This window comes from Lepus europaeus, chromosome X (genome assembly GCF_033115175.1).
Source record: "Lepus europaeus isolate LE1 chromosome X, mLepTim1.pri, whole genome shotgun sequence".
Lineage (NCBI taxonomy): Eukaryota > Metazoa > Chordata > Mammalia > Lagomorpha > Leporidae > Lepus > Lepus europaeus.
In genome coordinates, this window is record NC_084850.1 from 97,619,139 (window position 1) to 97,888,183 (window position 269,045).

At 48.6% G+C, this 269,045-nt stretch overlaps 5 protein-coding genes and 1 pseudogene across 12 annotated transcripts; 3 read left to right on the top strand and 3 right to left on the bottom strand.

The window, feature by feature from the left end:
- Positions 1–28,316: 28,316 nt before the first annotated feature.
- Positions 28,317–116,211, top strand: IQSEC2 (IQ motif and Sec7 domain ArfGEF 2). Its single transcript, XM_062182964.1, has 16 exons — positions 28,317–29,023; positions 55,311–55,340; positions 92,100–92,361; positions 93,103–93,504; positions 95,828–96,723; positions 99,102–99,263; positions 99,707–99,829; positions 100,784–100,950; positions 106,465–106,604; positions 107,357–107,482; positions 109,967–110,066; positions 110,629–110,790; positions 112,476–112,649; positions 113,150–113,199; positions 113,830–115,579; positions 115,719–116,211. Exons 1-15 carry the CDS (start codon positions 28,317–28,319, stop codon positions 114,796–114,798), a joined length of 4,470 nt encoding a protein of 1,489 aa, XP_062038948.1. The 3' UTR covers positions 114,799–115,579; positions 115,719–116,211.
- A 7,759-nt stretch (positions 116,212–123,970) lies between these two features.
- On the top strand, positions 123,971–157,647 carry KDM5C (lysine demethylase 5C). Of its 6 annotated transcripts, none has more exons than XM_062184371.1 (26): positions 123,971–124,690; positions 128,412–128,489; positions 131,018–131,140; positions 131,428–131,598; positions 132,071–132,202; positions 133,313–133,436; positions 133,534–133,715; positions 134,684–134,842; positions 136,799–136,918; positions 137,031–137,189; positions 137,817–137,998; positions 138,098–138,260; positions 146,990–147,109; positions 147,218–147,412; positions 150,840–151,021; positions 151,110–151,234; positions 151,362–151,509; positions 152,113–152,218; positions 152,904–153,262; positions 153,861–153,999; positions 154,449–154,628; positions 154,791–154,928; positions 155,117–155,716; positions 155,962–156,040; positions 156,163–156,362; positions 156,454–157,647. In XM_062184371.1, the coding sequence occupies exons 1-26, from the start codon at positions 124,541–124,543 to the stop codon at positions 156,817–156,819; spliced, it is 4,680 nt and encodes a 1,559-aa protein (XP_062040355.1). In that variant the 5' UTR covers positions 123,971–124,540; the 3' UTR covers positions 156,820–157,647. The 6 variants fall into 6 exon arrangements, with proteins under 6 accessions (XP_062040355.1, XP_062040357.1, XP_062040358.1 ...); XM_062184373.1 differs by having other exon boundaries at positions 155,962–156,031; XM_062184370.1 differs by having other exon boundaries at positions 123,972–124,690; positions 132,068–132,202.
- Positions 157,648–190,478: 32,831 nt separating this feature from the next.
- Positions 190,479–190,709, bottom strand: KANTR (KANTR integral membrane protein). Its single transcript, XM_062184426.1, has one exon. It carries the CDS (start codon positions 190,707–190,709, stop codon positions 190,479–190,481), a length of 231 nt encoding a protein of 76 aa, XP_062040410.1.
- A 26,886-nt stretch (positions 190,710–217,595) lies between these two features.
- LOC133752958 (tumor protein D52-like) lies at positions 217,596–218,409 on the top strand (annotated as a pseudogene).
- A 4,610-nt stretch (positions 218,410–223,019) lies between these two features.
- On the bottom strand, positions 223,020–229,414 carry TSPYL2 (TSPY like 2). Of its 2 annotated transcripts, none has more exons than XM_062183932.1 (7): positions 228,470–229,414; positions 227,154–227,231; positions 226,929–227,040; positions 226,696–226,841; positions 226,474–226,571; positions 225,449–226,169; positions 223,020–223,787 (listed from the first exon to the last, which is right to left on the bottom strand). In XM_062183932.1, exons 1-7 carry the CDS (start codon positions 229,292–229,294, stop codon positions 223,719–223,721), a joined length of 2,049 nt encoding a protein of 682 aa, XP_062039916.1. In that variant the 5' UTR covers positions 229,295–229,414; the 3' UTR covers positions 223,020–223,718. The 2 variants fall into 2 exon arrangements, with proteins under 2 accessions (XP_062039916.1, XP_062039915.1); XM_062183931.1 differs by having other exon boundaries at positions 225,436–226,169.
- A 2,423-nt stretch (positions 229,415–231,837) lies between these two features.
- Positions 231,838–255,104, bottom strand: GPR173 (G protein-coupled receptor 173). Of its 2 annotated transcripts, none has more exons than XM_062183562.1 (2): positions 254,727–255,104; positions 231,838–234,708 (listed from the first exon to the last, which is right to left on the bottom strand). In XM_062183562.1, exon 2 carries the CDS (start codon positions 234,609–234,611, stop codon positions 233,490–233,492), a length of 1,122 nt encoding a protein of 373 aa, XP_062039546.1. In that variant the 5' UTR covers positions 234,612–234,708; positions 254,727–255,104; the 3' UTR covers positions 231,838–233,489. The 2 variants fall into 2 exon arrangements, with proteins under 2 accessions (XP_062039546.1, XP_062039547.1); XM_062183563.1 differs by lacking the exon at positions 254,727–255,104 and adding an exon at positions 237,961–238,010.
- Positions 255,105–269,045: the final 13,941 nt, after the last annotated feature.

Sequence of the window (269,045 nt, forward strand, 5' to 3'; positions counted from 1 at the left end):
GGGAGACCAGGAGAAGCACCTGGCTCCTGTCATCGGATCGGCGCGCTGCGTTCACTGGAGGGTGAACCAACGGCAAAAGGAAGACCTTTCTCTCTGTCTCTCTCTCACTGTCCACTCTGCCTGTCAAAAAAAAAAAAAAAAAGTGGAGCAGCTGAGAGTTGAACCGGCACCCATATGGGATGCTGGCGCTGCAAGTGGCAGCTTTACCCTCTATGTCACACGGCCGGCCCCACCAAATTGTTTTTAATTTCGTGTTCATTTATGCAGTGTTTGTGCAAATGTGAATATTAATGCCTAGTGTCTCCTTTTTTACACAAAGGTAACATACAAGGGAGCTTCAAAAAGTCCATGGAAAAGTAAAATTAAAACACAATACAGAGCTGGCACTATGGCCTAGTGGGTGAATTCTCCGCCTGCAATGCCAGCATCCCATATGGGTACTGGTTCGAGTCCTGGCTGCTCCACTTCCTATCCATTTCCCTGCTAATGGGCTTGAGAAAGCAGTGGAAGATGGCCCAAGTGCTTGGGCCCCTGCACCTACTTGGGAGACCCAGAACAAGCTCCTGGCTCCTGGCTTCAGTCTGACCCAGCCCTGGCCATTGCAGCCATTTGGAGAGTGAACTAGCGGGTGGAAGATCTCTCTCTCTCTCTCTCTCTGTAACTTTGCCTTTCAAATAAATAAATATCTTTATAAAGAAAATAAAATTTACATATTAAAAACTTAATTCACATTATCATGAGCTTTATTTCTTTTAAAAAAGATTTATATATTTATTTATTTGACAGGCAGAGAGAGAGGGAGAGACAGAAAGAGAAAGATCTCCCATCCACTGGTTCACTCTCCAGAAGGCCATAACAGCCAGACCCTGGGTCAGGCTGAAGCCAGGAGCCTGCAACTCCATCCAAGTCTCCCACGTGGGTGACAAGAACCCAAACACTGTATGTGTGTGTGTGTGTGTATCTCCCCCCCCCCCCGTAACTCTGCCTTTCAAACCAAATTTTAAAGAATTTGTGTGTAAGCTACAATTAAAATGATAAGCTGATTGTTCATTAAACTGTTTGTTTATTTATTTTCATTTTATTTGAAAGAGAGAGAGAGAGAGAGAGAGAGAGATCTTCCATCTACTGGTTCACTCCCTAAATGCCCTCCACAGCCAGTCCAAGACCAGGTCAAAGCCAGGAGCCAAGAGCCAGGAGCTCCATCCAGGTCTCCCACATGGTGGCAGGGGACCGCCCAGGGTGCACAGTAGCAGGAAGCCGGACTGGAAGGAAAGGAGCCAGGACTAAAGGCAGGCACTCGGAAATGGGAGACAGGCCTCCCCAGGGTGACTTCTCCTCTGAGCCAAACGCTGACCCCTGGTTGTTTGTTGACAGAAAATTGCTCAAGGGGCCGGTGCTCAGTAGGTTAATCCTCCGCCTGCGGCGCCAGCATCCCATATGAGCACCAGTTCTAGCCCCGGCTGCTCCTCTTCTAATCCAGCTCTCTGCTGTGGCTTGGGAAAGCAGAAGATGGCCCAAGTCCTTGGGCCCCTGCACCCATGTGGGACCGGAGGAAGCTCCTGGCTCCTGGCTTCGGATCGGCTCAGTTCCGGCCATTGCTGCTCTCTGTAGAGTGAACCAACGGAAGGAAGACCTCTCTCTCTGTCTCTCCCTCTCACTGTCTGTAACTCTACCTCTCAAATAAATAAATAAAATCTTTAAGAAAAAAAAAGAAAATTGCTCAAGCAAATTACATCGCATTCATGAAATGATGTGAAATAGGAAGATACTTCGAGAAGTTTATTGAAAACTGGAATTAAAAGATAAGTTTAAGGGCCAGCGCTATAGCTTAGCAGGTAAAGCTGCCACCTGCAATGCCGGAGGATGGCCCCTGCTACCCACGTGGGAGACCTGGATGAAGCTCCTGGCTCCTGGTTTTGGTCTGGCCCAGCCCTGGCCATTGTGTCCACCTGGAGAGGCCATTGCAGCCATGTGGGGAGTGAACCACCATATGGAAGACCTCTCTCTCTGTCTCTTATTTTCTCCCTGTAACTCTAACTTTCAAATAAGTAAACTTTTAAAATCTTTTTTCAAATTTTTTATAAATTTATTTATTTATTTGAAAGTCAGAGTTACAAAGAGAGAGGAGAGGCAGAGAGAGAGAGAGAGAGAGAGAGAGAGGTCTTCCAACTGATGGTTCACTCCCCAGATGGCTGCCACAGCCGGAGCTGTGCCGATCTGAAGCCAGGAGCCAGGAGCTTCTTCCGGGTCTCCAACACAGGTGCAGGGGCCCAAGGACTTGGGCCACCTTCTACTGCTAGAGAGCTGGACAGGAAGTGGAGCAGCCGGGTCTCGAACCGGCGCCCATATGGGATGCCGGCGCTTCAGGCCAGGGTGTTAACCCACTGTGCCACAGCGCTGGGCCCTTAAAAATCTTTTTAAAATGTATATTAAAAAGATAAGTTTATTTTGGGACCAAAAAGAAAATGAAATCCATGCATAGTTTTTTTTAAAATTTTTATTTATTTGAGAGGCAGAGTTACAGACAGAGACGGAGAGAAAGAGACAGAGAGAGAGGTCTTCACTCCGCAGATGGCCACAACAGCCGGAGCTGGGCCAATCCAAAGCCAGGATTCAGGAGCTTCTTCCGGGTCTTCCACATGGGTGCAGGGGCCCAACGGCTTGGGCCATCTTCTACTGTTTTCCCAGGCCATAGTAGAGAGCTGGATTGTGAGAAGAGCAGCCAGGATATGAACCGGCACCCATATGGGATGCCAGCACCACAGCTGGAGGGAGACCTAACTTACTAAGCCACAGTGTCTGCTCCTTCCATAGTTTTTCATATTACACATTTTCATGAACCTTTGGAAGACCACACATATGCATGGATTTCAAACTTTTTTGTAGAAAAATAAATTTACCCTTCAATTCTGTTTTCGTGAACTTTTTAAAGTACCTCCATGTTAAGGGAGGAAGACACTAGTAAAACAGCATGGACAGCAGAAGCCCACTTTTTTCATAAAACTATTACTATTAGCATAGAGAAATATAAAAAATAACTATATATATACTATATACTATATATATAACTATATATATAGTTATACTATATAATATACTATATACTATATATATATACTATATATATATATGTATATATATATATAGTAAGTTACCTTGAGGGTGTGGAATTATGAAACACTTTCCATTTTCTACATTAAATGTTTATGAAATGTCCCAATTTTTTTTTTTGGACAGGCAGAGTGGACAGTGAGAGAGAGACAGAGAGAAAGGTCTTCCTTTTGCCGTTGGTTCACCCTCCAATGGCCGCCACGGTAGCGCGCTGTGGCCGGCGCACCACACTGATCCGTTGGCAGGAGCCAGGTGCTTCTCCTGGTCTCCCATGGGGTGCAGGGCCCAAGGACTTGGGCCATCCTCCACTGCACTCCCTGGCCACAGCAGAGAGCTGGCCTGGAAGAGGGGCAACCAGGACAGGTTCGGTGCCCCGACCGGGACTAGAATCCGGTGTGCCGGCGCCGCAAGGCGGAGGATTAGCCTAGAGAGCCGCGGCGCGGGCCAAAATGTCCCAATTTTTAACATATATGTATCACTTTCATTATCTGAAAAATTTAAGATATGTTACAAAATATTCTAACTCAATTCTCCCTTACTAGTCACTTTTTTTTAAGTTTTATTTTATTTATTTCAAAGAGTAACAGAGAGAGGGAGAGACAGAGAGAGAGATCTCCCTTCTGCCGGTTCGAGTCCTGGCTGCTTCATTTCCAATCCAGCTCCATACTAATGTGCCTGGGAAAGCAGCAGAGGATGTCCAAGTGTTGGGCCCCTGCACGCACGTGGGAGAAGTGGAAGAAATTCCTGGATCCTGGATACTGGCTTTGGCCTGGCCCAGGACTGGCCGTTGTGACCATTCAGGGAGTGAATTAGTGGATGGAGGATTCTGTCTACTCCTGTCTCTGCAACTCTGCCTTTCAATAAATAAAAATTTTTTTGCTTAAGATTTATTTATTTATTTGAAAGGGAGAGTTATAGAGATGCAGAGGCAGAGGCAGAGGCAGAGAGAGAGAGAGAGAAATCTTCATCCGCTAGTTCACTCCCAAGATGGCTGCAATGGCTGGAGCTGAGCCGATCCGAAGCCAGGAGCCTGGAGCTTCTTGCGGGTCCCCCACGCGGGTGCAGGGGTCCAAGTACTTGAACCATCTTCTGCTCTTTCCCAGGCGCATTAACAGGGAGCTGGATTGGAAGTGGAGCAGCTGGGACTCGAACCAGCATGCATATGGGATGCTGGAACTGCAGATGGCGGCTTTACCCAGTATGCCACAGCACCACCGGCCTCCAAAAAAAAAAATCTAAAAAAAAAAAAAAAAAGATGAAGGAGGGGAGGGGAAGGGGAGGAGAAAGAAGAGAAAGAAGAGGAGGTGGAGGAGGAGAAGGAGGGGCCAGTGCTGTGGCGCAGCGGGTTAAAGCACCAATCTGCAGTGCTGCCATCCCATATGGGTGCTGGTTCAGGGAAAGTAGTTGAAGATGGTCCAAGTTGTTGGGCCTCTGCACTGGCGTGGGAGACCCGGAGGAAGCTCCTGGCTCCTGGCTTTGGATCGGCGCAGCTCCAGCCATTACAGCCATCTGGGAATGAACCAGCAGATGGAAGACCTTTCTCTCTCTCTGCCTCTGCATCTCTGTAACTCTGCCTTTCCAATTAATAAATAAATCTAAAAGAAGGAGAAGGAAAAGGAGAAGAGGAACTGGTGCTCAGTCCTCCCACGCTCTCTCCCTCTGCTTTGGCAGCCACGGGGCCTCAGGTGCCAGATGTGACAGCCAGAAGATGGCAGAGCCTTCCCTCACCTGGAGCCTTGAGTTACCAGTTGGCAGGGAGCTGTCCTGAAAAATCGCTAGACCTGCAGTAGATTTGTGCATACGCGAGAAATAAACTTGCATGTGTCAAGCCATTGAGAATTCTTCATCCTGTAGCATGTGCCGGCCTATCCTGACTAATAGAAAAAGATGCCGGGTCATCCATGAGGTCCCTGAGAGACCTGAAGAACCAGGTGGGTCAGGAACCGAGGGAGTGTTACAGGACACAGCTACGGGTTTACTGCAGAAGTGCTCTGATGGGATGGTGCCGTCAACTGAAAACTTGAACTACACACTGGGATTCTGCTGTCCCTTGATGCTCTAATTGTCACATTCTTGACTCTACAGTAGCTGCTTTGAAAAGTCCCTAAACGACCTGCACACTTTTGTCTCACTCCCTCAGCATTCAAAGTTCCAGGCGAAATCTTGCGGTCGGCCACGCAGAGACCACATGGCCATGTCGAGCTAACAGGGGATGGGGAGAGGACAGGTGCGGCCCCTCCCTGGTTCCGGTAATGTGTGGAGGTGCCTGCCTCTACAGTGCCTTGAGATGCCTCCTAAGTAGGAAGTGAGTTTGAATTCTGAGCACCAGAAAATGCCAGTGTTGGGTGGGGGCTGGCATTGTGGCACAGCAGTTTAAGCTGTTGCCTGTGACTCTGGCATCCCATATGGGTGCCGGTTCAAGTCCTGGCTGCTCCACTCCTGATCCAGCTCTCTGCTATGATCTGGGAAAGCAGCAGAAAATGGTCCAAGTTCTTGGGTCCCTGAACCCATGTGGGAGACCCAGAGGAAGCTCCTGGCTCCTGGCTTCAGATCGGCTCAGCTCCAGCCATTGTGGCCATTTGGGGAGTGAACCAGTGGATGGAATACACCTCTCTCTCTCTCTCTCTCTCTCTCTCTCTCTGCCTCTGCCTCTCTGTAACTCTGCCTTTCAAATAAAATAAATAATCTTAAAAAAAAGTAAACATGGGGGCTGCCGCTCTGGCATAGTGGGCTAAGCCTCCACCTGTGGTGCCAGCATCCCATATGGATGCTGGTTTGAGTCTCAGCTGCTCCTCTTCCTATCATGCTCCCTGATGATGGCCTGAGAAAGCAGCAGAAGATGGATCAAGTGGTTGGGCCCATGTACCCACCTGGGAGATCTGGAAGAGCTCCTGGCTTTGGATTGGCACAGCTCCATCCATTGTGGCCATTTGGGGAGTGAACCAGTAGATGGAAGATCTCTCTCTCTCTCTCTCTCTCTCTCTCTCTCTCTCTCTCTCTCCCTCCCTCCCTCTCTCTCTGTAACTCTACCTCTCAAATAAATAAATCTTCTAAAAATAATAAAAACAGCATGCTACTAGCATAAGGAAAGACCCATAGATCATTGGAATGGAACTGAAAGTCCAGATTTTTTTCTTTTTTAAATATGTACTTATTTTATTTGAGACACAGAACTACAGATAGAAAGAGGGAGAGACAGAAAGAGAGGTCTTCCATCCACTAGCTCACTCCCCAAATGGCTACAATGGACAGGGATGGGCCAGGCAGAAACCAGGAACCAGGAGCTTCTTCCAGGTCTCCTACATGGGCAGGGGCCCAAGCACATGGGCCATTTTCTACTGCTTTCCCAGGCACATAAACAGAGAGATGGATTGGAAGTGGAGTAGCTGGGGCATGAACTGACACCCATATGCAATGCCGGCACTGCAGGTGGAGACTTAACATACTATGCCACTGCAAGGGAGAAAGCCAAGCCAAAACCATAAGGAGATGCCACTTCATACTCACTAGGTTTTACTTATTTAAAGAGAGAGAGAGAGAGAGAGAGAGAGAGAGAGAGAGAGAGAGAGAGAGAAATAACAAGTGTTGAAAAGAATGTGGAGAAGGGCCAGTGCTGTGGCACAGTGGGTTAAAGCCCCAGCCTGCAGTGCCAGCATCCCATATGGGCGCCAATTCTAGTCCCGGCTATTCCTCTTCCTATCCAGCTCTCTGCTGTGGCCTGGGAAAGCAGTGGGCCCTACACTCATGTGGGAGACCTGAAAGAAGCTCCTGACTCCTGGCTTTGAATCAGCTTATCTCTGGCCATTGCAATCATTTGGGGAGTGAACCAGCAGAATGGAAGACCTATCTCTGTCTCTCTGGCTCTACCTCTCTCTACAACTCTGTCTTTCAAAGAAATAAAATAATTTTTTTAAAAAAGAATGTGTAGAAATTGGAAGATTTGTGAAGTCAAATTGGAAGATTGGTAAAGTCACTGGGTTAAGTAGTTTGGCATTTTCTCAAAAAGGTTAAACAGAGGGGCCGGCGCTATGGCATAGTGGGTAAAGCCATCATCTGCAGTGCTGGCATCCCATATGGGTGCCGGTTAGGGTCCCGGCTGCTCCACTTCCGATCCAGTGCTCTTCTATGGCTTGGGAAAGCAGTAGAAGATGGCTCAAATCCTTGGGCCCCTGCACCCGCATGGGACAGAAGAAGCTCCTGGCTCCTGACTTCGATGGGCCCCGTTCTGGCCATCGCAGCCATTTGGAGAGTGAACCAGCAGATGGAAGACCTCTCTTTCTGTCTCTCTGCCTCTGCCTTTCTGTAACTCTGCCTTTCAAATAAATAAATAAAGCTTTTTAAAAAAGGGTAAACAGAATTACAATATAGACAGGTATTCAAAACAAATGCAGGTACACGACTATTTATAGCAGCACTATTTACAAATACCAAAAGGTTGAAACAGCTGGGCATTTGGCACAGACACCACTTGGGATGCCACATCTCATAACAGGGTGCCTGGGTTCAAGTCCCAGCTCCAGTTCTGATTCCAGGTTTCTGCTAAAGTTTACTCTGGGAAGGATGGCACAAGTTTTTGGGTCCCTGCTACACACATGGGAGACCCAGATTGGATTCTGGGTTCCTAGCTTCAGACTGGCCCAGCCTTGGCTGCTGCAGGCAATTGTTGAGTGAACCAGTGGATGGAAGACCTCTTGGCATCTGATTCTCATTCATTCTCTCTCTCTCTCTCCCCTCCCCCTTCAAATAAATAAAAGTGAACACATTTAAACCAACTTTAAATAGTGTATCCAACTCAAATGTCCAACAATTGGTGAATGGATAAACAAAATGGGATCTAATCATACTTTCTAGGGAAAAAATAGCAATGGAGTGCTAACATGTGCTGCAGATACAGATGAACTTCAAAGACATCTTGCCCAGTGAAAGAAGCCAGACACCCCAAAAACATGCATTATAATTCCATTCATGAGAATTTCCTGTAAGCCACAAATGTAGACAGAAAGTAGATTAGAGGTTGCAAAGGGCTGAGAGTGGGGATAGGCAGGGACCGCTAATGGACAAGAGGGATCTTTTTGTGGAGATGGAAATGTTCTAAAGCCGAGCGTGGGGATGACTGTACGTACAAGTCTGTAGCTGTGCTGAAATTCATTGAACTGTACCTGGCAACGGGTGAATTTCATGCAATGTAATTGCATTGCAGTAGCGTGTTTTAATACAAAAGCATCGCCCCAGCACCTTGCTGCTCTCTAGCTTCTGCCCTGTTTCACCCCTCCCCGTCCTGGGCAAACAGCTGGAGAACGTGGCCTGCACTCCTAGCCACACTTCCTCACCTCTCAGTCACTTTCTCATCTGCTCCCCCGTCACCTCTCACCCCCTTGCATTTTGCCTTCCATTCCCTCCTTCCCAACCGAGCGTCATTTGCCATCCACCCCCACTACTCAGCGAAAAGTGCTCTTTGCAAGACTACCAGCGACCTTGTTGCTAAATGGGGTGGATGGTTTTCAGGCCCCGCTCCGTGTTAGGTTTGGCACTGCTGAGCACTCCCTTCATTGGAACACGACTGGTCCTTGGTTTCTGTGACCCCACCCTCTCCCGGGGTTACTTCGCCAGCACTTGTCAGCCCTCCTGTGGGCCCCTATTCCTCTGCCCTTTCCAGACATGCGGGTGTTCAATACGGCTATGTCTAAGCCTTTTTCTTGTTCTGGTGGAAATAAACAAAGATCAACCGAATAAGGAAAGCACAGGCTATATGTTCAGAGCTTGCTATGGCAGAGACTCAAGGGCAGGCAGGGGAGGGCAAAGCTTTGTAGTAGAAAAGAGGAAGGCTTTGGGTGTGCCCTGGTTGGAGGCCGTCGGCCTGGGAAATTGCAGGCAGCTAACTAGGTAGGAGAAGGCGTCCTGTGTCATTGGTTAAGAGTGCATATTTGTCTTTCTCTTGGTTGGGCCTAGGTGGGGACAAAAACTAGGGAAGCTGTCAGTTGTTCATCAAGTCCTGGCCATCTGGGGCTGATTATTACTGAAGTTATTGTTTAGCTTCCTGGATTGTCACTAGAGGTAGCAATCTGCAACTCTGACTTATCACAGGCTGGCTTCCCTGGCTGTTTATTGGAGTGGAGGGGTGGGTTTCCTGGGCCAGTTGCTGCAGGTTGTTGGTCAGACTTCTATTTTTATATATGGTCTGGCCATTGTCCACTTTTATATTCAGTGTCTCATTCTGTACATCTTGGTGTGTGATCTCATCCATCTCTGTGGCTTTAATAACCAACTACACGCTCTTGGCTCCCAGCACTATAGCTCCAGCCTACATTTCTTTCCTGAACTCCAGATCCATATGTCCAACTGCCTCCTGGATATCTACCCTTGGACATGGCTCAGCAGGTCCAAAATGGAATTTGATACTTTTTCCCACAAAAAATATCTGTTCCTCTTTGGTTGTTCTCTGTCTCTATAAATGGTCCCATCATCCACCCAGCCACCTCAGTCATAAACCCATGCTTCTTCTTTGACTCACTCTGCTAACCACCCCATACAGTCCATGCACTAATCGTGTTGATTTCTTATTTCCTAAATAGTCTGTAAGTCAGAGATTCTATGTGGGGTGCATGGACCCTGGGAGGTTTCAGAGCACCCACTAATGTGCTGAACTGTAGGCAGAATTTGTCTGATTTTGTGTATTCACATTTGTCTAGGGAGGATGTGCAGGCCATAGCTTCCATACAGTGTCTCAGGCCCATGACTTCACAAAGAGTTAAGAGCCATCTCTCTAAAGCTACCCATTTCTCTTTAAGCCACCCTCCCATTCTGGCCAGACGTAGTCACTACAGTCTCTGGTCTCCTCAGCAGCACGTCAGGAGGGTATCTTGCTGTGGCCATGGGCTGGGCTGGCAGTGCTGGGTGCACTCTGTCCCAGGGGCCTCCCGTGTGCCATGGCCTGCTCTCCCAGGCCCTCACGCCAACAGATCACTTATTCCCTGCCCTTTTCCTCTGTCTCCCCCTTTCATCTTCTCCTTTTCTCCTTCCGCTCCCCAGCTTCTGTCTCATGCTTCACTAGCACACTAATTACAGGGTAATCAGATCTTTGACACACGGAGCTTGAAGCCTCTTAAAACCAAGACTAGAGTCAGCATTCAGCCTGCTCACTGGTTTTTACTTGCAGAGTTCCCAACACCTCCACCATAGAAGAAGAGGGTGGGGCTGCCCTTGGAGGTGTGGGGTCAGTGAGTGGGGAAACTCGGCCCCAATAAGAGCTGTAGCGGGTTAGGAGAGATACGTGGTGCAGGCCAAAGAATCCTAAACCTTAAAATCTCTGATTGAACCTGAATGTTTGGAAGAAATTTTAAGCTCTCTAACCTAGTCTTCCTCCCATATCTTATCAATGGTCCTGGAATCCCTTCTTTTCCTCCTCCTGTATTCCATCAACAGGTTTGTTGGCTCTACTACAAAATATATCCCACTTTGTTTTATTGGTTTATGTACACATCCTTTCTTTAACACCACTCTTCTTGTGTAATGTGACCTCATATTACTGTAGCCATATTGAAATTGGGTAATCTGAAGCCTCCAACTTTTTCTTCTTAAGTTTTTGTTTTGGTCTTTTGCTTTTGCATATAATGTTGAGAATCATTTTTTAAAAGATTTATTCATTTATTTGAAAGGCAGAGCTACAGAGAGGCAGAGAGAGAGAGAGAGAGAGAGAGAGAGAGGTCTTCCATCTTCTAGTTCACTCCCCAGATGGCCACAACAGCCAAGGCTACACTGATCCAAAGCCAGGAGCCAGGAGCTTCCTCTGGGTCTCTCACGTGGGTGCAGGGGCCCAAGGACTTGGGCCATCTTCCACTGCTTTCCCAGGCCATAGCAGAGAGCTGGATTGGAAGTGGAGCCTCCGGGACTCTAACGGGTACCCACATGGAATGCCTATATTGCAGGCGGCGGCTTTACCCACTATGCCACAGCGCCGGCCCCAAGAATCATTTTGCTTTAATTTCTACAATACAGCTTGCTGAGATTTTGGTGGAAATGATATTGAATCTGTACATTAAGTTGGGAAGAACTGACATGAAGTGAGTCTTCTCATCTATTAACATGCGATAGCTGTCTGTTTCTTTAGATCTTCTTTGATTTCTTCAGTGTTTTGTAGTCTTCCAGATTCAAATCCTTAACATATTTTTATTACATTTAAACTTAAGTATTCCATTGTTTTGTTGTTACAGAAAATAGTATTGCTTTATTTTTTAAGATTTATTTTATTTTATTTGAAAGGCAGAGTTACAGACAGGCAGAGGCAAAGAGAGAGAGAGAGAGAGAGAGAGAGAGAGAGAGAGAGAGAGAGAGAGAGGTCTTCCATCTGCTGCTTCATTCCCGAAATGGCTGCAATGGCTGGAGCTGCACCCATCCAAAGCCAGGAGCTTCTGCTGGGTCTCCCACATGGGTGCAGGGGCCACTGCTTTCCCAGGCCATAGCAGAGAGCTGGGTTGGAAGTGGAGCAGCTGGGACTCAAACCAGCGCCCATATGGGAGGCTGGCACTGCAGGCAGTGGCTTTACCAACTACGCCACAGTGCCAGCCCCATATTGCTTTCTTAAAACTTTAAATTCTAATCGTTCATTGCTACTATATAAGAATGAAATTGATTTTGTTTATTAAATTTGTATACTGTAACCTTGTTATACTCTTTTATGAGTGTCAGGATTATTTTTTTTTAATTTTTTTTGGGGGGAGGGGATTCAGACTCCTGGGTTTTTTTCCAATCCTACAAATAATAATATTTGTATATAATTATTTAATACATTGTATTTTATTTGGATGTCATTTGAAATATTTTGAAGTTTCATTTGAGACTTCTTCACCAACCCATGTTATTCAGAAATGTGTTCATTTCAAAATATTTGGGGATTTCCTAGAAACTTTTCTCTCACTGATTTATAGTTTAATTCCACTGTGGTCTGTGAGTATAGTTTGTCTGATTTCTATTCTTTTTTTTTAACTTTTATTTAATGAATATAAATTTCCAGTGTACAGCTTATGGATTACAATGGCTTCCCCCTCCCATAACTTCCTTCCCACCCGCAACCCTCCCCTCTCCCGCTCCCTCTCCCCTTCCATTCACATCAAGATTCATTTTCAATTCTCTTTATATACAGAAGATCAATTTAGTATAAAGGTTTCAACAGTTTGCACCCACATAGAAACACAAAGTGAAACATACTGTTTGAGTACTAGTTATAGCATTAAATCACAATGGACAGCACATTAAGGACAGAGATCCCACATGAGGAGCAAGTGCACAGTGACTCCTGTTGTTGACCCAACAAATTGACACCCTAGTTTATGGCGCCAGTAACCACCCTAGGCTGTCGTCATGAGTTGCCAAGGCTTTGGAAGCCTTCCAAGTTTGCCGACTCTGATCATATTTAGACAAGGTCATAAAAGACAGAGTGAGGATAGTAACCAGTGATCCTAAGAGTGGCATTTACCAGGTTTGAACAATTATACAGCATTAAGTGGGGAAGAGGACCATCAGTACACACAGGTTGGGAGTAGAGCCATTGGTGGTAGAGTAGAGGTTATGATTACAAAGGAATGAGGCCCAAGTGCGCTAGACAGGGTCTAGAAAAAAGGACAGAGTCATTATTAGAGGAGCTAAGAAAGGTGCTGTCTAAGCTACAATTAAGTTTTCTGATTTAGAGGCAAATAGAACCTGACAGAAGGGGCTTGATAATAATCTGGTGGGCTTTAGGCCTTGTAAGTTAAGAGGCCCAGACCTATCTATCTCTTCACATGGGGTACATCCTAAGGGAGGTGTGAACCTCCTAGGGGAAGGCACTCTGTTGACTTTCATTAATTGGCTGGCCTAGGAGGAGAGCTGGCCAGGTAAAGGCAGGTGGCATCTCTAACAAGAAATTTACAGTTCTGCCTGCAATGTTGCTGACCCTACTTGGCCATCCTCTCAGCTGCAGTGGTCACTTTGGAAGTAGGGCTGAGTGAAGGGCTTTTCAGCTTAGAGCCAATAAGATCTGTGGCTCTGACCTGGGCATGCTTCGACTCCAGGGCAGGTCCATTTCCAGTGATCCAACTCTTGGTATATTCTTTTTTTAAAAATTTTAACATATAGAGTTAGACAGTGAGAGAGACAGAGAGAGAGGTCTTCCATCTGCTGATTCACTTCCCAGTTGGCTGCAACAGTCAGAGCTGCACTGATCCGAAGCCAGGAGCCAGGTGCTTCTCCTGGTCTCCCATGCGGGTACAGGGGCCCAAGCACTTGGGCCATCCTCCACTGCCATCCTGGGCCACAGCAGAGAGCTGGACTGGAAGAGGAGCAACTGGGACTAGAACCATCCATATGGGATGCTGGCACAGCAGGCAGAGGATTAACCAAGTGAGCCACGACGCCGGCCCCTGATTTCTATACTTTCCAATTTGTCAACATGTGTCTCATCACTGAGAAGAGTTGGCAAGTGTTCTATGAAAGCTTTAGGAGAATGTGTATTCTACTCTTGGATGAAGTCTTTTATGAATGTCAATTAGATTAAGTTGATTGACAGTGCTATTCAGGTAAAAACTACATTCCAAATCTGTCCATTGGCCTTTCTCCATCCACTAGCCTTGCCTAAGCTATCATAGTCTAGCCTGGACTGCCTGATTTTTTTTTTAAGATTAATTTATTTATTTGAAAGTCAGAGTTACACAGAGGGAAGGAAAGGCAGAGAGAGAGAGAGAGAGAGAGAGAGAGAGAGAGAGAGAGAGAGAGGGCTTCCATCCACTGGTTCACTCCCCAATTGACCGCAATGGCCAGAGCTGTGCTGATCCGAAGCCAGGAGTCAGGAGCTTCCTCTGGGTCTCCCACGTGGGTGCAGGGGCCCAAGGACTTGGGCCATCTTCCACTGCTTTCCCAGGCCATAGTAGAGAGCAGGGTCAGAAGTGGAGCAGCTGGGTCTTGATCCGGTGCCCATATGGGATGCCGGCACTGCAGGCAGCGACTTTATCACTACGCCATCATGCCGGCCCCCGATTGGTCTTTTAACTAGCCTCTGAGCTGGCCTCTGGTTCCAGTTTTGCTCCCACCATAATCCATTCTTCAAACATCAGAATGATCATCTATCACATCATTTCACTCCCAGCTCAAAATCCTCCAATGAGTTTTCACTGTGTCTAGAATCAAATCTGAGAGCGTCCATGGCTGACACGGCCCTAGATGGTCTTGCTCTAGAATTTCCAACCTGCCTCATCTCTTCCTAGTCTTCCCTCCTGCTCCCTCTGATAGGATTTCTTTCTGATGTCCCTGAGTACACCAAGTTCATTCCTGCCCTAGGGCGTTTGCTTGAACACTTCCGGTGACTTGCAGTTGACTGCTTTGGTCCACAAGGTGGCCAATACCTCTTTGGAGAGTTTTGAATATTAAAAATCTCCCTTTACCCTTGAGCTAAATGCTGCATTCTTGACCACATAAACAGATTACAAGAGAGAGAGAGGGGACAAAAAAAAAAGTCCAATCATTCGAAGAGATACTAAAAAAGTATTGGATAAATTTAACCCCTGTTCATGACCAAAAAATCCTATATTTCTTAGCATACTAAGAATAAGAGAAGACTTCCTTAACCAGATAAAGAGTATCCTCCCAAATCCTACAGCAAACCCCATGTACAATGGTCAAACACTGAAACCTTTTCCTTTAAGATGAGAAACAAGACAAAGCTGCCCATTACACTCCTTTTGTTCAGCATTCAACTGGAGTAGCTGCACAGTAAGACAAGGAAACGAAATAACAAGGATTTTGGAAGAAAAAAACTGAACTGTCATTTAAATCTCCTTTCTTGTAACTTTCACTCCCTGGTCCTCCTTCTGTTTCCTGGAGGCCCACGAACAAAGCTGTCTCCTCCTCTGCACATTGGCTCCAGGTCTGCTCCCTTCCCTGGGCCTCAGTCCGCTCTACTGTGAAACAAGTACTCCAGAGAGCGCCCTATGGTGCTAGCCTTCCAAGCTGCTTGGAGTCCACATCCTCTTTCCTGCAGGCTAAACGTCTCTGTTCCCTGAACAGCTCTGGTGAACTCCAGAGCCGTCCTTTCCCAGCAATATACTCCATTTTTTAAAAAATGGGGCCCATGGGGCCGGTGCTGTGGCATAGCAGGTAAAGCTGCTGCCTGCAGTGCTGGCATCCCATATGGGCGCCGGTTCGAGTCCTGGCTGCTCCACTTCTGATCCAGCTCCCTGCTAGTGCTCCTGGGAAAGCAGTAGAAGATGGCCCAAGTGCTTAGGCCCCTGCCCCAATGTGGGAGACTCGGAAGAAGGCCCTGGCTTTAGATTGGCCCAGCTCCAGCCATTGCAGCCATCTGGGGGAGCGGACCTGCAGATGAAAGATCTCTCTCTCTCTCTGTCTCTCTTCTCCCTGCCTCTCTGTAACTGTCTTTCAAATAAGTAAATTAATCTTTTTTTTTTTAATGGTACCCAGAAGCTAGGCAGAAGATGAGGCCAGGAGAGGGTGCAAAAAGATGGCAGTAGAGGAGAAACTCTGAAAACAGAACTTGGAATCAGTAGAGGGAGGCAGCCGAAGGAAAGAGAGGAGAGGAGACCAGAAGCAGGCGACAGCGGCAGAGGCGGAAGTGGTCTGGCAGCGATTTGCTCCTGGGTGGTGCCCCATCTCCTGTGATGGCAGGAGGGTCCTCTGCACGGTTCAGGGGATAGCGACGAGTCCGGAGGAAGCACTTGGTGGCTCTGCCAGTTCTCCGTGCCAACTTTCCTGCCCCTGGATGCCAGGACCCTGCCTTCGGTAGCTGGGCTGGGAGTGGTGAACAAGAGCCAGCTCAGGATGGGAAGGGGAGCGAAACAGAGCTGGGTCCCTGTCCAGGAGGCAGAAGCAGCCGCCACAGTGGGAGGGAGCAGCAAGCCAACAGCTGAGTGAGACAAGGCCTGGGTTATTTTTTTTCCAGTTTGTTGGCATGTGGGTGGATTTTTCTCCTTTTTTTTCTTCTCTCCTGCTCTCTGCCGTTTCCACAGAGATGTGGGAGTTTGCAAATTTGTCTCAGTGGAGGGGAGAGGCAAGAGCTGATTTTGGGGGGGGGTCCTCGACAGGGACCAGGGGAGCAGAGGAGGCCACTGCAATTTTGGCAACAAGGACACCAGGACCCATTTCCTGCCGCTCTCCCTGGGGCCAGGCAGGTGCTCGCTCTCGCTCCTTTCCCCTTGCGGCCGCAGGGGTGCCTTCTCACCTCTCTTGGCTTGCAAATCCATCCCACCTGGCAACTGCGGAAGCCTCCCTCTGCTTTTCTCCTCGCTCTGCAGTGCCAGATGCCCTTTAGGCGGGGCCCTGTGCGACCTCCGGGCACCCCCGCAGCTCTTCCAGCAAGGCCGCTGTCCTTCCCCACCCAGGGCGAGGAGCATAGAGATAGGAGACAGGAGAGATTCCCTTTTTTCCTAGCTACACATCATCACATCAGAAGGCTCCGAAACAGTACCTGTAGTGCATACTAAGTGCCAAATAAGTTTTTCAGCCTTGGGGGTGGGGTGGGATGGAATGGGCTTTTTCTGGAATGATGGACAGATGGGGCGTCTAGAGGAGACTTTCTGTAGGATGTCTGGACCCAGACACACTGACACGGTAGCCCAGGGTATGTTGGGCAAGAGCAAGGCGTGCCGAGCTGCAGGTCTGGATGCCTGGGTGCCAACCGTGCTTCGGCCATTCCTCTGCCAGGCGCTGCCCAACAAGGAAGTGCCTTCCCTTCTTGTGGCCTTTGTTTCCTCATCTGGAAAATGACCTGGATTTCTAAAGCTCTGCAGAGCTTTCACTCTGAAGATCTCTGCAGACTGAATCCCGATTCCGGGTGTTGGGGACTATGAGCCATGTAATGAGATTCTGGGAAAGCAGAGTCTGTAGAACACCACCGAGAGTAGGATGACCAAGTTGTCCCAGTTTTCCTGGGACTCAACATTTTCCTGGGGTGTGGGACTTTCAGTGCTAAGACAATCCTGGGTCAACCAGAACAGTTGGTCACCCTAGCAAGGAAAGCATGCACCAATTAGGATCATCATCATTGGCATCATTATCATTAGCACCACTAGAGGGCAACACTCTCTTATGCCTGGCAGTAGGTCTTACCCCACCCAAAGGTGCAGAACAGTCCCCTCATTCCAAGAGGGCTTTGTCCTGGAGAGGAGAACAATCCTGAAGAACAGAGAGATCCGCCAATCCCGACTCTTGGCAGCTTCCTTTCTGCTCTGCCGCCCACCCCACCCCCACCCCCGCCCCGGAAGCTGATTGCTCATTGTGCCCACAGCCCAGCTAGCACTCAGGTGCCCGGTGTATCCCACTGTGGTAGAACTGCCTGCTTCTCAGGGGGCTGGTGAAAAGAGAGACGCTGATGAGTCGCTTTGGTTCGTCTGAACACAACGGGCACTGTGACAAGGCTGCACTTGCTGTGGTTGTCTGGCAGGGTACGCATACCACAAGGCCAGCCAAGGCAAGCTTCCATTGACACGAGAGCTGGCGCCCTCTTCCCAGAACTGATTTCCGTATTACCTCATCCCCCCATCACATCAGATTGTCTTTATAATTTCTCTATCTATATAGCTCGTTACGCTGTTGATTCAGGCATTCAACAAACATGGGCTGCTTATCGCTGGCTTACCGTGTACCAGGCTTTTTGCCAGACTCGTGGCGTACTCACGGTGAAGAGCAAAACAGTATCTGCCCTGGTAGAGCTCACAGTCGAAGGAGAGAGGCAGACAAAGAACTGCACTAATCAATACGTAATTACAAACTTGCGAAGCCCAAGGAATGGGAAAGGCTTACTGTGAGCACGGAGCAGAGGGAACCGCCTCGTCTGCCAGGGTGAGAAGGTGCCGCTGATGCATTGACATTTGAACCAGGAGCTGAGGGCTAACTAGGCAGTGGGTAGGCAAAGCCGGCAGCAGAAAGAGCTTTCCATGCCAAGAGAACAGCAGGTGGGCGAGAGGGGACACGCCGCGCGCGCGCACACACACATACGCACGCTTGCTTCTTGAGGGCACAGCCTGTCTCTTGTGCAGCTCTTGCTATAGCCCCAGGTCTGTGACACAAAGATGCCAATAAATGATTGTGGCATTGAATGGAATGGATTTTTGTCATGGAAAGCGTCATAGGCTGGATGTCAAAAGGCTCTTTCCAGCTCTTCCGGGCAATTCAATTCTATTCATTTTCCGGACTGCTCACTGTGCACCCACCATGTGCAAAGCCTGGGGCCAAGCCCCATTGTTTGTGCCCTAAAGCAGCCAAGTGTTTCAGGGAAGTAGCTGACAGGTACACAAGTCCCTTCCCCTCTCTGAGCCTCCCTCTTGCTCGCTCGCTCTCTCTCCCTCTCTCAGGTTATAAAATGAGGGGTTTGGATGATGTGAGCTCAGAGGTCCCTTGGAGCTCCAGCAGTCTTGACCTGAACTTCCTTGAATAACAGCCAAGTGGCTGGGCAGCAGGGAGCCACGGAATGGATTTTTCAATTTCTCCTGCGCTGTAGGAGTCACGTGGAAGAAGACTGGGGGAAATGACAGCTTGGGTTCTGTTTATGGACCAGTGTTGCTTTTACGAGCGTCTCAGGAGCACTCGGCGCTCCCTGCTTCTGGCTGGGATGCTGTAGCGTGCGATGAGCCTTTGTTGCTTTCTTGCCTGTCCCCCATCCCACCTTCCCCTCCCCCTCTAGTCTTCTTTTTCTACACCTAAGACTGTGTTCTGCCTATGCCAGTGCTGGAAAAGGCTTCTAAAATCATCTCCTGCAACCCCCTCCTTCTACCATTGCGGTTCCCTACGCAACAGACCCTAGGAGCGAAGCTGCCCAGCCACTGGGACTACTTGAAGACTTCAGGGATGGTGAATTCGCCATCTTCCCTAAGCTCTGCCTGGAAGAGGTTGCTTCCCTCTGAGATCAGTCTTCCTGTAATTTTCACCCATTGCTTCTGGCTGCGCCCTTTGGAGCTCAGCAGAATAATTCCACTACATCGCCCCCCTGACAGCCTCCTGGATATCTGAAGACAGTAATCATGTGCTCACAAGCCAGCTCTCCTCTAGGCCAAATATCATCTGTTCCTTCCAATGTTCTGCATTGTTTCAAATCCCCTTAGCATCTGTAAATATAGTTTAGTTTATGTAAGATTTATGTCCCGCCTATCTTAAAGAGGGTATTAGGCGACTCATCAGTTCCTGCCATGAAAGAAAGACAATTAGGGATAAAAATGTGGAAGAAAACAGAGCAGAGACCATGTACAGGAAGCACGAATAGATGTTGCCAGGTACCTAAAATGAACTGGATTATAATTGGACTCTGAATTTGGCTCCAAGTTTTATGGCAGCTAGGACAAAATTGGAAACACATCGGGTTATGTGGTTTTCTGTTCTGACAGGATCAAGCTTACGAATCATCTTCAGAGAGGAAATTTTTCCTCAAACGAAATTCCAGACCAGGATTCTCAGGATTGCTCTGGGTGCAGCTGTTCACGACTGACAGGTACTTAGGTTACAGCTTGCCCCGTTCCCCGCTAGGGAAAAGGGGGTCAGAGGATAATTAATTAATCAGCCAAATGCAGTTTCAGTTTTAAGCACAGTTATCTTCTTAGGGATCCCCAAGAGAAGACAGTCTTCCTTTTCCCTTTCTGTTTTCTTCCACGGGGCACTTGGAAAAGTTCCCAAAACACTGTCATCCAAAGACACCATGCATAACCTTTTTCAAGGTCCCCTCGGATGTTTCTTCCAGATGGTCTCTTCTCCTACCTTCCTGCCTTCTACATTCAGTGATCATTAAGACTCTCTGATTGGGGCTGGCGCTTTGGCTCAGGGGGTTAAAACCCCAGTCTGCAGTGCTGGCATCCCCTATTGGGCACCGGTTCGAGTTCTGGCTGCTCCACTTCTGATCCTGCTCTCTGCTAGTGTGCCTGGAAGGGCAGTGGAGGATGGTCCAAGTGCTTGGGCCCCTGCACCCACATGAGACCCAGAGGAAGCTCCTGGCTCCTGGCTCCTGGCTCAGTCTTGGCTGTTGCAGCCATTTGGAGAGCGAACCAGTGGATGGAAGATCTTTCTATCTCTGTCTCTCCTTCTCTCTATCTGTAACTGTGCCTTTCAAATAAGTAAATAAATCTTTAAAAAAAAGACTCTCTGGAGTACAAGACCGTAGGACAGAGTTCAAGACAAGACTTGAAGCTGGTGGTCACTGACCACAACAGTGAGTGTCAAATCATTTCTCTCTAGTCCTTGGTACCCTCGTCTGGAAAATGAATTCAACTCAAAGGCTCCTTCAGCCCTGATATTGATGAACTCTAAACTCTGAGGGAAAGAGCAATGATTTTTGAAAGTGCTGACTTTCCCATCTTGCACGTGGAAGCCAGCACGTATGGAGTTTGCTCGTAAATGGAACCATGAGGATCCAGTAGGAAAATCCAATGTGAACAGATGCGACCTCTGCATCAGAGGAAAATGCTCCATGGCACTCAGCATCAAGAAGAGTTCTTGTTGACTGGAGACTGGCAGAGGCGAGATATGCTTTGCAGAGCCCCCTCTTCCTCTAGCTCCATATCCCCTGGCAAAGCCAGCTCCAAGGGGAAGAGGAGTTGGAGCAATCACACCAGAGACGGAGGCTTCTGGGATCCGACTCTGGGAGGCAGCAGGCAGGAATGTGGTGCGGTGAGTTAGGCCACCACTTGGGATACCTATGTCCCACATTGGAGTGCTGGCTCCAGTCCTGGCTACACCACTTCTGATCCAGCTTCCTGCTAGCGCACTTTAGAGACAGCAGATGATGACCTGAGTGCTTGGGTCTCCCACATGGGAGACTTGGATGGAGTTCCAGGCTCCTAGCCTCAGCCTGGCCCAGCCCCAGCTGCTGCGAGCATCTGGGGAGAGACCCAGCTGATGTGAAGATCTATCTCTGTATCAGTCTTTCAAATAAATAAGCAAACCTTAAACAACAACAAACCAATACTGAACTCACCTTTGTAATGTGGACTACGCAATGCATACAACAGCTACCCGGGTCCCTCCCCTCCTACCATGTTACTCCTCTACTCAAAAACCTCCCTTGATTTTTCATTGCCTATAAGAGAAGGTCCAGATTGTTCAGTTTGGCAATGAAGCCTTCTCCAAGCTGAATCAAGCTATTTTTTCCCATCTTCTTTTCCTTACAACACACACACACACACACACGGGCTCATCGCTCATGCTCTCTTCAGCTCAATCCATGTATGTTTCCCTAAACACACAGCGTTTTCTAGACTCTTCCTTTCCAGCCATGGCACACGGTTTCCTTTAGCAGGTCTTGCTCAGCTCTAGTCCTCCCGCCTGCTGAGAGCTTCCCTTCAGCTCAAACACCTTCACATCCATGGATACCTCCCAACACCCTGCCCTTCTGCCTGCACGATAGCACTTCGCACATTCTGTCTTGTGAAGCCTGTTTATGGCTTGTGATTGGGGCTCTCTGACCAGACTGGGTGCTGTTTGTGGGCCAAGCTGTGTCTGATTCGCCAGGGCTCTGCAGTAGCCTTTGCTGCCTTGCCTTTCTGCAGAGACCCTAGTACCATCTATGCTAGTGTCCTGGGGCTGCTGTAACAGGTGCAGTGGGGATGGCGTGGCAACCAACAAGGGAAGTTGACTCTAATGGAAACTGATTCTCTCATGGGCCTCTAGTGGTCCCAAATCAACACAAGTGTCAGTGGGGCCAGGCTTCCTCTGGAGGCTCCCAGAAAGAATCCTACCTTGCTTCTTCCAGCTTCTGGTGCTGCTGCAGCGATCCTGGGTGTTCCTTGGCTCATAGGTGCCCCATTCTGCTCTCTGCCCAGTCTTCACATGGTGCTCTCCTAATGCACATGTTTCTGTTCCTGTTTTCCCTCTTTTTAATGTTTATTTGATTTTCATGTACTTGAGAGGCATAGAGATGCAAGAGGGAGAGGCAAAAGAGATGGAGGGGTATTTCATCTTTTCATCTGCTGGTGCACTCCCCAAATGCCCACAACAACCAAGGCTGGTCCAGGATGAAACCAGGAGCCAGGAACTCCATCCTGGTCTCCAGCATCGGTACTTGGGCTAGTGTCTACTGTTTCCCAGGTGCATTAGCAGAGAGCTGGATTGGAAGCAGAGGAGCTGGGACTTGGGACCTGTGCTCTGATGTGAGATGCAGACATCACAAATGGCAGCTTAACCCACTCAAGTTTTCCCTCTTTTCAAAATATTTTTATTTATTTATATGAAAGGCAGCAAAACAGAGAGAACTCCCATCTTCTGGATCACTCCCTAAATGCCCACAATGACTGGGGCTTGGCCAGGCTGAAGCAGGGAGCTGGAAACTCAATGCAGGTCTCCCATGTAGGTGGCAGGAACCCAAGGATTTGAGCTACAGTGTACATTAGCAGAAACTTGGAGTTGAGAATGGAGCAAGGACTTGAATCCAGGCACTCTTACATGGGATTCAGGCATCTTTTTTACATTTTTTTTTTGCCAGAAAGAGTTAGACAGTGAAAGAGAGAGAGACAGAGAGAAAGGTCTTCCTTCTGTTGGTTCACTCCCCAAATGGCCACTACAGCCAGCACTGCGCCAATCCGAAGCCAGGAGCCAGGTGCTTCCTCCTGGTCTCCCATGTGGGTGCAAGACCCAAGCACTTGGGCCATCCTCCACTGCCTTCCTGGGCCACAGCAGAGAGTTGGACTGGAAGAGGAGCAACCAGGACAGAATCCGGTGCCCCGACCAGGACTAGAACCCGGTGTGCCAGTGCCGCAGGTGGAGGATTAGCCTAGTGAGCCGTGGTGCCGGCTGGAATTCAGGTATCTTAACCACTAAGCCAAATGGCTGCCCCCAGCTTTCACTCTTACAGGGACATCAGTCCTAATTAGGAGTCACACTCCTCTAGTATGAAAACATCTTAACTTGATTACATCTGCAAAGACCCTCATTTCCAAATAAGGTCATACTCACCATTCCTGGGTAGACAAGGGTTTTTGGGGAATGCTATTCCATCCAGTACACCATCCAATATGCTCTACACATTCTACTTGTTCCTCATCTCTCTCCCCCACTAGAATGTCAGCCCTACGAGGGTACAGATTGTTGTCTGGTTTGCTCATTGCTGTATCTTCAGCTTCTAGAGAAGTTGTTCAATACATAGCAGCCACTCACTAAATATTTTGTGGGATTGGCGTTGTGACACAGTGGGTTAAGCCACTCATTGCAATGCCCAAATCCCATACCAGAGTGCCAGTTGCAGTCCCTGATGCTCTGCTTCCAATCGAGCTCCCTGCAGAGATGTTGCAGCCATTCGGGGAAGTGAATCAGCACATGATAGATTTCTCTCTCTCTCTCTCTCTCTCTCTATCTCTATCTCTATCTCTATCTCTATCTCCCCCCTCCAAGTAAATACAGGCATCTTTTTAAAAAGCACAGATAAATATTTTGTGAATGAATCTTATACCCATCTGCTCCAACCATGGAGGAAATTGGAATGATAGAAGCAGGGATAAGGATGGGAATGCAGATAAAAGGGCTCTCCCTGTGAAAAATGTGCATTGTGAAAACACCATGCATGAATTTCACATTTTTTAAACCAAAATAATCTTTTAATTTCACTTTTCCACGAACTTTTGACATATCCTCATATTGCCTAGAACATAAATAAGTGAAAGACTGGATGGATACAAATATCTGATGGGTGTATTACCTTAACATTTGGGAGCACCTATTTTGCACAAAGTACTGAAGGAAGACACAAAGAAGTGAAAAGGAAACAGCTGTATATCCTATGTCTCCATGTGACCGCGGACAAGTCCCCCAATCTTTCTGTTTCACTTTTCCCACCAGGAAAATGGAGGCGGTAACACTACATACTTCAGCCAGCGCCGTGGCTTAACAGGCTAATCCTCCGCCTTGCGGCGCCAGCACACCAGGTTCTAGTCCCAGTTGGGGTGTCGGATTCTATCCCGGTTGCCCCTCTTCCAGTCCAGCTCTCTGCTATGGCTTGGGAAGGCAGTGGAGGATGGCCCAAGTCCTTGGGCCCTGCACCTGCATGGGAGACCAGGAGAAGCACCTGGCTCCTGGCTTCGGATCAGCACAATGCGCCGGTCACAGCGGCCATTGGAGGGTGAACCAACGGCAAAAAGGAAGACCTCTCTCTCTGTCTCTCTCTGTCTCTCTCTGTTTCACTATCCACTCTGCCTGTCAAAAAACAAACAAACAAACAAAAAAAACAGTACATACTTCATACTTCATAGGATTGTCAAGAGGCTTGAGTTCATAGACCCAAAAAAAGGCGCACCCAAGAGCTAGGAGCTATTATTTTTGCAGCCGGTATGGGCTAGCTCTAACCAAGGTATCTATTTTAAACAGCTTTATTGAGATATAATTCACATGGCACAAAATTCACTATTGTAAACGATAGAACTCAGTGGTTCTTACTCTAATATAACTTAAGAAAAGTTTCATCTCCCTCCCCAAAACCCCTTAGCAGTCACTCCCCCTTGCTCACACCACACCCCAGCTCCCTGCCTGCCACCCTGCTGGCAACCACTGTTAACAATTTTCCTCTCTATAGATTCACCTAGTATGGAATTTTAGAGAAATCATGCGGGTATATGGGCTTTTGTGACTGACTTCCCTCGTTAGCATCACATTTTTCACATTTCTCCAGCAAGTTTGTTAGCAATTCGTGGCTGAATAATACTCCATCATGTGGCTATACCACATTTATCCATTCATAAGTGGATTAACCCTTGGGTATTTTTTTTCACATTCTGAAGAACTGCCAAACTGTTTTTTTTTTTTTGACAGGCAGAGTGGACAGTGAGAGAGAGAGAGACAGAGAAAGGTCTTCCTTTTTGCCGTTGGTTCACCCTCCAATGGCCACTGCAGCTGGCGCGCTGCGGCTGGCGCATCTCGCTGATCCGAAGCCAGGAGCCAGGTGCTTCTCCTGGTCTCCCATGCGGGTGCAGGGCCCAAGCACTTGGGCCATCCTCCACTGCCTGCCCGGGCCATAGCAGAGAGCTGGCCTGGAAGAGGGGCAACCGGGACAGAATCCAGCGCCCCAACCGGGACTAGAACCCGGTGTGCCGGTGCCACAAGGCGGAGGATTAGCCTATTGAGCCACGGCGCCGGCCCAAACTGTTTTCCAAAGTAACTTCACTATTTCACAGTGACCAAGGGTTCCCATTTCTCTACATGCTTGCTAACCCTTCAATTTTAGCTATCATAGTGGACAAGAAGTGGTAGCGCATTGTGTGTGTATGTGTCTTTAAGAAATCACTATTTTCCATCAACCTCATTTTCATTTTCTGTTTAAGATCCAGTGGGTGAGCAGCTTAGGACCACTCAGTGGTTGTTCCTGCCTAGCCAGTGGCCTGAGCATTGGGAACTGCAGCCCAGTCTTCAGTGATGGGCTGAGTGCTCCAGACATGAGTAGAAAACTACGGATAGACAGAGCGTGCACCTTCGTGCCTTCGGGTGAATCTGCCACCTGGGGTTAAATAGCAGGAATCTCAGGAGCTGGAGCAGCTCATCAACCTTGAAGCTCCTTCTTGGCTACAGCCTTTTCAGCATGAGCCTGCTCTTCCTTTCCAGTCTCTGCAGAATTTCTGCCCAAGTAGAAATCCAGCATGACCTCCCATGGGGGTGTTCTTGGGAGATGGTTCCACGTGTGTGCAGAACTTCCTGGGCCAGCATCTACCACGTCAGATCCACTGACTGAATTCCCTTGTTGCACAGGATGGCAATGCCCAAGTAGCACAGAAAAGAATCTGTGTTGCATAGAGCAATGGATCAGTAGTCACCAGCAGATATGGCTTCTTTAAAAAAATTATCTGAAGGACAGAGCTAAGGGGAGGCGAGGAGAGATGTTCTATATCGTTGGTTCACTCCACAGATGGCCGCAACAGCCAAAGCTAAGAACCTGAAATTCCATCCGGTTCCCCCACGTGAGTGGCAGGCGCCCACATACTCAGGTCACCTTCTGCTGCCTTTCTCGGGCACATCAGCAGGGAGCTGCAGGGGAAACAGAGCAGCGGGAATGGAACCAACCCCCTGTATATGAGATGCCGGCATCCCAAGGCAGGTCCCTAGATACATCTTCTGAAAGGCTGCGTGAATTGCGTTAGGGAAGGTTCTGGGAGTGAAGCACTCAGTCATAAGAGTGGCCCCAACAGAAGGGGCAGACTTCAGCTTAGCCCACTGGCCAGTATTTCTGAGGGACATCATCCTGACATTAGCCAGGCAACAGTGGCAGAAGCACTTTGGGTTTCTGATGGAGATATCACCAGTTCTTTTACAAAGGTGCTTGTTTCACTTGGAAGTCAAGGTTCCTGCCACCTAAGTGGGTTCCTGCTGTAAGGCATTTAAAGACCTCCTCTGTTTGTAAACCGCAAGGGCTCCAGATATTTTGAAAGTTTCCCATAAGTTACCACGGGAACCTAGGACAATGCCTGATGGCTAGCACAGAAAGCTCATGGTGGTTTTGATTTGCCTTTCTCTGGCGGTTATAATGACATTGAGCATCTTTTGCATTTATTGGCCATTTGTATATCTTCACTGGAGAAAGGTCTCGTTGAATCTTCTGGCTGTTTTTGAAAAGTGGGTTATCTTTTTGTTGTTGAGCTACAAGAGTTCATTATATATTCTAGATGCAAGTCCCTTATCGGATATTCAGTCTACAAATATCTTCTCCCATTCTGTGAGTTGTGTTTTCTGTTCAAGGTGTTTTGCATGCTTTTTTTTTTTTTTTTATAAGACCACCCCTATGACGAAGGTGCTACTGCTAGGGAAATGGATGTTCAGACAGAAGATGGAATTTAAATCCAATTTTCTCTTTCTCTGACTCTAAAGCTCGTGCTTTTTCCTCAGCCCAACTCATTCGTGATGATAAATTAAGACATGTTTCTGGTTTACAGAGCTCAATCTGCAAGAGGACATAAAGCAAGACCACAAGTGAGTGTGCTATGAAGCCTAGTTCAACTTCTCTGCAAATGCCACAAGAGAGGGGCACAGGAAGTGCAGGGGGCAATCCCGAAGTGGGGAGGGCAGAGGAGGGAGAGGGAGAGAGACAGAGATAGAGAGGGCACGTCTGGTTGGGAAACTCGGGGTCGGCTTCAGTGAGATGGATTTGAGTGAAATCTCAACGGATGGTTGCAATTTCATTGGATGGAGATGATGGAATGAATGGGGAGACCATTTCCTAAGAACAGGAAATGAGGGTGGAAGGAATGTAGCTCAGATCTGAGATAGCTGTGATGGGGAGTTCTGGAGTTTGTTGGAACGAGCAATCATGAGACTGGGGGATTCTGGGTTTCACTGGGATAGTGGATTTGGGCATTTGGTGGGGGCAGTCTGCCTGTGATGTTGTATATGTGTATGTGTATGTGTGTGTGGGGAGTTCTGGGGGAGGGTTGTCTGGGAGGGGGGAGTTGTAGACTGATTGGGCTGGAGGGACATGGGGCTGGCTGGGATGCAGGGTTGAAGGGTGGTGATCCAGGAACTGGCTGGGATGCGAGACTCAGAGGCTGCCTCCTGATGGGGGGCTGCAGGGAGATCACCTAGGCTAGGAGCTCCAGGCGTTGGCTGGGACTGGGAATATGAGACAGGCTGGGATTAGCAGCCCCAGTGGATTGGATCCGTGGGTTGTCTGGACCTGGGGACGACCTGGGATGAGGGTTCCTGGGATGGCCTGGACAAGGATAGTGGGCCTGGAATGTGGCAACGGGCTGGGATAGAGGGGCTTCCTTAGGTGTCCTTTGATGAGGACCCTGGACGGGTGGAATGGGGAGCTCTCCCACAGGCTGCAATGGGGTTGGCCTCTGATGGTCGCCGGGACCTCGGGGCGGATCCAGCAGCCGGTGCCGGTGGCGGCCGCAGGTGGGACGCGCGGGGGCGGTCCGGGAGAGCTGGGTGGGGGCAGGGGCGGGGGGCGGGCCGGCGGCCGGGGCGGTCCCGCGCGGCCGCGCTGCGCAGTGACTCCGCAGCGGGCGGAGCGCCGTGGGCCGCGTCCTCCGGAGCCGTGGCGGTGGCGGTGGCGGCGGCGGCGGCGGCGGCAGCGGCAGCCTCAGCTCCTGCTCCCCGTGCCGCCGGCCCCAGCGCTGTCTCCCGGGCCCCCCCGGGCCCCCGGGCCCTCGAGCCCGGTGCGCGCCCTTGCGTCCCGCCGGCCCCCTCCCCCGGCTGGGCCCGGGGGAGGGTGGCGCCGTGAGCGAGCGGGGACCGGGCTCTCCTGCCCCTTCCCCTGCCCCTGGGCCGCCAGGATGGAGGCGGGGTCGGGGCCCCCGGGCGGCCCGGGATCCGAGAGCCCCAACCGGGCGGTGGAGTACCTGCTGGAGCTGAACAACATCATAGAGAGCCAGCAGCAGCTGCTGGAGACCCAGCGGCGGCGCATCGAAGAGCTGGAGGGCCAGCTGGACCAGCTCACCCAGGAGAACCGCGACCTGCGGGAGGAGAGCCAGCTGCACCGCGGGGAGTTGCACCGGGACCCCCACGGCGCGCGGGATAGCCCGGGCCGCGAGAGCCAGTACCAGAATCTGCGTGAGACCCAGTTTCACCACCGCGAGCTGCGGGAGAGCCAGTTCCATCAGGCGGCCCGGGACGTGGGCTACCCGAACCGGGACGGCGCCTACCAGAACCGGGAGGCTGTGTATCGGGACAAGGAGAGGGACGCCTCCTACCCGCTCCAGGACACTACCGGCTACACAGCCCGCGAGCGCGACGTGGCCCAGTGCCACCTGCACCACGAGAACCCAGCCCTGGGTCGCGAGCGTGGCGGGCGGGAGGCTGGGCCAGCGCACCCGGGCCGCGAGAAGGAAGCCGGCTACTCGGCGGCGGTGGGCGTGGGGCCGCGGCCGCCGCGGGAGCGGGGCCAGCTGAGCCGTGGCGCATCCAGGAGCTCCAGCCCCGGCGCCGGCGGAGGCCACAGCACCAGTACCAGCACCAGCCCGGCTACAACCCTTCAGAGAAAGTAAGGAATGCATGTTTGTGCCCCGCGCCTCGTCCCCTCTAGATCCCTCTCCAACTTGTCCGGCTGCTAAAGTAAGAAGCCCGGGCCTGATTCCATGTCCGCCTCTCCTGGCTGGACCTGCCAGGGGGAGAAGCGAGGTCCCCTTCGGCCAGCCGGCACCCCTTCCCTTCCCCAGCCACCACACACTGAGCTGGCTGGATGATGAGTGCCGGCGCCTCTCTCCCAGTTCCGAGGCCACTAAGGGACTAGAGCCATCATCACCCCCCACCCCCAACACACACACACACACACACATACATCTTCAGCCGGAGCTGTATCCTCGCTGGAAGATAGGTTCTCATCTATTTATTTGTTTGTTTGTTTTGGATGTACTGGTGGGGATTTTTTTCGTTTGGGGGTGGGGGGGCATGGTGTCAACTCAGAGCCCCAAGGGAGAGAGAGAGAGAAAGCCCCCCCCCCTTTCTGCCTGATCTTATCTCCTCTGGCGGCCAAAGCTCCATCCTTTCCCAGAGAGGCAGGTGAGGACCAGAATGGCTGCTGGAGGCTGAGGCATCCCTCTGAGAGGGAACTGCAGCACACCCTGGCCAGGGGGGAGCAAAGATGGGGGAGCAAAGATGGAGGCCAGGCCTTTGGCTAGTTCCTCAAAGTCCACCCCCTCTCCACCCTTCAGGAAAAAAACAACACCCATTTAAAGAGCCCTACGAGGAAGGGAGGTCTCAGGTCGCCTCTCTGTTGGATCACTTCCAATTCCCGCGCTGTGTGTCCGTCTATTTGGGACAACTTGGCCATGTCTCCTGGGTTGGTGGGACATGAGCTGGGTCCCCTTTTCCCACGTAGATACCCTTGGGAGCTGCTTGGACTGAATGGCTCAGAAGGAGAGAGTGCACGGTGTGCAGGCGTACAGGGCTGCCTTGAAGGCTGGTGAATCGGAGAGAACGCTAGACCAGGAGTTAGGAGACCTGGGCTCCCTTTTCAGCTCTGCTGCAGATCGGCTTGGTGACCTTGACTGAGTCCCTTCCTCTCTCAGGCCATCAATTTCCCCCGAATTTTTTTTTTTTTTTTAAGGCAAGGACTGCTTCGGATGCTGCCTAAGGGCCCTCCCTGCCAGCTTCCATTCGATGGCTTTGTCACTAACCTAGCCACACTCCAGAGCAAATCCCAAGTCCTCCAGTGAGCGGGCAGGCTTTCCCTCCTGTCGCTGCTCAGCTGGTCCTACCATGTGCCACAACCAGTGGAGTGTCTCTTGGCGGCTGGGCTGGGGGTGGGGAAGCCTTCTGCCTCAGGAAATCTGCTGGGAGACAGCTCTCCGCAACTCCCCCGTGGTGAGGCAGCAGGCTGGGGTGCTGGGTTGAGATGGCTGGGCCCCAGGAGCGCCAGCTGTGGCTCCAGGGCTCGCCTGGGCTCCACTGCAGTGTACCCCGGCTGAGTCGTGTTGGGGACTGCCCCGGAGTAGTCCGGAGCGCGCTGCAGTGGGCTGGGGCAGAGGGCTGGATGCAGTCCTGTGGTCCTGGAGCCAGGAGCCTGGCTGTAGAACGCTTTCCTCGAGGGATCAGGCCCGTGTCGGAGGGAGCAGCCTCCTTGTGTGTGGTACCAGGGAGCACAGCCCGGACCAGGGGGCAGATTTGAGAGAAATAAGGAAGAACTTCCCCACTTGGCTGTCTGGCGATGCAGCGGCCTGCCTGAAGGGAGGGCGGGGGGGGGCCTCCGCTCACTGGAGGACTTGGATGGTCCAGCAGAGGCCCAGTGGGGGTGGGGGGGAGGCTGGGAGAGCTGTAGAAACACAATTCTTGAATCAGCTAGAAAGTGCAGTGAAATGGCCTGGGCTTCCCCAACTCCACAATCCCAGTGCCGTCAGATTCTCAGCCCTGCAGACAAGGCTCTGAGTCTCTAGGCCATTTCCTCTGGAGCTGTACGCCTCTGCCATCCGTGCAACTCACTTCCCGGTCTTTCCTTCTGTCTGTGCCCCCTTCAACTTGCTTGTCGGATTTCCTGGCTTCACATTGCCTACTGGATTCATCGAGAGGTTTAGCTAGCATGTATGGTTTCTCTGCTAACCACACAACAGCTATTTGCCCATCCATGATGATCCCATTTGGCTCCTCCCAACAAGCCCTATGCAATGAGCATTAGCAAGTCCATTTCAGAGATGGGGAAAACTGAGGCTCCGAGAGCAAGGGACCTTGCTCAAGGTTACACAACTAGTTGCTAATGGAGCTGGAACTAGGACCCCAGTCTGTCTGTCTCCGAGGCCTGTTAGATTGTCACTAGAGAGAGCACTCCAACCCACAGGAATCTCTTGGCTTCAGGCCCCAGGCAGGTACTGAACTGGAAGAGGCCAGGAGAGCCTTAGATATCAAGAGGGTTTGAACAGGAGATGAATCTGAGATGGGGGTGGGAGTGGAAGGGGAGGGGGCAGAAGGCTGTGTCTCCCTCCTTTCCATGTCCCTCCCCGCCAGGCGTCAGGAGGGTCTGTGGGTGCAGTAGCCATTGCTGCCCCCGCTGCCGCTGCCAGCGACTCCCCTGCGAAGCCTGTTCTGGGTTTGTAAGGAGTGGGTGAGAAGGCTGCCGCTGGAAGCGCGGGCAGGCGGGGTGGGAGTTTCAGCAGCAGAGGCTGCAGCATTGGGGGAGGACAGGCAGAGCCAGCAGCCAGCACAGGCTGGGCGCTCCTGGTCCCCAGGCTCCCTCTGGTGGACGAAGTGCACAGGGTAGGCCTTGGCCAGCGAGCTGCAGCTGCTTGGTGGTGGTGGTGGTGGTGGTGGTGGTAGTGGGGGCGGCCTGGGTCTGCCTAGGGACTTCATTTAGTCCTCTCAAGGATGCTGTGTGTCTGTCAGCACAGTCGACATTTGAAAGGGGAAGAAATCGAGGGCAATGAGCGGTGAAGCCCACCGGAGACCATGCAGTTAGTAAGACAGACTCCCGATCCTGTGAACTTTCCCTCCCCTGCATTGGATTCCGGCTGCCATGCCTGTCCCCAGGCGTACCAACCACCCATGACTCCCACATCCTCCCCCCACTGGCTCTTCTGGACGGGTTGCAGGGAGCTGGGATCCCTTTGGCTGGGCGTGGCCTGTCTAGTGCAGCACCGAGTGAGCGAGATGGGTTCTCCTCACTCCGAGGGGGTCTGGCTTGTATGTTTTGTAGTATTTGCGGGTCCTGACTGCTGCTCTGGTGTTCCTACAAGGAATCGCCGCCCTGCCCCCTCCTCCTGGGCTCCGCTCTTGCTGTGGATCTGGGCCTGGCTCCCTTGCGGTGCTGACACCCAGAATGATTTATAGGCCTGCTAGGGGCTATTGCTGAGTTGCTCCATGCTGAAGAGAGCTGCAGTTCCCACGCTGCTTGCCTGGGCCCAGCTCCAGCTCTGCTGCAGGCGGCAGTGCTGGGCTGAAGCTGGGAGGGCCGGAACTCTGCATCCACTGCTCCCACTCTCCCCACCCTGCAGCCTGGCTCATATTTGGGGACAGCAACTGTCCTCACTGTGGTGTGGCGTGGCATGCGGGCCGAGGTGCTCAGGAGCACCCTGGAGATGTCTGGCTCCTGTTGGCTCTTGGGTCCTGTTCCCTGGGGGAGGAGAGGTGGGGGTCTCTCCTTCTCCCTGCGGAAGGAAAGCCATGTCTCCCCTCGACACACACACACACAGTGTTGTAAGCATTATCTTCGTGTGGGAGGAAATGATGACTTGGAGTTGAATGACAATTTGGGGGATCTTGCTTCTCTGTCTCAAGCCAGGGCAAGAATGGGGTTGTTGTCACACACAAACATTCCGTGGCCGTGGCCGTGGCCGTGGCTGTGCACTGTGCTGCCCAGCAGGAGGGACCAGCAGGCTGAGCAAACACCATGCTCGCAGGCTCAGCGGGGCCATAGAGACAGCGCTCGGGGCCACAAGAGGAGCAAGGGTGGTAAGGGCTGAAGCTCCTCTGAAGTGGCCACACCACCGCTTGCTAACCTGGGCTGGGGGTGTGTGTTGTGTGGGTGGGAGGTGCTTCAGATGAGAGTGGGTGGTCCTCTGGTGTCCAGTGGAGGGGGAGGGCAAAAAATGCCAGACCCAAGGCTGGCCCCTTGCAGCCGTTCCTCCTCTGCTCCATCCCTGCCTCCATGGCCTCAGAGTTTATTGGGAGTCTTCAGTGGGTTAACTTTGTGTTTTTTTCTTACTGCACTTACAGTGTGCCAAGCGCTGTTTGTCCTGAGCACGTTCCACAAACGCGTCCCTTCAGTCTGCATGCGAATCCTTTCACGTAGATGTTGCCGTTGATCCCATTTTACCGATGAGGACACTGAGGCCCAGAAGTGTGAAGGGACCAGAAGGAGCTTGGGTGGACAGACTCCAGGGCCTGCAGCACTCTTGCCCACCACCATGCAGTACTGCTTCTTGTCCCCTGTGCACAGCCCCAGCGACCTGCGTGTTCTTATGACCCTCATTTGTCACATGAGGAAACTAGGATCAGAGAGGTGCAGTGATCTGCCCAAGGGTACACAGCGGAATGAGGCCAAAACTGGCTGGCTCCCAGGCCCATGGCCAACTCCTGCCTCCCACCGGTGGGCTTTAAGGTCCTTGAAGCCACTCCAGGTGTGGCTGTGGCTCCTCGCCCCCACAGTTCCCAGGATGGCTGCCCCAGGCAGGCTCCCTGTCCCTGCCCCTTTTGTATTTTTGAGGTTCATTACATCTCATGTCCCTGCTACCAGGCTGAACCTATGAAGGTACTCCGATTCATTTAGATTTATTATTTGCAAAGCAGAATGACAGCCAGAGAGAGAGAGAGAGAGAGAGAGAGAGAGAGAGAGAGAGAGAAACAGAGGTTGCAACAGCCAAGACTAGGCCAGGCTAAAGCCAGGAGCCCAGAACTCCATCTGGGTCTCCCACATGGGTGGTAGGGGCCCAAGCGCTTGGGCCATCTTCCCCTGCTTTCCTAAGCACATTAGCAGGAAACCTGATCGGAAGCTGAGCAGCTGGGACGCGAACCAGTACTCTGCTAGGGGCTGCAACTCCAGCTCCCAGGTATGCAGATTGAACTGACGTGCATTAAGCTGTCAGGCTCTAGGCCAGCTCCCAGGGGCAAGTGTGCTAGGGCAGTAAGCTTGGAAACACACAGCATGGTCCAAAGTAGCTGCTTAGTCAATGGCAAGTAGACAAGTGTGAGTCTGGTTAAATCCTGGCGAACTAACAGCCAGAGACGATTTTGCCACCGTTCTCAGACTGGTGTAGAGAGAGAGATGACAACTTTGAAAGTCCCCTGGATTCATAGACCGGCAAAGGAGCAGAGCCGGATGCAACTTCGGAGCCACTTGGACCAACGTGCTCCTTGCTGTCCCTCCCTACCGTGCCATGGCCACGTCACACTGTGGTCTTGACCTTCCATGCAAAGTCCTGTGTTCCAAAAGCAGCAGAGAGGCCGGCCCAGGGCCCCGGGGTGCTCAGTGGGAAGCCGCGTACTGCTCCATCAATTCCTTTCTGCATTCAAGCCCTGGGCCAGGCACAGTGTCTCCGGCTTGAAAGAAGACTGGGCTCCCTCTGACTCACTCCCTGCTGTATTCCCTGGCAGAATAATCAACAGTGGTCACGGGGAAGAATGAGGAATCAATGACTTACTTCCTCTTTTTTTGGGGGAGGGGAGCTTGTTTAGGGCAAGATGATTGGCTGGTTGCTCCGACTTCCTCATAGCATTTGAGCTGTGCAAGCACCCTTGCGGAAAGCACTTACACATCCACCAGGAAGCCCGGGACATCAGGAAGCTCAGGACTTCAAAAAGTTCCTGGAGCAGCCTGGAGTTAGAAGATAGGTTTATTTTTGACGCAACACGCTTTTGAAATCTGGGTGTAACTTTTTGTCCTAATATGCATTTTTCCCATGAGCATTTGGGAGACTCCCTCGTAGCTGAAGCTTTTGGAGGTGGTGGGGGGTGCTCAGCGTTCAGCGGAAGTGTGGCTGGCACCCTGCAAGGAGGGCTTCGTGACTTTTTTTAGGCAAGTGACTTCATCTTCTGAAGCACGGGTTTTTAAGTAGTAAATGGGGTTAAAACAGTATTTTCAGATATGAAAGGTTCATGTCCACCCCACCCCCCCAAAAAAAAATTATCCGAAACTTTCCTAGCTGCCCAGGATGAAGCCATCCGGATGGAAAGCCCATGGGCAAGCCTGGAAAATAATAGGTGGGACTGCACTGCCCCCTAGAGGCTGAGCATAGCAAACAAAACAGCACAGCCAAGACCCTAGTAGCCCATTCTGAAGACCACAGCTCCCGGACTGGTCAAGATGATTTCTCTAACGTTTTCCACGGAAGTTCCTCACGACTATCGCCTGCTAGCCACTCTTTCACTTCCACCAGCTGCCTTTCTTAGGAGCTGTGTGCCTTTGTTAAGTTGCCCACTTTGTGTTGGAATGGACACGTAGTAACTGTGCTAACCCTGGGTGATGTTTGCACCTTTGCAGAGGGGGTAATGTGATTTCCTTCTGGATTCCAGAATAAGGTATACTGTGCTCACCTGAATAAGACTGATATTACCTTCTGTATAACTACTTTATTTTAAAGACTTACTTGAAAGGCAGAGAGAGAGAAGAGAGAGAGAAGTCTTCCATTCATCTGCTGGATCACTCCCCAAATCGCCACAGAAGCAGGACTGGGTCAGGTCACCAGGAGCCAGGAACTCCATCCGTGTCTCCCATGCAGGTGCAGGGGCCCAAACACTCAGGCCATCCTCCACTGCTTTCCCAGGTTCATTAGCAGTGAGCTGGATGGGAAGTGGAGCAGCCAGGACTTGAAGTGGTGCCCATGTGCTATGCTGGCATCACAGGTGGTAGATTAACCCACTGCACCACAATGCCAGCCTCCTATATAACACTTGAATTATTGTCGTAATTCCTGTAATAAAGACTGGCCAATTTTGTCCTTACCCCCAAATTTCCTTAAAAAAAAAAAAACATTGGGAGACATGTCATATAAGTGTGCATCTGATATGCTGGCCAATTCGTAAACAACCCGTCTCATTGTGATTGTTATGGCATTCAATAAGATGACAGCGATGGAGTTCTTGGCACAAAGGATTATTATGAATAACTTGGTGAAGCTCTGTGCTGTGGGAAGGCAGCAGAGAGAGGCCATGTGGAACTCACCACATTTCTGAGACGGACATGAGTCCAGCAAATACTGTGTGCCTGTGTGTACCATGTCCTGTGCCATCCCAGGCAGAGAGGTCTGTATAACTGGCTTTGTACAGATTCTGGCTTCAGGGTGCTCATGGTTGAGGGGAGAGAATGGCCATGGACACAGATGATTACAATGTGATGCCCAGTGTGCCCTGCCTGAAGGCAGCACAGGGGTTTGCCAAAAGGAGAGACATCTACCCAGACAGTCGGGGAAAGCTTCCTGGAGGAGGTGATACCTGAGCTGAGCCTTTGAGGATGAGTAGGAGTTAGCTAAGTGAAGAAAGATGGCATATGGGTTGGTGGGCATTGCGCCCACTCCCTGATACATGTCGGCGCTCAATAAACAGTTATTTTTCTTTTCCCTCATAAAATCTCCCATGCACAATGACTCGAAGAAGTGTCAGGCAAAGCTTGGCTTTCCCCGAACACTGCTGTGCTTCCTCCTTCCGCACACGAGACTTTCAGAGCGTTTGTGTCTTCCTTTTGGCACCAGCCACCAGTTAATTTGAAGCACTGCACTGGCATCTTTGATGATCTCTTTTTTCTGAGGTCTTATTTGCCAGTTCAGTTTCTCTGCTGTCCTTCCCTGTGTTCCTGGAGTAAGCAACGTCAAATCCTTTTGTGACTCAGGCAGGTAAAAATAACTAATGGGTGTAAATACTTGAATGAATGGAAGACTGGAGAGGTTGGATTAGTGAGGGGTGGGGGGTGGGGTTTGAAGAGGACCAGAGACTGGTCCTCTGCCTGGGGCAGCTGAAAGGTGTCCGCCTGGATGACTGTGGGGAGCCCCGGCTTAGTTGCAAGGGGGTCAGCTCTTCACCTGTCTGTCTTACTCCCACCCTGTAAAGAAGAGGACCTCACGTCATCTGCAGTCACCACCTCTCCATATTGTATGGGGGAACCCCGGTACACAGAATGAGAAGGGCCTTGTTTTAGAAATTCCATTATTTCTTCATTTGTCGACTTCTAAAACATCTCTTGACTTCTTTGTACAACAAATGGAAATTTAGCTTATTTACCATACCTGACTCTTGACTCTCGACTTTCTCTCCTACGAAATTTTGATGGTTATATTACTATTTGGGTTCCTCTATCAGTTAGTTACCTTTGTACCGTTATTAAAATACTGCTTTAAGTTGTGATTTCTCATTCCATCGATTTCCCACTGTACCTCTTGACCACTTTGTAAAAATGATTTATTTATCTGAAAGGCAGAGCGACAGAGTAGAAGGAGAGGGAGAGGAGGAGAGGCGAGAGAGAGAGAGAGAGAGCGCTCTTCCCTCCGCTGGTTCACTCCCCAAATGGCTGCAACAGCCAGGACTGGGCCAGGCAGAAGCCAGGAGCCTGGAATTCCATCTGGGTCAGGAATTCCATCCAGGAACTCAAACTGGCACTCCAACATGGGATTCTGGTTTCGCAAGCTGCAGCTTAACCCAGTGCACCATGACACTGACCCCCCTGTGTTGGCCACTTTCTGAGATACTTAGGTACTTTTTTTTAAATTTTTTTTTTATTTTTTACAGGCAGAGTGGACAGTGAGAGAGAGATAGAGAGACAAAGAGAAAGGTCTTCCTTTTTGCCGTTGGTTCACCCTCCAATGGCCGCTGCGGCCGGTGCACCGCGCTGATCCGAAGCCAGGAGCCAGGTGCTTCTCCTGGTCTCCCATGGGGTGCAGGGCCCAAGCACTTGGGCCATTCTCCACTGCCTTCCCGGGCCACAGCAGAGAGCTGGCCTGGAAGAGGGGCAACCGGGACAGAATCCGGCCCCGACCGGGACTAGAACCCGGTGTGCCGGTGCCGCTAGGTGGAGGATTAGCCTGTTGAGCCACGGCACCGGCCTCTGAGATACTTATGTATGCCCCATCCTCCATCCATCTTTCTTCTCCTCGTCTCTGCACTCTGTACTTCTACATCCAGCCAGCTTGACTACATTTGCATTCTGTTGTGTAAAAATAGTCAGGTCCAGGGCCGGCGCTGTGGCGTAGCAGGTAAAGCTGCCGCCTGCAGTGCCGGCATCCCATATGGGCGCTGGTTCAAGTCCCAGCTGCTCCACTTCTGATCCAGCTCTCTTCCATGGCCTGGGAAAGCATTAGAGGATGGCCCCAAGTCCTTGGGCCCCTGCACCCGCGTGGGAGACTCAGAGGAAGCTCCTGGCTCCTGGCTTTGGACTGGTGCAGCTCCAGCCACTGCGGGCATCTGAGGAGTGAACTAGCAAGTGGAAGACCTCTCTCTCTCTCTCTCTTTCTCTCTCTCTCTCTGCTTCTCCTTCTCTTTCTGTGTAATTCTGACTTTCAAGTAAATAAAATAAATCTTTAAGTAATAAAATAGGTCCAGTGGTTTATCTAGGGAGATTGATTAGATTCTAAAAGTTGACCACCAATATGCCGTGTTTATGATTTTGACCAGGTCGCTATTATGTATTGCAGGGCCAAATAGCCTAACTAATGGCACCTCATTTCCTCCAATTAACACTGTTGCAACCTCTGAACTCCTGGGAGAATGTTCCTGGCCTCAAGGTCAAGTAAATTTTCCTTTTGAAGCCCTACTAATTGCTCAAAATCATACCACCTGTTACTTGGCTTCATATTTGGATCCAGACTTTCTTTCTGCCTTTAATTATCTATCTGTTTTTTTTTAAAAGATGTTATTTATTTATTTATTGGAGAGGCAGAGTTACAGACAGAGGGAGAGGCAGAGAGAGAAGGAGGGGGGTCTTCCATCCGCTGGTTCACTCCCCAGTGGCCACAACAGCCAGAGCTGGGCCAATCCGAAGTTAGGAGCCAGGAGCATCTTCCGGGTCTCCCATGTGGGTGCAGGGGCCCAAGGACTTGGGCCATCTTCTACTGCTTTCCCAGGCCATAGCAGAGAGCTGGATTGGAAGTGGAGCAGCCAGGAGTTGAACTGGCACCCATTTGGGATGCCAACACTGGAGGCGGACGCTTAGCCTACTATGCCACAGCGCCAACCCCTATCTATCTGTTTTGTCGATCACTTTCTTACTATTATGTGGAGTTCTTTGAAACCATAGGATAATCATAGCACATCTTCCAGGGATATTCCATAGGATATCATAGCATATCTTCCAGGGATATAGAAGAGGTTTTTTAAAAAAAACAAAACAAAACAAACTTCACAATGAAATATAATATGCATACAGAAAAGAGCTGGCATTACAAATACTATGACCATCTCACATATGACATGGTTGATGTTTTTTTTTCTTTTTCTTTTATTTTTGACAGGCAGAGTGGACAGTGAGAGAGAGAGACAGAGAGAAAGGTCTTCCTTTGCCATTGGTTCACCCTCCAATGGCCGCCGCGGCTGGTGCGCTGCGGCCGGCGCATTGCGCTGATCCGAAGCCAGGAGCCAGGTGCTTCTCCTGGTCTCCCATGGGGTGCAGGGCCCAAGCACTTGGGCCATCCTCCACTGCCTTCCCGGGCCATAGCAGAGAGCTGGCCTGGAAGAGGGGCAACCGGGACAGAATCCGGCGCCCCGACCGGGACTAGAACCCGGGGTGCCGGCGCTGCAAGGCGGAGGATTAGCCTGTTGAGCCATGGCGCTGGCCATGGTTGATGTTTTTTAAATCAAACACCTATGTAAACAGCACCCAGATCTCTTTCTCATTCGCTCTGCCTGGTAGTCAGGGAGCCCTCTCAACTTGAAGTGATGGCGTCTCTTCTGAGGGTTTCTTTGATAATGACCTCCCCTTGGTTGGCACTGTCTTCTGCTTCCGGAATGTCTGTTAGTTGCATGGGGAACTTCCTCAGTGGGGACTGCTTAGCTTTTCTCTCCTGTTTTCTCGTTTATGGTTTAGCAGTGAGTGAATGGAGAGCCTAACTGACATGTCTGTCCACTTGCCAGACTAGGAGCTGCTTGTTATGATGGGTGCCCCTCAAATGCCATAATGGGGGGCCATTGCTAGGTGCCCCAAATTTACCCCAGATCATTTAATTCCTTTAACAAGGAGTCCTCTGATATATCTCGTAGGAATGAGTGCCAGGTAGCCTGTGTCCTGCTGCCTGAATTGGGGAGGAAGGGAAGGGGGGATTGTTTTAAAAAGATTCATTCAGTCATTCTCATTCATTCATTTGTTCATTTATTTGACAGGCAGAGTTATGGAGAGACACAGAGACAGATCTTCCATCTGCTGGTTCACTCCCCAAATGGCTGCAATGGCTGGGACTAACCCAGGCAGATGCCAGGAGCCAGGAGCCTCTTCTAGGTTTCCCATGTAGGTGCAGGGGTCCAAGGACTTGGGCCATCCTCCACTGTCTTCCCAGGTGCATTAGCAGGAAGCTGCATTGGAAGTGGAGCAGCTGGGACTCCCAACTGGAGCCCCCATGGGCTGCCAGTGTCACGGGCAGCAGTTTAGGCTGCTGTGCCATGATGCTGGCCCTGGAAGGGGGAGTTTATCCACTTCTACCTTCAGTCTGTTGCCCTGTGCTCAGTTCCCTGGTGACTCCTACCCTCCCTTCTACCTGCCATCACCAAGGCTGGCATTTCCCTGCTCAGCTGCAGCCCTTGTGTGCTGTCCCTGGCTTGCTCTCAGCCGTGAACACTCTGTTGTTTGTCATTTGCCTTCAGAAGTTTGTTGAAATCGCTCGCCCACTGATCTCAGCCCCTCCTTTTTTCCCTGTTAAGAGTCCACAACCATATTCAGTTTCCTCGTTTTCATTTGACTGGGCGGTCCTGGGAGAGAAGACAGGAGATAAACTTTGATGCTCTTGAGGTACAAGCTAAGGCCCAAGCTACTTTTCCAAATGGTCATTTTTGCCATCTCAACCCATATTGAAACTGGAAACTATTGGTAGCTGCCCCGTGGTGCCAGATCACTGAGTCAGGATGATCTATCTTGTGTTCCCTGTGGCCCCAGACCCTGTCATGAGCATTGTTTTAGCAGCCTCTGCAGCGCCCCTGTCCTCAACCTCTGTCACCTAGGCCGTTGGAGTCCAGGGAGCCCTCCACTGAGGAACCCGCTAGCTGGGCTCTGCCCCCAGCCCTGCCTCTGCCTCCCTCTTGCACTGCTGGGCACGTCACTCCACCTCTCTCGAGTCACCTCTCTGTGTCACAAGAGATTCTTGATGTACTGGGAGCTTGGAGAGCAGCCCAGTGTCTTTGCTCAGGCGGTGGGAGCAGGTGGGCCAGAGATGGGCCCAAGCCCACAGGAGGGGGGCTTGGAGGCTGAGCCGAGGCGTCTGCAACAGCAGGCTGCTCTAGCTGCTCCCCCTCCGCCCACTCTTTCCCATCATGGCTGAGCCTCCATCCCTCCGCCTCCAGCAGAGGGAGGAAAGGAAGGAGGGCTGGAGAACCAGTTCCATTTTCCTTTGCTCACTCACTCTCTCTCTCTCTCTCTCTGATCGATGAGCTGATCAGTCTGCAGTCCTTGAGCCTACCCTCACCTCCCGCTCTCCTCACTCTCCCTTTCCTTCCCTGAATCATTGTCTCTGCTATGGTGGTGTGGGGGTGGGGGTGGGAGGGGGCTTGCACTGCATCGTGTGGCAGGGAGACAGGAGATGGGTGAGAGTGAGAGAGCGAGGCCACGTCCCCAAGCTGGTTTAGGAGATGAAGTGCGGCTTAGCTCTGGTGTGACAGAAGGAAGCAGCAGCTGGAGCAGTTGAACGCGTTGGTTTTGGAGTCAGAGAAATGCAGATTCGAATGTCGGCTGCACTACTTATTAGCTATGTGACTCTGGGTCTGTCACATTGCTCCTCTGAGCCTCCTCTCTCTTCAATAAGAATAGGAACTACTTTGCACAGCTGTTAGGAAGATAACACAAGTCCTGCACCATTGTAGGTGCATAGTCACCTTATTATTATTTGGAGTATTATAAGGACCAAATAAAGGCTGCTTGTTATATTTATTATGAGTTTAAATATATTTATAGATACTATTTATTTCTGATGAAAAGGAATGTGATGTGACGGAAGGCATTTTTTTGTTTTTGTTTTTTAAGGAGGTAGCATAGGACTCCTTGGATGAAACCCATTTTGGGCTCCTCAGCAATGACAGGATGAAGTTCACATTTTGTTGCCTGGTGTTCAAGGCTCTTTTGGTTGTAGTCTCTGTATTTATTTCCTCTCTTCAAAATATAAATAGGAAATGACACTTGCTTCTTTATTTCTTGCCAAAGTCATTTTACAATGGGACAGAAAAATGTTGCATTTGAAGTAGGCGACAGTCTTTGTCATCATCATCGTCTTTATCATTCCAGAACGTGTTCACTGAGCAGTGGTAAACAAGGAGTAGAGGACAAATAACCAACAACAAAAAGAGAGGCAGCAACTGAAACCACCATGGCCTTCATTTTGTTGTTGGATGTTCTTTGGGTCCATTGCTCAAAGTGGTTCCAGTATCCAACAAGCTTTCTGTTACTGTTGGTCCCTTTTAAGAATCTTGGTAAGATCTTCCTTGCGTGTTATTATGACCTCATCCACTTATCTCCTGTGCCTACCTCTTTTGTCCTTTCTAGATCTGCTTCTTGGCTCAGATAGGCCCCTGGAAAGGATGTTCTCTCTCCACTTGAAACAATGTTTAAAAGCTTTTTGCTTTCACTTTTCACTTGGTTGCAATTTCGGTGGCACTTGAACTTGGACAACATCTTTACCTCCCCCTTGTGCTTTCCCACTTCCTGCCTGGCACAGATGGGTTTTCATGCCATTTGTGATCTAAGGGTGCATGTTCCTTTGGGTAAAGCCACAGCCTCTCTCATCCCTGTGTAGCCACTGTTCCCTTTGAACCCTGCCCTCAAGCTGAACTGAACTGTCTAGACTTCCATAAACATATTGGGCCTCTTTATTTTCCATGCTTTTTATTCTGGCTTTTACCATACCCAGTACCATTTTTGCTTGTCGACGTGGCACATAGATAGCTCCTTGACTTTTTTTTAGACTTTATTTATTTGAAAGACAGAGTTACAGGTTGGTGCCATGGCTCAATAGGCTAATCCTTCGCCTGCGGCACCAGCACACCAGGTTCTAGTTCCAGTCGGGGCACCAGATTCTGTCCCGGTTGCTCCTCTTCCTGTCCAGCTCTCTGCTGTGGCCCGGGAGTGCAGTGGAAGATGGCCCAAGTCCTTGGGCCCTGGACCCGCATGGGAGACCAGGAGAAGCACCTGGCTTCTGGCTTCAGAACAGTGTGGTGCACTGGCCGCAGCGGCCATTGGAGGGTGAACCAACGGCAAAGGAAGACCTTTCTCTCTGTCTCTCTCTCTCACTGTCCACTCTGCCTGTCAAAAAAAAAAAAAGGACAGAGTTACAGATAGAGGTAGAGCCAGAGAGAGAGAGAGAGAGAGAGAGAGAGAGGTCTTCCACCCGCTGGTTCACTCCCCAAATGGCCGCAATGACTGGAGCTGGGCCAATCCAAAGCCAGGAGTGTCTTCCGGGTCTCCCACACGGGTGCAGGGGCCCAAGGACTTGAGCCATCTTCCACTGCTTTTCCCAGACCATAGCAGAGAGCTGGATTGGAAGTGGAGCAGCCGGGACTCGAACCAGCACCCATATGGGATGCTGGCACTGCAGGTGGTGGCTTTACCTGCTACACCACAGCACCAGCCCCTAGCTCCTTGACTTTTAAAGAACATCTGTGTTCCTTGCATTGTTCCAGGCACTTGGAAACAGTGAACAAAATAGACAAAACGTGTGCTTTGTGGAACTGATATCCTCGTGTGTGTGTGTGTTGGGGATGGGGACAGAAAGGAAAGAAGCAAACATGAATATATATAATATGTCAAATGGTGGGGAGTGCAATAGAGGAAGATAAAGCTGGACAGGGAGGTGGGGAGTGCAGACTGCCCAATCAGCTCAACCCTAGCCAAGGCAACCCTTTCCCATGAAGCATTTTCTGAGGTTATTTCTTCTTTGTAACCATAATCCTTCCAACAATCTTACCGGGCTAGTGTCATTATTATCTCCATTATATTGATGAAGAAATGGAAATTTGGAGCTGTCATTCACATAGTTAGGAGGGGCCCAGCTAGGGCTGAAACCTGGGTGTCTCTGGCTCAAAGCCTATGCTCACGATCACTGTCATTCTATAAGTCTCACCACAACCCTCTGAAGTCAGAACTACTACACCTGTTTCATAGGTGGGGAAACTGAGTACAGAGAAAGGAATGGACTCAGCCATGCTTGCTCAACCAGTGCATGGATTTGAACCCAAGTCTATGGAATAGTCAAGGCTAGATCTCTCTACAAACCCTAAGGCCTAGGACTCATTGGACTTCCCCACCCATACATTTGCAGGGCCCAGGCAAGGTACCAGTCCTTGACTCTTCCCCTTCTCTTCCCATCTGTGGTCCATATAGACACTTTTTTATAAAGATTTATTTATTTATTTGAAAGTCAGAGTTGCACAGAGAGAGAAGGAGAGGCAGAGAGAGAGAGAGAGAGAGAGAGAGAGAGAGAGAGATCTTCCATCTGCTGGTTCACTCCCCAGTTGGCTGCAATGGCTGGAGCTGCACCGATTCAAAGCAAGGGTTCAGGAGCCAGGAGCCAGGAGCCAGCAGCTTCTTCTGTGTCTCCCACATGGGTGCAGGGGCCCAAGGACTTGGGCCATCTTCCACTGCTTTTCCAGGCCATAGCAGAGAGCTGGATTGGAAGTAGAGCAGCTGGGTCTCAAAGCAGCACCCACTTGGGATGCTGGCACTGCAGGTGGTGGCTTTACCCACTATGCCACAACGCCGGCCCCATATGACCCTTGAGATACCCCAGCCCACATACCCAAGCCCTGTCTCTCTCCCCCCTTCTCCTTTGGCCATCCCTTGGGCCTAGCAAGTAGGCCTGCATAATAAGACCCCATGTAGGTGGCATTTCTGGAGTTCTGGGCCTCACAAAAACTCTTTGCCTCATGGTGGGGGAGGGGGAGAGCAGTGTCCAAAAGCATGGGGCCTAGTACAGAGACCTCAGTTTTGCCAGTACAACCTGTGATATTGTGATTTGCAGTAGCCTGGGTCCAAGGTTCTCCTCCTTCAGCTTCCTAAGCTAGGGCCTGCTTCTCAGTGAAGGCAGTGGACAGTGTTCCATGGGCCTGGGCCCTCAGGGTCTCTGGCTACTGACAAATGGTGCTTTCCCAGTAAGCTCTTCTGAACCTGCCCACAGATTCTTAGGGCCCCCTTCACAGTATTTTGTTCATAGCACTCCCAGGACACGTATCTTCATTTCTTGGTAACTCAAAAAACATTATACATGGAATAAATCCTGCCAGTAGGAAGGTTCAAGCAACTTGGAATAGTAGAGGAGAAAAACATTATGTGTAATGACCACCCGCAGAGGAGGCTGGACATTTGCTCTGTTTTCCTCATTCTCTGCATTTCTCATGCAGTTGAAATGCTTTGACTCGTGCAGTTTCTCCTTGTTTTTTTTTTTTTTTTTGAGTGTGAGCATTTCCTTTTGTAATTGCATATTCTCCCTACCCACCCCTTTTAATGGAGACTGATGTGCCATGATGTACTTAATCATCCCCTATACGTAGGGCATGGAAGCTGGGTTCATTGCTTCACTGACTTAAATCATACTGCCTTGGGCATTACTGCATGCACAGCTCTAAGGGAACTTATTTTATATGGGCTTATAGGGAACCAACTTTAGATAGGAGCAATTGTATTCAGCTTATTCCCCTGTCTAGGTGATCCCTTGGGCTGGGGTCTGTTTCTCTGTCATTCATTTATTCATTCGTTCCATCACCACATACGATTCTACCTTTGGGAGCCAGACTCTAAGAGCTGAGGATATAGGCAGGAGGAAGACACAGCCCCAGGTTTCCGGGAGTCTTCTGGGCAAGTCATGCATGGAAATGGAAAATCTCAGGACAGTTTGATCAGGGCTGCAATGAAGGCAAGAAAAGGATACTGTAGGAGAACAGAGAAAGGGCTTCTAACCCGCCTTAGGGCCATGAAGATAAGCTTCCTGGAGGAGGTGATGCCTAAATGAGTCATGATAGATGGTGAGGAGTTGGCCAGAATAAGAAAGGAAGCTTCCAAAACACAATGAGTTGAATAAACTTGGGAGGGTACTTCAAAAATTTCATAGAAAATGGAATTAAAAGGTAAGTTTATTTTAGTGCAGTTTTCTTTAAAGATTTATTTATTTGAAAGGCAGAGTTACACGGAGAAGGGGAGGAGAGAGGAAGGGAGGGAGGGAGGGAAGGATTGAGACAGAGAGACAGAGAGATCCTCCATCTACTGGCTTACTCCCTAAATGGCCATAATGATCAGGGCTGCACCAGGCTGAAGCTAGGAGCCAGGAGCGTCTTCCAGATGTCCCACATGAGTGCAGGGGCCCAAGGACTTGGGCCATCTTCTGCTGTCTTTTTGGGCATATTACCAGGGAGGTGGACCAGAAGTAGAGAAGCTGGGACCTGAACCAGTGGTCTGATATGGTTTCCAGCTTCGGAGGCATTGGCTTAACCCACTGTGCCACATCACCAGCCCAGGGCATTTTTTAAAAATTGATGCATAATTTTTCTATGAATTTTCAATGAACTTTTGGACAATCCTTATGTACATGATTTTCAAAAATTTGCATTAAAATAAACTTATCTGTTAATTCTGCTTTTGTGATGAATTTTTCATTTATTTTTAGATGTTCATTTATTTATTTTCATCTATTTGAAATGCAGAGTGACAGATTGAGAGAGGGAGAGGTAGCTTCCATCCACTGGTTCACTCCCCAAATGCTCCCAGCAACTGGGGCTGGGCCAGGCCAAAGCCAGGAACCAGAACTTCATCCGGGTCTCTCACATGGGTGGTGGGGGCCTACATACTTGCACCATCATCTGCTGCCTTACAGGATGCTTTAGCAGGAAGCTGGATTTAAGTAGCCAGGACTCAAACTGGCAATTTCAGCAGGTGTCCTAGGAGGCAGCTTAGGTGGCACAACACCTGCCCCCCTATGAACTTATTAAAAAGTCCCCTGATGTTTATCTCTATTGATTTGCCAAATCTCACTAAAATGGAGTAAAGGAATAAGAGTGATAAGAAGCATGTAAGGTCTGAGGTGCTAATTAGAAGTAAACCGTTTCACTTAGAGAAACAGAGTAATCCTCAGGATTCGGAGGTACAATGTATCTCAGAAGGCAGTGGAGGAATTGGACCTGCAAACAGCAGAATGTTGAAAGCTTGCTCCTCTTGGCCCTTGCCCAACCCGTTCCAGTCAGGGAATCTCCACCTCCTCCAGCCCTATCCCTGCAAATGGGAGTTGATTCTTTGAAGAAATTGAAGCTGAGGGGCTTCGGACCCAGGGATACCAGATGCAGTAGAGGATGGGGTGAAATAGGGCTGCAAGCAAAGGGAGCTGCAACATAAAATGATGGAAGCCCAGCCTCCTCTCACTCCCCCATTTCCGGGATGCTTAAATCTGGTATACACAGGAGCTGGAAGGACTCTCCTCTGGGGAAACTGAAAGGCCCCAGAAAAGAGGAATCTAAAAGATGACGTTTGGGGATCTTCCAAAGAACAGGTTCTCAATAAGGAAGTCCACCACCTGGCCAACTCTAACTGCACACAGAGCTTCTGAACAGCTTTGTAGTGTTGTGGCAACTGATCACCAGCCAAGGACCCTTAAGTATTTATTTTATGTAAAGTAAACCTCAACACAATTGATGTTTTTCTTTAAAAAAAAAATCCCAGGTTCTAGGTAGCCAGAGATTATCAGGTAGTCTAAGGCTGTTTGAGGCAGACCATCAATCTGGAAGACAGATGGGAAAAGCCAACAAATAAATATAGACAAGGAACTGGAAGAAACAGAGGTGATGAAGGCATGAGAAGAATTCTGGGAACTGAAAGATAGTGAGCACCAAAAGAAAACTTTTCAGCAGAAAGATTATAAAAAAAGGGGGAAAAGGGGGAGGAGATATCGCAGGAAGCAAAATAACAAGACTAAGAGAGGGACAACAGAAAAGATGAAAAAGTTGCAGGATCAATTGAGGAACTCCAACATCCAACAATAGGAGTTCCAGAAATAGAAAATGGAGGAAACAGCAGGAAGTAAATTCTCAAAGACATAATATAAGAATGTGTCTTGGCGCCATAGGAATGAAGATTCCTGCTGAGTACCCAGCAAGAGAAATGATACAAACACCCCTGCCAAGATATGCCACCATGACATTTCAGAATACCAGAACTTACAGAGAAGATTCTAAAAGCTTCCGGGGGAGGGGGGGGTGTGTGTGTGGAACCATATATACAAAATATCTAGCAAAAGAATAGCATTGAACTCCTCAAAAACAATATTGGAAGCTAGAAGATGGTGGATCAGTTCTCGATATTCTGGCACAAAGGGGTTTCCAGTTATCAATCAAGAGTGAGGGTATAATAAAAAATTTTTTTCAGGCAGGTAAGGTTTCAAGGTTTTCTGTCCTGTGCCTCCTATTTCAGGAAGCCCTGGGGAATGTGCTCCAGTAAAATGCAGTCATAAACTCATGGAAAAAAAAAAAAACAACACAGAATCTAGGAAACAAGAAATCCAGCAAAACAGAGGTGAAAGGAATCCTGAGATGATGGAGGAGAGGAAAGGTCTTAGGGCCTAGAGGGCAGCCAGTCTAGACAGCAGCGTGAGGACAGATGTGTCTAAGGGGGAAAAGTAATTCGATGGATTATATGGTGAGAACTAAGCGAACAAGAAATAATAGATAGTAATCAGTACCAGGGAAAATAAAAAGCTGCACGGGAAAGAAAATGTAATCATAGTACATGAAATGATTTATCCACTAATAGTCCCCATGCAGCCACAGTCATGTGAACCACCCGGATTGTCTTAATGCCTGCTGGGTGATGTCACTGACAGTGGAGCGAGAAGGGGGCCTGTGTGTCCCCGCATGACAGCTGGAGTGCCTGCAAGTGCTCACCGCACAGTAAGGCACATAGGATGTGTGACTGTGCTAGTGTGTGTAGGAGAGTGAGAGCCTCTCACTGCATGCATAGTAGGACCTCAGGGTAGAATATATAGAACTCAGACAATACATCGGGCCAAAGAAGGGTGTCTGTGTTCTTCAGAAATGAGAAGATAAATACCAAGAAAGCAATTCGAAGAGTTCAAAGGGGTTGTCCTGTAGTATGGGACCTGGGGACAAGGAGGAATTTGTTATAATCCCTGTAGCACCATGTGACTTGAAAACCTCTGGGCATATATGCCTTTGTTAAAAATTGACATGGAGGAGGGGGCTGGCACTGTGGCATAGTGGGTAAAAGCTGCCACTTGCAACACTGGGATCCCATATGGGGGCTGGTTCATGTCCCAGCTGCTCTACTTCTGATTCAGATCCCTGCTAATACACTTGGGAAAAGCAGAGGAGGATGGCCCAAGTGCTTGGGTCTCTGCCACACCCATGGGAGACCTGGATGGAATTCCAGGCTTCCTGGCTTCAGCCTGGCCCAGCCTCAGGCTTTGCAGCCATTTGGGGAGTGAACCAATGGATGGAAGAGCTTTCTCTTCTTCTATTTCCTTCTCTCTCTCTCTCTCTCTCTCTCTTGCTCTGTCATTGAGCCTTTCAAATAAATAAAACTATCGTAAAATATAAAATTAAAAAAGGACCCTCAAGATGATGTCAGAAATGGATGAGAGATATGAACGTATACTTTAGAAATGTGAAAGTCAACTCAGAGAACAACTAAAAGCATTGAAAAGGAGACTATTGTTTTTGTTAAGATCCTTTTACAGCTTAACTTTTTAAAGCATGTTCATGTATTACTTTAATAGAATTAGAAGACAAGCAGCAGACGTGCTGGAAAGGCAGATGGGAGAGAGGAGTGAGATGTAGAGCTTCAGAGAGGCCTGCTCGGTGGCTGGGGAAATTACTGAATGTTTGAAGCAGGAGACCCCCACTGACTGATTTGTGCTTGAGAATGTCCCTTGAGCAGTCGGCGTGAGAAAGGAATTGTCCAATTATGACACTTGGGCTTAGAGAAGGTGCTGCCTGGGGAGAGAGGTGCCTGGCTGTCTCAGAGCTGGTTCGGAGCCTTCAAAGACACCTGCATGAATGAACCCTGGGCTGGGGCACCTGCCTGGTTTTCCCAAGGACACTCCTGGGAAGAACCCTGTTCGCAGTGACCTTCAAATCTCATTTTAAAAAATAATTTTTTTCCACTGGTGTTCAACCCATTTCCATTGGCCACACAATCATTTAAAACATGTTACTCAAATCCTGGCTGGAGGACCGGTCTGCCTCCCTTGGTGACTAAGCATATCTTGTTTCTGATGCATGTTGTGTTCACTTAATTAGTTTAACTTTGAGAGGACAACCTTGTTTATCGAATTCCAGGGTCTTGTGGAGAGGCACCATATTGTTCTCCAAGTTACTGCTTATAGATGGCTTGGAGGATCAAAAGCAGAGGCCAGGACTCCAGGCCAGAGGCAGGGGCAAAAACTCCGATGTAGCAACTTGCATGCCTCCATTCCTTGCCGTCATTCTGCTCTGCTGTTTGTATAAATCCCCCAAAGGTTCGGGAACTTTTTGACAGTCTGCCATTTCTTTCTCCTGCCTCCAGATTGCCTCTGGTATCTGAAAGTGGCAACATCAGTATCCTTGGACACATTACATGTCCAAGTTTTTGGTTTGGAAAATATGGTCCCTCTACTCATGGGCTTTGATAAGTCACTGTTTCTTGAGTTTCATTACTGAGCATGGGAATTGGCACACCCTAGGGTCTTAGTAGTCTTTTCATTAAGAGAAGTCTGTGGGTTGGCGCTGTGGTGTAGCAGGTGAAGCCACCGCCTGCAGTGCCAGCATCCCATGTGGGCACCAGCTCGAGTCCCAGCTGCTCCACTTCTGATCCAGCTCTCTGCTATGGCCTGGGAGAGCAGTAGAAGATGGTCTGAGTGCTTGGGCCCCTGCACTCACATGGGAGACCCGGAGGAAGCTCCTGGCTCCTGGCTTCAAATTGTTGCTGCTCCGACCATTGCGGCCAATTGGGGAGAGAACCAGCGGATAGAAGATCTCTCGGGGCCGGCGCTGTGACACACATTAGGTTAATCCTCCGCCTGCATTGCTGGCATCCCATATGGGTGCGGGTTCTAGTCCCAGCTGCTTCTCTTCCAGTCCAGCTCTCTGCGGTGGCCTGGGATAGCAGTAGAAGATGGCCAAAGTGCTTGGGCCCCTGCATCCGCACTGGAGACTGGGAAGAAGCACCTGGCTCCTGGCTTTGGATCAGTGCAGCTCAGGCCATTGCGGCCATTTGGAGATTGAGCCAACGGAAGGAAGACCTTTCTCTCTGTCTCTCTCTCACTGTCTGTAACTCTATCTTTCAAATAAATAAATAAATAAATCTTTTTTTTTATTTTTCTATTTTTTTGACAGGCAGAGTGGACAGTGAGAGAGAGACAGAGAGAAAGGTCTTCCTTTTGCCGTTGGTTCACCCTCCAATGGCCGCCGCGGTAGGCGCGCTGCGGCCGGCGCACCGCGCTGATAATAAATCTTTTAAAAAACAGAGAGAGAAGTCTGTGAGGTTCCGGGCATTTGGCTCCATGGTTAATATGCCTCTTGGGAAGCCCATATCCCATATTGGAGTGCCAGGTTTGATTCCTGCCTCCACTTCCAATTCCAGCTTCCTGCTAATATACACCCTGGTAGGCAGCAGGTAATGGATCAAGTACTTGGATGTCTGCCTCCATGTGGGAGACCCAGATTGAGTGCCTGGTTCCTGGCTTTGGCCTGGCCCCAGCCCCAGCTATTGTGGTCATTTGGAGAGCAACTCTCTCTGACTCTGTCTCTCTCTCTCTATTTCTATGTCTGTCAAATAAATAAATATTAAAAAAAAAAAAAGGAATCTGGCGGGCAGCACGGCTCAATAGGCTAATCCTCCACCTGTGGCGCCGGCACACCGGGTTCTAGTCCCGGTCGGGGCGCCAGCTTCTGTCCCGGTTGCCCCTCTTCCAGGCCAGCTCTCTGCTGTGGCCCGGGAGTGCAGTGGAGGATGGCCCAAGTGCACCTGGCTCCTGGCTTCAGATCAGCATGATGCGCTGGCCGCAGCGTGCCGGCCGCGGCGGCCATTGGAAGGTGAACCAACGGCAAAAGGAAGACCTTTCTCTCTGTCTCTCTCTCTCACTGTCCACTCTGCCTGTCAAAAAAAAAAAAAAGGGAATCTGTGAGGAGAGAAACAGGTCTCTTCTGATGTGGATCACTACAGATCTCTGAGTCTTTGCTTCTGCACATAGACAGCTGAATCTGTTGCTAAAAGAGATCAACTTCAGGCTTCCGAAGAACTGAAATATTTTAATACCTGAAGCTTGCTTGGAAGTCAACTAACACAGCCCTGCCATTTACAGATGAGGAAGCAAGGGCCAGAGAGAAGGGACTTGTCCAAGTTCACACCACCAGTTAGGGAATGGGGCATAACAGAGCCCGGCATTCTTTCTGCCGAAAGAATGGTGGCGCAGCTTCCTGAAGGAGGAGGTGCACTGACCATTGGGCGGGGCGTCGGCCCCCGGCGAGGTGCAGGAGAGCACAGCATTGGGCATGATTGCTGTGTCTCCACAGTACATGCGTGAAGGGTGCTAGACCCCTGAGGCGAGCTGCAGCCGCACAATGAGGGCTCTATGGTGCTATGTACCCTTCAACTAGTGAGAAGCGGCCCACGGTGAGAATTAGCTAATTCCCTCTACACGGGGACCTGGAGCGCTTTTGCTCTACTTCACTGCCATCTTGAGGCTTGCAACACATCTGATAGAAATAACTTTTGGAGCAGAGGAGTGAGTGTGGTTATCTCTCAGAAGGAAGAACCCTGGAGTGGAAGGATCTGTTTTAGACTTGTCTGGCATGATACTGGGGCCTGAAGCTGAGGACTGGGATTGACTCCAAGCTCCACTCCTCTCTTGTGTGACCTTGGGCAAGTCATTCAACCTCTCTGAGTGTCAGATTCATCATCTTAAAATTGGAGGAGTAGGGGCCAGCACTGTGGCGTAGAGGGTACAGCCGCTGCCTGCAGTGCCGGCATCCCATATGGGCACTGGTTCAAGTCCCAGCTGCTGCACTTCTGATCCAGCTCTCTGCTATGGCCTGGGGAAGCAGCAGAAGATGGTCCAAGTCCTTGGGCCCCTGCACCCGCGTGGGAGACCTGGAAGACACTCCTGGCTCCTGGCTTCGGATCAGCTCAGCTCTGGCTGTTGTGATCATTTGGGGAATGAACCAGCGGGTGGAAGACCTCTCTCTTTTTCTCTCTCTCGTAACTCTGCCTTTGAAATTAATTAATTAATTTTTAAAAATTGGATGAGTAAGCTCCACTTTGCAGGAGATACTGGATGAAAAGAGCCTAACACAAGCCTGGTATGTAGTGAGTGCTCAATGACCGATCATGTTGATGGTGGAGGTGGTTATATACGTTGCTTGGATTCTACAGCTGATTGGGGCAGGCGGCCAGTCTGTGGACTTCCTGGAGGGGTTGTACTCCCAAGTCAGGGCCTGGTATACATACAGTAAATGAAATAAATGACTGCTGGCTTTGGGAGGGGGTCTGTGCAGTGGGGAGTCTGACCAGTGTGCCTAGAGCAGAGGGCTAATGGTAGGGGGAGAGGCTCAGGGGCCTGGCCTCCATTCTCTAGGCAGGTAAGGAATCATTGAAGTTGGGCCCCTCCGATCTGGTAGCTGAGAATAATTGGGCCAGGTCTCAGAAGCAATCTTGCTGCTGCAGAGTGAGATGGAGAAGTTTAATTAATATGATGAGGTGCTCTGTGGCCCCGGGTGTCTGTTCCTTTAGGAGGCTGGGAATGGGAGAGATTGACACCACTGTCATCTGCTGAACAGGGACTCTGTGCTGGGTACTGTGCTGGACTGAGCCTCCCGGGCACCTCAGGAAGGGAGAGCCACTCACCTCCATGTCCCCTGCACCACGCATGTTACCATTGAAAAACACTGAGGCTCGGCTTGGTGAAGTGCCTGCCCTAGCGCTGTCTGGCGCAGGGAGTAGAACTGAGTGTGCTGCACCCACCCACTGGCAGAGCACCTGTGCCCGTGCTTTGCCTGCCCCACCTTGCTGCTGGAGCCTCCATTCAGTCTTGCAACAAATGCTCCCTTCCCAGCCCCATCTCCACCCCTTGCATGCCTTCTGTCATTTTGGCACTTGGCACACACGGGCCTTGTCCTCTAAGGTCACGTCTTGGCTCTCTTGGTGGAGGGCAGAGCCTATGGTATGCTCATCTTGGTCTCCTTTGCAGCCCTGCCTGGGAGCGGGTGGAGGGTCTGGGTTGAAGAGGGAGGAAGATGAAGACAAGGGGGAGGAGGAAGGCCACTGCCCACACTCTCTACTTCCAAGTTCCCTAGTCTTCCTTCACCTTCCCTGCCCCAGCACATTAGCGTGTTCTCTCTCTCTTTCTCACACACACACACACATACACACACACACACACTCTTCCGGGGAAGGGGAGACAGAGGAGGGCTTAGCCTTGCTCTCATGGTTCCCTGGGTGCTAGTCCCCACCGCATGCTGTCTGCTCTTCCTTCCTCTGCCTCGGTGGGAGCCCTCGTGGTGCAGAAGAAGGTCAACCCTTGTGGTAGAAAGGGAGCCCAGCGGCTGACTCATTTACCCTCTCAGCCTTATTCTCTTCATCTGGAAAATAAGCAGGTTGGACCAAGCAATTGGCAAGGCCTCTTGTGTGTTGTTAATAATACCTGGCATTTGTCTGCTGGGTTCCTGAGAGCTTAATCATCCCAACAGCCCTGGGAGCGTTGGCTTCAGCGTTATAAGTGGGGAGACTGAGGCTCACACTCCAAGAGGTGAAGAGCTGGCAGGTGGCAGAGCTGATAACCGAGCCTAGGTCTCTGTGTATTTAAAGCTGGGGCTCTGCACCTGCCCGTGGCTGCAAGGACCACTGCTGGGGGGATGGGGGCACCCAGAGGAAAGCCACACTCCTGGCTGTGACGCATGACGCCCCCCCCCCCCCCCCCGTGGTTGGTTCCTGGTACTTCTTTGGCCTCACTTGTGAGCATCCTTGCCCTGCCCACTCCATTTCCATCACACTGCCTTCCTCCTTGTTTCCCCAACTGCCTGGGCACCTTGCTACCCCACTGCCTTCATACTTGCCATTCTGCTGGCCTGAGATACCCTTCCCCTCATTCTCCTGACATGCATTTGGCCCCAGGGCCACTACAGAGGGCGGAGGGAGAGGAGTGGATGCATACGCTGACTGTGTGTGTGTTTTTTTTTCCTCCCCTCTGTTTCCTTTTCAGATCTGATGGTGAAAATTCCAGAACAGTCAGGTCAGTACCTCCTTTCTTTACCAGCAGTTGGGGGATGGAGCAGGGCTGGGGGTGGGGCCTCTGGTTTGTTACTTCCGGGATCCATGGGCAGGAATAGGGACAATGCAAGAGTTTTCCCCCTGTTGGAGTCAGAGGTGGGTGTGGGGTGCAGTGGGAGGGTGGTGGGTTGGAGATTGTTCCTCGGTCTGTCTGACCCTAGCTGACTTGAGGGTTTAGCTGAACCCCGAAAGGGCTCATAGGAGCTGCCCAGATGTGAAAGCAGAGAGGTCGGCTCTGCACGTGGGACCTTTTCCACCTGGTGCTCCCAGGAGAAAAGGGTTATGATGGGTGCTGGGTCTCTCCTAATCTAGTGTTCACGTTCACCATGAACCGTGCCTGCCCTGAGCTATGGGATTTGGAGGGACTTTTGCACATGACACGTTCAAGATGTTAGAAATCCACAGGACGGTGACAAGCAAAAAACGGTGTGTGCACTTGGTGAACAAGTTTACAAGCTGCAGTAAGTTTTCAAAGCGTGATCAGTCTGCTGCTTGAGGAGGCAGGTCTAAAACCGGGGTAGAGACAAGGGCTCTGGGTGACTTTCTGGAAGTTAACATCAGGAGCTTCAGGAGGGCGGAAGAACCACGCCTGGGGCTATATAGGAATGAAGAGAGGTTCAGGGTGGGGCCCATCTTGGCATCTAGGCTGGGGGCTAGGGAATGGGCCACTGAGATGATCATGGACCAGGCAGTGGAGGCACAAGGTGTGTCCCAGCCAGGGCTGCTACTCGTATGGCACATAGGATATCTTTGCGAAGAACGGAAAAAGGTGTCCCTTTCAAGGGCACCCCTGCTGAGTGAATCTGTTGAAATATGCTCCATTTCCTTGGGGGCCACCCTCACCAACGTTCCCAGCTTGGTAAGCATAGCATGGGTTGGGGATTAGTTCCGGTTCTTGCTCTCCTTGTTTGTGACCCATTGTGCAGGGCGTACCTTGCCTGAACATAGACAGCAGCCCAGATGCTGTCATCCAGATAGTGGGTATGGGCTGGTGGCCAGCACACAGAGGTGGATGAGCCACACTCTGTCCTAGCATCCTAGGCAGGGGGTCTGGAGTGAATGTACTGATTGGATGCCCAGGGCCAGCATCGGGGCTTTTGGGATGGATGCACACCGAAGCCAGCATTAAAACAAGGGGACTGTAATGAACACAATCAGGCCCAGTGTCCAAGCAAGGGGTCTGTGATGCGGCATAATTAATCCCAGCATGCAGCCAAGGTGCATGGCCCAGGCACAGCTTGTCCTAGCACTTACGAAGGCACTTGTCTAGCAAAGGACATGGATCTCACTGTCTCACTGTGGGTTTGGAGCAGGGCAACCTGGTCTGACCTTGAGCACAGGGCTCCCGCAGGCCTCCCCTGTGATGTGCCTGCTACTTGTTGAGGAAGCAGATGTCTCGAGGTCTCAGCTCTGCCCAGCAGGGAAGTTGCTGGGACCTATAGCTCTGAGAATATAATAATGAGCCTAAGTCATATGATGACATGTTGGGCCTTTACAACGCACAGAGGTTGTCAGGGACTTTCTTTCATTTGATCCTTCCGGTGACACTGTAGGTGGCACCTGGGCTGGCCTTATCATCATTGTTTTGCAGCCAAGGAAACAGGCTTGTGCTGGTTATAGGTTTTGCCTATAGCCACCAGGATTCAAACCCAGGTCTGCTTAGCACCAAGCCCAGAGCTATTCCTATACTGTGACCTCAGCAGCCCCTGAGAATCTTGTGTTTAATAACCCTCATCCTCATCCTCATCCTAATGTTAGTAATTGGAACAGTCATCCCTGGCTTCTCACGGACTAAGAGCTCCAAATATGATCTCATTTAATGCTCACAACAGCCCTACTAGGCACGGATTGGGATCCCTGATTTATAGATGGGGGAAAGGAGGTTCCGAGAGGGTCGGTGCCCTGCCCCAGGGGAAGAGAGCATCCGTCTGACTCACACCCTGGGTTGTCTGGATCCAAAGCCAGCATTGGTTTCACCCAGACGTACTTCCTGGTATCCATTCTGGATCCAAGGTAGAGGGACCTTGAGGACTCAGCAGTGGGAGAAGCAAGGATGAAAGGCAAGCTTTAGGCCGGTGCCGCGGCTCAACAGGCTAATCCTCCACCTAGCAGCGCCGGCACACCGGGTTCTAGTCCCGGTCGGGGCACCGGATTCTGTCCCGGTTGCCCCTCTTCCAGGCCAGCTCTCTGCTGTGGCCCGGGAGTGCAGTGGAGGATGGCCCAAGTGCTTGGGCCCTGCACCCCATGGGAGACCAGGATAAGCACCTGGCTCCTGCCATTGGATCAGCGCGGTGCGCCGGCTGCGGCGCACCTGCCGCGGTGGCCATTGGAGGGTGAACCAATGGCAAAGGAAGACCTTTCTCTCTGTCTCTCTCTCTCTCACTATCCACTCTGCCTGTCAAAAAAAAAAAAAAAAAAAAAAAGAAGAAGAAGAAGAAGAAGAAAGGCAGGCTTTGGGAAGGACCTAAAGCAGAGCATGTATGGGGACAAGCCCTTGCAAACATGCTGGGAAGACTTTGGACTTGGAGCCAGGGCTGGGTAGGGCCCTCTGGAGCAGGTGGTAACTGACAAGGCTAGAGGGGACCAACTTTGTGTGAGGAAGGAACCCTGGAGGTGGAAATCAGCATGCATAAGAAGGCAAGGTTTAGAGACAGCGAGTGATCAGCTGGACTAAACCACAAGATCTGGGCAGGGAAAGAGCCCCTGTTGAGAACGTTGCTTGAGACTGGTCACTGATTCCCTTGTGTCATCAGGAGAGGGCTGGGGGACACTGCGGGAGAGGGGCTGGGCTCTGTAGTGTAGGCCGCAGGGACACTTTGGATGCAGGCACAGGGCTCCATATGTGGCTAGGTTGCTTTCTAGTTAGGTGACTGGCAAGTCAGTTCCGTCCTTGGAACCTCGGTTTTCCTCTCGCGAATGCTGTGTGTGTGTGTGTTGGAGGAAGGCCTAGGAGGATAGAAGAAATGCCAAGGAGAGGGGCTGGGCTGGACTGAAGAGCGATGAGTGAGCAGGGTAGGAGGACTGCATAGCACGCCATGGCAGGGCCCAAGCCGGAGGGCTTCACGGTGTGGCGTACCACAGGAAGTCTATTTTGAGCCTTGCGGCTAGGGGTGGGGACGGCTGCAGGCATAGGAAGCTGCCTGGACTTCCTGAAGATCCATGAGAGGTCGTCCAAACTAAGACACCTTCAGCCAAGGTCCAGAGAGGCCGTGGTTCATGTTTGTGCTCTTTGTGATGTCCCTGAACTTGTCTGGTCCTGAGTTTCTTCTTGGGAGAGTGCACATGCGAATTCTGACTTCTTCCCTGGGGGTGGGGGGAGAACTTGTACTAAAGCAATGCTGAGCATCAAAGAGTGGCTCCACAACTTGTAGTCTCCCTTTGCCTACCCCTAATCCAATCCACTGTCATGTATACTGCCCAGTCAAGGCGGAAAACTGTGCACAAGTGTAGAACTTGAAAACACAGAGGGGCAAGAGGTGCTTGGCCCAGCACGCCCCACCCCCACCCGCCGCTGCCGCCATTGCCCCAGAAGAAGAGGAAGCCCCGGCTGCCTGGTGCCACCAAAGTGACGGTAGAGCCGGCAGTCGGGGATCCTGGGGACCAGGCTGGGTTTGCTGGGCACGCAAGGATGAGAGCCGGAGGAGGTGGCCTGTTGCTAGGGAAAGAGGGAGGGGGTGGGGGAGCGGCTGACACCCTCGGAGCCAGGGACGTCCCCATGGCAACGGGAGCCGCTGCAGTCAGTAGGAGAAGTGGGAGGAGGAGCCACTGCTGGCTGCCTTCCCAGAGGAGGCCTCCCACTCCGGGCCTCAGTGCCCCCATCTGTCCGAGGGAAGTTTGGATTAGATAATCTGTAAAGATTCTTCCTTGTTTTGACCTCCTGGAGATCTGACATGGCTGAGACCTCACGACCCTTTTCCGGGGCTCTGCCACACTGCCCATCTCCAGAGCCAGCCCACCTGTGTCTAAGTCTTCTGTCCCATGCTGCCTCTTGTTCAGCTGAGCCCAGGTGCCCACCCTGCCCAGCTCTCTCTCTCTCTCTCTTCCTACCGCTTCCTTGGCCTGGAACTGGAACTGCATCTCCCTGGCTGTGGGGCGTGGAGAGCCCCACTCCAGTCCCTGCCTGCTCTGGGAAGCCTCCCCTGGTCCACCCTGACTGAGACATCGCTGCTAGGCTTCTCTGGCCCCACCAGTCTGAGTTCTTCCTGCTACCCTTAGTGATGGCTGCTGTCATTGATGGAGCCACTAACAGCTTTGCAGGCAAGTCCTACCATGCCCTAGTGTGAATCCCTATTTTATTTATGTATTTGTTCTAAACAAAATTTTTAAGTATTTGAATTTCTAGACAATTTTTTAAGACTTTATTTGAATGGCAGAATTACAGAGAGAGAGAGAGAGAGAGAGAGAGAGAATTTTCCATCTGCTGGTTCACTCCCCAAATGGCCATAACGGCCAGGGCTGGGCCAGGCCAAAGCCAGGAGGCAGGAGCTTCTACGTCTCCCACGTTGGGGGTTCAGGGACCACAAGCACTTGGGTCATCCTCTGCTGCTTTCCCAAGTGCTTTAGCAGGGAATTGGATCAGAAGTGAAGCAGCGGGGGGGACTTGAACCAGCACCCATATTGCATGCCGGCACTGCAGGTGGCAGCTTTACCCACTACCTTACAACACTGGCTGCAATGAATCCCTATTTTATATAGGTCCCTTGAGTGCAAGTTTGGAATATGCCTCTGTTTCATTGCTGCTACTCCCAGCCCAAAGTGGGGGTGTGTGGGGGGTGAATGAGATTTATGGTCATGGTCATCATCATGATCAGCAGCAGCACTTACAGAATGATGGCAAAGCTATTGTGTGCCAGGCACCGTCCTGGGCCCTTTACCTCTCTTTGTTCATTTCATCCTCATAGAACCCTGCAGGGCTTAGACAAGTATGCTCGCTGTTTTCTAGACAAGGAAATGGAGGTTTAGAGAGCTAAAATCTCCCACAGTTGACTTCAGATAGAAATCCAGACCCTGAGATGCGTGATCCCCATGCTAACCCAGTGTTAGCCAGATTCTACATCAGAGAACACACATGATCCGCATGTTCCTCATAGAGCAGGCCCATGTCGAGTGATCGCCAAGGGGCAGGAGCAGACAACAGGGGTCCCTGCTCTTGGGGTTGGTGTAGACTCAGATGAGCCAGCTCTGACTCAGATGGGCGTGTGATGGCAAGAGGGACAGCCAGGGGATAAGGACAGAGTCTAGAGGGTTAGAGCTGGATTCTGACAGCAGGACAGAGGAGGCGGGAGCTGGTTGGGGTGGGGTGGGGGATCTAGGGTATTTTTCCCAAAGGAGATCCCTTGCCAGGAAGCTCCAGAGGGGTGAGAAGGGGTAAGAGATTCCTTTTCTCTCCCCTTCCTCTTTGTTTTTTCCTGCCCCCGCCTGGCCCAGCCCCAGGAAGTGGGTGACCCCTAAGCTGGCTGAGTGCCTGGTTGGCACCAAAATAAACTTGCCTTCTCTCCCTTTCCCTCCCCTTGCCTCTGTCCCCTCTGTCCTGGCTTTAATTAGCAGCCCTGGGGATGAGTCACTTGGCAGCTGGGAAGGGAGGCTGTGCAGAGCCTAGCGGAGCTCCGGCTCCTGCCCTGAGCCTTACGGGCAGTGCCACTGTGTTCATGTGTGCGCGTGTGCATTGCTGCGTGTCAGGGAGGCTCGGTGTCAGTGCAGCCGCGTGGAGGGCAGGGACAACATGGCACACTGGAGCCGGGCTGTGGATGGCAGAGTATCTGTACAACGGCAGATCTGGTGGCTGCTGCATGTGTGTGTGTGTGTGTGTGACTGTGGCAGCAAGTGTCAGGAAGTGAGGGAGCTGTGGGGTGAGCAAACACAAACGCTGCGTAATTGCATTCATCCCCTCCCTACATAAGTGTTCCTTATGCGTTTTATGCTTATGCAAGCCATGCACTTATAGTCCATTTTTACTTGTCTTAGTCTGGGTACATTTTGTTGCAGGGAACAGAAGCCCACTCAAACTAGCGCAAGAATAAAGGGGTGGAGGGGGGGAGACTATTGTGAGGCTACATTGCACAGAATCCAAGAGCGGTAAGTGAAGCCCAGCCAGGCCTCATGCCAACTGCAAGTGGGGCCGGGAAGTCAAGGACCCAGATTGTTCTCTTGCTCAGAATTTTCTGGGCCCATGGCTCCTGTCTCTCTACCTCTCACTCTTTGTGTCTCTTTGGCACTGCCTCCTCTCTCTACTGCCTTCATCTGCGTCCACGAGGCCTGATGTGGTAGCCAACATGGCTTACTGTGTGACCACGTAGCCTGAGGGCCCGCCTCTGGGTCTGACTGCACTGATTGTGTCCAGCCCGTGGTAACACATGGCAGTGACTAGGTGGGAGCCGAGGCTCTTCGAAGTGGGTGAAATACTTGGCACTTGGCATTTCTTTGCTCCCAGGACCAGTTTTAAGGGCATACACACCCAGATGAGGTCAGAGCTGGGAGCAAGGGGTTGGGGGCCGTCCCGTTGGAGACCTGCAGTGGTAAGATTGCCAGTCATCAAGTTTTGGGTTCCTTGGTTATTGCCAGCTGTCCTTTGCCTACTGTACTTTCAAGTGCCATGCTCATGCTGTTGTATCTAAATGGTCCCCTTATTTTATGCAAACATGGCCTTTAAGTGCACGGCCAACGTTACCTTTGCTACTACTTCGGGCTGCTTTTTGTAGCCTCAGAACAACTGGCACAGTGCTGTGGATGGCTCAGCCGCATCCGACTTCCTGGTTGCTCCAGGAATTTTTATATATTATTAGTGCAGGGACTGGATTTATAGTTATTTGTAGTGTATAATTACAGACACACATTATCAATATTATCAGCTTGACGCTTGAGCCTACTTTTCCATTAATACAAACCCTGCAGTTTTTACATTAATTACAGAGGGAATTAATGACCCCTTAGACCAGTTTTCACCTATGAGTAAAGAGTTTGGAACCATCTGTGCCACTAATGACTATTCCCCAGACACAGGGGCCATGCCCACAGCTTTGGCCTTGGCCCACAGCTCTGGCCTTGGTCCTGGCCTCGTATCTTATGGCAGACACGAGAGGCTCTCTACCACCTCCTCAGAGCCTCTTTTCTCTGGTGCAACACATAGTAGGTGCCATTGTTATGTTTCCATAAAAATGCCAGTTTTATTACTGATAAAAACCACCTCCTGAATATAACTGGTAAACATAGGTGGAAGAGATTATTCCAGGCTCAGGGTGAGCCTCCTTCAATTCCTCTGCCCCCTATACTTTTTATTGTCTCAAATACTGATAACTACAGAATACTAATCAATATGAATAACATCAGAAAAGGTCTGTGTTGTAACACTATGGAGCACGCAACACACACTATCTGCACCCAGGTCTTCCACATGGGTGCAGGGGCCCAAGCACTTGGACCATCTTCTGCTGCTTTTGCAGGTACATTAGCAGGGAGCTGCATGGGAAGTGAGGCAGCCGGGACTCAAACTGGTGACCCTGTGGGATGCCAGTGTCACAGGTGACGGTTTAACCCGCTACACAACAATGCTGGCCACAACCCATGCTATCTCTAATTCTTGTGGCCACCTTGCCAAGTGTGTGTGATTCGCAGGTGGGGAAACTGGAACCTCGGGAGATAAAGTGACTTGCCCAAAGTCATCCAGCTGTCCATTCATTCATTTATTCTCTCATTCAAGGATAATTTATTGAGGGCCTACAAACCACAGAATGAGGAATAATCGAGCAATGGCCCTGAGCTGCGGAAGCCCAGTTTGGTTGGGAAACAAGGAAACAGACAAGTACAGACAATTAAAACGGAAGGCTTCTCCAAGGATGGGTAGAAGTTAGCCAGGGGAGGTTGGGGTGGGGCGGGGTCAAGTGGAGAGTGTCACAGGCCAGAGCTGAGGGAGGAGTGTTTGGCACCTGCATTTGTGAAGAACTAAAGCTGTATCTGCAGTGAGACCAGGCTGTGGAGAGAAACAGTTTGCAAAGTGGGCAGAAGGTCCATCTGGAGGCTGGCACTAGGTCCCTGGCCAGTTGGGCCCATAGCTGAGGAGCTGCAGGACGGCAGCCGCAGTGTCCACTTCCTGGGCTTCTGGAAAGAGTGGCATGCCTGGCCCCAGGGCACCTGCTCTGGCAGCCTAGCAAGCATCAGGCGCAGGATTCCCATGGCTGCAGTGCCCTCTAGTGTCCATCAGCCCATCTTGCAGCCTCCGCCTCTGGGTGCAGTGTCTCCAACCAACATGCATGACCAGGTGCCCTGTGCTGGGTGCTGGGGACACTGGGAGGAGCAGGACACCATCCGTGACACGGTCAAAGAAGGGATACCAAGCATATGAACAGAGGATGGTGAGAGAAGCTGGCTGAGAGAAAAGCAGGGTGGAAGGACACAAGGGAAGGGATCCAACTGGCCTGGGTGGGGTCAGGGTGGGTCCCCCGGGGGTACAAAATCTACCCAACTTCTGAAGAATAAGGAGGAGCCATGCAGGTTAGGGAAGTGGCAGTGGGAGCACAGAGGGACACCACAGGTGAAGAGGAGGGCTCAGAGTGGCAGAATGTGGCCAAGAATCGCAAGTACTGCTGTCTGAGACTCGCTGGATGTCAAGGGTAAGGGAGTAGCTCACAGAAGGTTCTAGAATGCCTGCCTCTAACTAATTCGCTAGGGACTTAGGGAATGGGATCATGTAAGAAGCTTCGCTACCCTTTGGGGATTACAAGCCCATCTCAGGACTGATGGAAGCTAAAGATGCTCTTTCTAGAAGTTTGTATTTTTCATCCAACTTCAGGGGCTTCAGAAACAATCCCTGTGCTACCCAAGCCTTCCACCAACCGCAGGCTTCCAAACTGCTCTTAGTGTAATCACGAAAACCCTTCCCTTGTGTCCAAGGCTCTGCAGGATCAGGCCCCGCCTAAGTCTCCAGTCTCACCTCTTTGCCCTCTGCCTTTCCCGCTCAGCCACGCTGACCTCTTTTTGCAGTTCCTGGAAATACCTGCCGCAGGTCCTTTGCTCAGGTCGTTTCCTCTGTCTGGAACATGCTGGCCTGCTCTCACCACTTCTTGCTCAGTCTCATTCTGTTACGTGGTGAGTGTCTGTCTCCTCGCACTTGGCTTTAAACTTCACAAGAGCAGGACATTGTCTACCTTAGTTGCTGCTATATCCAGCCGGGCACAGCGCCAGGTCCATAGTGTCTGTTTGAAGAAGAGAATGAGGACTTGCTAGTGCCGGGTGGCTGGGTCAGGCTCCTCATCTGTACTTCCCGCTTCCCTTCAGCACCTGCAGGGTCAGCATGTGAATCCACCCAACATGCTTGTGTGTGTCGGCATTTCAAAAGTGGCCCCACATTGAAATCTTTTCCTAGAAGTCTTTGCCCCATCCCTGACACCACCGGGCTTCCCACAGGTCTCCCTTGCCTCTCTCAAGCTGAAGCTGAGACTCTATCATGTGTGCATTTTAAAGCCATTGTTTTAATTCGTTTCTTTTGTTTGAGAGGCAGATAGAAAGAAGGAGAGATGGAGACAGACGAAAAGAGATAGACAAAGGCCTTCCATCCACTGGTACACTCCCAAATGCCTGGAGCCAGGCACTCCATCCAGGCCCCCAACATGGGTAGCAGGGAGTCGAGTACTTGAGCCATCACCTACTGCCTCCTAGGGTGTGCATTAGCAGGAAGCTGGAGCAGAAATGGGGCTGAGGGACAGGTGCCGTGGCATAGCGGGTAAAGCTGCTGCCTGCAGTGCTGGCATCCCATATGGGCACCAGTTCTAGTCCCAGCTGCTCTACTTCCGGTCCAGCTCTCTGCTATGGCCTGGGAAAGCATTAGAAGATGGCCCAAGTTCTTGGGCCCCTGCACTCACGTGGGAGACCCGGAGGAAGCTCCTGGCTCCTGGATTCAGATCGGTGCAGCTCCAGCCATTTCGGCCATCTGGGGAGTGAACCAGCAGATGGAAGACTGCACTCTCTCTCTGCCTCTGCCTGTCTGTAACTCTGCCTTTCAAATAAATAAATAAATCTTAAAAAAAAAAAAAGTGGAGCTGGGACTCAAACCCAGGCCCTCTAGTACGGGATGTGGATATCCCAAGGAGCATCTTAAGCACCGTGCCAGCTGCTTGTCCTGGTCACGCGCACTTTGTCTTACCAAATCCCTACAAGAACCTGTGAGGTGGGAATCGCACCTCCTCATCTGTAGATGAACACATTGAGCCTCAGAAGGGCTGCCCAGGCACCAAAGCACAGGCTGTTTGCCTCACCAGAGACAAGAAGGGCCTTCCCTGAGGCTGCACAGCATCCGTTTTCAACTGAGGACTAGAACTTCTGTCTCAACTCCAGCCAGGCCAAGAGGAAGGGCTGGATCGGAGGGGTAGCTCTCAGGGCAGCAACTCCCCAGGTATAGTTGCTGCAGCACTAGGGAAGTCGCTGAGCAGAGACAAAGCCCAGAGTGCTGAGGGCCAAGGCTTTAGGGGGCGTAGAGAGGGAGAGGAGGCCACCAAGGGCCCCCAGGTGCCAACCTCGCGGCAGAGCGGAGGGTGCCTTGTCTCTCGGCAGCTCCGGCTTTCTTGAGAGGAGCCAACTGCCCCTGCAGGGAGGCAGGAAGGCTGGCCTGTTGCCTGTCAGTTTCTATTCCTTCTAGCTCACTGGCCCCCTGGCGCCTCCCAGGGCCACCTTCTGCTCAAAACAGCCAGGGGTCTGGGCCATGGGGCCTGGTGACAGGACAGGAGGCCCTGCATACTTCACACCCTCTGCATGGCTCTCATTTCTCCAGTGCCTCCCAAGTTGAGGGGGGGCGGGGGGTGCAAAAAGATTCCTAGGGGGGATGGGCGGGGAGCCAGGGCACCTGGATCCTAGGCTGACTTTGCCAAATAAAATTTGTTGGTACTCTTCTGTCTGCAGACTTCACTGTGCTCCGGCATGAAATCAGGCCAGGCAGTTTCCTCGCAAGAATGGCCTCTAGATTGTGAACGGCTTTTCCTCCAATTGTTGCTTTTCTCTTTGGGGGGCGCGCTTGTCTTAGACGCTGTAGAAAAACAACACAGAAAAGAGGAACAGCTTAGTGCCGTGGCCAGGGCTGCCTCTCACTATGCCCAAACGGGCAGTTTGACTGTTCCTGGATTGTGGAAGATCCCAGAACAACTCCTAAGCCTGGCCTCCTTAACTGTGCTGCAAACGAGGATGTGTGTGGAAAGCTGTGGTTGGTGGAGGGGACAGAGTCCAGCTTTGAGAATGGCCAGTGACTGAACCTCTTCCCCATCTCCGCTTTGTCTTTGGGAGACTAGGGCTAAGTGATACAGATTTGCCAGGGTGCTTGGGGAGATCGCAGCAGCAGCGGTGCCCAGTGCGAGTGCAGCCCGGGGTTTGGCCCCGGAGAGCCTGTGAGCTGGGCAAGCTGCTTCCTCTTCGGAGGAGGACCCAGCCCTCCTGGGGAGCAGGGAAGGAGCAGTTTCCAGTTGCAGTCTGGCCTGCAGCCCAGCCCTCCTGGCCCCGCCTCCTTGGTTCTTCCTTCTAGGGAAGGGCTGGGGAGGAGGGGGTGGTGACTCGATGGAGGCACCAGCCGGCGGGCTGGGCCAGGGGACCTACCCTTGGGACAGGTCCAGACCCGTGGAGCCCCCCGGGAGGAGCAGCAGGTAGGAACCTGGGCCCCCCCACCTCCCTCCCAGTCTGACCCCGTGCCTTTATGCTCAGGCCTGGACCTAGTCCCTGGGCTGCCGATTCAGCTGCCTCCCGGCTTCCTGGTTCCTGGCTCCCCTCTTGGACTCCTGGAGGCCTTTGGCTTGGGGGAGGGAGCCGGCTTGAGGGGGGCAACGCCGTGGGCAGCTGCGTGAGGACCCCGGAGCCGCCAAGCAGCACAGTGTGTGTGGCCTGTGACAAGGGAGCTGGGAGCTGCCTGGGTGTGCCAGCCTGGCCTGGCACCGCACAGCTCTAGCCGCTGAGAACCTGAGCTCCACGCTCCAGCAGCCTCGGGGTCTTTCATGCAGTGAGCTACCCACTAAGGACTTGGGCTGGCGACTGGCACGGACATGGTGGCACTTGAGACACAGTCACCCTGATGGCCACGAGCATTCCAGAGATTCTGCGGAGAAGAGGCTCAGATTTCAGAGACTCCCTCCAGGGTTCTCAGATTTGTGCATCCTCAAATTTGCAGCAAGGGAGAGACAGCGGGCCGCCTGCCCAGCCTGCAGCCTCACGTTCGGGCTTTTGAACCGGCAGGCCCAGAGTGCAACCTGCCTTGGGGTGGGGGGGGGGCTGTGCGGGACCTCGGGCTGGCTGACCTGGAGGGGCTGGCTCCTCTCCGAGCTTGTCCTCACTGCTGTGCCTGGGAGGGCAGGGAGCGGGCCCTGTGCCTCACTACTCCTCCCCCTTACCATTCTCTGGACTTTACTCACGGGGAAGTCTTTGGACCCTGCAGGAGAGGGTGGGGGCGCAGCGCTGGGGGTGGGGGTGGGGGCCCTGCCTTGGGGTGGGGGGCGAAGCACTGGCTTTGAAGCGAAAGACTCCTGCTCAGAAGCAGCCTGTCCTCTGGCTCACCAGCCCCACCCACCCACTCAGCCCGGAGTCCTATCCTGTCACCAAGACCACTGAGACCTTGTCAGCCTCTCCCCCCCTCACCCCTCCCCTCGCTCTGGCACTCTACATCTCCCTGTCCTCTCTCTGTGTCTTTTGTCTTGCCCCTTCGCTGTCTTCCCGTTTCTCTGTTTCTCCTCGCCTTTTCCTGTCTCTTTCGCTTTCTCTCTGTCCCTCTCTCCCTCCTCCCTCAGTGTTTCCTCACCGCCCCCCCCCCCCAGGCCTGGGTCTTCCCCCCTCGGTGGGCCCAGAGCCCTTCCTACCCCCTCCTTCCTGGCCTCCCTTCCTGTGAGGGGGTCTTCTCCCAGAGGAGCCCCCACACATCTTGTCCCCTTCTCTCCCCTCCTTCCCATGTGGCGTCTGGTGTGAGGAGGGCTCCCTTCCCCCTTCCCTGCTGTGGTGTCCCAGCGTCTCCGTGGCCTGGCCCAGGTCCCCATGGAGTCATCTGGAACACAGGAGGCCCAGCCCAGCTCTTTCGTCTCTACTGCCCCCTGTTGTCGTTGTGTTCTGTTTGTGGTTCGAGTGCCGTCCTCTCTTTCTTGACTTTGTGGTTTTTTCTTTTTTTCTTCCTTCCTTCCTTCCTTCCTTCCTTCCTTCCTCCCTCCCTCCCTCCCTCCCTCCCTCCCTCCCTCTCCCCCCTTTCCTTTCTCCTTTCTCCGTCACCCTCCATCCCTCCTCTCTGATCCTCCTACCTTCCTTCCCTCCCTGCTCTCCACCCCTCCCCTTCCATCCCCAATCCTCCGTTCCTCCCAGTCTCCCCTCTTCTCCTCTCCCACTCACTCTCACCTCCTCGTCCCCCCCCCCATTGCCCACCCTGCCTCTCCCCTCCGCCGCCCCCACCCCCGTCTCTCTCTGTTTCTCTCTCTCTCTGTCTCTCGCTGTCTCTCAGGTCCACAGCGTCTCACACTCTACACCAGTATTGCTGTCCTACTCAGGTCCTTGACTCCATGAAGCTTACCCCCTCAGGCAGGCTGGCAGAGAGCAGGTAAGAGCTAGACCCATCCCTCTCCCCCTCACCCCCCTCCAGACAAACATGCAAGATCATTGCCAGACCCCTCCCCCCATCTCCCTTAGCCCTTGGTGTGACTGCGGAGTGGCTGTCTGAGTGCTTGACAAGAGTGCCTGCAAGGTCAGGTCAGGAGACCAAAGAGGACGTTTGGAATCTCTTTGGCATTTGTCCTTCCTTAAAAAAAAAATACCTCCTAGAATCCGTGACATCTGAGCTGTGCGGAATGATGAATAGGAGATTGCCAGTTGGACAGGCTGGGGAAGGATGTTTAGGCACAGGGAACAATCTGCCCACACCTTGGGAGAACAACATTATTACCAAGCCAATTAGAAGATGTGTTTCATGTTTTCCAATTAGAAGCCAACAAAAGGAAATATTAACATCAATGGCAAAAAAAGGCCAGGCTCTCCACCCCATTTGAAAGTTTAGAAATACTTGTGTCAAAGAGGAACTAAGAACAGGATCTATAGGCTCTTTGGAATAAATGTCTGTGAGAAGACTACATTATTAAAACCTATGGAATATCACCATTGGGGTTCTAGAGGAAGTTATAGTCTTAAATGCTTTTATTAGAGAATAAGACAGTTTAAATTAAATGAACTAATTATTCCCCTCAAGAAGCTAGAAGAAGAACAACCAAAAAAAAAAAAAACCCACAGAATAAAGTAATTACCATAGACAAAGCTAGAAATTAATGAAATAGAAAACAAAAGATAAAATAAGAAGTGACAACTTTTTTTTTCCATTTTATTTGAAAGGCAGAGACAGACAGACAGATGGAGAGAGATCTTCCATCCACTAGTTCAACCCCTAAATGCCTGCAACCCTGGGGACTGGTCCAGGCCAAAGCCAGGAGTTCAGAATTACATGCTCTTTTCCTATGTGGGTGGCAGGAACCCAAGTACTTGTGCCATCACTTGCTGCATCCAAGGGTGCACATTAGCAGGAAGCTGGATCAGAAGTAGAGGAGCTGGGACTTGAACCAGGCACTTTGATATGGAAGGCAGGTGTCCCAAATAATGGCTTAACTACTCTGCTTCATGACCACCTCAAAAGATAGCTTTTAAAAAAGACTAGCAAATTAGGTAGAACATCCTCTCTCTGACAGATACGACTGAGAAAAACATAAGAAAACAGAAAGAAAATAAGGTCTGAGGTAGGAGATTTAAACATAGATTCTGAGATGAAGAAAAAGTTATACCAAAATGCCTTGTATGCTTTCAGACCACTAAATGACATGAGTAGTTTTCCAAGGAAATGCAAATTATCCAAAATGACCTGAGGACAGGCAGGAAATCTGAAGAGAAGAAAAAAGTATAGAAGAAACCAAAAAGATGGTCCAAGTTTTCTGCTCAGAAATGGTACCAGGCCCACTTGGTATTCTGGAAGTTCTAGCGAATCGTGAAAGATCAGATGATAGGAAGAGACAAAAAGATTCCCAGGTTACTCTATAAGGATAGTATAACTAGACAGACTTATTTTTAAAAAAAAAAGATTTATCTTATTTATTTGAAAGACAGAGTTACAGAGAGAAGTAGAGACAGAGAGAGAGGTCTTCCATCCGTTGGTTCACTCCCCAGATGGCCGCAATGGCCGGAGCTGTGCCCATCCCAAGCCAGGAGCCAGGAGCTTCTTCCAGGTCTCCCACTGGGTGCAGGGGCCCAAGGACTTGGGCCATCTTCTACTGCTTTCCCAGGCCATAGCAGGGAGCTGGATCGGAAGTGGAGTGGCCGGGACTCGAACCGGCACCCACATGGGATGCTGGCGCTTCATGCCAGGGCTTTAACCTGCTGTGCCACAGCGCTGGCCCTGACAGACTTTTTAAAAAAATTTTTTTAAATTTTTGTTTGAGAGGCAGAGAGAGAGAGAGAGAGAGAGAGAGAGAGAGAGAGAGAATGAATCAGTCTTCCATTTCTTTCTGGTTCACTCCCCAAATGTCTACAACAGCCAATGCTATGCCAGACTGAAGAAGCTAGGAACCCAGAACTCCATCCAGATCTCCTATGTGAGAGGCAGGGACCCAACTACTTGAGTCTTTTACTGCCTTCCAGGGTGTGCAATAGCAGGAAGCTTGTTTGGAAACAGAGACCGGACTCTATCCCAGGCATCCCCACATGGATTGCAGGTATCCCAAGTGGAGACTTAGCCCACTGTGCCACAATGCCTGCTCCTGGATGGATTTAGACACATACACACACAAACTCCATTGTAGTCTAATCTCACATATTAGTAGAAAAGCGTTTTGTTTTTGTAAATTATTATTTATTTGAGAGCAAGAAAGAGGACAGATGAAAAGAAAGCTCTCACTCCGCAAATGCCAGCAATGGCTCCAGGCTAGGCTGGGCCAAAGCCAAGAGTTAGGAACTCAATCATGTGCTTGACAGGAGTCCAATACCTTCAGCCGTCATTACTGCCCCTCCCAGGGTCTGCATTAGTCGGAAGCTGGAGTCAGGAGCTGGAGCCAGGTATGGAAGCCAGGCACTCCAATATGGGACATGACATCTTAACCACTAAGCCAACAAATATTTAAACAAAAGATTGTTCAACAGAATCCAGCAGTGTATTAAAAGAAGAATAGAGGGGCTGGTGTTGTGGCGCAGTGCGTTAAGCCACATTTGGGACGCCTTCAGCCTGTACTGGAATACTGATTGATTCGAGTCCCAGGTGCATTAGCAGGATGTGGGAGACCCGGATGGAGTTCCAGGCTCCTGACTTTGGCCTAGCCCTAGCCATTGCCACCATTTGAGGAGTGAATCAACAGATGCAAGAGCCCTCTCTCTCTTTCTTGCTCTGCCCTTCATGTAAATAAATAAATCTTTAAAATAAATAAATCTTTAAAAAAAAACAACAAAGCTATGTTATAACATGGGAACGTTTCCCAGGAGTGTGGGGATTGTTCAACATTAGGAAGTCTGTTATTGTCATTGATCCTGCTAATAGACTTTATTAATGGTTAATAAAGAGAAAAGTTTATACTGTCATCTCCATAAATGCTGCTAAATGATTTGATAAAATTACACACCCATTTTTTTTCTCTCAGCATTGACTTAGCTTGTTACCCAGCAATAAATAACTGATAGAGTAAGCTAAGAATCAATGAAAACTTCCTTAATGTGTCAAAGAACTTTTCTCAGAAACCAAAGACAGTCATCAAATGCAGCAGTAAAGAACTAGATACATTTATATTAAATTCAGGAACAAAATAAGAATGACTGCTATCACTGGTACTAGCCAATGTTTTCCTGGTGGTTTTAGCCAATGGGATTAAGAAAGAAAGAAGATGTACAAATATTAGTCAGGTTTAGCATTAATTAACAGGGTATGATTTTCTACTTGGATAATTAAAGAGAATAAAATTAAAAACTATTATAACTAATAAGAAAGTTCAGTTGATGAGTAGATATAAATATACACCTAAACCCTTAGCTTCTCTGAATATGCGCTATAACTAATTAGAAGACATAATTGAGGGACAGGCGTTGTGGTGCAGTGGGTTAAGCCGCTGCATGGAATGCCCTCATGCCATATCAGAGTGCCTGGGGTTGAGCCGTGCCTCTGCTTCTGATCCAGCTTCTTGCTAATGCACCTTGGAGGTAGCAAATGATGGCTCAAGTATTTGGCCACCTCCCTCCCACATGGGAGACCCTGATGGAATTCCTGGCTCTTGGCTTTGAATTAGCCCAGTCCCAGCTATCACAAGCATTTGGGGACTAAAACAGCAAATAGAAAATACCTCTCTCTCTCTGTCTCTCTCTCTTCCTCTCTCTCTCTCTCTCTCTCTGAATCTCTCTCTGCCTTTCAAGCAAATTTTTAAAATAAATTAAAAAATAAACATTAAAGAAGAGGTAGACATAACAGAAGAAGATCCCATTCACGGGGCCGGCGCCGTGACTCACTTGGTTAATCCTCCACCTGCAGCACCGGCATCTCATATGGGCGCCGGGTTCTAGTCCGGTTGCTCCTCTTGCAGTCCAGCTCTCTGCTGTGGCCTGGGAGGGCAGTAGAGGATGGCCCAGGTGCTTGGGCCCTGCACCCGCATGGGAGATCAGGAGGAAGCACCTGGCTCCTGGCTTCGGATCAGTGTAGCTCCGGCCGTAGCGGCCATTTGGAGAGTGAACCAAGGGAAGGAAGACCTTTCTCTCTGTCTCTCTCTCTCACTGTCTAACTCTGCCTGTCAAATAAAAATAAATAAATAAATAAATAAAGATCCTATTCACAGCAACAGCAGCAGCAAAAAAAAAGTATGAAATCTCTAGGAAATTATAAGAAATATTAGATACTTCTGTGTAGAAAGCTATAAAATTCCATTGAAGGTTATAGGAAGATTTGAGTAAATCAAGAGCCATATCCTATTCCTGGATGAAAAGACTCAATATGATAAAAATGACATTTTTCCCCAATTTGGTCAAAAGATTTGATGCGTTTCTCATTAAAGTTCCAATAGTATTTTCTTTGGAACATGGGCGACTGGATTTTAAAGTTTATTTGGAATAATGAATGCCCACGAGTTAACAAGAAAATTTTGAATAACAAGAATAATGGAGAATACTTGCCTTGTTGTATACAAAAACTTTTACCATAAAGCTGCCAGAATCACAAGTGTTATATCATCACAGCAATAGAGGAATACACAAGTGGAACAAACTGGAGTTCAGAAACAAACTCATGTATTCATATGAGAATTTGATTTGTCGTAAAGATAATTTGATAAGATAAAGATAATTTGATTTATGATAAAGAAGACATTTCAAATTAATGGGGACTCAGTGACTGGCATGAGACTATTTGCTACCCATTTAAGAAAGAGAAAATAAATCCCTAGTTCACACACAAACAAAAACACCAAACAACATCAACTGTAAAAGTACTAGAAGAAAATCTGAAATATTTTTATAATGTAATATTAGTATGAAACATATCTTCCTAAGCATGACTTAATACCTCAGAAGGCATAAAATAAATAGTATTAATTTTTGCTTTATTAAAATTAAATACTTCTGTGTGTGTGAAGAAAGATGCTATATACAAAGTTAACACATAAACAACAGACTGGGAGAGCAAGCATTTGCAACACAGATATCCGACAAAAGGTTTCCATCTCTGTCTATATCTATATCATCTGTGGAAATCAATAAGAAAAAGATACACAACCCATTTAAAATGGAGAAGAGACAGGATAGGACAATTCAGGGGGGAAGTAGACAATTAGCTAATAAACGAGAAAGGATGCTCAAGCTGACTAGTCATTAAATGAATGTAACTACCCACAACATGGTACCATTTTTAGGCACTGAAATTAAAAAAGATTGGAAGGGTTATGGGGAAACAGACCCTCTCAGATGCCTGAATTCGAGTGTAAATTAGCCCAATTTTTTATGGGGCCCATGTTACCACCAGAATGTTAAAGGTACATTTTCTTCCAAGCTGAGAACCATATATTGGAGCTAGATTTCTCTATGGCTTATTACTTGGCCATCCAGGGGCCTTTCTAAGACACTCCATTCCAAACTGCTAACATAAGCCACACTGTGCAACTGTTTATCACACTTGCAACCAACTCTTAATTAAAAAGTTGCATGATATATGCTTCTCGATAGGATTATATGAGTAGGAATAATCTTTATTTTTAGCCAGTCTATAAAAATGCTATAGCAGTGGAAAGAATTATATCTGCACTTTAAACAACATGTGCATTCCTTTGGCCCAGGAGTTCAACTTTTAGGAATCCGTCCTTCAACAGTGCTTGCAGACATGTGCAGAGATGTTCAGTGCAGCATTGGTTGTGACCGTAAAACAGGAAAACAACCTCAATGTCCACCAATAGGGAACAGCTTACACTTATACTATGGATTATTCTGAAGCTGATTTTTTTAAAGGCATGTCTCTATATACTGGCATAGCAAGAACTCCAAGTCCTATTGTTACATGAAAAAGGAAGTTGTAGAACAGGGCTTTCAGTATGATTCCATTTTTGTAAGGAAAAGGAAACCTCCATAACAACAATGAAAACATGTCACACACACACACACACACACCCTGTCGTAATTTCAGAATCACTGGCCTTTTTCCTTGGTCCTATTTCCTTGTTTCTACTAACTCATTTGCCTCCTGCTCTGTACCTGTTCCCTATATCCACTTGTTTATAGTTTGCCCTTTTTTTTTAAGAACCAGCTCAAATCTCATCTCATGGATTCAGCAAGTATGTTATCTTGCCTGCTTTAGGTTAGGCCATGTGCTGAACTTCCATAGGATATTGAAATGAATTCTGTCTGGTCCTATCATCAGGGAGCACAAGTCCAGATGGAAGAGAGACACAGACAGGGATAGGGCAGTGTGGTTTGGGATGGGGCAGAAGTAGGTGCAGAAGGCTGCCAGTGAAGGGGCACTGAACTGCATCTGGGAGCCAGGGAAGGCTTCCTACAGAAGAGGACATTTGTACTGAGTCTTGAAAGAGTAATAGCTTTCCTTCGTCCCTCTCCCCCACCAAAAATGGTCTTGCCTACTGTTTGGCTCATCCAAGTTGGATGACCTCATTGGGGGAAAATAGTTGAATCAGTGCCTTTATTCAAGTTCAGTTCTGCCATGTGCCAGCTCTGTGATTTTGGGCAAGTCATTTAGCCTCTGAATGTCTGTTTCCTCTTCTGTGTAATGGGGCTAATGCCTACTTTACCTCTCTGGGGTGTTTTCAGAATTGGATATAATGCACATAAAATTCCTGGACGATTATCTGTGCTAACCAAGTATGTAACACTGGATTGGATTGGATTGGATCTAAAAGCTGTATGTGTCTGGGGATGGTTTTGGAGCAAAGGGTGGGCCTGAGATGGGGCAAATGAGAGTAGTATATGGGATAGACAGGATTGCATCCTAAGGAAAAAGTTCCAGGTGCCTGGTCTTGCCTTGAATGATACAGGGGGTGGTCCTGGGAAATGGAGCCTAGGTGGAAAGTTTTGGCCCTGGTTCTTGGTCCTCTTCTCCTGCTGTGCCATTTCACAGACCAGGCAGTGAAGCATGGTGGACCACAGCATGGCCCATTGCATGGCATTCATGGCAACTTCATTCCCAACCCTGTCACTTGTTAGCTGGGTGACCTTGAACAACTCACTTCACACATTTCTGAGCCTAGTTCCTTGCCTGCTAAACAGGACACAATGCCACCAGCATCCTGAGGTTTACTTTGCTGAGGAGTAGGTAAGGTCATTCAGATGAGTCCATTCATTCAGAATTCACCTTGCTGAGTGCCTGGCACATAATGCATTCTCAATTAAAAAAAAATAGCTGTAGCTAGTATTCATTTCAGTAAAAACTTCTGGGGTACCAGTATGACAAGGGCCTGAACTGGCTAATGATTCTTGTCCTCCAAGAAATTCCAGTCAGTTGAGGAGACTGAGGAAGGCTATGACAGAGGAGAATATGGGGGGGGGGGGGTGCTGTGGAAGCCTAGAGGAAGGGTTCTTGCCCTGTCTTGGACTGATGCAGGTCAACTCAGCCTCTAAGAGCTAGCTCTTAAGGGATAAGTAAGATTTAACCAAAGGGTAGAAGGATGAAGTGTGGAAGGGGCATTGCACGCAGAAGAAATAGCATAAGCAAAAGAATTTGGATGTTCTTGGGTAGGACATGGGATCCCGATGGGCTTCAGGAGGCCCATTAACCTCCTGAACTTGAATGCAGAATGTTATATGTGTATATCTATGTGCATTTTTTCAGAAGGGGGCATGGCCCATGATTTTCATTCAGCGCATAAAGGGCTTAGTGGCTCCCTCAAGGAGGTTGAGAATCAGTGTTGGTGGCAGTGTCATGTGAATGGATTCTAAAGAGGAGAGTAATTTGGTAAATGTTGTGCTTTAGGAACGTCACCTTAGCAGTCAGTATGTGTGGACTGTATGCATGGAGACCAGTAGGAAAGCCTAAACTGGAGTTTTGGCATAGAAGAGGTGGATTCCAGCAAGGCCGCTGTGTTGCACGACTCCAGTGGGCACTATTTGTGTGGAAGCATTTGAATTTCAAGTTAGGGAATCCAGATCATCTGGGAAGCCATCAGTGAGATAGACTCCATAGAAGTATCAGGGGATACAAACCGTTGTACATTTAGAAGGTGGAGAGAAGGGAGAGGGCAAGGTTGAGCTGATGTTGGCAGAAGCCAGAGGAACACGAGTCCAGGGTAACAGTGCCAGAGGAAAGGGGAGCCTCTATTCATGCTCACACCCAGCATTCCAAATCCTTGGTCTCAGGCATAATCAACCCCTCTCACCCTACTTCTGCTTCTCGGAGACTCATAGCGACGCAGTGGACTTCCATTGCCCTGTGGAGTTTGAAGAGGCGTCACTTTTGGTTTGTGAGTCAGGAAAGTTTCTTAAAGGAATTAGCGGTTGAGCTAGTCATTCAAGGTCCATAGAGATATCGAGAGGTAGGGTGGGAGAGGATTCTCTGAGAGTGTATGCAGGTCCTGGAGGTGAGAGCAGATGAAATGAGACATCGGAGGGAGGGTGCGGAGGCTAGCCATGCCTCCATCAGCTGTCTGAGGAGTTTGGGTTCTCATGCGTGTTATTTTTTTTTTTCTTTTGGTAGACAGCTGGGGAGCCATGAGACGTTCATGAGTAGGAAAAGTGACATGATCAAATTAGCATTCGAGAAGGAAGGGGAGATGAGGGAGGAGGCTATGGCAGGGGTGCAAGCCAGAGAGAAGCTGAGGTTCTAGCAGCAGGGATGGAGCAAAGGAAGGAAGGAGTTGAGAGCAATTGCAAGGGAGGGAGGATAGGGTCAGATGTTGAAGAGACAGTGCGGGAGAGAGGAGGTGGAGATGACTGAGGGCAGAGTTGGCGGCAAATTGGAGTGTGCAGGGCTGGCCATGGCACTAAACAAAATGGAGGCTTGCCCTGAGGGATCTGACAGTGGGCATGACCTAAGAAACACACAACTAAGTGTATAGAATGGGTCTTATGTTGGTGAGTGCTATGAAAAAAAAAAAAAACAAAGCTGAGATGAGAAGGTAGAGAATGTTAGGATGCCTTTTGCAAGGGAGGGCCTTTCTGATGAGGTAGCATTTGGTCAGAGATTTGAAGGATGTAAGGGAGTAAGCCATGTACCTGTTTGGCTGGTGACCTTCTAGACAGAAAGAACATCAAGTACCAAGGCCCTGAGGCCAGAGTGTACTTGGTATGCTAGAGGCACATTGAGAAGACCAGTGTTGACTGGAGAAAGGGTGGACAAAGGGCTAGAGGAGAAGATGACATAGCAAGGGCCAGATCACACACAACCTTGTAGAGCTATTTAGGAGATTGAATTCGAAGGATTCTGTCCTGCTAAGGTGACTGACTTGCTAATGGAACAGCAAGAATCTCGGGTGACTCCCTGGTTGCATGTGTATATCCATGTGCGTCTTTTTGGAGGAAAGTAATTTGGTAAATGTTGTGTTTGGGGCTCAGGTGGCTGGGTGTGTGATGACGTCTTTCACTGAGGCAGGCAATGCCAAGGCCAGGCTTGCAGTGGTGAGATGCCAGTGAGAGACCCAAAGGCGCACAGGGCCGTTGTGGTGGAGCTGTCCAGCAGGCATTGAAGACCCCTGCTAGAGACAGCCACACCTTGAAGTTCGGCAGTGGAATGCGATGGGCAAAAGAGAGTGTGGAAGGAAACAGAAGAGGATTAGAGCAGAACTGCAGGAGAGGAACCAACACAGAAGGAATGGCCAGGGGAAGCGATGGGGGGGGGGCGGTTCAGAGAAGTAGGAGGGAAAGCAGCAGGGAGTGGGCTCACGGAAGCAGAGGAAGGAAGGGGCCGTGCAGAGGAGGGCCTTCTTAAGAGTGTCAAATGTTGCGAGGGGGAGGAAGCTGAGGGCGGAAGCGAGTCTATTGGCTTTAACCACCAGGAGGGCCTGGGCGACCTTCCTGAGAACAGCTTCCGTGGAGTGGTGGGCACACGAGGCAGATTGCAGTGGGCTGAAGAGCTCGTGGGAGGTACCGAAGCGGAGATGGACAGTGTAGACGAATTTCTCAAGAAGCTTAGCTGTGAAGAGGAGAGAGGGACAGAGGGGGATGTGGGGGCAGAAAGAGGGTTTTTATTCCCAGATGGGAGAGACTTGAGCTTCTATAAATGTTGATAGGAAGGAGGCAACAGAGGGGGAGAGGTTGAAAATATGGGAGGGAGAGGGGATGATTGTTGTGGAGGTAGCAGGGATGGGTTCCAGAGCCCAGGTGGAGAGACTGGCCTTAAATAGTATAGCCAGAGAAGGAAGCAGTGGTGATGAGGTTTTTACAAGAGTGGTGAGGAGATTAGTGAAAGCAACAACAACCAGGGAGCCCTGACCAAGGTCGTGGATGCTGGAAGCAGGAGGAAGCAAGGGATGCTTCTGCCTGGGAGTCAGGGAGGACTTCCTGCAGGAAACAGCCTTGAGCTGGGTTATGAAATTCAGACAGGATTTAAGTAGGCAAAAGATCTGTGCAAAAAAAAAAAAAGGAGAATATTGAAGTGGAAGAAACAGACTCAACAAAGGCAGAGAGGCATGAAAAGGCTGGGCATGCTGATGGAATAAACAACAAGCTGGTTTGATGACGGCTTGGCATGAGTGAGTGAGTAGGATACTATTGATGCCACTGATAGTGATGGTCATAGTCATGGTTACCTCCCATTAAGCATCACACCTACCCTGTGGCAGGCACTTTGCATTCTTGAACTCATTTAATCGCACCACACCCTGCAAGGTAGGTATTTCCTCATTTTGCCTATAAGGAAAATGAGTCCCCCAAGCGGTGAAGAGATGGACTCAGGTCACTGAGTTAGTAGGGGTGGGGCTTCCAACTTGAGAAGTCTCAACTTTATTCAAGAGGCAATGGTCTGCCAAGATGTCCGGGCAGAAGAGATTGATGCTCAGAGGTGGGCTTTAGGAAGATTAATGTAGTTCAAGAGTGAAGGGAGAAGAAACAGGAGGTGACTGCAGTTTCCGGGGCCAAGGTGGCAACCGCTTGGCCCAGAGAAGAGGGGAGTAACTAGTGCAACTGCAATAGTGTTTGTTCTTCATGACAGCCTCAAGAGCTGCAGGTTTTTCTTGTTTGCTCAATGAGGAATGGGAGTCTCAGAAAGGAAGGGGTACTTTTGCTCAGGACATGAGTCCTGGTTCATGTGATTCTGTTGACTCACTGAGTCTGGAACAACGTGTCGGAGGAAGCTCTGAGTCTGAGACGAGTGTGGTATGTGTGTGCGTGCATGTGTGCATGTATGTGCTTGGCTGGCTGTCGGGTGGACAGCAGTGCCTTCCCTTGCCTGTCTGCTTTCCTTCCCATCTCTTCCCAAGTCTCCACTTTTCCTAGCTCCCATACTTCTGCATCTCTGGAGCCGAGGGATCTGGGAGCGGGGTGATGCTGTTTCCTTGGCTGTCCCCAGAAGATCAACTTTTTCACCTCCAAGGCACCGGGTCACCTCCCAGTCCTCCTCTCTGGCCATCCCCCTCATGAAACTGTAGCCCAGCTCCAGTGACTGCCACACATGCCATCTGGACCCTGGTGCTGCTCAGTGGAAGCCTGGGGACAGGCACTTGCTCCTGAAGTGACACCTCTTCCCTGCTGTGGCTGGTTCTGCGTGGGCAGACGGTCACCTTGGGGATTCGATTGGGTTCATGAGCAGTTAACAATAGTCACCAGCATGTTCCCATTGCTACTGTTTGCCAGGCACTTGATCTATGTTCTAGTCCTTGCAACAGTTCTGGAGGGGTTGGCATTGTATGCCCCGTTTTCACAGATGAGGGAAATGAGGCTCCATGAGGGGCTGTAACACGTTCCTGGGCACACCTAGCCTGGAAGCACTTGGAGAGCTGGAATTGGAACCCAGGTCTCTTTGTTCCCCAACAGTGGGCTTTCCATACTCCCTTCCTAAGTGTCTCCTGTTTGCCTGAGCCAGAGTCTGCAGATCATACAAATCTTTGTCCCTCCAGGGCAGGGTGGATTTCTAGAGAGAGTGCCAAGTTCACCCAAAGGACCTGGTGGGACTGAGTCTGAGACTTGGTGTTCTGAAAACTCTGGGTTCAAATCCAGACTCTACCACTGGCCCAGCCATGTGACCTTGGGCAGGTTCGCTAGCCTTTCTGCACTTCAATCCCCTCATCTCTAAAAATGCTGCCTTACAGAGTTGTTGCAGGAATTAAATGAGCTGACGTATATGCACAGTGCCAGCATGCATAGAGCAGGCTGCTATTCTTTCTATTAAAATGGAGGCTGGGCACCTGTCAGGGTCAGCTCCGGGATTTCTGTACTCTGAAGGTGAGCTCAGGCTGGGTGTGGGGAAGGGCTGTCCCAGGAGGGGACAGTGGCCCTGGACAGTCCGCCACACTGGCCTCCTCACTTGCACCCCGCCCCCATCCTAGCCCCACCTCCTAGTTCTGGCCCTTCATGTATCTCCCCTGCTCTGCAAACTAATGCCTCTGCCTCTCTCTGTCACCCGCCGCCTGTGGCCTCTACCCTGCCCTTCCTGGCCCCAGGGAAGAGGAGGAGGAGGAGGAGACTGAGGAAGAGGAAGAGGAAGACGCTCACCAGTTCTGCTGTCCGGCCTCCGAGTGCAGTAGTCCCTCCTCTCGGTAACTGAGAGGACAAGGGCCATTTTCTATGCAGAAGCAAAAGCCTTAACCAGCCCCCGCTCCCACCCCCACCCCTGCGGATCCCCCATGGGACCCTATCCCCTGCTTCAGGAACCAGATGGGCCAGCATAGTGCCCCTTTTCCTGCCCCTTCCTTCTTGGAATCCCCACCCCCCACTGCTCTCTCCCCTGGACTCCAGCCCCTGAATTACAAAAGAGCTGGAGCCCCAGGTCTCACTAAAATGTGGGAGAAGCAGAGCTTGGAGCTTGGAGCTTGAAGCTTGGAGCTTGGAACCCGGAATCTCCCGCACCTGCACTCCCACTTCCCAGGCACCCTGGAGCCTGCCACTCCTGGAGAGGTCTCCAAATGACATCCCAAGGACCTACCTCTGTCCTCTGTGAGCACAAACAGAGATGCAGGGTGCCTAGGGCTCAGAGGACCAGACGGGGTGGGGGGCAGGACCCAGCCTGCCTAGTTCCCGTCATTTGTTCCCTTGCTGTGGCCACTGCGGCCATTTCCTCCACTGCTTGAAGGCCTCGCCCCCTCCCCCTGCCACGACCATCATGCTCTGTAAATATGATCAGGAGGAAAAGGCCTTTCAGAGTATGTGTTGCTGTGTACAAAGGAATTTCCATCAATAAAAGCTGATCTCTTCTCTCTGTCTGATGTATGTTCCACTCCACCCCACCACCCTCTCCCCGTCTCCACCAGGCCCTTGCCTTCTGTCTTCCAGGGCTGGGAACAGGGGCTGAGAGAGAGAGAGAGAGGAGAGAGTAGGGTTTGATAGATGGTATTGTCAACACCCAAGAGGCACTCAATACGTGTGTGAATGGCTTCCAACGTGGTTGGCCTATTGCCTTCTTCAGCCTGTTAACCTGAGGCAGGCGAGCTGGTTAACCCTGGACATGTCACTGAACTTCTCTTAATAAATAGTTTCCCAATCTGTAAGGTGAGGAGGGAGGTTGGACAAGAGGATCTCTGAGGGTTCTCCCAACTGTGACATTTTGTGAACCTGAGATGCTACCATTTTAAGAAACAGTTATTATGTGAGTTCAAGATGCTAGGATTCAGTGACACACCCCAGACAATTCGGATTTCTATTTCTACTGTGCAGTGATTTTTGGATTCTCCAGTCCTGTTGATTTTTTTTAAAAAAAAATCTACTTATTTATTTGAAAGGCAGAGTTACATAAAGGCAGAGACACACACAGAGAGAGAGAGAGACAGAGACAGAGAGAGGTCTTCCATCTGCTGGTTCACTCACCAGATGGCAATGGCTGGAGTTGCACCGTTCCAAACCCAGAAGCCAGGAGCCTCCTCCAGGTTTCCTACGTGGGTACAGGGGCCCAAAGGTCTTGGGCCATCTTCTACTGACTTCCCAGGTCATAGCAGAGAGCTGAACTGGAAATGGAGCAGCCAGGACTCGGACCGGTGTCCATATGGGATGCCGGCACTGTGGGTGGCAGCTTTACCCACTGAGCCACAGCGCTGGCCCCCTGTTGGTTTTAACATTTCATGACTACCATTTAAAAAAAAATTCTGACAATGTGATTCTAATATTCTCTGATATTAAGATGTGTCTGTGTTAAGAGCATAGACAGGAGACCCCAAAGTGGGCTCACACCCTGACTTACCCTCTCAGAATCTTTAAAACGTTAAACAAATCCAAGTTTGCCTTCTGGTTCTGCCACTCACTCTCCTGTAACCTGGGGCAAATCTTTGCTTCTCCTTGGGCTTTATCTTCCTCCTGAGCATGCTGAGAATAGATCTACCTGTCTGCATCATGAAGATTAGCAAGACTGCCAGGAGCCCAGCACAGGGGCTGGTGCACAGTTGGGCAAGTGTGCTGTGATTCGTGGCTCTTGTTTTGATTAAAGCTCAGGTGAGAGTTCCTTCTGTCCTTTCTTTCCTCCCTCCCTTCTGCATCCCCATCTCATTGAACCTGTGCTTTCCCCACAACCTCACCTTCCCGCCTCACTCACTGTTTCAGTCATTCAACTCATCTGCTCATTCACCCATTCAAAAATCTCACCCATTTCTTCTCCCCCCACTTCCTTTTTGCCTTATTTACTCTTGCAGCAAGAAATGTGTGAGCACCTGCTGGGTGCAAGACCTCAAGCTAAATACTGTGAAGGGATCAAAAGTAAGACAGTGGCCTTGTTCTCCATCTCCCTGGGGAGATGATTCTTTGGGAAGAAGTTAGGGTGTGAGGGGCCAAAATAATTGAGCCGAAATGGTTTCAGGTAATGAGCAAGACATGTCTCTGGCCCAAAGAAGAGGGAGCTGCCCAGGTGCGTGGGGGAGGGGGGGAGAGAGGTGTCCAGGTGGGCTTGCCAGAGGAAGAGGGAGTGAGAGTTGGGCCTGGAAAGCTGGGAAGATTTTTGAATGGGAGGCAGGGGGTGGGGGAGACAGGACCTGCCAGGACACAGAGCTAATGGAGGGCTCCAGGTCACGTTGGGGAATGGTAGGTAGGTTACCCTGTGGCTGAGGTGGACATCATTCTGCCCTTCACTTCTGGAGACAGAAGTGTTGGTATGGGAGTTTCACTTAAGGGAGGGAGAGGACAAGTTCAGGTCAGGTGGCTGTCCTGGGAGCCATGGGCTGTAGTAGATTCCTGGGTGTGTAACAGAATCAGCTGAGCAGGTGGACGGTCTGTGCGGGATGGGAGGGGGCAGTTTTGTAGCAGTTGCAAGAGAACCATGTTTCCACGTGTCTGCGGATGTGTGTGCATGTCTGTGCGTGAAGCCTGTGTGCATTGTTGTGCATCTGAGGGAACGTGAGTGTGTGACACCTGCTGTGTGGAGTTCTGTGTGTGTGTGAGGGTGATGGTGTGAGCTGGTGACCTTTTTGATTGGCAGGCTCTATGAGTGTGTCTGGTGGATGTAATCATAAGACCAGGTGTGGGCGGCTTTGAAGCATGTGAAGCTGTGGCTTTTAGGGGGCCAGGTAAGTGTCAGGCAGGATGGTCCCACACTTGAACACACATGACTTGTCTCTGTGGTCTTAGGAGGCCAAGGTGGCTGCTGAGCACCCTGTGTGGCCCTTGGCATGCATATGGCAAGATGCGCAGAAGTGAATCAAAGCAGTCCACTGCCCTCGGGCAACAGGAGCAGGCAGTGGCCATGAAGACAGATGCTCTAAGAATCCCAGTTTAGCTGGTGATAAGAACTGGGAGGACAGAGGTGTGACCCAAAACTTCGAGGAAGCAGTAATGGGCAACCGCGCCAGGTTCTGTGGAGGGTAGAAGGGAGTCGGAATGTACAGATGCCACAATTGGAAAATGAGTCCATCCAGACTGGTCAGGTGCAGGAATGAAGAGCAGAGAGGGTGTATGATGGGCAGAAGAAATGAAGAAAGAACATAAGCACTGGCTTGGAGCTGTGGACAAGCTTGCTGTGGTATCGGAGCCATACGTGGCCTGCTGTTGCCCATGTTCAGCAGCTTGCTGGGCAAGTGGGAGGCAGAGGACTGGGCAGATTCACAGGTGCTTCTTTTGAAAAAGAGTTATTCATTTATTTATTTCTTTGTTTGTTTGTTTGTTTGTTGAAATACCAAGGGATGGAGAGAGGGAGAGATCTTCACTCCCCAAAATGGCTTCAACAGCCAAGTCCGGGCCAAGCCAAAGCCAAGAGCCAGGAATTCCATCCATGTCTCCCTCCCAGGGGCCATCTTCCGCTGCCTTTCAAGGTGCATTTAGCAGGGAGTTGGATCGGAAGTGGAGCAGCGGGGTCTCAAATCATCTCTGTAATATGGAATGTGGGTGTCCCAAGTGGCAGCTTAACCCTCTGCACCATAACACCTGTCCTCACAGGAGCTTCCGAAGCTCCAAGTGACCCACTGTTCTAAAATGAGAGGGGTGGTGGTGGAATTATTGTCCTGTGCAACACTGAGCAAGTCACTTTGACCATCTGGGCCTCAGTGTGGATCTGTGGGGTTGGACGGCTCCACCCCAGCCCCTTGGCTCTTCTACCCTTGGCCACATCCACTTCCTCGCTCTTGACGTTGGGAGCTTCTTCCATCCAATCTTGATCTTTCTAGCTGCCTTCCATGTTGTTTCCTCATTTATCCACTCCACACATATTTACCCGGCATCTGGCCTCCTACATGCCACTGTGGGGATGTGCAGGGAGATAGACAATGAAAGGACTCTGCGCAGTGCCCAAGGTAGTCATGGCATGAGGTTTTTGTTCAGCTACACTTTGATTTGAATCCTGGCCCCATCACTTTGAGCTGCAAAGCTGTGGGCAAGTTCCTTCTTCTCTCTGTACCTCAGTTTCATCACCTGGGTTCTCTTCTTCAGGGAGAATAATCTGGAACTTGCAGAGTTGCTAGGCTTAGCAAGAAGCAGGTATGCAACCAATGACAACTGTGATTTTTAGAGTTGCGAAGAAGCAGAGCTGGGATTCCAAGTCAGGTCTGTGCTCTTGGGAAGTCTGCATTTGCCCACTCTCTACCCAGCCCCTTGAGTGGCTTCCTTCTCCCCTGCCAGCCCCTGTGCTGAGCCAAGCTGAGCTCACGGCTGGAATCCCTGTGGCACTGGGCTCAGACAGTGGAAACAGCTCGCAGGAGAACTGTCAGAGGAGAGAGAAGCAACTGCTGCCCAGCCGCCCCCCACTGCCACCGGCAGCCGGCTCTAGTCTCCTTGAGCAGTCCTCTCCTTCCAGAGTCCAAAGCCCTTGGCCCCATCTAGGTGTACTGATGTCCCTGTCTTGTGTCCTTGTCTCTCATTTGCGCCCCTCCCTTCCAGCCTAAGTTGTCATGGGGATAGTCCTCGGCATCCCTAGCTTCCTCTTGCCCTCATCTTATGGTATCTATGGCAACAGCCCCCATTCATTTCCATGGCAACTGCATCCCGGTCCCATCCCCCGCTGGCTGCATGGCTCCGGGCAGTGCCAAGACAGGGAAGGAGGGAGAGAAGACCTCCCACTTGGAGCAGGAACTGGGGAGGGTCGGTACCTCTGCCATGGGCAAGACCCAAATCCCTAGGGAATGTCTCCCCATCTTAGCGAGGTTCCGGCACTCCTCCAGTAATACCAGCTTCTCCTAGGCAAGGCCCAGTCCCCAAGCTTCCTCCCCCAGGAAGCCTTCAATGCAGCAGGGAAACCAGCACAAGCTTTGCCCTTTGCATCTTCGTTCTGCCACTTGCTAGCTTGGAGACCTCTGGCAGTCTCTTCCTGTCTCAGAGCCTTTTTCTTTAGCTGTAAAGTAGAAACCCTAATTCTCCCCTCACGTTTGCCATGCAGATGAAATAATGCGTGGAAAATGCCTGACATAGGGAAGGTGCGCAGCAAGTGCAAGTTTATTTTTATTCCACTCAGCCACCCCCAAGCAGAAGGGATCGCTCTGCTGCACTCCCCCAGCACTTCCTCTGTGCTCCAGCCCTGATAACTTTCTGCTTTGTACTGTGGTTATTTGTGTAACATGGCTAATTCCACCACCACCCCCCGCAGAGGATGCTCCCCAGTCTCCTGCACTGAATAACCTGGCACAAAGGGCATGGGGGCAGGGGTCTGCCATGGGCTGGAGGGTCGTGTCTGTTTGCATAGATGCCTGCCTGTTTTCATATATTTGTGGATGTGTGCTTTTCTCCTAGGTTTTTTTTTTCAGCCTTTGTGTTTTTGTACGTGTGTGTGTGTGTGTGTGTGTGTGAGAGAGAGAGAGAGAGAGAGAGAGAGAGAAATTCCCATGGGATCAGCAAGCATGGGATGAGTGATTTGGGGGGTCTTCGATTTGGGGTGTTGTACATGCCCAGGTTCATTTCTTCAGCAGTAAGTATGCTGTCAGAAGCAGTATCCTCAAGCCCCTCAAACACTCTTTTTTTAAGAATTATTTTATTTATTTGAAAGACAGAGTTACAGAGAGAGAGGTAGAGCCAGAGAGAGAGGTCTTCCTTCTGCTGGTTCACTCCCCAGATGGCTGCAATGGACAGAGCTGAGCTGATCTGAAGCCAGGAGCCAGGAGCTTCTTCCAGGTCTCTCATGTGGATGCAGGGGCCCAAGGATTTGGGCCATCTTCGTCTGCTTTCCCACGCCATAGCAGAGAGCTGGACCGGAAGTGGAGCAGCTAGGACTTGAACCGGCACCCATATAGGATGCTGGCACTGTCTGTAAGTCAGCCCATGAGTAGAAGGGCATATCTAAGCTACATATTGAAGGGGAAGCAGGAGGTAGCTATGTTGGGGTAATAGGGTAGAGGGTATTTGAAACAGGACTAAGGTCAGGACTCATCCATGGCCAGGGTGAGGCAGCTGGAGATGATCCTGAGGAGGGTGATTTCTAGAAAACCTAAGTTTTATCATGTCCCTCTTCTGCTCACCTCAGTCAGAGCAAAAGCTTAAAGGTTTAATCCTGGGCTCAGTGTGCTTCATGATTTGGCCCCTATGATCTCTCTGCTCATATCTCCTGTCACTCCCCTCTCCCTCATTCACTCTTCTCTGACTACACTGGCCTCTTCACTCTTCCTCAGACATGCCAGGCAAAGTTCTTCCTCACGGCCTTTGCACTGGCTGTACTGTCTATCTGGACTGCTCTTGGTTTAGCTATTCCCCATCTCCATCAGTTTCATCAAGGCTCAGCTTATAGGCCATTTCTCCAAAAAGGGCTTTCCTGGCCAACACATGGAAAACAGCACTTTGGGGGCAAGGGTTTAGCACAGTGATTAGGATGTTGCTTGAGATGTCCACATCCCATATCAGAGTGGCTAGCTTAGTCTTGGCTCATCACTTGCAATCCAGCTCCCTGCTCATGTGCACCCTGGGAAGCAGCAGGTGATGGCTCAAGTACTTGGTGCTGCCATTTATGTGGAGACCCAGATGGAATTCCTGGCTCCTGGCTTTGGCCTGGCCCAGCTCTGGCTGTTGCAGCCATTTGGAGAGTGAACCAGCAGATGGAAGACTCTCTCTCTCTCTCTCTCTCTCTCTGGCTATCTCTGTGTCTCTACATTTTTCAAATAAAAATGAAATTAAATACAATTTTTTTAAAAAAACAGCATCTTTTAGCACTCTGCTTTATTTTCCTTCCCAGCATTGTCCCTATCTAAAATGATAGTATTTATTTATTCGGACATTTCTTTATAATCTTCTCTGGAACATCACTCCTCTGAGGAACCCTTCTTGTTCATCTTGTTTGTTGTTGTATTTCGAACATCTAACACTGTGCCTAGTCCATAGCAGGTACAGAGTTATTCTTTGTTCATTGAGTTACAGAGATCTGGGAAAGGTTTATATATATATATATATATATATATATATATATATATATACACACACACATACATACATACATACACTATATGAGAGGCAGAAAGATGAGAGAGAGAGAGAAAGAGAGAGAGAGCTCCCATCTCTGGATGACTTCCTAAATGCCCACAATGGCTGGGGCTTGACCAAGCCCAAGCCAGGAGCCAGGAACTCAATTCAGGTCTCCCAGGAAGGCGGCAGGGATCCAGCTACTTGAGACGTTGCTACTGCCTCCCAGCGTGCCATCAGCAGGAAGCTAGAATCAGGAACAGGAGGCATGTGTCAAACTCATGGGATATGGGATATGGGATATGGGATATGGGATATGGGATGCTGGCATCTTAACCACTGGAGCAAACAAATGCCCACACCAAGGGAGAAGAGTTTTAGTAAAAGAATGAAATGGTCACATGTGTACTTTTTTAAAAAAGATTTATTTGAAAGGTCAAGTTACAGATAGGCACACACACACACACAAGTCTTCCATCCACTGGTTCACTCCCCAATTGGCTGCAATGGCTAGAGCTGAGCTAATCAGAAGCCAGGAGCCAGGAGCTTCCTCCAGGTCTCCCACCTGGGTGCAGGGGCCCAAGGACTTGGGCCATCTTCTACTGCTTTCCCAGGCCATAGCAAGGAGCTGGGTTGGAAGTGGAGCAGCCCAGACTTGAACCAGCACCCATATGGGATGCCGGCACTGCAGGTGGCGGCTTCACCCACTACACCACAGCGCCGGCCCCCAAATGTGTATTTTTTATAGATTTATTTATTTATTTATTTGAAAGTCAGAGTTACAGAGAGGCAGAGAGAGAGAGAGAGAGAGAGGTCTTCATCCACTGGTTCACTCCCCAAATGGCCGCGACGGATGGAGCTGCACTGATCTGAAGCCTGGAGCCAGGAGCTTTTTCCAGGTCTTCCATGCACATGCAAGGGACCAAGGACTTGGGCCATCTTCCACTGGTTTCCCAGGCCATAGCAGAGACCTGGACCAGAAGTGGAGCAGCCGGGACTCCAACCGGTGCCCATATGGGATGCCGGCACTGCAGGCGGCGGCTTTACCTGCTAATGCCACAGCGCTGGCCCCAAGATGTGTACTTTTGAAAGCTCTGTCCAGCCATAAGCTGGAGAATGGAGTGGAAGAGGAGCTGGGTAGGAAGCTGAGGTAAAAGTTCAGGTGAGAATCATATTTATTAGAGCAGCCACAGGAGTACGTTCCTGTGCCGGAAGCTCTGTTCCAGGTCCTGTGTTCTGGGTTCACTAGGAGATGACCCAATTCTCTTCCTGTGCTAGGATTCTGGGAGCCATGAACACCAATAAGTGTCAGGCTTTACCAAACCTAACCTGTGCCATAAGTCAGACACGGGCTGTGTGGGGGGAACCCTGGCCAGGATGAGCAATCCTTTTGGACTGGAGGCATGTGATCTGAATCTCAACAGAACTAGGCGTTGGGGGGACATCTTTCAGATTGCACATGGCAGAGATGATGGGGATGGCATATCAGGGGGAAGGTAGCACCTATGTAGTTTGGGAGGTGGAACACAGAGGAGCATTTGAGAGAGGATCTGGGCCAGGCTGGAGGGTGGCTAGAGAAGGGGCTGGCAGCCAGCCCTGCAGTATGACTTAATGTTTAAGAGTGTGAGCTCTGGAGCCAGACTTCCTGGATTTGAATCCTGATGCTGTCCTTAGTCGCTGTGTGACTGTGGATATTGCACTTGACCTCTCTGGGCCTCAGCTTCTTGATGTGTAAAATGAAGATAAAAGTAACAATTCCTATCTCACAAAGGCTGCTTGTAAGAGCAAATAAGTGATTAGCTGTTCCTCCAATGACAGAAGGAAGAATTTGGGCTCTCTTAAGCGCAACGGGAGCTATGGATGGTTCATGACCACAGGTGACAGTTGATGGAAAGCGGGCTTGAGCTGTGTGCTGGGAGGGGAGTGGGGGCAGGACCCTACAGACCAGAGGCAGAAGAGAGGAGCATCTCATTGGGCTGGGCTGGGCTGGGCTGCGTCTGGTCCCTGGGAGCTGCCATCAAAGAGGGAGACTTTGGGGTGGAGGGCAGGCTCCCAGCCAGTTTCTGCTTTGCTTCTGGCTGTGAGGCAGGCTAACACTAGGGAGGGTGTAGGCCAAGCAGTGGGTGGGGGTTCCCAGTAGGGCGGAGCCCAGCTCTAGCTCAGCAGCCTGGGGGCCCAGCCTCCAGACTGCAACCTCCCCCCTCCTCCCCGGCACACCCAGCCCCCAGTGCAAAGTGCTCAGCTGCAAGGTTGGCAGAGTTCTTGCAGCTCGAGCTCCCTCTGGTGCTGCTAGGGACCGCCCCCCACAACACACACACCCACCCCAGCTCACCTTTGTCCTGTGCCCTGGTCACTGCCAATTTGGGACTGGGGAGGAGTCCCTGAACCCTTTGAGCAGCCAAGAGCCCCCCAACCTTGCACGCCCCCAGCCAGACCGCTCTCTGGGCCCCAGCCACACCCATTCTCCCCCACAGCCTCCTCCGTGCCTGCCGCACGTTCCTCGTTCCTCCCCTCCTGCACCCTCCCAGTTCTCCCCGCCTCTGTGGCTCCTCACCAGGCCCCGGCTCGACTCAGGGCGCCTGGGCTGCCGCCACCTGGGTTCCCAGGCAGCCTGGTTGCCATGGCACCATGGGAGCAGGTCTGCTGGAACAACAGCTCTGGATAACCAGGGCAGGCAAGACCCGGGGCCCAGCGCCTGCCACTCTGCAGCCTGCAGCCCCTCGCCCCCTCTCCCAGGCGAGCGGAGGAGGAGGCCATGAGGAGGAAAAGGAAGCTGCCCCGCAGGGCGGCTCTGTACCTGTGAGGATGCTGCACCGGCCAGGGAGGCTGCGGGCAGGGGCGGGGCCGCAGGGGCAGGAGGCCGGGCTGGGGATGGCGCTGGTCTGGGTGATACTGGGGATGGGACTGGGAGGGAAAGCACAGCACTGTTGTGTGGGGGATGAAGCTGTGAGGGGCAGAGGGGCGGGGAGGGGTGGGGCTGTGAGGGCACGGGACTGTTAGAAGGAGGGCCCTGAGGGGACAGGGCTGAGCAGGACTGGGACAAAGCCTGGGGTGAGAGAGCCTTGAGAGCAAGGAGTGTAAGAGGCTGGATCGAGGAGGGGCCAGGCTGAAGGGGCACCTGAGGATGCAGCGGTCAAGGCCATGGGCCTGAAGGCCAGGGACTGTGGGCGCCGTGAGGAGACAGCTCTGGCCTGTAAGTGGTGGGGTCCCTGTCTCTGCGGGAAAGCAGGGGCAGATGGGCTTGGGGGGGGGGGCGGTGGGCAGGGATCTGCTCCACCCACTTTCAATCTGGCCCAGCACACCCCTCTCCGGATCCCACATCCTGCCTCATCTTATCTCATACCCACAGTGTGGAGGGTGATGCCCCAGGCAGTGACCTGAGCACAGCGGTTGATAGTCCTGGGAGCCAGCCCCCCTACCGGCTGAGCCAGCTGCCTCCCACCAGCAGCCACATGGGGGGCCCCCCTGCTGGGGTGGGCCTTCCCTGGGCTCAGCGGGCTCGCCTCCAGCCGGCCAGTGTCGCCCTGAGGAAGCAGGAGGAGGAGGAGATAAAGCGCTCCAAGGCCTTATCGGACAGCTATGAACTCTCCACGGACCTGCAGGATAAGAAGGTGCAGAATGGGACTGGGAAGGTGTGCTGCCCACAGCCAAGGGAGGAGTCGGCTGTGGCACTCGAGGGGGCATCCACGGTGGAGGGAGGGGTAGGGAGACCTGAATCGGAGATGTAAAGATATATGAGACCTGACCTGGTCCCCAAAAACTTGGTCTAGTGGGGCAAGCACACAAATGAGTTGATAGAATATTTTGTTTAGCTAAAGAGAGAGAGAGAGACAGACAGAGAGACAGAGAGAGAGAGAGACAAAGAAAACAAAATACTCTTTAAGAAAACACCTGGAAGAATATATACCAAAATGTTAACTGTGTTTATATCTAGGGCTTCGGACTCTATGTGAACTCACTTTCCTGCCTCTTTCCTCTCTCCCTCCCTCCCTCTCTTCTTTCCTTCTCTCTTTCCCTCACTCTCTGTCCTCCTCTGTCATCCTCTCTTCTTTGTTTCCTCCTTCCTGTTTATCTCTTCCTTTCTTTCATTTTTTTTTACTTCTCTGTTACTTTCTCTGTTTTTGAATCATCAATATGTACTTCCTATACATTAAACCAAACACAGTCCGAATCCCACGTGACCAGTGCTATCTGGGCTTCCAAGGGAGGAGACAGCACCCCAGCACAGCCTGGCACCTTGGGGCGGCTCCAGGCACTTAGCTGGGACTCACTCGGGTGGGGTGGAGCTGTGGTTGACGGCCTAGAGGCTGTTGGGAATTCCTGACCTTGTTGCCTTCCACCCTGCCTGCCAGGTGGAAATGCTGGAGAGGAAGTATGGGGGCTCCTTCCTGAGCCGCAGGGCTGCCAGGACCATCCAGACAGCCTTCCGCCAGTACCGCATGAACAAGAACTTCGAGCGGCTCCGCAGCTCCGCTTCGGAAAGTCGCATGTCCCGCCGTATCATCCTTTCCAACATGCGGATGCAGTTCTCCTTCGAGGAGTACGAGAAGGCACAGAACCCCGCGTACTTCGAGGGCAAGCCTGCCTCGCTGGACGAGGGTGCCATGGCTGGTGCCCGGAGTCATCGGCTTGAACGGGGGCTCCCGTATGGAGGCTCCTGTGGTGGGGGCATTGATGGCGGTGGAAGCTCTGTCACCACGTCTGGAGAGTTCTCCAATGACATCACAGAGCTTGAAGACTCCTTCTCCAAACAGGTCAGGATCCCTGAAAACTGCCTTTCTTCCCCATCCCCCACACTCTGGCTCCTCCTACTCCTTTCTAACTATATAATCCGAGCTGAATGACATGGCCTGACCAGCATTTAATGACAAGAGAGAGCTACAATCTGAGTTGGCATTGGGAGAATGAGGAAGAACTGACAAGACAAAAACAAAAATGACATTGTTAAACGAGGTAAACTGCAGGTGTATAGAACGGATAAGAAAATGAAAGTTCTCAGCATTTGGAGTTTGATCTGCTGTCAAATAAAGCTTTAATTAACAGGTCATGAGCTCCTACTATGTGCCCGGTGCTGTGTCTGCCTTATAATAGACTCACAGGTCAGAGATGATTATCCCCATTTTACAAATGTGGAGACTGAGGCTAAGGAACTGACCCTGGTCCTTATTCTCAAAGATCTCCTAGTCCAGTAGGAAATGACCGGCATATGTGTACATCACAAACGTTCTCAGCTAGAGTGTGCTCACAGCCGTGAGAAAGGGATCTCTTAGAGTAGTACCACGGGGACTCAGGAGGGGGAGGAGATTTTCTTTGAGGGGAACAGAGACTGCTTCTTTGAGAACACAGCACTGGACCTGGGCCTTGGCAGACAGAGAAGGTTTAGCAGGTTACAGAGAGTTGGAAGGGTGTTGCCCGCATAGACACTGCATCCGCAAAAACAGAAGGGTGGGCGTGTCACTAGCATCGAAGGAAGTGGGAGATCACCATAGCCTTCAGTGCATCAGGATACCTGCGCAGGTGTGAATCCCAGCTCCGCCATTTCCCAGCAGTGGGACCTTGGGCAACTGTTTAAGCTCGCTGAAACAGGATCAATAAAATGGAGAGGTCTTTTTTAGAGTTGTTGTGAAGATTCCATTCAACTAGGTAATACACAGTGAAAGCACCTGGTAGCTGCTAAGTATGTAGTAGCTTTCTTCCTAAAGCCAGGGAGGGACTTGGTAGAAACTGTTGAATGAATGAAGCTTTATAAGACAAGAAGCCACACTCTGTTCTAGCCTCTGGGACTTGCCCTGGCTGTCAGCCTGGGCATGCTTCTGTGGAGCGAGTGATGAGGTGGAGGAAAGGAAAGAGATATCGAAGGGGCGTTCTGTATCATTCATCCATCCATTCATACAGCAAACACGTAGATGACATCTCCTTTGCATCTAGCAGTGTGCTGACCTTGAACTAGAAACAGGGACTCCAAGCCCATCCCCCCCCCTCCAAGGGGGAATGAGGAATGAGGAATAGGAGATCACTGGTAGCAGAGGTGGAGCAACTAGGCCTGGTCCCAGTTCTTAGTGCTATTCAAGTCTGATGGGGAAGTGGATTAGTTATGTATCACTGGGTAACAAATTATCCCCAAAATGTAGTAGCTTAACAGCTGACCTTAGAGGCTGAGCTGAAACTGGTATTATCTCATTGTTGACTAGCTCATCCAGTTCCTGAGGGCTGGGAAGCTGAGAGCAGCTCAGCTGAGTGGTTTGGACTCAAGGTCTCTCAGGAGGCTGCAGTCCGACGGTAGGGTGGGATCGCAACCTCTGAAGACTCAGCTGGGCCTGACAGTTCTGCCTGCAAGTGTGTGCACTTGGCTGTTGACAGGAGGAGTCAGCTGCTTCCCTTGTGGACCTTTCTCTAGGACTGCTTAGGACCTGGCTTTCCCTAGGCAAGGAGTCTGAGACACACAGTCATTTACCAGCTAATCTCAGAAGTGGCAGACCTGCCCCTCTGCCACGGGCTGCTACAATGTGGAGCCTGAGGGTCTGACTACCAGGAGTTGGGGGATCATATAGACTGCAGGTGGAGGCTGCATAACACGGGGAGGTGGAGTGTGGTCCAGATTCTCATAGGCAAATATGATGGATTTCCTAAGACTGCATCACCAGACGGCTCTGGCAGCCCAAAGGAAGCTGGAGTTTTGGCTTGCCCTGGCCAGGACAGGGTGGGGGGATGGGTGATGAGGGTGGGGGTTGCAAAGTGACAGCAGAGGCAAAGGAATGTGACTGAATCAGACAGAAGGTAGAGTTTGGCTTAGGTCTATAGGGACATAAAGGACAGGATGGATGTTTGGCAAGGGAACTCGTGGGCACTGTGAGTCCCAGGTGCTGTGAACTCACCATGACTTCCCGGAAGTTAGTACATAGACCCCTCGGGAAGGGGCAGGGGAACTCACCTTCTTGGCTGACCCACCAGGAAGACTCCCTCTTCTTCCTTCCTTCCCTCCCCCACTCCCACCCCTCCATCATTCTTCCCTTCTTTCCTTTCTTTCTTTCCTTTTCCCTCTTCCCCTTCCCCGCGCCCCAACCCCACCTTGTGCAGGTCAAGTCTCTGGCTGAATCCATCGACGAGGCCCTAAACTGCCACCCCTCAGGGCCCATGTCCGAGGAGCCAGGGTCAGCCCAACTGGAGAAGCGGGAATCAAAAGAACAGCAGGAGGACAGCTCGGCCACATCCTTCAGTGACCTTCCCCTCTACCTGGATGACCCAGTGCCCCCACAGTCCCCTGAACGACTGCCCAGTGCAGAGCCCCCACCCCAGGGCCGACCCGAGTTCTGGGCACCAGCTCCTCTCCCACCAGTTCCACCACCAGTGCCACCAGGGACCCGGGAAGATGGGAGCCGTGAGGAAGGCACTCGCAGGGGTCCCGGGTGCCTGGAATGCCGGGATTTCCGGCTGCGGGCTGCCCACCTTCCCCTGCTCACCATTGAGCCTCCTAGTGACAGCTCCGTGGACCTGAGTGACCGCTCGGATCGCGGCTCTGTCCACCGCCAGCTGGTGTACGAGGCTGATGGCTGCAGCCCCCACGGGACCCTCAAGCACAAGGGGCCACCAGGCAGGGCCCCCATCCCACACCGCCACTACCCAGCCCCTGAGGGCCCAGCTCCAGCCCCGCCAGGTCCCCTGCCCCCAGCCCCCAACAGTGGCACTGGGCCCAGTGGTGTGGCTGGGGGTCGGAGGCTGGGGAAATGCGAGGCAGCAGGCGAGAACTCTGATGGTGGAGACAATGAGAGCCTGGAGAGCTCCAGCAATTCCAATGAGACCATCAACTGCAGCTCCGGCTCCTCTTCTCGGGACAGCCTGAGGGAGCCCCCAGCCACTGGCCTGTGCAAGCAGACGTACCAGCGGGAGACCAGGCACAGCTGGGACTCGCCAGCCTTCAACAATGACGTGGTGCAAAGGCGGCACTACAGAATCGGCCTCAACCTCTTCAATAAGTACGTGCTCCCCGTCCTGGCCTCCTCAGCCCTTCCGGCCCAGCCCTGGGCACTTTGTTCCCTGCAGCGGCTCTCCCAGCAGCGATCCTGGGTTTTGTAGGCTGAGGTTTCTCTCTAGCGCACCTGACTGGCGGTGTGACCTTGGGCAAGATGCTCTGAGCCTCGACTGCCCCCAACTGCCGCTTATTAGAGGGGAGACTATATGGTGTGTAAAGAACCTTAGTCTAGCCAGCGCCGCGGCTCACTAGGCTAATCCTCCGCCTTGCGGCGCCGGCACACCGGGTTCTAGTCCCAGTCGGGGCGCCGGATTCTGTCCCGGTTGCCCCTCTTCCAGGCCAGCTCTCTGCTGTGGCCAGGGAGTGCAGTGGAGGATGGCCCAACTCATTGGGCCCTGCACCCCATGGGAGACCAGGAGAAGCACCTGGCTCCTGCCATCGGATCAGCGCGGTGCGCCGGCCGCAGCGCGCCTACCGCGGCGGCCATTGGAGGGTGAACCAATGGCAAAGGAAGACCTTTCTCTCTGTCTTTCTCTCACTGTCCACTCTGCCTGTCCAAAAAAAAAAAAAAAAAAGAATCTTAGTCTGGGAGGTGGGAGACCTGGCCCCCTGGTCCGTCTTTGGCCACTCACCGCGTGGCCTGGGGCAACGTGTGTTCCTTCCTTGGACCTAAGGTTTTCCATCTCTGCGCTCGCAGGGTGTGTATGTTTGCAATGTGGGGAGGCGGGGTGGTTGCCAGACTACTCAGTGACTGCCACCGAGCTCTTTCCAGGTGCCTGGTATTGTGCCAGGTGCTTAGGAGTAGGGTGGGAGGGTGACATTTGATTAGAAAATAATTAGAAAACATTAAATGTAATTAGAAAACATTAGCTGTAGTGTAAGGCATTAGATGTAATTCCTTAATGCCTTACATCGTTATAGCTTATTAAACACTGCCACCTATATTTAATTCTCACAATAACTCAGCAAGGTAGGTAATGTGGCCCGATTTCATAGATAAGGCACTGAGGCTTGGAGAAGTAAATTGTCTAAAATCCCACAGCTGGGAAGTGATGGATTGGGGCTGCCTCGAGCACCAGATTTGCTTTCAAATTTTAGCCTCATGTGGCCCTCAGGTCCTGACGTTCTGAGTAAGTGCAGAACAACTCCCACCCAGATTTTGGCCTCGCTCTCTGAAAATCTAAGGAGCAGCTTGTCTGCAAAAACATTCACAGGCGAGGGCGAGCACTTGCCCTAGTGCCCAACATACAGGACGCCTGCCTTCCATATTGGAGTACCTGGGTTCAAGTCCTGCCTCTGGCTCCTGACTCCAGCTTCCTGCTAATGCACACCTGGAAGGCAGCAGGCGATAACCCGAGTAATTGTGCTCCTGCCGCCCACATGGGAAGCCTGGATTGAGTTCCTGGCTTTCAGCTTCATCCTTGGCCCAGCCTTGGCTGTGGAGGGCATTTGGGGAGTGAACCAGCAGATGGGAACTTTTTGTCTGTCTCTGTCTCTCAAATCAATTTTTTTTAAAGATTTATTTATTTATTTATTTGAAAGTCAGAATTACAGGGAGAGGGAGAGGGAGAGGGAGAGAGAGAGAGAGAGATCTTCCATCTGCTAGTTCATTCCCCAAATGGCCACAACAGCCAGGCCTGAGCCAGGCTGAAGCCAAGAACTAAGAGCTTCTTCTGAGTCTCCCACGTGGGTGCAGGGACCCAAGGACTTGGGCCATCTTCCACTGCTTTCCCAGATGCATTTGCAGGCAACTGGATCGGAAGTGGAACAGCCGGGACTCGAACCAGCACCCATATGGGATGCTGGCACTCTAGGCAGTGGCTTTACCCCCCCTATGCCACAGCACCACCACCCCCAATAATAAAAAAAGAAGAAGAAGAAGAGGAGGAGGAAAAGGAGGAGGAGGAGGAGAAAAGGAACACTCAAAGAGGCTGAGTGAAACCTGCCTAGGTGGGATGTGGGACATGCAACAGGCACCTGTTCACTTCGTCTCTGCTCTGGGGGTCTGTGAGTTGAAGAGTAGGCCTGAGCCTGGTGCTCCCACCTTCTCTTGGGACTCCTTGGTGTCTGCTGGGAACATCAAAGCTCCTGGCACAGAACAAGCTGTCATTGATACCGATTGTCTCCCAACTAGTATGGCTACAGTGAAGGAAGAATCTGGGTTGAGGATGCCTCGGAATTTAGAAGCTCTGTGAAATGAGCAAGTGGATTCCTCTCCCTGGGCCTCCATTCTCTCATCTGTACCATGAAGAGATTGGACCCAATCAGATTCAGCTTCCCTTGGTTCTTTGAGGCCCTGGGTTTGTTGACTGTAAGAAATGGGACAGAGGGCACACAGTTCCAATAGGGCTGTCTTGTCATCGCCCTCCCCTCTTTCTGCAGGAAGCCAGAGAAGGGCATCCAGTATCTCATCGAGCGGGGCTTCCTGTCAGATACACCAGTTGGAGTGGCCCATTTCATCCTGGAGCGGAAAGGCCTGAGCCGGCAGATGATAGGGGAATTCCTAGGGAACCGGCAGAAGCAGTTCAACAGAGATGTGTTGGAGTGAGGACCCCCAGGGCCGGGCAGGCGGGCCAGGGGTTCCTGGAAAAGGAGAGCGGGAGGGAGGATGAGGGCAGCCTGTCCCTTTTGCCCAGATAAACTTCTCAAAATAGGATGAATAGGCCTTCCTGCTCCCATACCCTTGGTCTGATCTCCTATGGCCTGCTGGGGAGGGGAGGAGGGCTCCATTTTTCCATCTCTGAAATGACCGGACTGATGGAAAAGACCCTGTGTGTCTTGCTGCGATTTCCTGGTGGGGGGGGTGGTGGTGGTGAGGTGGATTCCATTGCAGACATTCTGTCATCCCACATGCTTGCCCAGGGCCATAGATGACAGCATGGGCAGGCTCTCAGCGGGGGGTGCCGGTACCTCTCTGAGCAAATGCGGGTGGGTCGGAGGTTTTCTGCAGAGGAATTGAAAGTGCCCCACCCCTCTCTGCTCTTCAGCTGTGTAGTAGATGAGATGGACTTCTCCTCCATGGATCTGGATGATGCACTCCGCAAGTTCCAATCCCATATCCGGGTTCAGGGCGAAGCCCAGAAAGTGGAGCGCCTCATCGAAGCCTTCAGGTGTGCCTGCTTCCTACTCCTGAGGCTGCTCCCTCCCTCCTTTGCTGTGGGAGGACCAGCGGAGCATGTGCTGACAAGTCACTACTCTGAGGTTCATACTTGCCTCTCCAAAAAAGAGAAATGTCATGTGCTATCTCGCAAGGCAGTTGTGAGGGTCAGAGGTAGTTCATAGCAGGTGCCCCAGCTCAGCACTGGGGCACGGAATACACACAGCACCACTGTGAGGTAGGTGCTTCCAGGGTTATTCCCATTTTGCACATGAGAACTCTGAAGTTCAGAGAGCTTCAGTACCTTTCCCAGCATCATAGGGTGAGGAAGCGGTGGAACCAGATTGGAACTCGTGTGTGTCTGACTCCATGGTCCATCCCTGCCCGTAACCGTTACATCTTCTATAAATACTTTGGGCAATCACATAGAACTGGGTCCAGACCCTGGCCCTCCACCCCTTTGGGGTCTTTGGAGGAGAAAAAGAGGAGCTGCTGAGAACTTACTTCCCGTGATGGGAGAAAGATTTGCTTTGCCGTCAGAAAGATCTTGGTTTTCATGCTGGCTTCACCGTCTCCCACATCTACCAGCTCTGGCACCTTGGGCAAGTTACCTCACCACTTTGAGCTCCAGTCATTTCATCTGTAAAATGGGACTGTGAATAGCTATCTTGCCAGAATTGCGATAGAATGATGATAGACAATGCATAGAAATCCCCCGGCAAAGCTCCATAAAAGTTAGAGGTTGTGTTGTTTTGTTTTTTATTTTTGTTTTTTGGTTTTGTTTTTTAACCTGCTAGTCTTAGGGAATCTCTGAAAAGGACAGACCTATAGTGACAGACCTATAGTGACTCTTCCTATAGGGAAGAGTTCTTGGAGGAGGGGGGTGGGGCTTGGTGTCAAACTGGCAGGGTGGTGGGTGGGTCAAGATTGGTGCCTGAATCCGGCTTTAACTCTTTTTGCCCTGCAGCCAGCGGTACTGTGTCTGTAACCCAGCCCTCGTCCGCCAGTTCCGGAACCCAGACACCATCTTCATCCTTGCTTTTGCCATCATCCTTCTCAATACTGACATGTACAGTCCCAGTGTCAAGGCCGAACGCAAGATGAAATTAGATGACTTCATCAAGAACCTAAGAGGTAACCAGAATTCCTGTCAGTTTTCCTGCCCTCCCCCGGGAAGTGGAAATGCTCAGGGTTGGGGATGAGACTGGGAAGGATGAGGAAGATCCCACCTGTCCCTTGGAAATGAACCTGTGATGCTGTCACGTTCTGCCAAGGCTGGATATTCCCTGTGCATGCCCTTATTAATTCACTCAAACAGGCATTTGCCCATTCACACGCAGTATTTACTGAGATCTACTGTGTACCAGGCTTCTAGGTCCTGGGGTCATGGCAGTGAACATGATAGCTACAAGTCCTGGTTCTGGGACCTGTGTTGTTGCGCAGTGGATTAAACCACTGGTTGCACTGCCAGCATCCTATGTTACAGTGCTGGTTAGAGTCCCAGCTGCTCTGCTTCTGATCCAGCTCTCTGCTAATGTGCCTCAGAAACCAATGGAAGATGGTCCAAGTGCTTGGGTCCCTGCCACTCACATGGGAAAACCCAGATGGAGTTCTAGGCTCTTAGCTTTGGCTTGGCCCAGCCCCCTGGTGTTATGGGCTTTTGGGGAATGAACCAGCAATGGACAATCTCTCTCTCTCTCTCTCTCTCTCTCTCTCTCTCTCTCTCCTGTCTTTCCCTCTGTCACTTTGCTTCTCAAATAAAATATAGGTACATCTTTAAAAATAAAAAGCCCAGGTTCTGATAAAGCTTATACTATTTCATTCAGTCATCCACTCATCCATTTCTCATGCTCTCCTCTCTGTTCTATTGATGCCCATAAAGACTCATTATTTCTTTTACATGCCCTTTCCTCAATTCATGTATTCATTTATTCACCTGAGCAACCAACCAATCAGTGAACACTTACTGAGTGCCTGCTATGTGCCATGTCCTATGATGAGTGCCAAGGACAACGGAGGCGAGTCTGCCACAGTCCCTGCTCTGAGAGTCCTCTGCTCCCCCTGTGTGGGGGAGAGACTGACTTGTAGTGCCTAGATCACTAACACAAGACATAAAGTGAACAGTGATGTCAGAGAGGCTCATAAAGTGCAGTCAGAGCTCAAAGGGGCAGGGCGCAGGTGTTTAGCCTGGCAGTGACGATGCCAGCTAAGACACCCAGGTCCTACATCAGAGAACCTGGATTCAACATGGCTCCAGCTTCTGATTCCAGCTTCCAACTAGTGCAGACCCTGGGAGGCAGCAGTGATGGCTCAAGTAATTGGATTCTTGCTACCCATCTAGGAGACTTGAATAGAGTTCCAAGTGGGCTGTTGTGGAAGTGTAGCAGTAGATAGGTGATCTCTCTCAGTAGATAGGAGTCTCTCTCTCTCTCCCTCTCACCCTCTCTCCCTCTCTCCCTCCCTCCCTTCGTCTCTCTCTCCCTCTCACTCTCAAATAAATAAATCAGTTAATTAAAAGAAAGAGCTCAGGATCAACGTTGTGGCACAGTAAGTTAAGATGCTGTCTGAAATGCCAGAATTCTATATGAGGGCCAGTTTAAGTCCCGGCTGTTCCACTTCCAATCCAGCTCCCTGCTAATACACCTGGGAAGGCAGGGGAAGATGGCCCAGGTCCCTGGGCCCCTTCTCTCACGTGGGAGACCCAACAGAAGCTCCTGGTTCCTGGCTTCGGCCTGACACAACCCTGGCTGTTGTGGACATTTGGGGAGTAAACCACTGGGTGGAAGATTCTTTCTATCTCTGTTTCCCCCTCTGTCTCGGTAACTCTGCCTTTCAAAACAATAAATACATCTTAGAAAGAGCTCAAAGGAAAGAGAGCCCACTTTTAGCTAGCTTCCTGGAGGAAGCAGGCTTATAATTTTTTAAAATTTGTATTTGTTTATTTGAGAGGGAGAGAGAGTGTGGGAGAGATAGACAGTGTGCTCTCCTGTCAGCTGGTTCACTCTCCACATGCTTTCGATGGGCAGGCTGAAGCAGGAAGCCAGGAAGTCAAGCCAGGTGTCAAGAACGCAACCACCTGAGCCATCAATACTCCGAGGGCCCGCATTAGCGGGAAGCTGGAGGGGAGCTAGGCATGGAACCCAGGTCCTCCGATGTGGGAATGATGTGGGAATGGGGCGTCTTCACCACTAAGCCAAACACCTGCCCCAGGGTTTGTATTTTATTGTAAACCTTGAAGGAATGGAAAAAGTGACAGAGCAGGAACAGAGGAGGGCTTATCTATCAGCAAGAATAACAAAGACACGGATATAAAAATGTAAACGTTTGTAAAAGTTGTTTAGAGAACAATGGAGATGGGATGGTGAGTAACTGGTCTGGTCGGGAAGATCAGTTGAAACCAGTAATAAGAGGGCCTGAAATGGCAGGTGAAATGTGTTACTTTGATCTTTTTCTTGGTTCATTTTATTGATGTCAAGCCCTGCCTGTCACCAAAGAGCTGCCCACCAAAAACAGCACGCATATTTAGGTTATCTAAAGAGAAATGAAAGAGGGAAGTAGAGTTGAAAAAGAAAAACCCAAAAACAAGACAAATTTGCTAGCAGTTGGGGGTTTGCACAGTTGATAAGCTATAAACTCTCTGGCACTATGATGTAAGCTGTTTCTTTAGCACCTGTCCAAGGAGGAGGTGTGGCATTTCCAATGGAGGAAACCTTTTTCTTGGCAGAAGATTTAGAGAGAAGAGTGAATGGGTTTCACTTAGCAGATAATCAGGAGTACAGGCGGATGGTAGACTCGGGAGGAGGGAGGTAAACAGATCAGAAGCCATCTGGAGCTGTCTCCTAGAATCCTGCTGTTATTCATTCCTTCTGTGTGTGTATGTGTGTGTAAGTGTATACAAGTGCCTCTGTGTGTGTGTGTATAGATGTATACAGCTGCCCCTCCATATCCATGGGTACTACATCCATAGATCTAACCAACTGTGGATTGAAAAAATTGCACAAAATAAAAAATGCATCTGTACTCCAAATGTACACACTTTTTCTCTTGTCATTATTCACTAGACAGTATTATAACAAGTATTACCATGGCATTTGCAATGTATTAGATTTTTAAAGTAATCTTGTGAAAGATTAAAGTGTATGAAAGGATGAACATAGGTTCTATGTGTGTACTAAGCCATTTTATGTGAGGAACTTGAGCATCCACGAATTTGGGTATCCATGAGGGATCTGAAGTGAGTCTTTCATGGATAACAAGGACTGTTGTATGAGTGTGTATATGTATGTACACACACACACATACAGGGTACTTCAAATTATTCACGGAAAAATGGAATTAAAAGATGAACTAATTGTGATGCAAAAAAAAAACCACTGAAGCCCATGTCTGGTTTTTGCATACCATGAATTTTCCTGAACTTTGTGAACACTACTCGTATGCATGGATTTCAAAATGTTTTTGCATCAAAAGAAACTTTTAATTCCATGAAGTACCTAAATGTACACACACACCCACACATATACACACAGTTGGTACTCAAAAAGTTCGTGGAAATGCATGTTATGAAAAAATTATATATGGATTTCAAATTTTTTGGCACCAGAATAAACATCTTTTTAAAAAAAAAATCAACACCTTTCAGTTTCATTTCCCATGAACTCTCTATGGTACCCTTGTATGTATGTGTATATATGCATGGATATCCTTCCCCCTTCAATTATTAAAGAAATAAGCAAAAAAAAAAAAAAAAGGAAAATAATGTCATGCTCATTTTAGAAATTTCAGAAAATATAGAGCATTAGCAAATTTCTTGAGGAGGGGAGGGTGGATATGGGAGAAAGAACCACTATATTCCTAAAGTTGTATCTGTGAAAAAATACTTTCATTAAATAAAACTTTTTTTAAAAAAAAAGAAAATTTCTTTCAATCACCTAAAATCTCGCCCCCTAGAGGCAACTATGGTTAAGATTTTGGTGCCTTCTAGTCTCCTCCCAACACTCCCCCCACCCCCGTGCGTATGTAATTTTTTTATATAGGTAAGCTCGTGCTAGATGTGTGATTTCTCATCTTACTCTTTTCACTCACCTCGCTACAAAAATTTTCTTGTGCTATTGTGCTCTTTTTATAAATGTCAAGTTTTTTTCGTAGCTGTGTAGTATTTTATTAAATGGTTATACTTCCGTTTACCTAGCTGTTGCTTTATTAGTCAAACATAGGTTGTTTCAAAGTTTTCCCCACAGGTAGTGCTTAGTGAACAGCCTCGTGCATACTCCTGTATATCATACATGTTTCTGAGTCATTCTTTTTAAAAAAAAAAAGATAAATTTTATTTATTTTGAAAGACAGAGTTACAGAGAGGTAGAGCCAGAGAGAGAGAGAGAGGTCTTCCATTCCGCTGATTCACTCCCCAAATGACTGCAACAGCCAGAGCTGAGCTGATCCAAAGCCAGGAGCCAGGCGCTTCTTCCGGGTCTCCCACGTGGGTGCAGGGGCCCAAGGGCTTGGGCCATCTTCTACTGCTTTCCAAGGCCATAGCAGAAAGCTGGATCGGGAGTGGAGCATCCAGGACTAGAACCAGCACCCATATGGGATGCCGGTGCTGCAGGTTGGGGCTTTAACCTGCTATGCCATAGTGCTGCCACACACACACACACACACACACACACCCCAGTCAATCCTTAGGGCAGATTCCTAGAAGTGGAATCACAGGATGCAAACACTTAAGCTCTTGCCAAATTACTTTCCAAACTAGTTACGTTACTAGGCATGCCTGCTTCCCTGCACTCTCACTAACCCTAGATATAATTTAAAATTATTTGTGCTAATTAGGAAAGGTTAAAAAGTAGTATCTCTTTGTTTTAATTATAGTGTGTTCTGAATGGTTTGGACAAAATCCCCACCCTAGGGAAGAACACAACTGACTATTTTGTTGAAGGGCAGTTTCCCAGCCCTGATCCTGGTGAGGGACCATGAGTACCCTCTGACCCTCAGTCTCCATGGCCCATGCCTGAGTGTGGGGTGTTGTGGAGAACCCGTATCATCCACTCCCCATATGAGGGCACTTCAAAAAGCTAGTGGAAAAATGGAATCCAAAGAGAAGTTTATTTTGGCCCCCCAATTTTTTTTTAAATCCATGCATGGTTGTTTCTGCTGCACATTTTTATGAACTTTGTATTGTGCATAGATGTCAAACTTTTTGTTTTTGCACCAATATCAATTTATCTTTTTTAAAAGATATTTTATTTATTTGTTTGAGAAGTAGAGTTACAGACAGAGAGAAGGAGAGACAGAGAGAAAATTCCTCCATCTGCTGGTTCACTCCCCAGATGACTGCAACAGCCAGAGCTGTGCCGATCCAAAGCCAGGAGCTAGGAGCTTCCTCCGGGTCTCCCATGTGGGTGCAGGGGCTCAAGAACTTGGGCCATCTTCCACTGCTTTCCCAGGGCATAGCAGAAAGCTGGATTGGAAGTGGAGCAGCCAGGACTAGAACCGGCATCCATATGGGATGCCGACACTGCAGGTGGAGGATTAACCTACTGCGCCACAGCACCAGCCCCATCAATTTATCTTTGACCTCAATTTCCCGTGAACTTGTTGAAGTACCCTCGTATTTATGTGACCTATCCTTGTGCTCCTCCCCCTACCCAGGGGTTGACAATGGTGAAGACATCCCCCGAGACCTCCTGGTGGGCATTTATCAGCGCATCCAGGGCCGTGAACTTCGGACCAATGATGACCATGTGTCCCAGGTGCAGGCTGTGGAGCGCATGATTGTTGGCAAGAAACCGGTAAGTGCCTTGGGAAGCTGCAGAAGGGCCAGGGTTCTGGTCTGCCTCCGCCACTGAGTGGTAAGTCAGTCCCTTTGTGAGCTCCAGGGCTCCCTTACCCGCAGAATGGAGTAGGTGATAATGGTACAGGTTAAGTGAGACGCCCCATGGGAGTGCATCCAGCACACAGCAAGGCCCATAGTGGCTGCTGTAGAAAGATGAGCAACCTCCTCACCTCTGGTGTTGCCTGTGCCTCCCATGTGAGAAGCCAGTAGCTAGCTGAGAACCAACACAGGAATGTGTTCAGGTCTTCATCAACAAACATTTATGGATGCCTTTCCACCAAGCCCGGCATTTCACTAGGCACTTTTTTACATATATATGAATCAAACGTGGCTTCTGATCTTGGGCGTGCTCATATACCACTGAGGGTACCGGACAAAGACACAGATAATACTGTGGTCTAGGGTGGGAGAGGCCATTTTCAGCCTGGGGAAATCAGGGAAGGCTTCTCGTAAGAGACAGCTTCAATATTCGAATTTGAAGGAGGAGTGGAGTGTGGCCATATAGAGTTCGGCCAAAACTTTCCAGACAGGGGGTGCTGTGGGGAGAAAGGCAAGGCAGCAGAAAAGCCTGGGCCTCACTTGGTTATGCTGCTTGGGTCAGAATCAGCATCTGAGCTAAATATCCTCTCTGTGGTTGACTGTTAAGGCGTGGGAGGCCTGAAGCTCCTGGGCTGGCCTGGCTGACAGCTGTTTTTCACACCTCTGTAGGTCCTGTCTCTTCCTCACCGTCGCCTGGTTTGCTGCTGCCAGCTCTACGAGGTGCCAGATCCTAACCGCCCCCAGAGGCTAGGGTTGCATCAGCGGGAGGTCTTCCTCTTCAATGATCTCCTCGTGGTAGGGACACTGCCGGGGAGGAGATGGGAGGGAGATGGTGGGAAGCCTGTTGACATGGCTGTGTGGGCTGTGGCAGGTGACAATGTGGGCCCGAGCCATCTCCCTCATCTCTGGCAAGGCTCAGAGAGGCCTTCTCTATTTCCCTTGTGGATCCATTTGCAGGCAGTGACAGCCACACACACAGGAGCAGAAAATGTGAGGACCAGGGGAGATGACAAGCTTACCATCTGGGGAGTAGTAGCCAGTATCCCTGTACCCTTCAGTAGCCTGGAGGGTTGCGTGGAAAGACATGAACCTCTGACCCTGGGGTCAGTGTGAGACCTTTGAGAGGTTGAGAGGGATTTTTTTTTTAGATTTATTTATGTGAAAGTTAGGGTTACAAACAGAGAGATAGGGAGAGACAGAATACAGAGACAGAAAGATCTTTCATCTGCTTGTTCCTCCCCTCCACACACACACACACACACACGTGGCTGCAAGAGCCAGGGCTGGGCCAGGCTGAAGCCAGGAGCCAGGAGTTTCTTCTGGGTCTCCCACGCAGGTGCAGGGGCCCAAGGACTTGGGCCATCTTCCACTGCTTTCCCAGGCCATAGCAGAGTGCTGGATCAGAAGTGGAGCAGCCAGGATTTGAACCAGCGACCATATAGGATGCCAGCACTGCAGGTGGCAGCTTCACCTGCTGCACCACAGTGCTGGCAACGAGAGAGATTCTGAAAACCAAGTTTGTCACCAGGGCAGATGTTCATCTTTTAAGGACGAGTCTCTTAATGATTCTGCAAGGAAAAAGGGCCTTTAGGTTCTTCAGAGCGAGAATCAACTTCTTCCTGGATGAACCCCCTGCCTGCACGACGACAGATGGACACAGTTCTGATGGCTCGAATCTGTCTCCCTAAGGGTTTCTTCCAACACTCTTCACTCGACCCTTCACAAAACAGAACTGTCCTCCCTCTGCTGTGAGACAGCTCTTCAAGGCATTGCCAACAGCAGTCCTGCCCTCCGCTGGACTTCTGTCTTTTAGAACAGAGTTTCTCAATCTCAGCCCTGTTGACATTTGCTGCCAGATAATGCCTTGTTAGAGGGGACTGTCCTGTGCATTGTAGGATTTTAGCTGCACTCTAGTCTCTGCCCACCGGATGACAATAGCAACCCTTCAACTGAAACTGTCTCCAGACATTGCTCAATAATCCTCTAAGGTGGGGGGGGTGCAAAATGACCCCCCAGGTGAGAATCGCTGCCTTAGATGAAGCACACCTCCAATGCCCTCTTGGACCTTTATTTTCCTGCTCTGTGAAATGGCATTCCAGATGAAATAAGAGGTCACCTGTGCAATAGCCTCCCCCTGAGAATTGCCTGACCTACTCAGGTGCTAAGTCTGGAGTTTAGAGCTCTGTCACGTGTGTGTCTGGCTCTGTGCTAGGCACTGGGTACACCGCGATGAATCAGACCATGCTTCACAGTCCGAAGGACCTCAATTAAGTGCTTTGGGTCATATCCTGAAAGAAACACATCTGCCTTTTTAAATAAAGATTTTATCTATTTATTTGAAAGCCAGAGTTACACAGAGAGAGAAGGAGAGAGGGAGAGGGAGAGGGAGAGGAAGAGAAAGAGAAAGAGAGAGGTCTTTCATCCACTAGTTCACGCCCCAATTGGCCGCAATGGCCTGAGTTGAGCTGATCTGAAGCCAGGAGCCAGGAGCCTCCTCTGGGTCTCCCACGTGGGTACAGGGGCCCAAGGACTTGAGCCATCCTCTACTGCTTTCCCAGGCCATAGCATATAGCTGGATCGAAAGTGGAACAGCCGGGACTCGAACCGATGCCCATATGGGATGCCGGCACTGCAGGCGGCACCTTTACCTGCTATGCCACACCACCAGCCCCGACACATCTGCCTTTAAGAGCTAATTGCAGACTGCCTGAGCATATGTTACTTGGGGCCAGAGTCCCCCAGTACTTGATAATGATCTTGGATTGTTGAGATGAAAACTAGTTAACTGGATGCAGAGGTTGGTAGAGACTGCCATTAGCTAGCTCTGGGCAGGGAGGCAGGCCCGATGCATGAAGAATTCCTGAAAAGCAGAGTGTGCCCTCCAGTCCATCAGGGGGCGATCATGTGCTTGGAGGCTTACCATAGAGCCTGACAAGGGAATGGTGCTGAACCTGCCCTCTGGAAGCTCAGAAATGGGAAAAGGAAGTCTGTGTGGGATGTTAGGACCAGCTTCCCGGAGCGAGCAGCGTTCAGTTAGTTTTCTATAAAAATCGCAAGTGCTTGTTGTGCATCTGTCATTACATCAGGAGCTGGCATTTTCTCCTATTTCTCCCGTTCTGTACCTCCAGCTTCAGTTTTCCCCAGCTTGTGGGTATGCGTGTTTGTGTGTACACGTCTGTTAGTGGGGGAGGAGGGGAGAGTGGTTACTAGAAATAGGTGCCACGTGGTAATTCCCCACCCCAAACCCCGCCTCTTGTCTTTTTCCCACCCTTGCCAAAGGTCACCAAGATTTTCCAGAAGAAGAAGATCTTGGTGACGTACAGCTTCCGTCAGTCCTTTCCCCTGGTGGAAATGCACATGCAGCTCTTTCAGAATTCATGTGAGTCCCTTCTTGGATCCCAGCATCCTCGGAGTCAGTACCATGGCCCCCTGTTCATTCTTCATCCGTACCAGCCAGCAGTTTTTGGGCTAAGCACCTACTAGGTCCCGAGATGAAGGGCTGCCTGAGTGGAGCTGGACTCGGGGCTAGCCCCTGAGGTGCTCACAATCCTGCAGAAAACCTCAGTGTGGTACATTCTTTGGTGGGGTGAAGAGGTAGCAATCTCTCTGTGCTCCAAGGGGTTGAACCCGGGGCAGGGCGGGGGTGATTGATTGGGGCAGCAGAAGCAATGTGAATACCGGCAGAGGTGCGAAGGAAAGGGTTTCTAGAGGATGGTGCAGTTGTTTGCCTTTGTGTTCCGGAGCACAGAGAGGACCAGGGCTGTGGCTGCCAGGAGTTTGGGGGTGGGGAAGGGCTTTGGATGCAGAGGGGAGCCACTGAAGATGCACAGAGGAGAGGCATGCTCAGTGTTGGATGTTAGAAACATTATTTCCCATTGGAGCCACTTTGCTTCCATCCCAACAGAGGTGCCCAACCTGCCCTCCCCTCTGTTTGCCCACAGATTACCAGTTTGGGATCAAGTTGCTGTCTGCAGTGCCAGGTGGTGAGCGCAAAGTCCTCATCATCTTCAATGCCCCCAGCCTCCAGGACCGGCTGCGCTTCACATCGGACCTGCGCGAGTCCATCGCGGAGGTGCAAGAGATGGAGAAATACCGCGTGGAGTGTGAGTAGGCCAGCCACGTCTCCCTCCTCTCCCCTGACACGGTGCCCTGCACAAACCAAAAATCCACGCCTCTGCAAACCTCAGAGCGAGCTGAGGGGCAGTCTGTCCAAGCTTCCCACCTGCAGCCCAGGCACCCCTTGGCCTCTGCTTGTGCACCCGCAGTGACAGGGGGCTCATCCCTCCCAGCCTCAGACTAATATTCCGAGTCCTAAGACTCAGTGCCATGGCCTCATGCTCCTTGCTCAGTTATGAGCCAGCACTTCCTTCTGTTGAAAGACAGCAGGGAGCAGAGTCAGGGTCCTGGAGACAGAACTCTTAATTTCAGATCCCAGGTGTGCTACTTAATAGCTGGGTAGACCGGGGGAAGTCGCCCACTCTTCTGAGTCCCAGGTTCTTCCTACACGGAATCGGGATAAGGAAATCTTCACGAAGGTGTGGCGATGAAATGAAACCAGGTAGCCAAAGTGACCCTAATCCATCCCAGATGTTTTACAAATATTATTTCCCACCCACTCCCCACCCTTGCCTCGCCCCTCCCTCCGTATTGGTTCCTGAGCTGAGTCCCCCCGACCCACCTCTCAGTCCCCAAGGGTGACACCAAGTCATTTTGACCATGTATGATGGAAAATTGTGATGACATCTCACTGGTCCCTCCAAGTTTTCTCTTTTAGAGAAAACTAAGCTAAGCAGTCACCATCAAGTAACATGGTGTTGAAGAGAAGGAGGGAGGGAGGGAGGGAGGGAGGGAGGGAGGGAGGGAGGGAGGGAGGGAGAGAACAGCTCCTTGGGGAGACTTTCAGAGGCCAGGGTCTGCTCTGCTCCTCAGCCCGGCCGGGTTAGAGTTGCAGTTCAGCTGGTCCCTTAAGACCCTGGAGACACGCAGAGTGGGATCCGTATACAAGATGGCAGGGGGAGAGGGGTGGCAGCAGGGAACAGACAGGGCTGCCTTGGGTTCCATGGGGACGCAGGGATGTAAGGAGTCAGGCACACCTGCTTCCAGGACATCAGCACCACTGGTGCCAGCTGTATGACCCCTCCACCCCCACCCCCACCCCGGGCAAGCTCTATGATGTCACGGATTTTCGCTTTCTTCCTCTGCACACCGTGGCTGCTGATGCTGGCCTCAGAGCTGTTGTGAGCATGGCGAGTGATCAAGTGTGGGTAGCATCCGGCATAGAGGGCTCCACTCCGGCCCTTCCTGGAGGCCCTGTGCTCTGGGGCAAGGTGGCTAGGAACTGAGTAAACACTGGGAAGACTGCTCAGGGCCGTGGTGGCTCCCAGAGCCTTCCTGTGTTTCACTGTGCACCCTCTGCCCTGAAGCTCCTTTTTGAAGGGCAGGGGTGGTTTGGGGGACCTGACTGCAAGAGGCCAAGGGAGGGGGAAAAGTAAGAAGGGCGAAAGGGAGGGGGAAAGGAGCAGGAGAACAGGCCCTAAGAGAAAGGAGGAGGAGACTGAGCAGGAAGTGGGGCGAGACAGGTGCCAGGCACCTAGGGAGCTTTGTAGATGAAGCTGCGCTTTGGGGGTGAAGGGACAAGTGCTGTGCCTCCCCAGGGGGCTACAGAGGAGGCCTGGGGGCCAGAGGGAGGGAGCAAGAAGGAGGAAGGCCCTTGGAGGGCTGGGGTCGGTCATGCAGGCTCTCACCCCTCTTCCTGACCTTTGCTCCTTTTCCCCTCACTGCCATGCAGCCGAGCTGGAGAAACAGAAAGGTATGATGCGGCCTAACGCCTCACAGCCTGGAGGGGCCAAGGACTCGGTGAATGGGACGCTGGCCCGCAGTAGCCTGGAGGACACTTATGGGGCAGGCGATGGGCTCAAACGGGGCGCACTCAGCAGTTCCCTGCGAGACCTCTCTGATGCAGGTAAGTCTCCTGGGTCCCCCCCGCCCTGGCTGGGGAGACGCGGGACCCGGTGTCCTCTTTGCCTCCTGTCACTGGCCGCCAGCCTTCCCTCCACCTGCCGCACACGCACGCACGCACGCTCCCTGCCCTCACCCGGAGTCCCGGGCCCTGGCACCCCAAGGGGGCCTGGTAGCCAGGTCAGAACAGGTGGAGCCCAGGGTTTGGGCCAAGCAGCGTGAAGTGGGGCCGTGGTCTTTGCCCCTCTCTCGCGCCGCTCCACCTTCTCCTCTTTACCCTCTTCTGTCGCTCCTGTACCGCCTTCTCCTTCTCTATCTTTTCCTCCTCTCTCTCCTCCTTCTCCACCTCTCCTCCTCCCAGCCTCCCCCTCTTCAATGGGGGAAAAGGGATATGGGGTGTCTGTCCCCGGGAGGGGCCCAGGCCTGGCGCCCAGCTCTGGAGCCCAGCAGGGTGGGGAGGGGGGGTTGCTGCTCTGACGCTGGGCTCCTTGCTTGTGGGTGCAGGGAAGCGGGGGCGGCGTAACAGCGTGGGATCGCTGGACAGCACCATCGAAGTAAGTGCCAGCTCCTGCCCCCACTCATCCTCTGCATGAACCCTGCCCTGGCCACGGAGCCCCAGAGGAGGAGGGGACCGGCTGCGTCCCCCTCTTCCCTTCTGGGAACCGTGCGGCTGCCTCTCCCAGCCAACCACTCTGTCCATCTGTCCTCAGCTCTGTCTGTCCTCACTCTGCCTGTCTCTCGGTCTGTCTTCCACTCTCCCATGCCCCCTCTCAACCCCAGGGCCGACTCCAAGTAGGGATGCCCTTGGAGTTGGGCCACAAGAAGCTCTGGCCTCCAAGTCCTGCTCCTTGACCCTGAGCAAGTCCCTCTGCCTTGCCTGGGCCTAACATTTTCCCGCCTGCAAAACCCCGGGCACGAGGAGGAGGTACTGCCAAGTCCTCTTCTGGCCACGGAGGCTCAGCTTGAGGTAGTGGATGTCGCAGTGGAGCTTTGCAAGTGGGGGGAGCTCCGTCTACCAGTCCAGGACTGTGCTTTTCGGGGTGTTTTTTGTTGTTGTTGTTCTTGTTCCAACCTGGGGCTCCCTGTCTCCCCAGCTTCAGCCCTCAGGGACAGGGGTGGAGTTTAGGGTTGGGGGTTTAGGGCGGCTAGACTGGCCTGACTCCGCCCCCCCTTCCCCCTTCCAGGGGTCTGTTATTAGCAGTCCACGCCCTCACCAGAGGATGCCACCTCCGCCCCCACCCCCGCCGCCAGAGGAGTACAAGAGCCAGAGGCCCGTCTCCAACTCCTCATCCTTCCTGGGCTCCCTATTTGGAAGCAAGCGGGGCAAGGGGCCTTTCCAGATGCCACCACCACCGCCAACAGGCCAGGCCTCTGCCTCCTCTTCATCTGCTTCTTCCACTCACCACCACCACCACCACCACCACCATGGTCACAGCCACGGTGGCCTGGGGGGGCTGCCTGACGGGCAGTCCAAGCTCCAGGCCCTGCATGCCCAGTATTGCCAAGGACCAGGCCCTGCCCCACCGCCCTACCTCCCACCACAGCAACCCCCTCTACCCCCACCTCCTCAGCAACCCCCACCCCTGCCCCAGCTGAGTTCCATTCCGCCACCTCCCGCCTCAGCCCCACCCGTGGGGCCACATCGCCACTTCCATGCCCACGGCCCAGTCCCAGGGCCTCAGCACTATACCTTGGGCCGGCCAGGCAGGGCTCCCAGACGGGGAGCTGGAGGACACCCTCAGTTTGCTCCACATGGCCGCCACCCCCTGCACCAGCCCACGTCCCCTCTGCCCTTGTACAGTCCTGCCCCCCAGCACCCTCCTGCCCACAAACAGGGCCCCAAGCACTTCATCTTCAGTCACCACCCACAGATGATGCCAGCAGCAGGAGCAGCTGGGGGCCCTGGATCCCGGCCGCCGGGGAGCTCCTACTCACACCCCCACCACCCCCAGTCGCCTTTGTCACCGCACTCACCCATCCCACCCCACCCCTCCTACCCACCCCTGCCCCCGCCCTCACCCCACACCCCGCACTCACCCCTGCCGCCCACCTCCCCCCACGGCCCGCTGCACGCCTCTGGGCCCCCCGGCACTGCCAACCCACCCAGTGCAAACCCCAAGGCCAAGCCAAGCCGGATCAGCACCGTGGTCTGATGAATGGAGAGAGTGAGCTGGGCAACCAGAGATCTGGGGGATCCACAGGCGAGGGACCTTGGGGCCTCTCTGCTTCCTCAGTGTTTTCCGAATATATATACCCATAGCAGTGTCCTCCTACCCACTTCCTCCCTGCCTCGGGACCCCTTCTCCAAGCCCCAGCAGTTGCCATGGGCTTCCCTTCTGGGGCTGAGGACCCTTACCACTTACAGCCTGGACTCAGGGCACCCCAGTGCTGGGGAGTGGTGAGGGCCTTGCAGAGATCCTCACCGTCTTTTTTTCCTGTCTTCCTCTCCTAAATCCCTTTTCCCTGGAGGTCTGGCTCCGTGGCCTCAGACCTCAGACCTCCAGGCCAGTGTGAGTTTGCTCTCAGCTCTGGCCCGGTGGAGAGGAGGGTTGGGGAACAAGGGCAGGCGTCCCAAGCTATAGGGGGCGAAGGCTCCTCCAAGGCTCCTCTGGCCATCGGGGGGGGGGGGGGGTAGTGAGGAGAGAACACTATAGAGAGAGAGTCCTGGCCAAAACTCAGCTGGCCCGGCCCATCTCTCTGACTTCAGGGCCTGGCCACACACCTCCATGTGTCTTTCTGCCTGCTGGAGGACACAGACTGTCAATGCACTGGGTGGGTGGGACCCCGCTTATGCTGGCCCCCATCTGGGGCAGTGCTTCCTCTCTCTCGAGCCAGTCTATGCCCTCTCTCCAGTAGGCCCCAGCCCAGACCTCTTCAGCTTCAGGAACTTGCCTTGCCCTGCAGACCTTCTTATCCTGATCACAGTTCAGACAGGTCTTTGTTGAGGGGTGGGAGGGGGGGGCTCAGGTCTGGGATGAGAAGGGCCCTGCCCTCCCTCACCCATATTGCATGCCCCTCCCCCCTTCCCTGACACCTCCCCCCCCCCCCCAACTGAAGACAATGCACTTTACAGATATCGCCCACACACACCTCGCTGGGGCAGGGCACCCAGCATCAGCCCTGGGGAGAGAGGCTCCCAGAGGGCCACCATGAGCCCAAGATGTCCTTCCTGAGGCTGATCTTGAAGCCATCAGAGCCGGGGCTGGGAGCCAGGATGCTTGAGTCCTTCTGTCCGTCAGAATCTCCGCTGCCTCTCCAGCCCTTTTGCAGCCCTGTTTATTTATTATAAATATATTTTTTACAAGCCCCAGCTCCTCTTCTTGCCCCCACATAGCCAGCTCCTTTCTTGGTTCCTGCCTCTCTCCCCCCTCTCCACCATGGGCTGCAGTACAGACAGACAGACGGACCCTGGCTGGATGAAGGGCCAGGGACCCTGCGGGCTTGGGGGAGGGGGAGGGTGGCAGTGGGAGGGGCTGTATGGAGAGGAGCTGGGGTTCAGGCATTGTCTTTTTTCCTCTGTGTATATAAGAATGTATATTTGATGCCTCATAAAAGACCTTGTGCTCACCTCCCGCCTCTGCCTCCTCCTTATGCCCCCTTCCCCACTGTGAAGCCCATGGAGAGAGAGGCCTCAGCCCAGGGAGGTGCTAATGGGGTAGAAGTTGGGGCAACTGGGTGGTGGAGGAGGGGGCGGGGGATGCTTCAGCTGGGTAGGAGGTGGGGATGAGGGAGTTTGCCCACCTCATGGCATAGACAGGCTTTGTGACAGAATGGCAAGCCGGTCCGTTCTGGAGTGGACCCCCTTCACATCACAGGGTTTTTGCTTCTGAGGCATGAGACCTTAGGAGGCTTGCCCTCTCTGAGTTTCCTCACTTTGAAACTCGGGGTGATCAGCCGCTGCCACGTGGAGGTGTGATATCACAGGAGGTCACGAATGCCAAGCAGCCAAGTTAGTCCCCCTTGTCTTCCCTTCACGGGTTGGCCACTTCTTTCCTTCCATTCCTGGGGCCTCTATTCTCACCCTTCCTGTGGCTGGCCTGGCTTTACCTTGGAGCCCCTCTCCACCACTCCCATGCAATGGCTGGCAGCAGGGCTGGGAGGTGACTTGGGCCAGGAAGGCATGAGGCTGGTGAGGTCACAAGAGCTCTGTGTATGGACTTAGGATGTTAGATAACAGCTTAGACGCCCTTCAGGCTGGGCAAAGGGAAGGGGCTTTCCCGAGGCCACACAGCAAGTCAGGATGGCGTGTCCTGACTTCTGCCCAGGCCCCTTTCCAGTCCTTGAGGCTGCTTCCCTATGAAAGAAACCTGTTTTGAGGACTGCTGATGATATCCTGGCTTTCTGCCTAGCACAGAAGAGATGAGGCCGAGCAGTGGCTCTTGGTTAAGATCAGCAGGGTTCTTAGAAAGCAGCTTCTATCAATAGTTTTGCTTCTTTCCTAGAATGTGGAAGGGCCCCCAAAAGGCATGGTTTGGATGGCCCCACTCCTGAGCGGCTTGGACCAATGTCTTTCTTTTCTTCTTCATCTGCATGTTTAAAGGCAACCCAGGGGTATGCAACCAGCAAAAGCAGCAGCTGGGGCCTTCTCTGCAACTGACGTCGCCTCATGGACCAGACCTTAGACTAAGAGGGCCCTAAATCAAGTCCAACGAGCATATTTTGATCTCCCCACCCCATGGATCAAGCTGTGCTACTTTTGATGGCTCACCTTTCTCCCACCTTCAGCTTGAGGGTGGTTGCATCTTCCCACAGCTCAGATCCTGGCTCAGTGACTTGACTGCGCTGACTTTGGCAAGCACCTGGCTATTCAGAGTCTGCGCTTTCACCTGTAAAATGGGGATAGCAGTCTTTGCAGGACAGCTGTTACCAGGTGCATATGAAGTATCTACCTTCAGCCAGACAGTCAGCTGCTTGACCATCTACAGAAACAAGTGCAAACTCCTTGACATTGGAGGTCCTCCACAGAGCAACCCAACCTATCTCTTTAGTCCTAGCTCTCATTCCCCATCCATACTTTGGCAATCCATTCCCTGTTCCCTGCAGATGCCTGTGTCTACTTTCCAAGCTCAGCACCTCACCTGTACCTTTCTCTCTGTTAGAAGTGCTCCTCCAAACAGCCCTGATGAAGGTTTCCCCACTATTACAAAATGGGCTCAGAGGACCCATCCTTTCCAAATGTGCCCTTTCTCACGTTCTCCGAGATTCTCTCACATCATTATCTGTCTTTCCCACCACAGGCCATAAGTGGATTGAGAGTGACATGATCTCTGTCCAGAGCATTGCCCAGTACAGAGGCTGGCATAGCACAGATGTCACTAAAATTTTGTTGATCAAATGAACGAGTGAATGAATTTTTTTTTCCTAAGCTAAGTCTTAGAGTACATCGGTTGATTTATTGGTTGAAACTTGTGTACCAAGTTATTGGGCCCCTCTGAGGCTTCCTCACGTTTCCTTGAGCTCTTTCCTAAATTCTCCTGTCCTCACTGCAATCCCTAGACTGGGCTACCTCCGCCCCACCTTCTCTTGGGAGCTCACTGTCTAGACTGTGGAGGGGGAGAACATTGCCTCATCTATCCTGTTTTTTGAGGACATGAAGACAAGAAGCCTATTTCTTTTTTTTAAGATTTATTTATTTATTCAAAAGAGTTACACAGAGAAAGAAGGAGAGGGAGAGAGAGACTGAGAGAGAGAGAGAGAGAGAGAGAGAGGTCTTCCATCTGCTGATTCACTTCCCAATAGGCTGCAACAGCCAGAGCTGCGCTGATCCAAAGCCAGGAGCCAGGAGCTTCTTCTGGGTCTCCCACATGGGTGCAGGGACCAAGGACTTGGGCTATCTTCTACTGCTTTCCCAGGCCATAGCAAAGAGCTGGATCGGAAGTGGAACAGCTGGGACTCGAACCAGTGCCCATATGGGATGTTGGCACTGCAGCCTTACTCGCTACACCATAGTGCAGGCCCCAAGGAGCCCATTTCAAAAAGGTTTTTTATATCAAAGGTGCTACTGCTAATTGCTTTGGGGATGTGGATGGGGAGAGATAACACCTAGCAAAGGATAAAGGTCTCAGAATCTCACAAGGGTCATACCTGTGTTCCCAGATCAATGCTGTCCCATAACTCTTTCTGTCATGATGGGAACGTTCTACAACCATGTGACTGTTGAGCATTTGAAATGTGGCCAGTGGAGCTGAGGATTTCATTAAATTTCAAGAGCCACAGGAGTACCACACTGGACAGTGCAGAAGACTCTCAGGAGTGCACAGCCTGGTGGGGATAACGTCAAGACACAATATTAAGTTCAGGAAGCACTGGGTGTGTGGGAGCACAAAGAAACAAGGGAAGCCCGACTCAGCAGTGAGATGGAGCCAGGAAAGTTTTTTCTGCAACTGCTCCTTTAGTTGAATCTTGAAGGGCAAGGAAGAATCAGCCAGGTAACGAAGGCATTTGTTAGAGGGAACAGCACATGTAAAAGGCCTGGAGGTGTGAGACAATGCAATGTGCCAGTAGCACAGTGAGAAAAGAATGGGAGAGGGCAGCTCCAGTGCTGGACACAGCAAATACTGAAGACTGGAGATAGGTGGGCCACTCCTGGCTTAGCAGCAGTTGTTGTGACACAAAGTGACACATTGTGCTATGTGACATCTCCACTGTAAAGTTAGGGAGCGATGCACTGAAATTATGTAAATATCCTGCTATTCTTCAAACATTCACCCACCAGCATTTCATCACCAGCATTTCACTGATGTTCCTTGAGAGAAACAATTATTATGCCCAAGATTGCCAAATGATGATTTTTCACAAATGCCATCATTCTTTCCACATATACAAGAATACTTCAAAAAATTCCTGAAAAATGGCATTACAAGATAGGCTTATTTCATTGCAAAACATTTTGGAAATCCATGCATACTTATTTTGTAACACACATTTCCAGGCATTTATGTGTGGATTTAAAGGCTTCTGCACCAAAATAAGGTTATCTTTTAATTCCATATTCCATGAACTTTTTTTCCCATGAACTTTTTGAAGTAACCTTATATTTGCTGGCTTTCCACTATATCGGAGAACTTTCCTTTCTCCTACATTTATTTATATCTGTATGGATTCACAGTCGTCTGTTTTTACTCAATGGGTTATTTATAACCCATTAACATCATTCTTTATTTTGATGCTCAAAATGCCCCAGACTTGGCCAGCAGGAAACCCTCCAAGCTGGCTCCTGTGTCCTTTGGCGTGTTTCCATCTTTCTTTGAGCACTTTTCTGGCACAAGCTGCTCTGGGCCTATCTAATACTTTCTCTGTCCCAGATCTGAAATTAGTCATTCTCTTCCAAGGAGCCCTGACTCTTTGTAGTAGAGAATGGCATTTAGAAGTCAAGATGTGGGCATTAGGTATTATGACTATATTATAAGAGCTTGGAAAATGCTTGGGAATCCACTGATGGTTTGCTAACTCCATCCTATGTTTACTATATACTCTAAAGAGGAGCTTTCTCTTTTCCTTCATTTTCTCTGACAATGTAGAGTCGTGATTTTTTATTTTGCTCAATGAGTTACAACGCATGATCATCAAAATTCATCTTGAATTATCATTTTGAATATATTATTTTATCTTTATACATATATATGTGTTGTGTGTGTTAAGCACATACTATACATCTGTGTTTCTCACCCTGTCTCTCTGTGTCTATCTACCTAATAAACTATGAGTTCACAAAGATAACTTGAGAAAGTTCTTTTAATAGTCCGAGCTAGAGATAATAAATGTCTCACAAGAGGAATGGAAGATGGCAGGAGACTAGGGGATGGCTCCGGAGCTATTTCAGGTCATATCCATTTCAGAGCTAGAAGAGGCCCTGTTTTACAAACCAAAAAATTGAGGCACAAAGTAATTATCATCCATGGGTGCGATGAATGCAGCTCTGGGCCTAACCAAGACTTCCACATGCCAACTCCACACCAGACCCTCTCCTCTAGGTGAGTAGGTGAGATCAAGGCATCCCCCAGCCTAGAGTGAGCTCCGTGGTGTTTCCCAGTTCCTAAGCTTACAGTGCCCAGACTCTGGTTGGTCCCCAACAAGACCCAAAGTTTGGGAAAGGAACCCATCTCCTAATCACCTTATTGTGCAGAGAAGTCTGGTACTTTTACAGGCAAGATTGTATAGTCGTCAGACAGTCTTGGGTTTGAGTTTTGGCTCTGCCACTTACTAGCCCTTTGTGACTTGGGTCAGTTTGCATTTCCACGAGCTTCAGTCTCCTTACCTATAAGATGAGGATAACAATAACAATATCTATTTCAGAGCACCTGGCCTTTGACGAATAGCAGTCATCATTATCTCTACTCCTCCTAACAGCACTATGAGGAAGGGGTTAGTCTTCATTTTGCAAATAAGAAAACCAAGGTTCAGGGAAGTGAAGTTCTTGGCAAGTGTGAGCTGCAGAAAAGTAGAGACCATGTCTATCTTGGTTACCGTTATATTTCACTGCTCAGAGAAGTGTCTGGTAGATAGTAGGGCTTTAATAACTGTAAATAAATGAATTTGGTCTCACTGACTTCAAAGACTATGCAATTTCCATTTGCTCTTCCAGGATGGGAGTGTGGGCTGAGGCTCTGAGAGAAGGCTATATGGAAGCGTGGGCAGAGCTGAGAGGCAAAAGCTGGTTTCCTGTCTCCTGATTTCATGCTCCTTGCCCTTCACTGAGCTGCTTCCAGATGGAAAGGCCAAACTTACTTCAGCTTAGGATTTGGCATATTTTCCTACCTTCTTCTCTTTCCTCACCCTTCTGCTCAGTTGTGTTCCTATTGAGGGCCAACAGTAGGCAGAGGATTCAACTTGGAGTTAGCAATCTCCCGTTTAACATCAGGAAAGTTGTTTAACCTTTCTGCAACTTGGTTCTCATCTACAGAATGGGTAAATTGACCTCCATCTTTCCCAAGACTGTTGCAAAGATTAAGGGAGATAATTGGCATGAAAGAGCCATGTGGGCTGTTATACGCTTATCCATGTGAGAGGCTAGTGACATTACTATAATTAACATCACCTTGCCTAGCCTTCTATGTCCTGTTCAAACAGTTGTTCAGTTGGGTCATTTACCTGGGTTTCTGGTGGGGGAGAAGCTGAGGCTTCCTCTGATATCTAGGAAGTTTTGAAAGGACATGTCACTATCTGTGTTACTTGGGATGGATTTTCTCACAAGCTAAATGGGGATAAAGATCCAGAACATTTGAGGTAATATAAGGATTTGGGTGATTAAAAAAAAATCTGACAGCACTAGCACAATGCTTAGCACAGAAGAGTGTTTTTTTTTTTAAATATTGAAGCAAATTTAATGAAGAGAAGTACACCTAATAGACCAGGCAGGCATCTCAGGAAAGACCTGAGAGCCCAGTCTGCATTCAGACTGGCATTTTTTTAAAGATTTATTTTTATTTACTTGAGAGGCAGTGTTAGAGAATGAGAATGAGAGAAAGAGAGATCCTCTATCCCCTGGTTCACTCTCCAAATGGCCACAATGGCCAGGGCTAGGCCAGGCTGAAGCAAGGAACCAGGAGCTTCATCCGGCTCTCTACCTGTGTGACAGGGGTCCAAGGACTTGGGCCATCCTCCACTGCTTTCCCAGGCACATTAGCCGGGAGCTGGATTGGAAGTGGAGCAGCCATGACTCAAACCACTCACTGCCCATATGGGATGCTGGCACTGCAGACGGTGGCTTAACCTTCAATGCCACTGTGCCAACCCCAAGACTGGTATTTTTAATGGATTTGGGGATGGGCCCTCTGTTTCTCCTCCCTTCTCCCTGTCTGGGATGGCTCACTGGGTGGAGAGATTCTTAAGGAGTTTGAATACACTGGGTGTTGACTCTTCAGCAGTAAAATTAACAGAAACCAGATACTGAGGGTCTGGATATGCCAGGTACTACATAAAAATCCTGCTAGGTATGTGTTATTAATTCCACTTCAGTTTCTGGAGGTGGGACTTGCCCAAAAGTCACATAACTAGAATATGGCACAGCTGGTGGGACCGAGTCCAGGGTATGAGTGCCTACCTGTCCAGTCTGCTCTCGGTTTAGGATGTCCTTAGCTCACTTCCTGAAGTAGGCAGAATGCACTTAATTGGCAAACATGGGAAAAACGCACTGGATAGAAGAATGAGGAATGACACTCCCCTGAAATGCATTCAAGCTTATAGTAGATGCTTAATATACTCAAGACATGTTTTCAAAGAGTATACATTATTTTCAGTCAATATATTCTAAGGCTGCTCATTCATTTGTGTTTTGTTGACTTAACATTTCCTGCTTACCATGCCAGGTGCTAAGGATATATAAGCCCACATGGTCCCTGCTCCTAAGAATTCATAGTCGGATGGGAGAACACAAAATAAGTACTCAATTATCGTGTACACAACTACTCAAACAGGTACACAGTCGGTGTTCAGTCTGCAGTAGGTCCACAGCTGATGAGTAATATAGATGATCTTCAAGTGTAGTAGATGCCTGAGAGATGTGGATAAACTATCAGTTTGACACTCATTCAAAGTTGTTGCATTAAACCTATTCAGAAATTGCTGAAGGATCATACAAAGGGTAGATGTGTACATGACAGGTACTCAAATAAATAAGATGGGTTACACACAATAAGTGTGATCAATGTACATAGATGTGGGATAAATACACTGTGGTTTCACAGATGGGGAAACAGGTGTTCCAGATAGTAAGCACTGGAAGGCGATGGATAAATACGCTGTTGCTAAATGTCCAATAGTTAAAATGCACATACACTCAGGTTTATTTTATAGGAATACATGCCAAGAATATGTACGTAGTAAAAGTGCATATAGATCAGATGAAGGACATTCATTAAAATGCTGACTGCCAATGACTCTTTGGAGTTGAGAATGAAAACTCCAGCTCTAAGAAGTCTCTACGTGTAATCTTGGCCAAAATAATTTTTTCTTTCCTCTACTTGGGATCCAGGATTCTAAAATAAAATTTGAAAAAATCCATAATCCCCAGGGAGTGAGCCACCTTCTGCCTTCATTCTTTAAAAGCCCCAGAGGCGTCGGAGCCTCGAGTTAAGACCCTAATATTTCTCCGCCAACTTGCGGGCCGGCACTACGGTTCCCTCGCAACTAGGCGCCTAAAGCCGCTTTCTGTGGCTCGTATCGGAAAAACCACAGAGAACGGACAGAGAACGTTGGGGCGGGGCTGGCTGAGGTCTGCGAAGGGGGGCCCGTTTGGGTACACCACCCACCCACGCCAGCTTCTCTTCCGGTCTCACTCCACAACGCGCATGCGCGCCACGGGCCTTTAAACGTGCAACGCAGGTCCATCCGGAAAGAGGATCCGGCTAACTAATTACAATCTTGCTCCTCCGCCGTTGAGGTGGACTATTTTCTCTCAGTCAGGAAGGGACGTTTGAGTAACCGCTTCCGAATAGGAAACCCATACCAGCCTATTTAGCTCGGTCTCCACGGGAAGAAGGCTTCCTAGGGCTTGACCTGACGCAGAGTGTACGAGGATCGGAGGGACACCCCGCGGAGGGATCCGGTTTGTTGTGGTGAGGGGAGGGGGAGCCGCTGACAAACCAAGATGGCGGCGGTGGCGATGAAGGCCGCGACGGTTGGGAGGTAACTGTGGTAGCGAAGGCTGCAGTTGTTGGGAGGCAGCCGCAGAGTTTGGAAGGAACGGGGCAAGACGAAGAGGCGGTAGCAGTAGCGGCAGCTTGAGCATCTCAGAGCGCGGCAGCCACACGCCCCCTAGGGCCCTCGGCGGGCGGCGGCCCCCCTGCTTAGGGCCTAGTCTCGGAGCAGTTCCTCGGCTTCAAACAGCGGCGGCGCCATGAATCCTTAAGGGCGTTTTGAGTCCACCTGATCCCTGGCCCAGCCCTCGGGCCCACCATGGAGCCGGGGTCCGACGACTTCCTACCGCCGCCAGAGTGCCCGGTGTTCGAGCCTAGCTGGGCCGAGTTCCGAGACCCCCTTGGCTACATCGCGAAAATCAGGCCCATCGCTGAGAAGTCGGGCATTTGCAAGATCCGCCCACCCGCGGTAAGGCCTGGGGCCGGTGGTCGCCGGCGGCGAGGCGGGGGTGAAAGACTAGGGTAGCCGGCGGAGAAGTCGGGGAGGGGGAGGGGCAGGGGCCGCTCGAGGTGTGGGAAAATGGTGTGGCTGGGACCCTTGTGGATGCGGCGCGGGTCGGAGAAAGGGTACCGGGGCCAGGGCCCTCTCGTGGCCTGAGGTCCTCGGTGACTTGGGATCAGAGACCCACCCCGACCCCTGGCTCTTCGGAGTCACTCCTGGTTCAAGACCCGGATGCCCAGTGGGCCAGGGAGAGTTCACAGGCACTCCGCACATCTTTTAGGTTCCCTGGACGACGCGGGTCAAGGCTGCACTAGATTAGGCCTTTCTCCCAACTACTGTCATCGCTTCCCTGGAGGCGGGTAGCATAGTTGAGTAGAAAGATCATGGCTCTGAAGGGAGACAGACCTGAGTTCAAAATTCCACTTTGAAGCTCAGCAGCTGTGTGACCTTGGGCAAGTAAAATAATCCCTCTGAGCCTGTGAAAGGGGACCCAGGAATGGATATTTCGAGGATTGGATTAAACTAGGCAGCGTCTGTGTGTGTAGTCGGCGCTACGTAAGTGGTAATTATTGAGACTGTGAAGGTGTTTGATGTGGTCATTGGCTTGTCCCCTATGTGGATTGAGTCATATTTACTCACACCCTGCCAGGCCAGTTCGTCTGTGATAATATATTGGCCTGGTGGACCAGTCAGGAAATTAGACTGGGGTTTCGGGGGGGTGCTCCAGCTGGCTCCCCTGAGATGGATTCAGGAGCGGGTCCCTTTTTCCACTTCCTGTGGAGAGGCTTGGGCCAGTCAGTCAGCTTAGTGGTGGGGTGTGAGTCTTCCTCAGAAGATTTCTACTGTCCCCAGGCCCAGGATGTAGGCGGCCCCAGAGGTTAGGGCATTCGTGGGGGTCCCCTTCTGGAAGCAGAATGGAGCTATGGAAGTGTGCCCCTTGGAATGCTTGATTCCCAAAGGTCAACATCAAAGGCCATATGTTTTCTCCTAGGTCTGGCTTCAGGCCAGAAGAAGTTCCCCAGGGGGTAGGACAGGCTACTGCTTTGGCAGTATGGAGAAGAAATGATGCTGTGTGTTTTCCAGTGAGCACTTGGGAGTCAGGGTAGGAATTGAGTTCGGCTGAAACAGGGTGTTTCTGTGTTTCCTGGCTGAAATGGCATGGGAAGCCTCAGTCTCACCTGAGGAGGGCACCACAGGCCTCCTCCAACTTGGTGCTTTCTGGTACTCAACCACAGGTCTAAACTAATTTCAAATGGATCCTCTGGGAGGTGTTGGGTAAGCTTCCTTTTGGGAGCTGGCCACAGATCACAGAGGTATCCTTGTCCATGGTGAGGGAGAGACGAATCCCAGGCAGCCTCAAGGAGGCTCTCCCTGAAGTGGTGGGGTAGGCCTGAGGGAAGAGGCGTATCTGGGTATAGATGAAGCCAGGAATTCCTTTTCTCTGTCTTGGACTTACTTAGGCAGGCAGGTCTTCTGCAGGTGGTGTTATCCTGTTTTGGGGGACCAGGAAGGGGAAGGGTGACGTGTCCCAGGCGTGTGTGTGTGCGTAATACCAGGAGGGGCTGTCTTTCGTTAGGCCTGTTTACCCCTACAGTATGCTTCCCTATTCCAAGAAGACTTGCTCTGGTTTGGTTATGTTTTCTTCCTCTGGGGTTGCTCCTAGGCCACCTTTAGGCAACTGGTTTTCTAGTTGAAGCTTGAAATAATCGCCCAAGTGATGCTCAGGCCCAGAATAGGAACCTATGTATGGGTGGATGCCTGGGAATTGGAGGGTTGCCTGAGGAAGGGTGGCTTGGGGTCTGAATTACTGGACAAGTGACTGCTGCACTGGGGAAACATGGGTGGGAAGATAATGTTGATATTCTGGAGTAGACCTAGGAGAGCTTGGAAGGATCTTGCTTCCTGGATCAGGTAGCCAACTTTTTTATCACCACGTTAATAATCCTGACATAGCGTTTGGCACACACTAGCATGGGGCTAAAGGAAGAATGCTGGCTGGATCTTCCTGAGCTATCTGTTGCACCTCCAGCTCCTGCTCTAGGATTCCAGTTCTGCCATTTCCTATCATGTGCCTGATGTTGCACTGATTCCTGTCTAGAGCTTGATTTTGCAGGCAAGAAAGGTGCTTGGTGTTTGGGGTTTTTGCACTTTTCTGGCTGGGTTACTTGTGCTGAGCGGAGTGCTGAATCTGATGGAAGAGGAGGCAAGAAGGCATTAGGGCTTTTCTGGGTTTGAGCCATACCATTTTAGCCTACTTTTTCTTGTTGTTTTTTCCTCTGCTTCACTGAGCCCCAGGTGTTAGCTACTTGCTTTGGGTGGTAGGAAAGAGTATGTGCGCCTAAAAGTCCCTCTGACCCCTCTTCTAAGACGTCTATGCAGCTTTTCCTTTTTTACAAAATGTCCCCCTCCCCCATATATATGCATGTGTATGTGAACACTGGTGGCCTGGTGTAGTGCCGAGAGCCCTGGACTGGAGGTCAGAAGACATGGGTTCTAATCTTGGCTCTGCCACTCACTCAGCATGTGACTGTGGGGAAATCTTCATTCTCTGGGCCTCACTTTCCCCTTTTGTAAAGTGAGAGCATTGGTCTAGGTTATTCTGGGTTTTTGCCACCCCAGTAGAAACCAGGTCTCTGGGAAGGAGAGGACTACATTGGAGGTTGGAGGGGTGTTGGGAAGGGGGTTCTTCACAGCTACCCTTTGTGCAGAACAGAACAAGTACCAAGTTGGCAGGGCTGAAACTCCCCCAATTTGTATCTTTTCCTGATTTCCCTCCCCCTCTCCAAATGCTCAGCCTTTGCCATCACAGTCTAACATCCCAGAATTCTTCCCTTGCTCCTCCCTGGGCTTCTTCCCCTGCCTCTTCCTCATACTGGCAGGTGTATGAGAGAGGACCCACAGAAAGCCTTATAAATTGAGTGATGCAGATTCCTGCTCTCTGTTCCTGCTCTTCTCTGCAGTATCTATCTCATACCCTTTAAATTGAGAACAGACATTAAAGGTCGTAACCTTTGGATCCTGCAGAAACCAGAGCTGGGCTGCCCTGCATGTGTATAGGGTGATACAGTCAGCCTAAGATTATAGTCCATTGAATAACCTTTTCATTTGAAAATCAGTTTAATTTTCCTTATCAGTTTTGTGAAGAAACCAGGGCAAGAGTTTCAATTTCCACCTTACCAATGGGAAAACAGGTTCAGGAAGGTAACAGTCTCATAGCTAGTAAGTAATGGAGCTAGAATATGAACCCAGGTCTTCTGATTCCAGATCCTGTGTGCTTTCTAGTACTCCCAGACTCTATCCTACCACACATGCCTATGGAATTAAGAGTTCATGTAGGTGTAGTAAGAGTTTGGAGTCAGCTGTTTTAGGCTCTCTCTTTCTCTCGAAATCCTGGCACTGTACTATTGGGAGGGACTCAAGAAGAGAAATTTCCCAGGGTATGTGCATGGGGCCTTGGATGTGGACTTGAGAGGCTGGTGGGCCTTTTTTTTTCCTTTTTGCTAGGCCTTGTTGTGAGTTGTGAGGGGAGGTGAAGTTTGGGTGGATGGGGAATTTGCCAGGCTAGTGGGTCTGAGGTGGCTAGAGGTCTGGGAAGGCAAGAATGGGGTGCTGAGCTGCTTTTGGCATCCTCTGGTCTCAGCACTATGCTGGGATAACCCAAATCCCTTTCCCTTCTCTGCCCTCCCAGGATTGGCAGCCACCCTTTGCTGTGGAAGTAGACAACTTCAGGTTTACTCCTCGAATCCAGAGGCTGAATGAGCTAGAGGTAAGAAGACTAGCAGCTGGTAACAGGGTTGGGAAAACGGATACCTGAGCTCTGATCCCACTTCTCTTATACTTTTCTCTGGCTACTGTACTTTACGTAAGTAGGCCTTTATTCTGTCTTGTATGTAATTGCATACCTTTAGTGCACCTGGGGCAGGAGAAAGCTTTACAGCTCTGAATATAACCAAGAGCAGGGGCATTTAATGTTTCTCATTTGACAGCCCAAAAGTTGGATATGTCCCTTTCCCTTAGAGGTTCCTGCTTCTGAAACTTTTCCTGTCAACTAACCTTACCCTACTGGAGTCAACAAAAGGGAAATATGGGACTGACTGAGACCTTTTTTCCCTTGGCCAGCTGAATGTGGCCTCATGTATTTAATTTGTCCACAGTTCTGTGCTTCCTATCTTCCTCCCATGGTTCTTGGTATGATGGAAGGTGAAGTAGATGGGCAGGAACAACACAAGAACTGGTCTGCATGGAGGCTGGAATGGTTAGAATATTGGGTAGAGGGGCCAGACTTTTCTTGCTCTCATTAGTTCTATATGAGAAGTCTAGGACTTCTGCATGGACAGATAGGGCTTTTCACCAAGGGCTTGAGAAGGGGAAGTGAGAGTGAGTGCCCTGAAACCAGTTCCAAGTAAGGTCTTGGAGTTTTCCGTGGAAGGTGGAAGATGTACGTTAAATACTATAGCCACATAATATGTCTTTACTAAATGTCCTGAGGGGTTAGGCCTAGCTTAATGTCTGTAACCTATAAGTGTACTTATTTTCTAGACCAGAGTTCTTCAACCTTGGTACTATTGACTTTTGGGGCAAGATATTTTTTGTTATGGGGAAACTGTCCTGTGCATTGTGGGATATTTATCACCATCCCCGGCTTCTACCTGTTAGATGCCAGTACTACCCTCTCCCAGTTATGACAACCAAAAATGTTTTCAGACTTTATTAAGTGTTCCCTGTGGGGCAAAATCTCCCCCCATTGAGAAGTACTTTTCTAGACTCCCATCTGGGTGGGTGCTGTTCTGGTTAGGACAAAAGCCATCTCTTATAGTGAGCACATTAAGATCCTTAGAGAAATAGATGTAACCGTATCTGTGGGGGTATAGCTAGGGCACTTCGTTGCCTAGCATGGGACAAGGGCAGGCCTTCTGGAGAGGTAATGCTAGTTAATGAAGGAGGAGCAGGGATGAGACCAAAATCAGAAGGTTAAGGGTTCGAATGGAGGTTCAGGTGGAGAAAGTAGTGTTTCTGGCTGCCTAAAAGTACTCATAGCAAGGGAACTCATTTCTTACCACAAATAGACCTTAGTTCTTCTGAATTGTCCTTTTTCCTCCCAGTAAGATCAGGGCAGGGTAGCAAATGATAACAACTGTGTAGTTCTTCCTAGAACTCTGACAGGAGTCAGCAGGTTATAGACTTGGAGCCTGTCTTGAGTCACTGAGATTTCAGGGAAGCGTGGTACATGCTTTGGTCTAGGATCTTCAGCCCACATCAGGTCCTGAGTTGGCCAAATGCAGATGCTGTCCTAATAATATACTATCTCTTAGTTCTGTAGGCCATTCTGTCTGTAGCATGCATTCTCACGCTTCAGCCATGGAGCAAGTTTCCTGGTGCATGAGGAGGTGAACACAGGAGGTGTCTTCTCTGAATCATGCCTAGAGCTTAAATATAATTCAGAAGTTTCCAGAGGGCCTTCACTGGTTCTCTCATTAAGTCTACCCCTCTGGGGTAAGTGGACTGGGCAGTTACTTTTTTTCTTTTATAATTAAAAAAAATGGAGGGGAAATGTTTGGTGTAGCAGTTAAGATGTCCCTTGGGATACTTGCAGTCTATATAGGAGTACCTGGATTTGAGTCCTGGCTCTGCTTCTGATTCTAGCTTCCTACTAATGCACACCCTGGGAAGCAACAGGTGATAGCTCAAGTACTTGGGTCCCTGCCATTCACATTGGAAATCCAGACTGAGTTCCAGTCTCCTGACTTTAGCCTGGCTGTTACCAGCATTTGAAGAGTGAGCCAGTGAATGGAAGATCTTTGTCTCTGTCGCTTTCTCAGTCTGCCTTTCAAATAAAAGATGAAAATAGATAATAGAATTCTTTTAAATTGTATAATTAAAAAAGTGAATCCAGAGAGTAGAACTGATTTTGCTCAAGACTGTACAGCCAGTCAGTAGCAGAGGGAAAGCTTAAACTTAAGTTATTTGACACCCAGTGATCTTGTCGCTTGCTCTGTGACTTACTTTCTTTAAGCCTCTGCTTCCTCATCTATTCAGGAGAGATGGTAATACTCCATAACCCTGGCATTGATATTGAGAGAGAATATATGTAAAACTTCGGCTGTGGTGACTCTTGGGAGGTGAGAGCAAGGTGGGACTAAGCGCTGGCCAGAGCCCAGGTTTCAGTTCATTTGGAGAAGCCCTGGGTAGTTTACTTGGGCTGTTCTATTCCCTTTCTCCTCTCTTAAGATTGGGCCAGAAGAGAGGGGTCCGGGGGAGAGGGTGGCCAACCTCTTTGAGCCATTTTTTCTTCAGGCCCAGACGAGAGTGAAACTGAACTACTTGGACCAGATTGCCAAATTCTGGGAAATCCAGGGCTCCTCTTTAAAGATTCCCAATGTAGAACGGCGGATCTTGGACCTCTACAGCCTCAGCAAAGTAAGAACAGGCTTTTCTCAAACACCCCCAACCCCATCCCAAGAGCCTTGCTACTTTGGGGACTCCCTTGGTTTGGATATTGAACTTCTAGACAGCACTGGAAGGGGTATAGCCTGGTAACACACAAGCTGTCAGCAAAACATTTCTTGTTACAATTTGAGATTGGGAGAAGGGGCTAGCTTCCAGTGAAGTGAGAGGCTAGAGTTGTCCTTATTTCCCTTTCTACAGATCTGCTCCCTTATGCATACACACAGCACATCCCTGTCCCTTCTTGCTTGTCTTTCTAGATTGTGGTGGAGGAAGGTGGTTATGAAGCTATTTGTAAGGATCGCCGGTGGGCCCGAGTGGCCCAGCGCCTCAACTATCCACCAGGCAAAAACATTGGCTCCTTGCTGCGCTCCCACTATGAACGTATCGTTTATCCATATGAAATGTACCAATCTGGAGCCAACCTTGTGGTAAGAATGCTGCGCTCGGAAACATTGAGACTCTACTCTCAAACACGGATTCTCACACTTGTTCTTAGTGAAACTGCTTCGTGGACTGCAGGTTTGAAGCTAGACTCTACTAATGGGGCTTATTTTCTTCACATATGCCTAGGGTCAGAGGTTCTGGAGTTATGTGTTATATGCCAGGGTCAGGAGATGGGAGAGATTTTTTGGGCTAGTGAGTCTGGGAAAAAATGAATTCTGATTTAGTTAAGGAGGTGGTTATTTGGCCTGGGGGTGATTGAAAGGATAAGCAGGGATAAGGATTCCCCAGGTATATGCTGGTTTCAGTAATAAAAGCTGGTTGAATAAGGGCTGTTGGTGAGGGTCAGGTGAGTGGATCACAATTTTGGTTGCCTTTGGATGAAGGTAGAGGGAAATCCTTGTTGCTGGGTGCTGGAGCCCCAAACAATAACCCTTACCCTTCACCTGTCCCCAGCAGTGTAACACACGCCCATTTGATAATGAGGAGAAGGATAAAGAATACAAACCCCACAGCATCCCTCTTCGACAGTCTGTGCAGCCTTCCAAGTTCAACAGCTATGGCCGGCGGGCTAAGAGACTGCAGCCTGATGTGAGTACTTCCCTTCTCTTCTAACTTTAAGAGTTTTGAGGTAGAGTCCTCTTCTTCTGTCTGATCTAGGCTATGTTTCCTGTTACACTTTTCCCTCTCTTGTGTTTTTTTTTTTTTTTTTTTTTTTGACAGGCAGATTGGATAGTGAGAGAGAGAGAGAGAGAAAGGTCTTCCTTTTTGCCGTTGGTTCACCCTCCAATGGCCGCTGCGTCCGGCGCATCTCGCTGATCCGAAGCCAGGAGCCAAGTGCTTCTCCTGGTCTCCCATGTGGGTGCAGGGCCCAAGCACTTGGGCCATCCTCCACTGCCTTCCCAGGCCATAGCAGAGAGCTGGCCTGGAAGAGGGGCCACTGGGATAGAATCCGGCGCCCCAACCGGGACTAGAACCTGGTGTGCCAGCGCCGCAAGGCGGAGGATTAGCCTGTTGAACCACGGCGCCGGCTCCCTCTCTTGTTTTTTGAGTTCCTCCAAGCATTAGTGTGTCTCTCTCTGGCTTCACTCTTGATCCCTTTTCTTCACTGTCATTTGAGTTGCTGAGCTGCCTCTTGCTCTGTTTGCACAATGTCTTTTGCATTTCTGCCCTTCTTGCCTGTCTTGTCTTCGGAACCACTTTGTTTATTGAAGCAAGACTTGTCTGTCTTCTTATATTGATAGCTTACCTTCAGGCAGAAGCTCATGTGCAGACATTCTTAGTACTCGGGATACATCAGAGAACCAAATAGGTGCTCCCCAGGCTCAGCATTGCATGTAATTTAGCAGATCGTGTTTGTCACTACCATGTTTTAGTAATGCCAAACACTGTTAGTTTATATATATATATATATATAATATATATATATAACCCCTAAACTCTCCTCATCACTGTAAGGTAGGAGCTAATGATTTATAGTTGAAAATTGAGAACCATTTTTAATTCCTTTCCAAGAGAGAGCTCAGGAGAGAATTCACTTATCTCAGTCTCCAAAATGCAACTCTGAATTCTTGGCCCTGACCTATATCTGTGCTATAGTCCCTGTTATGAGCTCAGGTGATAGATAGTCTAGCTACTGTTCTTTTAGGATGAAGCAGTCTTCCCCAGATAGTCTTGACTCATTGCCTTCTTTCTTCCTAGCCGGAACCCACAGAGGAAGATATTGAAAAGAATCCAGAGCTGAAGAAACTACAGATCTATGGGGCAGGTCCCAAGATGATGGGCCTGGGCCTCATGGCTAAGGATAAGACTCTGCGGAAGAAAGGTAAGGCCTAGCAGTTGGGGATGGCCTCACCTCCTGAGAGGAGGCCAGGCCCAGAGGGTTCCAGACCAATGTTTAGAGTTACTTTTCTCCCTCCCAGATAAGGAAGGGCCTGAGTGTCCCCCTACCGTAGTGGTGAAGGAGGAGTCAGGCGGGGATGTGAAGGTGGAGTCAGCCTCACCCAAGGCCTTCCTGGAGAGCAAGGAGGAACTGAGTCACAGCCCAGAGCCTTGCACCAAGATGACCATGAGGCTGCGGAGGAACCACAGCAATGCCCAGTTTGTAAGGACCTACCCTGACTTCTAATGCTCTGCTTCTTGTTCCTTCTCCAAGTGCTTCCCCAGTATGACACTGGACCATATTGCCTTAAGCAGAAAAGTGGGCCTGGTGGGCTCCTGCCCTCAGGTGGCTCATTTAATTGGGGAAACAAGGCCAGCTCACATGAAACAAAGAACAAGAAAGGGTGATCAAGTGCTGCCAACATGAAGTGCTGAAAGGATCCAGAGGAGGCTGTCTGTTGCCTCCCCATAAAGATTAAGCTCCTCACTGCCCTGCATGATCCAGTCCCTGCTGACCTCTAGCCTCAGGCCCCAGCCTGTCCACCTCACTCTTGTTACATGTAGCCACACTGAACTGCTTGTAGGAATGTTCACTTTTGTCCCAAGATGTGCCGTGCTCTTTCATGTCCCCATCCTTTGCACATGATTTTCTTCTGCCTGGAAGGGTCCTGTGTTCTGCCACATTGGTTTCAGCCAAATTCAAGAGTCACCTTTTCAATGAAGTCCTTCCTCAAGGCCATCCCTCCTTATCTGCAGCTGATTTGAGTGCTTCCTTCTTTAGGTCCCCACAGTACCCTTTATGGGCCACTCTTGGGGCAGGTTTGTTTTTTTTTAATTTTTATAAGTGTGTGCCTAGAGTGTTATATGCTCTGGGAAGACAGATACCATGTTTTAAGTCATTTCTGAACCACAAAATTGAGTGTAGTGCTAACCATGGGTTCTGTAAGTGTTAACGATTAAAAATGGGGCCTGAAAGTTCAAGCCTGAGTGGCAAGGACTGTCTCACAATTCTCACTGATTTTGGTGCTTGCATACAGTTGAGCTCCAGACCTAGTGTGACTAACCTGTACAGCACCATGAATGACCCAGCCAGCAAGTGCAGCAGTCTCCAATGGAGAACTCTGTGGAGGGGCCTGATGGTTGAAGGTTGGGACAGAGCCTATATTGAACTTTTGCTTCCTTCCCCTGCAGATTGAATCATATGTTTGCCGGATGTGCTCCCGAGGGGATGAGGATGACAAGCTCCTGCTGTGTGATGGTTGTGATGACAACTACCACATCTTCTGCCTGCTGCCTCCTCTGCCTGAGATCCCTAAGGGTGTCTGGCGGTGCCCGAAGTGTGTCATGGCGGTAAGGCCTTCCCAGCCCCAGTCCACCTCTGCCTTGTAGGGTATCTATCCTTGCCATCCTTCACCTGACCTTCTTGAGGATAACCTCCTAGCCAGCCACAGTCTTGGGTTCTGGATCCCAGGGTTGAGGCTAGGCTGGGCAGAGCTTTAGGAGAAAGAAGAGGAGACTCCTTTGCTTCTGTCCTCTGAGAGCTCTGAGACCACCTGGGAAGTGAGCATCCAGATGAGACAGGCTGTGTATAATGAGGTATAAGCAGACACTAAGTTGTGCCTTAGAAACTCTGAGATGTGCAAGTTCAGAGAGGAAAACAAGGGCAGTAATCATAGACGATGTCAGGAAAGAGGTTTAAAGGACAAGAACATTAAGAAAACATATTCTTTTGATTTCTAAGTATTTTGTTCTTTTGAAAAGAAAGCTTGGAAAATAGATTATCTACTATCTACCATGTAGAGATAACCATTGTTAATAGTCTGGGTATCTTTTTTTTTTTTAAAGATTTACTTATTTGAAAGAGTCACGTATCTGTATCTTGTATCTGGTGGTTCATCTCCCAGGTGGCTACAATGGCTGGGGGTGGGCCAGACTGAAACCAGGAGCCTGGAACTCTGTCCAGCTCTCCCATGTGGGTGACAGGGGCCCAAGCGCTTGGGCTATCTTCCACCACTCTCTCAGGCACTTAGCAGGGAAGTGGAGCAGCCAGAGCTTGAACCGCCACTCAAATGGGATGCTGGCGTCACAAGTGGCAGCATGAACCTCTGTGCTGCAACACCGGTCCCGACAATCTGGTGTATTTTCTTCTCACCTTTTTGTTGTTAAGTTGGCTTGAAGTCCTGTAGGCTTTAACTTGAAGAGGTGGGAAGGCATTCCAGACTGGATGATGCAGGAGCAGAGGCATACAAAGGAGACTGTGCCTAGTGCAGGTGGGGCCAGGGAGGAGAGCAGATGAAACAGCAGTGAGGGCTAAGCATCCAAGATGTTTGGTTGGTACGTTTCAGGAGCTTCCTACTTTGATCCAAATTCCCACTGCCCATCTTCATTTTCCTCTGGGCAGACATTGATGGTCTCTGGCTTTATATTAGAGACTCAGCTGTGGTTGTATAGACCTGGTGTACATATGACCTGTACACACACACGGTGAGAGAGTAGGGCAGTGCACAGTGGCCTTGGTGCAGTGGGAGAGATTTCTCGTGGAGAGGACTTTAGATACCAATGGTATTGTGGATGAGGAGGACCGACTGTCACTTCTCCCTGGCTCTCTAAGTGATTATGAGCCAATGGACCAGATGCACATTTATTTTTCAAACGCGAGCAGGGTGTATGTGTCTGACTGTGGATAGTTCATCTAAAGCCATGAATGTAGGTACAAGTGATGTAGAGCTGCGTCTTCTGAGACTGTCTAAAGAAGTTTGGTAGGGTTTGATACTGTAGAAGTAAGTGCCTTTGTTTCCCATCCTCCAGAGTAATAGAATATTCAGTACTATTTTCTCAAGCACATAGTTCTAGTCTGGGCATAAAAAAGCTTTCCTCAGTATCCCGTATGAGCTCATATTTTAGCTAGAGAAAAAAACGATGACCAAAGAACATAGGATAATATATTGAAGTCAGAACCCATGTTTAGATAGTGAAGTCCTAAAGGAAGAAAAGCATATAAGCTATAGTAATGAGGGAGGACTTGTGGAGGTGTGGAACTTGTTGGGTTTTGAAGAATCAGTGTAAGTAGGTAAAGTCATTCCATTAGGGAGGAACTCTGAGCAAAAGCATGGTGGAAGTACATATGGGAAATGAAAAGACTAAGCTGAAATGGTAAGAGACAAAGTGGAGCCTGTCTCAGGACCCTCGAGTGCAAACCTAGGGTTGGTTTCCCTCCCTATTTCTACCCCACTTTTCAGTTTTACTTAGAAGGATTCTCTACCTCTCTGCCCCTACCTTGGTTTCATGTACTCCTTTGGATTTCAGGAGTGTAAGCGACCCCCTGAAGCCTTTGGCTTTGAGCAAGCTACCCGGGAATACACTCTGCATAGCTTTGGCGAGATGGCCGACTCCTTTAAAGCCGACTACTTCAACATGCCCGTGCATGTAGGTGATGGAAGGCTGGGGTGGTGTTGGTGCCTGATACTCTCAGCTCACTTGAGTCAATGGGGCCAAGGTATGATAGGGCCACAGTCATGTGCTACCCTTGTTTCTCCAGATGGTACCCACAGAGCTCGTAGAGAAGGAGTTCTGGCGGTTAGTGAATAGCATTGAAGAAGATGTGACTGTTGAGTATGGGGCTGACATCCATTCCAAAGAATTTGGCAGCGGTTTCCCTGTCAGTGACAGTAAGCGGCACCTAACCCCAGAGGAGGAGGTGAGTGGATGAGTGTTGTGGTTATGTGTCAGCTATGTGAGCTTAGGCAGGTCACTTAGTATCTGCAAGGCTCAATATCTCTAAGATGGGATAATTATATCTGTCTTACACAGTTAGATGAAGTGATGAATGGAAAGAAAGTCTGATACCTGGCCAGTGCAGAGATGTGATGGGTTCTTTTGCCTCTCTGAGCCCATTTCCTTATCTGTGAAATGGGGAGACTATATCTACCTTGAAAATTTATTACAAGAACTAAATGAGATATGAAATAACTTGACAGGGTGCTTGGCTTACTCATAAGTATTCAGGGAGTGGGATTTATGTGGATAGGAAAAATTGAGTATCCAGGCCTACTTCAAGGTAAGAGTGTGTGTGTTTTGGTCCAGAGTAAGGGTTTTAATTTGCAAGAATTTGGTGGATGGCTATATTTGTAAATCTCCCTGAAATAGAAGTGATTTCAATTGGAATTTTGTATGTATGCATTTGGGAGGGGTATATAATAGATTAGATAGTTCAGAAAGTTCTGTGACCTGCAAATTGAGATTTTCTAAGCCAAAGCAAATAACTTAAGGTTTCAGTTCCTTAGCGTGACCCTCATCATGTTTCCACAAATATCTAACCTGACAGGAGTATGCTACCAGCGGTTGGAACCTGAATGTAATGCCGGTATTAGAACAGTCTGTACTATGCCACATCAATGCAGATATCTCTGGCATGAAGGTGCCCTGGCTCTACGTGGGCATGGTCTTTTCAGCCTTTTGCTGGCATATTGAGGATCACTGGAGTTACTCCATTAACTACCTCCACTGGTGAGTGGGGGTCCTGGAGAGCCAGGGAGGTAATCATCATGGGCTCCTTGAGTGGCCATAGATGTGACTAATCTATTTGTCCCCTTTGCACTTGTGCAGGGGTGAGCCAAAGACCTGGTATGGGGTACCTTCACTTGCTGCAGAACACTTGGAAGAGGTGATGAAGAAGCTGACACCTGAGCTCTTTGATAGCCAGCCTGACCTCCTGCACCAGCTTGTCACACTCATGAATCCCAACACCCTCATGTCCCATGGCGTGCCGGTGAGTGCCCAAAAGCAGGGACAAGGGGATGGTGTTTGTCTTCTGGAATTTACCCTTGCTCTTTTCTTATTATTGTGCTACCTTAATCGGGCTATGTGTTTGTTCTAATAGAGACCTAAAATAACAGTGATTAGATACACAATGTGGTGGTGAGGCCCCTGGGCCATGTGTTTGAAGGCAGCAGCTTAGGAATGGCTTATTCTCACATCTTCATTCTAGCCAGTCGAAGAGGGAAATGGGAGAAGGGCAAGGTTAGACAAGTCTCCTTGCTTTTAAGGACACATCATTTCCATTCATCTCCTATTGGTGGTCACATGACCACATAGCTATAAGGGAAACAAGGAAATATAATTTTGCTTTTAGAAGGTTCATATACCACCTACAAATTGGAAGTCACACCATTAAAGAAGCTAAGAATGAATACCAGGACAACTAGCTGTCTGCTTAATTTTTCACTCGTCACCATTCTTTGGAGTGGTAGGTCTTTTCACTCCTATTAACAGGTTGGTCCTGGCCTATCCTCCTTCCTCTGTGTATTCCTCTCCCACCCTATAAAACATTTTGGTGGGTATACAGCCTTGCTTACCTGTGAGAAACACTAGATCTCTGGGGATTTTTAGCATTGGTTAACATCAGCCAGTTTTCTGGTATGGATCTTAAAACAGCTAGATCTATAGTCCTATAAGAACAGGAGTTAGTACCTTCCTCCATCTCTGTTCTAAGCCTTACTATGTTACTGTTCTTCCTCCCTGTTCCTTCCACCCCGTCTGGCCTTGGCCATGCTGCCACTTAAGCATGGATTTCAAAATACAATGCATGGTGCACGATAGACAGCAAGTCTCTGTGATGGATCCCTGGACTTCTGTACAGGAGGGCTTTGGCCTAGGTCAGTGGTTCTCACTGGGGTCTCTTCTTACCTTTATCTCATTTTGATAATACTGTATATCCTGTGAGTCATATTTTTTCTTTTTTTTTTTTTTGAGTCGTATTTTTTCATTATATGTCTTAGTGATACTCAAAATCAAGGATTCGGATACCTAGGAAATTGGACAGGGGGAGTATCCCACAGTAGCTCAGTCAGTCTTTCTCCACTCAGAAGGGTCCATTTCCCTTTCTACCTCACCCTGTTTTTAAAGGATTACTGGAGTTGAGATGATTGAAGGCCCTTCCAGTCTTGCTGCCTCACAGGTGAACATTGGGTGTATACTTTCCTCAGATTGCTCCCTTCCTGAACCATAGCACGGCATCAATCCTTGTCTAATAAATACCAAGGAAAACCATAAGAGTAGAAGACTCAAGGATTTGAGCAGCTAAGGTGCATACAGAGGGGCTTCAGAAAGTTTTTGGAAAATTCACATGATTTTTTAATTTTTTTATGAACTTTATGTTTTAAAGATTTTTACATTTTATTGGAGAGGTGGAGTTTAGCCAGTGAGAGGGAGAGACAGAGAAAAAAATCTTTCTTCTGTTGGTTCACTCGCCAAGTGGCTAAAACGACAAGAGCTCCAATCCGAAGCCAGGAGCCAGGTACTTCTTCTGGTCTCCCACGTGCTTAACCAGGCCATAGCAGAGAGCTGGATTGGAAGTGGAGTGACCAGGACTAGAACTGGCGCCCATATAGGATGCTGACACTGCAGGTGGAGGATTAACCTATGCCACTTTGCTGGCCCCTCACATGATTTCTTTTTTAATTTATTTGAAAGAGAGATATCTCCCACGCATAGGTTTGCTCTCCAAATGCCTGCATCAGCTGGGGCTGGGCCTGGCTGAACTCAGGAGACCAGATCTCAATCCAAATCTCCCACATGGATAGCAGGGACCCATATACTCGAGTCATCACCAACTGGTTTCAAGGGTGCACATTAGTAGGAAACTAGAATTGGGAATGGGGCCAGAACTTGAACCCTGGGCACTCCAGTGTAGGATGTGAACGTCTCCCCACATTATCTTTTAATTCCATTTTTTATGAATTTTTAAAAAATATTTATTTGAGGGACTGGCGCCGTGGCTCACTTGGTTAATCCTCCACCTGTGGCGCCAGCATCCTATATGGGAGCCAGGTTCTAGTCCCGGTTGCTCCTCTTCCAGTCCAGCTCTCTGCTGTGGCCCAGGAAGGCAGTGGAGGATGGCCCAAGTGCTTGGGCCCTGCACCCACATGGGAGACTGGGAGGAAGCTCCTGGCTCTTGGCTTCGGATCAGCGTAGTTCTGGCTGTAGCAGCCATTTGGGGCTTGAACCAACAGAAGGAAGACCTTTCTGTCTGTCTGTCTCTCTCACTGTCTAACTCTGTCAAATAAATTTTTAAAAAGAATATTTATTTGAAAGGCAAAGTTACAGAGAGGCAGAGGCAGAGAGAGGGGTTGGGGGAGGTCTTCCATCCACTGGTTCACTCCCCAATTGGCCACAACAGCCAGAGCTGGGCTGATCCAAAGCCAGGAGCTTTTTCCTGGTGCCCCACGTGGCTGCAGAGGCCCAAAGACTTAAGCCATCACAGCTTTACCTGCTGTGCCACAGTGCTGGCCCTTTTCATGAATCTTTTAAAAACCCTTTGTAAGCATGGATTTCAGAAATTTGGGAACCCAAATAAACTTTTAATTCCATTTTCCACAAACTTTGTGAAGTACCCGAGTATGTCAAAGATCATGGCACTGTTCAGTCCTTACTGTTTTTGAAAAATCTTGTCTCAGATTTTTAAATGTGTGCTCTTTGCTAGCACTTCCATGGCATTTTTCCTGCTTATGACTCACCAACTTCTCTGGCCAGCTGCTATTTTGCTACCCTGCCCTCTGTCTGCCCTGCCCCTTCGTAGTTCCTGGCCTCTCCAGGCCCTTTGGACTTGGGCATGATCCTCCTAAACCAAGGCATCTGTGATTTTTATGTTCTCCTACTGGCAAGCTCCAGTTTAGCCAGCTGGAGCTCCCTCCAGAGCTATCTTTAGCCCATACTCCTCCTGCCTTCCCCTTTGTTGGGAGAAGGCCATTTCTTTTTATAGATAGGTAGTGTATTATTTTCCTTAAAAATGAAACATGCCCCCTTTCCAAAAGGTGGGAAACAGAGCAGTCACCCCAATTACTTATTCTCTTTACCCTAAAATATTTTATATTTCCATCTATCATTTTTCTGTGTGAATTTAGATGCAATCATCAGTGTATGGATTTTAGAATCTGTTGGTAAGTTGAAAGATCTAGAACTACACTGTCCAGTTCCATAGCCACTAGTCACATGTTACTGTTGGATTCTTGAAATGTGCTTAGTCCCAGCTGAGACGTGCTGAATGTATAAAACCATATGAGATTTCAAAACTTAGTATGAAGAAAAGATGTAAAGTATCTCTCTAATACTTTTGTATGCCAGTTTGCACATTGATAGTAGTAAAACTGCATTGAGTTCAGGATGTTAAGATTATTTTTAAAGATTTGTTTATTTGAAAGAGTTTACAGAGAGGGAGAGGCAGAGGCAGAGACCATTCGCTGGTTTACACCCCAAATGGTTGGCTACATCAGCCAGGGCTGAGTCAGATCAAAGCCAGGAGCAAGGAGCTTCATCCAAGTCTCGCCTGTGGATACAGGGACCCAGGGACTTGGGCCATCTCCCATTACTTTCCCAGACACATTACCAGGGAGCTGGATTTGAAGTGAAGCAGCTAAGTCTCAAACTGGCGCCCATGTAGGATGCCGGTGCTGCAGGTGGTGGCTCTACCTGCTATGCCACAGCACTGGCCCTTTTTTTCACTTTTTTAATGTAGTTGTCCAAGAATTTAAAAGTACCGTGTGCGCCTAGCATATTTCTCTTGGACCAGCATTGGTCTACAATGATTTTACTTTACTATGAAATCTTTGTAGCTCTCATTTTTAAAATAATAATAATAGTGGTAGTAATATTATTACACTATCATTTGGCTACCATAAAGTTCATCCATTTTAAGTGCACGGTTCAATGAATTGACACAGCTGTGCTGGTACCACAATCCAGTGTAAGAACATTCCCAACATCCCAGCCATTCTCCATTCCAGCCCTTGTTCCCAGCAGACATGTAACTGCTTTCTTCCTCTCTAGATTTGCCATTCCTAGAATAATATGTAGTCTTTTTGTGTCTGGTTTCTCTCACTTAGCCTGTTTTGAAGTTCATCTATGTTGCAGCATGTGTCAAAACGTCATTCTTCTATGGCCCAATATTCAGTTTACCAGTTGGTGAACATTTGGGTTGTTTTTGCTTTTTGTCTGTTCATAATTGTCATTTTTAACATCTGTAGAATGTGAGGACAGCTGTTCCAGATAACCACATAGAAAACGGTAAAGTGGCAGACTAAAGAGTGTAGGCTGGGACGAAGAGTCAGGATGTTGGGTTCTACTCCTGGCTCTGTTACCTGAGCTTTTTTTGGAACTTAATTTTCATATCTACAAAATTAAGGCCGGGACTAGATCATTCAGCAAACATTGCTGGAGTTCTATCTGCGTGCAAGGCCATTGGTCAACACCCTAAAGATAAATAAACCGATGCCTGCCTTTGCATGTACACAGTTGAATGGAGAATAGAGAATAGAGAGGCGTAAACAAAGCATAATGAAGTATTACAGGCACTGCAAATGAACAACAGATTGGGCAATAAAAGAATGTAATAAGGAGGTGTTGGGAAAAGGTTTGTAGAAGCAGAGATCCTTGAAAACAGAGTGAGTTTGCCTGCCAGAGCCAGTGAGAGGCTCTCAGCAGAAGCATGATCTGATCAGCATTACATTTTTGGGAAGATAATTCTAGTGATTCGTAATGGAAATCATTATAATAACCCAGGCAAGAAATGCTGATGTTACCTCTGAGTAGTGATAGATCTGAGAAGAAGAAAGCATACTAGAGGTGGGAGAATACATGTGGAGATATTCGTGATTGGGAAGAGTCAGTATTGTTAGGATGTTAACTCTCCCCTTATTAATCAAGAATCCATTCCAGCACTATACCTATTCCACTGTACCTTCCCCAGCATTGAGTGTTCATCTTCAGTTGTGAGACTTTTTGGTAAAAGAGATGAATTAATCATACAAATGGCTGCTTCTGTTCCTTGCTGAAACCCCACTAAAATGCCACAAAGTGATTTTTGTTAAGCTAAACAAATCATAGACCTGGAAAAAAATGGGAGGAAACAACAGTAACATTCTTCAGACTACAAAACAGGTTAATGAAAAAACTATTTTTAATAGATTCTTTAAATAATTTATTTGAAAGGCAGAGTTACAGAGGGAGAGGGAGAGAGAGATCGATCAATCTTTCATCCACTGGTTCACTCCTCAAATGGCCCCAATGGCCAGGGCTGGGCCAAACCAAAACCTGGAGCTTCATCCAGATCTCTTGCATGGGTAGCAGGAGTCTAAGCACTTGGGCCATCTTCTACTGCTTTCCTAAGCTATTAGCAGGGAACTGGATCAGAAGTGGAGCAGCCAGGGCCCAAATCAACACCCATGTGGGATGCCAGCGTTGCAGGCGGTGGCTTTACCCATTTTGCAACAATGCTGACCCCAAAAGAACTGAATATTAAGCCCATACTAAGAACATGTGATTTAAACCTCAGAATCCCCTAAAGGTTTGTAGTTGGTGGTCCTAGGCATTTTAGGAATAAATATGGATAGAGTGAAAAATAAGAATTGATACATGTCTAAATGAGAAGCTGTGAGATCCTTTTCCACATTGAGTGGCTGGAAGTGTCTTTTTTACCCTAGTAAAAGACTGAAGATTTTATTTCTGAAGATGTTAAAACAGAGGGGTACTCTGAATTGATGTCACCTAGATACACTTAAGGTTGGAGCCATAGTGAAAATAGTAGGATTTTTATCATTGTATGCATACTAGATGATGAGGATCCCAGCTGTCTTCTTCCACATGGCTATTAGAATACTGGCAGCCAGGACTTTTTCCCTACAGGAAGAAAATGGAAGCGTTTTCTCTGGGAATCTGACTGATTTAGAGGAAGGACCTGGAATTTCCCATACTAAATGGTCCAGCCACATCACCCACATTGAAGCTCACAGTTGATAAGCTTCACCTATGTACTCATAGCTTCCATTCAGCTTTTTTTTGTTTCTTCCTTTTATATAAGCAGGCAGTCCCAGATAAACAAACAACTGAGGAAGCCCTGGAAAATAAAATAGAACCAAACAGAAACTAACTTGGAGAAACAGAAGCTAAGCAGGGAGAAGTAAATTTATAAAGAAAAGGAAAAAAGAAACATCATTGATATCTTCAGAGGTAGACATGTGTAGAAATCCCATCTCACCTGCAATTTTACTTTCCAAGGTTTCAATTACCTATGGTCAGCCACAGTATAAAAATATTAGATGGAAAATTCCAGAAATAACCTGTGAGTTGTAAATTGTGCACTATTCTGTGTAGTGGGATGAAATCTTGTGCCATCCTGCTCTGTCCTCCCGGGTTGTGAATCATCCCTTTGTCCAGCCTATCCATGCTATTTATGCCACCTGCCCCTTAGTCACTCAGTAATAACCTTTTCAGTTATCAGAGGTTATCAGATTGACTCATGGTGCCATGATTCTTATGTTCAAATAACCCTTGTCTTTGTTAATTATGGCCCCAAAGTGCAAGAGTATTGTTGCTGGCATTCGGATATGACAAATAGAAGCTGTAAAGTATGTTTAAGTGAAAAAATGAGCACTATCTATGTAATAAAGGAAAAAAAATGTATGCTGAGATTTCTAAGATCTATGGTGTAAACTAATGTCTCCATGAAATTGTGAAGAAGGAAAATGTACTGGTTTTGCTGACACATCTTAAACTGCAAAAGTTAAAGGCATAGTGTGTGATAAGTGTTTAGGTAAGATGGAAAAAGTAGTAAATTTCTGTATGTATATATAGGAAAAATCAGTGTGTGTATAAGGTTTGGTACCATTGGCGATTTCAGACATCCACTGGGAGTCTTGGAATATATCCTCCACAAATAAGAGGCAACTGTTGTACCACAAACGTGGAAGGAGAGCAGGATTCTATTTCAAAAGAACATTCTGAGAACTATTTTTATTTTTTAAAAGATTTATTTATTTGAAAGGCAGAGTTAGAAAGAGGCGGGGGCAGGGAGGTCTTCCATCTGCTGGTTCACTTCCCAGATGGCCGCAATGGCTGAAGCTGTGCCAATTCAAAGCTAGGAGCCAGGAGCTTCCACGCAAGCACAGGGGCCCAATCACTTGGACCATCTTCCACTGCTTTCCCAGGCCATAGCAGAGAGCTGGATCAGAAGTGGAGCAGTCGAGACTAGAATCGGCACACATATGGGATGTCAGCACTGCAGGTGGCAGCTTTACCCTCTATGCCATAATGCCAGCCTCGAGAACTATTTTTAAAAGCACATAATGGAGGGGAAGGGGTAGGCGTTTAGCCTAGCAGTTAAAATGCATGTGTCCCATATCAGCTCCCAGAACCAGCTGGTCCCATAACTAGCCCTGGCATCTGACTCTAGCTTCCTGGTAATGTAGACACTAGGAGGCAGTGGTGATGGCTCAAGTAATTGGATTCCTGCCACCCACTTGGGAGACCTGGGTTGAGTTTCCAGCTCCCAGCTTTGGTCTAGCCCAACGTTTGCTGTTGCAGACATCTAGGGAGTATATTAGCAAATGGGAGCTCTCTCTGCCTCTCAGTTGATAAATAAAAGAGCATACTGAGAATGCACTCAGAATGGCTTTTCAGTGGTGAAACCAGAATCTAGAAGATGAGGGCAATGCCTTCAATATGATTTTCATCTTAGAATTCTATATGCAGTCAAGTGTGGGAGTAAGAATACAGACATTTAAATTACTGGTACTTTCATAGAAAAGAGAAAATTGAGAAATGTGAGGATGTATTTAACAAAGTCTGGAACGTGTTATTTGGTAATGTTAAGGTCAATGCCAAAATAATCACAAGAGGTGAAAGTGATGAACTTTGGGGAGGGGAGAATGGTAGAACCTGCTGATTTTATAACAAAATGTTGTGGAACCATTTGGTTCTTAAGAATTCATGCATGAAAAGTGATATTTACAATTTTTATAAAAATTACTAGGAAAGGAGCCTGCCGGCATTTGGCTCAGTGGGTTATTAAGCCACTGCTTGCTACACCAGCATCCCAGAAAATGGGATGTGGTTTTCAATCCAGATGAGTCTAGTTATTTTCACTATACTCTTAGAGGCTAAGGCTGGCATTGCAGTGCCAGGATTAAGCCACTGCTTGAAACACTGATATCCTGTACCAGAGTGTCAGTTCGAGTCCTGGCTGCTCTGTTTCTGATCCTGTTCCCTGCTAATGTGCCTGGGAAGTTAGTGGAAGATGGCCCTAGCACTTGGGCCCTTGCCACCTCTGTGGGAGACCAGGATGGAATTTCTGGCTTCATCCTGGCCCCACCCTTGCTTGCCATTGCAGCCATTTGGGGAGTGAACTAGCAGATGGAGGATCTCTGTCTGCCTGTCGTTCTGCCTTTCAAATGAATAAATGGATAAACTTTTTTTTAAATTACTAGGAAAATGAAATATTTTGATATGTGCATTCCTTATTTTTGATTCTGAAATCTTCCTATCATCCGTCAACACAGAAAAAAAAAAAACCCTGAAAGTGGAGGTCCTTTCAGAGTTGGAGGATCTAGGATTCTGTTGTCAGACTGTGTTCTTTGAGGCTTTCTTTTGTCTCCTTAAGAACCTTACACTTAGGTTTCTAACTGGAAAACTGCTATTTCAGTGGCCTGGGCCTGTTTTCTTCCTCAGGTTGTCCGCACAAACCAGTGTGCAGGAGAATTTGTCATCACCTTCCCCCGTGCTTACCACAGTGGCTTCAACCAAGGCTACAACTTCGCTGAGGCCGTCAACTTTTGCACTGCTGACTGGGTGAGTCTGGAGTGTGGTGGGCTGGCAGGAAGAAACAGAAGGATTATGGGGAAGCTGAGGCATGCTGCCTGCAGGCTTGGCCATACTCAACTTTGAACCTGTCCGTAGCTGCCAGCTGGGCGCCAGTGCATAGAGCACTATCGCCGGCTCCGAAGATACTGTGTCTTCTCCCATGAGGAGCTCATTTGCAAGATGGCTGCATGCCCAGAGAAGCTGGACCTAAACCTGGCAGCAGCTGTGCATAAGGAAATGTTCATCATGGTACAGGAGGAGCGGCGCTTACGAAAAGCCCTCCTGGAGAAGGTGAGTGAGGGGGGCGTGTGCTGGGTCAGGCACCATAGCCTGGTGGAGGTGAGGTAGTACCAGGAAGAAGTTGTAGACACTACTATTTTTTTTAAGATTGATTTATTTGAGGCCACTGCTGTATCATAGTAGGCTAAGCCTTCACCTGCAGCACTGGCATTCCATATGGGTGCTGGTTCAAGTCTCGGCTGCTCTACTTCCAATCCAGCTCCCTGCTAATGGCCTGAGAAAGCAGTAGAAGATGGCCCAAGTGCTTGGGCCCCTGCACCCATGTGGGAGATCCAGAAGAAGCTCCTGGCTCCTGACTTTGGATCATCCCAGCTCTGGCCATTAGAGCCATTTGGGGAGTGAACCAGCGAATGGAGGACCTCTCTCTGTCTTTCACTGTCTCTGTATGTAACTCTGCCTCTCAAATAAATAAATCTTAAAGATGAGTAAAAGATCTTAAAGGTCTTTAACTATTTAAAGATCTTAAAGGCTTGTTTATTTGATTTAAAGGCAGAGCATCAGAGAGTGAGAAAGGAAAGAGAGATCTTCCACCTGCTGGTTCACTTCTGCAAATGGCTGCAACAGCCAGGTCTGAGCCAGGCCAATGCCGGAGCCAGGAATTCCATTTGGGTCTCCCACGTGGCTGGCAGGGGCCAAAACACTTAGGCCATGATCTGATGCCTTCCTAGGTTCTTTCATAGAAAGTTGGGTCAGAAGCTGAGCAGCTAGGATTCTAGCCAGCACTCTGGTACAGGATGCTGGTGTCTCAAGCACTGACTTAACCCGCTATGCTGCAACAATAGCCCCCACCTCTGCTCTTATAGTAAAAAGAACTAGACCGACCCATCTGGATTGAAAGCCACATTCCATTTTACCTTCTGCCTTTTACCAGCAACCTTGGACAAGTCAATTTACTTTGCTGAATGTCAGTTTCCCCATGTTAAAAATTGGTGATAATGTATATCCTTTTGGGTAGTTGAGTGGATTAAAGAGAATGTTCAGTAACTGGGCCATAGCAAATGCTGATACAGCAGCTGTTCATCATTATTTAAATGATCCAACAAGACAGATCCCCATATGAAACCCCCATAGGAAATGATCTGAGAGATTAAGCAACTTGATGTGTTACTTAATCTCTCAGTTTTACTTACTCACCCTATAAAATGGGATTATCTAACTTGCAAGGTAGTCCTAAAGCTTGAGTAAAGTGATTTATATCAAAGCATTCTAATACTGCCTTTATAGTGTAGCAGCTGCTATTATTGGTAATATTAATTTATGAAGGCCGGCGCCGCGGCTCAGTAGGCTAATCCTCCGCCTTGCGGCGCCGGCACACCGGGTTCTAGTCCCAGTCGGGGCACCGATCCTGTCCCGGTTGCCCCTCTTCCAGGCCAGCTCTCTGCTCTGGCCAGGGAGTGCAGTGGAGGATGGCCCAAGTCCTTGGGCCCTGCACCCTATGGGAGACCAGGAGAAGCACCTGGCTCCTGCCATCGGATCAGCGCGGTGTGCCGGCCGCAGCGCGCCTACCGCGGCAGCCATTAGAAGGTGAACCAACGGCAAAAGGAAGACCTTTCTCTCTCTCTCTCTCACTGTCCACTCTGCCTGTCAAATATATATATATATATATATATTAATTCATGAAGAGAATGATTGAAATATGAAATGTTTCTTGTGCCATTTTATTACACTCAGGTGGCTCAGTAACTCAAGCTAGAGCAATAATATTAGCAAGTAGAAAGAGGTCCTACTTTAATTGATTTCTCATAAGCGTGTGTCAGTTTTGTGTGTAGCTGTGTGGAAACCACTAAAGAGCGTAAAGTCCATTCTGTAGTTTCAGTGACTTGCTTTAAGCACTACACTTGCCCAGTTAGGAAATGGACTTGATGAGAGTCCTCCATAAGATTAGAAAGGAATACTGGTCCTAGCAATCCTTTGCTGCCTGTTTAGGGTAATACTTTGTTATTTCAAATTCATCTATACTTCGCCTGTGAGCATGAGCTGTTGGGAAACTTCCAGCTGCAGTAGTGCTGGAACTCTAGGGACTCTCCATTGTGGTGTGTGGTGGTGAGTCCCTGGGCTTTTCCAGGCATCATTTTCTCTCCATTCAGTGCTATTATTAAATGATGGCCCTGTGACTGTACCAGGCTACAGGAAGGAACTAAAGCAAGGTGGGGAGAGTAGACTTTCTCTCCCTGACATTCACATTCCTTACTCTTGCTCCTTCTCTCGGAGGAGGGTTCTGGACGCTGTAGTCTTGCAGTCCTGTCACAGATTGTGTGCTTGAGTACTTGCCTGCAGGAAAGGACTCGTGGTTTGCATCCACTTCGGAAGAGTTCATGATGCCAAAAAACATAAGGGCTTCATCCTTAGACTGTTCCCTGGCTTTGGAGTAAAAATTAACTGCAGTCAAGTCCTCCCTTTGGCAAGTTACTGATTCTCCCTGAGACTTAGTTTCCTCCCCTGTAAGATGAGGCAGGCCTGTGAAACGTGTTCTGATTTGAAAATCAGACCTAGTAACAATAAATATGTGTTGAGCACTTATTCTGAGTGCTAAGATGCTTGACTAAGTCCTTAGTGGCTTTGTTGATCCTCGTAACAATCCAGTGAGGATAATACTGTTAGCCCTTGTCTTATCAAAGAAGCTGAGACGTCCAAAGAGGCTTAAGTAATTTATTCATGACCACATGGCTAATTAGTAGAGTGGGATGTATAATATACATTGGGCTTACAGCTTGTGGAGAGGTAGATTTAAAAGTTGATATGTAAGATAGAAACCCCAAGGAGCCAGTAGTTCCCTGTGAAATCTCTAAAATTGCCCATTGTACTGTCCTTCAGTTACTCCAGCATCACTGGCTTTTTTCTTCATTTTTGGATTGGGTTTTTCTTTCCCTTCATCTGAAGGACAGATGAAGTCATTGGCTTAGGGTTGGAAGCTGTGTTGTTGGGGGAAAATGTATCTTTAAACCTTGGACGCAAGCGCCTGCATACGGTGTCTCTTGCCTGCTTAGCAGCCATCATGGTGCCTAGAGCACAGTGGACTGCAAGTGACTGGAAACCAGTTTGATCCCCCTACACCAGGCCTATCTCTTGGCCACTCCCACAGATTGCTACCTCTGTGGGAACTTGGTTCACCACTTTCCTCACCTTATCTCACGAGAAAGGCCTTTTCACTGATCTGATTCTTACCTGATTTTTCTTCCTCTGTAAAATTCTCTCTGCCTCAGCCCACACTGATCTTGCCCTGGTATATCTGATCCCTCCAGCTTTGAGAGTTTGGAGTTTACCAAGGGCAGGTATGTTCCATGGGATTTGGCGTTTCAAAAAAACCATGGCCCTCAGTGTAGATTTGAGTCTAAAATTGCTCTTGGTGGTGGCTGAGATGATGATGTCTTCCATCCTGTCCTGGTTCTATAATGTATGGGGGTTGATATGCCCTCAGGGCATCACCGAGGCTGAGCGAGAGGCGTTTGAGCTGCTCCCAGATGACGAGCGCCAGTGTATCAAGTGCAAGACCACATGCTTCCTGTCAGCCTTGGCCTGCTATGACTGTCCAGATGGCCTTGTCTGCCTTTCCCACATCAACGACCTCTGCAAATGCTCCAGTAGCCGGCAGTACCTGCGGTGAGTATGGGGCATGTCTAGAGGAGGTGGGACAAGCAGGGTGTGTAGAGCTGGGCCAGATGTGTTCTTCCCTGCCCTCTTTCTCCAGGTACCGGTACACCTTGGATGAACTCCCTGCCATGTTGCATAAACTGAAGGTTCGGGCCGAGTCCTTTGATACCTGGGCCAACAAAGTGCGAGTGGCCCTGGAGGTGGAGGATGGGCGGAAGCGCAGTGAGTGATGGGGGGACGGAGGGACTCCACAGGCAAGTTCTATTCCCGTTTCTTCTGTACCCCCAACCCCCTTCTTCTGCCTTTACTCAATGCTGCCTACTCCTTGCTGCTCTCGTTCTCCCTTTAGGCCTTGAAGAACTGAGGGCACTGGAGTCTGAGGCCCGTGAGCGGAGGTTTCCTAACAGTGAGCTGCTGCAGCGACTGAAGAACTGCCTGAGTGAGGCAGAGGCTTGCGTGTCCCGGGCTCTGGGACTGGTCAGCGGCCAGGAAGCCGGGTATGACAGTGTGAGGTATTGGGGTTCAGGTAGCCAGCTAAGGACCCAGCATCTAGGACAGGTGTGACAGGCGTGGACTCTGATACCACTGGGCAGACAAGGTGTTGGCAGAAAGCTGCCAGCATTGGAGTGTGTGATGGCCTGATGGGGTGCACTGTAGAGGGCAAGGAGACCAGGCAGCTTAGAATAGAGAGGATGAGTGACTTGTAAAATGCCAGAATTCATCAGTACCTAGAGGAGATTAAGAGACCAAAGGATTTTGTGGGCAGGGAGGAGTTGTGGGATGTTCAGGGGCAAGAACAGGACACAGACATAAACTTGATCACAGCTTTAGAGTTCACAGTAGAGGATGGATTGAGAAGTTCAGCTTCTGTTACCATCAGTTAATTTCTAAGCCTCTCCACCCTAAATAGATTTCCTTCTAATTCTTTTCCCTCATATGAATGATGTAAAATCATCCCTGTAACCTTGGGAAGTTGAGGGAAGTTGAAGTGTGCAAGGTCAAGGTAGACAGGTATACTGAGAAAAGGTTTTGGGTCTTAGTGCAGAGATGGAGGGAGGGACTGGGCTTGGACCTGAAACCCCACATGTGAAACTCCGTAGCCCCCACAGGGTGGCTGGTCTACAGATGACCCTGGCTGAGCTCCTGGCCTTTCTGGACCAGATGAACAACCTGCCTTGTGCCATGCACCAGATTGGTGATGTCAAGGTGAGGAGGGATGGGCTTGGAGTGTTGCTGGGGGATTAGGGGGTTTGGGGAACCTGAGCAGCAGGCCTCTCGGCTCCCGTAAAAAAGTGAAAGTATTTGAGTGAGATAGTATGTGGGTGTGAGAAAATAGCAGGAGGTGTGAAGCAAGGGTCTAGTGACTGTCTCTTGGAGATGGGATTTGAAGGGCGGGTGGCAAGGGTGTGAGTATAGGATGCAGAGTCAAGGGAAGGATTCCTGGAAGAGAAGGAGGTAACCTGGTGCTTGCTGGGCCTGGAAGGTTGAGCAAAGTTCATGAAGGTAAAGAAGGAGCGAGATGGCGAGGGCAGTAGACAGTAGCGCGAACACATAAAAGGTTTGTGTGAGGTTGAAGTGTAGCAGAGCCTAGCATTTCTTAGAGCCAGAGGATCTCTTGTTTCCTCCAAGAATGGAGTCCTCTGCAACCCGTTAAGAATCTCTAGGGGTTGAGTCCAGGATTCTGCATTGTAACAAATTCCCCAGGGCATTCTAATGAGCAGTCAGGGTTAGGGACTACTGTCTTAGGGCTTGGAGAAGGGGAGCCTGGCCCAAGTCAGGCTCCAGAAGATTGGAGGGTAAGAAGGTAGGTGGGGCAAGGGTATCTATCTGGTGGTGGGACCTCGAAGTGAGCCCAGCTGAGGAGTTTGTTCTTCATCCTGTATCCTGGTAGGGCATTCTGGAACAGGTGGAGGCCTACCAGGCCGAGGCTCGTGAGGCCCTGGCCTCACTACCCTCCAGTCCAGGGCTACTGCAGTCCCTGTTGGAGAGGGGGCGGCAGCTGGGGGTGGAGGTACCTGAGGCCCAGCAGCTCCAGCGGCAGGTGGAACAGGCGCGATGGCTGGATGAGGTGAAACGCACGCTGGCCCCCTCAGCCCGAAGAGGCACCCTGGCTGTCATGCGGGGACTGTTGGTCGCGGGCGCCAGTGTTGCCCCTAGCCCTGCTGTGGATAAGGCCCGGGCCGAGCTGCAGGAGCTGTTGACCATTGCTGAACGCTGGGAGGAGAAGGCCCACCTCTGCCTGGAGGCCAGGTAGGTCGAGTCTCTTCCCCTCCCTGCCACACTCTCATCGTTGAAAGTTTATAAAGTGAAGAACCTGAGGGTGACTGCCATTGGTGGCCTTGGGCCTCACAGTCCTGTGTTGGTGTGTTGTTCTCCTCCCCTGTGCCGTTCCCTGTCTTGTCCTTGTTTTTGTTTGGAACTCCATAAGCACATAGAGGCAGCGGCGTATAGAGGACCAGGTCTATAGGCTGCCATATGCACATACGTACACAGAAGCACACAGAGCAGGCAGATGGCTGGATGTTGGTAGGACGCTGCACACAGGGCATTCCAGCAGACCATAGTCCTGATCTCTCACACACACACAGGTTGCGTGTAGGCATTGCTGGCAGGCAGCAGAGGCGAGGCATGAGTGCTGTGGCAGAAGGATGTGGGTATGTGTGCATTGTGCAGGAACAGGGACTGCCAGTCACTTGCAGGCAGAGCACAAGCCAGTAGGCCAAAGGAGCTGTAGGAACCACAGGCACCCAAGGGGCCCAGGCAGATAGAGTCAGTGAGCAGGCTGGGCTCCTGGCCAGGCAGATCACACCACATGAAGTTCTCTCTCTTTTTCTTTCCCTACCTTTAGACAGAAGCACCCGCCAGCCACACTCGAGGCTATAATCCGCGAAGCAGAAAACATACCTGTTCACTTGCCCAACATTCAAGCTCTCAAGGAGGCTCTTGCCAAGGCCCGGGCCTGGATCGCTGATGTGGATGAGATCCAAGTGAGGACCCTGCCCCCCTCCAGCCCTGGGCTGTCTGTGCAATCCAGCTGGGTTGTGTGGGCCAGAAAGAAGGAGGGGCACACCACATAGTGAGGAGGGAAGCTGTGCATGATGGGTGATGTGTGAAGAGGGCTCGTGTGGCCGGTTTGGATGTGGTGGCAGGCAGGGCAGGTGCGTGGAGGAGAAGCAGACATGACAGAATCACTAGTCTAGTGTTCTTGGAGACAGACTGATCCATCCAGTGGGTGGATGCAAGAATTGTGGGAGAGAGCCAGGTAGGTGTTCCTTTGGGCAACACGTGGTTTTTTTGTTGTTGTTGTTGTTGTTGTTTTTTTTCTGCCTTAAGACTGCGTCTATAGTCTGTCTTCCCAACTCCGCACCGGGCATTGAGTTAAGCATCAGTAGGTGCTGACGAGTTGAACTGAGCTTTCTCTCAAACCTGCCCCCAGAATGGCGACCACTACCCCTGCTTGGATGACTTGGAGGGCCTGGTGGCTGTGGGCCGAGACCTGCCTGTGGGACTAGAGGAGCTGCGACAGCTAGAGCTGCAGGTACTGACAGCGCACTCCTGGAGGGAGAAGGCCTCCAAGACCTTCCTCAAGAAGAATTCTTGCTACACGCTGCTGGAGGTGAGGCCTGGAACCTTGACCCATAGCCTCGCCTTCACCTGGCATGGCTATTGAGAGACAGCTCTTATGAGAACATGGGTTTGGGGGGGCACCAGGGAGGGGAGGAGAGGGTGTCGGAGGTAGGGGAAGCCCGGTCACTCCCCCTCTGTCTGCCTGTCTCAGGTGCTCTGCCCGTGTGCAGACGCCGGCTCAGACAGCACCAAGCGCAGCCGGTGGATGGAGAAGGAGCTGGGGTTGTACAAATCTGACACAGAGCTGCTGGGGCTGTCTGCGCAGGACCTCAGGGACCCAGGCTCTGTGGTAAGGAGCTTAGACGCAGATGGGAGAAGAGCCTGGCAGTGAGAGAGTGTCTGAGCCGGGTGACCATGGGCAGACCGCTTGCTCCCTGAGCTTCAGTCCTTCTGGTTTGGGAGTGGGGTGTTAAGGGGCCCGAGGGAGAAGGGGATGGGCTGCTCACCTACTCTTTCCCCCTTTCCTGGGCACGGCAGATCGTGGCCTTCAAGGAAGGGGAACAGAAGGAGAAGGAGGGTATTCTGCAGCTGCGTCGCACGAACTCGGCCAAGCCCAGCCCCCTGGCGTCATCGTCCACGGCTGCCTCTGCAACCTCCATCTGTGTGTGTGGGCAGGTGCCGACCGGGGTGGGAGCTCTGCAGTGTGACCTGTGTCAGGACTGGTTCCATGGGCGGTGTGTGTCGGTGCCCCGCCTCCTCAGCTCCCCGAGGCCCAGTCCCACCTCATCCCCACTGCTGGCCTGGTGGGAATGGGACACCAAATTCCTGTGTCCACTGTGCATGCGCTCACGGCGCCCGCGCCTGGAGACCATCCTGGCACTGTTGGTAGCCCTGCAGAGACTGCCTGTGCGGCTGCCTGAGGGCGAGGCCCTGCAGTGCCTCACTGAGAGGGCCATAAGCTGGCAAGGCCGTGCCAGACAGGCCCTGGCCTCCGAGGATGTGACTGCTCTGTTGGGACGGCTGGCCGAGCTCCGCCAACGGCTCCAGGCTGAACCCAGGCCCGAGGAGCCACCTACCTACCCTCCAGCCCCTGCCTCTGACCCCCTCAGAGAAGGCAGCGGCAAGGATATGCCTAAGGTGAGCTGCTCGGCTCGCTCCTGTCTTCACCTTCTGCTCTCCTACCCTCTGCTAGCCCTGTCCCCGGTCTCTTCATTTCCGTCTCCTTTGGCCCTGCTTCCTTGTGTCATTCTGCATCCCCCAGATCCCTGGACTCTGCCCACCCCTCCAGCAGGTGGAGGCTCCCTAGTTCCAGGTTCGGGAAAGAAGAGGCAGAGGTCCTTTGGCTTGGTTTCCCCTTGGTTCATCCTTGCTCTCCTTGGCAGGTCCAGGGCTTGCTGGAGAATGGAGACAGTGTGACCAGTCCTGAGAAGGTAGCCCCAGAGGAGGGCTCAGGTAAGAGAGGTAGGTAGGTCTGACGTGTGTGGTATGGGCAGGCTGCTGACTGGCTGTCACCAGAGTGACCTGTGTGGTCCCTAGAAGACCAAGGGTGGCCTCTAACCCAGCCTGTCCCCACAACCCCCCAGATCTGGAGCTGCTGTCCACACTGTTGCCGCAGTTGACTGGCCCTGTGTTGGAACTGCCTGAGGCAACCCGGGCCCCACTGGAGGAGCTCATGATGGAGGGGGACCTGCTGGAGGTGACCCTGGATGAGAACCACAGCATCTGGCAGCTACTGCAGGCTGGGCAGCCTCCGGACCTGGAGCGGATCCACACACTTCTGGAGGTGAGGCAGGGGGTCGAGGGCAGGGCCGGGAAGTCAGGCCAAGCAGGCAGGGAGCCTTGACCTGACCGCTGGCCCTTGTCTGTGATCACAGCTGGAGAAGGCGGAGCGCCACAGCAGCCGGGCGCGTGGCCGGGCCCTGGAGAGGCGGCGGCGGCGGAAGGATCGGGGTGGGGAGGGCGATGACCCAGCCCGAGAGGAGCTAGAGCCAAAGAGGGTACGGAGCTCAGGGCCGGAAGCTGAGGAGGCCCAGGAGGAGGAGGAGCTGGAGGAGGAGAGTGGGGGTGAGGCCCCCCCTGCGCCCCTCCCCGCCGCTGGCAGCCCCAGCACCCAAGAGAACCAGAATGGCTTGGAATCGGCAGCACTAGGGGCCACCTCAGGCCCCTCGGCCCCTTTCTCTACTCTGACTTCCCGGCTGCACATGCCCTGCCCACAGCAGCCGCCTCAGCAACAGTTGTGACAGTGGCTGAGCCTAGCACAGACCCCAATGGAGACCTCCCCCACCCCACCCCAGGGCCTCAAGGATCCTCTTTCTGACCATCAAGCCTGCTTCTTGGGAGGTGGGCAGATGTGGGGGATGGCCGCCCCCAACCCCCCCACCCTCGGGTCCCTTGACTTTTATATTCTGACTCCAAGGTATTGTTCAGACCTCAGCTCCTGGGGGCCGGCCCCTGGAGTCCCCCTCCCTGGTAGCCTCTAACCAGCATTCCCAGACACCTGAGGCAGACAGACAGATGGGTGGGCAGGGAGGCAGCAGGGGCTGGGCCAGCACCATTCCAGAGACAAGGCCAGTGCATTATGCAAACTGGGGGACTCTCCTCTTCCTTCTCTCCCCAGTTCCGGCCCTGGCCAGGCCATGCTACACTAACCTCCCTCCCTCTCTCTCTTTCGCCTCCCTCCCCCCCTTTTCTTCTTCCCTCCCCCTTCCCCGTTCCCTTGACTGTTCCACCCAGAAGGAGGAAACTTCACATAGCTGTGCTCACAGGTTTCTATTTTAGAGAATTTGGCTGGGAGCTGACCAGGGCTCTCTGTGATTGGAAGAAAGCTTTTGGTGCTTGTCCTCACAACCACCTCGGCCTGCCCACCCTGTCCTCCCATCTCCTTTCCTCCTCCTGGGTTCATGTTGTAATAAAAGAAGATTGTTGGTGTGTAATTAATTTGTTGAAAAGCAAAAACAAAGCAAAACAAGAAACTTGGTTCCAACTGAAGCCTATTTTAATTTTATTTTATTATTTTCCTCTTGTTAGAAATAAAACCCTTAGCAACATTTTTTGGAAACATGTTTCTGAAGTGCATTTCTCTTCCAAGGGGCGACCCGGGCCTCCCTCACCTGTCAGTGGAGCAGCTGTAGTGCTGGCAGGGGCTCTGGGTCTGGAACTGCTCCACTAGCTTCTCCTTAACCCTGGGCACGACCTGCAGGTCCTCCTCCCACCACTCCGCGCCTGAGCCAGTCCCACCCCCATCCCTAAACAGGCTTCTGGCCCTGCTCACCGAAGCCCCTGCACAACAACCTCCCCAACTTCATGCCCTCCTTCCTAGCCTCAGGCTCCTGGAGGGGTTTGCATCCCATGACATTGTGTTAACGTGGACAAGTCCGTGGTTGGGAGGGTGTTCTCTATAGATCTGAGCATGTCACTGCCACTTCCAGCCACCCTCAATGCTTCATTGCCCTTAAGGTCAAGGTGAATTGTGTGATCTCATACTTTCTAGAATGCTTTCCTGCCTAACTCATGCCACATACAGGGACCCTGCCCTGGTTTTTCTCCACTGATCTTCCTGCCCCCGATGTATGGGAGACTAGAGCTCAGACTGCAGTCATTTGCAAGCAACCCTTGAGGTTGCTTTAACCTGCTTTAAATTGAAATAAAACTCCTACAATTCACCCACTTGAAGTGGCTTTCAGCGTGTTCACAGAGTTGTGCAACCATCACTGCAAAGCTTGTTTTAGGGCATTTTCGTCACACCTTAGGCATTGCCACCACCACCCTTGAGCCCTGATTTGCCTGTTCTGGGCTTCCTCTATACATGGAGTCATCCATGTGTCATCCTTCGTGTCTGGCTTCTTTGACTTAGTTAGTGTTCAAGCCCATTAGTGCTCCTGTAGCAGTTGGACAGCTTTTCTCCCTTCTGGGCCACAGGTTTGAGACAAGGGAGCTGAACTGGCCCTGGTGCTGTCACCAGGGATTGTTTGCTGCCTGTTTTTGTGGGTGGTTGCATGACTGTGTTTTTTCCCGCAAGACTACCCAGCTTGCTTCAGAGTTATAAAGGGGCCTGTGACCCTCCAAAGGTTAAGATTCAGCCTTTGTGATCCTGAATGTAATGTGTTTGGAACCTGCCCTGGGTGTAAAGACAGGAGAGAGCAAGAGCATATGAGCCCTGCTGCACCAGCTGGCTTCCCAGCATGCTGTGCTCCCTGGAGCTTTCCCTCATCTTGGGCCTGCAGGGAGCATTTAAAATTTTTTTTTTTTTGACAGGCAGAGTGGATAGTGAGAGAGAGAGAGAGAAAGGTCTTCCTTTGCCATTGGTTTACCCTCCAATGGCCGCTGCGGCTGGCGCACTGCGGCCAGCGCACCGCACTGATCCGATGGCAGGAGCCAGGTGCTTCTCCTGGTCTCCCATGGGGTGCAGGGCCCAAGGACTTGGGCCATCCTCCACTGCCTTCCCGGGACATAGCAGAGAGCTGGCCTGGAAGAGGGCAACCGGGACAGAATCCGGCGCCCCGACCGGGGCTAGAACCCGGTGTGCCAGCGCCACTAGGCAGAGGATTAGCCTATTGCGCCACGGCGCCGGCCTGCAGGGAGCATTTTAAGGCTGACGGCCAGGCCCTGACCCCTAGCTCGAGAGCTCTGCACACTACCACTGTATCTGCCCTTCTCATCTGAATGTCCAGTGGGTTCGTTTTGCTTCAGTTTTCCCCCTCCAAAAATTTGCAGTTGCTAGGAACCTTGTGGTAAGAGCCCACTCTCTTAGACCACAGATTGGCAGGAGAGCCAGACTCATCCCTGCCTCTTCCAGGTGGGGCACTGAACTGGCTGGACACACAAGGACAGTCCAGGGCTGGTGACCTACCCTGTCCTGGGCCCAATTCACCCACAAGCCCTAGTCTGGAGGCAAAATCAGCTGGACACACAAGGACAGTCCAGGGCCAGTGGCCTGGGCCCAATTTGCCCATAAGCCCTAGTCTGGAGGCAAAAGCTGGCCGTTGCCCACCTAATCAAGAACTGATCTTGATAAAAGGGTGGAGGGAGATGACAGGAGAGGAAGGGGCTGGACATGAGCACTTCACTGCCACTTTCTGTGCCAAGGTAGTCGGCCACCAGAAGTGGCTGGGTGAGGAAGAGACGGTGCTTGCAGGGTGGAGAACTGCTCGGCACGGGACAGTCCTGCGGGTGCAGGCCCTTGCCCCACCGATTTTCACCCACCCGTTCCCATCATGGCATCTCCCACCCCATCCCTCTCACACACTCTGCCCCCAGTCACAGTGAGTATGTGTCTCAGGAGCTCTGGAGGGGCTGTAGCTGCCATCCTGCAAGACCCAGGTCCAATTGAACTTGCAGAAAATGTCCGTTCTACATCTGTGCCCCTTTCCTAAGCATTCCTTTACAGAGGGGAGAGTGCCAAGCTCCGGGCAGCCCCAGGTGAATGAGGGAGGAGGAGGAGGAGGCCAGGGGCATCTTCCCACCTCACTGGTTTTCTACTATAGAGGCACTGCCTTGCTGCCATATCCCTCAGAATGGCTCCTGAGTCTGCAAGTGACAAGAGACTGGGAAGAGATGTCGCTGCTACTGATGACTTTCCCTAAACTTCTCCCAGACTCCACTGACTCCTTCCTTCCCTGCTTTAGTGCCTTCACTGGGCCTCATGTGATGTCTGAAACGCTCCAGGATTGATGGGTCTGTCCTTTCCATCCCTGGGGTCGGGGGAGGTGAGGGGAAGGCACAGGTTTGAGTTCCCTGTCTCCACTTGCAGACCAGAGGACACAAGAGCCCCACACTGCATGTGAACTCTGCACTACATGAAGTTCGTTGGTGAGACAGGCTTTGTGGCGCAGTGGACTAGGCCACCACTTGGGACCCCAGCATCACAGATCAGTGCACCAATCTGAGTTCCAGCTACTCTGCACCTGATCCAGCTCCCCACCAATGTGCCTGGGAAAGCAGCAGAAGATAGTCCAAGTACTTGGGCTCCTGCCTCCCGCGTGGGAGACCCAGCTGGAGTTCCTGGCTCCTGGCTTTGACCTGGCCCAATGCCAGCCATTGCAGCCATTTGTGGAGTAAACCAGTGGATGAAAGACATTCTCTCTCAACTATGCCTTTCAAGTAAATATTTCTCAAAAAAAAATTCATTGGTACAGTCCATGTTGCTGAGGTTGTGCAATATCTCCTTCCTCGTCTGTGTTTGTAACCTATTGCTGCATAACAAATCACTTATAGTTTAGTGACCTAAAACATCTAGACCAGTTCCTGTGAGTTAGGTATCTGGGTGGACTTCAATTTCAGGGTCTCCTTTAGGCTGCCATCAAGGTGCAGCCGGAGCATAGTCACCTCAAGGCTCAGTTGGGGAAGGACCTGCTTCCAAGCTTGCTCACACAGCTATGGGCAGGATTCAGTTCCTGGCAAGGTGTTGGCCTAAGGACTTCCGTTTATTGCTGGCAGTTGGCCAGGGGTCACTCTCAGATCCCTTGCCCTTAGACCTCTCCAAAGGGCAGCTCACAACACGGTGGCTTGCTTCATCAGCGCAATCGAGTGAAGTGAGTCAGAGACAGAGAGAATGAGGCCGAGTGCCCACATTGCATGAGAGCAATCACAGTCTTTAGCCCGATCTTGGAAGTGACAGCCCATCACTTTTGCAATCCATTAGAAGTAAGTCACTAGGTTTGGGCCACACTCAAGGGGCGGGGACTGCACAAGGGTGTGACTGCCAGTGGGCGGGAATCATTGAGGGCCATCTTGGAGATGGACTACTTAGCTGGTCCTCTGCTCCCTGATCTCATGTCCTCATCTCATGCAAAATACATTCACTCCATTTCAAGGTCTCTAAAAGTCCCATTTCAACTGCAGCATCTCCTCAAAGTCCAGAGTATCATCTAAATCAGGTCCAGGTGGGAATGAGGCTCCTTACATGTATTCCTTAAGGACAGCTCCTTAAATGCTTTTTTTTCCCATTTGTAGATCTGTGCAACTTACAAGGCAAGTTGCCTGTCCCCAACACACCCAGTATACAATAGTGGAACAGACAGGGCAGCTGCTCAGTGCAGATGAGAGGCACAAAGAATGGCTACGGGTCTGTAACAATTCTGAAGCCCAGCTGGGCAAATGAAAGTTCCTTGATCTGCTTTTGAGGCCTGGGAATAATGTTCCATGGTTTGTGTCTCCGCCCTCTGGCCTCTTCCACTCTGTGCCTTCCTTCCTTTCCCAAGGAAGATAGGGGATGTTTGCAGCTAGGCAGTTTTGCCAGTTTGCTTCATGCCAGAAGTTTAGGGGTGCAATAGCTTCGCTTCTTTTTTTTTTGTTAGAGCTACAGAGAGAAAGGGAGAGACAGAGAGGAAATCTTCCATCTATCCGCTGGGTCACTCTCCCAAATGGCTCCAATGGCCAGGGCTGGTCTAGGCCAAAGCCAGAAGCCCAGGAACTCCATCCAAGTCTCCCAAATGGACGACAGGGAGCTAGTGACTTGGACCATCTTCTACTGCCCTCCTGGGTTCATTAACGGGAAGCTGGATAAGAAACAGAGCAGCCGAGACTTGAACCAACAATCTGATATGTGATGCTGGCGTTGTAGGCAGCAGCTTAACCTGCTGCACCACACAACTGGCACCCATCTTTTCATTTTTTACTGTTTCTGTAACAAGCTGCCGCCAAGAAATAGTTCCCTAGAGGGGCTTGGTGTTTGTCTAATGTTGGCAGGTTGGGTTCTCAGCAATGACTGTCACAAGGTTGGCCTTGACAGAAATCCATATTGTGGAACTTGTGCCTGCTACCATGAGCATTTTGTTCAGGAGTCCATTGAATAAGAAAATGTGACAAAATAAGTTGAAATTAGCTGATGTCCACAGAACAGGACATTTTGTCTACCTCTCTGTGCTTGTTTGTGTGGGACATGAATGTGTTCCTACCCTGTACCCATTCATCCATATTCCTCTCCCTTGGCCCTCCTTAGCAATAATATTTCCTTTTTTTTTGGCAGGCAGAGTTAGACAGTGAGAGAGAGACAGAGAGACAGAGATAAAGGTCTTCCTTCTGTTGGTTCACCCCCCAAATGACCACTACAGCCGGCGCACTGTGTCAATCCGAAGCTAGGAGCCAGGTGCTTCCTCCTGGTCTCCCATGTGGGTGCAGGGCCCAAGCACTTGGGCCATCCTCCACTACCTTCCTGGGCCACATCAGAGAGCTGGACTGGAAGAGGAGCAACCGGGACTAGAACCCTGGGGTGCCAGTGCCACAGGCGGAGGATTAGCCTATTGAGCCACGGCGCTGGCCAGAAATAATATTTCAATTCTGTTCTTTCCACGTTCTTGTCCATCCAGCCAACTGAAGAGCAAATACTCATCAATCGCTGGCGACTGTAGGTTAATCTGGCCATCTATGAGGTCAGGTAGTTTTCCTACTGGGAGGACTTCTCACTGTCCTTCAGGATCTACCCTAAGTGAGGTTGTAACACTGCTGCCAGCCACTTGGAGAAGGTGCCAGCATGCCACATAGCAGCATCTTACACCAAGCTTGAATATCATATCCCTTTGTTACATGTTCACAGGGAAGTCGCCATGAGGCTTCAGGGCTGGGTAAGAAAGGGAGGGCAACCCCGCAGGCAGGAGTAGGGTCTAACTCGGTCTTCTCGACCTGCCTGTGTAAACCTTCCTGTCTGCTGTACTGTTGCACATCATGGCTTGATGGGACACTTAACACACAGCTCACCATGGGCAGCTCAGTTCACACAGGTCACTTGGTGTCCCAGGCTTAGGTACTCACCCACAAAATAGATCTACTTGTCCATTTTTATTTTTCTCTGCTTCTGGGACTCCTATTATCATGATTGGCACTCCCAATTTTATCTTCCATTTCTTTGTTTTTTAAAAAATTAACTTATTAGCTTGAGAGGTGTGTGTGTGTGTGGGAGAGAGAGAGAGAGAAACAGAGTGAGAGAAAAAAAAAGAGAAAGCTCCCATTTGCTGATACGTTAGGAGCTGGAAACTCCATTCAGGTCTCCTGTGTGGGTGGCAGGAACCCAATTACTTGAGCCCTCACTACTGTGTCCTTAAGTTCTGCTTTAGCGGGAAGCTGGAGTGAGGAACCAGAGGTGGGAACCAACACCAGGCCCTCTGATGTAGGACACAGGTGTCTCAACTGATGTCTTAACTGCAAGGCGAAAACTAAATGCCTACCCCATCCTCCATTCCTTTAGTCTTAATAAATATTTTGTATTCATTCTTTTCTGTATAATTTCTTTTTTTTAATTTTTTTTTGACAGGCAGAGTGGATAGTGAGAGAGAGAGAGAGAGAAAGGTCTTCCTTTTTGCCGTTGGTTCACCCTCCAATGGCCGCTGCGGCCGGCGCATCACGCTGATCCGAAGCCAGGAGCCAGGTGCTTCTCCTGGTCTCCCATGCGGGTGCAGGGCCCAAGCACTTGGGCCATCCTCCACTGCACTCCCGGGCCACAGCAGAGAGCTGGCCTGGAAGAGGGGCAACCAGGACAGAATCCGGTGCCCCAACCGGGACTAGAACCTGGTGTGCCGGCGCCGCAAGGCGGAGGATTAGCCTATTGAGCCACGGCGCCGGCCTTTCTGTATAATTTCTTTTCTTCTTCCTCCTCCTCCTCTTTCTCCTTCTCCTTCTTTCCATTTACTTCTTTGGGTTCAACAGAACTCCATTGATTGATTGATTGATTGACTTATTTAGAAGACAGACTTACAGAGAGAGGGAGAGACCTTCCATCCACTGGTTCACTCCCCCAAATGGCTACAAAAGCCGGGGCTGGGCTAGACTGAGACCAGGAGGTTCACTGGAGTCTCCCACATGGGTGGAAGAGGCCCAGATACTTTCCCAGGTGTATTAGCAGGGAGCTGGATTGGAAGTGGAGCAGCCAGGACTAAAACATGTGCCCATATGGGATGCCACGTGACAGGCAGCATTTTAAATGGCCAGGTGCTTCCTCCTGGTCTCCCATGCAGGTGCAGGGCCTAAGCACTTGGGTCATCCTCCACTGCCTTCCTGGGCCACAGCAGAGAGCTGGCCTGGAAGACGGGCAACCGGGACAGAATCCGGCGCCCCAACTGGGACTAGAACCTGGTGTGCCAGCACCGCAAGGCGGAGGATTAGCCTGTTAAGCCACGGTGCCGGGCTCACTGGCATATTACAGCTGGGCAGGAAGAAGAGCAGCTGGGATCATATGGGATGCCCACGTGGCAGGCAGCAGCTTAACCAGCTCCCAAGATTTGTACACTCTAACTATGAAGCATTGCTGAAAGAATTTAAGGGAGACCTAAAGAAATGGAAAGGCATCCCACATCTGTGGATTGGAAAATTTAGTATTATTGAGATATTAGTAGTAGCCAGAACAATCAACAGATTCAATGCAGTGCCTGTGAAAATTTGAACAGCTTTTTGGCAGAGATGGAAAACTGGTCCTCAAATTCATATAGCATTTCAAGGGACTGTGAGTAGCCTAAACAGTCTTGAAAACGAAGAAAAAAATCACATGGACAATTGATTTTCGCCAAGAGTGCCAGGTCCTTTTGATAGAGGAGAGAATAGTATCTTCAATAGACAGTGTTGGGACAACTGGATTTTCACATGCAAAAGACAAGTTGGATCCCTACCTCATACCAGATACCATCAACTCAAAACGGGTGAATGACCTAAATTGAAAAACTAAAACTTAGGGTTTTATCTTCATGACCTTTGACTTTGCATAAATTCCTAAATATGACATCAAAAGGATGTCAAAAAATTGGACTTCATCAAAATTAAATTTTTTGTGTGCAGCAAATGACATTATCAAGAAAGGAAAAAGATAATGGACAGACTAAGAGGACATATTTACAAATCATAGACCTTATAAGGATTTACTATCCAGAATATGCAAGTCAACAATAAAACAATTTTTTAAAAAAGACATTTCCTTATATAATCACAATATCCTTAGTACACTCAACAACTGACAATCATTCCTTAATACAATCATATGCAAACAAATGTCACCATATTAAAATTTCCCAAAAATAACCAACAAGTATCTTTTAATAGTTTGAATGTTTGATTTAGGATCCAAATGCCGACTTTTTCTGTAACCATGTACTCACTTCTCCTTAAAATTTCACCATCTAAGTATGAATTCTTGCCTATATAGTTTAATTTTGCCTGTTTTTTTTTTTTTTTTTTTTTTTGCCAGGCAGAGTGGATAGTGAGAGAGAGAGAGACAGAGAGAAAGGTCTTCCTTTTTGCGTTGGTTCACCCTCCAATGGCCGCTGCAGCCGGCGCATCTCGCTGATCCGAAGCCAGGAGCCAGGTGCTTCTCCTGGTCTCCCATGCGGGTGCAGGGCCCAAGCACTTGGGCCATCCTCCACTGCCTTCCCGGGACATAGCAGAGAGCTGGCCTGGAAGAGGGGCAACCGGGATAGAATCCGACGCCCCGACCGGGACTAGAACCCGGAGTGCCAGCGCCGCAAGGCAGAGGATTAGCCTATTGGGCCACGGCGCTGGCTCAATTTTGCCTGTTTTTAAAAAAATTTATTTATTTTTGTCTGAGAGGTAGAAAGAAAGAATGCGAGTGCACCAGCTCTTCCCTCTGCTGGTTCATTCCACAAATGCCTACAATATCCAGGGCTGAGTCATGTCAAAGCCTGGATCCTGGAACTCCATCTATGTCTCCCACATGAGTGGCAAGGACCCAAGTACTTGAGCTGTCACTTGCTGCCTCCTAGGGTGTGCATTAGCAGGAAGCTGGAGTTGGGAGGGATTGAGACTTGACACCAGGCACTCTGACATGGGATAGCAGCATCCCAAGCAGCATCTTAACTGCTGGGGCAAACACCCACCCCTCGATTGGTTCTTAACATCCCATAAATGAAGTCATAGGACATGTATTCTTTGGTGCCTGTTTTTGTTCATTCAGCAACTTCATCCTATTTTATTGAACCCACTCTAATTTGCTTACCAACCCGACTTCTGAAACAGGTATAGGTTGTTTGTGATTTTTGTCTACATGGCCAATGCTGCAAGAACATTTTTGTACATGTCTGTGGGTAAGCATTCCTTTCTGTAAGGTGTTTGCCAGGAAACAGAATTGTTGGGGGCGAAAGGGTAGTCACATCTTCAGCTTTTCTATTGATGTTTAGCTTTGTGGAAGGAGTGTCCCTGATGGCTATTCTGCCCAGCAGAGAAGGAGAGGCACGGTTATTCCACGTCTTTCCCTATCCTCAGCACTGTTCATTCAAAATGTTGCCAGTCTGAGGACCGAGAAATGGTATTTCTCGTGGTTTATTGGCATTTTCCTGAAAACAAATGAAGCTGAGCACCTTTGCATATTCTCACTGGCTGTTCACATCCTCTCTCAGGAAAAATGCCTGCTGAATTGTTTCCCATATTTTTCTACTGATTTTTTTTAACATATATTATATACATATATATCTCTTTTGCTAAATTATAGGCATTCATTTCGTCATCTGCAAATGAAATCTTTTATGGCTTTAAGTGAAGCAGATATAAGATCATCTTCCCTTTGCTGTGGGTTTGTCTTTGCACTGTGTATGGTGTCACTGGAAGAAAAGAAGTTATCGTTTGTGGGTGCAATTTTATTAGTCTTTTCCTTTTATGGTGCATACTTTTGGCATCTTGCTTAAGAAATACTTTACCACTCCAATGTCAAGAATATTCTCATGTTATTTTGTTTTGTTTTGTTTTCACATTTAGCTGTATGGTCTACTTGAGAATTATTATTTTTTTTTAATGTATGATGTGAGGTTAAGATTTGATTTAGTTTCAGGTTTAGTTTTTTTTTTAATTCTGGACACCCAATTATCTGAGCTCCATTTACCAGAAATACTGCCCTGCTACAACTGTTGCACAGGGCTAACATTTTGTTAAATCAAGTGTGCATACATGCATGGGTCTTTCTCGAAGCTGTTTGTTCAACTGGGCTATTTTTTCCAGCCTTGTTCTGATACCACAGGTACATAACAACTTCAGATAGAGTGAGTTCTCCCATATAGTTCTTCTTCAAGAGTTATGGCTAGCCGGCGCCGTGGCTCAATAGGCTAATCCTCTGCCTTGCAGTGCTGGCACACCGGGTTCTAGTCCTGGTCGGGGCGTCGGATTCTATCCCGGTTTGCCCCTCTTCCAGGCCAGCTCTCTGCTATGGCCCAGGAAGGCAGTGGAGGATGGCCCAAGTACTTGGGCCCTGCACCCGCATGGGAGACCAGGAAAGCACCTGGCTCCTGGCTTCGGATCAGCGAGATGCGCCGGCCGCAGCGGCCATTGGAGGGTGAACCAACGGCAAAAAGGAAGACCTTTCTCTCTGTCTCTCTCTCTCACTATCCACTCTGCCTGTCAAAAAAAAGAAAAAAAAAGAGTTATGGCTAATCTATAATTTTTGAGAGCGTGTGGGAGAGGATGCGGGATGGAGAGGAGGAGGGAGGGGAGGGAGGGAGGGAGGGAGGGGAGAAGGGGGCGGGGGGAGAGAGAGAGAGAGAGAGAGGGAGAGACTCTTCCATCTGCTGTTCACTCCTCAAATGACCACAACACCCAGGACTGGGCCAGATTGAAGCCAGGAGGTTCTTTGAGGCCTCACACGTGGGCGCAGCGGCCCAAGGACTTGGGCTATCCTCTGCTGCTTTCCCAGGCACATCAGCAGGGGGCTGGATTGGAAGTAGAGCAGTGGAGACTCGAACTGGTGCTGCAGAAGGTGGCTTAACCCACCATGCCACAGTGCCGGCCACTCAGCTACATATTTTTCATAGCTACTATTTTCATTTTTCTGTGCCTAAGGGAAGACCCCAGGAAGAAGGTGGTCGTGAGCTGCTTGGAGAGATGAGTAGGGCTTTGGCAGGTTCGGAGATGCCAGCCAGGCCTCATTGTCTGGTGAAAACTAACCTCTCCGGCCCCTCTGAAGGGCAGCATCCACCGTTTGGTACCTGCTATCAGGATGGCGGGTAAACGCCTTGGCCTTTTCCCTGAGACCAAGGCTTAAGGTCAGGCTGGGGACTAGCGCCTGGTGCATCCATCTCTTCATGCCTTCCCTAACCACACACCTCAGCATCTCCCACGGGGCCTGTCCTGCTGTGTGCCCTCTCTGTCCCTTGCTCAATCTATAGCTTGGTCTGTGACGTCACCAATATGACCCCTCTACACAATCAGCCATTGCTGAGGCCCAGGTGGGGCGGAAGAAGGCCCAGGAGGAGCGGGCACATTAAGGTCTCAGCGGCAACATGGCCCTGGCTGTGCCGCTGGCTTTCATCTCAGTGGGGCGTGCGGGGGCCGAGAAAGGCACAGGAAGAGGACTTGGCAAAAGCATGTATTCTTTCGCATTTATTTTATGTACTTATGACGCATAAGAAACCACACCGTCCTAGGGAAGATAGTACTTCTTTCATTTGTATGACTGTCTAAACAAACTATTTCCCATCCTTAATGACAAACTTGAGTGCCTCCTAGGGACACACATTTTGTGTTACGTTTTGTGCTGGAAATGGCCACACACAACTCCTGATCAAGACTTTACCGACAATCTTTTCAGATTCTTGATCGCTGCTATTAATGAGAAATATGTTTTGTTCAAGTAGGTGGTGGTAAATGGAAAAGAATATATGGTTTTTTTCTCCCCTCCATTAGCCAGAATTTTCATGTCATTCTGGAAATAAGTTGAATCCATTTTTTAAAACATGCATTTATTTTTTTGAAAGGCCAAGTGAATCACCTGCTGCCTTCCCCAGGTGTGCATTAGCAGAGAGCTGGAACCCAGCAGAGTTGGGGCTCAAACCCAAGCACTTTGATTTGGAATGAAGGCTTCTTAAGTGGTGTCTGAACCACTGCATTAAATACCCGGATCACGCTTTCCTGTTGGCCAAAAGTTACTGTGGAACCCCTGCCACTAAGTTAGATAACCTGTACACAGTGGAGGACAGATGCTTCTCGACTTAAGGATTTTTGGAAGCTTGAAAATATCATGAAGTCAAAGATGCATTTAGTACACCTCACTTCCTGACTATCCTAGCTTAGCACACATAGCAGCCCAGAGTATCAGTTATTAACCCTGGTGATGGCGTAGATGACTGGGATCGGCCATTTGCTGCCAATGCCTGGCATTCCGAGGGGGTTGCACCCTCACCTATCACTTGCCTGGGAGTATCTGACCTGGCTAAGGCCACTGCTCAGAGAGCAGCACTGTGTCCCCAATATGACACCATGGCACGGGACGGTCAGCCAGCTAACTTGTGGCCTGGCAATTCCTCTGGACGTCTCCCATCACAGAAGGAGCACCCTTTTGTTATTATCCAAATAGACACTACGGATACAGGTTTCCAGTTTCTGCTAAAACTACCACCCATGAATTTACAGAATGTCTTATCCCACTGCCATGGTAGTCCACAGAGCATTGCTTCTCACTAAGTAACTCACTTCACAGCCAATCGAGTAACAGCGACGGCTCCGTGCCCATGGCATTCAGCAGTGTTTTTGTTGTTTTTTTGTTTGTTTGTTTGTTTTAGATTTCATTTATTTATTTGAGAGCTAGAGTTACAGTGAGAGGGAGAGACAGAGAGAGGTCTGGTCACTGGTTTACTCCCCAAACAGCAGCGACAGCCAGAGCTGGGCCGATCCAAAGCCAGGAGCTTCCTGCAGGTCTCCCATGTAGATACAGGGACCCAAGGACTTGAGCCATCTTCTACTGCTTTCCCAGGCCATAGCAGAGAGCTGGATTGGAAGTGGAGCAGCCAGGTCTTGAACTGGCGCCCATATGGGATGCTGGTGCCTCAGGCAGAGGATTAACCTACTGCGCCACGGTCCCTGTCTCTGCATTCACCAGTCTTACCATGTTCCTTACCATCCTGGCTTCACAGAGAACAATTGAAAGGCTTTTTCAAGACTTAGAGACCAACTAACATGTAATACCTTGCGGGGCTGGGGCAAGGTTCACCAGAAGGTTGTTTATGCTCTGAATCACAGTCCAATATATGATACCATTTCTCCTGCAGCTGGATTTACAGTTCCAGGAATCAAGCACTGCTCACTATTATCCCTAGTGACCCACTAGTGAATTCTTTTTAGCCACAATTTATTTTATTGAGGGCCGGTGCTGTGGCGCAGTAGGTTAATCCTCTGCCTGAGGCGCCGGCATCCCATATTGGTGCCGATTTTAGTCCCAGCTGCTCCTGTTCCAATCCAGCACTCTGCTATGGCCTGGGAAAGCAGGAGAAGATGGTCCACGTCCTTTGGCTCCTGCACCCACATGGGAGACCCGGAAGAAGCTCCTGGCTCCTGGCCTCGGATCAGCCAGGAGTCAGGCCATTTGGGGAGTGAACCAGCAGCCATTTGTAGCCATTTGGGGAATGATCCAGTGGATGGGAGACCTCTCTCCTGTCTCTCCCTTTCACTGTCTGTAACTCTACATATCAAATAAATAAATAAAATCTTTTAAAAAAAGATTTATTTTGGCCGGCGCCACGGCTCAATAGGCTAATCCTCTGCCTGCGGCGCCGTTACACCAGGTTCTAGTCCCGGTCGGGGCACCGGATTCTGTACCGGTTGCCCCTCTTCCAGGCCAGCTCTCTGCTGTGGCCAGGGAGTGCAGTGGAGGATGGCCCAAGTGCTTGGGCCCTGTACCCCATGGGAGACCAGGAGAAGCACCTGGCTCCTGGCTTCGGATCAGCGCGATGCGCCAACCGCGGCGGCCATTGGAGGGTGAACCAATGGCAAAGGAAGACCTTTCTCCCTGTCTCTCTCACTGTCCACTCTGCCTGTCAAAAAGAAAAAAAAGTTTCTTTAAAAAAAAAGATTTATTTTATTTATTTGAAAGAGCTGCAGAGACAGGGAGAGAGTGAGAGCGAGAGCGAGAGCAAGAGCGAGCGAGAGAGAGAGCCCCTCCACTGGCTGGTCCACTCCCTAAATGGCTGCAACGGCTGGAACTGGGCTCATCCAAAGCCAGGAGCCAGAAGCCTCCTCCGGGTTTCCCACATGGGTGCAGGGGCCCAAGCACTTTCCTGCTTTCCCAGGCGCATTAACAGAGAGCGGGTTCAGAAGCGGAGCAGCCGGGACTCGAACCGGCGCCCACATGGGATGCCGGCACTGCAGGCAGGTGTCCTTAACCAGCTGCACCACGACACCGCCACTACCCCTACCCCCCACTAGCAAAATATATGCTTCCTTATGTTCTGTTGATCTAGAGGCTTCAGTTCCAAAGGGAAGAATGCTTCCACCAGGAGTCACAACAGTGATTCCCCTGAACTGGCAGTTAAGTGTAACTCTGCCCCCTGGCTGCTTCCAGCTTCTCATGCCTCTGAATCAAAAGGCAAAGACAGGAGTTACAGCGTGGGCGGGGGTGACTGATCCTCACTCACTGTGGGAAACTGCAGTAATACTCCACAATGGATGTAAGAAAAAGAGTATTCTCGAATACAGGAGATCCCTTAGGGCATCTTTTAGTATTACCACTCTGTGATGAAGGCCAATGGAAAACTCTACCAACCCAACCCAGATAGGAATACTAATAGCTCAGACCCTTCAGGAATGAAGGCTTTGGGTGCCCTTCTAGACAAAGAACTGCAATCAGCTGAGGTGCCTGCTGAAGGCAAAGGCAATACAGGAAGCCTAGAAAGAGATAATTATGAATGCCTGCTATGTCCACTTGACCACTTACGGAAACAAGGGTTGTAATTGTTGAGAGTGTTTCCTCCTCATTTTGTCAGAAATGTGTGTGTGTAAAATATCTTTGAGTTCTTCCCTCTCTTATCAGATAACATGAGATGTACTGACTTTATATCACACTACTTACATATTGTTAACTTCATATCATAGTACTGAAGTTAAGGAATATCTTTAATTTAATTTAATTTAATTAATTTATTTGAAAGTCAGAGTTACACAGAGAGAGGAGAGGCAGAGAGAGAGGTCTTCCATCATCTGGTTCACTCCCCAAATGGCTACAATGGCTGGAGCTGGGCCAGGCTGAAGCCAGGAGCCTGGAGCTTCCTCTGGGTCTCCCACATAGGTGCAGGGGCCCAAGGACTTGGGCCATCTTCTACTGCTTTCCCAGGTCATAGCAGAGAGCTAGATTGGAAGAGGAGCAGCTGGGACTAGACTATATGGGATGCTGGCACTTCAGGCCAGGGCGTTAACCCGCTGCACCACAGCGCCAGCCCCCAAAGTTTAGGAATATCAAAGCAAAGAGTAGGGCCACTGTTGGGTCACAGCTGGTCGGGCCACTGCTTGTGACACCTGCATCCCCTAGTGGAGTATAAGTTCAAGTCCTGGCTACTTCTTCCAATCCAGATTCCTGCCAATGCACGTGGGAAGGCAAAAGAAGCTGGCATCAGTGCTTGGGCTCCTGCCATTCATATAAGAGACCAAGATGGAGTCCCTGGCTCCTAGCCCAGCCCTACCTGTTATGCCATTTGTGTTTGTGGAGTGAACCAACTGATGGAAGGTGATCTCTCTCTCTCTCTCTCTCTCTCCCTCTCCCTCTCTTTGCTCTTTCAAATACATAAATCAAACTTTTTTAAAAGGAGAGAAGAGAGCATTAATGAAAGACTTTACCTTCTTTGGTTGGGGGGGGAAGGGGTTGGTGCACTTTCAGATGTATATAGGGCAGTTGTATGTTGGGTGGAATTATAGTCTTCATTTGGAGAAGGCCATCTTCATTTGGAGAAGGCCATCTTCCACTACCTTCCCAGGCCATAGCAGAGAGCTGCATCAGAAGTGGAGCAGCCGGGACTCGAACCAGCATCCATATGGGAAGCCGGCACTGCAGGCGGTGGCCTAATCCACTAGGCCACAGTGCTGGCCCCCAAAACTATTTATTTATTTGAAAGCTAGAGTGACAGAGAGGGATAGATCTTCCATCTAGTGGCTCACTCCCTAAGTAGCTGCAATGCCTGGAGTTGGGACTGGGCCAGGCTGAAGCCAGGAGGCTGGAACTCTATCCAAGTCTCTTACATAGGTGGCAGGGACCCAAGTACCTGGGCCATCTTCTGCTGCCTCCCCAGGTGCATTAGCAGGGAGCTGGACTGGAAGCAGAGCAGAGCCGGTGATCTGATACAGGATACTGGAGTCACCGTATGCTCACTGCACCACAACGTGGCATCAGCTCTTCCTGGGTGTTCAGCCTGTGGGCCTTTGGACTGGAAACTACACCATTAGTTATCGTTCTCTCTCTCTCTCTCTCTCTCTCTCTCTCTACTTGCATATATATTTATATAATACTTTCTATCAATTCTGTTTCTCTGGAGAACTGTGGCTAACAGAAAATAAATATTTGTATAAATTAGGTAGGCTCATATGTTAGGTTCTCAAAAATTATTTTTGAATGTTGGAATGCATTAAGAGTGCCTTAAGATGAATTGCACTGAAAAAAATTTTTTTAAAAAACCTATATGTAGTCAATGAAATAGTAATTTTTGGTCAATTTGGTAATAATAACAAACTTAAAAATTCATAAATAAATATGACACATAGTTTGAATACCAGTTTTCTTTTTGAAGCTATAAGGCCCTATAATCAAACCACTCAAATGAATCAATTTAATTAAATAATTCCACTGTTGTTTGTTAATTTTTTTCCAAAACAAAATAAATCAGAATTTATTTCCCTAAAGAATCAGCATTTGGGGTTGGTGTTGTGGGGTAGCAGGTAAAGCTGCCACCTGCAGTGCCAAGCATCCCATACTGGCACCAGTTTATGTCCTGGCTGCTTCCCTTCCAATCCAGCTCTCAGCTATGGCCTGGGAAAGCAGTAAAAGATGGCCCAAGTCCTTGGCCCCTGCACCCACGTGGGAGACCCGGAAGAAGCTCCTGGCTCCGGGCTTCAGACTGGCCCAACCCTGGCTGTTGCGGCAATTTGGGGAGTGAACCAGCAGATGGAAGATATCTCTCTGTCTCTCTCTCTCTAACTCTGTCTTTCAAGTAAATAAAAGTAAAATTCTTTTTTAAGAACAATAACAACAAAAAGGACGAGTGTTATGGCATAGGTTAAGCTTCTGCTTGCGACACCACAATCCCATATGCATGCTAGTTCAAGTCCTGGTTTGCTCCACTTCTGATCCAATTCCTTGCTAAAGCACCTGGGGAAAGCAGCAGCAGATGGCTCAAGTGCTTAGGCCCCTGAACCCACGTGGGAGACCTGGAAGAAGCTCCTGGCTCCCGGCTTTAGCTTGGCCCAGCCAGCATCATTGCAGCTATTTGGGGAATGAACCAAAGGATGAAAGATTTCTCTCTCTGTCTCTCCTTCTCTCTCTGTGACTGCCTTTCAAATAAACAAATCTTTAAAAATAATTTTGGGGGCTTTTTATTTTAAATATTTCAAATAATACAGAAGAGTATAAAGAGTTCAATATGCACAGATAGGTTTCACAATTTTAAGCATCTTAGCAAAAACATGTATTTATTTATTTGAAAGGGAAGGAGAGAGAGAGGGAGAAACACCCATCCAAGGGCTCACTCAAATGCCTGAAATAGCCAGGGCTGGGCCTGGTCAAAGCTGGGAGCCAGGAACTGAATCCAGATCTCCCTCATGGATGACAAAGACCTAAGTACTTGAATCATCACTGCTGCCTCTTACGGTGCATGTTAGCAGGAAGCTGGAATCGGAGGCAGAGCTGGGGCTCAGACCCAGGGACTCCAGTACGGGATACTGGCATCTGAACTGATACATCAAATGCCTGCCCCTTCTGCTTGGTATGAAAGTGGGCATTGGAGGCAGAAGAGGGCAACATGTACTGTGCAATTTAGATTTTGAAGTGAATGGCTGGGGTTAGGGTTAGGGCTAGGGGTTAGTGGGGGTAAGCTGCCCTCCCTTGTTAAAAGGCAGCTCTCCCCAAGTTGATTGGGATGTCTGCAAGAGCCCAATCCAGAAATTCATCGGCTGCTGTGGGTCAGACCAGGGTGAAGCAGCTGGCATGGGGAGGTTCAACTATACTCCATTTGGCCTGCAGCATATTCCTGTGTTGAATCTGCAAGGCACTTGCCTGCCTACTATTTTAGTAGACATACAAGGCTGGACAAGATATATACTTCATTGAAGCATCTCATTGTAGCATAAGAGCAAATGGACTTGATCTCAACGAAAGTGGCAGCAAACAACAGACGTGATGAAGTAAACTGAGCACGGGAGACAAGCAGAATAGGCAACCTCTGTGTTGAGGGGGAAATGCCCACTGCTCATCAACGGAGACAGGGACACTAGGACTGGGGAAGAAAGTGGAGTGATTTCAGTAGGCTCAGTGTAACCTCTATGATTCTTCGCTTTTCTTTTTAAAGATTTATTTATTTACAAGTCAGAGTTATGCAGAGAGGAGAGGCACAGAGAGAGAGAGAGAGAGAGAGAGAGAGAGAGGTCTTCCACCCCCTAATTGGCCACAATGGCTGGAGCTGCGCCAATCTGAAGCCGGGAGCCAGAAGCTTCCGCCGGGTCTCCCACGCACGTGCAGGGGCCCACGGACTTGGGCCATCCTCTGCTGCCTTCCCAGACACATAAGGAGGGAGCTGGATCGGAAGTGGAGCAGCCAGAACTTGAACAAGCACCCATATGGGATGTTGGCATCACAGGTGGCAGCTTTGCTTACTGTGTCAGAGTGCTGGCCTGGGGACTGCACTTCTGAGGTACAAGGGTTTGGTCTTTGCTCTTGTGGGGACACAAGTTCACTCTCCTATTTTTCCCACTGGTTTTAAGTTTTATTATGAAATGGGCTGATGAGTTGCAGGCTGCATTTGGAATCCTGTAAGAACAGGGGATGGCAAGCTACAGAATCTGAAAAAAAAAAAAAAAACAAAAACAAAAAACAAAAAACACTCAGAGAGGACTTCAAAACCTCCACCTTGGAAAACTTTCTGTAGCAACCATTGACTGAATTATAAAATTTTTTTTACTTTTTTTAAGTATTAAAATAACACATTTTATTTTAAAATGCTAAAAAGCATGATTCTTTCAGGAAAAACCATTCCCGCCAAACCAAAACAGGATTAGAATCACCTGAGGTCTTAAATTTCTGGCTGTCTCCAGATCTACTGAATCAGAATTTTTAAACACTGGGTCTAGAACTTTTTTTTAATGTTCCCAATTATAATAATCTTTTGAGTAGTCATAGTATTAGGAATTGTACCTATTGATTTTGAAATAATCAGATTTTTTTTAAAGTCAGAGTTAAACAAAGAGAGGAGAAGCAGAGAGAGGGAGAGAGGTCTTCTATCTGATGGTTCACTCCCCAGATGGCCACAGTGGCCGGAGCTGCGCCAATCCGAAACCAAGAGCCAGGAGCCTCCTCCGGGTCTCCCGCGCGGGTGCAAGGGCCCAAGGACTTGGGCCATCTTCCACTGCTTTCCCAGGCCACAGAAGATAGCTGGTTTGGAAGAGGAGCAGCCGGGACTAGAACCAGCGTCCTTAGGGGATGCCGGTGCTTCAGGTCAGGGTTCTAACCTGCTGCGCCACAGCGCTGGCTGCAGAACTAATCAGATTTTTAAAAGCTTATCATTTAAAGAAATTTATCTAAGGGGCTGGTGTTGAGGTGTAGCAGGGTAAAACCACAGTCTGCAGCGCTGGTATCACATTTGGCACCAGTTTGAGTCCTGGCTGCTCCACTTCCGATCCAGCTCTCTGCTATGGCCTGGGAAAGCAGTAGAAGATGGCCCAAGTCCTTGGGCCCCTGCACCCACGTGGGAGACCCAGAAGAAGCTCCTGGCTCCTGTCTGGTCCAGCCCTGGCTATTGTGGGCATTTGAGAGTGAACCAGCAGATGGAAGATCTCTCCTTCTGTACTCTGCCTGTCAAATAAATAAAGCTTTTTTAAAAAAGAAAGAAAGAAAGAAAGAAAGAAAGAAAGAAAGAAAGAAAGAAAGAAAGAAAGAAAGAAAGAAAGAAAGAAAGAAAGAAAGAAAGAAAGAAGAAGAAGAAAGAAAGAAAGAAAGAAAGAAAGAAAGAAAGAAAGAAAGAAAGAAAGAAAGAAAGAAAGAAAAAAAGAAAGAAAGAAAGAAAACCTAAATGGCAAGCACACCTGCAGATTACTGGTCCAATTAGGTGAAGAGTCCTAGGAGAGGATTAAGTTGAAGAGAGTCCGTTGGTCATCATCTGGCTGAGCTTTCCTAAGAGTTTACAGGATCCACTTCTGGGGAAGTCAAGCGAGTCAGGTCATGAGTGAGTCCAGAAAAATAAACCCTAACTCAGCACAGTATGGGCAGTGAGTCAGAAATTTCTTGTCCGGTCACCATTGCTTTGATAGGGGAGTGGGTCCCTCTGACTTTTCCACTTCTAATCTCCCCATGACCTTCCACTCTCAGTAGTAAATTCCAGTAGGTAACTAGTGGGGAGTGAGAGGCCAGTGCACACCTGCTCCAGGGAGCGGCAGCACTGGCAGGAGGGGCCTGTGGGAGCTGCAGCAGCTCATGGTCAATACCAGCCCAGGACAGACTGTCCACCTGGGCACTCTGGCCTCTGGTTAAAAGGGGACAGGTGTGGCTGATTCCTCCTTAGTGAAAGATGACTGGCACGGGGGTGGGGGTGACTGAGCTAAGGGAATATACAGTTGTCATGTGGCATCTGCAGGCGATGGGTGCTGGAACCCCCATGGATACCAAAATCTACAGCTGCTCAAGTCCTTTTTGTTTTTTTTTTTTTTTAAGATTTACTTATTTACTTGAAAGTAAGAGTTACACACACACACACACACAGAGAGAGAGGGAGGGAGGTCGGTCTTCCATCTGCTGGTTCACTCCTCAGATGGCCACGATAGCCAGAGCTATGCCAATCCGAAGCCAGGAGCTTCTTCCGGGTCTCCCATGTGGGTGCAGGGGCCCAAGGACTTAGACCATCTTCCACTGCTTTCCCAGGCCACAGCAGAGCTGGATCGGAAGAGGAGCAGCTGAGACTAGAATTGGTGCCCATATGGGATGCCAGCACTGCAGGCGGCAGCTTTATCTGCTACACCACAGCACTGGGCCCCTCAAGTCCTTTACATACCATGGTGTAGTGCTTTCATAGAACCTACACGCACCATCTTGTGTACTTCAAGCCATCTCTAAGGTTACTTCCAATACCTCATACATACCAATGCCATGTGAACCGTTGTTACACTGCATTGCTTGGGGAATAATGATGAGGACAAATCTGCCCATGTTCAGTACAGAGGCAATTCATCTTCCTGCTTTGGAAGCACACGCTTGGGTGAACCTGCAGATATGGAATCCTGTGGCTACAGAAGGCCGGCTGCATTCACTTTCTGTTGCTTTTCCCTTCTCCCCTTTCTTGTCTTGTTTATTCCCAATCATTCATACTCCCATTCCTCCCCGGCTCCCATCACATGGGTAGCTTTTGGATGTGTTAACTCAGAGCCTTTCACGTAAGTCCTTATAAGATGTACATTGGGTATGGACACGCACATACTTCTTTTTTAAAAAAATGAATGTGCCATCTTTTTAAGATTTATTTATTTATTTGAAAGACAGAGTTAGAGAGAGAGAGAGAGAGAGAGAGAGAGAGAGAGAGAGAGAGAGGTCTTCCATCTGCTGGTTCACTCCCCAGATGACTGCAATGATCCAAGCTGTGCTGATCTGAAGCCAGAAGCCAGGAGCTTCCTCCTGGTCTCCCACGTGGGTACAGGGGCCCAAGGACTTGGGCCATCCTCCACTGCCTTCCTGGGCCATAGCAGAGAGCTGGATCGGAAGTTGAGCAGCTGGGACTAGAACTGGCGCCCGTATGGGATGCCGGCACTGCAGGTGGCGGCCCTACCCACTATGCCACAGCACCAGCCCCATGCACATACTTCTAACTTCAGTGAATAGTCATATGTTATATGGTTCATTCTTTTACACTCAGTGTTTTATTTTTTAAAAATCTTTTAAAGATTTATTTTACTTATTTAAAAGGCAGAGTTATGGACAGAGAGAGGTAGAGACAGAGAGAGACAGGTCTTCCATCCTTTGGTTCACTCCCCAATCGGTGCAACAGCAAGAGCTGAACAGATCCATCTAAGTCACATTTTTTGTGCTACTGTAAATGGCATTTTAAAAGTTTGGGGGCAGGCCAGCGCCGTGGCTCAATAGGCTAATCCTCCACCTTGCGGCGCCGGCAAACGGGGTTCTAGTCCCGGTCTTCCAGGCCAGCTCTCTGCTGTGGCCCGGAAGTGCAGTGGAGGATGGCCCAAGTCCTTGGGCCCTGCACCCCATGGGAGACCAGGAGAAGCACCTGGCTCCTGGCCTCGGATCAGCACACCAGCTGCAGCGGCCATTGGAGGGTGAACCAATGGTAAAGGAAGACCTTTCTCTCTGTCTCTCTCTCTCTCTCACTGTCCACTCTGCCTGTCAAAAAAAAAAAAAAAAAAAAGTCTGGGGCTGGCATTGTGGTATAGCAGGTAAAGCCACTGCCTGTGACACTGCTGCTGGTTTCTGTCATGGCTGCTCCATTTCCAATCCAGCTCCCTCCTAACAGCCTGGGAAAAGCAGCTGAAGATGGCCCACGTGCTTGGGCCCCTGCACCCACGTGAGAGACCTAGAAGAAGCTACAGGCTCCTGGCTTCCACATGGCCCAGCCCTGGCCATTGTGGGCATTTGGGGAATGAACCAGTGGATGGAAGATTCTCCCTCCCTCCCTCCCTCTCCCTGCCTCTCTCTCTCTCTAACTCTGCATTTCAAATACATAAATCTTTTTTTTTAAAGCTTCTAGATCCAATTGTTCATTGCTGGTATATAGGTATGTAATTGATTTCTGTGTATGTATCTTATATACTGCAACTTGCTGGACTTATTAGTTTTAGTAGTTTTTTTTCCCCCCAAATCCACTGGATTTTTCTATGGAGATGATCATGTTACCTGTCAATACAGTTGTACTCCTTCTTTCCAATATAGGTGGCTTTTCCTCTCTCTCTGGCCTGACTGCACTGGTGAGCACCTCCGGTACAAAGCTGAATACAAGTGAAAAGAACAGACAGCCCTGTCTTGTTCCTGATGTTGGGGGGAAAGCATTTGGTCTTTTACCACTAAATATGAGATTAGCTGCAGGTGTTTTTTAGTAGATGCCCTATATCCCTACTACTATTAGTTTGTCAAAAGTTTTTGAAGACTTATTTATTTGAAAGGCAGAGTTACAGAGGGGCAGAGAGAGAGAGAGAGAGAGAGACGCCTTCCATCTGCTGGATCACTCCCCAAAGGGCCACAATGGCTAGAGCTGGGCCAGTCTGAAGCCAGGAGCCTGGAGCTTCTTCTGGGTCTTCCACGTGGGTGACAGGGGCCCAAGTACTTGGACCATCCTCCACTGCTTTCCCAAGTGCACTAGCAGGGAGCTGGATTGGACGTGGAGCAGCTGGGATGCAAAGTGGCACCCATATTGGGTACCAGCACTGCAGCAGCTTTACCTGCTATGCCACAGCACTGGCCCCTTGTCAAAAGTTTTGTTTTTTAAAGTCAGGAATGGAGGTTGGATTTTGTCCAACGTTTTCCATGTTTATTACAACAGTTATGAGTGGTGTTTTTTTTTTTTTTTGGTTTATACAGTGAGTTGTGCTGATTGATTTTCTACTATTAAACCCATCCTGTATTCCTAGAATAAGCCCTACATAGTCATGTTTCCTCCAATTTGCCTCTCTACCAAGGGTGTATTTTCAGTATGACCCATCCCTCTTGTTCATATCCTCTACTGTGCAGGGACAGCCACAGAGGCTGTAATTTCTCTGAAACTTAAGACAGGACCAAAGATGGTTTCGAACAAAGATTTGAAAGCATTTTTATGAAGTCAGTGCTACCTCTGAGAATATGAATCAACTCCTGGCAGCACCCTTGTCCCTTAACCGAGGCATGTCCCCAACCTGAAGACCCACTGCAGCACCTGATAGCCTAGTTCCTAAGAGAAAAGCATTACTGAAAGCTTAGGAGATCCTCTTATCCTAGATTACCCATCTGTCATCACTCCCCCATTTAGTACTACTCTGCTCCAACAGGGAAATATCCAACATGGGGCCCCTCTCCAGTGAGATCCACCCCTAAACTTCGCTTCCTGTTTTCCCATTGAAGAATTCTATCACATCCTAAGTTCACTGATAGCTCACTGATAGCTCATACCCTGAAGTGTCCAAATAAGCCCTTCAGATTCTTGGCCTTCTGCTTTTTGTGGATGGCTTTTGTTCCCAAGCTGTTGGGGGAACACACAGGGCAGGTTATGCTCTGCTTGCTCCACTGCATAGACACTCTTCTTCTTCTTTTTTAAATATTTATTTATTTGAAAGGCAGAGTTATAGGGAGAAGGAGAAGCAGAGAGGGAGAGAGAGAGAGGTCTTCCATCTGCTGGTTCACTCCCCAGATGGCCACAACGGCCGGAGCTGCACTGATCTGAATCCAGGAGCCAGGAGCTTCTTCCAGGTCTCCCACGTGGGTGCAGGGGCCCAAGGACTTGGACCATCTTCTACTGCTTTCCCAGGCCATAGCAGAGAGCTGGATCAGAAGTGGAACAGCCAGGACTAGAACCGGCGCCCTTCTGGGATGCTGGTACTGCAGGCCAGGGCGTTAACCCACTGAGCCACAGTGCCGGCCACAACACAGACGCTCTTCTTCTCCCTTCCATCTCCTCTGCACCAGAGGGACAATGGAAGAAACAGCAAGCACATCTGCAGTGCTGAGCGTGTGCCAGTTACTCTTCTCAACACTTTCTGTATTTTTTTAAAAGATTTATTTATTTGAAGGTCAGAGTTACACAGAGAGAGGAGAGGCAGAGAGAGAGAGAGAGAGAGAGAGAGAGAGAGAGAGAGGTCTTCCATCCGCTGGTTCACTCCCCAGATGGCCACAATGGCCAGAGCTGCGCCGATCCGAAACCAGGAGGCAGGAGCTTCCTCTGGGTCTCCCACGTGGGTGCAGGGGCCCCAGGACTTGGGCCATCCTCTACTGCTTTCCCAAGCCACAGCAGAGAGCTGGATAGGAAGAGGAGCAGCTGGGTCTCAAACCAGTGCCCATATGGGATGCGGACACCACAGGCAGTGGCTTTACCCGCTACACCACAGCGCCGGCCCCATACTTTCTGTATCTTAACTCATGGAATACCTTCAAGAACCCTGTGAAGTAAGTACTATATAGTGAGTCCCATTTTTACAGAAGAAAATTTAAGAAAGTAAAGGTTCAGTGACTTGACCAGCTCTGAAATGGCAGATCTGGGATTTGAACCCAGGCACTCTGGCTTGAGTTCACTGCACTGCCATGCTCTCAAGTGACAGGACCCTGGCTGACCTATGCTTGTACACTAGGAGAGCCCCTCCCTACCCTGCCCTCCCCGCATGCAAACTCTCTCTATGGTTTCAATATATGTCATTGCCTTAGGCATCTGTGGTGCCCTTGGCCAAATGTGACATCAGGGAGAGTGTCTCACTGCTGCTGACATTCAAATATACATATCTGGAAATAAAAACTATGAAAGGAGAATTTTTTAAAAAAAGATTGTTTTATCCTCAGCATGACAAGAAAAAATTACTGGATTCATGAAGATCAGGAAACTATAAAAAGGAGCATTCAGAGAATAATAACAGAGAAGCTCAAACAATAATTAAAGGAGGATCTCCAAAGCTGCCACGGAAAACAAAACATCCACAAAAGCACAATCAGACTGGCAGCAGACTGCAAAGCCAGCAATGGAAACCAAAAGACAGTGCCATAAGATCACAGGGTAGTCTCCAAAGAGTTCATGGAAAATGCAAATTATGGAATTATGCGTGGATTTCACATTTTTTGCACGAAAATAAACTCATCTTTTAACCCAATTTTCCACGAACGTTTTGAGGCACCTTGTATCTTCTAAAGGTGAAGAGAGGAAAAAAAGGTAATTTATAATTGGGCACCCAGAAAACTTACGTTTTAAGAAGAATAAAGTCTTTTTAAAAGAAAATTTATAGATTAAACACAGACTGAATTTTCTGTTAAATGTTTTGCACTAAAGGATCTGCTAAAGTATATATTTTAAGGAGGAAAATTGTCCCTATAAGGAAGTCTGAGATATAAGAAGGGTAGACAAATAAAATGACAAGTATTCCAATCTAAATAAACATGCTCTGCATAAAATATTAATTAATTTTTGTGTTAATGTCTTCCTTAAAAAGAACTAGAATACTAGCTGCAATAACGTAAATTGGGAGAAAGTAAAGTTTGATAAAATTTTTTTAAAGATTTATTTATTTGAAAGTCAGAGTTACACAGAGAGAGAGAAGGAGAGGCAGAGAGAGAGAGAAAGGTCTTCCATCTGCTGGTTCACTCCCCAATCGGCCGCAACAGCCAGAGCTGTGCCTATCTGAAGCCAGGAGCCAGGTCTCACACAGTTGCAGGGGCCCAAGAACTTGGCCCATCTTCTACTGCTTTCCCAGGCCATAGCAGAGAGCTAGATCAGAAGTGGAACAGCAGGAATTTGAACTGATACTCATATAGGATGCTGGCATGCAGGCAGCAGCTTTACTAGCTACATCACTGCGCCTGCCCCAATCCTAAACAACTTATTAGCAACCCAAATCTAGGATGAATAAAACAAGATTTAACATAACATGAAAATGTTGGGTTTCATTCCAGAAATGGTAGAGTGGCTTAACACCTCTTTGACAATGTGAGAACAAAGAGGAGGCTAAAGAAAGGGTAGGTCCCCAGGACAGGAAGGGGGTCTCTCAAGAGGGCAGCCTGAGGGAGGCCAGGGGTCTGTGAAATGTCCCACCTTGCACACTACACACTGCTACAATAATACGCAGACAACCCTAAGCTGGGAACATTAACTTCACTTTACAAATGATAAAACGACAGCTAAGGGGCTGGCGCTGTGGCATAGCAGGTCAAGCCACCACCTGCAGCACCAGCATCCCATATGGGTGCGAGTTTGAGTCCTGGCTGCTCCACTTGCAAACCAGCTCCCTGCTAATGTGCCTGGGAAATCAGTGGAAGGTGGCCCAAGTCCTTAAGTCTCTGTACCCACATGGGAGACCTGGAAGAAGCTCCAGGATCCTGGCTTCAGATCAACCAAGAAGCAGTCATTGCAGCCATTGGTAGGGGGGTGTGAACCAGTGGATGGAAGATATCTTTCTCTGCCTCTGCCTCTCTGTAACTCTGCCTTTCAAATAAATAAATCTTTAAAAACATCTACAGCTAAAAAAGGTGAGAAAACTTGACCAAGGTCACCATGGAGTAAGTCGTTGAGCTGGAATCCAGATCCAGGTTGGACTGACCATGGTATCAGTCATTAGGCTGGCCCCTTTAATACTGGTAGTAGGAGGAGGGTTCTTCCAAAACTTCATGGAAAATAAAATTGAAGAGAAGCTTATTTTGTGCACCAAAAAATCCCTTCTCTTTTATTCCACTTTCTATGAATTTTCTGAGGTACTCTCATAGATGTTCAAAAAGTGGGGCCAGTGCTGTGGCGCAGCAGGTCAAACCACCACCTGCAGTGCTGGATTCCCATTATGAGTGCTGGTTCGAGTCCCAGTTACTTTGTTTCTGATCCAGCTCCCTGTTGATGTGCCAGAAAGTAGTAGAAGATGGCCCGAGTGCTTGGGCCCCTACCACCCACATGAGAGACACAGATGGAGTTCCTGGCTTTGGCCTGGCCAAGCCATGGGCATGGTGGTATTTGGGGAGTGATCCAGTGGCTGGAAGATCTCCTGCTCTCTGTCACTCTGCCTTTCAAACAAGAAGGAAGAGGGCAGGGCAGGGGAGGGGAGGGGAGGGGAGGAGAGGTGAAAACCAAGCAAGCAGTAGAAGATGGTCCAAGTGCTTGGGCCCCTGCCAACCACATGGGAGACCAGATGGAGTTCTAGACTCCTGGACCTCATTGTTGCTGCCATTTGGGGAGTAAACCAGTGGATGGGAGATCTCTCTCTCTCTCTGTGCCTTTCAAATATGTAAAATAAATCTTTAAAAATTATGAATGATGGCCAGGTGCTAGGTGCCTTACATATGTTCTAACACTCACAACTCCCCAAGGTAGCCTTTAGTCCCTTTCATTGATGAGGAAGCTGACAGAGAGAACAAGTGACATGGCTAAGATCACCCCAAGGAGACACAGGCCTCCATGCTTTGAAACAGCCTGCGAGCTGTCACAATCCAATTTTTCCTGCATAGGAGAGAGAAATCCCAATATCTGAGCATAAGATTGGCAGGCCCTGTCAATTCCCTGAAAGACAAGGGTTTCTACTCCATGACTGCTGTCAGGACTGAGAGATATTCCTCTTCACAATACCCCCACCCATGAGACAGAAGGAGACTCCATAACCTCCAGGACGGTGGCCAGTGACACCAACACCAGGGAAGGACTAAAGGAAGCAAGTCACATAAATTTCACAGTCTAGTCAAGGAAGCCAGGTACACTGAAGGCTGGTGTGGACAAGCCTATGGACAGTCATGTCAGAATAATTTTTCATTAACTTTCTGAATAGGTACTAGATTGGCATGTGAAGAGGAGCTATAAACTCCTCATGAGTCTTTCCTTGAAGTCTCCTAAGATGGTCTCATGGAAAGACAGGTGCACTGTAAGGCAAGTTGCCCATGCTGTAGCCTTTGCCTGGATTGCCCCTACCCCCCACCCCCCACATTAAACAGTGAGAAGATTCCTACTCATCTTTGAAGATGTCATATCTTCATATGTCATGTCTTCCAAGAAACAGTTCCTTACTCTCTAAGCTGGGCTGTGTGCTCCTTAGTGGCTTGCCACAGTCTATCATACATACCACTGTTACTGCACTGACCATATAACCCTGAAATTACAGGTCTGTGTTTGCAAATATATCTTGATCATCTTTGTGTCTTCAATATAGAGCAGGAGAGTTGACACATATGTGGTTAGACCAACTTCGCTCAGTTGAACTTAAAACTTGTTGGATAGTGAAACTCAGTGTGAAATACTACATGGATATTAGCCTAGAGAAGAGGTCTCCAGGGGAATGCCACAGAGCTCTGTCTATATCGATGGTACTATGATTATATTAGCAGGTGACAAAAATAAGGGAGTAAGTCACATATTAGGCAACAGAATTAATACACAAATAGTCACGGGCAGGCAGAAACAAAGGGAGTCATGCTGGTCTCCAAAGCAGGTCAGGAGTCAAGTCAGGATTAAGGCCAGAGCTAAAACCCCATGGCCTCTTGCCTCCTTGATGATGGTAAATAATCTCTTCTTGGCAGGTGCCACGGCTCACTAGGCTAATCCTCCGCTTGCGGCGCCGGCACCCCGGGTTCTAGTCCCAGTTGGGGCATCGGATTCTGTCCCAGTTGCTCCTCTTCCAGTCCAGCTCTCTGCTGTGGCCCGGGAGGGCAGTGGAGGATGGCCCAGGTGCTTGGGCGCTGCACCCGCAAGGGAGACCAGGAGGAAGCGCCTGGCTCCTGCCTTCGGATCAGCGCTCCTGGCTTTGGATCAGCGCAGCACGCCGGCCATAGTGGCCATTTGGGGGATGAACCAACGGAAGGAAGACCTTTCTCTCTCTCTCTCTCTCTCTCTCTCTCACTAACTCTGTCTGTCAGAAAAAAAAAAAATCTCTTCTTGAGCTGAAACTTACCTTCTTGTGGTATCCACCATTACAATAATGCTTATCATGTGCCAGACACTGTACCTGCTTCTGTACTGCCCCATCCCCACTGGGACCACAGAATAAAGTCTAATGAGAGTGATCTGCTTGGCCTGGGGAACGAAGAAACAGTCTCTTACAGGACAAAAGAAAAGGGGATGCTAGCCTGATCCCAGTGAGAGTTGGGGCTTTGTTCTTTACTAGGTGACAGGCAGGCATGACAACACAACAGTTTGAGAACTGTTTGAAAAAGAGGCAGGCCTGCCTTCCAGAGCCCAAAGGTTGGAGTCAGTCACAGAGAACATGTGCCTTTGTCACCACCAACTGCTTCTCAAAAGAACTCAGGAGTTATCCTCACTGCTTCTGCACATCCCCCACCCTTCTGAACAATGCCCTCACACAGTGTTACAGGCCTTCATGTCTCCCCTGCTTCCCAAGGCATTTCTGTCTCTATCCTCCATGTTAATTAAGTCATTCATTCATTTTTTGATTCCACAAATATTTATTGAGTGTCTACTAAATATTACTATGCACTGTTTTTCTTGGCACTGGAGATACAGAAGTGGACAAAACAGAAGTTCCTGCTTTGTGGAGCTTACAGACTATTAGGGAGAGAGAAACACTAACCACAATAAAAAAATATATAAAATACATCAAGTGGTAATCAGTGCTTTGTAGAAAAATATAACACGTACAGTAAGATACGGGAGTAGAAAATGCAGGTGAAAGGGGTTATTTTAGATATGCTGATCAGGAAACACTTCTCTAGGAAGGTGCCGTTTGAGCATATTGGTAGTACTTGGGAAAATCAACAGATTATCTGGAAGGATGGGTGTTCCAGGCATTGACAGGAGCAAGTACAAAGGCCCTGAAGAGGGAGGGTACCCAGCATGCTTGAGGAACAGTGAGGAGGCCAGAGTGGCTGGAGGAGTAAGTGATGAGGAACATGACAGGAGCCGATAGTAGAGAGGTGAAGGGAATCAGGCTGTGCAGGGACTCTTTGGCCATGGTGAGGAATTTGGCTTTTGTTCTGAGGGAGTTGCATGGGAGAATTTGAGCAGACGAGGGACATGATGTGATTTGGATTTTTAAAAGAATTTCAGAGAAGTAACAGGTACTAGAAGACTAAGCAAAAAGAAAACAGAAATGTGTATAACAAAGGATATGTAATCACTGTATTCTATGCAGTTTTGATGTGAATACTATTTACAGTGTCTTCCTCATGTAAATGGTGACTACTGGGTGAACAAAAAGGGTATGAACTGCTTAAAGAAATGGCAGATGTAATTACAAAGAGGAGCAATCAACAAGAGACAATTAGGAATGGCTAGGAAGATTAGAAAGTAAAATATATGAAACCTGCACAAATGAAAAATGCAATTTTTGAAATGAAAACTCAATGGATACATTAAACATCAGAATAGACAAGGCTGAAGAGAAACTGAGTAAGCTGAAAGATACCTGAAGAAATTGCCCAGAATGAAGTACAGGCAGATAAGGAGATACAGAAACTATCAAAGAGGTGTTATGAGAAGTAGAAGACAGAATGAGGAGGTCTAAAATGTGACTAACTGGATTCTGAGAAAGAAAAGAAAAGAAAGAAAGAGAGAAAGAAAAAGAAAGAAAGAGAGAGAGAGAAAGAGAGAAAGAAAAAGAGAAAGTAAGAAAGAGAGAGAAAGAAAGAGAGAAAGAAAAAGAAAGAAAGAGAGAAAGGAGGAAAAACAGGCAATATCTGAAGAGATAATAGTTGAAAATTTTCTAGAAATTATAAAAAACATGAATTGAATGAGCTATGAAAGCACATTTCCAAAGCAGAATAAAGAAAAAAAGAAATAAATGGCCAAACATGTTAGAATGAAACTGCAGGATCCCCTGCACACCTCACTCAAAAAAATGAACAATCCATACACAAAAAACCTAGAAATTAGATGGATGGCAGACTTCTCAAAGGCAAAAGAGAATGGGAACATATCTGTAAAAAATTACATTATAAGAACAAGGATAAAATAAAGACATGTATATATAACAAAGACTGGGAAAACTTAACATCAAAAGACCTGTACTAAAAGAACATTTAAACACTGTATTCAGAATGAATGAAAATGATCCCAGAAGAATGGTCTGAGATGTAAGAATGTATGTAAGTAAATCCAAACATTTCTATGTAAAATAATACTGATGATGATGATGTATAATTGCAAGGCTAGGAACACAGAGTAGCAAATTAAAATATCTGAAAATAATAGTATGGGGTCAGGACAGGAATGGCTAGAATTGAAGTTTTCTAAGTTTCTTGCATTGTTCAAGGGGTGGTGGTGGTGGTGAAAACACTGTTTAACTTTAGATTTTATAAGTTAAACATATATGATAAAATCTCAAAGACAACTGAAGAAAAATTAGAAAAAGAAATCCCAACAATAGGCAGGGGAAAAATTAATTATAAAACAAATTTCAAAACTAAAAATGCAGGTGAGAAAAGAGAAACTGAAGCATGGAAAGGGTAGAAAGAGGAAAGTATGATGCTATAAACAAGTCCAAATACATCACAGTAAAAGTAAACAGACTAAACTTACCAATTAAAAGAGAGAACAGCTATATGCTGTTTCCAAGAGATATAATTAAAGCATAAGGGCATGCAAATACTCAAAAGTAAAAGGATGGAAAATTATATACCACACAAATCCTAACAAGTAGAAAGGTGTGTGTTGCTACATTAATACAAGATAAAATAGACTTCAAGGAAAAATGCATTATCAGAAATAGAGAGGGCCATTACATATTTACCAGGAATATACAACAAATCTTAAATTGAATATTCCTAATAAAAACCCTCAAAATATATAAAACAAAAAAGATAGAGAAATACAAGCAGAAATTGACAAATCCACCATCACAGTTAAATATTAACACACTTCATTCAATTATTGGTAGATCATGACAAAAAAAATCAGTATAGATAAAGAAAATTTGAGTGACACAATTAACAAACTTAATAAGAGACATGTAGAACTCTGTATTCAACAATTAGGGAACACTACATTCTTATAAAGCATATAGGAAACATTCAAAAATATTGATCATGTACTAAGTCATAAAACAAGTCTCAATAAATTTCAAAGAATTGTTATCACAGAGATCATATCCTCTGACTATAATACAATTAGAGTAGACTTCAATAACAAAGAGATACAATTTAAAGTCCCCAAACATTTGGAAACTTAAAATCATACTTCTATTTAACTCATGGGTCAAATAAGTAACCATGATGGAAATGTTAAGTTCTTGGAACTAAACAATAATGAAAATAACTACATATCTGAACTTGTGGAAAAGCAGTCATTAAAGGAAAATTTAGACCCTTAAATGCACAAATTAGAAAACAAGAAAGACTAAAATTAATGAGCTCAATGTCCATTTTAAGAAATTAGAAAAAGAACAAGAGAATAAACCCAAAAAAAGTGGAAGGAAGGAGATCAAAAAAGATAAGAGCAGAAATTAAAGAGATAGAAAACAAAGACACAATAGACAGAAGCAACAAAGCCAAAAGTTGGTTCTTTGAAAAGACTAATAAAATAGACAAACCTCTGGTGAGATTGATCAAGAAAAAAAGTGAAAAGGCACAAATAACCAATATTAGCAATGAAAAGGGAGACATAGCTACAGATTATATACAGCAGAGAATTTTAAAAAAGGGAATTTTAGATCAATGAATTTGCAAATGTAGACAAAAGTGAACTAATTCTTAGGAAAATAATCTTACCAAAACTGACTCAAGAAGAAAAAGAAATCCTCAGTAGTTCTACACTACTAAAGTAACTGAAGCAGTAGTTAAAATTCTTCCCACCAAAAGAACAAACAAAAACAGAAGGCAAAGTTTTCCAGTTGTTCTGTGGATTAGGTAGGTAAAGATATATCGATCCCCTTAGCTCTACAGGTGTTCAGGTATGACCTGAGGCAGTGCAGACTGTAGGTAGGCCACCTCTCTATGGAAAGCCTCCTCTGAAGAGCCTTAGAGGGTAGCCCTTAGTGAAGTGGGGTGTGAGAAATCCCTCTGAAGGTGGTAAGCATGAATAACATCCAGTACTCAGCTACTGCTCTGTGGTAAATGTACTAAGCAAGGCCAAGGAGGTGCTCTATCACTTGGACAGCCTCTTCAGTAGCCAGCTTCTTTAGTCTTCTGCTCACTGAGGACAAGGGGCTCGTGGAGCTGCAGGAGGAGTCTGCGTTCCAGTTTCCAAGAAACACCAGGCACAGCCCAAGTTGTGATTGGTTGGGATGGGACTGGAGGCAGGGAGGCCAAGCAGGGGCTTCTGGAGGGTGTAGCTCCAGGTAGATGCCCTGACACTCTGTCTTCACGAATATCCTTTTAATGGTGTCCAAGCTAGCTGCAGGGTGATGGTTCTAATAATGATGCATGTTCTGCAAACAAGAGCTTCATCATTATTTTGAAATATTTAACATGAAAGACTTCAACTGGATTTGAAATCTACTCACATTATCATAAGAAATTTTACCAGTATATTTGTCAGTGAAACAAGCAGAAAAGCTGTAGGTATAATTTCAATTGTTAAACATTTTTGAACAATTTAAAAATGGGTTTCAAAACTTTGTCATCTACTTGTACAAAGAAAAATTTTGTTGTTGATGATGGTGACTGTTAAGAATTTGAGGAACACAAAGAAAGGTCTTGGTTAGGATTTGTGTGTAGCCATTTCAAGTACAGGATATAAAATAAACATGTTATAAAAGCAAATTTCAAATTGTTCATTTGAAATTTTGAAAAGATTTTTATATCAAAGTTTAATGTTATCTCAACATTTAAAAGAAAAACATTAGACTAAGATGGTCCCACAGGGGAATTCTACCAAAGAGATATTTTCCAAAGTTGTACAGCATCTTTCAGAATATTATAAAAGAGGGAACAGTCTCTTACTCATTCCATGAGACCAACAAAACTTTAATGTCTGAAGTAAGTAAGGACAGTATGAGGAAGGAAAATTAAACACCAATGTTACTCATAGACACAGATGTCAAAATCCTAAGCAAAGTGTTAGCAAGCCAAATCTAGCACTGTATAAAAAAGGAAAAGACCATGACCAAGATGTATTTGTATGAGAAAGGCAAAGGTAGTCCAACATGAGGAAGGTCTACAAATGCCATTTACCACATTATCAGATGATTGGTGAAAACACAAACTACCATGCTGAGAAATGGAAAAGACATTTTATTAAAAAATTAAATACTTTCATGATTTAAAAAAAAAACAACAGAAACTTTGTAACATACAGGAATAGCATGAAACTTGCTTAACCTGATAGAACCCATAGAAACCTACAGCAAATATCATTCTTAATAAGGAAAACTTAGTCGTGTTTCCTCTAAAATATACAATAAGATAGAGATGCTCACTATTACTTATCAATTCAACATTGTCCTAGACATCTCAGTAAGATGAGAAAAATAAATTAGACACATAAAGGTTGGAAAGGAAAAAACCAAAATGGCATGTTGACGCTGATATGGTTGTCAACATAGAAAACACACAAGAACAGACAACTTAATAGAAACAGGAGCTCCTGGGAGAAATGGCTGATGCTAGGATTGAGGCCAGAAGATGTGAGATGAGTCTCGAACATCTTGGCACGGCAGAAGGTAAGGAAGTGCTCAAAAACAAACGATGGAGGCATGTCAAAGGGACACACTGGCCAATCTCAAAGAGCCCTCAGTGGCCAAAGCTGGAACAACCTAAGCAACAAAACAAAGAATATAGTATGGGATTACAATTCAACATCTTAAATAAATGCAAGATCATATGATATAAACAAGTGATAAGTAAATAAACAAGGAGGGAAATAAAGGATGAGATCACTCTTTACAGAAGAATTCCAAATAATACATGCAGGTATACTTCACACATTATGTTGGAGCTTAATTTAATCCCACCCCTCTCCTTGAGGGCGGACTAGATTCTTCCAAAGAACAGATTATATAAAGGGAAAAATAGCAACTCTGCAGTGGAGAAACCTGGCCGACGTCACCTTAACCAAGGGATGAAGGTTCACATCATCAGGGATGATCACAGTGTAGGAGAAAAACCTCAAACAAATCTGAACCACGGCCGGCGCTGTGGCTCACTAGGCTAATCCTCTGCCTGCGGCACCGGTACTCCGGGTTCTAGTCCCGGTTGGGGCACCGGATTCTGTCCCGGTTGCTCCTCTTCCAGGCTAGTCTCTGCTGTGGCCCGGGAGGGCAGTGGAGGATGGCCCAAGTGCTTGGGCCCTGCACCCCATGGGAGACCAGGAGAAGCACCTGGCTCCTGGCTTCGGATTGGCGCAGCGTGCCAGCCGTAGTGGCCACTTGGGGGGTGAACCAATGGAAAAAGGAAGACCTTTCTCTCTGTCTGTCTCTCTCTGTCTCTGTCTCTGTCTCTCTCTCTCACTGTCTAACTCTGCCTGTCAAAAAAAAAAATCTGAACTGAAGGACATTCTTACAGTACTCCTCAAAATGTTAAGGTCTTAAAAACCAAGGCCAGGGGTTGCCGTTGTGGTGTAATGGGTAAAGTTACCTCCTGCAAAGCTGGCATCCCATGTGGGTGTCAGTTTGATTCCTGGCTGATCCACTTCCAATCCAGCTCTTTGCTAACATGCCTGGGCAAGAAGCAAGAAGATGGCCCAAGTCTCTGGGCCCTGCAAGCATGTGGGAGACCAGGATGAAGCTCCTGACTTCTGATTTCAGCCTGGCCCAGCCCTGGCCATTGCAGCCATTTGGAAAGTGAATCAGCGGATGGAAGATCTCTCTCTCTCTCTCTCTGTCTCTCCCTATCTCCGTAATTCTGCTTTTCAAATAAAAAAAAAATCCTCAATTGAAAAAAAAAAACCAGCAAGGCAAGATTCAGAAAAACTGTCATAGATCAAAAGATAGGCTGACTAAAAGCAATGTGGTATTTTGAAATGCATCCTGGAACAGAAAAAGGACATTAGTGGGAAAAAGTAATAAATCTGTCTGAAGACTAGACTAACACCTAGTTAATAGTCACACCAATTTTGCTTTTTCAGTTTTGGTAAATATACCAAAGTGAGTATAACAAGGGTTCTTTAAAAAGTTCATGGAAAGCGTGCATTTTGAAAAAACAATACATGGATTTCAAACATTTTTTTGCACTGAAATACACTTATATTTGAATCCCATTTTTCTATGAACTTGACATCCTCTAACATAAGAACTTACTTTACTATCTCTTTAGTAACTTTATGTAAATCCAAAATGAAAAGTTTGTATAATAGTAAAAGTTTACTGGGGGCTGGCGCTGTGACGTAGTGGGTAAAGCTGCCGCCTGCAGTGCTGGCATATCGTATGGGCGCTGGTTCAAGTCCCAGCTGCTCCTCTTCCAATCCAGCTTTCTGCTAAGGCCTGGGAAAGCAGTAGAGGATGGCTCAAGTGCTTGGATCCCTGCAGCCACGTGGGAGACCCGGAGGAGGCTCCTGGCTCCTGGCTTCAGATCGGCGCAGCTCCAGCTGTTGTGGCCATCTGGGGAGTTAACCAGTAGATATAAGACCTCTCTCTCTCTCTCTCTCTCTCTCTCCCTCTCTCTCTCTGCCTCTCTGTAACGCTGCCTTTCAAATAAATAAATAAATCTTTAAAAAAAAGTTTACTAAGGCATATGGTTAAAATGAAGACACAAAATCAGCTTCATTTCTATATACCTGTAAAAGTGATAAAAACACATTATATAGGGGCTGGTGCTGTGGCATAATGGGTAAAGCCGGCACCTGCAGTGCTGGCATCCCAAATGGGTGCCAGTTCAAGTCCTGGCTGCTCCACTTCCAATCCAGCTCTCTGCTATGGCCTGGGAAAGCAGTAGAAGATGGCCCAAGTCCTTGGGCCCCTGAAAACCCACATGGGAGACCGGGAAGAAGCTCCTGCCTCCTGACTTCGGATCGGCACAGCTCTGGCCATTGCAGCCATTTTGGGAGTGAACCGGCAGATGGAAGACCTCTCTCCCTCTCTCTTTCTCTGCCTCTCCTTCTCCCTCTGTGTAACTCTGACTTTCAAGTAAATAAAGAAATCTTTTTCAAAAACACATTATATAAAAACATCTCATTTTGTGGGGCCAGTGCTGTGGCGTAGCAGGTAAAGCTGCCGCCTGCATTGCCAGCATCTCATATGGGCACTGGTTCAAGACCCAGCTGCTCCACTTCCAATCCAGCTCTCTGCTATGGCCTGGAAAAGCAGTGGAAGACGGTCCAAGTCCTTGGGCCCCTGCACCTGTGTAGGAGACCCGGAAGAAGTTCCTGGCTCCTGGCTTCGGATCAGCGCAACTCTGGCTGTTGCGGCCAACTGGAGAGTGAACCATCATATGGAAGACCTTGCTCTCTCTCTCTCTACCTCTCCTCTCTCTGTGTAATGCTGACTTTCAAATAAATAAATAAATCTTAAAAAAAAAAGAATCCACTTAACGTAAGGGGATATATCATGTCCATCACTAGGAGAACTCAACATCATAAACATCAATGCGTATCAAATCAATCTAAAGATTCATCACAATTCCAAAATCTTTAGAGAACATGACAAGTACATTCCACAATGCATTTAAACAACCAAGGGCCAAGAATACACGATATTCCTAAAGAAAAATAAAATGGGAAGATTTTGTTCTATCAAACATCAAGGGTTATCATGAAGCTGAAGTAAAGGCAGCATACTGAGGTACTCATTCAGAGAAAGCTGACCAACAGCAAAGAGAGCCCAGAAATAGACCTACAGAGATGTAGAACTCTGGTGCACACTACTGGTGGCACTTGCTATCACTGGATTATGTAGATGGACAATAACGAAGCCAGTTCCCTATCTTCTACCACACAAAAATCAGTTCCAGTTGGATCAAGGAGTTAAGTGTGATAGGTAAGCTTTTATTACAATAGGATAAAGAAGGTTATGACCACATGTTAGGAAATACAAGACAACAAAGGACCAGCTATAATAAGGATTGATCTATTAAACTCTATCAAAAAATCAGAATTTCTTCTTTTCAATCAAAAAAATAAAATTTCTTCTTTTCAAAAACACCATAAAGAACAAAATGCCCCAAACTGAGAGAAGGTATTTAACAGGTATAATTGACAAATGATGAGTTTCTAAAATAAAGAATTCCCATAAATCAATAAAAATGATTTAAAATTGCTTTCAACAGGCAAAATATATTAATAGCTGGCTTGCACAGAAGAACCCAGTATGGCCAATAACCATAAAGAGATGTTCTACTACATTGATGACTAGACAACTGCTAATTAAGTCCACAGTGAAATATTATTTTGTACTCACTATAGTGACAAAAGTTAAGAAGCAGGACAATGTGAAGTATATCAAGGTGGGACTCAATGGGATCTCTTATACATTGCCGAAAGAACTGTGAAGTGGTGCCAGCAGGGACTGGTGCTGTGGTGTAGTGGGATAAACCCCTGCTGGCAGTGCTGGCACCCCGTTTGGGCACTGGTTTGTGTCCTGGCTGCTCCTCTCCCGTTCAGCTCTCTGCTGTGGCCTGGGAAAGCAATAGAAGACAGCCCAAGTGCCTGGGCCCCTGCACCTGTGTGGGAGACCCAGAAGAAGCTCCTGGCACCTGGCTTCGGATTAGCGCAGTTCCAGCCGCTGAAGCCATTTGGGGAGTGAACCAGTGGAAGGAAGACCTCTTTCTTTGCCTCCCCATCTTCCTGTCTGTAACTTTAGCTCTCAAATAAATAAATAAATCTTTCAAAAAAAAAGTGGTGCCATCAGTTTAGAATAACTCTGTCAAGGTAAATTTTACATGTTTTATTAACTAATGATTCCATTCCTATGTGTATATCTTAGAACTATGGGTGTGCATGTATACCAGGAGACACATGTTAAAATTTTCATAGTATCACTGTTCATGAGAACAAAAAGCTAGAAACAACTCAAAGGTCCATCAATTGATAAATGGATAAGTAATTTGTTTTCTAGTCACCCAAGGTAATATTATACAGAATTGTGAATGGACAAACTACAGCTACACGCAACAACACAGGTAGAGCTTAGAAACATACTATTGGGGGCTGGTGCTGTGGCTTAGTAGGCTAAGCTTCCACCTGGGATACAGCATCCCATATGGGCACCAGTTCATGTGCCAGCTGCTCCTCTTCCAATTCATCTCTCTGCCTATGGCCTGGGAAAGCAGTGGAAGATGGGCCAAGTGCTTAGGCCCCTGCTCCTGTGTGGGAGATCCAGAAGTTCCTGGCTCCTGGCTTCTGGCTTCAGATCGGCTCAGCTCTGGCCTTTGCAGCCATCTGGGGGAATGAATCAGTGGATGGAAGACTTTCTCTCTCTCTCTCTCTCTCTCTCTCTCTCTCTCTCTCTCTCTCCCTCTGTCTGTAACTCTACCTTTCAAATAAATAAATAAAATGTTTTTTTTTAAAAAGAAACATACTATTGCATGAAAAAAGGAAGTCACAGAAGACACAGATAGTATATTTTTGTTTACAAAGCTGAAAATCAAGCCTAAAAGATAATGTATTGGTTAAGCAACCCCATAAATATGAGAAAATGCCATATATCCAAAACAGCAAGGGAATGAATGCTAAGCCTAAGACTTAAGAGAGTGCTCATTTCTGTGGAGTGGGCAGGAGGAATGAGACAGAAAATGACACAAGGGGAGATGCTTTTCTTACTGGCACATTATATTAAAGCTCGCGTGTATAATGTATGGATTCTTTTACCACATATATAACCCATTTTATATGAACAGACAGAGAATGGGAAAAGAGTATGAGGAAGTGAGGAATGACAACTCTTTTGGAGAGTTCTGCTATTGGGAAATCGAGAAATGCCATCATAATTGCAGTGGGATATGGGATGCGATGGGCGTACCTTTTTTTAAAAGATAGGAGAAATAAGAGGGTGATGGAACTTTGGTGAATTCACTTTCCCTCTAAAATAATAAAATTATGGACAAACCAACTATACTTGACCATTTGGAAGTCTGGCAATTAACCAAAGCCACAGAATGAAGTGAATATTGCCTGCCTAAGAGAAACTGCAGACTTCTGCTTAGTAAGCCAGCAGGGTCTGTGACGTTTTACCTGTGGCTAGTCTCTTCCTCCCCCAACCTCTCTAGCTCAGTGGTACAGTAGCCAAAAGGACAAAATTGCAGAAAAACACAAAGATCTGATGCTGTAGGAATTTGCAGGGATATCCTGGCGAACAAGACAACCATGTGCAACTCTGTAGTCAAGGCTGTGTGTGTGACCAGGAAACTGCTGAGAAAGGTGCCGACCCGAAGCTTTCACCTCTCACTGGCTGTGAGTGCCTGGAAAAGCAGAAAAGTGATAAAAGCTCAGGCCGTCATGTAAACTGGCTGCTGCTGGGAGGCACCCTTTTCCATCTGGATTCTCCTGGCAAAGAGTGGAAGACATTCAGGCGAAGCACTGAAGGAAATCCTCAGACCAGTCACTGGCAGACCACCAAGTCACTCAGGGACAGGCCTAGTAGTGAAAACACTAGTTGGGATGCCTGCCTCTCATTGCAGGGTGACTTGAGTTCAATTCCTGACTTGGGTTTCTGACTCCAGCTTCTTGCTAATGCAGACCTGGGGGGGTGGGGAGCAGCATTGATGGCTCAGATGATTGGGCTCCTGCTACCCCTATGGGAGACCTGGATTGAGTTCCTGCCTCCCGGCTTTGGTCCAGCCCAGTCGCAGCTGTTGCAAGCATTTGCAGAGTGAACCAGTGGACGGGAGCTCTCTCTGCCTCGTCAATAAACAAACAAACAAACAAACAAACATAGCTCTTCATTAAAAAAAAAAAAGAAAATACACACAAGAACTTAATAATGGGAGCAGAGAACTCAGGGGCCACATAACACAAGAAATACAGAAAGCAGAGAATTAGTTCAGAAAGCTTAATGAACAGCACCAGGAAAAAACAACTACAACAGCAACAACCACACCAAACAAAAACAAAAACAGAGTCCAGATGTCAGCAAGGTGACAAACGGGACTTGCTAGCATGTACGCTAAAACCCTACCTCCTATCCCCACCCACAGCGACATCAATTTCAACCATTACCCATGCATGTAAATTCTTCACCAGAGCTAAGGAGGCCAGCTGAGGGATTACAGCAAGAGGGGATGGCAGAGAAATGAGGCAAGAGATGCTGAAGAGCGCATGGAGGACATTTTTACATTTATCCATGTCACCCAGCCCCCAGCCCCAGGCAGCACAGCAGGAAGACAGATCCTCTCTCTCTCTCAGAGGGATGAGAGAGACGTGAGCCCTGGATTTTCTTCAGACTGCGACGCAGGGCCTGCCCCAGTAAAACCCAGCACCAGGCAGGCCACCATGGCCCAGGACCCCAGGCTGGCGCTTACAGACTGCGGCTCCAGTGCCAGGCCAGATCCCATAGCTCCGGGCTCGCAGCTCAGTCTCTTGGGTCTGCCCCAGTGCCAGGCTGACTCAGGGGCCCCAGGCTCCAGATGAGCCTTAGCGCTGGACTGGTCCCAGCACCGGGCTAGCTAACCCCCATACTCCACTACACGTATACTCCACAGCAGGCCTGCCCCAGTGGTCCTGGGACCCACACTACCCTCAGCATTGAGCTGGCTCCTTTGGTTCAAATTTTAGGCCTGCTTCAGCATGGGGACAGCCTCTATAATCACTGTCATCAGGCCAGCCCCTGCAGACCCCGCCTCTAAGCCAGATGCTGTGGCCTCAGGCTCCAGGCCCACCTCAGCTTCCAGACCAGCCCATATAAACTCCAGGCTGCAGGCCTTCCCCAGCCCCAGGTCAGGCACTCCCAGCCTCAGGTACCGGAACAGCACCTATGGACATAGGCTTCGGGTCTCCCCACTAGCAAGCCAGTGCCTGAGGCCCTACCTTCCAGGCTGGTCACTGCAGCCCCGTGCTTCAGCTGGCCCACAGTCCAGGCCTGCTGCAGTAGATCCAGGGTCCAGACTCATCACACTAGACCCCTCACACTGGGCCAGGTCCTTGCAGAACCAAGCTCCACACACCTGCCAATCCACCAAGTCAGTCCCATGTCCAGACTGGTCCCTGAGGCCCCAGGGTCCAGGCCCAACACAGTAGACCCCAGTGCCAGGCTGACCTCCACGGAGCAAAGTTCTAGGACCACTGTTGCAGACCCAGACCCCACGCCAGTTCCCGTGAACCAATGGAAGATACCTCCCTCCCTCCCTCCCTCTCTCTCCCTCTCTCCATTTGGCTATTTGGGTAATGAACTGGCAGATGGAAGATCTCTGTCTGTCACCCACTCTCTCTGTAACTCTGCCTTTCAAATAAATAAAATAAATCTTTTTTAAAAAATAAAAAAGTAAAGACTCAAAGCATAGCATTAGAGAAAATCACTTAGCTGCAAAAGAAGACAATAAGAAAAAAAAGGGATGAAAAGATCTTGGAAATAACCAGAAAACATTAAAGTACACTGGTAAGTCCTTACCTGTCAATAATTACCTTGAATGTAAATGGATTAAACTCTGCAACCAAAAGGCATAGAAGGACTGAATAAGGAAAAAACAAGATCCCAATTATATGCTGCCTATAAGGACTCATTTCAGCTTTAAGGACTCAAAGAGACTGAAAACGAAGAGATGGAAAAAGATAGTCCATGCACCGGAAAGCCAAAAGACAGTACTATAGTTATATTAGAAAAATAGACTTCAAGTAAAAAACTGAAAAGACAAAGAAGGTTATTATGTACCAACTAGGAAGGCAACTCATTGAGAAGATATAATAATTGGAAATAATATGCACCCCACTTTGGAGCACCTAAAATATAAAATAAATATTAATAGATTTGAAAGGAGAGACAACAGTAATATTATAATAATAGAAGACTTCCATACTCCACTTTCAGCAATGCACAAGATCATCCATAAGGAAAAGATTAAACTACACTTTAGACCAAACAGGCCTAACAGACAAATTGAGAACATTCCAGTCAACAGCAGCAGAATACACAATCTTCTCAAGTACACACAGAATATTCTCCAAGACTGACCATGTTCTAGGCCACAAAACAAGTCTCGCCAACTTTAAGAAGACTGAGGTAATATTAAAAATCCTTCCCACTGACAATGGTAGAAAACTACAAATCAGTAACAGGATGAATTTTTGAAAATTCATAATTACATGGAAATAAAACAACATTATCCAGAAGAACAAATAAGTCAATGAAGAAATTAAAAGGGAAATTTAAAAATATCTTGACCCAAATGAAAATGGAGACAGATATACCAAAGCTCACAGGATGCAGCAAAGCAGTACTAAGAGGAGAGTGTATAGCAATAAATGCCTACACTAAAAAAAGAAAGATCTCAAATGAACAACCTAAGGAACTAAAAAAAGACCCAACTAATTCAAAAGTAGAGAGAAGAAAATAAAGATCAGAACATAAATACATGAAATAGAATCCAGAAAAAAAAATTCAATGAAACTAAGGGTGAGTCTGTTTTAAACAGATAAACAAGGGGCTGGCATGGTGGTGCAGTGGGTTAGGCCCACACTGGTATCCCACACCGGAGTGTTGGTCTGTCTGTCTGTCTGTCTGTCTCTCTTTCTCTCTGCCTTTCAAATAAACAAGTCTTTTTAAAAAGGTAAACAAAATTGACAAACCTTTAACTAGCAAAAGAAAACAGCAGAGGACTCAAATACAAAGTTTATGAAATTACTATGAACAATTGCATTAACAAGCTCAATTAAATAGAAAAAATGCATACACTTACCAACAACTGAATTATGAAGAAACAGAAAATGAAAAGACCAATAACAAGTAAAGAGATTGAATCAGTTGTTAAAAACATCTCCCATCCAAGAAGAGTCCAGGACCTGATGGCTTCACAGCTGAATTCTATCAAACATTTAAAAAACTAACACCAATCATGTGTAAACTCTTCCACACTTAGGAATACTTTCTTTTTAAAAAAAAAAAAGATTTATTTGAAATATAGAGTTAGAGAGAGAGAGAGAGAGAGAGAGAGAGAGAGAGTCTTCCATCTTCTGGTTCACTCCCCAATTGGCCACAACAACCAGAGCTGGGCTGATCCAAAGTCAGGAGCCAGAGGCTTCTTCCAGGTCTCCCATGCGGGTGCAGGGGCCCAAGAACCTGGGCCATATTCTACTGCTTTCCCAGGCCATAGCAGAGAGCTGGATCAGAAGTGGAGCGGCTGGGACTAGAACCAGTGCCCACATGGGATGTAGGTGCTTCAGGCTGGGGCTTTAATCTGCTGCACCACAGCACCAGCCCCTAGGGATGCTTTCAAATTAATGTTTATGAGGACAGCATTACTCTGATACCAAAGGCAGACACAGACTCTACAAGAAAAGAAAATTGCAGGTCAATACCTTGGTACAAAAATCCTCAGCAAAATACTAGCAAATCAAGTTTAACAGTGTATTGAAAGGTTCATTTACCATGATCAAGAAGGATTTATCCCAAGGATGCAAAGATGGTTCAGTATATGCAAATCTATAAATGTGATACACCACACTAACAGAATGAAGGGCAGTAAGCACATTATCTCAACAGATACAGAAAAAGCATTTACAAACTTCTACATCCTTTGATTATAAAAACTCAGCAAATGAGGTGCACTAACATAATAACAACCCTCAGAGTTAACATCATATTCAATGCTGAAATGTTAAAAGCACCTCCTCTAAAATCAGGAACAAGAAAAGGGTATCCACTCTCACTACCTGTATTCAACATAGTGCTGCAAGTCCTGCCCACCGCAACTGTGCAAGAGAAAGAAATAAGGCACATCCAAACTGGAAAGAAGTTACATTATCACTGTTTATAGGTGACATGATCTTATAGTGGTACACAGAAAACCCTAAAGACGCCACCAAAAGTGTTAGAATGAACACATTCAGTAAAGGTGCAGGATATTAAATCAACATACAAAACTCAGCAGTATTTCTATACACTAATAGCAAACTACTTGCAAAAGAAAATAACCCCGTTTACCATAGTTACAGAAAAGGTAAAATACTTGGGAATAAACTGAACCAAGGTGAAAGATACCTCATTGAAAGCTATAAAATAATGATGAAAGAAATTTACCATGACACAAATAAATGGAAAAATACCCCGTGTTTCTGGATTGGAAAAGTAATATTGTTAAAATGCCCATACTACTCCCAAGCAATGTGCATATTATATATAATTCCTATCAAAAAATCTCAAGGATATTTTTCACAGAAATTGAAAAATAATCCTAAAATTCTCCTGGAACTACAAAAGACTCTCAAGAGCAAAAGAAATCTTGTCTCAAAAGAATAAGGCTGGAGGCCTCACACTACCTGACTTCAAAATGTACTACAAAAATACAGTAATCAAAACAGCATGGCACTGGCATAAAACCACTGACCAATGGAATGGAATCCAGAGATAATGAATCCATGCATTTATGGCCAATTTATTTTTGACAAAAGTATTAAGAAACCACAAAGACAGCCTCTACAATACATGGTGCTGGGAAAACTGAGTATCCATATGCAGAAGAATGGAACTCAAAATGGACTAAAGATTTAAATGTAAGACCCGAAACTGTAAAACTCTTAAGAGGAAAACACAGGGTAAGTGCTCCAAGACATGGGTTTGGGCAATAGTTTTATGCATATGATCCCTAAAACACAAGCAACAGAAGTGAAAATAGGCAAATAAGATTGGACGAAACTATAAAGCTTTGGCACAGCAAAAGAAGCACTCAATAGGGTGAAGAGACAACCTGCAGAATGGGAGAAAATATCTAAAAACCATTTATTTGATAAGGGATTAATATTTAAAACATAAGGAACTCAAACAGATAACTGATTTGAAAAATAAGCAAAGGATCTGAGTAGATACTTCACAACAGAAGACATACAAATGGCCAACAGGTATCACAAAAACTGCTCAACACTACTAATCATCAAGGAGATGCAGGTTAAAAACACAATGAGATAGCATCTCATACCTGTTAGAATGGCTATTTATCAAAGAGACCTAAAGTAACAAGTGTACAGAAAAGGGAACCTTTCCACACTGTTGAGTGACATGTAAATTAGTGTAGTCATTATAGAATGGTAGGGAGTGCCTCAAAAATTCAAACTAGAGGGCTGGCTCTCTGGCACAGTTGGTTAAAGACATGCCCTGTAATGCCGGCATCCCATTATGGGTGCCAGTTTGAGTCCCGGATGCTCCACTTCTGATACAGCTTCCTACTAATGTGCCTGAGAAAGCAGAGGAGGGTGGCCAAAGTGCTTGGACCCTTGAATCCACATAGGAGACCTGGAAAAAACTCCTGGCTCCTGGCTTTGGCCTAGCCCAGTCCCAACCGTTGCGGCCATTTGGAGAGTGAACCAGTGGATGGATGGAAGATCTCTCTCTCTCTCTCTCTCTCTCTCTCTCTTTCTCTTTCCCTCTTTCTCTAACTCAGCCTTTCAAATAAATACATCTTTTTTTAAATGGAAAAATTTTTTTAAGATTTATTTATTTTTAAGAAAGGCAGAGTTAGAGACAGAGATCTTCCATCCACTGGTTCACTCCCCAAATGACCTCAATGGCTGCAGCTGGACCAGGCTGAAGTCAGGAAATTGGAGCTCCATCCAGGTCTCCCACTTGGGTACAGGGGCTCAAGAACTTAGGGCATCCTCTGCTGCTTTCCTAGGCACATTAGCAGGGAGCACGATCAGAAGTAGAGCATCAGGGACTGGAACCAGCACTCATCTAGGATGCTGGCATTGCAGGCAACAGCTTAACCTGCCACACCACAATGCTGGACCCCCCAAATCCCATATTTAAGAATATCAAAAAGAATAAAATGCCTAGGGATAAATTTAACAAAAGAAATGTAAGAACTGAATGCCAGAAAATACAAAGCACTCTTGATATGAATAAATAGGATATCTCACATTCACAGATTACAAGACAATATTATTAAACACCAATACTCCCCAAATTTATACACAGATTCAGCACAATACCTATCAAAATTCCAGTTGTTGGGGCCAGTGTTGTGCTGTAGCAAGTTAAGCCTCTGCCTGTGATGCCAGCATCCCATATGGGTGCCAGTTTGAGACCCAGTTGCTCCAGTTCCAATCCAGCTCCCTACTAATGTGCCTGGGAAAGCAGTGGAAGATGGTCCGAGTGCTTGGGCTCCTGAACCCATGTGGGAGAAGCTCATGGCTCCTGGCTTCAGCCTGGCCCATCCCTGGCTGTTGTGGCCCTTCGGGGAGTGAACCAGGAGGTTGAAGATATCTCTTTCTCTCTCTCTCTTTGGAACACTTTCAAATAAAAAAATTCAAGCTTTTTTTTTTTAAAAGAAATTGATAAGCTGATCCTAAAATTCATGTGAAAATGTAAGGGACTTAAAATAGCCAGAAAAATCTTGAAAGAGAATAATAAAGTTACAGGACTTCCACTTCCTGATCTTAAAATATACTACATGGGGCTTGGGTTATGGCATAGTGGGTTAAGCCATCTGTGATGCTGGCATCCCATATGAGCTGGCTGCTCCACTTCCCCTGCTAATGGCCTGGGAAAGCAGCAGCAGATGACCCAAGTCCTTGCTTGGGCCACTGCACCCACATGGGAGACCTGAAGGAAGCTCCTGGCTCCGGCCTGGCACAACCCTAGCTGTTGTGATCATTTGGGAAGTGAACCAGCAGATGGAAGATCGATCTCTCTCTCTCTCTCTCTTACTCTCTCTCTTTCTATTTCTGCCTTTCAAATCAATAAATAAATCTGTTTTTTTTTTAAATAAGATGGTATAATCTGGGATAGAGACAGACATACCGATCAACTGTAGAGAATTGAAGGTCCGGAAATTAACATTTATAATTTACAGTAAGATGAGTTTTGACAAGGTTGCCAAGACAATCCAATAGGGAATACTTTTTTCAGCGAAAGGTACTAGGAGAACTAGAGAACCTGGACTCTGCTATGGTTTGAATGTATCTCCCAAAAGTTCATGTGTTAGAAACTTAAACCTTAAATTCATATGTTGCTGGTATTTGAAGACAGGACTTTGGGGAGGTTATGCAGATTAGATGATATCATGAGTGGTGGGGTCTCCATGATGGGATTAGTGGCTTCATTAAGGAGAGGAGAGATCTGAATTTGCCAACTGCTACTTTCTGGCCATGTTATGATGTGGCAAGAAGGTCCTTGCCAGAAGCGGCCCCTTGATGTTGGACACCTCCTCCTCCAGAACTGTAATAAATCAATTTTCTTCACAAATTACTCAGCCTCAGGTATTCTGTTGCAGCCACAGAATAGACCAACACAGACCACTACCTCACACCATAAAGCTAATTCCAAATAGATCACTGACCCAAATGTAAGGGCTAAACCAATACAATTCCAAGAAGAAAACAGGAAAAAATTTTTCTGGCCTTGAGTTAGGCAACGGTTTCTTGGATACAACATCAAAAACCAACACGACAAAATAAAAAAATAAATAAATTGGATTTCAAATATTTGCAATCCATGTATCTGACAAGGGACCTGTACCCAGATATATAAAGAACTTTTACAGCTCAACAATAAAAATAAAAATAATTCAGTTGAAACTGGGCTAAGGGGGAAAGGTGTCTGCCCACTTCCAGCTCCGGACTGCAGCTTCTTGCTAACGCAGACCCTGGCAAACAGCAGTGATTGTTCAAGAAACTGAGTTCCTCACACCCACGTGGGAGCCCTGGATTGAATTTTTGGCTCTCGACCACAGCTGTGAGCATTTGGGAAATCAATCAGCAGATGAGAGCCAGTTCTTTCAGGGTGTGTGTGTCTGTCTGTCTCTCTGGAATGAATAAATAATAAATTTTAAAAGTGGACTAAGGATTTGAATAGATATTTTTCCAAAGAGGATCTACAAATTGCCAATAACACATAAAAAGACACTTAGCATCATTAGATATTAGAGAAATGAAAATCAAAACTACAATGAGATACTACCTTGTACTCAGTAGGGTGGCTATAATCAAACAGATAGAAAATAAAGCATATTGGTGACAATGTGGAGAAACTGGAACCCCCATATAAGGGTACTTCCAGCAGTTCATGGAAAATGGAATTAAGAGGAAAGTTTATTTTGGTACAAAATATTTTGTAGTTCATGCATAGATTTTTCATAATACGCTTTTTCCATGAACTGTTGGAATTACCTTTATACACTACTGGTGGGAATGTAAAACTCTCCAGTCACCTTTTGCAAATGGCTTAGTAATTCCTCAAAAAGTTAAACATAAAGGGGCTGGTATGTGGCACTGACATCCCATACTGATGCTGGTTACAGTTGATTGCTGCATTTCCGATCCAGCTCCCTGCTGATGGCCTGGGAAAACAGTAGAAGATGGCCCAAGTCCTTGGGCCCCTGCACCCGCATGGGAGACCCAGAAGAAGCTCCTGGCTCCTGGCTTTGGATCAGCCCAGCTCCAGCCATTGCAGCTATTTTAGGAGTGAGCCAGTGCATGGAAGACCTCTCTCGCTCTCTTTCTGAAACTCTGCCTCTCGAGTAAATAAATAAATCTTAAAAAAAAAAAAAAGATACAATTATACCCTAGAGACAAAAACACACATACCCATACAAAAACATGCACAGAATTTTTCAGGGAAATTATTGTATTATTCATAGTAGTGAAACATGGAAACAACTGAAATGTCCATCTACTCACAAATGGGTAAACAAAATGTTCGATACACAATACACAATGGAGTGTTATTTGGCAATAGGAAGAAATGATATTTCCAACAATGTGGAAGAACCTCAAAAAATCATGCAAAGTGAAAGTAGCCAGTCATAAAGACTAACAGGCTGTTATGATCTCATATCTATGCAATGTCTAGAATAGGCCAATCTAGAGAGACAGGAAAAAAATAATTAGTGGTTGCCCAGGACTAGGAAGAAGGGCAAATAATGCAAGTGACTGCTGAAGAGGAAGGAGCTTCTTTGACGCAGGGGGATGAAACTGCACTAAATCTACTCATGGTGACGACTGCACAACTTCATGGTAGACGACAAACCACGGAACAAACAGCCTTTAAAAGCATAACAAAAACACAGATGCAATAACAGAAGGTCTAGGTGCTAATGAGAACGATCTTGTAGAGAGGGGGAAATGGCTGATGCAGGAGCGAGGAGGGAAAAGTGGGAGGGCAATGTCCTCAGGTAGGTAAGAGAGGATGGGATCTGGTGCCAAAGGAGAGGGACTGGATTTTGATGACAGCAGGAACGCTTTATCTGGAACAGCAGAGAAGAAGGAAGAGTATGTGAGTACAACCACTGGGTGTGTGTGTGCGTGTGTGCATGTGTGTGTGCGTGCGTGCATTCTGTGGATGCTTTCTTTGGATAGTTTCACGTTTTTAGTCAAGTAGAGAACCCGAGTATAAGGATGGCAGATGAGGTATTAGAAATATGAAAAGAGGCCGGCGCCGTGGCTCACTAGGCTAATCCTCCATCTGTGGCGCCGGCACACCGGGTTCTAGTCCCAGTCGGGGCGCCGGTTCTGTCCCGGCTGCCCCTCTTCCAGGCCAGCTCTCTGCTGTGGCCAGGGAGTGCAGTGGAGGATGGCCCAAGTGCTTGGGCCCTGCACCCCATGGGAGACCAGAAGGAGCACCTGGCTCCTGGCTTCAGATCAGCGCGGTGCGCCGGCCACAGCATGACAGCCGTGGTGGCCATTGGAGGGTGAACCAACAGCAAAAGGAAGACCTTTTTCTCTCTGTCTCTCTCTCTCACTGTCCACTCTGCCTGTCAAAAAAAAAAAAAAAAAGAAAGAAAGAAGGTGTGAAGTCCAGCTCTCTGCTGTGGCCCGGGAAGGCAGTTGAGGATGGCCCAAGTGCTTGGGCCCTGCACCCGCATGGGAGACCAGGAGAAGCACCTGGCTCCTGGCTTCAGATGGGCACAGCGCGCCAGCTGCAGCACGCTGGCTGCAGCAGCCATTGAGGGGTGAACCAATGGAAAAGGAAGACCTTTCTCCCTGTCTCTCTCTCACTAACTCTGCCTGTCCAAAAAAAGGAAGGAAGGAAGGAAGGAAGGAAGGAAGGAAGGAAGGAAGGAAGGAAGGAAGGAAGGAAGGAAGGAAGGAAGAAAGGAAGGAAGGAAAAGAAGGTGTGAAATAATCACTTTGGAGGGTAGGAGAGCATGTGGCCTGGGGAACCGGGGCAAAGCAGGAAAAGAGCTGGATTTAATCAGGGCTGGGGTCTCCCCTGGCAACTATGCTGGAGGGACAGAGGGGTCAGGACGATGAAGGTGTATGCAAGGCGAGGACTGTGACAAGCCCTGGGACCTACCCAGATTAAAGTGAAGGGTAGTAGAAATGTCCCATCCCGGTGGGATCGAAGGCTCTGAGTTAGCAGAGAGAGTGATCTGGGAGGATAGGAGGTGTTGGGTGGATGGCAGGATGTCGGAAACTGAGATTGAGGTGACAATGCAGTCATAGGCAATGACAAGAAGGTAATACCATTGGAGAAGGCGGCTCAGGTGGGGTTGAAAGGCAGAGTCTCTGCAGGAGAGTGCATCACAGAACGTGGGCAGGATCACCTAAGAGGATATTAAAATCATCAAGAATTAGGACTGGAACAGAGTTTGAGACAGTAAACTCATAGCTAAATTCCTCTAGGAATGAGGAACAGCAAGGGCTGGGGAGGGGGGTGTGCGTGCCTGTATGTGACTCTGACACAGAGTGGGGGCGGGTTTCTGGTATAATCTGATGATATGAGATTTAAAACAAGGTAGCTGATATTTACATCACCTCAGAACATCGCACCTTAAATCACTTATGAATTACACAGGCAAAAGGGTACAGTCACATGTCACTTCACCACGGGGGATATGTCCTGAGAAACACGTCTTTAGGTGATTCTGTCATTGCTTGAACATCACAGAGGGTACTTAAATGCAGATGGAGAGCGTGTCACAGGTGATATAATCTTACAGGACCGCTGTTGTGTATGTGATCTCTTGTTGACCAACCCATGGCGGTGCAGTTTGTGCCAAAAACCAGAGTGAGGAAACCTGGCAGGCATCAGCTTTAACAAGCTGTCAAAATGAACGCAACCCGTATTGGAACACAATGACATGGTGTGCATCCTGATATGACACACTGAAGACACAACATCTCTTCTGTGGTATTCTTTGCCAAAATTACACAATCACCTGCAGACAATCCAAAATTCTATGCAATAACTAGCCACGGCTATTCGGAAGTATCGAAGTTGTGAAAGACAGAGAAAGACTTAAAGAACTGGTTCAAATTAGAATGCTTTAGGGGTCATGATGACCAAATGCAACGTGGGATCCTGCACAGGACCCTAGAAAAGAAAAATAGTATTAGTGGAGAAACTGACAAAAATCTAAATGCATTCTACGCTTCTGGTCACAGTATTATTACCCCAAGGTGAATTCTCTATTGGATACTTATGCTGCAGTTCTATAATGCATTAACATTTGGTAGATCTGAGTGAGGATCTATGGGAATACTTTAATTTTTACAGTGTTACAATCTTTTTTAAAGCCAGAAATTACTTAAAAGTAAAAAAAAAAAAGCTTAAAACTTTACAACGAAACAAACAGTCAAAAAGGGTTGTTTAAGGAGGAGGGAGACAGAGATGTGTAGAAAGTGCAATCAGAAGCAAGGACCCATGTCTCCTGGTCAGAGGGGTATGAGGGTGGAGCTGGGTAATGGCGTATTCAGGCAAATGCCAGATTGCCATCCGTGCGGTGGTTCTTGGCGGAGGTGGGGATCAAGGGATGTTTGGGGGAACTTCTGATCGTCACAGTAATTCAAGACTATTAGTGACATTTAGTGGGCATTCTGTAGTGCACGAGGCAGCTCCCTCCACACGCCAAAGCATTTTAATGCATCCCATATTGACTTTAGAGTATCCCACCAGACACTCACGCAAGCTGGTCCCTTCATGTAGTCATTTGACAAACATGTAGCGGGAAAGCCTACTGTGTATCCAACTCTGCTTTAGGTAATGGGGAGAATATCAGAGGACAAGACAAAAAAAAATTCTCGCCCTTCTGGGCTTACCATGGAGTGGGAGAATCGGGTAATAAAAACCAAACACAATAGAGAGGTTAAGTGATGTATTATGTAAGCAGGTCCAGAACACTCTGGAAAAAAACAGAACTAGGAGAGCGCTGCAATTTTAAACAAGATGGTCAGGGTGGCTTTCATTGAGTAAAGAGCATCTGAGTAGAAGCCTGAAGGAAGTGAGGGTCTGAGCTTTGTGCACAGTCAGGGAGGGAGCACTGAAGGCCCAGTACCAAACTCTGAAGGTGGGAAGTGTGCAGTATGTGTTCATACTGTACAGTATGTGTTCAAGTAACATTAAGGAAGCCAGTATGGATGGAAGAGGGTGACGGGGGGAGCAGTACGAGATAAGGTTGCTCTGTGTGTGGGCAGGGGAGCTCAGAGATCTTAATATACACTAGCTTTTCTAGAAATTCAACAACCATATAAATTGAGGGAAGATGGCACACTGTTTTGTTTAGAACTTTATGAAGACTTGTACATCAGTTAAGAAAACTGCACCACCCCGCTTGTGGCTTCTGAATCACCAATCAACACACATGTGCAAGTTTCACTATATGCAAGACCATTTCATTGTAGCTTCCCATGGAGGCACATCCCAGGTTTTACATATTGAAATATGCAAGAAATATGCACTGTGTTATAAATTACTCTTCTTTTCCTTGTCCCGTATAGCTCAGTGACGGCACTATAGGGGTCTTCAGAGAGTTACATGTATAGATAGGTTCCATGTTCTATGTGTTTCAGTGCAGTGAAGGGGGCATTACAAAAACACTCATTATAAAAATGGGCCACTGGGTCCAATATGTTTGAGACATACCAAGGCATGGCAAGAAAAATTTAAAGGGAGTATTCAGAAGCCAGGATGAGAATGGAGGTGATTTTTGCTGCTGACCAAAAGTGAGTTCTAGAAGGGCTGCTAGAAGGACTGTAGGTAGGGGACAAAAAGACGGGCAGGGCTGTGTGGAGAGAAAATGTGGGGATTCCTGGACTCCTTGTGGCAAGTAGCACTATATAGGGTAAACGGCCATTATAAAGGGGTTTTTAATCTGTAAGTGGCTCTCCCCATGCTAGATGTCTCTACCTGTTTAACAGAGGATGCTGGGATACAAACAGGGTTCTCTCCTCAACCAGACCAGAAGCAGCCCAAGACCAGGCTTTATGTTTTTATCCACACAATAGTTCAGAGCCCCAGGCTTAGCTCATAGGTGTCCTGAAGCCAAGTTCATGGCTATGAACAGTGCACTTCTACCCTCTTCAGGGATGGGAAAGAGACAGGAGAAAGAAGAAAAACAGTAACAGAAAGAGCCCTGAAAAAGGAGACTCAACAGAGACAGGGAGAAAACAGAGACCAAGAAAGACATATGCTTTGCAATCACGACTGTCATCATTTATTTAAAAATTCCTAGGGGCCAGGCGCTGGGCAACGTGATGTATAGGACTGTCTCAGGTAGAGATTACTACACTCCCATTCAACAGATGAGAAAACTGAGTCAGGTGACGAAACACGGTTCAAGGTCGGGTCAAGATCCAGTCTGCTGGGTCTGGGTGGTCTACTATGTCTCAGAGAGGTAAACGGACAGAAAGAGACAGAGACCGTGCTAATGTTGGTGGTGGGAGATACGGAGACAGACACGGACGCAGAGAACCACATGAGCGACAGGACCTGCACAGAATTTTTTCCTAGAGACCGGGGGTGGGGGCCGCGGAGATCGGGCACAGGTGTTACTCACCTGGTTGCCGTCTGGGGGCCGCAGGAGCACTCGCCCACCCTTTCCTACCCGAACGAATTCTCTGCAACCCGCTGACCTACGGTTGAGAGGCCGTCCGGGTAAAAGCTCGCCCAGGCCCCACCCCTCATGCACTCCAGCCCGGCCTCTTCTCCCACCTGCCCCGCACCTGTCTTTCTGGCTTCTCACCAGACACCTCCGGCCTTAGACGCCCTGCCGCGCTCCAACACACACCAAGGGCCGGCAGCAGGACCTGCCGTATACACTAGCCGCGTCCCTCCGGCCGGCTGGAGTGCGAACCGGGTCACAGGCCGCCACCGCTACCGACGGCTCCCCGGCTCCCATTGGAGGAGTGCCCTCCTGCCTTCCCTGCGATTGGCTGCAGATGGAAACACTTTATTTTTACCCCTCAGGCCGGGATCCAAGCCCAAGAAAACTCCGCCCCTTTGGGGGTCTTTGATTGGTTCACGAGCCAAGGCCACCCTTTCATGGGATTGGCTGGGACAGGAGCATTCATCACTGCCCTTTGCAGGTCTACTCGACTGGGCTTCCAGGATTAGTTGGGAACACGCAGGCGCGAAGCGTGAACCGAAGCCCGGCTCGAGTTGAGTTAGGAAACCGTTAGCGATCTCAAGTTTCCTGACGTCTTACGCTTGGTAATCCACCTCACGCTTTCATGGCTTTGCAAAGAGACGCGACTTGGCCCCGTTACCGAAGGCTGCGCCCCCTGCTGGGATTTCCGAGCCAGGTTTCTTTGGTTTAAAGTGGGCAGAGTTCCTAATTTCATCCAGAAAGTATTAGGTGGTTACGGGGAAATGGCGGTTATCCACCAACCCCAGCTATTTACTGAGATATTTAGTCAAGTGACAAGCTCGCTAGGAGCCTCAGCTTAACCCTCTGTGAAATGGAAAGATCCTATTTTTTTCTCCCAACGTAGTGAGGATTCAATGGGAGAAGATAAATTAATTGCCAGGGGCATGAATAATTAAACTCGTCTCCCCCAATAATTGCCTTTCCGAACATTCAGGCAGAGGGACTATGCATGGCCCAGAAAGGCAAACTGATTGGCTTGAAGTCACACAGCAATAAGACCCAGAATAAAACCCAGGCTTCTGTTTTCCAAAGGAAAGCTGTTTAACAAAGACAGACAGACTAGAAAGTCTCCTATTAGCAAGTTTTAAAATTTGGATTCCATAGATTTCTAACTGAGTCAGGATTTGGAGGGTCCATGACACTAGATGTGAAAATATCTACATCTTTATTTTCTCTCTCTCCACGAATTGAAATTTAGCATTTTTAAAGGACTTTTTTTTGTTTATTTGAAAGGCAGGGTTACAGAGAGATCTTCCATCCACTGACTCACTCCACAAGTGGCTGCAATGGCCTAGGCTGAGACAGGCCGAAGCCAGAAGCCTGGAAGTCCATCCAGGTCTCCCACATGGGTGCAGGGGCCCAAGGACTTGGGCCATCCTCTTCTGCTATCCCCAGGCCCATTAGCAGGGACCTGGATCAGAAGTGGAGCAGCAGGGACCAGGGTTGATACAGGATGCCAACATTGCAAGCTGTGGCTTAGTCTGCTGCACCACAATGCCAGCCTTGAAATTTAGCATTTTTTGTATAAAATAATGTAACCATAGTAACAGTATCAGTGACTGTCACCAATAGAAATCGCAGGTTTTCATAGCACCTTATAGCATAGACCTCTTGAAATGTTGTATAAACTCATCACTTATAAAATCATGATAGTCATTACATCCTCCATTAGATCTTATTATTTAATGGATTGATAAGGACATTAATTACATGCATTACTGTAGCACATAGTTGATTTTCCCATATTTTGATATTCATATTTAGATGTAATTCTAGTGGAGCCGACGCTGTGGCACAGTGGGTTAAAGCACCGCCTGGAGTGCTGGCATCCTGTATGGGCACCAGTTCAAGTCCTGGCTGCTCTACTTCTGATCCAGCTCTCTGCTATGGCCTGGGAAAGCAGTAGAAGATGGCCCAAGTCCTTGGACTCCTGTACTCACGTGGGAGACCCAGAAGAAGCTCCTGGCTCCTGGCTTTGGATCGGTGCAGCTCCGGCCATTGTGGTTATTTAGGGAATGAACCAGCGGATGGAAGACCTCTCTCTCTGTCTCTGCCTCTCTCTGTAACTCTGTCTTTCAAATAAATAAATCTTTAAAAATAAATAAATGTGGCTGGCGCCACAGCTCAACAGGCTAATCCTCCGCCTGCGGCGCCGGCACACCAGGTTCTAGTCCCGGTCAGGGCACCGGATTCTGTCCCGGTTGCCCCTCTTCCTGTCCAGCTCTCTGCTGCGGCCAGGGAGTGCAGTGGAGGATGGCTCAAATGCTTGGGCCCTGCACCCCATGGGAGACCAGGAGAAGCACCTGACTCCTGCCTTTGGATCAGCGCAGCGCGCTGGCCGCGGCGGCCATTGGAGGGTGAACCAATGGCAAAGGAAGACCTTTCTCTCTGTCTCTCTCTCTCACTGTCCACTCTGCCTGTCATAAATAAATAAATAAATAAATGTAATTTTAGGTATATTATTTTATCTATTTAAACGCGCTTTTTTTTTTCCTGAGCAAAGGGCATAGGGTTCACTAAATCACCAAACAGGTGCATAGCACCAAAAATATTAAGAATACTTGTTTTGAATTCTGGGCTCTAGGAGAACAGACTTGGCCTATCCCATTTCATTGTTGTATTCCTATAATGCAGTGCAGTATGGGGCACACAGTAGGTGCTCAATAGGTGTTTAATGAATGAAAACAGGATTCTTCCCCAGTCTTCCTCTGCACTCCAATTGAGGGAGCCAGTGCTGGCCCTTTTGGTCACTTAAGAAGGAGGACAGGAGCCAGTGGTGTGGTGTAGCTGGTTCACCCTGTAACAGAGTGCTGGTTCAAGTCAAGTCCCCGCTGCTCCACTTCCAATCCAGCTCCCTGTTAATGTGCCAGGGAAGGCAATGATAATGGCCCAAGTACTTTAGCCCCTGCCACCCATGTGGAAGTGAAAGATGTGAGTTCCTGGCTCCTTGCTTCAGGCTGGCCCAGACCTGGCTGTTGTGGTGATTTGGGGAGTGAACCATCAGATGAAAGATCTCTGTCTCTGTCTCTGCCTTTCAAATAAATAAATATTAGAAAGAAGGAGCGGCATTCCTGAATCTTATTTTGTTCCTGCCAATCTTACTCTGTTCACAGAAGCGGGTGGCACTTTAAAGGCCTTGCCCCAGGGAATCCTGGGAAGCTCACACGCAAGAGCAGGGCACTGTGAAGCAGAGGAATTGGAGCAGGCTATGCAGGATGATGAAGATTAGTAGTTGCAGCATGGCAGCACGTCCTGAGCTACGCTGGGCTCAGGACTCCTCAATTTCCTCCTGGATTCTGTTTAAGATCCCAGAAAATGGGGCCTGTTTCTCTAGTCTTCAGCAGAGACTGTATTTTGCAGCTCAATGTGATTTTACAGACCTTTTAGAATAGTCTTCCCCTTTGGAGGCTCATATTGAGGAGTGAGAGGAGAGCACAGGGAACAGAGAACTTTCTCTCTTTCCGTGCCTCAGCCCAGGAAATGAGAAGGCACTCCAGAAAGTTGGGGGAAAGTGGAATTCAAAGTTTATTGTAGGGGGCTGGCACTGTGGCGCAGCAGGTGAACACCCTGGCTTGAAGCACCGGTATCCCATATGGGCGCCGGTTTCAGACGCAGCTGCTTCACTTCCTTTTTTTTTTAAGATTTATTTATTTTATTTGAAAATAAGAGTTACACAGAGAGGCAGAGGCAGAGAGAGAGAGAGAGAGAGAGAGAGAGAGAGAAAGTCTTCCGTCCGATGGTTCACTCCCCAGATGGCTGCAATGGCCAGAGCTGTGCCTATCCGAAGCCAGGAGCCAGGAGCTTCTTCTGGGTCTCCAACACAGGTGCAGGGGCCCAAGCACTTGGGTCATCCTCTACTGCTTTCCCAGGCCACAGCAGAGAGCTGGATTGGAAGAGGAGCAACCCATAATGGGATGCTGGTACTTCAGGCCAGGGCTTTAACCCACTGCACCACAGTGCTGGCCCCTGCTCCACTTCCAATCCAGCACTCTGCTATGGCCTGTGAAAGCAGTAGAAGATGGCCCAAGTCCTTGGGCCCCTGCACCCGCGTGGGAGACCCAGAGGAAGCTCCTGGCTCCTGGCTTCGGATGGAAGACGCCCCCCATCTGTAACTCTGACTTTCAAATAAATAAATAAATAAATCTTTTTAAAAAATTGGCCGGTGCCGTGGCTCACTAGGCTAATCCTCCATTTGCGGCGCCGGCACCCCGGGTTCTAGTCCCGGTCGGGGCACCGGATTCTGTCCTGGCTGCTCCTCTTCCTGTCCAGCTCTCTGCTGTGGCCCAGGAGTACAGTGGAGGATGGCCCAAGTGCTTGGGCCTTGCACCCGCATGGGAGACCAGGAGAAGCACCTGGCTCCTGGCTTTGGATCAGTGTGGTGCACCAGCTGCAGTGGCCATTGGGGGATGAACCAACGGAAAAAGGAAGACCTTTCTCTCTGTCTCTCTCTCTCTCACTGCGCACTCTGCCTGTCAAAAAATAAATAAATAAAAAATTAAAAAAACAAAGTTTATTGTGATGCAAAAAACCATAGAAATCTATGCATACTTTTTCCCATAATACACATTTTTCCATGAACCTTTTGAAGACTCCTCATATTAGAATCCCCTAATTGGGGCCGCACTGGCTGCGGGCGGCAGAGGCGCGGAGGACGCGAGGCAGCGTGCAGGAGCCATGGACCGCGGCGAGCAAGGTCTGTTGAGGACAGACACGGTGCTGAGGAAGCAGAAGATGCCTCGGCCACCATCAGTGCCACCGAGACACTGTCTGAGGAGGAGCAAGAAGAGCTGAGAAGGGAACTCGCCAAGGTAGAAGAAGAAATCCGGACTCTGTCTCAGGTGTTAACCGCAAAAGAGAAGCATCTAGCAGAGATCAAGCGGAAGCTGGGAATCAACTCACTGCAGGAACTAAAGCAGAACATTGCCAAAGGGTGGCAAGACGTGACGGCAACGTCCGCATACAAGAAGACATCCGAAACCTTGTCTCAGGCTGGGCAGAGGCTTCTGCTGCATTTTCGTCTGTTGGCTCGGTCATCACCAAAAAGCTGGAAGACGTAAAAAACTCCCCAACCTTCAAATCCTTTGAAGAGAAAGTTGAAAACTTACAGTCTAAAGTAGGAGGAACCAAGCCTGCTGGTGGGGATTTTGGAGAAGTCTTGAATTCGACTGCAAATGCTAGTGCCACCTCTGGGGAGCCGGTTCCAGAACAGACACAGGAGGGCCTGTGAGATTCCTACCTTTGTTCTGCTACCCACTGCCAGATGCTGCGAGCGAGATCCAAGCACATCTTGTCAACATTCATCGCCATGGATTTCTACCAGATGTGCTCTTACTTAGCTTTACATATTTCTTTGACCAGATAGTTTGTGGTTTAAACAAAATGAGAGTACTTTCACCTGTATTCCTGGAAAGCATCCTTTAACGTACATTCAGGGCCCTTTATTGAGGAAACGTTTATGAAAACACCTGTAGTATGTGAGGACACTCACTAGAATGATCTAAGACTGTGCAAGCTATCTTAGTTGCTTTCCTATTTTACAAATATTGTTCTGGATGCCAGATTGATCTTTGTCTTCTATGACATTTTCTTTTTTGAACCTCTGTATATTCAATTCCTAACTAAAATTGTTTTGATTTTTCTGAATCTTGGTTATTAAAAATTTTGGTATTGTTTTCTTTATCTCCAAGGGAAGAACTACTAGCTGTAAAAAATATTTTTGGATAAACACTGTTTTGATGTAAATTACGTATCTTGGTGTCTGCTGTCACCAGACTATACAGCTCTACATACAATTTGTTCTAGTTTTGTAAGCGACACTATGTACAGTAATTCAAACTACTGGTGACTTGAGAGTGAAACCCCCTACTTTCTTGTTTATCAACATTTATGACAGTAACTATTTGAATGTACTGGTTATTCTACTTACATCAACTTATTTTTTATCACATTCAAATTTTAATTTCAGAGTAAACTGGCAAAATTCAGTCTGAATCAAGCATACTGTACTATCAGTAAGTTGAAATAAGTGTACTGTCATGGATGTTCAATTCAAAAGCCTGAAAGTTTTTTTTAAGCTCTGGATAGCTATAGAGATGCTAAAATCAATGCCATTAGGGACAACATTGCTGTGTTCAGGTAATCTATTTAGCACCATTTTAACTAAGCACACAAAGTTCTATGACTAATATAACTTGAAAATTTTGTATACTGAGCAGTTGGTTTTAATTCCTGAGGCTGTAATGCATTAATAAAAATCAACTCATAAAAAAAAAAAGAATCCCCTAATTGGGTCCTCCGAGTTTCCCTGAAGACCAATGGCCCTTTCTGATTGGGTGGGCAAAGAGGAACTTCAAATACCGGGCTGAGGGGCTGGGCAGTTGGGAATGGGGGCAGCAGAGAGGAATCAGGGAAGGGCATTAAGACATGCAGACTCCAGAGACCTGTTTCAATGCTAGATGCTATCCAGGGATCCTGCAAAGGCTACTTCCGCTGTGCAGCTCCTGTGGCATGATCAGCCCAATGTTGTAGGTGAGGCCCTCGAGAGAGCATTGAGGGAGTCATGTTGTGAGCTACAAGTAAGCATGGACTTCAACACTGCCTGCACCAAAATAAGCTCTGCTTCTATTTATATGTTTAGGTTTTAATTACTTGAAAGAGTGACAGAGAGGGGGAGAGACCAGCGAGACAGAGAGACAGACAGACAGAAAGAGAGAGAGAGAGAGAATCCGTCCATCCTCTGGTTCACTCCCCAAATGGTTGCAATAGCCAAGGATGGGCCAGGCTAAAGCCAGGAGCCTGGAACTCCAAGAGGGTCTCCCACGTGGGTGGCAGGGGCCCAAGCACTAGGTTCACCTTCTGTCGCTTTCCCAGGCCATTAGCAGGGAGTTGGATCGGAAACAGACAGCCAGAACTCAAACCAGCACTCTGATAATGGTGTCACAGGCAGTGTGATAACTTGCTGGGCCACAACACCAGCTCCTAAACTTATCTTTTAATTCTGTTTTCCACAGACTCTTTGAAGAACCCTCATAGGGCAGGCAGGTGGGCAAGGGTAACTAGGCTAACTGTCTCTCACACTGGCTGTGATCCTCTTGCTAGTCTGAACTCTTTCTTAGCCCACTGCAGGGCCTTTGTCCCTGCTGCTTTTCCCTCCCCTCCTCCTCCTCACTATTGTTAATCGGGACTGGCTCCACATATTACATGTAGATGTCTCTTTTCTCTGCATCAACTTAGGATCCTGCACACTCAGCTCTAACCTGGGAGTACTGCATTACCTTGGGCAAGATGTTGCTCTTTCTGAGCCTCAGTCCTATCTACCTACCTCTGACAGTGTGATTCAAGGTCCAAACTAGAGGCATGGAACCAGCACTGTGGTGCAGGGGTAAAGCCACCACTGGTGGTGCTAGCATCCCCTATAGGCACTGGTTCAAGTCCTGGCTGCTCCCCTTCCGATCCAGCTCCCTGCTAATGTGCCTGGGAAAGCAGTGGAAGATGGCCCAAGTGCTTATGCCTCAGCACCCAACATGGGACACCCAGATGAAGCTCCTGGCTCCTGATTGGCCCAGCTCTGTCCACTGCAGCCATTTGGGGAGTGAACCAGCAGATGGAAGATCTCTCTCTGTGTCTTTCCTCTCTCTCTCGATAACTCTACCTTCCAAATAAATAAATAAATCTTAAAAAATAAAACTAGAGGCATGAAAAATGCCATCATATCTCCCAAAACATTTATCAGAATTATGTCCAAGATCTAGTATTGCAACCATTTCACAGAAGAAGCCCAGAGAGGGAAGGGGCTTTGACAAAGGTTCCACAGCAACTTGGCAGTCATGTCTACTCCTCTCAATCTCTTTCTACCCACATCTTTTTTTTTTTGACAGGCAGAGTGGATAGTGAGAGAGAGACAGAGAGAAAGGTCTTCCTTTGCCGTTGGTTCACCCTCCAATGGCTGCTGCGGCCGGCACATCATGCTGATCCGAAGCCAGGAGCCAGGTGCTTCTCCTGGTCTCCCATGCGGGTGCAGGGCCCAAGCACTTGGGCCATCCTCCACTGCCTTCCCGGGCCATAGCAGAGAGCTGGCCTGGAAGAGGGGCAACCGGGATAGAATCCGGCACCCCAACCGGGACTAGAACCTGGTGTGCCGGCGCCGCAAGGCAGAGGATTAGCCTGTTAAGCTACGGCGCTGGCCCCTCTACCCGCATTTTTTAAAAACATATTTATTTTATCTATTTGAAAGGCAGAAAGGCAGAGAAAGATACCTTCCATCCACTGGTTTACTCCCCAAATGGCCTCAATGGCTAGGACTGGGCCAGGCTGAAGCCAAGAGCCCAGAACTCCATCTGGATCTCCCACGTGGGACTCTCCACTCACATCTAAAGCCGGTTGACTCTAACATCTTCAAAGCTCTTGTATAATAGGCAAATTTCTCATGCAGAAGAATTCTGATTAATTCATGAAGATACTTCCCTCTCAAGGAAATGAAACATAATTCCCCACTCCCTAAGCATGGGCTGCGCTCAGTGGCTTCTTTCCAAAGAGGGCAGCCTGGAAAGTGGGGGTGCAGAAAGCAGTGACTTTAAAGTGGAGGAACCTGACAGACACTACCTCGGCCAGGTGATGAAAAGTCACATCAACAGTCATCTTTGATAGGGATGTGATGAGAAGGTAATTTTATTTCTGTGGTCTTCCTGCCCCAAACTCATAACCCCAGCAGAACTGTGAGAAAAACACCAGCCCAATCCCCATCAAGAGCCACTCTTGTGGAAAATCTGACCAGTACTCCTCAAACGTTGATGATTCCAGGTCATCAAAAACCAAGGACAGTCTGAGAAGTGGTCACAGCCAAGAGAACCCTAAGCAGATACAATGGATAAATGCAGTGTGGTATCCTGGATAGGACCCTGTAATAGAAAAAAGGACATTAGGCTGTGATTAGGAAAATCTGGATAAAGTGCTTACTAGTAATATGGGAATATTGGCTTATTCATTGTCACAAATGTAAATTGTAGAATGTTAATAGGGGAAGTGGTTGTGGGTTTTCCCCCGTATTATCTTCACATTAATTCTGTAAATCTAAACTGTCGTGAAACTAAGTTTATTTTGTTTAAACTCCCATCTTTGCCCCCATCTAGCCGCTCTGACCTGAGGTATACAGCTAGCATCCATTCCCTTCCTCCCGGCTCTTCTTTACTCCAATCCATTCCACTGGCAGCCAGCAGGGGGCATCCGCTAAACCGCAAATCTGATAATATTGGAAGCTTTCCAGAAAAGCAAGATATTGGATGGAAAGTTCCGGAGATAGTGTAAAAAGAGCTGATGTCTTTATAAAAGTTATCATTATTATCAAGAACTAATGTGGGAAATGTTCTGGTGTTCGCTGAAATAAAGTTAAAGTATCTAAAAAGTAATACAAGTAATACAAGGCCTCCCAAATAAAGCCTGCCTTTCATGTGCCACCTGATTGCACAGATGCATAGTCATTTCTTTTGTTTTTTTTTTTGTTTGTTTGTTTTTCTTTATCTCTACGGGAACTCCTCGGGCCCGAGCTATCTTCTTTCCTGCCTTATCCCGCACATTCAGCTCCAGGGACCTCAGACCTCCTTCCAAAGATAAGAGTCGTTCCTGCAAGACTGGGCTGTACTGTCCGTACCCGCGTCTTCTTTTTTTTTTTTTTTTGACTACTTGCAAAGCAGAAAAATGAATTCCTTTGGCTCCCCCACACCCAGTTCACACTAGGCCCGAAGAAAGGTTTGACGCACTCCAAATGAAAAGATGAATCACCAAATACATGAATGTTCTAGGGCGCAGGGCTTCTCAGTGCGCGTGCGCCAGTCGGAAAGGCGTGGGAAGCTCCCGGCTACCTGGCTGGATCGACTGCAGCCGCCGGGAGTGGGCGGGGCCACCTCAACCTTGCCCTGCCATTGGCCAGGACGGTCCGCATTGGTCTGACGCAAAGGCTCTGCAGCTGAACGCCCCGCAACTAGCATCCCGCAGGCTACTGCGTAGGCCAGGCCGTTTCGTGCGGGGCTGTGGGGAGGACAGCCACTGGGGACGGCGCACGGGGCAGGACAAAAGAATCGAAGCAGCACTTTTTGAGTTTGCTCAGGATTTTATTAGGATTACGGGGAATCACAGGGAAAGAGGCGGGGCTTCTGGGGGTGGAGGGCAGGAATACCGCAATGGCGAAGAGGCCTTGCATAGACACCGAGGCGGGCTAGCGGGCGCGGCGTGGGGGAGAGGAGAATGGAAAGGGAGAGGGCGAGGGAGAAAGGGAGAGAGAGGGAGAGAGATAAGAGAGACTTGGGAGGGGGAACAGGATGGCAGCAGTGCCTCCAAGGCCACTGCGCGGCTGCAAAGAAGGCCACAGTGACCCTCCCTGCTTGGGGATCAGGGTGTCCACTCCACACTGCACGGAGAGAGGGGCTGGGATCAACACTGACGAGGAGAAGGGGGGTGGAGGGGCCCTGACCAAGGCATCACAATAAATACGGTTAGCAGCACACAGAAGCCTGCGGGGGAGGAGGGCCAAAAAAAAGGGGGAACCCCCCTTCCCCTCCCCCCAAAATAAGAACTTTGCAATTACTAAACCATAAAAATAAACTTTAAACCCGTGTACGAAGTCGGTCACCCCCCCAGAAGTGCAATGTGGGGCCGCGCGGCCCTAGCTGAGGGGGAGGGCAGATGGGGTAGGGGCAGGGGGATAGAGAGAAGTGACCCTCGCAAGGGCGAGGCGAGATGTTTATCCAGTTTTCCCCCTCTTCCCCAGAGTGGCCCAAATGTTTGGGACCTGCAGCACCTCCTCTATGTCGGAGTCTTCTGAGTTGACTTCGCTTCCTTCTTCCTCGTAGCTGTCTTCACCTTGCTCGCTGCCTGCGTGGGGCAGAGAGGAAAGGGAAGGGAAAGGGAAGGCCACAGGGCAGTTAGATGTGCAGGTAAATGTTACTCCAAAAGCGAGAAGAGCCTACGGTCAGGGCTGTTGGCGGGAGAGGGGAGGGCAGCTGGGACTTGACACAAGCAGCCAAATGTGTGTGTGTGTGTGTGTGAGAGAGAGAGAGAGAGAGAGAGAATACCAGCAAGCCCAAGGGAGGGAGGCAGGAAGGCAGGGTGGGCTCCCTGCCTCTGTCCTGCCAAAACTGACACATCTGAACATAGGTTTTCCTCCTCCCTGAATTTGTCAATGTGTGTCTCTTATGGAGACACCACCTCCGCTAAATAAACCTTCTATTATTCATCCCCGGCAGCTCCTTAGCTCCTTTTCCCTGGTCTGATCCAAACAGGCCCTGGTCTATCTTGTTCAGGCCGATTCTGCACCCCCACTCCCACCCCAGTCTGGGAAAACAGCTCTCCTCCCTTTCTCAGAGAGAAGAGATGCCATCCGGTGGAAGGACAGAGAGCTGACCATGGCCTCGGTTTCTCTAGCCTACCTGAAAGTATGCCTGGATTGAGGCTACTCACTCAGTCAATGTCTCCTTCCTCAGTGCACTGCTTTGGGCCTTGATGGAAGTTTGACAGGGACCCCATGGCCAAAAGCCCCAGGAGACTTCCCATCCCTTCTGCTTCCCCCACGGGCTACAGCTAGGCTCTGATACCTCCCTTTGCCAGTCATCTGGGCCACAACCAAAGCTGGGAGTAGCCTTAACGACTACTTTCTCCCTCCAACCCCCGAGTGCCACCCTTCCTTCGCATTTCTAAAAGTGGGTTCTTTGGTAAGCAGTGAGCTTTGGCTTCTGTGGTCAAGAAGTCTGTAAAAACACTGGGTTCCCCAAAGTGAAATTGTTGTTTTTTCACAGGACTTTTCAGAGCCTTTAATGTGCTAATACATAATCTGACTCCACAGAATATTAACGTATGCAGTATTTCCTTTTGTGATAACTGGTAAGGGTCCTCAGGAGACAATGTTGGAATGCCTGCCCAAGACACCCTGCACCTTCACCCGGCCAGGTCCTTGTTCACATGATCCCTCCCATCAGGAATGCCCCTTGCTGACAATGTAGCTTGCAAGTGGAACACTACATTCTCCTCTAGCTCTTCTCTCCCTTATCACTCTTGAGGCAGCATCAGTGTTCCCACTTGTGGCTTCCCAGAGCACACTGTTTACTTCACCCCCTCCCCAACATAGGCCTTGATGTTCCCAGGTGGCCAGGGCTGGGAAAAGAGTATTGCTGAATTTTAATGTGTTTGCTACTTTTTATCACCTCTTCCCCCTCTCTGTGTGCATGTGATATGGGGACTGGTCTTTTTAGTTTTTCATCCACTGTCTCCTGTCTCTTTGTCTAAGCTTTGGTGGTCATTTGCTCTGTTGTAACCTACCTATCCATCACCCAGAACTGAAATCTGCTTCTTTAGTCATTGTTAAATTTGTAAATGAAATTTTTCCTGGTCTGCCCATTTAAAAAGTTGCACAGAATGCCTTTTCCTTCTTCTGTTAAGAGCAGACTACATCTGCACCTTGACACACTGACCCTGGCCAGGCTTCCTGTGAGTGAAGGGAAAGGAGAGAAGACAGGGCCTAGCTCACCTTCCTCACTGACCTCCTCCTCCACTGAGTCTTCAGAGATGATTTCTACCTCGTCCTCACAGTCATCCTGGTTGGTGCTGTCCTCTTGATCCTTGTTGAAGTCTCCAATGCTATTCTTGTAATACTCAATGTCTCTTTCGTCATCATCACTGCCTTCATTGTCACCTTCATTGCCATCATCATCACTGCCTTCGCTGTCACCTTCATTGCCATCATTATCTTCATCATCACTGCCTTCATCTCCTTCATTGTCACTGTCACTGCTGTCTTGGTTGTTGCCAATGCTGTTCTGGTTGCCACCTCTGAGGCTGTTATAACCACCAGCATTCTTGTTGCCATCAAAGTTCTTGCTGAGGGTCTCATTGTCATCAGCTTTCTTGTCTTCCGAGTTCTCACTGTTGTCATCAGGGCTTTCATTGTCATTGGCACTGTCATTGTTGTCAGTGGTCTCATTTTCATCAGTGCTCTCATTGTTGTCAGTGGTCTCATTGTTGAGGTTCTCATTGTGGTCAGGGCTCTCGCTGTCACAGAGACTCTCATTGATGTCAGTTATCTCATTGTCGGTGGTCTCGAAGTAGTCAGTGGTCTCCATAAAGTCGGAGATCTTGATGTCATGAATGGTGTCGTTGTCAGTGGTCTCATCAATGTCTGAGATCTCGCTGAAAATATCTTCTACTGCAAAGTAGTCATGACCGTCTTCCATGATCACCACCTCACATTCGTCCTTTGTTTTACTGTGGGGGAAGGCTGGGGTGAGTAGGGGATTGGTGGAAAGGGGTGCACCCAGAGCAGACACTGAAAGCTGGTCAGTAACGAGGAGGCAATAAGCTACAAGGGCTTCCGCGGATGAGGCTAGGGTGGGAGGAGTCCCACTTCTGCCCCTGATGGTAACCTCAGGCTATTTCAGGGCATCATTCCACACGTGTAAAACACTGCATTGGGTTATCTCAAAGGTCTCTTTTGCCTCTGTGTGACACTAACCTTTCCTTGCCTCATCGCCAATAAACCATCTCTCAGCCACCCCTCCCCACTCATTACCTGTCTTTCTCTTCTTGCTTCTTTCTGTTGGCCCTGTAGCCCCCTTCTCTCATCATGTAATAGCGGACAGGGTTAACCCACAGGTCATTCTTGATGATCTGTTGGGAGGCCAGAAGACAGAAAACAGCCATGAGTATAAAGCCCCAGCCTCACTCCCAATTTTCCAGGCACTCGGGTAAGTGTAGCAAGGCCTTCTCTGGCAATGCCAGGAAGGGCCCCCACCTCAGCGATCCGGTCAGCCTCTGGGAGGCTATGGCTCGAAAACCAGCTGAAGAAGCTGTGGCTGGCATCTTGCTTCCTGCGACTCTGGGCCTGGGGTTCCTGGCCGCGGTGCCAGCGGATCGGGGTGGAATGAGACACTAGCCGTCCTAGGGGGAGAGGAGGTTGTGGAGAGAGGAATGAACAAGGAAAACGCTGGAGGATGGACATGGAGTTACCCTGGGACCGTGTCTTACCCGAGCGGTTGCGCTGGAACTCCTTGACAATCACCATGTTTGTGAAGTAGGGGTTTGTCTGGAAATACAGCTTCATTTTGTAGCCCATGGAGATATGTCTGAGATCCTGTACCTGCTCAAGGTGGGGGTAATGGTGGAATCTGTCCCCCGAAATACACCATGGCCCCTGCCACCCACCCCTCACCTCCGAGGACCAGATTCCTTGGCCTTCCTCTTCAGCCTGACCTGCAGATTGGTCAAGTAGCGGAAAATGTCTTCATCACGCTGGTTGATCAAGATTGAAATTCTGGGGTGGTTGAGGAACTGATGAGTGGAGCAGTTTAGGTCAAGGATTAACTGTTCAATGAGAGGGAGGGAGGGAAGGCCAGGCAGGGCAGAGCAAGAGAGAGGCTGGAGTGGGAGGATTCCTTCTGTGTTCATGTGTGGAACAAGCAGCTCCTGTGACTTCTATGTACCTTTCTTCTCTTGATACCATCTACGCAGCGAAAGCCTGCTTCGGAATGTGAAGCCTGCATTAGCTGGCCTTGCCAATGTGCATGTTTGCTGCCTGGGTGCTGAAGGTTTACGTCCATGAGACGTTTGTCTCTGGGTGCTGAGGGCTTATGTTCTCAAAATGCTTATGTGTCTGTGTCTAAAGTCCCATGTCCCAATGATGCTCTATCTAGTTGCTGAGAGCCTGTGGTCACAGGATGTTGTACATGTGGGTGTGGACGTTGTGTCCATGTGTTATATGAATGGCTCCGAGGGTCTGTGTTTAAGTGAGGCTGTGTATCTACATGCTCAGAACCTGGGGCTACATGGTGCTAAGGTCTGGTGTCTACGTGATACTATCTGGGTACTGAAGACCCATGGTCATGTCATACTTTGTGTCAGGGTGCCAAGGATCTGTTATCCACGTTAAACCCATGTGTTCCTAACATGCCACGTGTATCTATGTATGTCCCCGGAAATGATTCTTCTTTCCATTTCCTTCATGGAATTCTGTGGTCTCCATATCCAGATACTCTCTCTGACCCCCTTCCCTTCAATGTAGGGGGCTCTAGCCAGGACTGGGCCTCCTAGGATCTAAGCAGAACCCTAGACTTGCTTTCTGGGCAGTTTCTCTGCTCTATGCCTTGCCCCTCCCTCGTCACTGTCTCTGAGTCACTTTATCTTCTGTATGCCCCTTCCACTGTTCTTTTCACCATCTCTGGTCCAATTTTCCTGCTGTGTGCCCCTCTGTTCCCCTCCCCCTTTTTACTGTCTGGGATCTTTTTTTTTTATTTTTTTAACGTTTCACATCACTCTCGCTTTCCCATCTGTGGTCCAATTTTTATGCTATGTGCCCCCTCCCCCTCCCCCTTCATCATTGCCATCCAGTCCAGCTTCTCCGATGTTTTGCCCTCCTCCTTCCGTCCCTCTTCCACCCAATCGAGCCAGTCTTCCAACAGGGGGCTTACCACCCCCATCTTTAGCCATTCTCCACACCTTTTCACCTTTTCTCTCCCCCTCCCCCTTCCTGTCATGGGCTTCTGGCCCATGAATATCGATGAGAAGGATACTGCTTTGACCCAGAAGCCTGGAATATGCTGGATGATGAGGTCTCTGCGCTCCAGGAAGGGTCTTCGCATCTGGATGAACTTGCGCTTGAGACGGAGGAAGGCCTTGCCTGCCTTGATATTCACTGCCTCCAGGTCCATTTGAATACTCTCCAGTGCTTGCAGGATGCTCTCCATCCTCTCACCATTGCCATTCCTCTCTTTGCTTTCCTTCTTCATCTTCCTCTGCTTCCTCCGCCGCCGCCGCCTCCGCCGCCGCCGCCTCCCACTTTCCTTCTCATCCTCATCCTCATCCTCCACTATGATGACAGCCTCTTCCTTCCTCTTTGGACCGATTAACCTCTGGGACCCCCACACCCCTGCGCTACAGGTTTCTAGGGCCTTCTCTCCAGCAAGGCTGCTGGGCTCTGCAACCTGAACGTCAATTTCCAAGCTTCCCCCAGAGGCCTCGGAAGGGGACAGTGTTTCCAGGCTTCCCATGGGAGGGGGCGCCTCCCCGTACCCCGACTCGATCGCAGGCTCCCAGTCAGGACCCCCAGCACCCAGGGTGAAATATGCGCGGACCCCCCCCTCCTCGAGAATGACATAGGGCGGCGGCGGGGGCAGAGCGGGGCCCAGCCCCACCCCCCTCATGTCAGCCAGCACCTGTGCCGCCTCGGTTTCCTCCCGGAGCCACGGGCGCTGCTGGAGTGGAGGCAGAGGCAGTCGCAGGAGCGGCGGCGGCGGCGGGGGCGGCGGGGGCGGCGGGGGCGGCGGATCGCGCTCTGGAGACTCAGAGCTGCTCAGGCGGCGGGTCTTGGCCGGAGGCCCCTCATCCGGGAGGTCCATGGTGACCGCACTCGCCCCTTCGCTATCAGCGCGGCCGCCGCTACCAGTCACACCTGAAGCGCAGCTTCTGCACCTCACGCGACCAGTTCGCCTCTCCGCCTCGCTCTGGCGTTCCCTCCCACAGTGCCTGCCCTACTCCCTCCGCGCCAATCGCCGAGGTCCCGCCCACTCCTCGACGTAAAGGGCCTGCTCTGCCTCGCCATTGGCTGTCGGCCGCCGCGGCGGCGCGCGCGCTCCCCCGACCCCCTGCCCGCTCTCACGCAATCTGCTTGCCAACACTACACGTCATCAGTTTCCAATTGGCTCCCCCTCAGAACCGCCAATCAGCGGGCTGACTCCCCCAGCGACGAGAAGGAAACTGAAGGGCGGTTGGCTGTGAGGAATGCCAGAGAAGCCCCTCTCCCTAGCCCTCCCGGCGTTTTATCCAATGGGAAAAGTACCAGTGGTTCTGAAGACCAAAAAACAAGACGAAAAACAAACGCAGGCTCTGAGCAGGATGTGCTCAAATAAAATCGGGAGAGCCTCGCTATCATTCTACTTCCCCCATTCGCCTCCTCCCCTCAGCAACTACGCACTTCTAAAATCTCCTTCCCCCACGGTCTGCTTCTTCCCCTGGGGCGAACTGGGCTGTAGCTCTTCAGGGCTTGGGTTGCCCTACAAGCTACTGTATTTAAGCACCCCGGGTCTTTGGTTTGGTACCTAGGTTTTGACGTGACGTTTTCCATCTCTGCAAAATAACTCTAGAAATGATAATCACACACAAAGAGTAACTTCCTCTGCGTCATAAAAATGATTGTGATTCAGCTTGTCTGCTAGATTTTTCTAGACCTTTTTCTTCACCCACTTGACATTTCTCTGCCATCCGTTCTTCTTCCTTTCCCCAATATATGTTGCCTTTAATCATATATATATATATATTTTTTTTCGATCAGAGATGGATGGTCTTTTGAGAGGCATGGTGCTAGAATTCTGGTTTTGGTTCTGGGATTCACATCACGGCTGTATCCTTCACATTGAAACTCTGAACATCACTGCCCCTCTATGAGCTTCAGTTTTTTCTCTCATCTAGATGTCCCTAAAGAGAGGCGTAGGTAACTGCCCATTGCAGCCTTGTGGTAGCAGAGACTTGGCGGCAACTGAGGGATCCATCACCAGGGGAATGGATAAGAAAAATGTGATACATGTTTCAGATGAACCACTAGAATGAATTAGGTCTGTATACGGCAACATGGCTGGATCTCGCAAAAACAGAATGTTGAGTGAAAAAAGAAACAGAACAAGATTTATAGTACAATACTGTTTATGTAAATTAAAACACACAACAATACCATATACTTTTCACAGATATACATATGTAAATAAACACATGAATGGTGGATTGGAAGGACATACATTAAATACATGAGAGTGAGTGCCTATGTTGGTGGGGGGAGAATGGGATCAGGGATGGGCGATGAAAGGGGACAAAACATAAAATCAAGAATAAAAGGACCTTGCATGAACCAGTGATGATATACTGTGCCAAGAACTGAGGAGTATGGTCAACTCAATTCTGTGCACCTGAGGGAATAAGCAAATAAATAGATAGTAAATTAATTGAGTGCCCAGGGAGCAGCCTGGCTGGGTAGACTCCCAGGCTTGGATCCCCGCCCCCCACCCCCCGCGACATCCCTCCCTCTGAATTGAATCAAAGCTGACCAAAGTATCCCCTTAGGAAGGGCTCCCATCCCAGTCTGAGCAGTTCCTCCAGAAGCCACTACTTTGTGTGTGTGTGTGTGTGTATGGGGGGGGGGGTGTTTCCTAAACCTTTGAGCTCCTCTCAAGTTAGATTCCCAATTCTCAGTCTGCATTCTCCATGGTGGTCCAATTTCAGGAATACCTCGTTTGAGTCTGGGGAGGAGACTAAGACGGGGCTAGGAGTGATACCTGGGGCTCCAGGTTTCCGGAAGAGGTGAGGTTCTCAAGTGCCCTGCTCCCCTCCCTGCTCGGAGTCTGGGGGCCAATGGTGGATAATCTTATGGGATGGGAGTGTACCCTCTTGCTAACATACATATGTACAGTTTCCAAGTTCCATTTCCAGAACACTCTTTCCTGCTGCAGGCAAATACTCTAGTTTGTCTCCTCTCAACTAAGTGTGTGTGTGTGTGTACGTGTGTGTATGCTGTATATGTCTCCACATATGGGCATTTGCTCACATGTGTGTACCAAGCAAGATTTCCTCAGGGGTGCTTCTCCACACAAAGTCACACAGACACACACCATCTCACTCAATCACATCTTCCCACATGTGATCACGCAGACAGGACACACAACACACGGACGCAGACACACACACACAGATACACAGACACACAATACACGGTCAGAAAGAGAAAACATCCAATATAGCATTGTTCATTTCAGTTTTTCCATTTACAAAATCCAATGGTGAATCCAGGCAGTTAGAAAAAAGAAATGGAGGAAAACCCTCCCGAATGTACCCTATCTACCCCCCACCCCCTTGGTCTTCCCACCCCACCCCCTTGGAAAGGCACCCCCATCACTATCACTGAGAGAACAGGTACCCCCACTCCTGGCCTCCCAGCCACTCTGGCCTGCCTTTCCAGGGCCACTCCACAGACAGGCTCATTAATGTCTCTCCTGCCTAGAGGGCCCTCCTCATTCCTTTTAGGTCAAGGCTTCCCCACTTCTGGGGGCTGTCTTGGGGTAGGGAGGGAGCTCAGAACAGGGACTTCAATAGGAAGGAAAAAGAGAAGGGTGGATAAATACACATCCTCACCCATCTCCCTCAGGAAATGAGGGGGGGCACAGAGCTGGGCAAGCCCAGGCAAAAGAGTGGCGGCTTGGCCCACCAGTCCACAGAACTGGCCTTGCAGTAAGCCCAGAGTCAACCTTGCCCCTGGGAGGGAGTCTTGCCCCCCCGGGGGAATCTGGCTGCAGACTACTCCATTTGGGGTGTTGTAGGCAAGAGCAGAGGGAGCAAGGGAGAAAGGACTGTTAGGAAGAAGGATGTGTGGGGTTGAGGGCCCAGAAGGCCAGGGGCTACCAAGGAGGAGGAAGGGGCTTGAGGCCCCTGAGGCTAGAGGGGAACAAAAAGAAGTCAAACAGGAATGGATTCAAGTCTCAAATGCCTTGGAGTCTGTACCACTATCGGTTACCAAGGACCCACACACACCACCCCCTAGATTTCCATCTTGTGAAGAGTAGTGTGAACCCGGGAAGCAATCTGGGGTTGCATTCAACTCTGGCTCCAGGCACTAGGGTCTAGCTCCTCTGGGGAGTTCAGCTCCCATTCCTACACTTCCCTGGAGAGCTGCTCCTGCCTGCAGGACCCCCACATCTGCCCCTGTGGGGCTGGCATGGATTTTTCAACCTTAGGAAGAAGAGTTGGAGGGTCGGGGTTCCAGCGCTAGAGAACGCAGACAAACTTGGGTCTCTTCAGCTTGAGGAGTTCAGCTCACAGCCTGCTCTTCACCTAGCCTGGGCCCATGCTGGGGGCCCTTCTCCCTGCCTTCTTGGCTTCTTAAGTAGATGTCGAAGAAACACTTTGGAGGTCTGGACACGGGATGCGGGAGGGAGAGGAGACGGGGCTTGGGACCAGGGTTAGCCAAAAACAACATTGCACACAACATAGCAATTAAACATCCCTGCTCCCTGGGGACCCAGCACCCCCTTAGGTCCCTCTTATCAGCAGCCTTGTATCAGTTTCTCCCTCAACATCCAGGCCTTGCTAAAGGACTTGGGAGGGAAGGGTGCATGGGAGCAGGGGGTGGGGGGAGGCAATAGAGCTCTGGAAATCTATTTTACAGGACAAATTTGCCCCTTCTGGACAATGTCAGAAGGAGAGACACTTAAAGCAAGAAAGCCTGTCTCCTCTGCTGTTAGTATAAAAACCTGCATTTTCAGTTTTGTTTTCTTTTTCTGAATTGTCACTTAGAGAGAGAGAGAGAGAATGAGATTGTAGAAGTGGAGAAGGAGGTGGTGGAGACAGGCCCCACAAAACTAGGAACGTCTCTTTCCCAGTCCCCCACCCTGGGGAGGTGTTGGCAAAGGTGCCTGGATTCCGGGTGGCTTGAGGGACTGGGGCTGGAGCTCAGAAAGGAAGGCTCCCATAAGGGGCCCCATCTGTCCCTTGCTGTTGGCCCCATCATGGTGACCATGACCTTTTCCCTGCCTGTCTGCCTACCAGCCTGCTTCACATGACACAGTAGGGTTCTCTGGGAGCCGGGGCACCTCCTGTGCCCCAGCAGGGGGCGTGAGTCCTCAGGCACTTCTTGAGGTCCTTGTTGAGCAGGAAGCAGACGATCGGGTTGACGGCAGCCTGGGCGAAGCTCATCCAAACAGCGGTGGCCAGGTAGCGATGGGGCACGGCGCAGGCTTTCACAAACACTCGCCAGTAGCAGGCCACAATGTAGGGTGACCAGAGGAGCAAGAAGAGCAGTGTGATCGCGTAGAACATGCGGCCCAGCTGCTTTTCACCCTTGACCTCGTCCATGCCCAGCAGCCGCCGGCTGGCTGCGTGCCCATTCTGCCGGATACCCAGCAGGGTTGGTGGCATGGGCCCACGGCCAAAGCCGGCGATCCAGTTGGCAGCAGCCTGGCCGGTGGCCCCAGGGCCATGGAAAGTCCAGTTCTGGCTGATGGCTGGCACCATCTGCACTGGCTTCATCTTGCGGTGACGATACTCGAAGAGGAGAAGCTTGCCATAGACAGCATGTGTGGCTGCCATGAGCACAGCCAACATAAGCATGAAGCCGAGTGTGTCATTGGCCTTGAAGTAGCGATGCTCAAAGATGCACTGGTCCTCCTCCCGGATAAACTTGTAGGTGCCCACGTCGAAGACGGGTGGGAAGGCCATGGCCACAGACAGGGTCCAGGCCATGCAGATGACAGCTGCACATGTCCAGAGTGTCATGCGCTTGGCGTAGAAGCGGTGGTGGGCAATGGCCATGTAGCGGGTGACACTGATGCAGAACAGCATGAAGGCCGCATGGAAGCAAAAGAGCACGGCCATGAAGGCCACAATCTTGCAGCTGAGCGCACTGAAGGTCCATGAGGAGCCGTGGCGCACAGAAGCCAGCACAAAGGGGAAGCAGACGGCAGAGCGTATGCCATCGGCCAGGCACAGGTCCAGCAGAAAGTAGTAAGGAGCCTTGTGCAGGGCACGCTCCTTGAGCACCAGCAGGGACAAGATGGCATTGCCTGCCAGGCTCACGCACATGATCAGTCCCAGCAGCACCAGCTTCACATAAGCCGACGCTGACGGCGGGGACAGGGCGCCGCTCACCTCCTCCGGCTCTCCGGTGGTGTTGGCCATACTGAGGGGGCAAGGGCCGCTCTCAACCCTATGGGTTCAGCCGGGCTGGTACCCGATGGGCCCTGTGGGACTCCATCAGTTGTCCTGTGGGCTGTACCTGTGAATGGAGCAATGGTGGAGACACACAGAGAGAAAAATATATACAGATACCCAGAGATGGAGTGGGAGAGAATGGGAGATGGAACAAAGAGGAAAATGGCAGGGAGATATAAATAGAGAGGAATGTATATAGAAACAGGGGCAATGAGAAAGTCGAGAGAGAGAGAGAGAGAGAGATTTGGTTAGTGTGTATCTGAGAGGAGGACTAGTGCACAGAAGGTTGGGGTGAGGTGGGGCAAGAGGACAAGACAGGAGAGAGGCAGTGAGAACCAGATGGAAAGGGAAGCTAAGGAACAGAAAAGTCAGGCTTAACGGATCTTACAAGTCCTCCCTGCCTCGGGCCCACTCCTGCGGCTCCCCCAGCTTTGCTGAGTGAGGCTGCCCAATCTTTCTGGGTGTCATTGGTTACCTCCATCCCCCATGGCTGTGTCTGTGACGTGGGGATGTTGCTGTGCGGCACTTATCCCACTTCACAAAGCCCTAAGGCTGTGCTGAAACATTTTTGATCGCTGCCCTCGATCAAACATATGTTTTACAGCACAACCCAGTACACACACAGGCCTGGCTCAACCAAAGGCTTCACCACACAGTACTGATCCAGTATATAATGCATTAAATGTGTTCTTACTACTAGTTTATAATGGTTAATACTATTCTAGTTCATGGTCTTTTTTTTTTTCTTTGAAAGAAATGGCTGTTAGCCACTCATTAAACAAATTTATTTACTCCTTACTAGGAATGTGCTCGAGAAACAGCAAAAAGACTAGTGTGGCTGGGATGGAGTGAGGGAGGGAGACAGGTCAGAGGGGTCTGGAGACAGATCGTGTAGGGCTGAGGCATTCATTTTAGGTGGGGGCTTGGGTCTTCATTTTTTTTAAAAGATTTTATTTATTTGTTTGAGAGGTAGAGTTACAGACAGTGAGAGGGAGAGAGAAAGGTCTTCCATCTGCTGGTCACTCCCCAATTGGCTGCAACAGCTGGACCTGAGTCGATCCGAAGCCAGGAACCTGGAGCTTCCTCCGGGTTTCCCATGCAAGTGCTTGGGCCATCCTCTACTTCTTTCCCAGGCCATAGCAGAGAGCTGGATCAGAAGAGGAGCAGCCGGGACTAGAACCACTGCCCATATGGGATACTGGTGCTGCAGGCGGAGGATTAACCTACTTTGCCACAGCGCTGGCCTTGGGTCTTTATTTTAAGTGAAATGGGATGTGTGTGTGAATGTAGAGCTGGAGGCAGGCTTTTGTCTATTCCACACTCACTGAAGAAAGCATTTACTAAGCATCTAGTGGGTGTCAGGCACTGAGGGTACAGCTGTGAGCCAGTCAGACAAGGATCCCTGTCCCCATGGGGCTGACAGTCTAGATAATCCAGGGCCGTCAGAGGAGTATATAAGTGTCTGAAGATAAGTTCCTGGGAAGAAATATAACGAAGGAAAGGGAGCAGGAAGTGCTAGAGATGAGGGAAGGCATTGCGGTGGTCAATGAGGTAGACCAGGAAGGCTTCCCGGAGGAATCGTGTAAGTACACAGCTGAAGGAGGTGAAAGAGTGAGCCACGTGGGTGTCTGTGGGAAGATCAGTCCAGGCAGGGGAGCCATACGGCATGTGTAAGGAAGAACAAGATGCTCCTTGAGTTCTGGCAGGGACCAGATGGTGGGTAGAATAGAGCGAGCAAAGGGAAAGTGGTGGGAGGAGAGGTCAGATCATGGGCCTGTGAGGACTTGGACTTTGACTCTGAATGAGATGGGAGTCTTGGGAGGGTTTTGCACAGAGGCAAGACGTGACACAACGTAGGGCTGAACAGGATCCCACCTGCTGCTGTGAAAGCAGGTAGGTGGGGCAAAGGAGACTTCTCAGGAGGCTCCTGCATAATGCAGGTGAGGCGTGATAGCACCCCCACATCCATTTTCCTCTTGTAGTTTTCTTCCTAGAATTTCTCTTTTCTAGCACACTATATGATTTTCTTTTAAATTTCCTTTGTTGCCTGCTTCATCCTCATAGAATGAAAGCTCCTCGAGGGCAGGGATTATAGACTCAGTCTCCTCGAGAGGGACTCTGCATGGCCACGGCAGGCACTCACTGACAGTATGGCCCATCAGTTGATGATGAAGGGACGAAATAGGCTGGCAGGTTAAGAGGGCCCCCTGGAGGCCTCCGTGTAGGACTGCTGAAGGAGTGGCCCGGGGAGTGCACCTGGAAGTAGGGGCCACATAGCAAAGCTCCCACCCAGTGTGTACAGGAAGGAAGTGGAGGGATGTGATTATAACACGGACAATCCCAGAATGAAGTCAGCCAGGCAACGCAGGTAATGCTGGGAAAACTTGGGATTACTCTTGGGGCTAAGGAGAGGCTGGGATCCGGGGAGGTGGAGCTTGAGCAGGTATCCTCCCATCTCCGTCCTCCCAGGAAAAGTCTCCCCTCCACGCTGTTCCCCAGCTGGGCTTTTTTTGATGGTGAAGTCTTACAGTTGGTGCCAGCAGGGCACGAGAGGGGGCCAGGGAGGGGCTGGTTGGAATAAGTGGGGTTAGTGGGCCCCCTTTCAGCCCTTCTAGGCCGAACAGCCCCTTTAGAATTGTGGAGCAGTCCTTGGCTGGGTGTATGGAAATGTGTGACTGTGTGCACAACCATGCATTCACACACACACACACACTCACTCGCTTGCTCGCTCGCTCTTTAGCCCTGAGAAGAGGCAGGGAGATAGGAGTAGAGACAGATGAGAAACTGAATATAGCAGAGTCAGACAGAGTGATGGAAAAGGAGAGAAGGGTGTTGTAAGAGACAGATGGAGGGGCCAGCACAGTGGTATAGCAGTAAAGCCACTGCCTGCAGTGCCGGCATCCCATATGGGCGTCGGTTCGAGTCCTGGCTGCTCCACTTCTGATCCAGCTCTCTACTGTGGCCTGGGAAAGCAGTAGAAGATGGCCCAAATCCTTGGGCCCCTGAACCTACATGGGAGACCCAGAGGCTCCTGGCTCCTGGCTTCGGATTGGCACAGTTCCAGATGTTGTGGCTAACTGGGGAATGAACCAGCAGATGGAAGACCTCTCTTCTCTTTGCCTCTCCTCTCTCTGTGTAACTCTGATTTAAGTAAATAAATAAATCTTTTTTAAAAAGAGAGAGATAGACAGATGGAGACATAGGAGGGAGAGGGAGGGAGGGAGGCCTCACACAGAGAGGAAGAAATAGAAATAAAGACAGGGGGCCGGTGCTGTGGCACAGCAGGTTAGGGCCCTGGCCTGAAGCGCTGGCATACCATGTGGACACCGGTTCTAGTCCTGGCTGCTCCTCTTCCGATCCGTCTCTCTGCTATGGCCTGGGAAAGCAGTGGGAGATGGCCCAAGTCCTTGGGCCCCTGCACCCATGTGGGAGACCCGGAGGAGGCTCCTGGCTCCTGGCTTCGGATTGTCACAGCTCCGGCCATTGCGGCCATCTGGGGAGTGGACCGGCAGATGGAAGACCTCTCTTTCTGTCTGTACTTCTCTCTGTAACTCTGTCTTTCAAATAAATAAAATAAATATTTTTTAAAAAAGAAATAAAGACAGAAAGGGAGAGAAAGAGAATGATACATAGAGGAACAGCATGACAAAGAAGAGAGAGACACAGAGACAAACAGAGGAAGAGGAAAAAAAGAGAGGGAGAAGGCAGGCATAATGCCAGGGAGGAAAAAGATACAGAAAATAGAGACATGAGAGGGGAGCCAGAGAAAAAGAGGGGAGCTGGAGAGAAACCAAAATAAAGTTAGAGACAGGGAAGGACATACAGAGACATCTAAGACCAAGAATGTGTAGCTCAGGGTCTCAGTGAAAACAAAGGCTAAATCTAAACCAAGCAACCAACCAACAACAAAAGCAGTCACAGCAAACAGAACCATGGCATTGCAGGGCCAGCTGGGGAGGTGGTATAATTAAAAAGAGGGTTGTCCTGAGTGTGGACTGGCAGCGCCGAATGGGTCCAGCAGAGGCTAAAGCTGTGTGTGAATATGCAGAACACATGCATGCCTACTGGGGCCCAGCCACCCTTGTGCACGCGCGCACACACACACACACACACAGGCTGAGGTATGTCTTGGAGTCTGCCTTCACACGGATACACAGTGTACCCTGCCTCCGCACAGGTACACAGTGTACCCAGCCGTTAAGTGCCAGAGCTGTGTCATCAATCAAGGTACTACTGCCCCCTAGGGGACATTTGGGAAATTGGTTGGAGCTTTTTTTTTTGGCTGCGGCATGGCTGAGGAGTACCCTGTCTTTCTAACAGCTAGGGGCCCAGGGTGAGGGTGCTCGCTATCCAGTGATAGGTGGAGCAGTCCCACACAGCCAGCACGCGGTCCACATCTCCTAGGACTTTGGACTTGGAATGTGGCTGTCAGACAAGAGGGGACTAGTACTCTTTCCTTGGAGTCATGCACTATTTCAGAAAATCTCGCCCCAAGGACTTGCCTATCATTTTCCTGCACTTTGTGCGTCTGATTTTTCTCCTTCTCCTAAATTGATATTCACTCATTATAACACATTACAAGCCTCTAGTAACTTCCTGCTTTTTCCTGGGCAGTGTCACACCCAAGCATTTACATATTGAAATGAATTATTTTCTTACAAACCACTTTCCTTTTATTTATCTTTTGTACTATTATCAATACAATGTGGATATTATATAAAATACTATGTGGTTTTTCTTTCTTTTGGATTAGTGTGAGAGAGATTACATTAGCTAAGAACTTCATTTCCAGAAAGCAAAAGGCTGTTATGAAATTCAACTGGCCCTCTTTACCTGTGAATTCAACCAACTGCACACTGAAAATATTTGAAAGCAAAAAAAATTGTGTCTGGGATGAACATGCTTAGACTTTTGACTTGTCATTATTCTGGAAGCAATACACTATAGCAACTATTTACATAGCATTTGCATTTTATTAGGTATTATATGCCATCTGGATATAATTTAAAGTATAAGAAGATGTGCATGGACACCTGTATCTGTTACATGAAAGAGGGAGTTGAGCGTGCAAAAGCACAGAATTGTTCATACATACAGAGACACATGCAAACACTTGCAATGGCCCACAAAACCACACTCCTTTATCCTACACACACAAGCGGATGAATTCTCCAAAACACTGACAGATACACACAAGCAGATTTACTCACATACACTGTCCCTCACACACAGACACACACTTGTATATGCCTGCTGTCCCGATATACCTGATGATTCAAATCCTTTCGCGTATTCAAACTCTCACAATACTGATATATACAGTGGCTTATCTCTATCATCACATCTACCGGCACTGTTACAAACATCAACACTTAGATTCAAAGTCACTTATACAGGCCAGCATGCTCACACACATCCATGAGTGTATGTATATGTATGTATATATAGACAGAATTCCCCTAGGATACCTGTAGTTTATTTGCACAGAGACAAAATAGGCAGGTAAAAAACTGTTCACATCAACACACACACACACATACATACACATGTACTCTAACAGAGAAACCATCTCACGTAGATTAGGTGCACTCGCCAACACAGACATGTACATCCTGCCATATGTACCCACACAGCCATTTACAGATGTGGTCACTCAATCACAACTCCAGCACACACACACACATACACACACATACACATACACTTTTAGCAATATGCAAGTACTAACACAGATAAAAATCACCACAGTAGGTGAGCGTTTGGTACAGTAGTTAAGACACCACTTGGGACACCTGCAGCCCATGTGACAGTGCCTGGCTTTGAGTCCTGGGTCTGCTTCCAATTCCAGCTTTCTGCTAATGTGTACCTTTGGATCCCATCACCTACATGGGAGAGCTAACTGAGTTCTAGGCTTCTGGCTTCAGTCTGGTCCAGCCCCAAGTTGCAGGCATTTGGGGAGTGAACCAGCACATGGACTATCTCTGTTTGTCTCTCTTTCTGCCTTTCAAATAAACAAAATAAAGTTTTTAATAATCCTGCATATATGGGTACACTCTCAGATGCAGACTCCTACAAGTGGGGGAACCTGTGCATACAAAATTGGTCACATTGATATACTAATCCTGCAACAGATACACTCCCAAAGACAAACTTGCTCTCTCTGTACAGACCAGATAACTCCTGCAGCATAAGTGGAAACATGGTAGGGATGCCCAGTTGGTGGATACCTGGCACAGCAGGGGGGGCAGAAGAAGAAGGGCTCCAGGGAGCCACACCTTGCAAGTGTTTTCATTGCTTCCTGTTCATCATCACTGAGGGTTTTGGTTTGGCTTGTATCTATGTGTACAATGCTTCTCTTTTATTTTTTTAAAAAGATATATTTTATTTGTTTGAAAAAGTTACTGAGAGAGAGGGAAACAGAGAGTGATACAGACATCTCCCATCCACTGGTTCACTTCCCAAATGCCCACAACAGCCAGGGCTGGGCAAGGCCAAAGCCATGAGCCAGAAACTCCATCTGGGTCTCCCACGTGGGTGGCAGGGATCCAAGCACTTGGGCTATCCTCTGCTATCTTCCCAGGAAGCTGGATCGGAAGTGGAGCAGCTGGGACTCGAACTGGCACTCATATACGTTGCCAGCATTGGAGGTGGCAGCCCAACCCACTGAGCCACAACACCAGTGGCCTCCCATGTTTCTATTTTAATTGGATATTTTTCTGCAATTCTTTTTCCCTACAAAAATAGAAGGGTTGTATTATTGTTGCTATTATGGACTACAGGTTGAGTATCCTGTATCTGAAATGCTTGGAATATTGGCATACAGATAATGAGATATCTTGGGGGATGGGAACCAGACCAAACACAAAATTCATTTATGTTTCATATATATGTGTGTGTGTGTGGCTATATATATATATATACATATATCTTGTACACACAGCGTGAAGGAAATTCTTCACAGTATTAAGATTGCACCTGCGTTTTGACTGTGATCCATCTATCACATGAGATAAGGTGTGGAATTTTCCCCTTGAGTTTTCATCCCAGTGCTCCAAAAGTTTCAGACCCTGGAGCATTGCAAATTTAGAATTTTTGGATTAGGGATGCTCAACTCATATTGTATAGTATTAAGTGTTTCTAAAGAGAGCTGTATCACTTTGTTAACTTCCTTGATTGTTGCTTCTTTACATAAAAACATAAAAATGTACTGTATGTACCTCAGTGTGGGCATTATTCAGAGTCACTAATTACCTACTCAGAGCCACTCGTTTTGCCTGTAACCCTGCGCAGTCCTCTCACTTTGCTGTATGCAAATGATCATATGAGAGCCAGGGCAGCAGGCAGTGGCTTTACTTGCTACTCCACAACAATGGTCCTGGCCTCCAAAGTATTGATTTCTTAAGAATGCAGAGAGGGGCTAGCACTGTGGTGTGGTAGGTGGGGCTGCTGCCTGCAGTGCTGGCATCCCATGTGGACACCAGTTTGAGTCCTGGCTGCTCCACTTCTGATCCGGCTTTCTGCTATGGGCTGGGAAAGTAGTGGACGATAGCCCAAGTCCTTAGGCCCCTGTGCCCGAGTGGGAGACCTGGAGGAAGCTCCTAGCTCCTTGTTATTGGATCAGTGCAGCTCCGGAGGTTGCTGCCATCTGGGGAGTGAACCAGTGGATGGAAGACCTCTCTCTCTGTCCCTGCGTATCTGTAGCTCTGCCTTTCAAATGAATAAATATATATATATATATTTTTTAAAAAGAATGTAGAGAATAATCAGAAGTCACAGAGGTCTGCTGACTCCTTCAATAGAAAGATTTGGACTTGGATTTTTTCAAAGTGTCTGGAAGTACAAATTAAGAAACCGAGATCTGGGGGTCGGCGCTAATGGTGTAGCGGGTAAAGCCACAGCCTGCACTGCCGGCATCCCATATGGACGCCAGTCCCAGAGGCTCTACTTCCGATCCAGCTCTCTGCTATGGCTTGGGAAAAGAGTAGAAGATTGCTCAAGTCCTTGTGCCCCTGCTCCCACATGGGAGACCGGGAAGAAGCTCCTGGCTCCTGGCTTTGGATTGGCGCAGCTCCAGCTGTTGCGGCCAACTGGGGAGTGAACCAGCAGATGGAAGACCCCCTCATACACCTCTGCCTCTCCTTCTATCTCTGTGTAATTCTGACTTTCAAATAAATAAATAAATAAATAAATATTTTTTTTTAAAAAAAAAAGCAAAACTTTAACTTAGGAGAAGGGAGAATAGTATGGTTTCCCAGGTGATATTTATTTGCTTTTGCAATTTGGATACTAAAGAAAACTCATCAGGATGGGTAGAGCATCATCTGTATTTAGGGGGAAAGCGCCATCATTATTTTGAGATACTTAGAATGAGTACTTGTGGCAAGAAATTCCAATATCACATTTGATTGAAAGAAAAGAAATATTCGGTTTAAAGAAGAATCCTCTTTTTGAAGCACAGAATTCAAAGACCACAAATTATGCAAATTGTCATTACTAGTGAGAAAGTTTAAATCAGTGAAAATGATATATAGTTTGAGAATTTACTGCCACCTCCTTGTGCAGTGTCTTGTTGGTGGTGACCACCAAAAGATAGAAGAGACAATGCAGTTTTTTCAAGCAGAAAATCTGGGTCTCTACCTGGTCATGGCAAGAACAAGGAAATTATGAAAGAGGGGTGGAAAAGAGAGGCAAGAACAAGCAGCTATTCTGTTTCTTAGGAGAAACTGGTGTGGTGTGAAAGCACCAGCCAATGCTAGAAACTGTACCTGATGCTTCAGAGAAACCCAAATGGCATCTAATGGCCCCAGAGCTGCTATTGTTTTTTTTTCTTTTTAAAGATTTATTATTTACTTATTTATTTGAAAGACAGAGTTAGAGAGAAGTAGAGACAGAGAGAGAGGTCTTCCATCCGTTGGTTCACTCCCCAGATGGCTGCAATGGCCAGAGTTGCGCCGATCCAAAGCCAGGAGCCAGGAGCTTCTTTTGGGTCTCCCACACGGGTGCAGAGGCCCAAGGACTAGGGCCATCGTATACTGCTTTCCCAGGCCACAGCAGAGAGCTGGATTGGAAGAGGAGCAGCCAGGACTAGAACTGGCACCCATATGGGATGCCAGCACTTCAGGCCAGGGCATTAACCCACTGCGTCACAGCGCAGGCCCCCAGAGCTGCTATTGTTGAGGTGAGCTTTGCAGATCCACAGAACCACTCATCAAACTACTTACTGAGGACATTAAGGAGAAATCTGCTTGAACAACCTCCATGCAATAGGTCTTACCTTCAGCAACATTCCTTCCAAGATCCAGAAGGGGCAGGCCATGAGTGAAGTTATACCTGCGTCCAGGGGCCGGCGTTGTGGCGTAGTGGATTAAGACACCACCTGTGATGCTGGCGTCCCGAATGAGTGCAGGTTCCTGTCCCGGCTGCTCCACTTCCCATGTAACTCCCTGCTAATGCTCCTGGGAAACATCGGAAGATGGCCCGAGGACTTGGGCCCCTGCCACTTGGATGGAGTTCCAGGCTCCTGTCTTCAGCTTGGCCCAGCCCAGGCAGTTGTGGGCATTTGGGGAGCGAACCACAGGATGGAAGATCTCTCTCTTTCTCTCTGTCTCTTCCTGTCTCTGTGTAACTCTGCCTTTTAAATAAATTATATATATATATATATGCCAAACTACTAGTTGTTACTTGCTTCATTTGTTTTATAGAGGTTTTCACCAAGGAACACAATAACTTGATGTAAGACCTACACCCCAGGACCAATGCATTTACCAAATCAAGTTGAAAATGGCTACAAGTGAATCAAATGACCAAAAAATAAATCAGGGCAGTCATGACCAAGTCTCAGAAGTGAGTACAAATGTTGGCCATTACGAATTCACATCAGGGAATAAAAACATTGCATTCCTAGAAGTGAGCCCAAATGTGTCATGAAAAACATCCTGCAAAGATTGCATTCGAAAGTTGTATACTGATTCAATAGTTAATAAACCCCTTACAACCGTGCACTTTTGCTTTTCTTCTCATAATTACATAGTATCAAGAAAATGCAAAAAAATTTCTTTTTCACCAAACTCTAGTACTGCTAACTCCTTTTCCGTTCACTGCATTCAAGCATTTCACTTTCTTTATGTGCTGACTTGTGAACACCCTGACCCATTCACATCTAGTCACATTGCATAGAAACACTGGCACACGCAGATATGTGCACATGTGTACATGGAGATTCAAACCGGCAGTCACATGCAAACTTACACCAGCTGATAACTGCAATTAGGTACTCATACACACACACACACACACCTGCATGTACACAGTTATGCATGCATGGAGGTACCTACTCATTAGCAAGTCACTCAAAGGTATAACACCTATGCGTGCACAGATCTAACATTGTGTTTCTATAGAAATAGAGGCCTAGGCAGAGGCACAGTCAGCATTCACACAGGCACTTGCAGACATACAAACATACAAAAGAAACTGCCTGGACCTACACACTTTCAGATACAGTTCTAAGAACTGACATTTAGATATAGGTGAAGTCCTGCTCACATCCTATAGATCCTCTGCCCCCATGCCACTGGCTCCTACATTAAGATACTAAAACCCACTGTCGGCCGGGGCCATGGCTCACTTGGCTAATCCTCCACCTGCGGCGCCGGCACCCCGGGTTCTAGTCCTGGTTGGGGGCGCCGGATTCTGTCTCGGTTGCTCCTCTTCCAGTCCAGCTCTCTGCTGTGGCCTGGGAAGGCAGTGGAGGCCCTGTACCCGCATAGGAGACCAGGAGGAAGCGCCTGGCTCCTGGCTTCGGATTGGCACAGCGCGCCGGCCGTAGCAGCCATTTGGGGGGTGAAGCAACAGAAGGAAGACCTTTCTCTCTCTCTCCCTGTCTCTCTCTCTCTCTCTCACTGTCTAACTCTGCCTGTCAAAAAAAAAAAAAAAACCCACTGTCTTGGGGCCAGCACTGTGGCATAGCAGGTGAAGCTGCCGCCTGCAGTGCCGGCATCCTATATGGGCACCAGTTTGAGTCCCGGCTGCTCCACTTCTGATCCAGCTCTCTGCTATGGCCTGGGAAAGCAGTAGAAGATGGCCCAAGTCCTTGGGCCCCTGCACCTGCGTGGGAGACACAGATGAAACTCCAGGCTCTGGCTTCAGATTGGGTCAGCTCTGACCATTGTGGCCATTTGGAGAGTGAACCAGAGGATGGAAGACTTCTCTTTCTCTGCCTCTTCCTTTCAAATAAATAAATAAAACACTGACTTATCAAAGTCAGTCTCACGAATCTGCCCTGGTACACAGACATACACACACAGTACAGACATGCTCATGTGTAAAGGCACTTAGCTCAGGCTCACTACTACACACACAGAGGACGAGCAGGCATGCAGAGCCAGGCAGACTCAGGCATACACACTCACGTAGCCTTTCCAAGACAGAGAGGAATAAACCCCCAGAGACGCACATCCATTCACACCTACACATACACCCACACAACACAGATAGAAACATCCTAATGCATCGGCATATAGACACAAATCCTTTACGTGCACACATACCTGCATATTATGTAAACCTGGATGCCAACCTGCTGGCGTTTTCAAACACTCACAATGGAAACTGACATGCACACATTTACATAGCAACCACTACAAACATGTCTACATGGTCAGATAAAAACCCACTGGCATGTGCGCGTGCACACAAGCACACAGAAGCATAGTCACATGTGCAGATGTACCAGCAGTGCAAGCAGCAGCACCTGCACTCACACAGACACAACCACAGATACAGATGGGTGCCCTCATACATCCTGATGTTGGCACTGGAAAAGATACCACGAAGGGCCAACCCTCCCCAACCTGTTCCCTGGACACATAATACTTCCTTTCCTCCACACCCACCCATGGTTTTAAAGGCACACTGGGACATATATAAATTTGTAATTTCCTACGCAAACACACCCACGTACACATAGAACAAACAAGCTCATTCTTTCACACAGACATGTGGACATGGCTAATGGAGCAAATATGCCCATAGAAGCGTCCTTCACACTTGCAGCTGGGCACATACTGTTACTTAGATACTGGCACAGATAATTATCATAATAAATAGTATATTCTATGGCACAGAGGACTCATCATGTTCCAGGCACTGTTCTAGGATTCATTATGTGCCAGGCACTGTTCTAAGTGCTTTTGATCTGTGAACTCATCCAATCCTCACCCTACCAAATGGGAATATTTTTATTCCTACCTTAGGGATCAGATACTGGGCCATGTTGAAGTTAGGGGACTTTACCCAAAGCCACAGCTAGTTCATAACCAAAACCAGGATTCAAACTCAAAAGTTGCCTCTAGAGGCTGTGCAGGTCCAATTTTGTCCCACGGAGAACTATACTCAAATCATGCCCAGAGATAGCTATACCTCCACTCGCATGCAAGCACATGCATACACAAGCCAGCTGCCATTTACTGACACCCTCAGACACAAATGGCCCCACACACCCAGTCACACAGTCACAAACACGGACAGATAAGGACATGTCCACGTTGACAGCCATTCCAGCAGAGATATACTTGTATGTGTCCCAGGAAATATTTAGATAGATAGAGATAATATATATGTATAAAATATAATGTACTTATGTATTATATAAATATTATATTATATATTATATAATATATAAATATAATATAAAATATATGCATTCATACACATGCCCACACTCACACACTACCCAGCCATATCCACAATGCTGAACTCACAAAACATTCAGAAACACCAGCTACACACCATCCAGATCAATTTGCACTCAAATACAGATATACCCACATTGTCAAACACACTCCCCATCTACATACAGCCAAACACTCACACATATGATCCAGATACACCCACATGAACACCTGCCCAGATTCACTCACATTCATACCCCTCCCCCGTATACTGATTGGCCTATGCACACTCTGACACCATCCAGATACACCTGCTCTCTCTTATACACCATCCAGAGAGAACTGGATACATCCCGCTTAGTTATGCTCACACTTTCACACATCCTAACTCAGATAAACCCACATTCTTTCTAACACACACTACTGGGATATATACTGCACACATATATTTCATCCAGTGCCACACAGTTTCCCACATATCTCATCTAAATATACCCATCCTCATATATGTGCACCCCAAATACACTTACATATGCAAGCATTCCACCCAGATATAGCCACACTTAAACAAACTCCCAACTCAGTACACCTGCACTCTCATGTACAACACTCACAGACACTCAGTCTTATACCTCCCCAACTCAAGAGTCCTCAGACCTCATTCAGATACACCTACAACCTGTCTTGCACACACACACATCCCAATGATACACCTTTCGAAGGCACTACACATACACATGTCTCACCCGGATACACTAACAAATTCTAAATCCAAAAACATACACACACACACACACACGATACAGCTACCCACCCACATATAGTCCAGAAAACCCACACTCACATACAAACCCTATCCAGATATACACCCAGTTTCTCATGTTCTTTCTTTTTCACAAGCACACCTGCACACATACACACACAAACACACACATTCATACCACAAGCACAGACCCACTCAGATACACCATCCCCCACATACATACACCACCATTCAGATTCATCTCATGTAGACTACTGAGATCCACTCAAACCCACACATCAACTACATACATCCATAACCACATATATCTCTCACCCACATATACCCAACTTTCATTCTGGTCATCCAGAGATAGCAGCCCCCACAAATCCATGCTCACGTCCCCTCTACACCATCTGGATGCACACACACTCCACCCAGACATGCCCTCAAATGATTTATTTCACATACCCCATCTATTGACATACACATATCCAAGCACATACACACCCATGCTCTCCATCCAGATACACGACAGAAGCCCTCACAACACATCATCCAGCTATATTTTACTACACATGCTACCATCCAAATACACTCATGCTCTCACCCGTCCATTATCCAGGTATGCCTACCCACAAATCCACTCCACTCCAAACACACCAACACATGGTCTTATGCACAGCCCAAATGTACCCACACGCTTTCTCATGCACATGCATATCTCTCATACACTGTCATCCTGATACACACACTCCCATTCACATTGTATCACCCCCACTCAGCCCCAAGCTGGATAAACCCAAATTCTCACACTCCATCCAGATACACATATACGCTCCTCCCACCAGAGATATCCATGCTCTCACATTCCTACCACACTCAGAAGTGTCCACCCTCACACATACACATACATACCAGATTCCCCATTATCCAGATCTTCCCACACTCCACACACACAATGCAGATACACCCATTCTCTCTCACACACCACACACACACACACACACACACCTCACCCAGATACACCCCCATGTACCATCTACAGACATCTCTATATACTCATATACACCCCATATACACTCATATCCACCCCCAACCTCACCCAAATGTGCCCAAGTTTTCTCTCTAACACACAATCTGGATACACTCCATCACTCATTTCCATTGCCTAGACACACTTGTGCTCTCACCCACCTACACATCATCCAGATAAACCTACACTTGAATCCCTACACCCCCAATACGCTCACACACCCTCATATACAAACTCTATCCCAAAACACCCACACTCTCTGTTACACAACACAGATACAGACACACCGTCAAACACATATCCCATCCAGAAAACCCCTGCTCTCAAATCATCCAGATACACTCATATTCGCATACCCCTCAAATATGCACATCATCACATGTATTCCCGCATAGCCTCACCCAAACTCTCTTCCATACCATCCTCCACCCAAATAGGCCAGCTTATACCCACATTCACCCCTCCTCTCTGAAACACACCCAAATGTCACAGACATAAATCCTGCCCAGAAATACTCATGTTCTCTCTTCTGTCCCCACAACCCACATTCTCTCTCATCAGATGTATCACACACACCACACACACACACACACACAGAGGCATCCCACTAAGCTATAACTTCACTGATACGTCCACATTTACATCTAGGTTTCTGCCTGGATGGCATAATTTGGGTGCTGTCTGTGAAAATCATTTATCAACTTTAGACATTGTATAATGCCATTCTGTCCTAGGCCTTTGATGGTGGAGGCACGGGAAGGAAGGTCTTTGTATTCAAATGAGTCCTTTACTGTCTTTTTTCAAAGATTCCTTTATTTTGAAGGTCCAAATTCCAGAGACAGAGGGAGAGGTACAGGGAGGTCTTCCATCCACTGGTTTACTCTCCAGATGGCCACAACAGCCAGCACTGGGCCAGGCCAAAGCCAGAAGCCAGGAGATTCATCCGGGTCTCCCACATGGGAGGCAGGGGACCAAACACTTGGGCCATCTTCTGCTGCTTTTCCCAGCAGGGAGCTGGATGGGAAGTGGAAGAGCCGGGATTCAAATCAGTGCCCATATGGAATGCTGGCATCGCAGGCGGTGGCTTTACTGAGTACGCAACAATACTGGCCCCAAAGGAATTATTTTCTAAAGAGATCACATGTATCCTCCCATGAAGACATCAGCCATGACTGGTCCCCAGTTCCTGGGTGTGAATACTGATAATTATCCTACCAGAGGGAGCTGGCATTGTGGCATAGCAGGTAAAACCACCGCCTGTGATGCCAGCATCCCACGTGGGCCCTGGTTTGATTCCCGGTTGCTCCACTTCTGATCCAGATCCTTCCTGATGGCCTGGGAAAAGCAGTCGAAGATAGCCCAAGTATTTGGGTCCCTGCCACCCATGTAGGAAACCCTGCAGGAAGAAGCTCCTGGCTCCTGGCTTCAGTCTGGCCCAGTGCTAGCCATGGCAGCCATCTGGAGAGTGAACCAGCAGGTAGAAGATTCTCTCCCTCTCTCTCTCTCACTTTCTGTGTAACTATAATTTTCAAAATAAATAAATAAATCTTAAAACCAAATTATCCTACAAGGAGTGAACCTAGGGCGGGAGGCATAGGCTGCTCAGGATTTATAGCTTGCCAATCTGTAGGGCGTGTAGAGAGTTACAGACAGACATGGTCTAGTGGGGCACCACTGACATTCAGACAAACATATAAAGTCACACAGACTTAAAAGGACCCTTATCACTCACTCAGCGAGAAGGCCCATGCCCATAGGCCCAAGGCCAAGTATCTCTCTCTCACACACGGTCAGACAAGCACATGCCCACAAACAGGTAAATTCTATATGACACCCAAGGAGACAATAAACAAACACAGACAGATGAACTGCCAAAGGTATACGCACACATACATGTAGACATGGCCATATGCATACATTCATACTCACACATCTGTGCAGGTATATTCACACACATGGACACCCAGCTATGTACATGCTTGAAATGAGATGATGTATACATATACACTCTAACACATAGAATTTTGTATGTACAACTGGACATGTACACCTATGAGCATATTCACACAAATGTAAATTGCTACATTAATTCTTTCCCATTCACACATAATCAGACATGGAAACACAAATGTCCTCACAAAACACACTCACACTATGACAGCCAGGTATACACACCATGTACATTGACACACATTCACATGCCCATATAAGAAGCTAGACAAACAAAAGGAGAATCATTTACATTTGCATTCCCACAGACAAACTTGGACACAAAGGCATGCTTATACACGTGCGTTCATGGGAGAACACTCACATACACACACACACATGTACATCTGCACAAGAACTGATCCACCCTCATCACAGACACACACATGCAAAGACATTGTCAAATATATATATATACATATATATAAATATACATATATATATATTCCCAAATATACTAATGGGTTGAGAGTGTTATACACAAATGTATTCACATTTTTCAACAACATATGCTCCAGAGTAAATATATATATAAATACAAACATGCATGCAAATAGGATTATGCAAACTGGTACATACACACACCTGTACATTTGGTCAGGCACACAAACAGACACAGGCACACACAGAGAGATGTACAAGAACACACAGATACACACACACACACATATATATATATTCTCTCAGATACACACAAAAACAGATGTTCATGTATACTAATGTATACCCACGATCACACACAGGCATATTCAAACACACATTCACATGACACACACTCAGAAATTAAAACAAAACATGAGACATGCACACCCAAGTATTATGAAATGTAGCTACTCATGCATACCACAATCAGACATGCACTTACACATCACAGAGTACACACAGACAGAATTAGACACATCGAAATGCATCCATTCACCTATGCACACAGCCTTTGCTGTGCAAAGGTGTATACATACACATACAGGCATACACTTGCCACAGCCACAGTCATACATGCGATCAAATGTTCACACATACCCATCTTCATAGGTCTCTTTTCATTCATACACTCCCTTACCCCCACAATTAGCTCTCATCCTAGTGTGCCCATCCACCCTGACGTTTCTCTAATCCATGTGGACACATAGACTTGTCTACAGACAATACACACTCAGACAGTCACACACAGGCACATACATAATTTAAAATGCTGGAGAATCCACACCCATGCTCACTCACAGAAATACATGAGAGACACACCTACACAGAAGCATGTTCACATACACACACCATCCCACACATGCATGGACATGCACACATACATGCCCTGACACTCACCATTTAGATGCACCCACAGTCATGTGCACATGTGTGCATACATGAATATACACTATCAGATACAATTAGGTATTCACCTGATTGGCACTCATATACATAGAATTAGACATGTGCACTAAAAGCAAATTGATACCACACACATATACAACCAGACATGCAACAGGCCTGTTGGCTAGAGAAACACACCCACACCCAAGCCAAAATCAAATATACCCCTTTGCTCACCCAGCAGACATGCAAAGTCATACCCACCCCTGTGTACACACACAAGCCTGCCTAGGCACTCACACACTCCCCCATACCATCATACAGCCTGCTCACACACAAATATATTCAGTGTCCAGGAACAATTACACACACACACACAGCCACACAGTTTCAGTTGCACACAGACACCCACGCTCAGGCCCAGATGCCTCTGGACCACAGACTGGGTCCTCTCCTTTCCACACCAAATATTTCTTCAGAAAAGTCGACTCTATGCCTCAAAGCCCAGCCAGCCCTCCTTGCCCCTACTGAGGGGGTCTTCTGGGCTTCAGCTTCTCCCCTCTTCCACCTCCCCTTGGTCCCTGACCCCTCACCCCATGTTCCACCACATCTCCACACCCACAAACCAACGAGCACACCCCACTCTTCCCCCACTCCAGGCTCTAGGTGACCAAATCCCTGGGACCTGTTTCCCATAGGTCTGGCAGCTGCACGGGCCACACCCCAGCTCCGTTCAAAGCCCTGTGAGCTCAGAAGCTTCAGCCTTGTCTCTAGGCCCTGCCAACCACTGACCACAAGCCACACTCTTGCCAAGTCTCCCCTCAACAGGGAGACACATATATCATCCAGGCCAGGAATGCTGCAGGCTGCAAACTGGGCTTCTGCTGGCTCCAGGGGGCCCAAGCCTGTGTGTGTGTGTGTGTGTGCGCGCACGGGTGCATGTGCACAAACAAGGGCAAGAGCAGGAAAGGCGGCAGGGACTGAGGTAGAGCCAGAGCCAAGAGGCCCTGCCCCCAGGCACCTCTTATCATTCCCTACAAATGAGAAGTGAGCACACAGAGTTGCTCCTGCCTCCCCTCCACTTCTTCTCCCATTTGCCCACCTGCTGCCCCACACAGATCCCTGCTGAGTCCCTGGAGAGGAGGGTCTCCCAAATAATCAATAACAATATTAATCAGTAACAATAGTGATGGCGTCAGTGCCACCTCTAAGCACACCCCACATCTACTTACACAAACTAATTTAATTCCTTCACACACCCATGAAGGAAGGGTTAGCAGTCTCTTTGATAGGTAGGAAAACTGAGGCTTAATAAGTGGCATGCTCTACTATAAAGTTACAGAGCTAGTAGTTGGGAAAACGGCCCTGGTAGACTCCATGTTCTCCATGTCCTAGGTTTTCCTGCTTTTCCTGATAGAGGGACCTCTGGCCACTGTGCACAAGGCCATAAGATCGGAGGCCCCAGACACAATACTGACATGTGAAACACAGAGAAAGCCTTGTGATGGAGGCTGGAGCCCACACTGAGGGGAGACTGCTGTGCCTGGCCTCTGTAAGTTGTGTGGCTTGGTCCTTGTCCCCACAGAGCCATCACGCAGCCCAGGGCTTGGAAATGCTCCCCACCCCACCTCACCTCCCTTTAGCCCTACAGTGGCTTCCTCTCGCCTAGCTGGGCATCACAGGAATGTCTCCCTGAGTGAATGAGCAAAAGCCTGTGCTACCTGTGGGGAGAGACAAGGGAGGGAAGGAAGGGAGGGAGGCAGGGAGGGGAACAGAAAAGGAGAAAAGAAGGAAAGAAGGGGTGATCTGGACTGGAAGCAGCTTCTCTGTCATGTCTACCCACCTGCTTGCTACCCAGGTGCTCACACACACAGAGACACACACAGACACATGCACACTTGGCAAGCAGGCCAAGGAACCGGGAGGAGCGTGGAGGAGGGAGAGGGAGAGGAGGCAGCTGCAGGAGGCTGAGCGTGCCTGGGGTTGAGACATTGTGAGCGGGAATGCCGGCTTCCCAGGCTTCCCTTCCACAGTTAGCACAGCCTCGTGCCCAAACGCAACCATAATGACAAAAACAGACCCTGTGCGGGCAAACAGGTGGTGGTTCCCTTTCTCATGGGACATTTAGGATTGAGGAAGATGAGGGAGGATGAGGAGTCTCCAGGCTTGGGTAACCCTGTGATGGAAGAGAGAGAGAGAGAGAGAGAGAGAGAGAGACTGACTAACGGAGTGAGAGAAACAGAGCATGGCAGTGATGGAGACTCTGAAATATGTGTGGGGAGGCAGAAGGGAAGTCCCAGCCCCCCACCCTTGGTGAACGGATGCTGACTGCTTACCTGGGCTTTTTCTCAGCAGGGCTGTCTTGGAATCCAGGAAGAGGGCTCAAGCTGTCTCACCATGGATAAATCACAGCCCAGGCCACATTGTGGGACCCTCTGTGATCTGGAGGCCAGTGACTCTCCCGCTTCTGTTGCCGTGGATACAGTCAGGCTGGTCTAAATCGCAGGCATCAGGGGAAGCAGGCACCGGAGGGGTGCACTCGGCAGGGCTGGGGGTGTTGGGGAATACCAAGTGGGCAGCATACTGCCTTAGGGTGCCCAACTAGCTGGCAGGTGGGGGTCCCGGTAGGTGCTTCCCCCATTACACACTACCACCCCCATCTTCGTGCCACTGCCAAGCTGGGAGGGGGCCCAGAGCTGGCCCCTGCTGCCGGTCTGTCCGCCTGGCTGCCGGTCCCCCTCCCCCCACCCCCCCACCCCGTCTGCCTGCTGGCCGCCGCCTTTTGTCCTCAGAAGACACGGTCCCCGCGGGGCCTCTGCCAAGCCTCTAGCAGATGCTCAGGGTCCGGGGCTCCTCCCTGGGAGCACCCGGGCCATGGCCTGGGAGAGCCCCAGGTTGGGGGGGGGGGGCTCTCATCCAGGCTCACCCTGCTCCCGGGACCTGGCGGGGATGAGGAAGAGGTGCAGGTCCACAGCCAGAGGCAGCAGCAGAGGTGGTGTTGGGGAGGGGATGGACGCCAGAAAGAGGGGGTGGGGTGGAGAGAGAGGCTGGCCTGATAGCTGTGTCCCGGGTTTTAGATCCGGGTTGAGGAGGGTGGCTGAGAGCATCCAAGGGGGGTCCTGATGGAAAACGAGGGCTCCACGGGCCTGCCGGAGGGACCCTCCTGATCTGGGAACCACCCCAGCTCACAGAAATCCAGGTCCCAAGATGCTGGGAACATTCAGCCCCTACAGGGCATCAATGAGGAGTCCGGGGTCCTAAGCTGGACCCCATCCGGCCGCTCCGTCCCCCCCTCTCCTCGATTTGCACGGTCCCTGCCTCAGGGGCGGGCGGAGGAGGGAGGGAGGCAGGGAGGGAGAGGGAGGGAAGGAGGGAGGCTGAGCAGGCAGGGAGACTCCCAGCCGCCAGCCTGGTCCTCCCCGGGGCGGGGCGCGGTGTGTGTGTGTGTGTGTGCGTGTGCATGGTGTTGGGGGTGGGGGTGCAGCGAGGGCTCAGGAGCCGGCAGCAGGCTGACTGGGTGGGGATGCTGGAGTGGCGGCTTGTGCTACCAGGACAATAGCTGGCTGGCCAAGTGAGACTCGGCCTTGCTGAGGTGCTCCAGAGAGGCGTGCGTGGAGATGGGGAGAAGTGGCCTGGAGGCAGCCGAGAGCAACTCACGTGGGCTACAAGTACAGGGGAGGCGGGTCGGGGGATGGGGAAGTGGGGGCTGGGGTCCCGGGAGAGACAGAGGTCCTGTGGAAGTTTCTGAAACACTGAGGATGCCGAGAGGTAGGGCAGATCATCTTATTTAGAATGGGGTTCTGTGGGCAGAGGCTGGAGCAGGGATGGGGGGAAGAGCACAACCCAGCTCCAAAGAACCCCTCTCAAAATATCTCCTAGACCACCTTTATTAGTTCCAGCAAGTAGGCATAAACCCATACTAAAGGCCAGGATCCAGGAAAGTAGGATGGGACAGGCGAGGATAACACTTGGAAGTTCGAGATAAGAAAAGGAAAAACTACTTGTGTCCTTCCTGCAAGGGATTAAATTGGGACCAAATGATGGCACGGTGATTCCTCTCATTTATAGCATTCAAAAATTCCAATGTACTCGATATAAGGAATTTTCTTCTCTGGTTTTTTTTTTTTGCCCTTATGTATGTATGGGTTCATTGATTTATTAAACAGGGTTTTATGTCAGCTCCAGGGCTGGGCAGTGATGATATAGACTTCTATCTGATGAATCACACTTGCTTCCTGCTCTTAGGAAACTCATGCACTGCTATCAAAGTGTGGGGCTGGAACCCATCTGCATTTGAATACCCTGGAGAGATTGAAGTGTAGGCACCCTCCCCCCTAGGCCTACCTCCCAGAAAAACTAACCTAGTATAGCCTTGAGATGGGGTCTCCAACCTATATTTGACCAGATCCTCAGGTGGTTATGGCCCCCTGAAGTTTGTGCACCATGCTGTAGGAAACAGGAAAAACCACATGGGTCAGAGAGAAATTCACAATGGAAATTAGAAAATATTTTGGATTGACTGATAATGAAAATATTAGATTTGAAGACCTGTGGGATGCTGCTAAGACTGTGCTTAGGGGCCGGTGCTGTGGCATAGCGGATAAAGATGCCGCCTGCAGTGCCAGCATCCCATATGGGTGCCGGTTCCAGTCCCAGCTGCTCCACTTCAGATCCAGCTCTTTGCTATGGCCTGGGAAAGCAGTAGAAGGTGGCCCAAGCCCTTGGGCTCCTGCACCCACATGGGAGACCTGGAAGAAGCTCCTGGCTCCTGGCTTCGGATCAGCTCAGCTCCAGCCATTGTGGCCAGTTGCGAAGTAAACCAGTGGATGGAAGATCTCTCTCTCTCTCTCTCTCTCTCTCTCTATATATATATATATATTCTCTCTTTCTCCCTCTCTCTCTCTCCCTCTTTCTGTAACTCTTTCAAATAAATAAATCTTTAAAAAAAGACTGTGCTTAGAGAAGTTTGTAGCTTTAAATTCATATATTATAAGAAAAGAAGGCTGGAAATTCATCTCAAGAAGTTAGACAAAGTCAGCAAATTAAACTCAAAGCATGAGGAGGGAAATAATAGTGAAAATGGCAAAGACCAATGAAATAGAAAAGAGTCCGGATCAACAAAACTAAAAGTTGGTATTCTGAAAAAAATTAGAAAACATAAATCTCTGAGACCAATCCAGAAAAAGAAACTGTAGGAGGTACATGAAGAGTATCAACAGCAAAAGGAGACACTACAATGCAGGTCACAGAGACATTAAACAGTAAGAAGGGTTTTATTTTTTTTTAAGACTTATTTATTTATTTGAAAGGCAGAGTTACAGAGAGTCAGAGGCAGAGGTAGAGAAATGACCACATCCAAAGCCAGGAGGTTCTTCTTGGGCCATCTTCTACTGCTTTCCCAGGCCATATCAGAGAGCTGGATCGGAAGTGGAGCAGCCAAGACTCGATATACGCCCATATGGGATGCCAGCACTTACAGATAGCAGCTTTACCTGCTATGCCACAGCACCAACCCCAGTAAGAAGGTTTTATGAAAAACTTTATATCAACAATTTTTTTAAGATTTATTTATTTGAAAGGCAGAGTTACAGAGACGGAGAAAGAGATCTTCCATCTGCTGCCCCAAATGGCTGCAACGGGATGGGTTGGGCCAAGGTGAAGCCAGGAACCAGGAACTCCATCTGGGTCTCCTACATGAGTGGCAGGAGTCCACATACTCAGGTTGCTTTCCCAGGCACATTAGTAGAGAGCTGGATAAGAAGTTCAGCAACCAGGAATCAAACTGGTGCCCACGTGGGATGCTGGCCCTGCAGGCAGCAGTTTAACTCTCTATGCCACAACGCCTGGTCCCAACAAATTGGAATATTTTGAAAAAAAATGGAAAAATAGAATTCACTAAAATGCACACAAGAAAAAATAGAAAGTCTGAACAATCTTACTATTAAATATGTTGAATTTATCATTAAAAAACTTTTCACAAAGAAACTTCCAGGCCCAGAGACTGTCAACAGTGAATTCTACAAAATATTTTTTTAAGATTTATTTTATTTATTTGAAAGTCAGAGTTACACACAGAGAGAAGGAGAGGCAGAGAGAGAGAGAGGTCTTATATCCGCTGGTTCACTTCCCAGTTGGCCGCAATGGCCGGAACTGCGCAAATCTGAAGCCAGGAGCCAGGAGCTTCCTCCGGGTCTTCCCACGCAGGTGCAAGGGCCCAAGCACTTGGGCCATCTTCCACTGCTTTCCCAAGCCACAGCAGAAAGCTGGATCCTAAGTGGAGCAGCCAGGACTCGAACCGGCGCCCATATGGGATGCCAGCACTGCAGGCAGCAGCTTTACCTGCTATGCCACAGCACCGGCCCCATGGGCCCCATTTTTTAAAAAATGGAGTATATTGCTGGGAAAGGATGGCTCTGGAGTTCACCAGAGCTGTTCAGGGAATGGAGACGTTTAGCCTGCAGGAAAGAGGATGCGTACTCCTACGCCCATATGGGATGATGACTCTGCAGGTGGCAGCTTTACCCGCTACACCGCAGCGCCGGCCCCCACAAAATATTTAAAGGAAAAAAAAACTTTTAATTTTCTGATTTTATACAGATTCTTCCTGGGAATTGGAGGAAAATTATATGATCATTTTAAAAGATGCAAAAAAATGACACAACTTTAAGTTTGCGAAGAATATAGGGGAAAATCTTTTAAAGTGCTGTAGAAATATCACATCTAATTAAGACATGTTGAATGTTTTCTGTTTAAGATTGGGAATGAGTGAGTCACTATAATCACTTTTTTTTTTTTTTGACAGGCAGAGTGGACAGTGAGAGAGAGAGAGACAGAGAGAAAGGTCTTCCTTTGCCGTTGGTTCACCCTCTAATGGCCGCCGCGGTAGCGCGCTGCGGCCGGCGCACCGCGCTGTTCCGATGGCAGGAGCCAGGTGCTTATCCTGGTCTCCCATGGGGTGCAGAGCCCAAACACTTGGGCCATCCTCCACTGCACTCCCTGGCCACAGCAGAGAGCTGGCCTGGAAGAGGGGCTTTAATCAAATTGTACTGGAAACACTGGCTAGTGCTTTAAAGAAGGAAAAAAATAAAAGACATAAGATTAAAAAGAAAAAATGGGGGCTGGCACGTGTGTGCAGTAGGTTAATCCTCCGCCTGCAGCGCCGGCACCCCATATGGGCGCCAGACCTTTCTCTCTGTCTCTCCCTCTGTCTGTAACTCTACCTCTCGAATAAATAAATAAAATGTAAAAAATGAAAATATGCAAATATTTACAGATATTATGATTTTTGTGTGTAGGAAGTCCAAAAATGTATAGAAAGATTATTAGAAAAAATTAATCAGGGTTGTGAGGCACAAGGTCAATATATTAAAAAAAGCACAGTATTTAATACACCAGAAATAAGAAGTTAGAAAAGTAAAAAAAGAAAACATTTATATCAGCATTAAAACATCAAGTCAAATATGAAATAATAAACCTAACAAAAATATGCAAGATCTCTATACAGCAAACTATAAAACATCATTAGAAGTAATTAAAGAAGACAAATATACCATGTTCATGAATTGTAATGACAAAATTGATAGAGATGTTGAAATTCTAAACAAATCCCAGTGTGTGTGTGTGTATGTGTGTGTAATTTGAGAAGCTCATTCTAATATTTTTATAGAATCTCAAAGGCCCAAGAATAATCAACACAAGAAAGAATTTCCTCTACTAGATAGTAACACTTTTAAAGCTACAGTATTTAAGATAGGGCAGCATTGATGCAAGGATAGAAAATAGACCTATAGAACAGAAGAGTCCATTATGTAACCCATGCATATATGATCACTTGATTTATGAGGGTAGTCGTTTGGATATTCATATGCAAATGTGTCTTAACCTCTGCTACATTAAACACCCCTAAATAAATTTGCTGTGTATTGAGATGTCAATCTAAAACATCAAACAATAAAGCTTCTAAAATCTCATATACAAGAATATTTTCATCACCTTGGAGTAAAGAAAGACTTGAATGAGACAAGAAGTAGTTACCATAAAGGATTGATACTTTGAAAATTAAACTGTAAAACATCTGGTCATCAAAAGACATCAATGAGAGAAATAAAAAGTAAGTCACAGAATGGAAGAAAATATTTACAAAATGTATATACTACAAAAGAATCACATCCAGAATATCCAAAGAACTCCTGCCAGCCATAAAAATAAAAATAAAATGACAAATAACCCAACAGAAAAGAGGCAAGACACTTGAACAGAGCAGTTAAAAGAAAAAAAGAATATCCAATTGGCCAAAATCATGGGAAAATATGCTTAACCTCACTGGTGTGTTTACAAAATGAAACCACACTCACCAGAATGACTAAAAAGAAAAGGACATAGTGAATGTTGGTGAGAATGTGGGGTAACTAGGATTCGCATGCAATGTTGATGAGAGTACAAACTGATAGAACCCCTTTGGACACTGTTTAGCAGTATCCGCTAAAGGTGACCACACAAACATCTCATAACCCATTAATTCTATTAGGTACATGTCCATCAGAAATGCTTATATGTTTACCAAAAGGCATATGCAATTATCTGAATAAAAGCACCATTTGTAACAGTGCAAACTGGAATCAACCCAAATGCCATCAACAGGAAAATGATAAATAAATTATGGTCTCAGAATAGAATACTATACCTCAATGAGAAGAAATGACCACACAACCACATACAACAATATGGATGAATCATGAAATAAACCAGAGATAAAAGAGAACATACTATCTGATTCCATTTATATAAAGTTCTAAAACAGGCAGAACTCAACTGTGGTGAGTCAGAATAGTGATTAACATTGGGGTCTGAGTAGGAAGCCCAAGGAAACTTTCTAGAATGCTGGAAATATTTCTTTGTAGAAAAGATTTTATTTATTTGAAAGGCAGAGTTACAGAGAGAGAGGGAGAAACAGAGAGAAAGAGATCTTCTATCTGCTGGTTTGTTCTACAAACGACCAAAATGGCTGGAACTGGGCCAAGCCAAAGCCAGGAGCCTGGAACTCCAACTGGGTCTCCCACGTGAGAGTGGGTCCAAGTACTTGGGCTGTCCTCTGCTGCTTTCCCAGGCACATTAGCAAGGAGCTGAATAGAAAGTGGATCAGCTGGGACTTGAACAAGCACCATATGGGATACCAGCATTGTAGGTGGCAGCTTAACCCACTGCGCCACAATGCCGGCTCCTGGAAATGTTTCCTGATTTCAGTGCTGATTCCGTGAGTGGTTAACTAGTGACAATTCATTGAAAGCTGTGCATTTAGACTTTGAGTACTTTTCCTTATGTGTGGCACTCTTTATTTTCAAAAAGTTGTGGAATGAGCATTTGGCCTAGTAGTTTAGACACCAGCATCCCATATCACAGCGCGGGGGTTCGATGCCCAGCTCTGGCTGCTAACTCCAGCATTCTGCTAATGCAGATCCTGGGAGGCAGCAGTAATGGCTCAAGTGATTGGGTTCCTGCCACTCATATGCAAGACCTGGACTGAGTTCCTGGCTCCCAACTACACCAGCACTGGCCTGGGACTTTGCAGGCATTTGGAGAGTGAACCAGTGGATGAGATCTCTCTCTTCCTCTCTCTCAAATAAATAATTTTTTAATTGTTAAAAAATGGGAAAAGTAAAAATGGCAACCAGGCTAATTCATGTAATATGAGGAAAAGGTGGGATCTGGGAGCTGTGGGAGATGGAAAATGTCAGGGGGTGGTGGGGAGAGGTGTTGATACCCAAGATGAGTGTGGGAGAAGTGGAAATGAGTTGGAAAAAGTGTAAGAGGCAGTAGAGTATACTAGTGAACAGCACTGACCCTGCACCAGATTGCTTGGATTTGAATATGTGCCTCTTACTCTCCTGCCCCAAGTCCCTTAATGGGTAAATGAAGTAATAATAGTCCTTGCAACATAAGAGTTGTGAGGACAAAGGAAGGAATATCTGTAAAGTGTTCATAATGGTGGCAAGACATAATCAGTACCGTGTACCTCTTAATTAAATTTTAGAAAGTGCCCAAGGGAGTGAAACAGCCTATATAAAGACTTGGGGCAGGGTAGTCTCAGAAGGCAACATGTGTTTGGAGTATGGTAGAAGCAATTTATTTTATTTATTTATTTATTTTAAAGTCAGAGTTAACACAGAGAGAGGAGAGGCAGAGAGAGAGAGAGAGAGAGAGAGAGATCTTCCATCTGGCCACAACGGCCAGAGCTGCGCTGATCCAAAGCCAGGAGCCAGGAGCTTCTTCCGGGTCTCCCATGCGGGTGCAGTGGCCCAAGGCCTTGGGCCATCTTCTACTACTCTAGAGCTGGATCGGAAGTGGAGCAGCCAGGACTCGAACCGGTGCTCATATGGGATGCCAGCGCTTCAGGTCAGGGCGTTAACCTACTGCGCCACAGCGCCAGCCCCAGTAGAAGCAATTTCGTATAGCCTGGTGAGTGACACTCATCAGGCAGGTATCCAACCCTGAATGGCAGACCTTTGATTTTTATCTCAAAGACGGAGACCTTGGGATCTACTGTGGCACAGTAGGTTAATCCTCTGCCATGTGGGCGCCGGTTCGAGTCCCAGCTGCTTCTCTTCCAATCCAGCTCTCTGTTATGTCCTGGGAAAGCAATAGAAGACGGCCCAAGTCCTTGGGTCCCTGCACCCATGTGGGAGACCCAGAAGAAGCTCCTGGATCCTGGCTTCAGATTGGCCCAGCTCCAGCAGGTGCAGCCATTTGAGGAGTGAACCAGCAGATGGAAGACCTCTCTCTCTCTCTCTCTCTCTCTCAATCTCTCTCTCTTTGTAACTCTACCTCTCAAATAAATAAATAAAATCTTTAAAAAAAAAAAAGATGGAGACTTTAACCTGGACTCTTGTTATTTCTGTTTGCCCTGAGTTAGCCTTCAACCTATAACCTTCCAAGACGCTCAGGAGAAAGGATTATTCTGTTGAGGTTGTGGGCAATGGTGAGGAAGAGTGATGAGGAAAAGAATGGCTTGCAGAGGACGCTGGGAGACACAAAGGAAGCTGGGAGAGGTCAACTGGACACAAAACCCTTCCTTTCCCTCCCTGCTGAAGCAGCCTTCCTCCTTCGGCAGTTGGAAGAAAGTGTTCTCCATAAGGCCTAAGTCTATGAAGTGAGCGTGTGGAAACCAACAGGCAGAGCTGCAGGGGGAGAAGATTAGGGAAACTGAGTCATACACTTATAGCCACATCCCTCTATTTTGAATCAACTCAAACACTCTAAGAATGGAAGAGCTTCGGTTTCCTTCTGCCTGTGTCCCTCCCTGTTTACCAGCCCAAGCAGGTGGGGAGATTAGTTTATTTTAGAGGATGTAAGAAGTTGCTTATTTCCTTCTGTTCCTTTCCGTGAAACAACAGTACTCCAATAGCTGTGCAGAGCCTCTCTGTGGGCCTGCTGTGATGTCCTTAACCAGTCCAGGCTGTACTGAATCAAGAGAAAGAATGTTATGTTTTACCATTCAATTCTACATTTTCAAAATTCAACTTTTTAAGGGTGAGTGTTTGACCTAGCACTTAAGATGTCCATATGCTTTATCAGAGTGCCAGCTCTGGACTTCAGCTTCCTGCTATTGCGCATTGTGGGAGCCAGCAGGTAATGACTCAAGTAGTTGGGCTCCTGCCACCCACGTGGAAAATACGGATTGAATTCTTGGCTCCCAGCTCCAGCTGGGGCCCGGTTCTGGCTTCCATTACAAGCTTTATAGGAGTAAACTAACAGAGGGGAGGTCTGTCTCTCAAAAAATATTCAACTTTTAAAATTGTGAAATATAAAGTACAGATAGAAACATGCATAAATCTTAGAGACACAGATTAACAAATAGTTATAAAGTGAACATCCATATAACCACTGCTCAGCTCAAGAAATAGAATATTAACAGTACCCAGAAGCCCTTAATATAAATGATTCTTTCATCTTGAAAAATAAAAACACATTCCTATCACATTCCTGTTCCTTTTCTGCTTGCTGTATAAACATCTGGGAATGATTTGGTACATATTTCACCCATTGTTAACTGTTATTGAATCAAAACAAGGGGTTCATCCCAGGCTTGAATAAAAGTGCTTTTTTCCAGGATGGATGTTTGGTCTAGTAGCTAAGACACTGGTTAAGATGTCTGTGGCCGAATTATCCCTTAAGGCATTTGGATCTGGCTGAAGAGCCCATGAAAGTATTTTAGGAGTGGAAAGCCAAGACACTCTGGCAAAAAAAAGAAAAAAAGAAAAAGAAAAAAAACCCCACAAACCTAAATGAAAGATCTCTGCGAGTGAGATCCCAGTGGAAAGAATGGGCCATCAAAGAAGGAGGTACCTTTCTCTGAAGGGAGGAGAGAACTTCCACTTTGACTATGACCTTGTCTAAATAAGATCGAAGTCGGCGAACTCAAAAGGCCTCCATAGTCTTGGCAACTCATTGACAAGAGCCTAGGGTGATTACTGACGCCATAAACAAGGGTGTCAATTTGCTAAGTCAACAACAGGAGTCACTGTGCACTTACTCCTCATGTAGGATCTCTGTCCTTAATGTGTTGTACAATGTGAATTAACGCTATAACTAGTACTCAAACAGTCTTTTACACTTTGTGTTTCGGTGTGGGTGCAAACTGTTGAAATGTTTACTTAATTTATACTAAATTGATCTTCTGTATATAAAGATAATTGAAAATGAATCTTGATGTGAATGGAATGGGAAAGGGAACGGGATTTGGGAGGGTTGTGGGTGGGAGGAAAGTTATGGGGGGGAAGCCATTGTAATCCATAAACTGTACTTTGGAAATTTATATTTATTAAATAAAAGTTTAAAAAAATGGATGTCTGTGGCCCACATTAGAATGCCTGGTTTGATGGCTGCCTCCAACTCCTCATTCCAGTTTCCCGTTAATGTGCACCCTGGAAGGCAATCAGGATGGCCCAAATGATTGGGTTTCTGCCACCCATGTGGGTGACTTGGATCACGTTTTCAGCTCCCAGCTTCAGCTCCAGCTCGGTCCTGGCTGTTGTAGGCATTTGGAAAATGAACCAGTGGATGAGAGCACTCTATCTCTATGTTTTTCAAAAACATACTTTTAAAAAAGTTTCTTTCCAACTTACTAAAAATTTTCTAAGAGTCATGATCCTCTTTCATCCTCTCAAAAAATGTTAGTTTTAAAAATTATGAGTGGAGCCAGCGCTGCGGCACATAAAACTGCTGCCTGCAGCGCTGGCATACCATGTGGATGGCGGTTCAAGTCCCAGCTGCTCCACTTCCAACCCAGCTCTCTGCTGTGGCCTGGGAAAGCAGTGGAAGATGGCCCGAGTGCTAGGGCCCCTGCACCAACGTGGGAGACCTAGAAGAAACTGCTGGCTCCTGCCTTCAGATCAGCCCAGCTCTGGCCAGTGCGGCCATTTGGGAAGTGAACCAGTGGATGGAAGACCTCTCTCTCTCTCTCTCTCTCTCTCTCTGCCTCTGCCTCTCTGTAAATCTGCCTTTCAAATGAATAATCTTTTTATTTTATTTACTTTTTTAAAAATTATGAGCATTTTAAACATACAGAGAGAAGTTCCATGAAAACACACACACCAAAAGGTAAGCAAACAAAAACAAAGACACTCCACTGTTTTTTTAATTTTCTTTTTTTTTTATTAGTTTTGACAGGCAGAGTGGACAGTGAGAGAGAGACAGAGAGAAAGGTCTTCCTTTTTGCCGTTGGTTCACCCTCCAATGGCCGCCGTGGCCGGCGCACCGCGCTGATCCGATGGCAGGAGCCAGGTGCTTATCCTGGTCTCCCATGGGGTGCAGGGCCCAAGGACTTGGGCCATCCTCCACTGTACTCCCTGGCCACAGCAGAGAGCTGGCCTGGAAGAGGGGCAACCGGGACAGGATCGGTGCCCTGACCGGGACTAGAACCCAGTGTGCCGGCGCCGCAAGGCGGAGGATTAGCCTAGTGAGCCGCGGCGCCAGCCTGCACCCCACTGTTATAGCTTGAACATGATTTGACTGCCAAACTCATGAAGGTCATTGTACCCCAGAGCCATAAGTCAATGGTAATAAGAGGGTGGATCCTTAATCTAGTTATGGTGTTTGCGGAGTGGGCCTAGTAGGAGATAATTAGGTCACTGGGGGCATGGCCTTGGAAGGTAGAGAGAATGTTACAAAAGCCTGATTGGGCCCAGCCATTCTAGCTGCTTCCTGGCTTGCCATGTGATCCTTCCTCTGCACATGCTCTGCCCTCCACCACCCACACCAGCTGTCAAACCAATGAGGCGGCTCAAAACTGTAAGCTAAATAAATCTCTCTTTCCTTCATAAGTAACTTCCCTAAGGTAATTTTATAATGATGAAAAGCTGACTAATACAGCCATCCAGGTTGGACAGTGACGAAGATTTATTTCATCTGCTCTTTTTTGTCTTTTGTGACAGCATTTTAAAGCAAATCCCGAACATTGCATCACATCCCTGTGCACTTCAGTATGCAATTCTTAATACAGCTCTGGTTTCCATATACCTGTGCCCCTCAGTCATTTCTCCAAAGAACCCTGGCTCCTTTTAGTTGGGAGGTACCCTTAATAAATAATTAAATACGGAAGCGGTTTTAATAAAACCATTATGCCATTATTACACTTAAGCATAGCAACAATTACGTGGTAATGTCTAATAATAGCAAATCCACAATTACCCAATTGTCTTCATAATCAAATGGCTTTGTACATTGGCTTGTTCTAATCAGAACACATTGAATTGTTCAATATGTCTCTTGAGGGTCTCTTAAGCCTCAAGTATGTCGTCTCCATTTTTTGTTTTAAGCCTCTGACTCATTGCAGTTGTCCTATAGAAGGACTCATCTTCCAGATTTGTCTGCTCCGATGTGGTATTATCTAATATGCTCTCTATTTTCTCCAGAGATGGAAGTTGACGCTTAGAACTTTATTGCATTTAGGTCACTCATTATTTATTTATTGCAAGAACATTTGTGGGCAATGCTGTCAGATTCCTAGTTCATCATACCAAGTGGCACATACCTGGTGGTTCTACTTTTAATGAAGCTAAAATTTATCAGCAAATTCAAGTGGTAATAGTCTGATCTCTCCATGGTAAATTTCCTCATCATCCTTTCTTCTGGTGCTTTTATCAATTGATAATGTTACCTGAATCAGTTATTTTATTAGGACTTGCAAAGTGGTGACATTTCTAATTCTGTCTCTTTTCTACATTTAGTAACCAGGATTCTTCTGTAAGTAAAAACTTTCCTTCATCAACTTGGACTATTGAGTTATCTCAAAATACAATTCATGTAGGAAATACAGATGAATGTATTATTCTGCCACTAGAAATGTCAATTTTCAGAGGCAGCAATTGATATCCTAGTAATTTCTATAGTTCAAATGGGGGTTTTGTTTTTGTTTACTTTTAGTGTCATTATGAACTCAGGTTTTTTTTTTTTTCAAAAATAAATTCAATGTGTTTCAATCCATTGCCATCATTATTCTATTTGATGTTCAAATTGTCCACATTTGGCTGGTGGAAGGCCCTTCATGATTTTTCTCTGTGCCTTTTTGACATGGCACTAGTAGTCTTTGATAGTTTTCTTCATTTCTAGTGTGAAAAGATGTCCCAGACTCATATTGGATATTGCCTGTTTTAGACCTATAATCAGTCTTTTCTGTAAGGAACCTAGTACCTTGTAGATAGGATGTATTTAGACACCAAGATGTGGATCTCAGGTGTGCTCATTGATCCTAGGTGTCACTGCATCTGGGTATTTCCAATGAACAGGGAAAAGGAATTTTTGTGAAAGAAATAAAAATGTCATTTGATCATAACTGATCTTTCCAATTCAAAATTAACATCCTAGGGCCTGCACCGTGGCTCACTTGGTTAATGTTCCGCCTGCAGCGCCAGCATCCCATATGGGTGCTGGGTTCTAGTCCTGGTTGCTCCTCTTCCAGTCCAGCTCTGTGCTGTGGGCCAGGAAGGCAGTGGAGGATGGCCCAAGTGCTTGGGCACCTGCACCCGCATGGGAGACCAGGAGGAAGCACCTGACTCCTGGCTTCAGATCGGCGAGGTGCACCCGCCGTAGTGGCCATTTGGGGGGTGAACCAATGGAAGGAAGACCTTTCTCTCTGTCTCTCTCTCTCTCTCACTGTCTAACTCTGCCTGTCAAATAAAAAAAATTAACATCCTAAGATGTTTATGTAATTTTTAAAACGTTATATTTCAGGGCTGGCACTGTGGAGTAGTGGGTAAAGCACTGCTGGCATCTTATTTGGGTGCCTGTTCGAGTCCCGGCTGCTTCACTTCCAATCCAGCTCTCTGCTGTGGCCTGGGAAAGCAGTAGAAGATGGCCCAAGGACTTGGCCCTGCAACCACGTGGGAGACTTGGAAGAATCTGTACGCTCCTGGCTTTGGATCGGCCCAACTCTGAACGTTGTGACCATTTGGGGAGTGAACCAGCAGATGGAAGACTCTCTGCCTGTGCCTCTCTGTAACTCTGCCTTTCAAATACATAAATAAATCTTTAAAAAATTTATATTTCATAGGTGGCACTTGTCCTTGAAAATCCTGGTTCTTTCACATTTATGTAATGATTCCTTTGTATTAAAATAATAAAGCCAATATTTTTACTAACAATTAGACTCCCCAAAGAAG

What these genes read in the sequence shown, in the direction of transcription:
- IQSEC2 (XM_062182964.1), top strand. Translation starts at nt 28,317, where the DNA reads ATGGAGGCGGGGTCGGGGCCCCCGGGCGGCCCGGGATCCGAGAGCCCC. An exon ending in GAAAATTCCAGAACAGTCAG is followed by an intron (nt 55,341 to 92,099) that starts GTCAGTACCTCC and finishes TCATACCCACAG; the next exon opens with TGTGGAGGGTGATGCCCCAG. An exon ending in GCGAGACCTCTCTGATGCAG is followed by an intron (nt 112,650 to 113,149) that starts GTAAGTCTCCTG and finishes TTGTGGGTGCAG; the next exon opens with GGAAGCGGGGGCGGCGTAAC.
- KDM5C (XM_062184370.1), top strand. Translation starts at nt 124,541, where the DNA reads ATGGAGCCGGGGTCCGACGACTTCCTACCGCCGCCAGAGTGCCCGGTG. An exon ending in ACCTAACCCCAGAGGAGGAG is followed by an intron (nt 137,190 to 137,816) that starts GTGAGTGGATGA and finishes CTAACCTGACAG; the next exon opens with GAGTATGCTACCAGCGGTTG. An exon ending in TCCATTAACTACCTCCACTG is followed by an intron (nt 137,999 to 138,097) that starts GTGAGTGGGGGT and finishes GCACTTGTGCAG; the next exon opens with GGGTGAGCCAAAGACCTGGT.
- KANTR (XM_062184426.1), bottom strand. Translation starts at nt 190,709, where the DNA reads ATGTCTCCCTTTTCATTGCTAATATTGGTTATTTGTGCCTTTTCACTT.
- TSPYL2 (XM_062183931.1), bottom strand. Translation starts at nt 229,294, where the DNA reads ATGGACCTCCCGGATGAGGGGCCTCCGGCCAAGACCCGCCGCCTGAGC. An exon ending in CAGGCTTCTGGGTCAAAGCA is followed by an intron (nt 227,232 to 228,469) that starts GTATCCTTCTCA and finishes TCCACTCATCAG; the next exon opens with TTCCTCAACCACCCCAGAAT. An exon ending in AAGCAAGAAGAGAAAGACAG is followed by an intron (nt 226,170 to 226,473) that starts GTAATGAGTGGG and finishes CTTCCCCCACAG; the next exon opens with TAAAACAAAGGACGAATGTG.
- GPR173 (XM_062183562.1), bottom strand. Translation starts at nt 234,611, where the DNA reads ATGGCCAACACCACCGGAGAGCCGGAGGAGGTGAGCGGCGCCCTGTCC.